The sequence below is a fragment of the Strix aluco genome, chromosome 8, assembly GCF_031877795.1.
Source record: "Strix aluco isolate bStrAlu1 chromosome 8, bStrAlu1.hap1, whole genome shotgun sequence".
In the NCBI taxonomy this organism is placed as follows: Eukaryota; Metazoa; Chordata; class Aves; order Strigiformes; family Strigidae; genus Strix; species Strix aluco.
Genome location: NC_133938.1, coordinates 2,598,749 through 2,887,106, shown reverse-complemented (window position 1 = coordinate 2,887,106; position 288,358 = coordinate 2,598,749). Strand labels below are relative to the sequence as shown.

Genomic DNA, 288,358 nt, shown 5'->3' with positions numbered 1-288,358 from the left:
GTATGTCTGAGCCTTGTCTTTGCCTCCTCACAGAGTGGAGTCATTTGACCAAAGGGCACCTCTTTTCTTCTGTTTCATACCCTTAGGCCTAGCTTGGTCAAGGTAGACCAGGCGCAGCCCAGGCTAAAAGGAGGAGCTGAGCAGCCAGGGTGGTTTTTCAGAGGCACTGGGTAGTGCTGGTGGGAAGAGGTGTGTGGGCTAAGCACACCACGTCACAGTAGGTGTTAAGTACATTAAAGTAACTATGACTTTATCATCCACCCTCCCCATGCACGCATAGGATACAATAACTAGTTATAAATGATGTATATTAATTAGAAATTCATGAACACCATAAAGCTGCAGGTAGGGAGAGAGGGCTGTCTACATATAGCAAAGATGGTTATCTCATAGGAAGGCCAGTTTTGTGAAAAAAATTCTCATTGCTCCTTATGGCTTGGCATAAAACACTGTAATCCACAGGAGTCTTTGCACTGATTTTAGTGGTGTCTGAATCGGGCTTTCTACCTTCTGGAGAGTCCTCAGGAGTTTTAATGACCCTGATGAAAGCCTGAACCTTCAGTCTGTACCTGTGAGAAATTTGATCTTGCAGCACAAGTTCACAAACGGTTCTGATGCATGCACAGAGCGTCTTATAATGTAGGTTCCCAAGCCAGCAAAAAGAGACTTGTTAACACATTTGTTCAAAAGAACAATTTTGTACAAAAAACTGACTTTTGTTCCACAGTACTACAACAAACGAAAAAAAGGTCAATTTTTTGTTTGAAAAAAAAAAACCAAAACAAAACAAACCAGCATCTTTACTGTATGCTACAATATTTGAATCAGTATTTCTTTGGAATATGAATTCATCATCATTCTGTGGTCAGGGAATGGAATGAGCAACCATGAATTTCACCACCTCTGGTTCTGCTGGAGAACCTCAGTGGAAAAACGAGGCAACTGGGCTTCTGCCTGGGTTAAGTTAACAGAGAGCAAACGTCTTTTGGAGAGGAAGCACTAGCTGCCTTCTGTGAGAGCACCTCCTTCGTGTCCGTAATATCTGCGTCCTGATTCCTAAATTCCTCTCCCCAGATATCACCATGTATTCATGGTATGTAACCTCACACCTTTGTCCCAGATATTTCTTTTGCTTGAGACAGAGCCAGCACATTTCTTCCAGTGAAAAGACAGTAGCCAAACGATTCTTGGCTGTTAGACTTGCAGAGCGTGGCTAAACCGAGGAGGTCTGAGGGTGCTGGGACCAATCTTAAAGCATATAGTCACCCAAACCACATCCTCGAGTTCTCTGAGAGCAGGCTTTCTTTTGGCTGCATCTTCAATGGTGATGTTTTTTTGTGGCCCCAAGTCTGCTCTTTCCGTGGGCCTTGAAAGCCTCTCTTAAAGATGTGATGTTCATGGAATTTGAGAAGCAATTTTTATCTTGCTGTGGGCTATCTTTTATAGGAGGGGAGAATATTGCCCCCAAGTCAGTCACTCTCTATCCCATCATATTTCTTCCTGTTTGATCTCACAAAGATTAAAGTTCAGTATATTTCAGGACAGTTATATTGCTGAGGTAATATAAAATTATTAAAAACAGAGAGAGACAATATTGTGACTACACATCAAAAGCTCTTTAAGACAAAGGAGGGAAAATTGACTTGAAACTGCAATTATTAGAAGCATCTGTGGTGTCCTTTATTTTCCATTTAACAGTGCAACACATTTTGGAATGGTGTCTAACTGTTTCAAACTGGCAACCTGGTACTGCCTTAATTTTCTGATTTGTACCCTAAACCCCGTGGTTTATCTGCTCCTGCAGAGGGGAATGGCAACCATTGATTAATGAGTTTTAACCTTAAGGAACATTTAAACCAAAGGAACATTTTCCAGTGCTGCAACCTGTAGCCTGCATGAAGCTGGGGTTTTTTTTGCTCATCTGAGGAATTTAAAACAAAACAGAAATATCTATTAGATTCATAAGAAGCACATGAGTTTTTAAACCACAGCTGGTGCTTGGAGTACAATGTGCATATGTTTGTTTATATATGTGGGTACATGTATACATACACACTCAAATGTTTTGGGTATTTCCATAGCTTAAAAAATATCCAACAACATTTTGAAACAGTAACTAACAGGAACTAGGATAACATTTTATTTCCAGTCACCCTCAGTGTAAACACAAGCGAGAGCCTATTTGGGTGGATCCCGAGCTGTGGAAGGCAGAAGCGGTGCCGTTACGGTGCGGCCTGTAACTGATGGGTCAGGTCGCTCGGGTTTGGACACTCGCTCAGCGCAGCTGCGGGATGAATCAGCCACTGGCCAGAGCTGTGGGGAGAATGAGCAAAACATCTCACCCTTGGGAAAAACACCCTTTAATGGCAGCTCACCTGCCGTCATGCACACCTTCCTACATTTTAAGGCTGAAAGAGGCAGAAAAGGACAAGTGACTTCCTAACACCAGACACCAAGCCCAGAGCGCTGCTTGAGGCAGAGTATCTCCTTTGGAGCAGAGCTGTACAACACACGGCCGGCGGATGCCATGCAGCCTGAGACGCGCTTTATTCAGCTCTCTGACAAGGTAGGAGTTACCTCACACCGGGCGGTAATGGCCTGTGTGTGTCCTCTTCCTCTCCACACGAGATAGAGGCCACCGCCACGCTTCCCTGAGGTATGGGCACGTACCGGGATGGGTCCTGTGGAGCTGCAGAAAAGCAACAGGCCCTGCACGTCTTCTGCCAGGGAGGTGTGGCAAGGGAAAAGTTAGGCAAAGTCTGGATCTGGGAAAATGAGGTGGATGTCAGAGGGAAGTGGGGCTGGAGGGGCTGGGGAGGCTGGATAGAAGTGGTGAGGGCTGAGGTAAGAGCCAGGAGAGCGGGAAGGCGGGTGAGGAAGACAGAAGGGTGGAGGACTGCGGGGGGGTGAACATCGCAGCGTGGCAAATGTGAGGGGATGGAAAATGAAGGTAGGGGACCTCTGCAAGCAGGGGGGGAGAGTGAGGACTCCCTGTTCTGGAGAGTGAAACACCGCAGGGCCTGGTCTCAGGGAAGATGGCGGACATGACCCTCCGAGCCCCCCTCAGCAGTGCCCGGGGTGGGTTACCTCAGGGAGGCCGCCCCACGAGGAGGCTGCAGTAGAGGCACTGACTAATTTTCCCCACACAGCCCTTACACATGACTTCTCCTACACAACATCAACTCCTGAGCCCTTTCCTGAGCTCTCCATAACCCATCTCCTGAGAGGCCGGTGCAGTACTTCCCAGCCAAGGCCTGCATTTCTGCCATTCTGGTTAAATTCGCCTTCTCACACCCAGCTTTCCAACAAATGAAACAAAATGGTGGTCTGTGAAGGCCGCGGCTTGTTTTCTTTCAAGACTACTGTCTCTATTTTGCATTGGTATTACTCAAAAGCATCGGGCTGAACTAATGTTGTTTAAACAAACTTTGCTGTACACGGTTCCTCTCCAGTTAGGCCTGGCTTATTCTCAGGTTTCATTGTGAGCTGCAGGAAAGGTGATTGGTGTCCAAAGGCATCCCCATCGCAGCTCAGCGCTGGTCCTGGTTAGTCTCACCTTGCTTGTGTGGGGCTACGAGGCGGGAATTTGGTTTGGCTCGGGAGTTGCCTTAGAAATCATATTTGCTGTTCTGTTGCTGTTACATTTCATAGCATATTTTTTTGTTTCTGAAGTACTTTTATGCACCAAAGGAATTGAACGCTTTAGGGATTTATTTCTTTTGTTTTAAAAAAGACAAAGTAGTACTTAAAGGCAGTACAAATGCTTGGGAAAAGCTCTGCTGAGTAGCCCATGCTGAACCCCAGGTTTCTGCTGGTATGACTGTCTCACAAGTTTGCATTTAAACTTTTGCTGTTCCACTCCTCCCGTCTGGTGACTTACCTGGCTCTGCATGTTTTCAGGCTAAGCATGCAGTGTCCAGAATACAAGTCCTCCCTTCCTCACAGGGTCTACCAGGACTGCCAGGGTCTGGGCACTGGCTCAACCCAGCATGTTGCTATAATTCCTCCCGCATCATGTCATGACTTATTTGGCCCTCTGTGGAAGAGGTGTAGGAGGACAACTGCTGCGCAGGGTTAACCTAACTCTTGTTTGCTGTGAATATGCATTTCTGTACAATTGGTTGGCAACTTTGTTGGATGGCCACAGTTGCCTTGGAAAATATCTGTGCCAATGCAGTAAGACGAGGAGAAGGAAGAAATAGAATAATTAGGTTTTTAACGTGACTCCACACAGTGACGCTGACTTCTGGAAGAAGAGGGGGATGCGGAAGTGTAAGGGCCCCAGCTGGAAGTACAGCTGTGGCTGTGGACAGTCATATTCGTATTGATCTGTACAGAGTTCGCTGGTGAGCAGGCGCAATGTCAGTGCTCTTCTTTCTCTGGAAGGCCATTGCCTCTTCTCCCTTGGCACTCTGAGAGCTGCTTGCAGAGCCTGATAATTCCAGTAACTCCCGTTCGGAGTTCAGGCTGTGCAGAGGGCAGCCGGTCCCAGTGGGAACAGCAAAAACCCTGTGACCGAGCTGCCGCGCTGAGGGTGGGTGGGATGCTGAGTATGTAAAATCGTTAGTCCCAGCCGTAAAGTGGTGTACGTGTCTTGTGTGCTAGCATTTTAAAGAGGTCAAATCCAGGCAGACTAACTTAGGAGTTAGAGAAGACACAAATAAACAGATGGTCTGGACACTATTGTGGTATAGTAGGAAACAGTGCCAGAAATGGAATAATTATTCCAAAGTAGATTCACATAAGTCCTATCCAAAGATAATTGGCATCAAATGGATTAGACATTTGATAAAAAAGTTAAAAGTACTTTTGTATGTGGACACAAGTTAGTTTATGCTGAAAAAATCTCCAGTCCTAAGGAAACTAGCCTTCCTAAGTAGCCAAGCCATGAAGATTGCACAAGAAGCCATAAATCTGGCATTTCCTAATTTCTGAGTGCTCAGCATTGCAGCATAAATAATACTCCTTTCAAACATTGCTTTGTAGGCAATTTCTTTGCAATATAATTTATGTATTTATTTTCTTATCTGGTAGTTTGTCTCAGTCCTGAAAATATGCAGACCACTTAACAGAGCAGGATCAAGACTTAACGCTCTTACTTGTTTGTATCATACAAGAGCTGCTGCTGTGCATGGTGCAGTAGCCGTCTAGGGTGCAAATGCAGGATTATTCTGTGATGGTGCAGAAAGAAGGGTCGTGTGCTGTTTCTCCCATATTCTGCTATTGCAAGAACTGGCAGGGGTGTGGGGAGAGCGTGGTTTTCATGTCGTTGGTTTTCATCTTGCTGACTGTAAGGCAGTTGTGTTTATTCCCTGCTGGTTGCTTCATGAGGGTTTGTTCAGCTCCTCAAAGTGCTGCTGTTCCAAGTGACTTGTGGAGGGTGGCAGGAGCCCAGATGACGGTAGCATCCAGTTCTTGATTTGATCCTGTAGTGATTCAAAACACTTAGGCTGTTGTTAACATGAGGTGGATGGTGTCAGCTAGAACCTCAGAGAGGAATGTGTGAATTCCTGAAAAAACAGAAAGAACAGAGGAGAAGGGGGAAGACAACAGTCATGGGTCACCTGGGCAGCGTTGCCATATCTCTCTTCAGGATAAGAAGCAGGGACACCTTCCAGGTAGGACTTGCTGCATACCACTGTTCATTTTATCAGTGCCTTTGTCATCAAAATTTGCAGGGCTGAAATACAACAGGCTGGTAGGAACTGTTGTGCTGCTGTTCTAGCCTGGCCATTGAATGTCCAAAAGTCTTGGACAAATACAGAGATTTTAACAGTTTTTGCCAGGACAGATTTTTCTGGGTAGAAAAATGGGAACATATCTGGGAAACCATGCAAATAGTCCCATAGACAGGAAGTCTGTAGACAGGTTTTTGAGTCATTTAAAAATGCAAGATATACAAGGCAAACAGTAATGATCTCTAGTTCCTTTAGAGCCTAGCAACAAAGCTGTCCTATCTTAAAAGTTTTACAGCATCTGAATGTTTTCCCTTTGTGCACTGGATTGGTACTCTGGGAGGGCATGTAGAGACTTCCTCGACAACCCTGAGAAGTGGAAAGAAAAGTTAACTGTAAGTAACATTTTACTTGCTATTCCAGTAAGGAAAAAGATGGAGGTTTACATGTCTTCTCTGACAGAAAATATTAAAACATGCTTTATGTAGTGGTTGTGGATTTTAAAATGCAAACTCCTGGATGTCTCCTGGGCTTGGGTAAATAGGATCTGTTGGCCATTCCTCTTTGCAAACAGGAATAATTTCTTTTCACCTCTGCACTTCTTCACCAGTGGCTCTCTTGGCAGCTCCTTAACTCTGATGAAAACACATGACGAAATGAATGGAGTTGTTACCAATGCTAATTTTTAGATAGACCAGGCTAACTGGTTCCTTTGATCTTTAAGATTTACACTCTTTTATCTTGTGTAAGTCAACTGCTCAAGAGGCATGTGCCCACCCAGTTCTCTGCACTTCAGAAAAATCCGTTAAAGAAGCTGATAATTTTACTTTTAAGTTTTCTGGGCTATCATATTGTCAATCTTGATCAGGAGTGTTGGGTCGAGTCCTAAGATCAGTGGTAACTTAAAGTGTTCTTTCATTTCGCCACATGGGCCTCTATGTTTCAGATTTACTGCCTCCTCTGGTTTTTGTTGTTTGTTTTGGGTTTGGTTTTTTTTAAAGATAATCCAGAATTTTTTGAGGAGCAGTCTTTGCCCTTCTTTTATGTCTTCGATTCCAGCCTCATTGCCTGCCATCATTTTAAATGATATTATACTCTCCTCTCACAACTGAATATGTCCCTCAGGTGTCTGCATGATTTTTCCAGACAACTTCGTATTGATTATGAGTAAAGCAAATGCCGAAGTCATGTATCATTTACAGCTGTCTGCTGTGATTTATAAAAGAATGAAGAGGAAAATTGAAAGGAGCCAGAAAATCATGTCCTTTTTTTTTCCAAAATACCAGAATTAAAAGGCTACTGTGGTAATTCTGGCCAGAAGGCAACCAGTTTAACAGAATAGAGTTGTGTAATTTTACTAATTAAGTATGAAATTAGGGTTTTGATAGCTTATGCTTTACAGACTCATGTGTGTGTTCTTATTTCCCTAGGGGATGTTTTCGAAAACAGTAACAGAAAACGCAGTGAACATGGACACAGCAGAAATGGTGAAAAACAATATATCTTTATAAAGGCAAATGGTTTTGCAGTGTGTTAGAAAGAGCCTGTACCCAGAAGGTAAGTCTCTTTTTTTGTTATTATTCATAAATAAATGTTAAGAATTTTAAAAACCTTTTAAACAATTCTAAAACCTGCTTAAAGAGTAAATTTAAATGCTGATTTAATTTTAATGAACAAGGAGTTTTGAAAGCAAATATGTGGCCTGGTCTTATAAATGATGTAGAGGTGGATGAGACCCAGTGAAATTCATGTGTTCTGGTGAACACAGCTGAGATAAACCAGGGAGATGGGAAGCACTTTTTTTTTCTCCATGACACACCAGCTGGTTTCTCTACCCTCCAGTCTAAGCACAGCACAGCTGCTCAAAAACTATTGGCTTTATTTCAAAGAAATAAACAAAAACAAAACTCTGTCCATTCAAGCCATCCAGTGAAAGCAGCCAGAGACCTTCATTCAAGTCTTTTTCTCCTCCTCTGCTCAGATATTTCTGGAATGGAGGTAAAAAAACCTTCTTTCCCAAATGAAGGTCCCTAAAAGCCCATTTCTGCCATTCTTCCTGGCTGGCCCTTAAATAAGTCCTTTAGCCAGGAATCCTCTTCCCTAGTGATTCCCAGCAGTGGGCTGCTGGTTCTCAGCACCGTGGGACAAGCTCTTCCCTTGGCTTTTTAAAGGATGCATGTGGGCTGGTTAAGCCCGGTGCTTCTGTTTTAAGGTCATCAGCTGCCAAAATGGATTGCCTGGAGGGTAAAACTTGCAGCAGGACTTCTCTCCCTTTGCTCAGTAAGAGGGAGGGTGCAGGTATGGATCTACGGTGGCACAAAGTCTCCAGTCTGGTGATCACATAAAAGTTCCCATTAGCCTGAAGGCAAGAAAGCTGTGCTTTCAGAGGGCCATCAGAATCAAGAGTCACCTGCTTCTCCATGTTCCTTCGTTTCCCATAGTCTTTAATATACTGCTGGGGTGAGAGACACTGCATGCAAACGAGAATCCAGCCCACACTGTGCAAATGCATGCAGTCCTTACCTACAGGACTACTAAAGGTAGGGCAGGAGGGTAAGTTCCTCCTCTGCTATGAAGTCAGCACAGCTTCCACTGAGCGGAAGCAGTTTATACCAGTAGGATCTAGATGAGCAATGTTTTAAAATGCCTTTAAAACTTTTATACTTTTTTACAAAGGCATTTAAAAGACCCTGTTTTCCATTGTAGAACTTCCTGATATTGAGAAGGACTGTGTTTCTTCTCTGAAGTCTTACCAGCCAGCTAAAGGGTCTTCTCTTGGCTTTGCCAGGTAACAAATTATAACGAACATTCTGCTTTCACTGCCACTATTTCAGAAAAAGCAGCAGAAGTCCAGGATGTTTGGGTCTGTATACGAAAGAGAGCAATTATTTTTCTTTTTCCTGTTAGTGAATATTCTCAATTATTTAATTTCCTATGGAGACATTTGGCAAACAGTTTCCTTCCCAGCTACTGCCAGCAACTCTTGTTCTTAAATGAAACAAGTTCTTGGCCTATAGGAGCACAGCCAGGAAATTTGTCATTGTTGGGCCAAGTGATATTTTTATTTGACCTAATCAATGACATTTATTTCAGGCAATACATGTTTTAAGTTCATTTATTATATTAATAAATAACATGGGGAAACCAGTGAATTCACTCTAAGAAAAAAAACCAGGATCATTTTTATGATGTATTTCTTTTTGTACTCCTAGGGTTGTACATGGCATCACTGTGGAAATATTTCTGCAACTAACTTTCAAACTAGCAGATGGAGCCAGATTCTTTTTCTCAGTTCAGTTGCCTTCGCTTCCCTCCAAAATTTGGCAGTACTTGGCCTGCTGACAGTTTTCTTAAGGACAAGAAGTTCTCAGCCCTGGTAATACTTGTGCAGTGGATTCCTAACTCATTCTGTTTCCAGACCCTAGCAATGGGGATGTGTCTGGGACATTAAGGATAAAATCTTGGCCCTGCTGAAGTTAAATTCTAATTCACACTTGTGGAAACAGGATTTCATTGTAGAATTTTTGCTCAGGTACAGAATCAGATTGATTGCAAACCCCAAACAAGTATCTTCGGTTTGTCTTCAAAGTATTGTTGATCTAGTTGTGTCTTCAGTGCTCAGGTACAACTTCCACTGGTTCCATCATAAATTCCAAGCGTGGAATGGGAGGAAATTGAGATCTGTAATGGAATTGTTTCCTTTTATGGACACAGCTTTAAATATTACTAAAAGCAAAAAGGCCTCTGGCAAGCAGCCTTTGACATTTTACAGGACTACAATGGCAAGGGAGGTTGGAAGGATATCAAAGAGACAAAAATAATGTTGATCACTGAGCTCAAGAGTCCAGGTTTTTTCATAACTGTTGTCTTCCTCTCACTTTCGTTGTTACTTCCTGAAAGATAATAGACAGTAGTGGGATCACAGGGGATTTCATAATTCAGACAGTGGGTGATTCAATGTTTTGTTATGTATGAAATTGCATTGGGCCAGTATGTTTTGTTTACAATTTAATCTGCTGCCCCCCCCTCAATTATTTTTATAGAAGCAGGAGTAATAAGAATGAGATAATGCAGAGCTTTAGGAGGGCGCCAAGTCAGACAATGCTGGCTAGCCACGAGTAGACAAGAGTCTTGTGCAAGTTTGCCAGGTTTCTGGTGGAGGCCAGTAAAGGGGATGCAATTTCTAATTTTCCTTTTTCCCATAAAAGCATCTTGCTAAAGAAACGTTCAGCATTCTGAGCTGTTTCAGAAGAAGTGTCCTAAGATGGGATTTAGGAAAGTGGTCAGTGCCGGCTTCCAGCACTCTTGACAGTTTTATGGTGATGGGGCCACAGAGCCACAGTCTTCACCCAGACCCACTGATGCTTGGAGTCCTCCGAGCAGTGTAGGAGGAAAAGCACTTCCAGTGCTCACGTTGGGCCTCAGGAACTTTTGTCTTACCTTACTCTAGAAGAGACACACACCTAATCAAAATCCTCAGCTCATGAAGTCAATGGTAAAACCATGTCATAAAACCACAGAGGGCTGGGGGCTGACAGGGAGGGTTGTTCCAGATGAGATGAGATGAGCCAATGTGACTTCTGTCAGAAAGGGGAGGGCTCCTTTCCCTTCCCGGTCCCAGATACGCAGCCCCGCTGCCTGCCCGTACCAGCTCTCTTGCAAGTCGCACCCTCGCGCAGACCACGTCTGCTCGCTGCCCGTCCCCAGCCCTGGAGAAGGAAGCGGCTCATTCCCTGCCTTGCCTGTGGAACAAATGAGCCGACAGAACGATCCCATGGATGCCAGAACTGGCCCGGAGGGGAATGGGAGCGTGCTGCCGGAGACTTTCTGATGACAGATGACGGTCTATGGCAGTTTAAGCCTCTCTAAAGCGGCTGTGGTCCTGCCCCCTCCCTAACCCCAGCGCTGGTGCCTGCCTGACCCTGCGGTGTCCCGGCTCAGGAAGCCAAACGAGGAGAAAACGATCCTTTTTTAATTTTATTTTATTTTATTGGTTTTCTGATGGCTTCCCTCTCAGTTCACAGCAGGATCGGATGAACCCTGGGGAGGGATAGGAATGTGTGGACAAAAGCACAAGAGATGGTGGGGTCATGCCAGTACCAGCTTGGGCTCTTTTAAGCTGTCACGAAACTGAAAATTGCCTTACCTTACTTAGGTTGCAGTTTCTCTCACTTGGTTTAGTAAAAGATAACATAGGTATAATCGGAGGCAGGAGCAAGGCCTACAGTGGGAATAGCCCATGCAGCAATGTGATGAACCATAAAGGAATCACATTTAAATAGGCACTTTGCTTCATTTATTTTCAATGTTTGTGTAGTAACTTTGAAACTAAGGCAGAAAACTCATGCAAAAATTCTAAATGGATTTTACAAAGTGCTACATAATGGCAAAAATATTTCTTCCCTTAGTAAGATTTGCTTTATAAACAATTTTAAACAATATTTTATTTTCCTTGGAGTAGAAGGGAAGGACAGAATATTAAAGTAGTCTTTGCTTTTGCTTTTAACAACAGTAAGGAACAGACATGCCAATTTCTTGGGGAAGTCATTCCTCTTGGGCTTGTTGGAGCTTTGTGGACCTTTTTCTGTCTGTCAGTTGTCAACCATTAATACTGTAAAGGTTTTAAATCCACTTAATTGATTATGTTCTTTTGTGAAAGTTATACATGAGTGACTGCGTTAACTAACAAATTCTGTAATTGCCAGAAACTCCTCCCTTGTTCTATATGTATGTTTTCAGAGGGATTAGAAGCATTTCATTTGAAGATTGCCACAAGACATTGTCTAGAATAGCTACATCAAAAGCAAGAGAGCATTTAAAAGATTCATGTTAGATGATATACCTGGTTTAGCAAAACTGAACATAATGGACTTGATGCTGCCCTTGTGCCGGATTTATTCTAGTGTAACTAGGAGAGTGTCTGTAGTCAGGCTGTTTGAGCCAAGTGTATGAAACTTGCAGCCAAGATGACGTGTTGATGTGAGCTCGTGTATCTCAGGACAGCCACATCTGTTTACACCTACCGGAGATCTGGCCTTCAGTATCTGGTTTGGAGTCAGACATTGTACAAGCCTGGCACAAGGGATGATTCTCACCTCAAAGGCCTTCCAGAGAACGACCTTGTTGGCTGGGGACAGTCTTGGAAGTCTGAATAGAATTGGGCACTGTCATATCGAGAAGACGTTGATTACAAATATTAAAGCATTGAGAGGTGATAAGGTAAGTGTGTATGTCAGCTATGGCCTTTGTGAAGGCCAACACTCTACTGCTGGATTTTGCTGTACCTAAATTATTAACCAAACCGGGTAATTGGTAATGTTTTACACGGGGTTGATATGGGCTCATTACTAATCTGGGTTTGCAGCATGAGGGTTGTATTATTATTTCTTGTACTGTATGGAAAACAAATAGCAGGCAGTCTCCCATTTTGTGTTTTCCTCCTGCCAAGCAACTCAGTGCTACTTCAGGACTGTGCCATGAAGACAAATCTAACCAGTTCTCTGTTTTTCAGGAGACTGGAGGTGATGGAGTGTGAGAAAGCCAAGCAACACATCTAAGCAGAAACCGTAAGTAGCACTGCTGCTGCTAGACCCAAGTAGCTCCTAATAAAGCTGCCTCTGGTGCTGAAGTCCCCAGTGGGTTTGGTTCCAGGAAAACTTACTGCCAAATCCAGCTGGGGTCCAGAAACGGTGTAGCCAAGTGCAATTAAAATGGAGGCTGAAGGGATCAGGTCGTTCATCCCTTTCCTTTCTCTGCTCACACTTGCGCAGTGTCCACACTCTGTCTTTGAAGGCATCTATTTGCGTAAGACTGATGGAGAGAGCCCAAAATCTGCTGGAAGCACAGATTCTGCAGAGCTTGATGAGGGACATCGCTTCGAACAAAGGCAGCTGCCCTTCCTCTCATCCTCTGGTGTCTTTAGAAGTAGCAGAGATGCATTTACACAGAGTGGTGCCTGAGCTAAGGAGCGTAGACTGCTCTGGCCAACACAGAGCAAGTGCCAGTGTCTCTGAATCTCTGGGATCATTTCTGGCAGCCCCAATAATCCTTCACAGGCGGAGGAGACCGACTGCACTTCAACTTCATGTGTGCTGTTTTGCTACCCCCTTGAGTGTAAGTGGCCAAATTGAATCCTGAATTATGCTAGAAAGTGATAGGTTGAGTCCTAGAAAGCGACAGGGTGATTTCAACAGAGTTCCTTTGAATTTGCCACCCATGGATGTGAGATCAGCGGTACAGCATGGGGTCTGTATTTAATAACAGGACTCAGCTGTAAGTCGATTCGGTCCTGAACCAGCCACATTGAAACGTAGAGGAAAATTCATAGTGACTTACAAGAAAATAAAATATGTATAACAGAGTATAATAAAAATGGGATTTTATTAAGAGCACTACAAATATCAGGAAGACTTATGTAGTCACTAGTTTTGGAGAATTTAATGGTTGGTGTGTCATTCTCTCTAAATGCAATTTCTGGTAATGATGCCATTTTAGTTTCTGAAGACCCAGGATTCACAGGGAACTACCATGATTAGGGGGCAAAATATGTGGAAAGAATAGAAGACTGGGATGAGGATATGTAAGTTTAAATTGCTGAGCATTAACACCTGGGGGTCTTTATAAGTGCAGTGGCAATATTTGGTTATCATGATATTTTCAGATTCTGGATGTTTGTCCCTGTGTGTCCTTAAGTTATAGCAGTTCTTACTGATCCTGAATTTCAACTCCTAAAACAAATGTTCCCTCGTAAGGTACATCGATGGGGGGACAAGTTGGGGAGGGAAGGACAGACGGTAGCTGGGAGGGTACCTGTCCAAACCAGCAGCTTTGCTCCTCTCTACCAAACACAGCTCTTGACTTGCTGGAACAAATTCCTTGTGAACAGTGAAGTTACACACACTTAAGGTCAGCTGAAGATGTGATCAAGGTTCTTAAATTTTACTCTTGAATTCTCCTGTGGCTTAGTTAGTGAAAAAAATTTAGGGAAGTTGCAGGGCCAGGATGCTATCTTGTATCTCAGGTGACTGGAGTTTTCCTCCTTCTTACTTCTTATGTGGTAACTCTATAACAGTTTAAAAAAATCTCTTTTCCCTTTGAATCCCATTTGTTTTCAGCATCAGTTAGAAAGGAAAGGACTGTTTCATTGACTTTGAAGGACAGCAGGTCCTGAATTCAAATTAAGAGTATTTTTTCTTTCACAAGAAGCCCCTGGCATATAGGGTTAATTTTCCTTTGACATGGCTTCCTTGTTTTTATGTCCTTTAACAGAACTCCTTTGTTTTATATGTTTGATAATTGTTTCATTATGCAGTGGCACACCACCCTACCAGACTGTAGAAAATGCTGTGAATGTCCCTTTTTGTGCATACAGCTCAGGCAACCTGGGCTTATTTTAGGGTGGTATCTCCATCTCCCATTGTAGTGCTTCCCCCCCCCCCCCATTAAATTCGGAACTAGAGAGGAAATTGCAAAGGTGAACTTTCTGATTTGGCGGGGCGAGGCCCGTTCCCTGGTGATGGGGATTGGGGACATCTCGGTGCCACCTGGTGGCAGCAGATAATGGGCTTTTAACAGATTTCTTCTTGCCTTTCAACTGCTGGGGCTGATCAAAGACAGGTCCAAGCATTCAGCTGCAGGTTCAAACACAGGGTTGCCTCTCATTTTGTATTTTTTTTTCCTCAATTGCAAACAGCTTACAAAACATGCTTGTTTTTTAAAAGCTTGCAGTCTGTTCTTAACTCCTGGCATGGGATTAGAGAGGAAAGAGGCCAAAAATTTGCTGACATAAGTGCAGCGGCAAAAATCTTAATTTCAGTTATATAATAAGGCAAATGTTCATACTTAAATGTGTTTTCTTCATAAAATTGGATTTCTAAATCCAATTACTTCTATAAAAGAGATTTGAAATACAGCTTGTTTTTGTATAATATACTGTTCACATTACTGTGAGCAGTTTGCCCCTGTTGAGTTTTTACATGTTCACTAATTACGGTGGCACTGAGTCAATTTTTACATCGTTAAATCAGTGTAAGCCTTCAGGGACTAGTGATTTGTCCTGGTGTAATGAGCAGTTTGTTGCACATCATCCTTAGGAAGAACTATCACTGAAGAAATGATGGTGAAACACAGGGAAATGTGGAGGTGCAAGCTGTAAAAATGAGATTATAATTTGGTGAGCTTTAGGAATCATAGGGCAAGAAGCAGTGTGGATCCTGAAAGAGCACTTAAGCAATTACAATAGACTGGAGTTTTGTTTTCCAGTGGTGAAGGACAGAAGTGGTACTTATGGTGCAGGGGCAAAAGAATAAAACCAAAACCTTGTTCTCAGAGAGCCTGTTGAACAAGTGGAGGGGACTGGCAAGGGAGTGGGCATGTCTCTATTGCAGTGACTATAGTTTGTGCAGGAATTGTGTACAGGCGGGGAGGAATACCTTCAGAAGCGTGGCTGTCGTAATGTGAGGTTCCATACAGGTTGAAAAGTCCATCTGAGAAGCTAGGTGAATATTCAAGTGGCCAGACATGCTGTCCTGCAGGCATCTGAGGCAGTGCTACAAGGCAGTTTCCAGCTAGCTGGAATATTCCCAGAGCAGCTATGCCTACAAGGTAGATGTCCTGGTGACCAAGACAGGAATGCAAGCAAGAACCTCCAGTTCCCAGCTAAGCATCCAGAGTGCAGGCCTACGTCTTCCTGGGAGTCCTTCTCCTTACTCAGCAACACCTACAAAATCCACAAAACCAGAAATGTGCATCTTTTAGATCTTTTTTATTTTCCCTGTCTGAGGGATCTTTTAGATCTTTTTCATTTCCCCCCTTCCTGGAAGGGTTCAAGGCCAGGTTGGATGAGGCTTTGAGCAACCTGGGCTAGTGGAAGGTGTCCCTGTCTGTGGCAGGGAGGGTTGGAACTAGATTAAGATCACCTTCCAACCCAAACCTTTCTACAATTTTATGATATAGCAGGCCTTCTCAGCATATGGATCGAGTGCCCTGTGCTCTCTAAAACCACTGCTGCTAAGAGAAGATTGCAAAAACTACACACTTAGAATTCGCGCATGTGTTTTGCTAAGGTCCTTAAAAAGCGGAGGTGGGGTGATTTTATTGCATATTAAAAGCTAGTTTGCCATCTTGTGGCTGGAAAGAGAATGCAGTGACCAGATGCTCTATTTTGATGACTCCTTGGTTTTGTTTCGTGAGAGATAAATTAAACATCTGATTAACAGCAGTATATTTAGGAACCGTTTTCCCACACTACAAAAATAAATGTTGCAGGAAGCATGAACATAAAAAATATCCTCTAAAAGTCAAGACAGAGTGACATATTAGACAAGTTACTAGGTTGGCTCATATTTTAAAGGATATTATTCTCTGATTCTTTTTTTCTTTACAGCAGTTTTCTCTCCAGTTCCAGTTATATTTTGACACAGCAGAGGAGAAATGATTAGAAGTACTTGGCTGCAGGGAAAGTGGAGGACATGAGTGGTTTTTAAGAATTTTACTTAATCTCTCTTTTGTACTATTTCATCCCTAGTACACCACTGCTTTTCAGAATGATGGGGGTTTTTAAACAAATTTAAAATAGAAAGCAGGGTTGTTTTATTTGCTAAAACCTGAAGGGATGTGGGGAGGCTAAGAACTGTATCACCTGGTAGAACAAAGTTGTGTGTACAAATGTTACTAGTATCACCTCTTTTAAAAAAAGATGTTAGGATACAAGCAACATGGTACATTTTGTGGTGTTTTCTCATGGTTATCTTTTACATTTCTCATCTTCTGGAGAATGTAAGTTGTTTCAGTCCATTTCATATGCTTCTGAGCTGCCGTCCTGAAGGGTGTTCAGCAATCCAGTCATGAGCCAGCAAAGCTCTTACCACATAAGTATCTTCAAAATTGACAAGCTGGCAATTAACTCCAAGCTATTAACTTCAGAGTGCCTTAACAGCACTTGTACAGTTAGTTGTGTGATCAGTGCTTTACTGAGTCTGGGTCAAAGCTCTCAGCACTTTACAGGGTAAAGCTTCTCCAACCTGTGTGCTTTTCAGCTCTTTATATGCTACAGCTGCTCAGTCAAGTGCCTTTTGCATCTTCCAGAGGGTTCTCATTTAAAATGTCTTCTTAGGAAGAGATCAGAGAAAAAGACCTGTATACATCCTGTATTGCTGGCCTAGGATAGAGGATCTGAGAGTCTCAATCTCTGCTTTGACTCAAGCGTAAACTTTGACTTTGAACTCCAAGACCAAAGGGCGGGGAGAAAGCTGGGCACAGAAGGGGAAGGAAGTCTTTTTCTATTTAGATAGATCAAGATACAGAGATGCCAACAGGAATGACATGCCGGTCAAAACAAGTGTGTGTGCCCCTTCAAGTCTGGTTCATGAACAAAGAGCAAAACCAAAAATCAAACACATTTCTTCAGAAAACTCACGCTCACCTCTGCCTTCAAGTGCTTTTTATAAGCACTTGCTTGAAGTGAACAACAGCTGAAGTCGGCATTGTGTCTATTATATAAAATGGTCTTAAAGAAGTGTGCTGAATAGATTCTTAAAGAATGCTAGATTGATTTTGTCCATCAAGTTATATTTTTGCTTACAGATGCAATGCTGCCATCTCTCTGCTCATCAGAAAGCAAAGGAAACAAACAGCCACAGGATTGTTTGAAATGAGCAAAATGCAGCTAGAAGAATACCCATCTCCAGGTAAAGAGTCAGTACCACATAAATTAATCTTTCCTATGAATATGTATGACATAATTTCCCCTCTTTCTTTTGCCAGTGTAAATCTGCCACAACTTCACCATAATTTAATGCTATTGGGAGTCTTGAATCAAGTATTTAAATGTTGTCATTTGTGGGTTTAAATGTGCTTCCACCCAGGGGAAGAAATGATGTTGGAAATTATGGACAGAACCAGACACTATGGAAGAAAAATCATTGTCATTATAAATACATGTGCAGCTCCCCAGAATATCAGCAATGGTCACAGGTTACTTTTTGACCTATTCAGAAGTGTAAATTTTAACAATATATGACTGTTTCTTCAGTGAGAATTGACTAGGAGCCTGCTCTAAACCATGCAGTCAATCATGTTTTGGCTGGAGTTTGTAGGTTTGATTTTTTCTCTACTAAGAGAAGGAAATTGGGATCAACTCAAGTCAAATATGTAGAAGCTTTACCAAAATAGAAGTGATAAAAATGAAATAAGAGTTGGGCTCTCCATATCTAAAGTCAGGAGGTGGGTTACATACTTTTATTAACATAAGGTTTCATTTTTAATTTTTTTTTCCAAAAGACAAGAACAGATGTAAAGTTCTTATGTAGAGATACTGTTGGAATACAGTTGTTACACACTGATTTTAATTACTTATTAGTTCATGAGAGCATTGTTAATGGCTCTTCAAAGTTTATCAATGCTGACAAGGGAATCTTGCTAGTATTTCTGATATAGTTTACTTTGAGCCAAACTAACACTTCCTAAGATTGCTAAAATATCCAATCATCAGAGGCCCAAATAGTATTGCATTACATTTGTTTATTTCAAATGACTCAGTGTCTAAATCAGGGGAAAAAAAATTAAAAAGAGAATATTTGGACCAGATTTTCTTATTGAGAGTTAGACCTAGAGGAGAACTTGAACCTCTGCACAGTAAGAGGAAAATCTTCCCTTTTTTTTTTGCCAAAACCAAGCAGTCAGCAGGCACATGGGATGTCTGTGGTGCTGAGCAAGATCCCTACCCCAGCAGAGCTGAGATAGAACTGGTGTAACTGGAGGACTCTGGTAGCTACCACAGACTCCACCCAACACCCCACTTGCTTTAGCTTCAGGGACCTGCAGCCAGTTGTCGCATGATCTCCTGAAATGCCGAATTTTTTGGCTGAAGAGATTGAAAACTGTAAAATCCTGCCCAACAAATCACTGCAACTTGAACCTCTCCTACTCAGTAAGAGAAGGATTTAAGGTTGGCAGTCCAAGAGAGAGGGGAAGGTGTTTACTGAGAGCACACGACTGAGCAGTGAACTCTGTAGCTTGATTACACTGTCCTATGATGGCTTTTTTCCTTATAAGCCTGTTTTTGTTACCAAGCCTGTGCTTGGAAAGAAAACAGGAGGCGCATTGAAAATGACATTTTTGTCAGTACCTTGAAGAGAAAATGCTGTACATGTTCTTCGTAAGCATACCGGCTGTTGTTTCATAACCAGAAACATTTTAACCACATGTTTTGCATGTGAAAAATATAAGTTTCCTAAGCTCTTTTTTTTTTTTTTTTTTTCTCAGAATAGTATACAAAGCAAGAGTTCAGTGGTTTGGAGCATTGTGATTTTCTAACATTCAAAGTAGATGACATCACTAACTGGCTGCAAATTAGTCAGAAAAAATGTTTTAAAATAGCACCATTTTCTCAGTAAATCTGTTCCTTGTTTGTATTAGAGGCATATGGGCTTACTTAACTGACAAAAACAAATTATAATACTGTTAACACAGCAGAGTCCTAGAGCTATAAAAGAGCAAATGGGAATCCTGCTGACAGAATCGTTAATGTTGATAATGCTGGGAGTGGTGGAAAGGATATTTCACTCATTCAGAGCACAACATCGTCATTCAGACCCTCAGAAAGAAATTTTATTTTTGACAGGTTAAAAAGCAATTGTCCAGAATAGTTTGGAAGAATCTATAAAGTTTGATTTTAAATAGATTAGTGGCCAGATGTCAGGCAGAGCTGTCAGACAGATGAAAAATGTAGTTTATTACGTTATTTTGTAACTTGTTATACAAATACTTCTCTATTTATAGCACATGTGAATCTGCATGTCCCCTGTGCTTTCCCAGCAGATGCAGTTCCGTGTTTTATGACAAATTTGGGCCTGCATTTAAAATGAAAAATATGTTTTGGCTTGTTTTAGAAGCATCCTTTCTACTCTTTCCTGCTGTAGTTTGTTTCCTTCAGTAATTATTGATCTTCCTTGTTTTAAACCAGGAATGTGCCTGAGCTCCTATCAGAAAGGCAAATAGCTGATGAAGACTGACATGGCACCCAAGAGGAACCATGGGGGAAGGAAGTGGACAGTCTAGTAGCTTGGACTAATTCTCTAACAAAAGATCACAGGATTAAATCAGGGAGCCTGCATGTACAGATAAGCAAGTACTTTATTACCTTTTAAACAGTCTAAGGATTTTTGTCCGTTCCTACCAGGCAAAGCTTCAGTTGTTGCTTGGCTGGGGTTTGTTTTTTTGTTTTGCCAGCATGGTGCTATCAGCTTCAGTTAGAGATTGAGTAAGAATGGAATAAGAATCTGGTTTGTGCATGCAAGCTTGGCTTTTTACCAGGATTTGTGTCTTCCTCTTGGTAGTTTGTTGCTGTGTAATTTTTTGGATCTTATTGTCTAAATAGTGTGGTATTTTTAGGTCTAACCTCTGCTGGGCCTCAAGCAATGACAAGATGTAGGAACTACTATGAAGAAGCACGTAGTTTTGAATGCACAGGAGAGGATATCTATTGAGTAAGAGGATGTCGTTGCTTATATTAAAATCAGACTATGTTTGGGTTCAGAATTGAAACCCCAACAATGCTAATTTTGTGCTCCAAACTTCCTGTGTTCTTCTAGTCTTTACACTGGAGAAGAAATGTCTGAATGGGGCTTATTGTAGTCTTCCTAAAAGAACTGTACATGTCTCTTATCTCTTCCGGGCTTATCAGTTGTAGCCATCACTAAGTAATTCGTGCAGCTGTGTGGAGACCTACAAAAAGGACAAATGACATATAGGTAGACAGAAGAGTAAAGATTCATACAGCTTGGATCCAGGCTCAGGTTTCAAGAGCCAGCCAGGTACTGTCATTAAGTACACAAGAGCCACACTGTTACAAAGTCCATCTCCAAGTCACTGGCCTCTTAACATGTCTGTACACTGCTAAAGGGAGATGTAAGTGTCTTTTATACTTGCACACTCCATCCTAGAAAAAAAACAACCCATAGGACTGGAGAACAACAGTGAAAGACACAAGAACTTTGGTGTAGGAATCCATTAGAAATACCAGTTGTGTAATAAGACTTCAAAAATATTTATTGCCTGAATACCTAGAGATAAAATAGATATGAGTGTCTCACCTCTGAAACCTGTTCCCTAAGTGACACAGCAAACAGTGTAGCTGCCATAAAGCAATCCTGCTCCGTGGCTTGTTCTGTGCGTGTGTGAAATGCACACACATGGAATTTCTTCTCAGTAACAGGTATCTTGTGATTTTCATGCTTATGAGGATGGTCCTGAGAGACTAAAAACATTGGACATGCCTGTACAACTGTGCTTGCAGGCATCAGCCTTTAAGAGCACAGGACTGGAGGGTGGACAATCTGTCACCTCGTCACAGCTGTGCCACTACGATGTGAAATGGTCGAGTTATTTCACCTTTCTGAGACTTCCTTCTCATTTGACCTGTCTCTTATCTATGAGAGTGGTAAAGTCTGGAACATAATCTGTTTCTGTGGTATGCTTTCATTTTCATAGCCAGTCTGGTCATGCTCTGAAAATATTGTACTGTTTCTGAAGCAAAGCATGAGCCTTGGAAATTATCAATAGACTCACTTTCTTAAGAAAAATCTCACACTAGCCTTGCAATACATGAGGAATTATTATAGCTTGTGTGTAGTACAATCTCTGTTGAGTTCTCACATCTGCTTAAATTGGGAAGGAACATGACTAGGCCTTTGGTAAACAAGGGACAATGCTGCATCCTGTATAGACCTACACATGTACATGTGGAAAAACTGATAAACATTCTTGTTCTAAAAGAGATATTCATAATCAGCCAGCACAAAGCATGAACTAGGTCTGCCCAGGTATCAGCTCTGTAAGACAGGCATCCGAAGGGATGGAAGGTCACTGTACCATAGCTTTGATGGTGCCTTTCTAGAAACGGTTCACAGCCAGGAATGCGAACAACATACAACTGAGTGAAGCTGTAGTTTGTACTTCAGTCTGGAAGCAGATGATATCACTTTAATCCTATTCACCATGTGTGGAAAATTGTCTCTAGCTACAAATGCTTTGCGTCTTTCCTAATGGAAATCCAGCTCCAGATTTTCCTGTGTACAGGGTAATGGGATGCTGAACTGCAGCCCTTTAAATTTCACACTTCTTTATGAGCTCTTATCTGTGACCTTTGCTTCATATAACAGAGTGTGGTTCAAACTGTGTGTGACTGCTCTGAGAGAAAGCAGCATGTATCACATGGCGGTTTCATTAATGGAGGAGATTGTTCGCTCTCTTTTTATCAAATACCTGTAGAAAAACTAATCAAGAGCAGCTCCCCTCCGGCCCTGTTTCTGGTTTAGGCAGGGGTCTAAGCCTGACCTTGCTGAAGCTGCTGCCTATGGGTGGTTTCTGCTTGCAGGGGCTCTGTCTCCTCTGGATGGCCCTGCAGGAACACCCGCCTGCTTTGGGAAGCTCCTCGTTTGAGTGCCAGCTGCCAAAAGGTACAGCTCTGCTTGGAAGAGTCTGTGAAAGCTCCTCGGCTTCTCAATAGGCAACGTGTAGTCTTACCTGGGAGGGAGAAGCCCCTTCAAAAGGCTGTCTATGAAATGTCTCGGTCAATGCCGGAGGAAGTGGCTCCTTGCGCATCGCCGTGGTTTCGGTGTACACGCTCTGCTTGTTCGGGTAGTTTTCAGTCTGTACCATTGCCAGCTCAAAGAGCGCTGGCAGAAGAGTTACACTGAATGCTGCCATCCCATATAAGTGTTAAATGTATGTACACTGTGCAGCCCCTCAGAAATTATTGTGCCTGAAGAAACCGGGTACTGTGGTGATGAGTGAAGGATCAATGAGGGAAAATACACGAGTCTCTGCAGCTGCACTGAAGGGGACATAAACGGGGCAGTGGGAAACATGATCTCTTATTTTTGCATCTGGATATCTGACAATGTTGCTACGCAGCTTCAAATATGTGTTTGTAAATAAGCACAGAAGTCTAGCGAAGACCGTATGCTGTCTTTGGTCTACACTATAGATCAGTGATGTGAATGGACGTGCTCACGTGGAGCTGAAGGTGCTTTGTCTCCTGTCTGCTGTCCTTGCTATGGACTGCATTGTGCTATTCTCATTCTGAATGACATTCTCTAAATAGTCCTGAGAAAACCAGCAGGGTTACATGCGGAGGAAGGTACTACGTGCTCTGTACTACTGTATCACAATGATATATTAAGGATAGGTTGAAAAATAATTGAGAAAGGGTTAGTAAAGAACAGAAGACCTTGTTCATAGTGAGACCAATTTTGGAGTCGAACAAGACAATAAACGGTTTGTTACCACTGGTAGCAACTTCTGCTGGTAGAGTATTTGTAACCATATGTATTATGCTGCCTATTTATTTATGAACCCACATAAGATGTTTATAACAAACATGTACTCCTTTTTGTAATTATGCTTTTCTTAACATTAAGGGTGGCCTCTCTCAGAGCCTGGCCGTAAGCTTAGGTGACTTCAAAGTGCTGCCCTAGCTCAGCAGAAAATTCTGATGGCAAGGGATTGCTGAAAGGCTTCCTCCCGATGCTTTTCTCACTAGGGGTGTCCTGTGGTTTAACATCCGACAAGCAGGTTGATCAAAGGTATCCAGTGAGAAACAACATGACTGGCTCAACCAAGGGGTGACAGAATGAAAGTTGAAAGATCTCTTTTATCTTGAGCACGCTGTAAAATATGTTAATAATTTAGAGCATCCGAGGACAAAAAGATAGCACTTGAAAGGGAGGTGAGAGAATGGCAGAAGTTTATAAGGGTTGTTTGCAAAGCAGCTAAATCAAACAAATCTTTCATTTGACTCTAAGCATAAGAAAGAGGTGTGAACAAATTCTTAATTAGATTGATGCCCAAGGCAAAGTGCTTTATGCTAAAGTTAGACTCCTGGTTCTTTTGTGGTTTGGTGGGTTGGTTGTTTGGTTTTTTTAATAAATAAAAAATAAAATAAGGAATGATCTTAAAATCATGAGGCCAGGTCCCCTGTTTTGTTGGTTGCTGGTGTGAATGGCCCTAAAAGTTGCAAGATTTGCCTTGAAGTGAAGTCCAGCCTGTGGGGAACCTCTGCCAGCACCACAGCTCCTACCTTGCCCCCTCTTCCTCAGCTGGGAGGGCCGAAGGCAGCTGGGCTGTGCTGCTTTTAACATGGAGCAGCCAGCCTTGAGTCCTGCTCTTCTATGCCACTGAGGCAGGGATTTTGGAAGCTCTTAGTATGGCTCTGAGATGGACAGGGAATGCTCCTCGGATGCTCTATAGAAGCCCCATGTTTTGGGACACGTCTAGGGAGGCAGTTGTGGTTTATTTTCTTTTTTGAGAATATCATTCCCCGTTCTCCTGATAGCACCACCCTAGTAATAACCCATATGGCATCCTGAATTTGTTCTTTAGCACCCCCTCCCCCATACCTTCCCCAGGTCTGTCACTTCTGCAAAATCTGACCCATTTAGCAGCTCCAAATATGAAGTGTGCTGAAGAGCTTTCCTCTTCAGTGCTTGCTATAAATGACGAAACCTAGTCTTTTAGTGTGATGAGTGAGTTAAGAAAAATTTTACAACTTCTCTAGCTTTTGTCTGCATTTAATCATTCCCTGGATATAGCTAATGCTGCTTCTTCAATGTATTTGAGTACAGTATTTAAACAACCTGAATGCATACACTTCTGGTTGATGAAAAAGCAGTTAATACCAACAAATATGCAATCGGCCTTCCTTGGGCGCAGCAGTGTTGTTCTGCCCTGAAGACAGTCATAGTCCGAAGTAGATTGGGGAGAGGGTGGGGGACAAAACCAAAACGCTCATAGCTGGGCAGATGAGCCTCCCAGAACCCAAGTCTTTGAAAGCTTTCCAACTATTATCCCATCTCTGTTGGATGTTGTGGCTCTGATGATTTCCGTGTGTCTGCAGAGCAGGGACAGCTGCAATTGAAAATGATGGCACATTAATTGTTAAATTACATCGGAGAGCCCAGGAAATGCATGTTAGTGCCACATTAAAGCCACATTAATTTATCATGATTAATTGCACAAGGAATATCAAATGAATTATTGATTTGTCTCTTATTACCGCAACAGCTGTCTGTCATTACTGTGCGTGGTGGTTTGTGATAACTATTACCCTTGTCATTTTCTGGGCTAAAACTCTGTGATGAATCATAATCTACATTCCCACAACTAACAGATGCCAATTTTCCTGCTTTCAGTGGTCGAATGAGTAGGTATTAAAGTTTAGTGTAGACATAGACTAAATAATCTAGTAGCATTTAATATGTTGTTAAGGACTGAGGAATTAAGCTGTCCTGGAAATACAACCAAGAAGAGGAGCAAACACCCCAAAGTGTACCTATCATGGCAGCCTTTGAAGAAGAACACTGTGAGGTTCTGGGTGTTAAGGTCAGCTTTGATTTTGACTGTGCTTGCCTTGAGTTCAATGTTACACAGCGTGGATTGAGTCTGCACAGTAAGGCGTAGCTGGGGCTATACTGGTGTGAAGTTTGTTTGTGCTTACACCTTTCTCTCTGACTGCAATGAGGTGCAAGAAACTCTCTCCCACTCCTTCTACTTGTTGACAAGCCATGCCTTGTGCCCAGCTGGGAGCAGGCAGAGGAAGGTTTTATCCTCCCTTCAAGAGGCATAGTCCTGCATTCACAAAAGACACCACCACATCTTAATTTTCAACTGTAGGTTAATGTTAGACCAAATTGCCTATTTCTGGTGCTTCTTACCAAACGCAGCGCCTGGCAGTCACTTCCTCTGGATGCTTCTCTTCCGTGGTGTTTGTGAGTGAGCTTTGTTCCTAACACTATAGGAACGACTTGGTGAGATGTGATATGTGAGGATTATAATGCACGGAGAGGGTATGACTAATTGCAATGACAGGGCAGAGCTGGTGGATTCATTGCAGAGAAATTAAATAGCACATTCCACACCACTGTCTGATCAGCTGTCGGTAAGAGAGGAAGGCGCATACAATGGGAAAGAAAGGCCAGGCTCCAGAGACAACACCCAGATCCCCTCCTCAGCCAATCATCCATTCATACTGGGAATTATACCAGTGTATGTATGTCAGAAGAAACCAAGCTGACATAATGGCCATTGGTGATTGATTAGTGAAATAAAAAATGCAGGAGCGAAGACAAGCAAAAGCATCTCCTCGGGGCAGGTATTCTTTGTGCTGTGCCGAATCCAGCATGGTTTTGTCCTTGCCCACCATTCTAAATTGATTTTAAGAAAAACTCTATTAATTCTTGCAAGTCTCAAACTAAAGTGAAAGCTGCAATTTCCAACGACAATACATAGAAAAGCATTGTACGCTTTACGAGAGAAAACGTCATCTCCAAAGCTGAAGCCAGGAGTGGTGAATTAACTTACTCATCGTCCCTGGAAGAAATAGAAACCATTACCAAATCCTGCAGGGATGGACTACAGCATGCCCCAACACTGCTGCTTCTCACACCAGTGATGGCAACATACCCCAAACTGTATCAGCGTAACCCCAAAGGCACCCCTCAGAGTAGCAGAATTATTTCAGGTTTTTGCACAACAGGATGTAGAGGGTAATAGCTGCCAGGCTGTGGCCCTAAATATAAAGCAAATAAGATGCTGGGTAAATCAGGAGTGGAGACCAGTTCAGCAAACATCTTCCCCTTTCTTTAGGGACTACGTGTCTGGCACTCAAAAAAGAGTTCTGTGCAGAGTTGCCGCAGAGTGCTAACAGCAAGGGCATCGGTGGTCATGACAGAGCCTCACACGTACTTTGAAAACATTTAAAATGTGGATGCCATTACAGAAGACGTTTTTGCCTGCAGTGAAAAGAAAGGTGAAGAAAAATTCAAGTACAACTAATTTATTTGCGGAAAAATGCAATTTAAGCTTAGCCCAAATTGGTAGTAAATCTGCATTAATTTCCATGAATGCAGTTGGTTTTCTGTTACAATGTTGAGATGTTGTCATACTCCAGTTAGTAGAAGAATGCAGATAAGTGGAGTAGTATCATCCTGCACAAAACTATTCAGGTCCTTCAGGGCTGTTAGTTGCAATTCAGCTCCATCCCCACTGGCTCCTTGTCTTTTTTCACCAAGCTCTGCTTGCGCTCTGCCTCCTGGGAGAATCTGTTGGCCCTCCCGGCACCAGGACCGAGCTGGCTTTAGAGACAGCGTGGCTTAGACTGAGACCAAAGAAAAGATCCACTAAGCAAAGAAACAAAAAATCATATAATGCCAAAGCTCTTGATATAAAACCTTCTGACAATATTCAACACTACCTCCATGTCAAGGAGTAACATGGGTGGAGAAAGTGGGAAAAATTATTCCCTTCTATGTAAAGAAATGGTTTGGAGGCTGGAGGTGGGGGGGCGGGAAGATGAAAGCTCCTTTCTTGCTTCTGCTAGAGGCCAGGAGTATTGTGCAAGGTGCCCTGCTTCTCTGCACTGCATTTTGATAACACTCATGACATCTTTTGCAAACTCCCTCTCCTTATCCATTAACTGAGCTGCAGAAATGAAGCTGAGCAGGGTTAAAGGATGCAGGAAGGGAACTGCTAGTATTGCAGAAGAGCAGGGCAAGGGAGCTCAGGGTGATGCACTGGGCGGGAGGATGGGGCCATGGGCACAAACCTGTTAGAAACGCTCTGTCGGTCCTGCTGCTGCTCACAGTACAACATGTTTTTATTAGACATTTCATTCAAAGACCTGAAATAACTGAATGAACTGGTTAAATTTTAGAAGTGAATTGATGCACATATTTTTGATTTACCATGACAGCTTAATTTATTAAAGAAGAAAACCTCAGTCTCACAGTAACTTTTCCCTTCCCATATAAGTCTAAAAAAAGGGGGCAATTAAATATTTAAACTTCTCAGTCTCCTTTGCTGTGCAATGATACTAACACATGCAAACCTCGACTCTACCTCATGGTATGATACTTTTAAAACGCACTGATGTATAGTATTGCAGTAACCGGATCCTAATTGGTGTAAATGGATGTATTTGCATTAGCTGGATGGAGCAGTGCCAGTTCTGGCCCTCTGTTTTGCAAGATACACTTCTGTCTCTTAAGGAGAACAGCATATCTTCCTGTGCTCAAAAGTAAATGACAGAGCACAGGCCTTTTCTTTTTGAAATCAGCAGCTGAAGTGCGATCGAGTTAAATGAGAGCCAGATTGTGCCCAGATGTACGCTGAGAACTGGAAATGGACTCTTTAGTCACCCTCCACATCATTACTGCATGACAAGGATGAGAAATGTCCTGTAAACTGAATACCAGGGCTCTCTGGGGCAGAGCCATTGCTCCTCAGGTGGGGCGTGCTGTCCTTCTTGCCCAGCCGCAGCAGGATTTGGCAGGTAGCCCTTGGCTCATTGGCCCTTAGCCCCCGTGCCTGACAGCAGCACACCCCTCGCTGCCACGGCTGGTTCTGCTCCCACCGACCCTTGCCAGTTCCCACCAGAAAGGAGAGGCTTGTATTTTACTACATTTGATTCAGAGTCATTTGTGCTGATAGGGCTCTTGATCCAGATGATCTGTGGCCACCTATCTGGCTAAACAGCTGTAATTGCCATTATCAGAGGCAGCATTAAACCAAGAGGCAGAGGAAAAAACACACAACTTGGAGAAGAGGGAAAACACATAAATGAGACATTTCTGTGCCACTTTCTCAAAATAAGATTTAAGAAGTCATGAAGCCCAGCTGCTTTTTCTAGAGCGCCACAGCAAGGAGTAGGCCAGCGCAAAGCGGGAGGGAGAGCTGTGGGCAAAATAACAGCTCAGGTGAAGCCTGCCAAGGCTGTTGTTAAATGATTTAACTTCTCCTAGAGGAGAGGATGGCTGTCTGCAGCAGCCACAAGGGCTGCAGGAAGAGCTGATGTGGAGCTGGAGAGGGAGAGCAGAGCTGGCCAGAAGCGCTTGAGATTTTAGAAGTTGTTTCATTAAGTTTAAATCTCAGTTCAGCCATTTAGTCCCAGGACCCGGAGATGTGCCCAACTCTTAGCAGTGGCTGTGGGGGCAGCCAGTTGCTCACCTACGTGAGAACCAACTGATAGGATCTGCCCATACCTGATGGAGAGAAAGGATCATATAAAAATGTCCCCAGCATCCTTACATCTGCAAAGGCTTGCTGCAAAGTCAGCGGCCCCAGTTCTTTGTTAGGACAATATGACACTAATGGCAATTGATTGGATTTTGAGTAAAGACTCAAGGAAGTGAAGAAGGTTCCCTCAGCTGTGGGGGTATATGATAACACCTAACTGGCAGACTGGTAGAAAACTCTGCTCCCAGAAGCCCATCTCCATATTCTAGGGAGACTAATTTAATTTTGAATGTTTTCAGCTCTGCTTGCAGGTATTAGCAGATATAGAAGGAAAATGAGCGGGGAAAAGAAGTGGGAAAAACCTACATGTGAAGCAGAAAGAAAATTTCTGTTTGGTCTAATCAATTATGTCCCCTTTACGTGGTTGCTGTTTTCTTAAGAGACATCATATAGGATTGAGTGTACCTTCCTGGCCCTGCTGTGGGATTGGGAAGGATCTTATCCAAGTCAGTGTTTAGGCTCTCATTCCTATGTAGATCACCTTGCTTGAATTCAGTAAGGTCTGTGGTGTTTGCACAACACGCGTTTGGTTCTTTTTTTAGTGTAGAAAGCTTTATGGTCTCCTCTGTGTTTGGTAGAACTTTCAGGGTGAGCTGCTATGTCAAAGTACATCATATATAATGAAACAAACTAGTAAGAGTTTGCAGCCAGATGTTATAGGATCATTAAAGAGTCTTTACTAAAAATCCCAACCAAACAGCTATAGCCTCAGCCACAAAATAGAGGAAATATCCCAAATCTCCACCAAGGACCTCTCTCTCTTCCTGAATAAAAAGCTATTTGGTCACAAAGAAGAGACTGTGATTTCCTGGATTCATCTTTCAGGTGCCTGGTTTATAACACGGGAAGGAGAGAGAAGGGAATTGAAGGTTTGAGCATATTAGTACGGTTGGGAATAGAGCGATTCACTGCAATTCTTGGGTGTAAGCTGTGCAATATTCCCCTGTCAAGACAAGTTTTAGCCTGGGTTGGTCTTTCCTCCACTAAACTTTCTCTCCCCTTCAAAACTTTCTCCAACAGCCAATTCTTTCAACAATAGTTTCTCTTCCTTTTCCTTGCTATTAATTTTTCCACACCTCTTTTTTTTTCTTACTCTTTCCCCACTCTGTTTTTCACGCCCTGTGTTTATGGTGTCTGTTGGGTGATGAGAACTGCAGGGGAGAGGTGCCCCATCCTACGTTTGTAAAGCACTGTGTACATGTCTGGAGCTGCCTAAATGGTTTGCTGTAATAACATCTCTCGTGGTTTGGGGTTTTTTTTTCCCCACTCTTCCAATGCAATCCCTCCATCATGGGCTTGCAGAGAAAAAACTGAACTAGCTAGTCCACATTTTGCTGGTTTTAATATTTGATTATTTGCTCCTTGTCTTCAATATATGTAAATGTAAAAATATCAGTCCTGGGGTTATAATGTATATATGTCACATTATTTTACATCACACGAGAGAAAAACTTATCTGGGGAAGGGAAATCTGTGGTCTAGGTTTTGTTATACCTCCAGTGTAGAAAGCTGTGTAGATCAGAGACATTTTACATGAGCAAGTTAGCGTGCAAAAGCTCGAGGATGGATTTCTCCTGTTTGCACTTGTCCATCCCTCCCCTGCCAAATGCAAGGCACCTCATTCCTATTCCCCTGGAAGATGGGAATCATCACAGGGATCCTTGTAGGGATTGTGGGGTGCTGGAGGTGAGCTGTCCTGAACACTTAGCTGGTGCTATCAGTTCATACTCTTCTTCATCTCTTGGTTTTATCTTGTGAGAGAAACTTGGTCCATCAGTGGTCATTTTTTCAAATAAAACCCATTCTCTCTACCTTGGGTGATTGCTAAGGCCTCATGGTACCTTTTGTATATGTGTCATTTGTTCTCATGTCAGTACATCACAGCTGCCATTTCACTGCCCGTTGTCCCGTATCAATCGGTGGTTGTGTTTCTGGCTGGAAATGAAGGTATTTCCTTGCATGGGTGTTTGTGAGGGTATGGTGTGCTGACTCAGCTGGCCTGGTTTCATAGCTGGGTGCCACCACAAGGGCTGCTTCTGCTCTCCTCCTCTGATCAGGATGCTTATGTAACCTCATAGCTCATTAAATTGGCAGAAAATTAATTGTATCAACAGCAAAAAACCCCATCAAACCCAGACTGCTTTTCTTCTGAGAGCAAGTTTTTTATCCCGGCAGTGGACTGAAGGGCCAGTGTGGAGTTGGGTGAGTGCAGAATTGGTGCGAGGGCAATAGGAGGAAAGTAGATGGGGGGATCATCTTTTGAGATGAAGTGGGGAGTACATGGGGCAATGAAAGAGTGTAAGGAGAAGGATCTGCAAATGGCAGAAGAGACTGAAACAAGCTGGGGGGAGCGCTCAGAGACACTAAATCGGAGGGGTAGGCTTCTCTGGCAGGATGTGGATTCAGCTCTTACAAGAAAAATGTCTCATGACCAACTTTCAATAGCATAAAGCACTTTGTTAACACTTTGAGGAAGCCTTGTCAGTACAAATTTTTAATATACTGATTTTGGTCACCTTGCTTCAGGTGCTTTTTGCACCTCTGTGACACATTCAAAGGACATTGGAGTAAACAGCTTTTACTCCTTTGTCTTGGAATGAAAGCAGTGACTTTAAAACACACTTACTTTTCTGATGGATTGGAAATATTCACTGACATGAAGCCTAACGTTAAGACTGAAGAACTTGGACTGTATTTTTAAAACCTGTTAAACTAGTACCTCTATGATTTAATTAGAGGGAAGAAGGAGGAAGTTTTGAAACCATTAGATGAATTTGCCTGATTGTCAGATGAGTTTAGAGGATGAGCTTCCTTCCAGATTGATTGTAAAAGTTCACATTTTCTGAAAAGCAGACAACAAAATAATGCAGTCTGCATTGCTACCAGAAATACTCCCCTTTTGTTGCCTGCTGGCTTTGGTAAGAGCCTGCAAGAACTGCACTAGGGAAAGGAAACGAGTCATTATGTGGACTTCTGCAGTGCAGATCGCAGCGTGGCCATGGGACACCCCTCTAAAGCCAATCTATTCATAGTACAACGCCACTGAGCACATCTGCCTCTGCTAAAATCATCTTTTACCACTGCGGTGATTCATGAACCGAGGTTTGCCATATGTTTTGCTGCTCACATATTTTGGGGGGGAACAGAAGGGAAATTCATGTTTTTAGTGTAGAAGAGCTCTCCCTCCGCACCAGCCTGGAAACGCTGCTGGCCATGCTCCCCATGCCTGCTGTGTCTGGGCTTTCTTCACAAACGCAATCTAGGTTCAGGCAAGCAAAATATTCATTTTTGAGGACATGCCAGAACTGGTACGTACATTTGTAAACCTCAAACCCTGAGGTACTGATTGCCAGACCCACGAGAGCAATTCTTAGCACTTAAACCAGTCAGAGGACAACAAGCTTTAAAAACACTAGCTTGCTAGCACCCAAACCACCTTTGCAAAGTAAAATATTATTTTGGAAGCCAGAAACTTGCATCAGCAGAAACTGGGAGCAATTCTGCCGGAGCTGGTGCGGAGGTGGTGGCACAAAGCTGAAGCCTCCTCTGTTCACTGCTAAGATCCGGGTTCCATATCTATAATTTTGATCAAGTTTGCCATGGCCACCTTAGTCTGTTGATTAAAACCTCATGTTGCCAGCAGTCCTCTCCTCCTCCCTCTTGAAACAGGAATTTGCAGAGAAATCAGAAGAAGAATTTCCCCTGGTTTCCATCTGTCTGGGACCCAAAGCCTTGAAAAGGAAGCCCTTCGTCATGGTCTGTCGTCTGTCATTTCAAAGATCCCCTAGATTTATCTAGCTATACCTTTCATTCATAGATCTGAAAGCATTTCATATCTGGTTAAGAGATTTATAATCTACTGTGAAAACTGAGGTGTATTGTCATTAAGCAAAATGCATGGAAAGCCAGGGAGCTGAGAAATTCCCATTTGTCTTGTACTAGCTAACCCTATTTAGAACTAGGTTTAACTAGCTATTCAGACTAATTATAAAGTTACATATAGAGAAATCTATATAGCGATTTATACATTTCAATGTGTTTTATTTTAAATTGTGCATTCTTAAAAAAAATCATAAATTCTGATAGTTAAGTGGCTCTTGTATTTGTATTTGTTAGTACACTGTATAATTAGTAAAATCTATCTGCAGGTTTTCCACCACTTGTGAATCAAAGTTTGTTGTGATAAATTTTCAAGTATGACAAAAATAATTTGTTAGCAGCTAATGTAGAGGCACATTAGGCCATGCCATAATAGTCGGACCAAGCCAGGTATATCAATTTTATCTTACTGTTTCTAGCATTTAACCAAGAGTAGCTACCTTACCTTTCATTATTTTTTTTTAAGTTTCTAGCTCTGAGTCATTGTATTTCCTGAATGTCTTGGCATGACAGAAAATTGAAGAGTAATTTTGCTTTTCCAAAATAAATGTAGACAAAGACGCTTTAATAAAGACACTACTTCAGGGCTGCTCTGCAGATTCTGCTTGAAACAGCATGGCTGTAACAGCAGAAAAATCATTATTAGAGATCAGTGTTAACTGCAAAACTTGATCTTGCATTTTATTTTTGAATGCTCTCTCCTTCCAAAAATGAGATAATGAAGGGTAACTAATGAATACAAGCTTGCTTCTGTATTTCTTAACAGGGCAGCAGCTTCCAAGCCAATCCCAGCTGTAATTGCATACCTACTGCATAAGTGACCCGGGCACTCTTTATAAATAATTCACACTTTGTCAGCAGATTGTTAAGGCTCCATCGGAAAGTTTGGACCGAATACAAACCGTATTGCAGCACCCAGTGAAGCTGAGCGCCCTGGAGAAAGAGGCGACCACAACTGGTGGCATCGCCTGTTGTCCCACTGTCCCGCAGCACCAGGAGGAACCGCTGCTGTTAAGGCCAGCTCAAACCAAGTGTGGTGCTTAAGCTTTTCACAACGGTGTGCTCCACGTGCGGAGAGGGCAGGTGAGACATCTCTTCTGCTGGTTGGGCCTGAGGCCATTGTCTTTGCTCTGTAGCACCATACTCTGACTGTGAATCACTGCTTTTCTCTTCTACTGAGCACTCATGTGTTTTTCTGCCCAGGACATCTTTAAGGGACACCTTTACTTTGAGGTCTGCTTTTATAAGCTGAAAAATAGCAGTAACGGTCAAGAAGGAATATCCTTGTTGATTGTAGTATCAGTTTGCCTAAGCTTAACAAACTGTCTGGTTTTGCAGCTGCTCCCCTAGTTAGAATGGCGTATCTCACATCCTACTCAATGCTTCCCATCATACTCTATATATGCATAGATATCAAAATATAATCTGGTATATCTGGGGGAAGTTTGATACTACAGGAGCTCAAGCACTGTACAGGGATTACTGATGGCATTGTTTATTACTGACAGCCTTGTCTATGTAAATGATATTAGGCACTAACGGAAAAAATGTATGAAATGAAAAACTATCATTATGCTCTTCATCTGTAGAGTAGTTTAAATAGTATCATTCCACTCTGAATATGTAATTTGGCATTAAAATCTCATAACAGGATTAGCCCATCACTCACAGACCTTGCAAGAATAATTTTAAAGGAAGTTATTTATATGGAGAAGCCAAGACACATGCGCTTTTTACAGGCAGATAATGGAGACTGGAGAATGATTTATGCCAAATGGAAACAATTCCTCATAATTGCTTGAAGTACTTAATATTCCATCTCCGCCCCCATGAACAGGAAACTGTCTGGGTTTCAATTTATGGTTAATTTGTAATAATCATATATTAAATCTATCATGTGTTCAGTTGCACTCTGAAATACAATGAAGGCTTTTCCCTTGAGAGCTGTCTTCCAAACCCTCAGTAACCCCTCACTGTCAGTAGCTTTGCTTCCTTTCCTTACATCGTGTGCCTCTAATCAATCAGCCTGTAACCAGGAGTCATATATTTAATTCAGCTAATATTTGGAAACAAAATCTGTGCATTCCCATCTCTAGCAGAACAAGAATTTCTGAATATACTACTTGCATCCCAGGAGGGAAAAATACACTTTCTTTGTGTTACAAGCTGGGAAGTAGCAACAGGTAGAGAGCAGGGCAGCGAGAGCTGTTGTTCACAATATTGTCTGCTGGCAGGATTTCGTTATTATATCAGAGCAGGAGAGGCTGGATGTGGAGCAGAAAGTGCGTGCATGTGTTTCCAGGCTGCTGTGCAGCATGGTACCCACCACCGAGCACAGCTGGGAGCTCTGGCTTGGTAAAGGCACAATTTACTTGAAGATCAGTTGGGATCTAGTCTGTATCCAGCATCGGTGTCGGAGGAATTTGCCTGGAAATTGGTTTACATTACAGTGGCATGTTCATTTTCTGAAGCTTAAGGATCTTGGCTTGAACTCTGAATAAAAACCCACAAACTTTTATTTAGTGGGATGGCTTGAAATCGGGACTCTGCCCTCCAGCAGACCTTGACATTAACCAGCTTCCCCATCATCTCTTCTTACCAGTATAATTACAAACTGAAATGCTGCCAAAATATGTGTGCCCAAGAGGGCAAGGAACTGATTTTGGAGGCGGTAGGAATGTAAATAGTCAGAAATATCAGAGCTGAAGATGAACGGGTTAGGTTCATCTTTAGGAAACAAAAGCACAAGCAGGCAGTGAGGTCTATGAGTTTAACTTTGTAATTTTTACAAGTGGAGGAAGAAAGCAAAAAGCAAAGATTCTTTCAAATAGATCAGAAAATTAAAAACCCTGGAAGCTATGCTGAAGGAAACAAGTCTGCACTGACCCCAGGCTGACATAACAGGCTTCCTACGCAGGGAAACCCAGAGGATATTCATTCAGGCTCTAAATAAGACTCTGTATATTTATTCCAAGCAGAGTATAAGCATGGAGCCAAGACTGGAAAAATCCACCATAGATATTTTGTGAGAAACCAAGTTCCTGCCAACCTCCCTACAGAGCAGGACTGACCCACTGTGCAATGAGGACGCCAATGTGGGAGGGAGATGAGCAGGGATGTTTGCTGGGTGAAAGAGTTCATTGGAAGATTTGACCCAAGACAAACAGCTATCCCTTTATCTTCAGACAGAAGAAACCCAAAGCTCAAGCAAGGCACAGTCAGGCTGCTCAATTCTTCCCCCAGCACTTGGCAATTACTCTGGGTCTGGGGCACAAGACCACGCATGGGGGGACACTGAGAGGGTGCAGGACAGGGGTTGAATTTTTCCCTTTTCCTCTAACAGCTGCTGATAACAACCTGATCTGATGGACATGATGTGTGGAAGTCAAATAAACCTGTATAAACCATCCACAGAGACTGTGGGGGAAGTTTAGAAGAAAAAGGACAGTTCTACATAAATGTGTATTTATGAATGAATCTTATAGAACTTAGAGCAAAATGACCAGAGTGTTTCAACCCACTGCAAAGAGCAAATATGCCAAGTCTGTCCTGTACCTTGATCTTCTAGGTCAGAGAAATACAGCCTGAAATCTTAAAGGTCATTCCTGAACATTCATAGGAAAAGCTAGATATAGAGAATGTCCTTGGTCATAGTCAGATAAGGGATTGGCCTTATCAATGAGTTCTCTGTGAGCCCGAGGATACCAAAAATGTCTGTATTATTTATAATCCCCCTGTGGAATCTAATTAGGCTGAGAAATATTTTTCTCTCATCTTTTGATTCTTCTCCAGAAAGACACTTTCCAGACATTTAAGCAGTTTTGGAGGATGACAGCTAGTTGCAATCTAGGAGTCTCTGCTAATTTTGAAGCACTGCTTGGTTTTGGAAAATATCTAAAGGAACTGGTTCTTTAAAACCTAGTAATTCTTCTTGCTTTGTCTGGGATTAATGAAATACCTGGAAAATAGCTTTGGAAACATTGTTGTGCTTGCAGGCATGCTCTGTCTGCACAGCAGACCGCTGCCCCTCAGCTTCCTGAAGCTTACTCCAGGTTATTTTATCAGCACAAAGTCTCCTGCAGCCCAGCAGTGGGATGGGGCTTGGAGCAGGACAAGCATTTTATATTGACATTGTGCAGTAATTAGCAACTATGTCAGTAAGAGTCTTATTAAAAGAGCATGAGAGACGCAGCTGAATTAAAGAGCTCCATTACCGAGTACATACACGTTGCAGTTATATTCACCAGGAGTCTGGGGGAACGCTTCCCTCCAAGCACAGAAATACTGGAAGAGGATAGCTTGCAGTAGGAGCCTGAGCACCAGGAATAAAACACCGGTGTTTCCTGTGGACAACTCCTCTCCCCACCTCCCCAGAGACAGGCAAGTGATGCATTTGCAATATTGATTACACGGGACATGCGGCATCACTTGTAATGCCTGAATCCTGTAGGAATCCATCATTATTAATAGTATTGTGGTTCAGTACTACACCCATGGTCCTTTTCTCATCCCTCTCTTTGCTATTGCCCTGGTGACTTTTCCAACTGTGGCTGATCCAGGCTACATCCATCTGCTAACGTTATTTCCAAAGGCAGCCTCTGAGCTAGGGCTGTTCCTGGGAAGGGAAAAGCTGAACACAAGTCAGAAATACAGCTGTTGTCAGCAGGCAGTAGTCATGATGGATGAAAACTTAACTTTTCCCGTATGCTCTCCCATTCTTTCCAGTTTCCCCATCTCCTGTCCTTTGCATTCATCAACCCTTTCATCCTGCTGCTGTGTTTAAGATGGTGCCTATGGTCAGAAGAGCGCTGGTCTCTCCGAGTTTGCATAATGGATGTTGACAGTGAATTGAACGCTACAGGAAGAGATTCAGCCCACAGCCATGGCCCGAGCTGGAATTTTAATGGTTCAAAGACATCAAGACGGTCTCTGCACAAGGGGAGCATCTGGGAGAAATAACAATCAGAGGTTTATGCTGCTGGTTAGCACAACAGCACTGGCTGGCATCTTCTGAGCAGGTTGGACAGTGTCATGTTAAAATTGCCCTCTAATTTTGGACGGCTCTTGTAGATGTTAAAGTAGGAGCTTACTGGCCAATGTGCCTCCTAAGCTGCGCAGAAACCTGCTGCTGGGCTTTGGCTCCTCGTGAGGATTTAATAGTAAAGCTTGGAATCACAGTCAATCCTATTATTTCATTTATTTATATTTTTTCAAAACATATGCAGCAGCAGTTGATAGAACAAAAGGCAGTATTTATAAATGATGAAAATTGAATTATACAGGCATACATATGTAGCTAATTATGTAATACATTGGTTTTATTTAATGTTTTATATGATATTATAGACTAGTACATCTATACTTATGTATAGCATGTATGTGCGCACACACACACATATATACTTACATATGATTTATAGATACAAACCATAACTCTATTGTATATCTAACCCTCGTTCTTGTCAGGCAGGTCCAGGCAGAGAGCAGACAGCAGAGGGACATAGGAAAATGAGGGCTCTGCATTACAGTGGGTTCTTCAGCTCTGCATCTCTTTGGCTTGGCCCCTGCAAAATAAAACTCCTGAAGTTTCCTGCTGCCACATCCAGCCTCATCTTGCTCATCACCTCTGCCAGCAGAAGGGCTGTCCTGGGAGTTGGGAGGCTGCCCAGGTCCCCAGCACTCCACCCAGCTGGGGCAGGAGGAGCCCTTTCTTCTGCTCACTGGGTAGAACAATGCTAACTCTTAGATGCTTGGATTGTCTGTGCCAGTAAGTAAATACTCTGCTGTTTTCTTTCCCCTAAGGATACAGCCACCCCAGTGCAGCTTTCAGCTTATGTCCACGATGAATTAATATTTTTCTCCTTTTCTCCAACCGCTAAATTTGGAGCGATGCTTCCCTTCACCTCCAACCCGCCCCTGTGCTGCCCTGCAGCCTGGTGGGACAGCCCGATTTCATAATCTGCATTTCAAGTGCTGTCACACGGGGGGGTTTGCTGGTGCCCGTGGCATTCCTCGCCCATGGTTGGCATCGGAGCGAGTTACCAGTGTGAGGTGGGGATCGGGGGCTGCATCCTTAGCCAGTGCCTGTTAGCCCAGCTCCCTTCGCACTGACAAAGCGATACTATTTTACACCAGCAGAATATCTGCATCGTTAAAGCCAAATACCAGTGGAAGTTGTTTGATTTGATCCTACAGGCATTGTCTCGCTGTTGATGGCTGTGATCATGGGCTGCAGGTTGCTGTTATTCCCTTCTTGTGGGGAAATCATGTTTCCAGTAAGGAAGCCTGATTGATCCTTGGTCTGACACGGCACATAAGCTGGGTCGTATCCTGCCCAGTGGGCTGTCTCAGCCCCACTGCCTGAGTGTAGGAAAACATCTGAGGGCGTTGCGCTGTATTTATTTTCCCCAGCTTTTCTGCAGATGCACCCAACCCAAAATGTGATCTCAATTATTTTTGTCATCATCAATGACAGTTGTGATTCATCATCTAGTTTTATTTTCTTGCACATAATAACTTCTATGGAGCAGAAATATACTTCAGCTGCACATCTGTCAGCAAACCGTGGTTCTTTATCCAAGTAAACAAAATAACTTCATTTATTCTTACTAACAAAGACATTTTCTAAAATGTGCTGTAAATATTTAGAATGAGTTGCATTGCTGTGTGATCTTTATACGCCTCCCAGATATTTCTGCGTTATGATCTATACTACAGAACTGGATTGAAATACAAGCTACATGTGCCATTAAAGGAGCAAATAATAGCATCAAAGCCCTTCGTGGATGTACAGGGTAATTGCTCTTAACACACTTTATAAGTTAAACTATTGTAGCTTGACTATAATTGCTGTATATGTACTCAGATAAATAATAACCTTTTTAACACAGAAAAGAAATGATCTAAACCAGCCCAGTGTGTTGCCTGGGCTGTTTTATGTGAGCTGGAGCTCATGAAGGCCTGGCTGGCCAAGTTCACATTGTTTTCAGTGAACGCTACATCCCTTCCCTGTGTTTGCTGAGGTCTCAGGACAGGCACAGCCCAGGCCAAGCAGCTTTTCTCTCCTCTAGCACATCTTTGGGATGGTACACGGCTCCGTTCTGCTCCAGCACATCACGCAGTGCTCGAGCTCAGTGCATGCCCTCACCCACATAGTTTGGAAGATTTAATATGTGGGAACTGGGAAAAAAAAAACCCAAACGATAATTAGATTTAAACATGATACTGTAGCAAGAAAGAATAAAGCATAAATATTCAAAACACATGAACCACTATGCTTAGCTGCAAACACAAATGTCATTTATCTCTGACCTCTACATAAATGGCAACAGTGTCTCTGCTGTTACAGATCACAAAGCTCTTTGGCTGCAGTAAACTACCTGGTTTTGATTCAGGCTTTTGCTACATCCTTTGATCTGTATTCTGTTCACTGATGCTTGGCCCTTTACACGGGGTTATTTGTATATTCTGGGAACACCAGCGCTACATTGCAACAATAAGTAACGTAACACAGTTATTTTTCATTCTTCCTTTCTTTAAATTTGCCACTTACAAACACCATGACGCTCAACACACATAGGTTGTTTAAATCATGAGTAGCCAGTTAGCTTCATTCCAAATTCCTATAAAATACAGCCAGCGATCAGGAGCTATATTCTTACAGTACCCTCATTTTTTCATATGTAAAAATACATTTTATAAAATAATAACTTTTCTCCCTCTTACTGTTTAAAATCCAACTCTTACAGCCCAGTGAATCTGAGATAAAGCTGATTTCAAAGGTTCCCATTTTCTGAACCGAAACGTAAAATACAACCAAAGAGCAAAAATAATGACAAATAAACTGGAGGTTACATATTTATTCACCATTAGGATGACAGTTTCTCTTTAAATAAAGTGTTGTGGCTTGAATAATTTGGAGTAAAGTCAATAACAAGGCACCAGCAAGTAAGTGCTGGGTCTGTGTTAGAGCGGTAGCAATGGGGTCCTGCCTCGGTCACGCCGGGACGATGCCACCGGCACCCCGGGGACATTAATCTGGCCTCGTGCAGATGAGAGGCGTGAAGCCAGAGGAGCAAAAACCAAGGTGTGCTGCTGCACCCACCCATCTGCCCCTCGAGGCAGGGTTTGCACTACAGCCTACTATAGGTTGTGTCCAATGTGAGGATTTTTTTCGCATGTACAGGTGATTGCTAGTGTTGCCCAAGTTTAAATTTTGTTCTTATTGATCTTAATTGTGGAGTTAAACATCAGAGTGTGACGTACTAGGCAGGATTTATGTGATGTTTTTTTACTACAGTTGGCAAAGTCAATTCACTAAAATGTTTTGTAGCAGAAATTAGATTTTTGCTTGTATAAGCAATTCAGCAAAACCTGTTTTCTACCCATTGGTAAGTCTTAATTTTTAAAAGCAAAATCAAAATTTGGTTTTGAATTTCAATTAAAACAGGAAGGTTTTGTTTGGGAAACACTGCCCTGATCCCTCCTGGGAGCCGGAACTGCTGTCTTTCCCATGTCCATCCTCCTGGTTTGTTCTCCCCCATCCCACCCCGTAGCTTTTCAGAGAGGAGACACTGGCGTACCTGGCAGCAGATGCAGTCTGAATGCAAAGACCAGCACAAAATAAAGTGGGAATAGGAATGGTGGTGGATGTTGGCCCTTTGAAGGTGATTTACTGATGCTGTGGGCGTACAGAGGACGAGTGAGCCTCTGCAAATGGCAGTGGGGTGTGGGGACAAGTTCAGTTTTGTGACAGAGATGGAAGTATGAGATGGTGAAAGTCTGAAGGGAACAGGCAGACGAGCCTGTATCCACTTCAAAACACGCAGAGAAATTAATGCCAAGCATGACAAGAAAATCCATGGGGATAATCTTTCTTCTCACACCAGAAAAGTGTTGAGTATGGGGCTGTAAGTGTGGATTGACAATAAGAACAAAGTATTAAATGACTTCTCATTAAATGAGCACCAGACTAAGTAGTGAATGAGTCAACGGTATTTTGAGGAGAAAATATAAATTATCATGTCACATAAAGTAAGTGTCATAATGGCTACCTCCAGCAGGGCTCAGCTGAGATTGCACGCAGCCTCAGTTCTGGTGTTTCCTTCGTTTCAAATGTTTATTTGCACAATCTTAGTTTCATATATGTTGCATGTATCTGGGATGTGCGTACATTCTTATGTGCACAGGCATGAACTATGTATGGCTTCATTGATGTATAGATCAATTAGCTTCTTCATAACGTTTATATTCTAGAAATTGGCCCAGTTAGTCACTACACCAAGGAGGGGAGTGAGTCAGTACATCTGGCCATTCTCCTCCCCCACTATTTTTCTTCTTTATTGAGTAAAACAAAAAATAGTGGCACACCTATTGATATCTATTGGTCATCTTTAATAGATGTCTGTCTCACCTGCTCCTAAATACCCATGATGGGATCCACAAACTCCATGTTATCTACTGCCGTACTTCACTTGTATTATACTTACTATGTTTTTTCTAAGTATCTAAGATAAATCCCTCCTGCTGTGAATTGAACTGATTTCTTTTAGTTTTATTCTTAGCAGACATGGAAAACAGTTGACAGTGGTTTTATGTAAAATAATCCATGAGGATTATTACTGTCTTTTACCTATCTTCAGTTTTGTGTACGAAGCAAAGTCAGTACTTCCCAACTTTCCTCATACATCTTATTTTAGAAATCTATTATCATTTCTCTGAACCTCTTTCCAGTTGTCTCTTGTGTGGGTGCAGAATAACTATATCAGTACAGATATGGCATTTGTCCTAATACGTGGCAGGCCAAGCTCTTCCGTAAATTATACAGCAATTGTCTGCTTGTGCCTGGCTCAAAAGCAGGACTAGTGAGCTGTTGTTCTTTGTTGCAAAGCTCCCTCCTCCTCTGCCAAGATACTCACAGTCGCTTCTGGTCTCTTCATCTGGTGTTTCCTTTTGGGTAAGTCTTTGCATATCAGAAGCAGCCCAGCAGAGGGGGTGCAGATCTCCTTTTTAAAATAGGGTTAAGAGATGATTTGCATTGAAATGCATTAATTGCTTTTTATTCTTGTACCACCAAAGTTTCACTTTATAAAATAATGCTGGAGCTGTATACATGACCAGATGGTTGCTGTCACCCAACGTCACCTGTGTGAACGTTGATTGAAATATTTGCTTGGCTGATACTTGGAAACGGTCAGAGGAGTGGAGGTCCCTCATCGATGTTTAATCAGTGCTTAATGGGGCAATATTCTCTTTGACCTCTGATAGTGCTGCTTGAGCAAAGAATTGCAAAATTCAGCCTTTGGAGAACAGCCTAGTGACAGGGCAGGTTCTTATCACATGCCAAAGACATGCAACTTAGAAAGCAAGCTGAGAGCAGAGGTGAGCCTGAGGGACAGAAAGAGATTTTGAACTTTTCCCAGAGGCCAGGAAGTAATTTCAGGTTTTGGATCCACTCCTCACAGAGAAATACTTGCAGCAATAGAGTTCAGGCTCTCAGCTGAAAACAAGTAACTACTAGAAAGAGTGCTCAGGGTTGCTTTTTCCACAGATATGCAGTGGTGGTGAGCCTGGCAGAAACTGGTACTGTATTAATTATCAAGGGAAATATCCCCTAAACTGAAAAAGAAAATGTTCGGTAGAGTCAGATCAGTTACTACTGGAATGTCAGGCAACAGAAACAGACTTACATCATCCTCTGAATATAGTGGCACATGTCAGTGAAATTATCTGCTGGTGCAAATGAAAAGAGACTGGATCATTAGATAAAATAAACCTGGAGTTTGTTTACACTGACAGAGCCCCTTAAGTCCTTGAGATGCTTCACAATTAAGTTTGCAGGCTACAAGCTAAATTCACAGTGGGATACACGTGAAATATTTCCGTTCCTCTTAACAGAGAGTTAAGGTAACAAGTGGCCTGGCTGGGTAGCTTCTCAGGCTGATGCTTTGAAAAAGGCAAATGTACCGTAACATGAAACACTTGGCTATAAACTACGACAAGACCCATTTGTGCATTGCAGCTCGAGTCTTTCCTTGACGTTGCAGTACCTCGGCAGGGCTGGAGCAGCTGGAGGTTGGGAAGTTGTGTCCAGCTCTTCCCTTCCACGTGCAGCCAAGCATCAAGAAGCTGAAGATTTCTTCTTCAGGGACCCAATTAAACACAGGGAAATACGTCACCAGGCAGTGAAAGTTTTCACCTCCCTGGTTTTGAAGCTGCATTCCTCTGAATGGAGATGAATTAAAATAAACAACTTGAACAAAAGGGGATTTAGCATAAACCAAGAAGTGAGTCCTCAGGACAAGCCAGAACACGCTGCCAACACCCCCATCTTCGCCTGCCCCAGGAGAGCTCAAAAGCAGCCAAGAAACCGAATGCAGTTTGCAGCATGAATGCTTTATCTTGTCTTATACCCAAATGATGGAAACACATCTCTAAACAGTTTTCTCCATAGCAAGGCAGCTGCTATTGGGCACATACAGTTCTTCCCAGGCACCTGCAGGATGATCCCCATGTCCTTCTCACCCCTGAACTCACCACACTGTTGTCCTCCAACTTACACAGAGAACCTCAACAATCCAACAAGCTTGATCGACTGTTGCCACACATTTGCTTCGCCCTGACACAAGCAGTCGCAGCATGCATTGCAGGGATGGTTTGCATCCTCAGCAGGGAAAGTCAGGGTGTATTTGCACACCAAAGTAAGCTGTAGTTGTAGTGTGGGTAAGTGTGTTGGCTTTGTGAAAGCAGGGTTGGAAAGGGGTCACTGGGCTGCGAGCGATGTCCCTGCCTTCCACCGCACACAACAGCCATCGCTCTTCATCACTGTGCTACGCTTGTATGCAAACTCCCCCCATGGAAAATAGCTACAGAAACATCCAGCACAATCACCTCTTCTTTTCCAATGCCAAATCAGCATTTTCTAGAGCAAATATAATCTTTTCATGTCAACAACTACGAGTCCCTTATTAGCCAGAAATGAAGGGTCATGCATCACTTGCATACCAGGCACCACAGAGAGCTTGTAATGCTCCAAGATTCAAACAGGTAATAACAAACAAGAATTGACAAGACTAATGAGTCCGCCAAAATTTTAACACTTTAGTTGGGCTTTTTTTAGTGCATTTGATAAAAGTGGACTTTTTGCTCATTATCTATAATGGTTCCTCCGTGAAATGGGAGTTGCAAGCTTTCTGCCAACTAGTAATAACATTTTGCACTTTTATGGTATCTCTCGTCTGAAGATCTTAAAGTATTTTTAAAACATTAGCTAATTATGTGTGACAACACACCTGTCAGATAGGTAGATGAAGGATAAAGCAGCAGCAAACTTCCCCCAGCGCTGGAATAGAGCCATATTTTGGCTGATGTGCGACTGCTGCTGCCAGCTGGGAAAACAGCAGCTCAGGGAAGGGAACGGAGCAGGGTGTCTAACACGATGGGAAATGTAAATTCCTAAAAATGGAGTTTAGGATTGCTGCATGGGCTTACCCTTGTTGAGATTTATCAGGTGGTCTCTGGCATGTGGCTTTGTGACATCTTTAAAGTCATACTTGCCACACTGAGGTTTTTTTTCCCCCAACTAAAAGCATAGCATCTCCCAACCCCAGAGGGGGGCTCACACCTTCAGCTTCATTTCATAAGAAAACCTGTTATTTTTACAGTGCTTTGCACTGAAGAGCTGGCTCCTCTCATCCCACTGCGTGGCTGAGATAGGTGAGCTCAACAGATGGCTGAGAGCCTGGGGACTCTCCCTGCCGTGGCTCTGTGACCCACAGCTGCCTTTGCTGAGCTCCAGTTTGGAAACCTCTGCCAGACCTTTTCTCGTCGCATTAGGAGAACAACCCTGAATATCATGGAGCATGTGGCACTTGGGGACATGGTTTAGTGGTGGACTTGGCAGTGTTAGGTTTACAGCTGGACTTGATGATCTTAAAGGTCTTTTCCAACCTAAATGGTTCTATGATTCATGGTGCTCAATTCAGATTCAGGCCCTTTGCCATACTAATCCGGATCAACTTTGTTTTTCAAAGACACTTCTTAGAGAAGGTGTTGCCCCAGCTTACAAAACCCAAAATAAGCAGTTTGTAGCTGTCTGTAATAAGATGGTCTGAAATATAGAACACCAAACATAGCGAAAACAAAACAGAAATAAAATCTGTACTCCTCACCCATAATCACAAACTGTACCAAAAGCCACCCCAACCACTGCTCTGTCCCAGCATTTGGTTTCCCTCCATACACCAGATTTGATTCGACTTCCCCAAAGTACCCCACACCCCCACACACCAGCTCTGTGCTGCGGTTGCCTTGTGGTGGTGTGTAATTTTTTATTTATCCTGCTATTTGTTGCTAGGACCATAGAAATGCAGGAACGGGGGACCAGGAGGGACTCCTTGGCTCAGGGCGGCCAAGCCCGTGGTTTTGCAGGGCACCACATCATCCAGCTGCTATTCTGTGCCAAGGGAGCGGGGTTTTCTCCCACTATTCTTCCTTTTGGGTAGATGTTCAAAAATACCGTGTCCTGGTGGCTAGAGATGGTCTAACCTCCTGTTCAAATGTCTTTGGTGAATTTTTGCCCTTATGTTCTTTATGCCAGCATTGTTCCCAAACAGAAATAGCTCTTCTCTCCTGCTCCCGCTCCCTTCCTCGGGTGTCACCTTCCGGCTGCTCTTCCTATTTTTATCTGTTGACCTCGTGAAAGTTAGAGCTGAGTATTTTCAATGCATTTACAGTACCTGCTCATGATGTTTTGGGAGTTTCTAAGCTTTTTTGGAGAGGGCCTGACATTATGCCCCCCCATGAAGCACACCTGCAGCTTTACTGTCTTCACTTGGTCTCATCTGTGTCCAGAGCTCTGACAGTGATGGTTCTGTGCACTGTCCTATAACAACAATTCTCCAAGCAGCATTGGGTTTATTTTCATCATTTACTCTAAATTTTGCACTGTATTTTTTTTTTCCATTTGAAAAAGTAAATAATTTGTCTGAAAGTCAGACAAATTCATTTACAAGTGCCAAGTCTGTATTTGCTCAGAACTGCACTTTGGCTGCCTCATGGGGCCATTTTCTAACATGTGCTGGGTTCCCTGCTCGTATTGCATCTGTCATACCACAGGTCCCCCTTGGTGCCAAGGTGTCCAGCATGCCGTCGCATTGCAGCTTGCAATCCTGTTGCAACGCTGCCGTCTCATTCCAGCATAGCCATCTCATTCCAGCATTGCTGTCTCATTCCAGCATAGCCATCTCATTCCAGCACTGCCTTCTCATTCCAGCACAGCCATCTCATTGCACCACATCGTCTTGTTCCAGCATTGCTGTCTTATTGCAGCTTGCAATCTCATTGCAGCACTGCTGTCTCAGTCAGTAGATGTGCTGTGGGTGAACTAGGCACCTTTTTTTGATCCTGCCCATTTTCATGGTCTCTGCAGGATGCATTCTTCTATAACCATGGAGATGATTATGAGGAACTCTGATGAGGAGCAGCTGAGGGAACTGGAGTTGTTTAGTCTGAAGAAAAGCATGCTCAGGGGACACCTTCTCATTCTCTACAACTACCTGAAAGGAGCTTGTATCAAGGTGGGTGTCAGTCTTTTTTTCCCAAGTAGCAAGTGATAAGAGGAAACAGTCTCAAGTTGTGCCAGGGGAGGTTTAGACTAGATATTAGGAAAAATTTCTTCACTGGAAGGGCTGTCAAGCACTGGAGCAGTCTTCCCAGGGAAGAGGTTGAGTCACCGTCCCCAGAGGTATTTAAAAAACCTGTAGACGTGGCACTTAGAGATGTGATTTAGCTGTGGACTTGGCACTGTTAGGTTTATGGTTGGACTCAATGATGTTAAGGGTTTTTTCCAACCTAAATGATTCTGTGCTTCTATGATTACAAGGATGACTTCAGGGAGTCATGAAACCTTATCTGGGTCAACAAAACCCTGATAGCTGGTTTTGTTGACAACGGTTGCCACAAGCACTGCAGAGTGCCTAGTGGCAGGTTCTTGCTATGGATACTGCCACTTGCCCAGCCCATACTCTACCTTTCAGCCTGGGAAGGGTATCCAAGGCAGTCTGTTTTATAGGAAACCCACAGGGTGTGTGTATGAGGCTCTGGGGGGATTGATTGAGCTGGATTGTTTTCATCCAGGGGAGTAAAAGCATCCTGAATTTGTTAGATATTGATGAGTTTGCTGCAAATACCAAGCCACTTTTAAAAAATAAAAATAGCCAATATATTCCAGTAGAGCAAAGAGTTTAAGCCTTGATTACAAGATCAGAAACGATATTAAGAATAAATCACAGAAACTAAAAAAGAAAGAAAATTAGAAGGCACTTTGCAATCGTCCCTTGTTCTAGCTGTCAGACAGGGTTTCCCTGCAGCCATCTGCAGCGAGGAGCATGGTGGAGCACAGCCGCTCCCCCGGATTTCTTTGAAGCCTGGCTCAGCCCCTGGGCAGAGCTGCAGCTCAGCACCACGGCTCAGCACCGCAGCCCCCGCATGGTCCCTCAGGATGGCCCCGGGAAGCCCAGGCTGGCTGCTCGCAGGGTGCCCAGGGATGGCAAAACCCCTCTCCTTCCAGGCAGAATCACCTCTGCTAGCTGCCTGCAGCTTCCTGCCTCCTCCTTCTTTGTGACTGTCGGTATAGTTTGTAAATCCCAGGCTCTGGTTCAGTGGCTTTTTGCAGAGACAGTGTGAAGCAGATGGGTAAGATGTCTGTTGCTATCGTCGTGAGAGCCCTGAGTCCATCCCCACCCCTAATCCCTGCTCAGTTTGTGGTCTTTGGCTTGCTCAGTCCCACGGCTCCGTTTGCTCCAGGGCTCAGAAATATTCCCAACCAGTCTACTCCAGTCAAACCAGATGAGCCAGAAAAGTGTGGAAACCTCTGGTACCTGCTGAGTTGGAGGCCTGGCCTGACGGCATCATGGCAGTCAGCAGGATGCCCCGGCACGGCGGTGGCTCCCGGGGGGGCCTTTGCTCTCCACAAAATAGGGCAGGGGGGGACTTTGAAGCTGCCAAAGTTCAAAATGCAGTCTTCATTTTAATGAAATTATATCCTCTTCTGTGCTACCTACCTTCAAATGTTGTGTCTTTACTAATGTCTTTTAAAATTCATTTTCCCCTCACTGTGGGAGCCGCTGACCTTCCCTACCATATTGCCTCCAGATGTCCAGGAGGGAGCAAGGCGAGTGATCCCCGCAGCTCCTCACCCCCCTGCTTGGCTGGCAAAGCTTCTGGCCCCTCTCACTAATGTTGTATTTTTAGTCAGTTTAAATGAGCATCATCCACAGCCCTTGTCAGAAAGGCAGTCACACTGCCTCCATCCCTGGCTGCTCTTTCCCTTTTCCATCTCCTTTGAACCATCTCTGGGAACCGTTACGGATTTAAATTCCGTTTTTTTCCCCCCAGGGGTTTAAGTTTAACACGGATGGGTTGTTTTAATTTGGACCTGGATCACTGAGATGACCTCTGCAGCCGCAGCTCACGGTGGGGTGGCCGTGGCAGGGACCTGCGAGATGAGGACCCATGTCCTCCATGCTGATGGCCTCTAGTGATGGCCTCCAGAGCTGCATAAAGCAGGAGAAACATTGGCTGCAGGGCAAAAAGCTTTAAAAAAGGTGAAATAACTGAAACCTGGCAGGTGAAAGAGCCCTGTGACCTCTCCCACCCTGCATCGTGCAGCATCCCTGCTCTCCTCGTCGCATTCGGGGTAGTAGAAGTTTGCCAACACGAGGCTTTTCCATGGGAGCTTTATCTGCATCAGTGTTGCAGACTGCTTTTTTATTTGCTCCAGATGGGCTACAATAGTTTCCTATCTTCCTTCTTTGGTCTTTTTATCTTTTATTTCAATCCAAACAATTTCTGTGCTTCTTGCCAAACTATATATTGTATCACATTCTTTCCTTCTTCAGACACAATATCCTCCTTGACCCAGGCTGGCATGTTTCCACCTGCCCTGTTGTGTCTATTCCTTCTACAAACCCTTATTTCAACATTAAAAGCAAAACCAGGCGGATGCGATATCCTGTTGTCTGTCATCCCAGTTACATAAAGTGTCTCTTAAACATCAGGGGGACAAATTCCCATCCCCTAAACCTCTGCAGCCACACAGGAAGACTGGACTGAGACCATCATTTTAATATAAATTCTGGTACATACTTTTGTTAAGCATCCCTTTTAAGTGAACCGTCTGTTTGCATGTACACCCAACCTCTCTTCCAGGTTGACTCCTGCAGCTGCGTACAGCTGCGTGTGCCAAAAAGTACATTTTAAATTTCTAAATTGTTTCTGCTTAGCAAGTCAGGACAGTGTTTAATTGTGTAGCTACACCTCTGTCTCCCAGCGCCGTCTACTTTAGAGCAAAAATGATATTTATTATTTCTTCCAATTTATTATTTCTCATCTTTAATGGCTAGGAAAAAAATATCGTGAAGACCCTTTTGAGTGTTTCTATGTATGTTTTCAATATTTCCAATGTTACTGCTGCATACGTTAATCTTTTGAGGTAAAGCTAAGGATAGCCTGCCTGCAGGTATAAATCAAAGCTACTCCTGCTGCTGAAGAGTATTTGAGGTACTGATGGTACCATGTTAGTGACATTTCTCAGGACCTCCAAATGCCAGGCAATGGTCCCATACAACCATGGTCACTTAATAGATTATGCTGGATTTACTCTCAACACTTTTCTTCCTGTTATTTTTTTAAACTTTATTTTCCAGGGACAATCCAAAAGAGAAATGCAAAGTAAGAAAATTATCCTAATATCTCCAATAAAAAAAGAGACAAACTGCACTACTGATAAGTTCAAACTATGTTGACTAATATGTCAAAACTAATTCAAGCAAATCATAATACTGGGGTCATTTACTACCCTTCCAGAGTGAGTGCAAAGGTACCTTTGAGTAGTTAATCTGGTCCACAGGTTTGTGAGGGTTTTTTTGAGATTAGTGATGTGCAAGGAGGAAGAACCCCGTTTGATTCTTGATATGTATGAATATTAATGAGTTTGCATTTGCATAATTTGGATAATTTAAAATAAATTTGATATCACCATGGCATATCCTTAATGCGGACCTAGTTACACTAGGTGAAGATGCATTTAAACTGTCCTTTTTTGGTATAATTATTAAAAATACATTTTCTTTGTGCAAGCTAAATTTTTCTTCCACAGAAGTGCCTTTTTAACCTGGGATAATTTGGATCTGTTTGTAGTTAAGGAAAATATTTTAATGTTGCTATCTGCACAGCTTTGACTTGATGTTCTATTTTAACAGATACTCTTCCTATAAGAGAAATGCAATTTAAATTTGCTTAATTGCTAAATAATACATAAGAGAAGTGAAAGAATTGATGCCTTTATAGACTCAGATGCAAACAAGTACCAGCTAAAAGATGGGCTGTTATCTGTGGCTTTGCTCTGATGTATCTGAGGCTGTTGTATCCCTGGCCCCATCTTAATTTGTCATTCACACTGGAAAGCAACCAAAGGGTCTGCTGGGAGATCTTTTCATTGCTGCTGTTAAAAAAGGCCATTTTCTTTGCAAGCCATTTGTCTCTGCCTTGTTTATAACAGCAGGAGGTATGGCTGCACATGTCTATCATATTTTAAAGGGCCACTGGTGATAAGATGATCAAAAGAATGCAGACTCCGTGCAACAATTTGAGTCCAACAAGCTGTATATATCCAGTATGTCAAATGGATTATTCTACTTTTCTCTCAAACTTAAATATACAGTAATTTTCAATAACAGTCTTGGGTACGAACCTATTCTGCAGACTATATGCAGTGGCTATGCAGTGTTGTCGAGTGGATAATTAACCGATAAGGGTATCAGGAGCATTTTATAAATGACAAGTATTTCTCTATCTTTGATGAATCATTAGCAGTAAATTTGCAAGAGGCTTTGTGGAAAGTCCCCACTAATTTTCACAATGCAGTAATGTTCATTTCCTATTAATTTGTTAGTAGGTAGAGGTAGGCACCTGCAAATGGCCCACTCTGTAATGACTCATGCTAAAGCAATTGCATAAGTTAGACATTTCATTTTGATTAGGGTAAAGATCATCTCCATCAATGCATGGAGAACACCATTATTTAGCATTCATCAGACATTCACAGCATGAAATAAGGTAATTTTTCAAGTGGGAATTGAGACAAACCCACAGCTGATCTAAACTTCATGGTTGCCATAAGGCAACTCAACATTCATGGTGGCAGGTCTCTACAAAATGGACCCTCTGGACTGTAAAATACTGAGTCTTGCTAATTGTGTTAAAGAGGATGCTCTGCTAATTGCTGGCCACACTGAGCCTACATACACATATGGGTTCCTTGCTGGGAGGGCTAACAGTGCCGTACATGCTAGCCAAATCACTGTAATATTTCCTGTGGAGTTGTGATCTCATTAGTACGTAGCTATTAATGTACCACATTCCTTCCCACTTCCTCCCGCTGCAACGAAGACATGGAAAAACTTTGGACGAGTTCAGTCACATATTAACAAAGGGTTCATTACAAATGCTTGGTTTTCTCCTTAACACCATGGAGGGCCTTTGTATTTTTACTACGTTTTTGGCCTTTAACAGTGAACTCCCATCTTCTTCTTGAAGAGGATATCCTCCAGGGCCTTCAAACACCTTCAGAGCGAACATGCTCTCTTGACCGCACTTCCAAAATCTGGCAGCATAGGGAGAAATTATAAGCAAAGTCAAGCAAATTATGTATTGCATTTGCTGTCACCAGCCAATCTACTAAATGAAACTTTAAAAATGTTATTATCTTTCTTGTCTACCCTCTGACCCTACTTTTTTCTTCACTCCTGAGAAGGACTGCAAATAATGCCCTGTGACATTTAAATGCAATCCCCTAACAAGAGCTGTTTCATATGTGTTAGATTCAACCTTCACGATTAAGGACATGAGTAACTGGAAAATAAAGGTCTGTCTTTACCACATCTCAGCTGTTCATTAGGTGGTGGAGCTGAAATCTATGATAAGAATCAGAATGCAGAGCCAAACTGATAAGTACTGTAATCCTGTTGATGGAAGACAAAAAAGAAAACCAGATGGGATTTTTCACTCTTTGTTTCTTCAATTAAGTCTAGACTATATATGTTGTGCAGCTTGGAAATATCTGGAAATATTTAACAAATTGCATTCTGATTATGATGTCCATAATCAAATTAAAAAAATGAGCAGAGAAAAGGTTTAGGAAAGAAAAGAAATATCTGATTTGCAGATCTATGTTGCTTAACAGAACATCACTGAGCTTCAAGAAATCTTCTTTCTTCCCAGTTTGTAAAATTTATTCTAGCCAGCACTTCTGGTTCCCATGAAACTAGAATTTTACATCACTAACGTCAGAGAAGTCGTGTGGATGAGAAGATTTCACTTCTTGCCCTCTTGGCTTTCCATTTAAAAAATAGAATACCCATTTCAGCCTTCAAAAGGATTTCTTCAGGAAATCTCAAATAGGATAAGAAAAAAGCAACTACAGAGTTTTATGATCGCATGCCTGAGGTTTTAGTCTTCACAGATTGTACACAATTTCAATCTATTCCTATATATTTTCTTGTAAAAGCCTATCTTTAATAAAATAACTAAGTCTTCAAACCTATAACAACATATATATGTCTAACTTTAGGTTAGAGCAGAATTTCAGATGAGTATCTGTATACTCTAAAAATAGTAAAATAGTGACAGGATCGGAGATTTATGTTGGTACTTACTATAACAAAGAAGAAATAGCAATGGACAAAGAGTAAGCCAAAACCACTGTGAAGGCATGGAGTAACACCTAATGTTAATCAGATATGCAGAGATTTCTCTGATTTTTCACTGGCTGCAGTACTTAAAACAACACCTCACCTCATCACAAGTCAAATTTTTGAGAAGTGCGTCTGTAGGTATGATCTGTCATCAAAGTTGACAATGACATTTACTGTTTTTTCAAGAAAAATCTTTTAAGAGCAGGTAAGTGACTGGATCCTCTGAATTCGTACCAGAGGTGCATGTTTTAACTGTTATTTAACTAGCCTATAAATGAGATGTTTAATTAACAGGTAGACTAAGTAGTTTAGAATATACAATTATATTCCAAATGCAGGCTTAAAAACTGCTCTCTTTGATGGCTTCTTTATTTTTTCAGTGCAGGCATACTTATTTAGCTAATCAGTCAAAAATAGCATTATCCGCTATTTTCAATTAATCTGGAAAATCTCCCTCTCTAAGAAAAAAATCTTTTTTTTTCATCTTGTAACATTCCAAAAATTATTGATTCAGGTGCATGCCAACCTTTGGATTGACAGAACTGTATTTCTCTCACTGCTACTGGTAGCAGAGGGAATTTCTGTGCTTCAATGTGATCCTGAGTCTGTATTACAATCCTGTCCGCAGGATACCTGCAATTTGCAATGACAACACAGGTCTAAGATTTTGCAGGAATAAATTCCACTAAGAAAAGTAGATGTCATATATGATCACAGTGGTGTGATGAGATTATAGGGGATACTTTCCAGAGGGATTTAAAGAAAAGGGATAGATCATAAAAACATAGTAAAAGCTATAACAAAACAGAAGGTAGCAATGTACTCTGAAAAAATGACCAAAAAAGACAGCTATATTGATTTTCTTAATTTTGGTGCTTGTACCTGGTCTCACACTGATTCACTCTTATAACATTCCCCAGAAGGCGACAAATTCTAGCTTTTCATTCAAATCTTGCAAGATAATGACATTAAAATCAATATTGTTTTTGCTATTAGAATCCGCATTTCCTTTAGTTCTGTAGGTCCTAATGAGTGGCCAAATTCCAAGCCACTGAGCTGGGTGCACTGAAAACATAACTACCTACAGATGGTGTCATTTAGGCATTTATTTAGGTGCACATTAGGTATTCCTAAAAATGTAATAAAAGAGAATTCCACTTATTGACTGCCTAATTTCAGAGCCCATAACCAGCTCAAGGTGTTCCCAGAGCACAGGCTACGGTGAGGATCCTGTTGCAGCCTGGCTGCTAAAGACTAAAGAATTCCAGATGTGCTGGGGCAGAGGAGGAGGGTGGGGAGGGTATAACTTCAGGCACAGAGGAGGGTGTTCATTAGGCAGGAAAGAGCCCTGGATTTTGGCCGTCCTTCTTGGGATTCTATTTTAATTGATGGCTGTTGAATGTAAAATGCAGAAGAGAGGAGCAGAGCCCAGTGCCCAGGCTTGAAAACTTGGCTGCTGAGGGATGTACCCAGTAGACAAAGCTGTTGACTGAGGTGGACATCATTGGGCTGTCTCCTGAGAAAGTGATGACGCACCACGGAGATGACTATCACCCAGTGTGGTGAGTGGAGCTCCACCCTGCTGTAACTTCAGAAGGGACTTCCTGGAACAGCAGGGGATGGAGAAAGAGGGACCTAGATCCTGCTGAACATGCAATCCTGCATCACAAAAATGCTCCTCAGCGACCTCCTCCATGACTGGCCACATCCCTCATCCAGACAGGCTGGTGAAACCTGCTAGACAGAACGTTCTTGCTGCATGGCTGCTCTCCTGCTTGCTTACAACTCTTCTTGAGCTTTGTTTGCGTGCTGGAGTTGAGAGATTCGAATTTCCTGTGCGTGGGGACGGCCCTGTTGGCAGGCAGCTTTCGGGGCACAGCACCCCGCTCCCAGGAGCACGCTGCATCTTTTGCCTAATTAGAGAGCAAGTTCTTGGAGACAAAGATCTTGTCAGCCTGTTTACAAAGTGCTCCACAAACCATATCAGGAGGTCTAGCAGAAGTGATTACTTTGCCTTACAAGCCTTGCCTCGCGTATGGCCAGGCCCGAGGTGATGGTGATATTAATAGCAGGGCAATACCACGTTTAAAGTGTCTGCTCAGCATTTAGAAGGAAATTCAGATTAGGGACCTCAAGGAATCCCCATGACAGGGACAGCTGAGATATATACTGTTTCCCAAGAGACAGAAGAGAGACGGGTGGCTCTCACGTTCTCCCTGTCACCACTGCAAATACTTCCATCCAGTCGATCACACTGTGACAAAGTGACACTCTTTTGGTCCCATGGGAGATCATCCTCTTATGCCCTTAAAAATCACCCTTCACATCACTGAAAAACTGGCACCCTCCCCCTCCCCATTATACCCCAGGTTCATTGCAAGTCAGGGAACAACTGCGAAGTACTCGCTGCTATGTTTATATTCAATCCTGTGGCAAGACATGGTCCCCCAGCCAGGAGAGAGGATAACTGCACCTTGTCACAAGTCAGGAGTCCAGGAGCACGTGGAAGCTACACCAGAACTTTGCTCTTTTCAAATAGTAAAAAAGAGGCTAATTTGATTTTGAGAATGAATTCAAAGGAAAAAGAAAAGGAAAAAAAACCCCAACATTTTGGTACCATGAATTCCATGGCATCAACGTGAAGATAAAAGAAGAGATGCAGAAGGAAGATAAAGAGATTAGAGTATCAGAATTATTACAAATATTGCCGGTAGCAGTGCCTGTTCTCAAGGCTGCCTGCCATTTCTCAACGATAAGATCCAGGTTTTCAGGTTTGGCCTTTTTTTTTCTGTTTGTGCTGGAAAGCTCCTAGCTATTTTTTGCTTTAGACTCCAAGAGATTCATGCTGAAGGGTTCAAGCCATTTCTGTGAATGAGGTTATAGAAAACTATAAACAAAGTTGTTTTGTTGAGAAAAGAGAAAAGCTGAGGTTGTTTAAGTTTTGCCACACTGGCCAAGAGCATGCCCTTTGATACACCTATGAAAATCCAGCCAAATTTAGCGAAATTATAAGTCTCTGAAAAACTACAGTTTGCATATAATCGGTGAGTCTTTGTTAGAGTCTGGCAGCTCCAAAGGAGGAAGCATACTGGAAAAAACCAGTGGTTCTCATAACTAACATAGAGGTATATATTTTTCATGTGGTCGGTAAAAATTTAATGCCGAATGTAATGAGAGGTCCAATTTTGTACTCTTTGACACCTGAGATACATGATGTCAAAAGCTGTTCTAGCCTTGTGAAGGTTCCTATGGGTCTAATCTGGCTTCTGCTGCCAAGGCAAATGTACACTCCCTCCAATGCAGGGTACTGCTGATGCAAGATGATATTGAAATTGAAAACAAGTTTGTTTTTTTTTTTTTTAAAAAGCAGCATCTGATGCTATTTTCAGATTATCCTAAAATTATAGAAAAAGTACAAGTAATACAATATTTTGATTTTAGCAATAATCTCACAAATAGTGTCTTTCTAATCATGTTTGCTCTCTCCATTAGCTGTGTGTAGCTAAAATATCATACAGAATAAGAAGAACCATGGAAGAATGATGAAATCAAGAAACGTGAATTAGAAATTTGTATCCTTTGTTTCACAGCATGGGCATGTCCTTTTATCCATAAGCATGAAAAATGCTTAATAATTCATACGGTCTTCATTCATGAGAGAACCATGGATTCAAAGAATTCCTTAACCGTGTTTCAAATGTAGTTTGCTTCTCATTCACAATTTGCTCGGAATACCACCCGGTGAACCATGTCACTCCTTCATGGGGTTCCCCCCTGGGCTGGGTGCCACGCTGCTAAAGGAGGTTATCCCAGGTACCATACAGGCAAAGGAGACATGCTGAAGGCATCAGGTGGCTGGAGTGAGGAAAGCTCATCAGACTAGAACTAGGATGGGGTTCTGAGCCCAGGGGACCACGATTTCTGGAAGAGGTTCCAGCACACTTGCCTGCTGCCCAGAATCAGTCTGTATGGAAAAGCACAGCAGAAACCTTGGTAATGCTCAGGTGTGGTATGGCAAGAACAGGATAAAAACTCTGACAGCTACTGTGAGTGGTGAACTATTAACATCCTAACAGGCTGGCTCTCTTACAGGTAATTACGTGATTATATAAAGGTCATGACTTATAAATTGCCATGGACTGCCTGACAACTGGTTAAAAAAAGCGCCATGCCATCTGCTTTTATGGTTATATTAATCCCAAACTGTTTGACTGCAGCTTTCCTACGCTGTCTTCACTCTCTTCTACATTGCGTTAAATCATGTCTATCATTTCTCCTGTATCATGAACTTCTGTTGTAACATCATGCTCCCACAGTGGGTTTGTTTCAGGAGAAACATGATGTGCTGAGATGCCCTTGTGCCCAGACCCCAGATAACTCTTTCTAGCAAAGGGTAAGAAAATGCTGGAGTACCAGAAAGCTCTGCAGGGGGAAGTTTCTGAGTTTGTCTCCCATTTTCTCTCTCTGGGGCCAGGAGGAGCAGCAAACCAAGATCTTTGGGCCCTTCCATCGGCTTCCAGTGCCCAACCCACTCCTTCCTGTGGCCATCTCTTCCCCGTGGCAGGGATGCCTCTGCCTCTCCCCTGCTTAGCACTTGCTTAAAAATTTCAGCCCTTCAATGATGATAGTTTGAAGCCTGTGAGTTTGTTTTCTTCCTTAAATCATCTTTTAGTTAGACTTCAGTATAAAATTAGCTGACCCGAAAGGAGACCACACCAATAACGCTGTGATACAGCTATGCTGCTAGCATCAGGCTTTTTCAGTGCCGAGCTGTACAGCTGGGCACAAGGCTCACTTTGAAACCCCACACCACACATGTGATGGCTTTCATTAAAAATATTATCTGGTGATGATGGTGCTATGGAAAGAACGTTCTCATAGGCACACTTACAGACCCCAGGCTGGGGAGGGAGGAGACCAAGGCATTTTTTCCATTTTCGTTACTGGTTGTAGTCCATAAAGGAATGACTGATTAAGCAGGCAGACGTTGCACTGACTATGAGATAAAACTTGGAGTTTAGAGTCTTATAGGCCCTACCGTGTGATACATGTGAAAATGGGCACATATAAGGAGTACAGACTTAAGAGCAGGTTTATACAAACGTTCTCCCAATCAGAAATTGCTGAAGAATGTTCAAGAAACAGTTATTTCCAATGTATAACAGAGTTTGTCATCTGCATACAAGGAAACAAAGTTTAGAGAAGCGGTTTCCAGATGCATTAATCAATTGCTACTTGAAGTATTCCATGGCTAAATCAAAGAGAAAGAGACGCTACCCTTGGCTTAATCCTAACATGTCAGTATGTTCAACTCTTGACTCTCAAGAGTGCGCAAAGATCAAACTTATTGAGAAAGCAAGAAGTGTAGCCAAAACTAACACAAATATGTAACTTTCAGAGGAGAAAATGTTCAAAAATATAACAGGAGGGATGGGAACCTAAACATGAACATCAACATGAGGAAAGTAAGCCCTTCAGACTTAGCCTGTGTACAGCTGACTGATGACCACCATCAAAATGAAGGGAAATAGAAAAGGAGTCAGACAAAGAAGTAAAAATAAAACACATAAATGGAGACAGATAAGAGGAAGACTGCAGCAAAGCAAAAAGTAGTAGCGTTATACAAACTTCCATCTTCTCTATATTTAATCTATATTTAATCTGGATTTATATTAAATTTGCTTTGAGGTTAGAAGTGAGAGCCACAAAGAGTTTCTCAGTTCTTTTCTTGGGGAGTGCCTGAGTGTCACTCTGCCTTTATGGGGGGTACCATATGTACAGTTTGCGCGCGATCAGTTAGCAAAAGGGCTACGGACTGGGAGAGGGGATCGGGCAGAAAGTGTGAGGCTGCCAAGCAAACATTCTGTCTACCTTATAATTTTTTTGAGCATATATTGTATTGCTTGAAGGCATGAAGATTAGTATCATAAAAGAAGTGCCACTTTCAAGGAGATTTTCCAAAGGTCAGACCGTGCTTTTTCAACATATGATGCTCCTAATTTGCTAGGAGAGTGCAGGGACTTGCTGCAAAGTGAAGCAAGCGCAGCAGCCTAGGGGTACCACAAAAGGGACCTTTATTCATATGGATGTGTACCTGTATATACAGTTAGATTACAGTTTTAAAAATATAATTTAAATATTTATCTGTAAAGGAAGTTTAGAAGATATATCAATAACATCATGATCTCTACAGAGGGATATACACAATTAATAAACCACCTTGAATCACACGCTACAGAAATAGTGCTTTTCTCTGGTGCTGTCACATGTACCAGCTATTTTGGAGGCATCTCACTTGTTCTGTTTCCCAGCGTTGCCATATACTGACCTATTCGGCATCTGCATATGCTGCTGTCAAAAGCATGTTTACTCCCACTGTGGTGCTGGGATTTATATCTGACATATGTTCCTCTTCTTCCTAGACTCCAGCATTTAAACTCTAGATTCATTCTTTTCTCGCTCTTTAGAAAAAAAAAGGGACATATTTCTAGAGTGGCCTCATTTTTGCAAATCTGAATGGCTGCATTATTTATGCCTGAAGGCTGTTAGCCTAGCAGAAGCTTCATCTCTTCTCTTCTTCGCATCTCACTGGTCCTTGCCCTCTCCAGCCTGTGGCACGTACGTGCTCCACTGCTGGGGATGCCACAACCCTACAGCACCAAGCAAGGGCAATCCTCCTCTTCTCCAAGGCTTATTCTGAGGCAAGAGGAGACGGATCTAATCCACAGCTGTGTCAGCCAGACCATCTAGTGTGTGAAAGACCAGCCTGGTTTGAGGGTGATAAACATCAGGTTGTCTGAATTGGCAGTTTTGACTGATGTCCTCTGACTACAAAGGCCGTATAGTCTGAACTTTTGTTTGGTTTTTTTTAGATACCCTATTCTTTTTTTCCCCTGGGTCATTTTGGAGGGAGTTGTTTCCCATTTGTCTTTAAATATTTTGATGTGTGAAAGCAAGCGGGTGTACAACTAATTTAGAAACGGCACTACTGGTGGTTACCTCGGTTGCAATTCTGTGTCAGGTTTGCTTTCCACACCATGGACCAGCTCCTCTGTAAATGCAGGAGGCAACTCGTTGCAGCCTGAGCTGCAGGTTGGAAGGAAGGGTTGCTAACTGCTGCTGTGCTGAAAGCTGGCTAGCTTGTCTGGGGAGGCAGCGGTGTAGGCATGAAGCATATGGGAACTCCAAGAGGAGTCCGAGTTTGCCTCGAGGGCTGTAGAGTAAAGGAGTTTAGATTGTACAGGAAAATGTTAAACCTGTTCAGTCGGTTCCCTCGCCATGAGCAGGATCCTGGGGCTTTGGAACCAGAAGGACAATTGCCTCATTCATTTCCTGAAGTTAGTTTGTAAAAAAAAAAAAAAAAAAAAGACTATTTGTAGCATTAACCTTGTGATTTCATGATCGGGTGCATGAATTGGATGACTTGGATAGCTAGAAATTCAGTGATGTTGCTACTCCTGTAGCGAGCTACTGACTTAGCTCCAGCTGTGACCTCGATTTGATAATTTTTTATGTAACAAAGTTTACAGAGATGGAGTTTTCTTTTCAAACATGCAGCTAAGGTCAGAAATAAAATAAAAAAAACAGGTAGTTTAGCCAAGATATTTGAAAACCACTCAGCTTTTCACTATAATTTAAAACCTTTGCGTCCTACACTAGTGAATCTAATAAAAAACCCATAAAATGTAATATGAAAATGACTAGTGCTAAGAGCGAATTTGGCTCAGTTTTGCTTCTCTCTCTCTTGGGCCCAGGGAAAATATTCCAACAGAAGCCCAAAAGCTTCAGCATGATGGAAAGAAAATTCCTTGTCTTTCAGGTAGCAAATGCTGCTTCAGCAACAGAAAGACAAGATACTGATGATGGCAGCTTTGAGAGGCGTCGTTTTGGTTTAGGTTGCTTTTGCTAAACCAGAAGTCCTCCTCAGGAAAACTGAAATAAATATATTACGCTAGACCCATAAATCACCTAAACGAACAAAAGCCAAGGATAAACTGATACAGCTTTTGCATATTAAGAATTAAATTTCATTTATTAAAACCAAATGAAAGAGAGTTTTGCTGACGTCCCTTACAGGTAAAACCTGACCCTGAGAGATGCCAGCAGGTGCTGCCGGGCCGCAGCCCTCTCCCCCAAGAGAAGGGTTTTGGGTCTGACCCAGCTCCCCCTCGCAACAAAGCAGGATGGGGAATCGCTGCTGGCACCCAGCGCCTGGGAGAAGTCAAAAAAATCAACTGTTAAAGCAGATGGAAAGCACATTTCAAGAACATAGTGTATGATTGTAGAAAATAATATTGTTGAATTAATTCTCAGATGAATTGTTCACTTGTGGAACCTACTGCTACGGGACATGAAGGACTCTGGTGGGACCCTTAAAAAAATTAACTAGTGAAGTGGATATTGAAGCCATCTAGTCACCACAGGTCAGATTTATTTAAAAATTATACACATTTGCAGGGTTTTGACAGAAAGTGTTAATTAATAAGAGTAAATCTAGAGGGTACGTATTTCATACATGCCTACTATTTGACTTCTTGGGCTGGGCAGGAACCGCTGCCAGGTGCAGAATAAAAGGACTGCTGCTTTCATTTGGCAAATTTCATTCCCCTGTACATATTTTCCCACTGTGCACACCAGGGACACTTCTGGTGTGTCCCTAACGAGGCGCATGGTGAGGAGGGAAGGTGGAAGGTGTGAGGAAGATGGGGGATTGAGGAAGCTGCTGCGTGTCGCCGGGTGCAGGGGCTGGCGTGTGCTCGCTCGCCCGGCGCTGCCAGGGCCGAGGGGCTTATGAGCCGAGGGTACGGACGGGGGTTCCTCTGCTTCGCCCCAATGTGGCTTTGTCACCCGCAGGGGATCTTTCTCCAGGGGTCTCGGCTTGTTATATTTCTGTGCCGCTCTTCCCGGGAGGTCAAGCTGTCATTTGTGTGCCATCGAGTGGGTTAGGCTTGATGTGCCTTCCTTTCATTTATTTATTTTCCAGCCCTGTGGCACAATAAACGTTTTCTCAAGCCTCATCGCTTGACACCGGCTGGTGCTGGCCGGTGCTGCGCTCAGGGTTGTGAGAGAGGAGGCAGGCACATTGTGCTCTGATTTAAAAGAAAAGAAGATTAAAAAAAAAATAAAAAGGGTAAAAAAAGGTTTAAAAAAAGTTTTTTAAAAAGTCTTTTAGAAGTTTTTAAAAAGTTTTTAAAAAGTTTTAATAAAACAATTAAAAAGTTTTTAAATAGTTTTCAAAAAGTTTTGAAAAAGTTTTTTAAAAAGTTTTTTTAAAGTTTAAAAGAAAGTTTAAAAAAGTTTTAATGCTTTCATTTCTTTATTTGGTGACACGTAGGCACCTTAGACCATGTTAAAAGTCAAAGAAAAGATTAAAAAGAGTTTTAAAAGAGTTTAAAAAAAGTTTAAAAAGTTTTTAAAAGTTTAAAAAAAGTTTAAGAAAGGTTTTTTTAAAAAAGCTTTTAAAAAAGCTTAAAAAAAAAGCTTTTTTTTAAAAAAAAAAAAAAGGAAGAAAGCGTGCTGACTGCTCAGGACTGCGCCGACGGCCGGTTAAAGTCACACTCGCGGTTCCCGGGACCGGCTCGGCAGGGCGGGGCGGGGCGGGGCGGGAGCGGGAGGGCGGGGGGGGGGTCCGTCCCGTCCCGTCCCGTCCTGTCCCGCCGCCGCCCCCGCCCGCAGCGCGGCCGCCCCCGTCGCCTCCCTCCCCCCGCGGCGACTCCGATCCCGGCTCCGCCGCTCCCGCTCCGCCTCCGCTCCGCACTTTGCGTCTCTCCCGCCGCCGCCGCCGCCGCTCTCAGTCAGCGCCGGGGCCGCGGCGCGCAGTGTCCCCGGAGCCGGGCGCGGGGCGCAGCGGCCGCCCTCCCGCCCAGCCGCTGCCGCCGCCGTCCCCCCCCCGCCCCGTCCCCCCCCCCTGCATGGCGGCCGCCCCGCAGCCCTAACCGGGCCCCCGGGGGCGCCGGGACCGGGTCGGTGCGGGGGGGGTGGCGGAGGGCCGTTGGCCGGAGGCGGTGCCCGCGGCTCTCCCGCCGCGGCAGCATGGCGCGGGGCGGCGGGAGGCTGGAGGCCGCCGCCGCCGCCTCCACCACCGCCCGGGGCCGCCGCCCGCCGCGGGGCCGGGGACCGCTCGGCCTCCTCTGCCTGGCGCTGCTCTGCGGGCTGGGCAACGCCGAGGCGGAGTTCTCCATCCTGGACGAGGCGCAGGTCCTGGCCACCCAGATGAGGAAACTGGCGACCGAGGAGCTGGGGGTCGTCACCATGCAGGTACGGCCCGGCCCGCCGCGCGCCTCGCCTGGTTTTCCCTCCCTCTTCCCCTCCCTCCTTCCCTCCTCCACACGCTCTTCCCGATTCCTGTTTTGCCCTTTCTTTCTCCATTCCTTCCTTTCTTCCCTCACGCCCCGGGGGGGTCTTTTCTTCTTTGCAAACTTTCCCTCCGCCTTTGCGCGGCCCCGCTCCCCTCAGCCCCGGCCCCGCTCCCCTCAGCCCCGGCCCCGCTCCCCTCAGCCCCGGCCCCGGCGCGGGCTCTGCTGAGAGCGAGGGGGGGACGGCGGCACGGAGAAACTCCGTTTTATTTATAATTTCTGCTCGTTTCTATTGTGTTAAATTCCCTCCCCCCTCCCCGCCTAAACCCGGTTTTCGCAGAGGGGTCCGAGCCCGGCCCCGTCGGGGCGGCTGTGGGGCTGGCGGCCGGGTGCTGACCTGCCCCCCCCCACCTCCCCGCCCGAGCATCCCGCTGCCAGCTGGCGGGCGGCTGCCAGGAGAAAAACGCTCGGATCGGGGGGAAAAAAGCAATTCTTCCCGGGCCGAGCGTGCGTTTGGGCGAGTTTATTCAGGTGCTGTAATTCGTGTGGGGGGTCTGGGTGAAGGTGGTGGTGGTGGTGGTGGAGGAGGTGGTGGCATCTCAGCCTTCGAGGCGGCGGTTTAGCGGGGTGATCCGTGTAGGGACTGGTCGGACTGGTGGGGTGTGCTGGTACCTGCGTTCCAGCTATCGGCCACGGACCCTCCCTCGGGGGGGGAGAAAAAAAGTGAAATCGGATCCCAAGCGGCTTTCAGGGGAAGGTATGGTCAGTAGCAAATGCAGTTTTAAAAGGCTCCCAAATTGAAAAGGAGACACTTTCATGGGATCAGCAGGGGTCTCTACCCAAATGGCCTTTTATCTTCTCTAAACTGGCCTCATTCTCTCACCTCTGAAACATCATTGTGTTGGCCGCCCTCCTAGGGCTGCGTTTTGTCCGGGAAAACACTGAGCTGTCTCTTGTCCCTGATGCTAAGAAGACGTGGATTTAAATGACTTCACTTAACAAGGTAGATTATTGATGTACTGAATTCAAGGAAGCCGCTTTTTTTTTTTTTTTTTTTCCCCCCTGTGCTGTACATACACATGTATGTATGTATTTCCCCTCAAAAGCTACGAGCATAATCCTGGAAATGGTGGAGTCCCTGGTTAATGCAAATTAAGTCAGTGGAATTGTGCTGCTAAATCTATTTCTGGTGTTTAAAAAAAAAAAAAAACAAACTAATGCGATCATTTCAACACATACTGTTGTTAAAAAGGCAACTCGTGAAAATATACGTGGTTACCTTCCTGTGATACACCAGCTAACTGTAGGATGAGCCGGGTTTTCTTTCCAAGAATTGCACTGACGATATGAACTGGGGACCAGTCTGCATGCAAATAACATTAAAACTGCGTTTGCTATTGGATATTTAAGGCCCCAAAGTAATTTAATGCGGTGAAACTGGTAGCTAAACCCTTTTCATACTGAGCTCTATTTTTATATGCTTAATATTTTGGCTGTCTTAACTCCCATCAAGCTAATGTGCAGCCTGTCCTTTGCTCTCCCCTGTAACATTATTACAGCTGTTTAAGATTAAAAACCAGTGGGAACAAACCTCCCCTGATTTTCGAAGCTTCTTTGCTGACCTTCTCCAGTAGAACAAAAAATGTTATGACATGTGTCACTGCAAGCCCGTGCTTCTCACTCGATTTTAGGGCAGAAATTTCCTAAGCCCGCTCAGGCGGGGCTGGGCGTAGCTGGCACAGAATCACCCTTTTTCTCCGCTTGTGCGGGGTTGTTGGCGAGCGGCGGGCTGCCGGCACAGCAGGGATGCTCGGGGTGATGCAAACAGGTGCTGTGGCGGGGCCGTGCCCAGGCAGAAAGGAGGAGTGGGGGCTTTTGGAAGAAGAGTGAGAGTGCTTTTGGGCTTTAATTGGGTAGAAATCCAGGGGTGTTGTCCTGGGTTTAGAGGGCGACGCAGAGGCAGGCCCCAAATCAGGACCTGGGGAGAGGAAGTTGCGGTAGCGAGAAGAAGGATTAATGTCCAACCATTTGGGAGCTGCGGTTTTATTTTAGTTTCATAAATTGTAGGGGAGGAAGCGGCGGGATTTAATGCTTCCTTTCACGCTCTCTTCATGCTTTGGTCCTTGCCAGTTGTGGGTCCCACGTCTGCACATCCTGGTGATAGGCAGGAGGTGGTGTCACCAGCCGCCGGAGCGGGACGTAACTGTGGGAGAGGGCTTTGGAGGAAGGGTAGGTCTGAGCTGGAGGTGGGCAGGAAGCATCCAATGAGTGAAGGAGCAGGTGGAAATGCTTAAATAGAGTGAGGGTGAGAGGTTGGTTTGGGTGTGTTTTGAGTCTGGAAAAAGAGGAAATTGTAGACAGAGCCTCCATAAATGCAGGAAGGGAGGATGAGGTGGAGCCTCCAGAGCGGTCACTAGAGGAGCAAGTGGGAGAGGTAAGAGGAGAACCACGAAATTTCTGAGCCTTAAATGCTTGCGTAATGAATACAGAAGTTGTGAGAGAGAAAATAAATCAGATGTCTGCTGGAGCAGCCATCGGTGCTATAAACAAGATCCGTCTCCTCCGTACAGTACCTACTTCCTGTGATACATTCTTCTTCTACCAGTATTTCATGTAATTAGTCCAACAGCAATAACGACTTAGTGTGTTTATTCAAATTACATTATTTTGCATTGTTGAGAGGAGTGAGGTGCATGTACGACTGCATTGTGATACAGGCTGAAGCTACAGGAAGAATGAGGATGAGGGAGATTTGTGATGCCAGCATCAGTCTGACGGTTGTTTTTGGCACTCACACCGCTGCTTTCTATTTATAGACACTTGCACGAGTGCAGGATCTGACTATTACCTTTAAGTAACGCTTTGTTTTCTCGCCCATGTAAGCGCTCTGATTTTTGTATATAAATTTATTCCTTGGATGGTGCTGCATAGAGCAGCTGAGGATAACGTAATGTAGGTGACAACTCGTGAGATGCATCAGTCGCTGAATGTATTGGACAGCAGTTTAACAGTTTCTTATTTAAGTTCCAAATTAAAATATACACATTTATATCCTGCAAAGTATTTGCTTAGTGAGAACACGTGTTGGGCACTGCAGTGCAGAAGGAGGCGCGGGTTCCTGGGTGTCTGTGTGTTACTGTCCTGGGTGTTAATTCTCCAGGAGTGGTTAAATGTGGGAAGTTCAATTGCTTGACTTCTGTGTTGCACTGATTAATTGTTGTTCTGTTCTACCAAAACCATAGTTCATGATGCTGTATCTTAATAGTGCATCTATTTCCTTTTATGCATCAGGAGATGGGGTGGTGCGTACGTGCGCGTGCTGGCACATCTTTTTTCCCTGAGCAATAGAGGTGATCTGTTCATGGTTCTCCCCAAAGTTCGTTAGTGCTTCTTCCTGATTAACCAGAAACAGCCACACCATGATCTCTTACTCTTCCCTCTCCTTCCTGTTGGATGGAGGCCGCTGTACTGTGGCAGCAGCGGGAAGAAAAGCCGCTGGTTTGGGGGGGATGCTGTGCCCACAGCAGGACACAGATACTGTACCTACACTCACCTGAAACCATTATCTTCTTTTTTTGTTAGCTGGAGTGCATGTTGACAGCGGCCGTGTCGTTACAGGGAGCAGTTTTTGGCAGCAGGCTGCATCCTTGGAAGACAGCGTGCAATCACATCTCTGCTTGCCAGCCTGAGCAGCCCTATTACTTGTCATTACTCAGTAGACTACGTCTTAAATAGCCCAACGTCATAATTTGCAGAGTGCTGGAGCTTGGTGAACGAGCAGCTCGCGTGAGAGTCCTCTAACATATTCTCCTGGACAGAGCTGGCACTCAGCAGTAATTAAAAGCTAAGTGCTCCTTTATACTAATACTATAACGAAATTGGGGGTTGTGGCATGACCTGGTCTGCTGCTGGAGTTTCACCATCCCTGTTACCTGGCTTGTCTGACCCTGGCTTCTCAGACCTGGTTGAAATTACAGAGTAGGTTGTTGGTTGAAACAACTGGAATTCTTTATTTGGGAGGTGAAGGCAGGAATAGAATAGATCAGAACTTTTCTGAGCGTTTTGTTTGGTTTTGGCAAGCTTGCTCCCTCTAAATCTGCACGGGGCATCCAAGGTGAGGACTATTTTTTGATAGTGTGGGGCAAGGTAACATCTCCACCTCCAAAACAGGGATATAATACTTGCAGTGAGAGTTGAAAGGATTAAGCAATGCTTTGAAGATAAAAAGCGTTGTTAAGTGCTTCTATAACTTTCAAAATGCATGTTGATGTTTCTAGCCAGATAGTAAGAAAAGTTATAGGCCCAGAGGGCCTTGAGTATTTTTGAAGGCAGCTCTGCTATCTTAATCCTTTACACTTACTCTGTGAAGGAAGCACAGCCTTTTCTCATTGTCTGTTACTGATCTTGGTGGTTGGAAGAAAAAACAAATACATTTTTAATCTGAAAACAGCAGTTTGCTGGTCATTTTTTTCCTGGTGTGTTTTTTTTTTTTTCTTTTGATATTAATACTTGCTCAGGTGATGTAGTGATGTGTAAAATAACAAACAGCATAGTACAAGCTTTTTCAGGTTGATTGGCAAGCCTGTTATTTATTTTACTAATAAGTTGTCTGGCCATATGTTTTTCAAGAAGAACAGATTGTGTGCAGACCAGAATGACATGGAGATGCGGAGATGTCAGGGGGTTTATATGGGGAGGATGCCCTGACACCATTGTTCTGAAAAATCCACATCCTTTGAGCTTTCTGGGTGATGGCAAAGAGTTACAGTCACCAAAACTGTCCATTTATTTAATCTCTTTGAAAATGAACACTGACAGAATACAATATTTTTTTTTTCTAATGGGATGGTCTTCTGGCTGATGACAGTGGATTTATGACTTAGAAGAGATAAATTCCATTTTGAGCTGCGCTGCAGACCAGTGGAAATGCCAGATCTGTGGTTCTCCATCTCTGAAATCAGGGGTTTCACACATTTGCCCACTTCTTTCTATGGGTATTTACAAATAAGTCTGTCGGTGACTGCGAGCTACTTGTGCAGCTTTACAGCACCACAAGTCTTCCAGCACTGGGTCTGAAACTTGGACTTCTGTGGACCCCCAACTAAATGATAGCACGGAAAACTGCTTTGCTTTTTTTTTTTCTTTTTATTTTCAGGTTGTTTCCAGCTTATAAAGTGGAAATACAATAGAATAATGTAAGGAAGGCTGATAAATGTTTGACTATATATATAGTTTTTAATTATTATTTGGCAGTAGTGCTCACTTTAGTAATAATTACAGAGTAGAAACCAGTGGAGTAAAACCTCATCTGTTTTACATGATTATGCCTTGGTTTGAATCCAGCTACAGCAGCCTTTTTCAAGGCGCTCTGAAAGCCCAAGACTGCAGCAGTTTTTCATCCTGTTCCACACAGATTCTTTTTTTTTTTTTCCAGCATGAAACATTTCAAAAAGATAGAGAGAGGTCCTGGTGGAAGGGCAGTGAAAATGGCTGCATGTGGGAGACCGAATCTGAATTTTTAATTAGGCTTTGAGTTGTGTCTTCAAAGTATCGGGACATCGTTAGTGATGTAAGTCTTGTTGCATTAGCGAAGACTGACATTTCACTTCAAACGGGGAGAATGCAGCTGTCCTGTGCAGATAAAAGTTGCCGAGTGTGGTGCAGCAAGGTGGGTTGGTAGATAATTAGCTGTCCCCTGCACTGCTGTGACGAAGGACCCTGCCAGTCGTGGCGGGGACCGGAGGGGTTATTAGCAGCAAGAGATCCAAGTACGCTGTGAAGTGATTGGGAATCTCTCAGCTGTGGCAGGGCTGATAACACGTATGGTAAGAAGGCGCAGAAGTAAATACAGCGTGTGTTAGCCCACTTTTTTCTTGGCTTAATGCAGCGAAGGAGGAACAGTTAGTGCCTGACGATCTGAACGTAGCAGAGAAGCTGCTCTGCTGCTGGTAGCTTGGCCAGGCACTGATGAGAAAAAATCCAATGCTTATTGTCAAATAACACGGAGTGCTTCACCTCCTCTCAGACAGAAAGGCAAGATATGTTTGAGAATGGAAGGAAATGTGAAGTAGTAAAAGATTTTGGTGTGTGTTTGCTGGTTATTCTTTTATGACTGTGGATTAAAGGAAATATTAAGTATTAACAGATTTTTTTTTTTTGTTCAACAATTACTGTTTTCTGTTCTTCAATTATTGGTGAAAAATTGGTAAAGAAATGATTGGAGCCTTGGAGCCTTGTCAATTCAGTACCCCATGTGTGGAAGTGCCCAGCTGTAAGGAAGAACCCCAAATTTCTCCATTTCCTTTGTCAGGGCACCCCATAGATGGAAGTGCCCAGGGCTGGGGTATAGGGCTACCTCAGTGCGAGCCCTGCTCTCTGGAGCCTGGTCATGGCAATGCTTCGTGGAGCAGAGCTTATGGGGGCTTTGTGGGGGACTTCAGTAAGGGTTGGATAATGTCCCAGGAATGATTTATTTGTATGAAAAGGAAAATATTAACTGTTGTGGTTTTTTTCTTTTTTCCCGTACATGGATAATATACCTTAAAAAATGAAATTTAAGTAACTTACTTGATGTATCAGCCTTTGTTTTGTATGTCAAAACTTCTGCTGAGGTTTTGACTAATAGCTGTACTACCTCTTCTTGTATAGTAGTAGGCTTAATGCAGAATAAAGTGTGTAAAGTACGGAGGCACTACATTCTGCAGTCATCGTTTTCCTGTAGTTTATTGTTGTTCAGTAACATGTAGTGGTAATGAAATCTGAAAGGATATCCTTCTGCTCGCTTTCCCATGGAAAACAGAGTTTAATAACACTGATACTTACCCAGGGTCTGTTGTGAAGACATGCCTTTTCTAATATAAAATAGAGTGCATGCTAAGTCATTGCCTGAATCTTGTGATATGTATGTTCTTCCCTGGTACAGATTTCTGTGTGATACTAATTTAGCAGAGAAAATCTTGAGTTGACTTTTGAAATAATCATGGTGCCACAAGTCACTAACACTCATTTCCAATCCCATGAAAAGTTTTAATGGAGTCACTTTTATCAGTTGCCTGTAAGGTTTCCATAGAGTCTCCCAAGTGATTTTGCAAAAGTATATTTGCACAATTCCAATCATTAGTAAAAACAAACTATTATGTCTCCCTTTACCAGCTTCTCAGCCAGACGCGGCTGATAAAACCAGCTTTTCACCAGTGCTGTTTCCCTTGGAGCGCAGGGTTTTGCTCAACTTTGACTATGTGATTTGAAGCTGTGACCACTCTACCAGTAGAGCAGAAAAGCCCTAACACCTTTCTGAGAAAAGCTGTAATTTTACTTCCAGCATTTCTGTGGAGCTGTCTAGCCAGTGCTTTCTGCCCGGTTCTGGCCATTTTTTGCACATACTCCTGCAATGCAGTAGGAATTTTTGGCTATACTTATGATCGTCACAGGTGGGAATGAGGCCAGGGAAAAAGGCTTTAAAATAGACACATCTGGAAGTTGCCATAAAGGTTTCTAGAAGCTGGAATTCCTTAAGCAGAATTTCCTGTGCATTCACCCTGGTAGGGTTATGAAAGTATTTTCGTGCCATTTTTTGTGGATTTCAGACCAGATTGCGTGTGAAGGTAAGTTCAGCTTGATGGTGATGATATGATGATACCACACCAAAGGGCTGAGGTGCTCCCGCGACCTCCCTGTCTCTGGTTCAGTCCCTGCTTCTCGCTTTCAGCAAAGGAAGCATTAGAAATATTTCCTCTTGGGCTGTACTTCTACCTCAGAAGTAATACCGAACAAAACCTGGGGAGGTGTTTGTGGTGATGGGGTGGAGAGGAGAAGGGACAGACTCCCCAAAATAGCTATAGTGGGAGCCTGTTTGCCTGGAGCAAGTCCAGGCTCTGAGCCAAGGCTGGAAAGGGCTCACCAGCCCTTGGGAAGATCACACAGAGAGCCAGGAAGGCTCTTTGCCTTTTATTTGTTGGAAATTAAAGGAACTCCAAATTGTGTGTGTCAGGAGCATAAGATTTTATCATAGTAGACTTTCCTTCTGTGTGAGGGTAGCATGTGATACTAAAATGAATGGCAAGTTAGCAAAATACCTTGGTGTTAACCAAATAAGCAGCAATCTTCACCAGTTCTTTCCCAGAAGCCATGTTAGCACAAGGAAGATCAGCTGGGTCATCCCTGCATGCTTGTGATCGTTTCTTCTCCTTCCCCCTTACCGCATGATGGTGGATGGGTGTGAAAACCAGTCGAATAGTGCTATAGCCACAGGGAGAGGTGTTCAGTAGCGTTCGGGTGACAGCGTGGCCAGTGGTGATGGCAGAGCTGTTCCTGGCCAGGGACCTTTCCAGGTCTGCTGCATATCATGCCATGGTGTGGGATGGTTCAGCTCGCTGAGGCATCATCCCAAACCCAGCTGCTGCTTTGGGAGCAGGAGAAAGCCCAACTCTTCGCCAGAGACCGGTTGTGTTTGCCTCGCACTAGTACTATTTTGCTGTGAAACAGCAAGGAAGAGAAAAACCAGTCGTGTGGTGCTTTTCAGGGTGAAGTAGATGCTGAGGTGTTGTATGTGTTGGCAGACCTCAGGTGAGGCGCGCTTTTTGGGAATCCGCTACAACAGCAGCCTTGGTATGGCCCCAGAGGTGTGCGCTTTGTGGGGGCAAAATTAAGTTTGCCTGATGTGTTTTCTTTCAGTGGTAGCCTATCCTTTGCAAATCAACACATGGCCAAATGCTGATGGAAGATTGTAGAAGAAAGAAGAAAGTAATTTTCATGGTATTTTTATTGTTTTGTTCATGGTCAGTGAACTAGCGCGGTATTTTCCCTTTTTTTTTCTGATACAGAAGTAATACGGGATTTCTGACTTTTGATTTTGGAGATGTAAATGCCATTTGGAAGAAAAGAAAGAAGCAGGATCTCTCACTGTTGAAAGGATTGTGAAATGGAGGAGGAAAGGCCACTTCAACTCAGTGGATCCTAAATTGCAGTTCAGTATTTTGTTAGCGGTGGAGGCTGAAGCGGGTGAGTGATCGGCAGGTTCAGCTTCCAGCTGACAATGGTCGGCACGGACAAGCCCTCGTGGACTGGCGTATTTGAGAGAGGCCAAACCAACATTTTAGAGACAGAATTTTTGTGTTGTATGGAAAGCATACGAAGGATAAAAGGATTTTTAACTTGAGGATAATGCATTTAGCTATTTTAACAATGAAAGGCTATTTAATTTAAATATGCTACAACTGCTGTCTAGGTAGTTAGACTTCCTCAGGCATATTGTTTGCTCAAAGAAACGTGTTTAATGTGAATTTCTTAGTTGTCTTTCATTTCTTTTGCCAGTGGCTATCCAGGACTGCCAGATGTGATGTGGGATTTATTCCCTTGGTCTGGCTTGGTGGAGTTCAGCTACAGAAAACAATTTGCAGGGAAAACTGCTCTTTCTGGTGCAGGCAGGAAGACAGGAATAAGTACTGAGGATGGCTCATTTGTCATATTATCCAGCAGTGGTCAGGCGTCTGCTTTTAAACTGTAAATTTCAAAGTCTTTGATCTGTTAGATTAAAATTAGAAAATGTTATTCCTGGATACACAGTCTCTTGAGTCTTGTAGGAGGTCATGATTTTTAAAAAAAAAAAAAAATTTGCAGGAGGAGGATGAAAATTATAAACTTTTCAAACTTTTTAAGCTTTAGATTAGTTTCACCAATGTCAAGGTCACAAATACAAAGCTGGCGTCGCTTAAGTAGCCTACCTTCTGTTGTGAGTTACTGCTCAGTAGTGTAGTTTGGGGAAAAATGAAGTCTATTTTTCATTTTTTATTTTTGACCGAAATGAAACTATCGGTTTAAATTATAGCATTCTGGCTCTTCCTTTTGAATTCTGTGGCTGTTGGATTTTATGTAGCCCTGGATGATTTCGGTAGCTGCTCTGAGGGGTATCTTGATGGTCTTGAAGTTGTTAAGATCAGTTAGCTGAAGATCCAGCTGTTCTTGGCGGAGGTGGCCGTGCTGTGCTGAGCTTGCTGCTGGGACTGCGGGATTTTACTCCAAAAGTTGTGTTCAGTTTTTAATATTTTAGATACTGATGTACTGATGATACTGTATTTCCATTAAAACTACTGGATGCAAAGCCAAAATTAAAATAGTACCAACATTGCCATAATAGTAGATAACCAGCTTAATGGAAATGACTAGTCATTTATTTCTGTTTGGTAAGAAATTGAATCTAATGAATTTTAAAGTACTGATTCACCGTGATGTCACACAAATGTAGTTTTGCCTCCCCTTCATATTTATATATCTATTCAGTTGTTGACTGTAAGTCTAGAAATACATTTAAAAAAATAACGTTCTGGTAATTGCAACCTCAGACTTTCAAACGCTGCTTTTTCATACGTATCCAAGAATAGAAAGTCAGCCTCCAAAAATAAATTAAACCCAACATACATTGCCATGGTTTTCAGTGCTTGAAATGGAGGATTTCTCTTTGAGGAGCAGAGGTGGAGCAGCTATTTTGAGAAGGGAAGAAGACTTGGAGTCAGGACAAAATGAATGCAGAGCTGCTATGTGAAGGCTCGTTTGAAAAGTAAGACCTGCTGAGTGTGCTCTCGGCTTAGAGTGTGTCGCCTGGATGATTTATTAGAGCCTGAAAATTCATGCTAAGGGGGAAGAGAAAAAAGCTTCTAGAAAGGGATAATACGTCATTAAAAATTTTTAGTAGAGAAATGCATTGTTTTGGGATTCTTTGGACATATAATGAAAGCTGTTGCCCCCTCTGAGCCAAGTTAGATGAGAGCTGCTTTGCTAGATGTGCATATAGTGTAGGTCAGGCTTATTCCATCCAGATTCTTACCTGTTTTTTGTTAAACCACATCTTGGTGCAGCTTTGATTAAAAAAAAATGTTACTGTGCGTTCAAGGCCTTTGACCCCAAACCTTGACTCCTTGGGAAGCACAGGGGATTCACATGAAGTTCATGGTCTTCAGGCTGTCTTGTGCAGAGTGAATCTGCAGGTGAGCTGGGTTTCTGCTGCCTTCCAGCATCTCGCCACCATTTCCTGAGCTCTGATTTGCTTGTTTTCTGTCTCTTTTGCTGTTCCCTGTCTCCTTGCTTTCCAGTACCACCAGCATGCTGGAAGCAATTTCCCTGCCAGTCAGCACCAGACAAGCACTTAGCTCTCCTCCGCACGAGGTTGCGTGGGGCTGAGGTGGTTGGTTTGCAGCTCTGGGATGGCAGATGGACACACCTCTCTGATCAGCACAAGAAGTAACACGATTGTAACAGATGCCCTGAAATTTTGCGCTTGGTGGAAGGTAGCCCTGAGGCAGGGAGCTGGATGAATGTCTAGGGCTGCCAATGTGTAGACCTGAAGATCTGCAGAACACTGTCTGCATGACAAAACCCAGCGGTTTTGCAACCATCCGCTTTTCCTCTGTGTCCACAACCAGGAGCTGGACTGGGTTTTTGCCACTGCTGCTAGGAGATGCCATTTCATTTTAATACTGAAAACAGATTCACACCCTTTTTGAGATTCTTGCTCTGAAATAAGGTTAGAGCCAGTATTAGGTTCAGGCCCTAAGTCTGATTGCCTGCATGTCCAAAAATATATTTAAAGTATTAAAACCTTACTATAGCAAGTCCATGGGCCAGCAGTGTGGCTAGCTGCAAATCCTGCAAAGGCCGGTATGTGAAGCTGGCGTACAGTCATAGCCACGCTGGTGAAGATTGTCAACTTGTGGCCTTGCTTTGATGCAGAAAGAAAAATGACAGATTCTTTCTTTTTGTCTTTTGGTGGACAGAAAATAACTTGCTTTATCACAGGGCTGGCAGGAATTTATATCTGCCTGACTTGGTTGTTCAAAAACTCCGGAGGTGCTGGGCCCCTGTGGGCAAAGGAAAGGGAGAAAAAAGATGTAGAAAGGGGTGTAATGGAGAAATTGGATGAAGTGGCTGTTTACTGCTTTGGTTTTGAGAGCAGAAGCAAACACTCAGGAATGGCAGCTCACTGGTTTATCCTGACACCACGATGGAAGAGCAGGAACTGATCGAACTCTTTTGTTTCCAGGGAGGAGATGCTGCTGTCCTCTGAGCATCATGTTTGGTGCAGGTACACTGTCAGGGCTGGAATTGTCCTTCCTGTTTTATCCCTGACCGATGCTGAATGCAGAGCGGTCATGGTCTGAGGTGCCTACGTGTTGCCAAATAAAGCAATGAAAGCATTAAAACATACAAAGTACACCTTGGGCTGTCATTGCAGGTACCAGACCTATTTGAGTATTACTGCAGAGGAGTTGTGAAGCATTCCCAGCTACTCATTTTAAACCCTGGTTTTCTAGTAATAGACTTAAAAATCTTATTGTGCAGTTGAGTTAGTGACTGAGTCTTCACTTTATAATCTCTTTATAAAAATGTATGCACATTAACAGGACTTATTTAATAGACACACTGCCTAGATGAAAGGGCGCTTTGTGGAAGGAGGCTTTTGTGCGTTTCTGGATCTCTCAGCAATTCCTGCGGAGCTTCCCAAGTCTGGCTGACACCGAGCGGCAGAGGAAAAGACCTTCTCGCTTTCAGCTTGAATGGAGAATAATGGGGAGCGAGATGGGAGTGGGGGAGGGAACCCCGCTCCCCGGCGCGGGGGCGATTGGTATGGGCACTCACCAGCCGAGCATTTAACACGTTTAGTTCTTCCTACCCCCAGCTGGGGCTTTGCATTTGCAATGAGCTCTGTGCTACCCTAGCAGCACAAGTGGGTCTGAGTCAACAATAGCAGCCTCCCAGCCCGGTGAAATTGAGACAACTTTTCTCAGCCCAGGTAGTCCCTTTATTTCTGGTTCAGTCCACAGGTCAGGTTTGTCTGTAATGGCCACTGACCAGAACAGCATTTTATTTATTTATTTATTTTTAAATTGAGATCTGATGTTATCTTTCATCCTCTGTTTAATCTCTCAGCTGGATTTTTTTTTTTTTTTTTGGTCTGTGGTTCACCACAGATTCTTGGCGAGAAAAAGGTTTTCTTCCTCAAAAAATAAGGCTGCAGGGTCATGGATATGTTCAGTTTGACCTGGCAAGCATCTTCATGAGAACAAGAATCTAGCAGACAACTGATTAAGTTTCCACTAGCAAAAAGAACTAAACTCCAACCAAAAAAAATCCTGATGTTCTCTGATAAAGACATCTCCTTGTGCAGCTGCTGCTAATTCCCATGCTGTGTGGTGTTACAAGCAGAGAGTGCTTCACCTTAGTCCCATTGCAAGGACCCCAGGAAATGCATTTCAGTTTGGAAACATCTGAGTGAAGATTCACAAAGGATGTAATTAAAAAAAAAAAAAGGGATGTGGGGTGGAAGTGCTGCACACTTTTAATTAGGGTGGTAAAGCTGGACAGATGTGCTTGGGGTCCTTTGGAGCGGGGTTTCTAATCTGGTCAGGTGGTCTGTCCCTGGTGGAGAAGGTGGGTGTACTCTGTGTATTGAGTTATCTCTGGCTAGTTGCTGTGCAAGTGTTGCTCCTGTATTTCTGTGAAAACAGCCAGATGAGGAAAAGCTGGGGGCTGCTGGTGATTGGGTACCTCCAGACAGATGTGTATTGATAGCGGTAACTCTTGCTTCTTGCCTTGGACCCTAGCTGCCTGTCCTCATCCGATTCCTCGTATTTGCTGATGGTTTTTCAGGCGCAGTCACAGCTGGAGACTCCATCATGTCAAGAAAGAGCAAAAATAGGTCAGTCTCTGGCTTGAGATGAGTGTCTGCAGGTTCCCCCAAAGGGTAAAGCAGAGGTTGTGCGGTAGCTGAGAGTGAAAGCTGAGGACTGGGTTACACCTTCAAAGAGATTTGAAGGTGTTAAATTGGAAAATGTTGCAAGAGGAGCAAGTGTGGCCAAAGTTACAGTGAATCAGGGGTGAAAGGCCATGGGCTGGGCTCTCTCCGTGTTCCTGTATGACTTGAAAGCACTTCTTGTCTCAGGATAAACCAAGATATTATCCATTGATGTCATTGCTGTGATTGAGAATTGCGTCTTAAGAATTGAAAAAAGCTTTTTGTAACAAATCACTCAACACCTTTTTTGCCAGCAGCCCCAGCAAAAGCATGTAGCATTTCTGTGTATAAAACCAAAATTAACAACCAGCCTGTTAGTTTTTGGATGAAGACATGATCCCTTTCTAGGTGTACTTCTAAACTGATGCATTTCAGGTGCCACTCACTTTCCTTGATCTCCTCTTGCCAAAGAAAAGATCTCACAGAAGTGATAGCAAGCTCCAAAACCCTTGATTTTAATTCCTCCTCTAAGATGAGGCGATCTGTCTTTCCATGTTAGTCCCCCATTTATGAAGTGTTTAACAAAGTGCACTATGTGGATATGTGTGGAACCTTATGGTATCTGTTTATCTCTCCCTCTTTTTTCATAAAAACAGAAGAAAATCTGGTAAAGGACTAAGGCATCCCTAAGTCATTCAGTGATTTTTTTTTTTTTTTTTTAAATTACCTTTATTTGCCACCCATCTTAAGGATAAAAGCTTTCTAGTTCATGAGCTTTCCCATATTTTTTAGTGTTGAGTGCTGGCCTTGCTTCATTAGATGGAATGAACCAGGAATTTCTAAGAGTGTGTGGTTGTATTGGGTGAATTTAAAAAAGAAACAAGGAGTTGTGTCCTGCAGGGTTCAGAAACTGGAGATGGCAGCACTGGTTGCTGGAATCAGAAATTAGCCATTTCTCCAATAATGTGGAAATACATAAATTGATAATTTTCTACCATAGAGTGTCCCCGCTCCAAATTTCTCCTAATTACAGGTCTTCAAAACCATGCCATTGTTAAAATGATTGGTCAGATTGTGATTCATTTAATACATAACTGTTTGCTGTAAAGTGGTGCAAAAGCTTTATATTCAGAACTTGTGGGAATTAAGTAATTTCTGATTTAATATTGTCGGGAGCTTCATCATGAGCCCAGAGCAGGGAGTTTCGAGCAATCGCCCGAGTAGTCTACTTATTGTTAGCGTGTTGCATGTGGGCTCATGATAAATGTTCATGTTGTTAACATCTTGCTAGGTTCAGATGAATGAACAAAAATACATGCTGCATCACTGCAAATCTCACCTTGCACTGGCCCTTCCATGTGTGTGGGCTTGTTGCACAAATGTGCTGTTACCTGTAACCTCAAGCAGCTGGTTGAAATTTGTCATGTTTGTGAATTTGGTGTCTTTTCATAAGGTTTTTTTGTGGCTTTACCAGTCAAGTGCAGTTCTCTTGTAATAATGAAATTCAGCAAGCTTTGAACGGTTTTTGCAAAAGCAGGAGGTAATTGAGATTGTTAATTTTTAAAAGGAGGTATTTGGAATAGATAAAGCACTTGAAACTTCTGTGGTTTGACAGCAGTCCCCTATATAATTACCTAATGCTTTTTTTCTCTCCTCTAGGGAGACCTTAGAGCGGTCTCCCAGTACTTAAAGGGGCTACAGGAAAGCTGGGGAGGGACTCTTGATCAGGGGGGTAGGGATAGGATGAGGGGTAATGGGTTTAAACTAACAGAGGCAGATTTAAATTAGGTCTAAGGAAGAAATTGTTCCCTGTGAGGGTGGTGAGGCCCTGGCACAGGTTGCCCAGAGAAGCTGTGGCTGCCCCCTCCCTGGAAGGGTTCAAGGCCAGGTTGGACGGGGCTTTGGGCAACCTGGGCTAGTGGAAGGTGTCCCTGCCTGGGACAGGGAGGTGGGAACTGGATGGGCTTTAAGGTCCTTTTCAACCCAAACCATGCTGTGAGTCTGTCCTGCTTGCTTAGTGAAATACTTAGAGAAACACACACAGTGCATGTTGTACTGTGAACTATAAAAAGCATACACATTCTGAAAGCCAGAGATTTTTTTTTTTTTCCAAATATTTCATTAATTTCATTGCATATTTGCTGCAGGTTTTGTGTTCTTCACATTTGATCTTCAGTTTCTTTAGGGAAGAGTTAGTTGAACATTGAATTGAAAATCAGGTTCCTAGTTTGTCAGATGAAGACTTCTCATGAAGAATAATTATTTTTTATAGCTGCTACATATGTTGCAGACTGGCATAACATGTGGGGTTTTTTTATTAGAAAAAACCCCACTATTATTGTTATTACTATTTTATTTTTGGTGACTAAAAACTGAAACAGGAAATGACCTGAGACACAGTTTCCATGACACCCTCTCACTTGAATCCAGTTTTCAAGAAGATGAAAGGCCAAAGCAGTCTTTTGATAGTGAGCGGCTAATTGGGTGGCTGATAGAGGCAGGTTTTTCTATGTGAAAAAAATAAAGGAGAAAAGGAGTGGAACAGCTGTGTTTCAGTACATATGTGTAATTCCAGATAAAACTCTCCCAGGACAAGGAAATACAGTAATGCCTTGGTGAAAGGAAAATTAAGAATCTTTGAAAGGAGAAATGTGGCTTTTTTGGGGAAAGCTCGTATTTAAAATAAAAATCTACGGGAACAAATGCATTAAGAAACAATGGATTTGTAAAATCAGAACAGAACCCCTTGTTCCATGCAAAATGTGGTTTGGTTTTTGTTTCTGTCTAGGCAAATCCCAAGAAAATGGCAACGTGCTCAGGTTTTTTTTGCAGTTTCCTTTGCTCAGTATGTTCCTACCCAGAAAGATGTGTGGTTAGAGCAGCGTGCAGCCAGGTCTGCTTTCTGCTGTTCATCTGAGCTCATCTGAGGGCAGTTCATGGACTGCCTCACTTTTGATCATTGCTTGTGCTCCTCCTCTAATAGTGTGTGTTTAAAAATGTCACCGTGCAAAAGTAAAATGTAGAATTTTGTCATTTTGGAATATAAGTTTAAATCTGAGAAGTCTCTTCTGCTGATAATGGGGATGCTGCTCAGGGTGTTACTGTACGTGTAATCCCTCAGTGAACAATAACCTTCCAAGACATGGCAAAGGTGATAAATATTTGAAATAGAGTGAAATACTTAGCACAAGGACTTTTTTTGATAAATGGTTCAAATCGCAGGTAATAAAGCAGATTAAATGCTAGATATTCAGACAATTTTTTAAATCAAGTTTATTTTACTTTCTGTGACTTGACACAATATGAAGTGAGTGCAGGTTCCCTGTATCCGTATAACTGGATAGAAAAAGAGAGTACAGATCATACAGTCCTGCCGTGTTCATTTTTCCCTCTGCCATCCCACTTAGTTTGGGAACTCCAGATGTCTGAACAAATTATTTCTCCTCCAAAAGTGGGTATTTTAAGTTGATAGACTTTATGAACCTGTTACTAATTGGTGTCTGGCATCTATTTTTGATTTGAGGGACAAGTCCTGAAGGAATCCTGATGAGTTGTAGAGCGAGATGTGACTGATGAAGGTGCAGTTTCTGAGTGAAGTGGTAGCATTTGCTTCTGCTACAGTATCTGTAGGTGTTACAGTGCTGTTGTATTTTGTATCTCTTAAAACATAGGCAGTGCTCTATAGTTGATGACTTCTTGTTTATAAACTGTTCATAAAATTGTCTTATTGAGAAACTAGGTTTTAAAAATTATTGTTTTAATTACATGAAAATAGAAGGTGCGAAGGACATCTTAACTTTCAATCATATTGAATACAGTTTCAGATTCGCTCCAAGGAAGTAGGGAGCAAGTAGCTTTGAGTTGTGGATTCAGACCCAGGCTGTGGTTAGATGCGTTGGCAGATGACAACGGCACGTCCAACCTCGTGGCTGGCTGCTGCGCAAGGAGGACGTCCTCTGGGTACACACTCCTGCCATATCAGGCCTAGGGTTGCAGAGCAAGCTCATGAGAACCTGCTTTATTTTCAGTGAGGATCTGTCAAACTGACTCATCCTACGGCCTAGTGGCTTAATTCTAATAGCAAATCATGTATTCAGGAGGGTTACAAAAGCGGTTGAGCTGGTCCTGCCCACTGAGAGGAGGGGATCTTGCTTGCTCCTCCACTGCTGCCAGGCCCGTGGTCCATCCCTTGGACTCTCTGAGCTGCCTGCACCCACCCGTGCAGTAAAACATCACTCCTTTCCCCCACCATGAGGTTAGCCTGGGCTTTCATGAGCAGATGAATGGATTTTCATGGCTTGCTTCTTCTTTAGTAATGTTTTTCTGTCCAGATGGAGAAGATAATTGCCTCAGATAACATGTTTCTTGCCGCTGTGCGTGGGTTACCATTGTTTTCCCGTGAAGTTCTGAATACCTGGAAGGGAAAGTTGTTGTAGGAAAAGTTTGAGGTCACTGTTGTCTTGGGACCTTGTGTGCTCTCCATGGCCATCCAGTACCATGGTGATCCTGGAAGTGTTTCCAGCCGGTTAGTGCTATTTCCATGCATTGTTTTCTCCTTCTGGACCTTTTATGCAGAATATGCCATCTAGGTTGGCACAGCTCAAACTAAGTGAAATAGCCTGGATTTTCTCTCTTGAATATCAAAGCAAGCCTTTTTTTGAGTGCAGGAGATTAGGATCTCCCCAATGAAAGATATGTAAGCCAACAGTTGCTAGTCTTTCACAAAGACTTCGGTGGTTTGTGAACCTAAAAATCTGCTGCACCGTCGGTAAACAACCAACGGGAGATGGGTCAGGAGGAATTTGGCACAGCTCTGGCTGATTGATGCAAGACCTTTTCGCTACCCCATCATGCGCTCGTAACTTCTGCAATGGTAAGGAGAGGGCTGCTTCAACGTAAATAAATAAACCCCTCTAAAACCAGCTTGACTGCTAATGTTGGGCAGCTCCTCTGCCTTCTCATACGAAGATCTTATTAGGCAAGAGCTGCAGTCCTGCTGCCAGTTTTCCTCTGCAGACTAAGCCTGGGGGACTGCTCGTTAGCTCCCTGCCTGCCTGCCAGAGAGGAGCATGTAAAATTAATACACGAAGAAAGGGCCGTGGTCTGACACTGCGGGAATGCAGGTGGGCTGGAGCGATGTGCCGGAATTAAACTAACGTGCTAATCGGGCTCCTCGCAGGAGGCTGGCTGCTCTGTGCAATTTCAGTATTTTCTGGTATTATAATCCCAGTGGGTTTTCACCAACCCTTTCCAGCTCTCTCCACTGATAGAGCCTTTAATATTGTGGTTTATGTGAGAATTTTGGTGAGAATTTTGAGAAATAGGTGTTCCCGGCCTTCAGAAATTGGAAAATATTTCTTTATTTATGAACAGTGTGGGATTTGCTGCTACTCGTTGGTGACGGTGCAGTGTCAAAGAGTGTCCTTTCCCAAGAACAGTGTCTGCAGCTGGCAAAAATTTCTGTGCACTTTGAAATTTTGAAATCCAGTCTCGTGCTTGTGCTGTCAGTGTGGAGCTTTCTTACGGCACTCCTTTGTTTTTCTCTAAAGGCTGAAATTTTAGTATTGATCCCAGAGTATATATTCAACTATTTTTCTCAGAAAACAGTCATTACATGTGCACTGGGAGAGGCTGAAAGAAAATAAAGTCGATCTGCTGGTGCACGTGAGAGGCAGAGGGTAGCGTGTTCCCATGCTGCTGTGACAGTCCTATGGGTCCTGCCACCCCAGGGATCATCCCTCTTTCCCTGTCCCTTTTTTGTAACAAATCTGTTTTATCTGAGATTAAATGAAATCAACCTGAAAATGAAAAATAGTAACGTTCCAGAAACAGCAATTTAATTAGCATTTTGAAATTCAGTGCTAAAGAAAACAAGTATTTCATATAGATACAGTTGCCAGAGCCCTGCTAAAATGTCTTTATTCTCATGAGTAGTTTATGGAAAATGTTTAGCAGGCAGGAAATAGCGAATCTTTTTTGCACCTTTTTTAATGTTTATCTTCAGAACAGGTGGAACAATAGCTGCTTAATAAGGGTGTTTGTCTTAAATGCAGGTATTCAGTAGGCTATAGAACAAATACAGTGGAGACTAAGCAAAACGAAGTTTAGCTACAGGGAAGAGAAAGTTGAGAGACAAAATGGGAACCCAGGTCTCATTTTCACTAGTACTGGTGTACATCACTGTAATGGTGTAAGTGTCTCGAGATGGTTGAAAATGCTCTTTATTTACATTGGGTCTTGTATGCTTCTGGTGAAGCACAATACAATGAGTAAATGAGCATTTAGGCTTAAAAACCGCCTGACGGACTTGATCAGCTGTACCAATTGGTAAGTATTGTTTTTAGCAGTCATCTTTCTTGCAATGTGCTGTCTGTATTTCTGCATGTCCAGCTGCATTATGCTGGTTTCTGGAAGTCAGATTCCACCATGCCACTCCTCTTGCATGCCAGCTCCTCTTCATGTAGCAAATTTGGGGTGGAACCTAGCACTTGCCACAACACTGGCAGCTCAGTGATAGTTACTGAGTGATTGCTACTGAACACAGAGTGGTCCGTTCTGTGTGGAACACTTGACATCCCTCAGGCACTAACAACGTCGGTACACGCCATGTGCATTTGGTGGTGCAGCTGTAGAACTTGGGAGGTTTCTTCCTTGGCTGTTTGCCCCATCTCTCTGCTGAGGTTTGCCTCGTGTTAGTGCGACTATTTGTGGGGCTGTAGTATAAACTGGATCCTTGAAATGAATCCCCGGCGTTGCAGGGGTTCAGCATGGCCCCAGCCAACAGTGGTGCCAGCATAGCAGAAGGGCTGAGGTGGATATTCCTTAAGGCAGATTTGCTGCTTATGCCCGCATATGTATAACTACACCCTTTGAGGTAAAGAATAATTGTGTCTTAAAACTTGCCAGTTTTAAAGACAGGTGATCATTGTATGCCAGTCTCAAGGAATTTGTCCTTCAGAGCCCCATTCTCATTTGTTTTGGTATGAAAAGTGCGTTGCCAAGAGGTGCCTCCTTGCCTTGCCGCTGCTGGAGCAGCTACCTGAGCTGCTGGGATTGAACTTTAGCAATCGTCATTGAGTGGGACTCATTCGATGAGAGTGAAACGTGTGTGCTGACAACCCAGATGTAAAATTGTTGTTTAATTATCTGCGTTCCCCAAACACGAATTGGAAGGTTTGCTTATTAGCATGTAATACACAGAGATGTAAAAAGACCCTTAAGCCTGATAGTGGAGATTCTTTGTGCCCAATCCTTGGGTTTCTAAAAAGTGGTTCTTAGATCTGATGGTGTTTCGATTGACTCTGGTCTGCAGAGGTAAAGGAGAACCTTTTGATACTTCAAGGGGGCTTATAAGAAAGATAGGGACAAACTATTTAGTAGGGGCTGTTGCGATAGGACAAGGGGTAATGGTTTAAATTAAAAGAGGATAGATTTAGACTAGATAAAAGAAAGAAATTGTTCCCTGTGAGGGTGGTGGGGCCCTGGCACAGGTTGCCCAGAGAAGCTGTGGCTGCCCCCTCCCTGGAAGGGTTCAAGGCCAGGTTGGACGGGGCTTTGAGCAACCTGGGCTAGTGGAAGGTGTCCCTGCCCAGGGCAGGGAGGTGGGACTGGATGGGCTTTAAGGTCTCTTCCAACCCAAATCTTTCTATGATTCTATGATAACATTGTGGAAACCCAACCAGGGCTTGGGGTCAGTTCTGGTTAGTGCTGACCTTAAAAGAGGCAGGTTCTTTCAAAAGAGAGAGCTTCCACCCATCAAATATTTCTGTAGCTGAAAGCTATGTTACAAGCAGCTGGGAGATTTTCTTCAAACTTGTGTGTATTGCAAAAGCCTACCATGCCCGAGGTTAGTGCATGCCTTCTCTCCTCAGAGAGATGGAGTAAATCCTCAGAACACTTACTTTGTTTTTTAAACCAATATATATGTTTACATTAGGGCTTTGTCTGCAGTTGAATCTTGCAGGGTTGGGGTTTTTTTGTTGTTGTTTTGTTTGGTTTGGGGTTTTGTTTGTTTTCCTCCATACATCTTTCGGGTCTGTTTTGGTGCTTGAACAGGACATGCCAAACTTGTGAAGTAAAACCAACTTTGCAAGTTGTAAACTTAAAATGGCATGGACACTGCAGAAACTACTCGTCTTATTTTGTCCACTTTTTCAACAAGGATCACATTGAAAACTAATTCAGGAACCTTCTTTTCCCCCAGTTTCTTCTACACTTTATGCATTTGATAGCTTTATTGTATGAGTCTCCTACTCTTTTTTGGTTATTTGGTTTAAGTGAGAGGAGCACTGATATTTCCCCTATAAAATAACAGGTTAGAGTAGGGGGCAGGCGTTACAGCTGAAATTACCTTTTTCGTTATCCAGATTAAAGATGACTGCATCTCTTTGCAAATAAAAAAACCCCCTAAAGATACAATAGGTCATTCACATTATGGCTTCTTTTTTCATTGCTTTGCAGGGGCTGCATTTTGTACAAGCAAAACTAAACCAGAAACTTCCCTGGTAACTTTTGGGGGGCTGAACAAGGAGGGGTGTGTAGAGTGACGTGGTAAAAGGTTAGAGAGCCTAGGGGAAAGGCACATATTTAATTTTGGTTTGGAAAAAAGAGTCTCTGAATTGTTAGCACTCCAGAATCAAGTAACTGAACCTTCCAAAACCCTGTAGAGCTGACAAACCAAACCAAGACACCATCTGGAACTGATTCTCTGCTTCGTTCTCTGTATTGCTAGGGTAATGAAATAAAAGAATTCCAACTCCCTGTAATTGTTAAATTTTATCATGCAAATGCGTTCTAGACTTCGAAAAGGAGTAAAGGTTTTGCTCTGATTTTCATTCTTTGAAGAAAACCGCTGTGTCCTTGCTGCTTTGGTTGAATAGAGGAGCAGCTTGCAGCAAGACATCAGCTTTTCAAATCACTTTTATATGAATAATAGCTTGGGGTTGTGAATAGGTGGAAATTGGATGCAAATATATGAAAAAATATTGAATTAACATAAGGAACTAGCGATTGCTCTTTATCAACTAGAATACCTCCCTAACCTGTTTTAAAGTTCAGTAATTATCATTCATCTTCAGATGATAGGCTGGGATATGTCTTGGCTGTCTGCTGCACGTTTGGGGAGGATTTGGTTAGCATTCCACTTTTCTGTAGTTTGATGCAAAGGTCACCACCTCGTAATGCTTAACATGTGGGACAGAGCGCATACTGCAGCACGTTTTCTGTCCGGATAATGTATGTTTTCATTAGATAGTGCTCATACTGGAAACTTCAGTTTGTGGATGCGGGTGGAAGCACAGCGGAGGAGGGAGCAGGCGGGAGCCAAGTCTGGCACGTGGGGGCGAGGGAAGCTGGAAAGCCAGGGACATCACCTGGAAATGTGGAAGACACAGATGTGAATTGGTGGCATTTGCTTTGTACTTAGTGATATTGTTATAATTGCCACATCATAATTTTTACTTTAAAAAAAAATATATAGTGTGAAAGTCTGTAAATCCTCCATCGTAAGATACAACTGCTTCATATTGCCACCTATTATTCATTCATTTGCAAGTGTAGGGAGAAACAGGAGCACACCATACTGTTTAAATCCCTGATTTAATGTGTTATGAGACACTAGAGAAAGGACTTTGCCTTGCATGGAAATAGGGTTTTCAGAATTTTCAGATTTTTCTTCTTAAGAAATTCAATATTCTTTGACTTCTTCCTAACCCTGAAATTCATGCCATTACTTTGTCTTACTGTGCTTTATGATGGACATAATTTTTTGGAATCTTTTGAACTTCTGTATTCCCTGATGCTTTTGATTTTGTAACCTTAGCCTTGTGTTTGTATCCTTGTTATATCTAAGAGTGAAAAGACGTAGAAAGATTTAAAGTCAGGCTGGGGAGGTGAGACAGAAGTGTTAAGCTGTTTTCAGTGTAGGTCTGTCAGTTCCCAGTGTCTCTGTGTAGCAAAAACTGTATTGTGAAAACACATGTTTAAATTGAGCCACGGAAAGCTTTTGGAAATTCAAATGCAGATTTCATGTTAAAACACGAAGGTAAAGTTAATTTGCGAGTATCAGCAATTTATGGATTTATTACAGTTAAAATTTATTCATTAATTTTAAGATAAATTATCAGTATCAGCATAATGAAAAATTTCCTGTCCAATAGATCTTTTTTTTCCCCCCACTTTCTGACTGTCAAATACTGATACCAGTGTAGTAGTAACAGTGTTTAACAACAGGAATATTTATTCCCTGAGTAGCATTAATCTACTTCAATTCTGTCTACATTCAAAGTAGCATTAATGCCTTTATTTCTCTGTGGTGTCTGAACTCGCTAATCCTGATACCAAAGTGGATTATGGTGTCATTTCTGCGTGTTCAGACGGACGTGCAACACATAGATAATTGCACAGAAAAGCGAAAGAAAGGGAATTTATTTAGGTTGCCGAGCTGGAGGTGGTCTCTATATAGCTTTAAATCCTTAATTCAATTTCAGGTTTGCCAGTCAGTCCTGTTGGGCTCGTGCGCCGAATGAGGCTCAGCACGCTTATGGCCTCTCTTTGTGCACAGTTTTAACATCGGGAGCTGTGCTTCCACCAGAGTAATGTTTTGATGCCTGTTCAGCACAATTCATCATGTATTCATAAAGAGCCGAATTATTATATAATCCTTTAAAAAAATACAGGTTTTAATAAAATGCTGTTTGTTCTAATGCGGCAGCATGTAGCAAGTGTAGGCTTTTCATTGACATCTTATATTTATGAATTTGATAGAATTTAACAAATGAAAGCTTGGGTGATTTACTGAAAATGAAATAAAAACTACTTTGAGGAAGAAGCTGATATTAAACATTCTAATTTGAAAATCCCTCTGACTGATAAATATTTTATGTGCACTGAAGCATCCTCAAAAATTAAATATGAATGAGTGGTAGGAAACCTTGCAGTACTATGAAACATTGAGATTTTATAATTTCAAGTGCAAATGTCTGCCTAGGGATTCTTGATTATTTTTAATGATGACACTGTACACATGATCAGCATGAGTGCCTCTTAAATAAGAGAGTTCATATAAATAGTATCTTCTGAAGGAAATCACAGCAGAGATTTATTTTGAGTAAATGAGCAGCCTTTTCTCCAGAGGTTCAAAAATATTTTATTTAGACAAAGTTAAACATGAATTGAGATTAAAAAAAGGTCAAATAATTCTCTTCTATTATGAAACAGAAATTGCTTTAATTGTGTTCATTTACCAGGAGCAGTGGAGCTTGCTTCATAGTTTGTAAATGTTTTGTGAAAAAGCAGCTTGTAATAATATTTACAGAAGCAATGAAAAATAGTAATTGCCTCTGTCATTGTTTTAATTTTAACAATGTGCGCATGAGTCCTTTTTGATCTTTTTAATAGGTACAACTCAACTGGCAATGACATCACGCCATAAAAGGAATTAATACTACCATTATAAATTTCCTGTGCTTTTTTTTTTTTAAAAGGTTGTTTCCCTGCAGTTTAAATTCCTTCTTTACGGTGGGAATCTGCTCCCAAATTGACTTGTCTGCTCTGTTCCTCCTGTCCTCGCAGTATTGTGCTGTGTTGACCATAAATAACAAGATTGTGTGGATGTGCAGGATCCCAGGGCTGTGCTTGTAGGTTTGTAGCAATTATCTTGTGTGTTTTCTGCCTGCTTTTTAGGTTGTAAAACATAAATTGGATGCCAGTCAATTTTAGATTTTCATTCTGTCCTCTACAGCCAGGATTGTGCAGGTCTCAGTCCAGTCTGCTCCCACCTCCTTTGGGCTTAGAAGGTTGAATCAGGGTAAAACAACTCAAAATAGAGGAAAACCTAATGCTATCTTCAAAAAAGATCTAGGCTGTTTTTAAACATCCTGAAAACTGTTTTCTTTTTCCATTATTTTTGTATCTTTAGTGATGGGCGTGTGAAGGTTCCTTCCAGTTTAGGCCCTTTAACTGTGCTTTTTCATCTCGATTGCCAAAACCAGTGAGCTCTAAGTGCAGGAGGTTATTGAGCAGAATCCCTTTGGATGGTGGATGGTTATTTCCATGTTTTGTCAACTGATTAAGTGTAATATTAAGCATACTTGCCTGCAGAGCGTTGGCATGGGGCAGCGTGGTGGTGGTGGGAAGGGATGCGAGAGGCCCCTGTGCAGCATCTTCTGGAGCCTCTTCGGCTCTTCTGTCCCCCAGAGTTGTGTCACACCACTGTGCTGACACCTGGGTGGGTCCACAGTAAGCTGATTAAATCCTCTGTTGTCATGTTTGTTTTTTAATAAACTGCGGAAGTGGATACATATTCAGTTAAAGGATTCCAAGTTTTCTTAGAAAAAGAACATGCTTGCTTCTCTTTTGGTAACGTCTTAAAAAAAGAACCAGCCAAAAAAACCCTGCAAACCCTTTGCAACCTGCAGTATTCTTGCTCCTTTTCTCAGCGTGTTCACAAAGGAGTTGAACTTTAGAAATTCATAAGAGTATTTTCAAAGGGCCGAAAGGGCACAGTTATTGTATATTGTCATACCTTTAAGGTTAGAGGATGAACTCAGGAAATGGAGAACGGGTGATGCTACTCTATCGACAGCATGTATGTCTGCAAACTCAAGTATAAATTAGAAGAATTAGTCTTTACACATCTTCTTTTAAAATAATTATATCTCGTTTCAGTGAGTGAAAAGGAATCACACTGAGAAATAAGTGGTTTATTTACCTTCAATACCTATATAATATTTTTGTTCAGTGTTGTGTGCATGTATTTGGTGCTCTGATCACATGATCAACCTTCATTATTATATAGTGAATGTATTTTGCAAAGGATTTTTAAAAACCACAACTTACAGAAACTCATAGTGGGGCAGGTCTGCTGTAGCTGTAGCTGGAGCTGGAAGTAATGCGTTTTTCTCTTGAAAACTCCAGGATAAACAGTGGGAGATCTGGGACAGCCCCAGCAGAAAACTCCTCCTGCAGTGACTCTGAGGATATATGGCTTTAATGTGAAACCACAGGCATCTGACCACATGGCAAAGAGTATTCCATACGTTGGAATAGCTGCAAAAAGATACTCCACTGACTGAGGAAGAGGTGCTTATGTGGAAACTAAACAAATCCTGCATTGTAATCTGAAGTGTCATCTTCAGACAGGTGACATGCCTTTAGAGACTTGGAGGGGAGGATTCTTACCAATTTCAACTGTTGATTTGTAGCATCCATTTTCAAACACAGAAATCATTCAGATGTTGTTCATCTCAGTATTGTTAATCAGCAGCTCATCAGAAGAGTACATACTCTGATTTTTAAATAGAGGTTCAGTCTAATTTCTTGCTACTTAGTGTTTGAAAGAAAAATATATTTATGATAATTTCAGCAAAACTAATTTTTTAGAAGGCTGAAATAATTTTTTGTTAGGAAATACTGTAGGCTCTTCTACATTATGAATTACTATTTTCACGGTGTGTATTTATTATATTTAAGATGATAAATACTGGTTTGCCAATATTCAAATATTTAGAGCAACAGATTAGAAATTGTTTTGTGTTTCGATTTTTTTCATAAGCCTTTTATGCTACTTAGTTGTCTTATGTTGAAGTACAAATAATGCTGAAGTTGCTGTTGTGGCAAGAGAAACAAGCAGAGCTGATGTTGCTTTTATATTTTGAAACCCTAATTAAATAATGGCTCCCTGAATGGCAGCATTTGTCAGGGAGTCTTGGAGACCAATATAGTATCTACAAAAATTTGTACTTAAATGTCAAATCATGGACTCTGTTTAACTGAAATAATTGCATATACCTGAATAGCCCCCGCCTGAACACTGTTAATGTTAGATGAACTTGAACTGTCTAGTGTTCATTGGGTGATATGTGGGATGTCTATCTGGGGGAGACCCAGTATAGACATGGAAAGCGGAGGTATGCCAGAGAGCCATCTTTTTTTATTAGGAAGATTTTCTTTGTAAAATCAAAGTAAGACTGCTAAAAAGTGAAGTATGAAAAAGCTTTTTTGCTTGGTGCAAAGCACACCTCAGTCTGTGGCAGGTCCCTCTGGCCCGAGCCCTCTCTGTCTCAGCAGCTGCCTTGGTTGAACCATCCCATCTTCTGGGACCTGCAGTCAAGGACCCTGGAGCCCCACCCTTGGCTTCCAGCCTCTCCAGTTTGTAAATGAATGAGGGTGCAAGATAAAGAACTCTTCTTTGCAAATCATCTGATAATTTTTTGCTCCCAAAGGCTGGATGTAGAAATTCTCCTGGGATGGCTTGGCAGGAGTGCTACAGAAAACACTGAGGCAAGTTTTGCTCTTCTTCAGCGCTCATTAAATCTGGAGCTTTCTCTCCATTTTCTGGGTTGGAATCTACTCTGCTCTTGATTAACACTGGAGGTTTTGTTTGAGTTCTGGTTGTTGGGTTTTTTTCTCCTCCCCTCTCTTTCGTGTAAATGATGTCTTGCTATTTTGCTTGCTTTTTTTTTCTTTTTTAATTAGAAGAATAAATGCTTGCATTCATGCACAAATTGCTTTGAAGTGCTGTAGGAATTCAATTCATGAGCTTCCCCTTAATCTCAATCTTTACTTTTTTTTTTTTTTACAAACTGATAACATCTAATGGCTCTGCTCTTTCCAGAAGATTACATTTGTTTTCTGTGGGTTGCTTTACCTCCTTCTGTGTCCCGACATAAGTTAAACACGAGGAAGAACAGTTAATCGGCCAGCTCCCATTGAACGTTCCTGTGAGGTTTTGTTTCACGGAGATGTGACTCATGCTGGACCACAGCGCTATGAAGGCATGAGGGAAAATTAGTCCTAGGGGCTAATTGACCTCTGTTTGGCAGGATCCAGCTGCAGGTGGGTTGGTGGATGCCATGGACCAGCTCTGCTCCTGTGGCTGGTAGGTAGGACAACCTACTACAGAGTGTAAGGGTTATCATTGACCTTGGATGAGCACCAGCAATTCACTTGGCAAAGTGGTTTAGCCGTTTCTTCTAGACATTATCTTCTTTGCTTTACTGACCTAGCAATTATTTGCTACGTTGCATCTGTATGTTATGTTTTGGGGTCCAGGATACAGTGTTTACTTCTGTTGTAGGTGTGTTTAATCTTGTTGGTAGCATCAGGTGGTTTTCTGGCTCACGAAACATAATGGGGAGAAGTTGTCAGATAATTAGTCCCTTAGTGTGCTTGTTCCCTGAGCTCATTCCACCCCTGTTTTGGAAGTAAGAGGAGAAACACCCTATTGCCATGCTGGTTGATGGGTAATTCTCTTTTCATTAGCACCAAAGTATAGTGAAATATTGTTTCCTAAAGCTCAGGGAGCCTACCAGGGGATTTCAATTTCAAGGTCAGAAAGAGTGCAAATTAGACCAACTCTTCTCTGCTTTTGTAAACATCTGGTGATTAACCCACGGTTTTAGTGTGGGGGTCAGAGCTCTGGGACTGGCACTGTGTCCTCAGAGAATCGGAGAGTGGCTGAGGTGGGACAGGACCTCCTGAGGTCCTCTTGCCCTGCTTGGCTGGGACAACTGTCGTGTTGGGTTTGGATACCCCTGAGGATGGGTCTCCACAAACTCCTGAGCAGCTCTTCCAGGAGCACGCGGCGTTCCCTGACACACCAGCATGCAAGCGTAGGGAGAGCTTTGCATGTGTAACGCGTGCCGCTACGAGAGCCTGTTCCTGCCTGAGCGCCCCGGCTGCCACTGCCTGGGATTCCATTTCCACTTACCACTCGTAGGCAAATGCAGATCCTTTCCCCGTCCGTACTCCTTTGACTCCCACAGCCTCTGCATAAACCAGGTTTCGTTTGAGAAGTGGTTTGGGAGGCTGCAGGTGGGATATAGCCCCAGTGCATGCAGCAATTATTTCTTTCTAACCCATAAAATATGCTGAGGTTAAACTGGAAGATTTTTTTTTTATTAAATATGTATGCCATCCTGTAAATCTCTGTCAAGAGCTCAATCTTTCTAGCCATAGCACCTATCCAGGCCAGCGTGTCAACACCAGCTGTGTGAAAACGGGGAAATGAGATAACCCGTGCGACTCGACAGCAGGAGGTATCACCCTCTGCGGGCTGCGCTGCTCCAGGCCCCGCGCCTCCGTCGGGTGTGCAGGTCTCAAAGCGCTTGGGTGGGTTTGGTGAGGTCTTTCACCCAAGAGTTGGTGTGGCTGAACCCACCTCTGCACAGGCAGCATGAGAGGGTCAAGTTTAAGTCAATTTTAAGTCCTGGGTCAATTTGAAATGTAACAGTTAGTTATTTTCAAATAACTTTACATTCAGGTTGGAGAGAATTATTAAGGTAATAATTGATGCAAAGTGTTTGTCATCTTGAGTTAATTTAACTTCTTTTAAAATTTGAGAAATTAAACGTCCTAAGAATTTAGGAGTGTAAAGAATTGGTCCTGCTTCCTTCCGCTCAAAAAAGGAAGGGTGTGGGTTATATCAAAGAACAACAAAGCAAATGAGGTATGTAAACAGGTGATCTTAAAACTCCTACTTATTAATACAAATAATATTATCATATAAGAGTACTCTTGTACTTTTTTATTACAGACACTGACTCATACAGGGAGGTGCTTAGGTATAGTCAGTCTCTTTCACGTTGTTACTCATCTGTTATTTTTCTCATGAAAAAAGCGTTTGTGCCTTGTGTGGAAACACCTGAGAACTGACTGCAGTGTGTGTTAAAGTTTAAAACTTTTGTGTCTTCCTGAGAGCAGGCAATATTAGACAGTTACTGTTAAGCGCTGCAGCAGCAGTTGCAGGGGAAGGTTGTTATCATGATATTTATCGTGTGTATGTTGATGGTTCCTGCTGAGAGATCCTGAAAAATGATACTCTTGGACATTTAAAGAAAACAGTTCTGTAATGACGTTAGGATCAGCCCATTCATTTTATGCACAGAAGTTTAGTGTTGTGATTTATGATCTATAAATTCCTATGTTTAAGCTTGTCGTGCTTGGATTTTTTTTCTGATGTGAGTAGATCTCTTTAATACTTCCCTCCAGCCTTATTGTTCCTGTTCTGCAGTGTTTCTCCAGACAAAACTCCACAGCTTCTGCCTTGATTGTGTTAAACAGATCAGGAAACAAAATCACGTGCTCTCAGTGTGTGTCTGTATGTCACTTTGTTTTTTGGGGTTTTTTTGACTTTGCTGTAAAATTACACAGTCGTAGCTGGAATGTTACATAAGTTGAACTGTGTTTCTTCTGCATGCTTGCTGTATATTGAATTCATGACCAAATTGGACAAGCACAGTAATTATACTAAAATAATATCAGGCTCTTTTGGCCAAAGAATTGCATCTGTGTATTGGTCTGCTGCTTAAATGTTTCCCCATTTTTAGTTAGTCATTTTGACATGAGCTTGAAAACAAACCAGAAAAATGAAACCCAGGGTTCTCCCAATAGAATCAAGTTTCAGGTCGATTTTGCTCCTGATAAATGCTCAAATTTATGTTCTCTTTAAAGGGAAGAGGACCAACAAAATGCAGGAAGTTGAAAAATGTCCAGTAATCAAAAAGTTTTCAACCTGAAAAAAACCATATAAATTTTTTAAGTTTTACATCCCAGAGGGTGGAATGAGGAATAAGTGTAGGGAGGAAAAATCCAATCCTATTGAGAAGACCATCTGCTTTATATTTTAAGGTTGGGTAGCATAACTTCCCTTTTTCTGAAATACTGCCATATACACTGCCATGAGTATAACCTTAGTCAAGTTACATTGGCTAAATGAATAATCTTTTTAACATGTGGAACTAATTTTCTTAGGGTATTTTCCCCTCTCACTCCTTTTTCCTCCCTCTTCTCTGGTCCCTTGAAAAAGAAGACAAAAAAATCTGCCGGTTCTTGATTGCGTTTTTGGCAGTTACTCAGTTTTCCATAGTTTTCTATCCTTGCAAATGCCTGAAGTTTCCCAAGGAAACACGTTTATAAGAGCTGTGCTCTAGTTTGACTGTTTTCAAGCAATGTCGTACCTACTTCCCATCTCCCCTTCTGAATATGAGTCCTGAAACGATCCCAAAGGCTTTTGCCTCCCACAGGCTAATAATAGTAGATGAACTATAAATGCTAACTGTGATGCTTTCTACCATCAAAATGAAGATCAAACCTGAATACCAGTTCTTCTCTTGTCCTCTGTGTTGCACAAAATGTTTTGCTCCAGTGCTGGCTGCAGACTGGGGAGCAGAGATGCGATGGGCCAGCTCAGCACGTGGCAGAAGATAACAGTAGCTTGTTGTGTAAATAGTGAATTGATAAGCAGTCTTAACTGAGATAAAAATTGGGAAGAGAGATGATGTCTTCCTGCTTAAAACCTTCTCAAATATTGGGGAATGTGAAGGTGTGTGTATGAGCACGCAGAGATACATGGCTGCAAACTCACACGCACTTGCATCTTGAGCGTCAGCAGGTTCTGTGTTCACTTTGCTTATGGAAAAGCTGTCTGGTAGTCTCGGCTTTTTCTCACAATTGATTTTTTTTTTTTTTTCCCCACAAATTCCTCCTCATTTCAGGTAATCTTGTGTAAATTTTATAGCAAAACAAGCAAAGTCATTTAAATGAACCTGCCAAAGGAGTCTTTCAAGTAATGATGTGGTTTAAAAACACTCCAGCAACGTAGATAACTGAGCACAGACCAGCTTTGCCCATTAGTGGCATAGAGAACTTCTCTGAGCAAAATGTAGATGGTAGGGGATGAACTGGGCCAGGACAGCAGAATCACAAGCTGTATGAGTCTGTATTTCCTCATTTTTTAATTGAAGGTGCTGCTGGCAGTGCCTGGTCTTCGAGGGGGGGCTGCCTGCGCTCTGACCCCCACGGAAGCGCCGACCTGAGCTCAGGTTGAGAGCTCTGCATCACGTTTCTCTTTGTCTACCTGTCTGATAAAGATGTCTGTTGCTGCTTGATGAATAATGTAATGAAAAAAGCATTAATTAGTTAAATCCTTCCTGAAAACCTGTTATTTTCTGAAACCCACTGAAAGAGAAAGGTATTTGCAGTGTGATGTTGGGATATTCCTTTTAGACGTGTAGCCACCACGTGCGTCCCTGGGCTGAGCCGGGTCTGCAGTACTGGGCTGATGCCATCATTGCTCTCATCCGACTGGGCTCGCCTTTCGCTGTGTTTTCCTCCAATTTACTTTAGCTTCTTATATGTATATTGTAAATTCTTAGAGAAAAACACAAAGCATGTCCTTGATCTCTTGGGAACCCACTATTTAATGTTTCTCGGTTTTAGAAAATGGTAACAAAACACAACGTGATACGGCTTCAGACGTTGCAAAAATAAACTCCAGACAGAAGCCACAGGTTTCCCTCAAAACAATCTCACTTGGTGAGTTTCATCAGAAAGAGGATTTGTTATATATTTGTTTGCTTACCACTTTTTAAAACATTAACCTTTAAAATAAGAAACAGACCCTGGTTAGTAGCTGGTTGAAGTTTAAAAAGTATTGCAGCCCTGCTGAGCTAATACTGCATATATTTGACACATGTCCATTTTGCTACTGCTATTTTGTATACTTTTTTAATATTGTTGGGTTTTTTCATCCTGTCATTATCCAAATACGACAGGCAACAGCAGTCCTAAATCTGCTGAAAGATTTTTTTTTTCTTTTTTTAAAATGGCTTGTAGAATAGATGGTAAACCAGCTTCAGTGTATTTACAGCTCAGTGGATATTTTAGTAATCCTGTATTTGTTTTTCCTGATTCACTTTGTCTCTAAAATTGTGATTTTTGTCGGTAGGGAGATGGATTCATATCTTGTCTGGCAAATAAAGTGATGTGCAAATGGTTGACTGCTCTGCAGAACAGTTGACGCTTGTACTTGGTTGGGGACCTTGGAGGTTTGGGGGTGGTGGCTTTTGTTTATTTTGATGCAGTGCTGGCAGTCAAACTGGGGGCTTTTGAAGTATTTTCTCACTGCAGTGCATTGCTGCTGAGTTCATTTTAATCTCAAGGAACTGAGGGAACAAGCCAGTTAATATTTTACTTTTTATGCTAAGCTTGGTTTAGAGTCATCTCCCAGATTTAAAACTGAGTTGCCTTTGGCTTCAAATTATGAATAAAAGTCTCCTAAGCCTTGTTTTGGCACAACACAAAGCTAAACCCGAGCTACCCCTTATCTCTGGCTTGGTGGGGAAACCTGACTCCATCCTACCCGGAGTCGCAGGTTTGGGTGCTGTGCCCATTCATCACTGTCAGACCCACCTGTAGGAGGCATTGGATGGTGGTAGCCCAAATCTTCCCTGTCCTGGCCCCAAGGACCCCTGCCCTTGGATCCTCTCATCACTTCAGATTTATCTCGTTTATCAAATATTTATCCTGTTGTTCAAAGCTAAAAATGAGGCAGGCTGGTGGCACTGAGAAGCACTTGGTTGTGGTTAAAGTCATTAAAGGATATACCTAGATAGCACAGAAAAATATTTTCTAGGAAGTTGCAAGTGCTTTGTCCCAGACGGGTAATTAAAGAACTTAGGAAACCAAGAGTCTCTGAAGTGTTGAAAAATGTGTGTTTGTAAAACAAACCCCAGATTTCTCGGGACTCCATCCCGGCTGTGGCCATCCTCAGCAGGCTCGTAGGGATACATCACTTGGCTCTCCTGAAGCCTGCGTGTCCCGGAGCTGTCCTGGATCACCAGAAATCCCGCAGTGGTCCCTGCAGATACCGTGATTTTTCTCTTTCTAGGCTTCTGTTTGTGTAGCTAAATGCAAGCACTGCGTTCAGTAAGGGAAGGAGAGGATTAAGAGCATGAGTGATGTGCCGAGCGTCGTGCTGCAGGATTCAGGTGTTGCCAGAGGCGTGGGGGCCCCGGGGATGGCATAGGGCTTTGTGCTCAGCCCCTGCCTGCCCCATGGAGTTTAAATGTGAGTATAAAGCAGCAGGTGATAGATACAACCAGCCAGGCAAGTGTCATTTCTCTCTGAGCATCTCCAATGTTTGAGTCATTTGAAAAGAGAATTACAGCTTCACTGACTTTCCAATTTAGACATAGCTAAATCTGGAATTAATGTCATTTCTGCAGTTTGCTTTTGGAACAAAGTATGGAAAATGCAGACACTTCAAAACTTCTAACTTTGAAGAAGTTTTTGAGTTTTGTTTACTTCTTAATGTTGTGTTTAAAACTGATGCTTTGGGGCAGAAATAGCTGAAGTGAATGAAGCCAGGTTTGCTGGGTGAGCTGTGGCAGCACAAAGGAAAAGTTGTAACAAAATGCTGGTTTCTAAACCGAATCTTGAAATTTAATTCAGGGTTTCGATTGGAAAAAAAAGTTGCTTTTGTTTCCTTATTTATTTATTTTAAGTCAAAAAGCTTTGTGGAAATCTGCTTGATGAAACCAAGCTGTTGGAGTAGTTGAAGCGCGCTGTGTGTGTGCAGGTGTGCGTGAGCATGACTGTGAAGCAACTGTTCTCAGCCCAGTATTGAAGAGAAGTGGTGGACACCATAGAACATGTTTTGCCCTCTGCCGTGTGCAGCAAGAATAAAGCTGTTGTCTTTTTAAAAGATTTTTAAAGATTTGAGAATTCCTGAGAAAATTAATCTTTTTCACACAGTTGACCAATGTTCATCAAGAACCTGAATATTTATAAAGATTATGACAAACTGCCAGTAGCAAAAAGAGAAAAATGAAATAAAACGTTGTTTCAGGGCTTGAGGCGGGGTGTGATGAGGAGGTGTTGGGAGCGGTGGCGGGGATGCAGGTAGCCCCGTGTCTGGCCGAGAGGCTGGATGCTGAACCAGCGCAGCGGTTGCAGCCTTTGTGCGTCGTGAGAGTGAGTGGTGATGGGTTATGGCAAATAATCCTGGGTGAGCATCTCATTAAACATGTGTGTAATTGTTCCTCTTGGAGTGAACTTAGCCTGCTTCCATCTGCTAAACAGATTCAATTAAACAGTGAGGGGTGAGAAGAATAAGGTACAGATGCTAACGCGCTGGGTAAACTACGATGGGCAAGTTCTCCTCAATATTTAGACTATTTTTGTAAGTTTGTGGAGCTGACTTACTCTTGGGTCTGTGAAGTTCCCTTAACTTTGTTTGGAGGTTGCCACTTAGCTCTGTTTTTCTACTTCAGGTTAGATCGCTTCTTAAGTTAGTGAAAGTAGCTTAAGTACAACAGGGAGATTTTTTTGGCTTTGGGTGAAATTCTGCCTAGGTTATTCTTGGAATAGGGAGCAGATATCCCAAGTAGTGGGACTGAACCCTGGTAGGGGCTGAGCAGGTAACTTGTAGCCCTGGGGAGCTCAGTGTGTAACGGCGCGTGTTTTCCTGGGTGGCTTCTCAATCCTTATTTAGTTTTTCTTGTTGGTTTAGGCTCATTGTCTGTGATGGCAGTTTGACTAACAGGCTCCTGCTACCCTCTCTCTGACAGGCACAGTGCTTTTAATTAAAAAAATAGAAGATACCATAATGTTATAGAGAACTTGGTTAAATTATAAATCTACCAAAAATAGGTTAAAAACCTAGACCAGTGGCCAAATAAATTCCTGCTGGCACTGTGACTCTCATATAACCATGTATAATGTTCTCTGGCATAATTTTGAAAGTTCATAAACATGGGTACGTGTTGAAGGGGTGGAGGAAGGGGTCAGCTTTGTGTTAAGGACAGAAAGCTCCATTCTCGGTAGCTGACAGTCTGTTTCCTCCTTGCTCCTTTTGATGTCTGGAGACTAAATGCTGCATGGAGAGAAAAATTCAATTCATTTAAAACATTTTGCATCAAAATGACATGCTTTAATGTATTTTCTTCTGATGTTTAAATTATCTTTTCATCTCATGAGGGAAAAAAAAAAAAAAGCCAACATGTTTGTAGTTAAAGTACCCAAGCAGAACTTTAAACAAAGGTCTGGAAAAAGAGGAAGTCTCAATGTACGGGCAGTTTTTAAGAGTAGATGCCTTTTTTTTTTTTTTTCCTAACTCCCCACCCCCCCCTTCTTGGATCTCTCAGACTTGTAAGCCAAGGCAATTTATTGCTGCCCTTCCAAATGCTTCTTTAGAATTAAGAGTTCAAATTTTTGAAATTCCTGAAGCACTCAGGAGGGAGTGGGATAAGGGAAAGTGATGATCATAAGTGGAGCAGAGCACACCAAAGGGTTTTCCAGGCTAGATTTGCCAGTTATAGCTGCATATAGCCTTACTGGGAGGAAGTCAGTGAAACCTGCATCAAGAAAATTCTTGGTGTCATGGACCAATGATTATACTGGACTCAGATGAAATTTAAACTTCTTTAGTAATTGCAGTTGTTATTGCTAATAATATGGAGAGCTGACTCTGGCTTATTGTGTTGCTGTAAACATGAGTCAGTAATTTCACAACTATCACGTCAAGGGAGGGACTCAACAGGGTCTTTACGAACCACTGTCTTTTGCCAGATGTGGCCATACCTACAGATTTATTGTCATTTGACTTGACGCTGGTAGATGTAGAATCCACTCTGTCAGTGAAATCCCAGCTCCCTTGGAGGCTGGTAGAGAAAAAACCCATTGACTTATTTTTTAATTTTTTTTTTATGTCTCCTCCACAATCTGGGAAGGAGTTCACCCTCTGCATTCTTCCTGCTTCTATCACTGATTTTTGGTATATTTGAAGTCGTAAAATGGATTTCCCGGTAGTTCACACTTTCCTACATGATGTGCAGAAGCTCCAGTAAACGTCACACTGGGTGCAATGTTAAAATTCCCTCTTGGACCTCCTGCTCCCCTGGAGCAGCCAGTGCAGCTCCTTTACGACTCAGATGGGCTCCTCATGCAGTTCTTTCTGTCGCAGGCGCTAACAGCATCTCCCAGGTTTGGACTGTGTTTTTGTAAAAAGTGCAGTGTGTTGCAAATACCCATGCCTGCAAGGAAGTTTCAGCATTTGAATAAGGATCTGCTTGGAAAATTACTTCAGCTTCTGTATTGGATGTCTTGCTTTTGTAGAGGATATTTGATAGATAGTGGGAAACTGGCCACTTATTTTTTTTATGAAACCTGCAAACCCTTGCTGCCCTTTGGTTACCCCCAAGCTTGCATGGGTTGGCACACACCTGAGCAGGAGGACAGGAGAAAGTCAGAAGATCCTTCATAAAGTAATGGACATTTTTTTTTTTTCTGTTTTCCAATGTATAATGACCTAAGTAACCTTCACATATTACTATTGTGTTTATTGATAATGAATAAGCAACACTATTCCTGTTTTGTTCTCTCAAATCTGCATTACGCAGCCACTGCATATTGCTATTAAGGCAGATAACAAAGGAATATTTTAGGGACATTTGTAGGTTTTCCAGTGAGGATGGCCTCACTCTCCCGAAGGGGAAAACTGCCTTGGAAATGAGAAATCTTGAAAGGGAAACATGGGTATACCAGGCAGACTTTTCGGGAGTGCCATCAGTGTAACCCCAAATCCTTCCAATCTTATTTTTCAGTCTGGAAGCAGAATATTAACAAGATGTTGAGTGTTTTTTCCTCCATGTAGCCACTGTAAATAAACAGGGATGACAGTGTGGCTGTCACCTGTGGAGCCACTCATGTCCCTCTGGGAACAGATGGGAAGCTTTCCCAGAGGAGGACACAGCTCTCACTTCTATCTATTGATCCATCCTTTTTTTTTTTTTGCCATTAGGGAGCTCAGTCTGGTTGTGTTCAAAAGTGGGCCTCATTTTTCTCTTTTGCAGATACCAAGTATGTCTAAATTGGGCTCACAGCCTCTCATGTGTTAGCTGGAAACGACATGTACTTTTAAAAATAGTTATGTCAGGTTAAATGTTTAGCACTAGAGAACGGTCGTTGTTTGCACCGCAGTAGCTTTCTAATGTGAAACACCTTTTTTAGCACCTTATGTCAGTTTAATAAATTAACAGCTGTTTTGAAAAAAAACTGTTGTGTCTTTGCCTTCAAAAACAAATGCAGCTTCTTTATGCTGATCCACAAGCAGGTATAGGGAGACATTATTTCCCTTGGGTAAGACCCCCTGGCATTAGAGACTCCCCAGGTGAAACAGGCCTTTTCTGACACCCGTTTCCTCCCCCATGCGCCTTTTGGAGCTGCTTTAATGTGATGTTTATGATGAAACCTCTCTCACGCATCCTTTCTGATTTTTCTTGCAGAGGATATTCAACTCCTTCGTGTACACAGAGAAAATATCGAATGGAGAAAGTGAAGTTCAACAGGTGAGTCCAAAAGCCCCTTCCCACCTCCTGCTGCCGGCTGGCAGCGTTACAGAGGTGGAGTCAGCTAGAAATTACACTTCTGCCTGGATTTATTGTGGCCACTTCCCTAGCATCCAGCACATCAGATAACAATGAATGGAATATAAATGGAGATGGGGGTATATGGGCTGATTATGTATTTGAGAGTTTTGCATTGCCATGAAAAGGCTTTCCATCTGCTTTGTGTGCGTCCCTCCCTTCGAAACAAAAGAGCAGAGGCAGAGCTGGGGCCCTCGTGTAGTATCTCACATTAATTGACTGGTTTTCATGTTGGAAGTGTCTCTTTTAAAATTGTTTTAATTCAAAGCAAAACCACTAACTGTTTATGAATGCGGAAATGGTATTGATTGCTTTGTGTAAATATGGGACAGCTACAGCCTCATGCATAACAGTTGTGGCTGAGAGGTTTCTGTGATTTTTTGGGGGCTTTTTTTACAGAAACACATTTGAACATTTAACTCTTCAATTTAACGTTGAGGTGATACATCTCAACACATGGGCTGTTTGCATTTTAATACAGTCCTACATTTGGAAGATTAATTTTGGATCAATTTTAAAACAGATCAAATAGATCGTGTTTTCTTCTTTAAGAAATGAGGGTACCAATTCTGTATGCTCACAACTGCACCTTCGTGCTAAACTGATGAGTTTTGGTAGAAGAGGCAGCCACTGCCCTGCGTGGCTTGCCTGGGCGTCCAAACAAAGAACTGCCTTTTCCTTCCAGTTTAAGCATGGACTCACTTGCGCAACCTTCAGCGAGTAACCTGACCTTCCTAGACCCCTATCAAACCAGTTTTAATGTTCAGTAAACACAAAAGTGCCTTAGAGTGGGGCTTTCCCTGGGGAAAAGGGAATAGCTCTTCAGCCCTGCAGCTAGCCTGGTTTGTGCATGAGCTGCTGTCGCTGGTTTCCAAGAGTGTTTCAGTACATTGCATGCTCGTGTGCATTAAAACTGGTCATATAATATAAACAAATTAACACTCTTAAATTGTGTTTAGTGTAAATAGTAAAACTCCCAGACTTTTTCTTTCCCAAGGAAAAAGTCAAAGCAGTGCTGGATCAAATGGGATTGTGAATCCCTGCAGACTGTATTTAAACTTTTGGAGAGTTTTCATTGGAGAGCAGGGCTCAGCTCCTCTTCTATTTCTGAAGAAATATGGTGGCTTTTGATGGGATTATAGTTAACGTAGGAATTAAATTAATTTGCAGAAAGCAGAATATTTCAGGAAAAGTTCCACTGACAGTGGATTTCTCTTAAACCAAAACCAAGTCTTCGGTGTAGAAGCTTTGTCCCATACTGCCATTAAATTGAAGTGTGTAACAACGTTAACAGAAAAATTTGATAAATATAAGAGCATGTGAATAATGATCTAGGATTTAAATGAGACTTTTAGATTGACATCATACAAATTTGAAGCTGTATCTCTTGTGCGTGTTATCGTAAGGATGACAAGGTTTGTGTTTAGAAAAAAAACATCAAAGTTCACCTTTGATACTGCTTGTGTCTGTGTTAGATGTTTGTTTGATGGGATACAGATATGTGTGGGAAACAACAGAAGAAAACAGAGCAATGCATTAATCCTAGTAAACTACCCTAATTCTGGTATTAACAATTTTTTGACCCTGCAGATAATAGTGTCTCAACTGTAGTAATAGATGTTAGGCTTTACAGGAGGTTTTTCCTAGTTCTGGTTAGGTAGAAGACATTTGATGCAAGTTTTTCTTGAAGCTTGATCATTTTATGGTCTGTACTGCATGTTCTATTTGGTTGTAGAACATTTCTGATTCTCAAGCATCACAGCTGAGATCATCACCTATAATACAAAAAATACGGGGAGGGGTAAATAAGCCAGGAGGATGTTCCCTCTTCTGGTTTCAATCCCACTGCCTGACTTTGTTATGCCACCTTTCCCACTTCGCTTCTCAAGTGAATTGTGAAGAAAACCTTCCATGCCTTTAATAATTATTCTTATTCTCTCCTGGGTTTGTTTGGTTTCTGCTTCCCTCCCCCCCCCCCCCCCGCCCCCATTTTTTTTCTTCTTTTTTTATTAAGCGGTCACCAGCGTGAATGTCATGACATGGGGGCAGCAGATGTGCCGCTAACGTTGTATTAGAACCCTTCAGTTATTTTTTAATCTCCTCTCTTCCAAGTAAGCCCCCAAATTATTTTTCTTTTTTGACAACCTCTAACTGGAGAACACATAATTAAGAAGAGGTTATATGGAACCAAGTATAACGACATCCTATTCTCTTCATATAAGTGGTACCTTTTTTCCCCTGGAGGTCCAGATACATGTGGCTGTGTGTTTGAGTAGTTCATTTTGTATTGCTGTTATGAATTTATACGATTTTGATGTGTGTTCCTATTACTAATTTGGCCATACATTTATTTTTTTGGTTGATGTATCAGTGAAATATTGTAAATTAAAAAAAAAAAAAGATGCCCGAATTATGATCCCATAGAAGAAATTTGCTGCTTGAAAGATGTTATGCAGTTGGTGAAGCTGGATCGTTGGTTTACGTGGTGCTAAAGGTCAGATGTGCACGAACGGGGATGGTTCAGGGGTGTGGGCAGGAGATGTGTGCCATGCTCGGCGTGATGCTGGAGTCCACCGTCCACTCCCGGGAGGCTTCAGCTTCCCTGTGAACGTGCACAGGTGGGTGCTTGCCTGCAAAGGGACCATGAAAGGGTAATTGTCGCCCGACTTTAAAAGCTTAAATCTGAAACCATCCCAACATCTTAAAAGAAGGGTTTGCTGGCTTTCACGTCGCCAGCGTGACTTTTTTTCTTGAGGATTTCTGGGTGGTCTGCACACTGCAAAAGGGCCATGTGGGCTAGATTATACGTATCAGATGGCTTTTGAAAGCCAAAAGTGTTTTTGGGAAACCAAGAAACTGGATTAAAACTTCTTTGAAGTCCCCACTATCGATTCTCCACTTAGGAAAAGACGCTGCTTGTTTCCCAGCCACAGATGTACGTATTCACCCTAAGTAGATATAAATAACTGTCTAAACACTGTAGGTAGTGTGATGAATTCGGAGCTGTCAGAGGAGAAAAACGAGGCCCCGGTGAAGCGTAATTACTGTGGTTAAAAGCTCAACAGTGAAGTGGATAGAAGAATAATTGAGCACTTCTGTTTCATTAATAACCAGGTCTTTTAGCCCTAATGAATCACAAGCAATATAACTGGAGTTTTATGAGTAAGAGTAGTACATCGAATGGGATCGTCTTGAGCAAATGCAAACAAATGTAAGCAAATTAAATCCCCTGTCGCTCATTCCTGGTTTTGTCACTCATTAACATTTTCTTAACAACTGATACCCAAAGGCGATTAATTACTGTTCTATGTCAGCTGGGATTTTTTTCTGACAGACCACTGAATTGTTGTGGGGGGTGTCCTTTTCTTTTTTATACCAAACTGTGTAAATAATGACTTTCAGTTTGTTGAGAAAGTGAAAAACTACAGCTGTTGGCCTTCAGGCCTAACTATTTAATACGCTTCGCTTTCTTCATGCCACACAAGGAGTGGTTTACCTTTTGACGTTAAACTGCTTACTCTTTTAAGGTCTACAGTTAGAGAATTACTATTGTATGTAACAGATAAAACCGTTTGTTGCTTTGAATAGATTATTAAAAATTGGATGGCTGTTGCCAAAAGTAACTTGGATTCCTTTCCTGTAAGTTACTTCAATATCAGAGAACTTGCATACAATATGAAAATTTAGTGGTGTGAACTAGTGATCTAAATAAAGTGGAAGATGACTAGTTTTATTAGGGGGAAATCTAATTTAGCTGTTTCAAGGAAGTCAGCGTGTGTTCAGCGACCTGCCAGACATCTGGTTTCTGTGGTATAGGGAATATAAAACTGGGCTCCAAGGAGGAGAGAGGACGGTGACACAGACTTGAGCAGGAGCATATTTACCAGCTTCATGCAGAAAAGTCTTGATACCCTGAACTCTGGCAGAGAAGTTGGAGCACAGCAGCAACAGCATCTCTGTGGACAGAAATTCATAATAATTTCTTCTGTTTCTGTCTGTCCATGCATCCTGGGGAAAGAAGCAGTAGCAAATAAAGTAATTAAATTAGTTGGGATCAACTGTAAATATGCATATGTCAGCTGAAAATCACCTTGCTGGAATATCCCTGGGAATATTAATTTCTGTTTAAAGGCTGGGAAGGACAGGGACAGAGGGAGGTTTTAATTTAGAATAAGCAGATGCACAAGCGATAAGATATGTCTGTTGTCGTTAGATTTTTACTTGTTGAACATATCCTTCTCTCCATGTAACTCCTGTGTTTAGAGCTAGAAGACTGTCATTCCTTTTCCTTCTAGCTCCTTCAGAGCATAATTATCAGCCATAAAAATAGCAATAATAGCCTAGAGAATCACTTTTGTATAAATCTGCTAGGAGCTGGTAAGAAACCGAAGGAAGTTTAGTTGGGAGGTTCAGGAACAGAATTGTGAGACAAACCACTGTTTTTTACAGGTATGCAATTTTATTTCTAGTAGAACCAGATTACCAGTCATATTTTTTTTGAGAAATGGTATATAGAAAAATAAATCCCCCAAAGCTGAAATCTTTAATGATTTGGGATTGAGTAAATTGTGTCTGCCACAAAAATGTCTTTTGCAGTAATACAAAGCATTCTTCTTGCAATACAATATGTTTTTAATTCAGAAATGCTTATATTTCAGAGTTATAAAAGCTGAGACTTGAAGATTTTAAGGGTCTTTTCCAGCCTAAATGATTCTGTGACTCTAAATCAAATGGTTAAAGGAAAATTAGAAATCAAATGATAATCTGAAGTGAAACTTCTGTGGTTGTTTTTTTTAAACTTTGCTACATGAATATCTACACGTATTTGTTGTCAATCTGATAGAGAACTTTTTGTGTGAATTTGGGGACTACAAACTGAAAGATCCACTGATCAGAGTTTTGCTTTGCATTGCTCTTCTATTCCTGGTGGACAAAAATGATTTCATATATTGATTTTGCTGTCACACTTGGGTAAGTTCAGTGAAGTGTGTGTTATTCGTTGGAGTTAGAACAATTAGAAATCTTGCATGAGTGGGATACAGCTGCTGAGGAATTTTCACCCTGGCAGGACACTCATTTTTTGAGATACTTTTAAATATATAGCACCATTTACAGACAACATCAGCTTTAGTTCTGAAAATATGGTGAAGGATGGAAGTTGTGCCTTCTAAATTGAATCGGACACAGGCACTCACTGAATTTGGGACAGCTCTCTTTAAAGAGCAAGTAGCCGTTTCGCAAACTCGGGTGACTTTGTAGCACATGTAGAGGAATAGACTAAGGCAAATAAAAGTCCCAGGTGGTATTAATATTATGGATTTCTTTCACTGCATCCTTGTGTGTTGGGCTGCTGTCATCTTCTGGTTTCTGGAGGACTTCCACACAGCCCATGTGAAACTTGTTAGATAATGCACCACTTTTTCTAAGCCTACTTCAGAGCCAGACCTCTCTTGGTTTGGTTTTTGGCTTTTTGCTTCTTCTGTTACCAACTGCCAGGTGGTAGGATTACATTCAGAGCCATAGCTATTCCTTGTTTCTCCTTGTTTCTCTTTGCCATCTGAGTTGTATTCTATTAGTTGTGGGGTTTTTAATAAGCTGTGGGAAGGGACACAGCTATCTCTACCATGTTTTGCTCTCTACATGTTCCTTGCCAAGGACAGCATCACATCAGACACCAGCCACGCACAAGATGTTCTCTGTTCTTTCAGGAAATGTATTTGTAATAAAAATAATTAATATGTGAGTTTAAGGAGCTTCTTTGCAGTCTCACTAATGAAAGGACTCCTCATCATCTGATTTAGTTTACTTATTTTTTACCAAGATGGCATGTCTTTCTAAAATTAAGCTATGCCTCAGCCTGGAAGGACAGGCTTGCTGCAGGGACAGTGCTGGTGAAGGACGTGGGCCATCAACAGCCTGCCTGGCTTTACAGCACCGGTACTGGTGAGACAGATGAACGCATTTGCTGCCTCTGTCACCGAAGTAGAAAAATGCATCTCCCTCACTGTTCTCCATCGTGGCAGGAGGAAGGATGCTTTTGGCCACTGTTGCGTGTCAGCGGTCGGTGCCCATGGCTGACAGCTTTGACAGTCGCACCGATCCAGCGCCAGACTCCTGCAAAACCAGCACAGCAGCCTCAGAGAAACCAAACATTGTTCTCCTGGGCAATGTAGTCAAAACAGGGTCCTGATGTGCCTGCCTCAGGTGTTTTGTAGAAGTGGTAAGAGCAAGCTCTGCACTTGCCATAAGCGCTTTCCTCTTGGCCGGCGAGGTGCAGCGTGGTAAGACCTGGCATGTCAGTGTGCTGCGCTTTAGGTGAGGCTGGGTTTTTTTTGTTTGTTTGTTTTTGGACTGGGCAATGAGCTTTTGAACTCTTGAGAAAAGAGGGAGCAGGTTTTGTAAACAGTAACTGATGAGACTGTTTGGGGCTCCTCATTTAGAACTGCTGTTCATCCCTTCCAAGGTGGAGGAGACATCGCAGCACTACCTGGTAGCGATGTAAGCGTGGATTAAAGGACAGCCACTGCAACCCCTGATCTTTCAGTTTGTGACTTGTCCCATGTCACTCAAAGCATGGCAGCTGGCAACAGGCATGGTTTGAATTTCCAGAGGAAATATATCAGTGTGCTGAAAAACCCTAGATTGTGCTGTTGAGCATGACATCTTCCTGGCTATGAAAAGTGATATGCTCACAAGATGTTGAATTTTATGATGATTAATTGTAGCTTTGTGATTAAAGGCGATGCATACTGTGTTGAATGTATTTTCAGAATAACTTTCAGGCACTGTGGCCCTTTCTCTAGTTTTTGTTGTGCACCATGTTTGACATCTCCTTCCTTTGACTGAACCTTGGGAAGCTTTGCTGAAATTACTAGCTGGTGGAAAGCCTCAGATAAGTCCCGATTCTTTAAAGAAGTGCACATTGGAAAGTAGTTTCCTGCATCCTGATTGCATGCTCAAGAGTGTATTTTCAGTGTCATCCAGAGGAGTAGGAATGGTTTGAATCTGTTAAAGCAGAGGTGTGGGAAGAAGCTGGTGGCAATTCTATGATCCTTTCTCGGGCCATGTCCCTGCTGACCTCTGTGTTCTTCTGGGTTTGTACAGAAGCAGTGGTTTCTTCAAGAGCCAAGCAGGTTAGGAATAAATATGTTTAAAATTTTCTAGAATAAGAATCTGTGGATGCACAGTAGTATTAAACTGTGATACAGGGGAAGGAGTGCCTGGTGGATGTTGAAGAAAGGTACTTTTGTTCCAGGTTCTTCTGGTTCACAGAGGGGATTTAACAATAAAAATACTAACTGAACTCTTGAATGTGTAAGCAATAATTTTTGAGGAGCCCGGCAGTGTTAAATCCCCATGGGTGAGTCCATTATGGCATCCGTGCCTGTCAACCTCATTGATACATATTTTATACACAGTCTTGAAAACATTAAAAATACCTTGGCTTTTAAGATACAGCCAGAAATAAAACCTAACCTTGGAGCTCTGCTTTCCCTCAGTGCTCCCTGAAAAGGGAAGACTTCAGAGCTGTGGAGCTTTGAGGGGAGCGAAGCTTTAAAAAAAAAAAAAAAAGCTCGAGGGAGCTATGCAAATGAGGAAAATGTCTCTGGGAAAATTAGAGAACCTCACTGATGTTGTGATGAAAGGTTGTCAGTGGAGATGGTGACAATTGAAGTGCATTACCCATGGGTGCTGCGGTAATAGAAACAGGTGTTACCGTCCAACCTGTCTGCAAACTGAAATGCTTTGGCTGCATGCCAGCTGCCAAAAAAAATACATAAAAAAAATCGAGCTAATGGCTGCATTGTTTGGAGCGAGCACTCATTTCTTATTATTCAGTTCCTTAAAATTAAGGAGGAAATACAGAAATCTGAAAAAAAGATGAGGAATTCTGAGCAAGGCTTCCCCCAGCCTTTCTTTTTAAAATGAGGTGAAGAGCACTTTGAGAATTGACCCAAGAATAATAGCATTTTATGTCAATCTCAGGGTATCCAGATCTATTTTAGTCTCCATTAAAATAGGGGATTTTGAGCATTTCTGTGGGAGCAGGAAATGCCTGTCATACTTGGTACCTACCCAAGGGTATACCTGAGCATGGGATGTCAGCTACTGCCCCTTTTATGTGCCTGATTCAGGACACAGTTTTCCATTTTGCCTTAAAAATGTTTTAAACAATTATGTTAGGATGGTTTCATAGTTCGGTGCTCTGTCCTTTTGTTATTTGTTACCTCTTTCTTTCAGTACCTTTGAGGTTTCGTAATCAGTGTGGTATGGGTCTTGCATCCATCAGTATGCAACGGCTATTCAGCTCTAGGCAGGTGAAAAAAAGCAGGGTGTGTGTTGGAAAAATAGTGATCTTTTGGTTAAAGATTTGGGGTTTTTTTATTTAGAAAAATGAGAAGCTGATTTAAGCCTGCAGCTTTTATTCTGACAGGCTCTAGCAACGGAGTGCATCACTTTGCAAACTGAATGATGTTTCTGAGCTAATGATGTGAGTGTGCATGCATGCATGGGCACGCAAGGCATAGATGAGGAGCTAGGAAGTATGTATTATTTTTTGCTGTTGTTTTAATCACTGAGAGCTGGAATGCCTGTTCACTGTCATGGATTTTTGTGCTCCAGTGAAGTCCAACTATGGAATTAAAATTAAGTTAGTTTTGTTAGGCTTTATCTGGGTTATACTTCTCAATTTGATGAATTAGAACCATTTGGTTCTAGTAATTTTTCAGCTGATTGGAGTGTTACCCATAGTTTCTTAACATGGTTTATTCATTGTAATCAATTTTCAATGGAAAATTGCTTTTGGATCATCTTGCCATTGGTGACTGTTTTGAGTTAGCTGTTTTTAAAGTGATTTTGATTGTTGGGAGTATTCTCTTGCTATCAGAGGGCAGTATTTTTAGGGTTCTTCAGATTAGACAAACCCAGTTCTCCCAACTGTGCTTATGTCTGTGTGCAGGGCCGGGTCTGGGAGGTGTAGCTCTGCAAGGCTTCAGGTCCCTTGTTGCTGACATGCACTTGACTCTCTGCCCCGTGTTGGATCCCATTTAATAAAATTAATGTAATGACTTTGAGCCTTTCAGAGGTTTTTCAATGCGACATTCGGTTTAGGTACTAAGCATTTGCTTTTTATCAGATTCGGAGGTATAGGCTCTTCTGAAAAAAAGATTTGTCAGATATCCAGACCCTGCGCTGCAGGGTAGAATTCAAAGGTTGTGGGGTGCTTTTCTTATTCAACCTGGAAGGTGAAAACTCATCAACACCGAAACCTCATCTTGTACAGCATTCGTTTATCAGAGAAAAGCAGTGATTCCAAACAAGAGTCCTTTGTTCTGATGCTCAGTGTTAGTTTTGTTACTGCTAATGATGGTCGTGTGGTGCTTTTTTCAGCAAACTTAAACTCTCTTCCCTTTTTGTGATTTCAGGTAGGGGAAACCAAGAAGGAAGCGTATAGATTCAACTATCTGATTTACATAGTGCTTAAGCACAGGTATTTCATTTGCCCAGACTGAAAGAGGAACTTTGTAACCATAAAACTTAAATGCTTTGATTTAGGAAATTTGGCTTTTGTATGTTTGAGACTGTTCAGGAGAATACACTTCTCAAGGAAACATTTGAAGAGTACAGTTGGACAAAAAGAAAGTTTACTGGAAAATAAAAAAGGAACTACTCAGCAAGTTATGATCTAACAACTGGGAGCAATTTAATAGTGTTGGATGCCTAACATGGAGGAGACCGTTAGTGGTCCTCTGGTGCCTTGGCAATAAATCATTCTACAAAACTAATTAGGTATAATTCTGCAAGTCATTTGAGCAAGGTCCTATTAAAACCTGTGCTCCTAGGAGACCTGTCGTTGAGCTGCAGCATTTGCTGGGAACAATGCAGGCAAAGGCAATGCTGTTATCAGTGTGGGCCTCGTTATTCGCATAATGAAGTAAATCATGATGAAATGTCCTGTTAATAATAGTTAGGAAAGACATTTGTCAGTCCAGGGGATCTGGAACAACCCACTGTGTTTCTCGGCGCACAAATGTAGTGGCACCATTAAATCATCCCCATAGAGTTTGGAGTGTACAGGCAGCAGGAGAGATGAGTGTTACGAACTAATGAGCTAACTTTAGCTCTGAAGAAAGTTTGCAGAAATGCAGTATTTCTGAGTATTCAACACTGCAGTGTATTGCTTAGAGATTATTCTCTTTCATTTAGGATGCATTTGGCTGATGATTATGTGTAATAGATATGTTGGCATGAAAAGGATACTGGATGTGCTGGAGCGAATTTTGTACGTGCCTATTCTGTTTCATTAATTTCTGCCTTTGAATGAAAGGCCAGAAGCAAAAGCCTCCGTAAATTTCTTGTAAAACCTGATGCTTCCTAGTAACTGTGTTTACTGTCACGTTTGCTCAAATAACAGCCGCAAATTTTTCCCTTCCAATTTTCCCCTGCAAAGTCATTAGTCAGGCTCGTTGTGAAGTGCCTAATGAACGAGACACAAGCGAGCTCCTATCCGACAGCACAGGAGCTTCCGTAGGCCTGTGATGTGTCCCAGCAGGCTCTACCCTTGCTAACACCGTGTGCCTTGGGACTGCTTTGAATCTGCCTGGCACGGCGAGAGCACGGGGCTCTGCCTGCTCAAGGCACGGGCACGACCATGCCCTCGAATCGCTCACCAGCAAGCCCTGATGCAGAGCTCAGATGTATTTGTTTGCAAAAATTTGTTGACTTGATTTTTTTTTTTTTTTTAAAGAAACATTTAAAGAGAAGGGCTGAAGTACCCAAATTGCTATTTCTAAAATTAGGCACTTTAATTTTTTTTAAAGGCCTGAGAATTGCTGGGGGGGGGTGTGTGACAGTCTGTTTTCACTTTCTGAAAGGAGAGAAATACGATCATCTGCTCTTACAAGCAATAGTCTAACCTCTAAACCTTGTCCTGATTTATAGGTGGCTGCCTTCTAACAACAAAAGGCTTGTGGAAGAATTTCACCTGTGCAAGACAGTTGTCATTATTTTCATTCTGTTATAATATAATGTCAATTACAGATTTTTTCATTTTGTTATTTGAAGTCTGTAGTTAAACTGTTGTAGCTTATGACTAGCCACAGCGATCTGCTGGATCGATAAAGAAAATCATTTGGAAGATGCTCAGCTAAGAGCCTGTGGTGTGTCCCTCCCCGCCCCACCCCCCACCCCCGGAAAGCAGTGGGTGATACAAAGAAAAAAGCAAGAACTGGGATGGCTTATTTTGCCCAAATCGCACTGAGAACTACATGAAAGGAGCTGTGAAATACTTCTGTGCAGACCCACCTGACTGAGGAGGCTGCTGCTGAACAGAGAAATAGGCATGGCAGTATTTGGGGTTGCCTGGATCCTGAGCTTGTTTTTTTGCATAGACTGCTTTCTGTGGCCAATATTATTAATTACTTGGCTTCACAGTGCTTAAGCCAACAAAATAGAAGTACAGTGAGCAAAGCAGACAACTGTTATCTTTAACACATGCAGTTTTTACTGTCCGTTCAAGTTTGTTAATAAGAAACATGGTAATACAGAGACACTGGCTTAATTTTCATCTTTCTTCTTACTCTTCCAGTTGGCAAAAAAAATTCGAGAGAAGTTTAACCGTTACTTGGATGTTGTGAATCGTAACAAGCAAGTAGTGGAAGCATCGTATACTGCTCATCTCACATCGCCCTTGACTGCGATCCAAGACTGCTGTACAATTCCACCGTCTATGATGGAGTAAGTATTAAATACTGAATTACTCATGCTGTCATTTAATATGTGAAGAAAAAAGTGAAATGTGAAAGTTTTTAATTGCAAAATAACCTGTATTTTCTCCCAGTCTTGATAACTCTGAGAAATGGGGGAAAACAGTACTCCAAGGGTGCTCTTTATCTTGTCCTCTTATTCTATGTTTCTACTACGTACATATTTAATGAGGAGCTCTAAACAAGGACTGGGACTCAGCTCCAATGGGCTGTAAAATGAAACAAAATGGAAAAAAGTTTGTTCAACTCTTAATTGCATAGAATGGTCTTTTATACAGAATGAGTCTGTCTATATCCAAGATACCGTTTTTGCAGCAAGGCACTGCTTACCCTGAATAACTCTTCTGAAGCTAGTCATGGGACTTCTGGTTTGCCTTTTTTTTTCCTTTGAAGTGCAGTAACCAAAATCACGAGTTGGTCAGTACATCACATGCTAAAATTACTGCTTTACAGTTTAATCAAGTTGACGTGCTGCTGTTCGATACACAGAGAGATTTACAGAAATTGAGTATATTGCTTGGAAAGCGAATTTGTTCATTTTCCATTTCTTTTGGAGAGTTTTGAATAGTCTAAAGGCAGTTGGTTGTCTTTAATCTTGTACTATGCTGCATATTTGCAGAAACTTCTTTGGGTTTCCTAATTGTAGGAAGGTGTGATAGAAAATCTGATTTTTTCAATAACAGTGTAATAATTTATTTTAAACAATGAACATTTAAAACTTTTACTTCCATATGCACTAGATAAGACAAGATTAACTTTCTCTGCTTGTTATAAATTACAAACCTTGATTACAGAGTATATTTTCATTGTTTATAAATCAGTCTGATTTAAAAACATTTTAGAGAGGAAGGTAATTTGGATAATCAATATTAAAAGCATTTTCTGCAATCTAACTTCATAAAACAGCTCTTCGCTTAATGACAACGTGCTTTCATGTTTTCTTAAGCGTGATATTAACCTTTGCTTCTCATAGAATCACAGCAAGGTTTGGGGAGGAAAGCACCTTAAAGATCATCTAGTCCACCCCCCCTGCCCTGGGCAGGGACACCTTCCACTAGCCCAGGTTGCCCAAAGCCCCGTCCAACCTGGCCTTGAACCCTTCCAGGGAGGGGGCAGCCACAGCTTCTCTGGGCAACCTGTGCCAGGGCCTCACCACCCTCACAGGGAACAATTTCTGCTTTATAGCTCATCTAAATCTCCCCTCTGTCAATTTAAAATGTTACCCCTCGTCCTATCCCTATGCCCCTGATCAAGAGTCCTCCCCCCTTTCCTGTAGCCCCTTTCAGTCCTGGGAGGCCACTCTAAGGTCTCCCCGGAGCCTTCTCTTCTCCAGCTGAACCCCCCCAACTCTCTCAGCCTGTCCTCACAGGGGGGTGCTCCAGCCCCTGAGCATCTTCGTGGCCTCCTCTGGCCCCGCTCGAGCAGGTCCGTGTCCTTCTGCTGTTGGTGCCCCCAGAGCTGGACCCAGCACTGCAGGGGGGTCTCCCGAGAGTGGAGCAGAGGGGGAGAATCCCCCCCCTCGCCCTGCTGCCCACACTGCTCTGGGTGCAGCCCAGCACACGGGTGGCTTTCTGGGCTGCCAGCGCATGTTGCTGGTTCACAGTCGGTTTTCCACCCCCCAACCCAGGTCCTTCTCCTTGGGGCTGCTCTCCATCCCCTCCTCGCCCAGCCTGGATTTGTGCTTGGGATTGCCCTGACCCATGGGCAGGACCTTGCCCTTGGCCTTGTTGAACTCCATGAGGTTTGCCCGTCCCACCTCTCCAGCCTGCCCAGGTCCCTGTGGATGGATCCTTCCCTCCCTCCCCTCCATCACACCACACAGCTCGGTGTCATTAGCAGAGTTGCTTATGTAAGGACAAACAAACTTACATAAGGATTTAAAATATTCACTGCATTCAAATATGTGGTATGAATCTGTGGCTGGAGAGAAACGCCACTTGCTGGTTTTGTGTTTGTTTTGATTGGCATGGAAGTAAGAAAGCCTCAAGTGACTCCAAGAAAGCCTCAGGTGACTCCAAAGAAACGGGTGCCCTGTTGTTGGGTTGTGTGAAAATTTGGTGGTCACAGTGCGGTTCCTGCTGGACAAAGTGTCTGTGTAAAATGCTGGCATATCTGGTGCCAAATAGCTAGGCTGTCGGCAGCGGTAGTAGAAAGGTCAAGAATTAGTTGAGAATGAAAACCTTTCTGCCCTCTGATCTCTCCGTGCAGGAACTGCCAGCCAGCAGTAACACCTTCCAAGCAAGGGGTGACAAGAAGGACGAATGAGGAGGTTTATTGTCAGTAATACATAATTTTTCATTAAAACATAAAAAGAGAGGTCTGCTTTTAATCTAGAAACTTTCATGAATTTTCTTTCACTTTGTCCTCCAAATTACTTAGCTTGGAAGTCCTTTAGAAATTTCTTTATCCTTGGTGGACTTGCATAAGGATCCTTCACAGTAAGTGTTTCAAAAAATGAACTGGAGGTCACAGCTGGCAAAGCAGAGAGGTGAATATTCTATTTGCAGAGCTCCTCATTCAGGCTCTACAATAGGATTCTTGTTATTTAGTTACTTGGATTGATAATACTAAATCTGCTTAAGTAGTTACCAGACCAGTCTGTTGGTCTGCAGGATCTTCCAGACAACACTTCAGCAAGACCTGGTCGAGTGTGTATGATTGAGAATGGTGGCTTATCAGGAATACCCCTACTGCCATCTTTAGGAAATTGTCTGTGAGACTTACAAAGAAAGAATGTAAAAACATGTTTTCCTTCTGAAACTTAACTTCCCAGTTGTTAGCGCTGTGCTTTCATCACCTGATTTGTCTAAACACTTCTGCCATCGTTTCAGTTGTCGTTTCTTGTCCTGCCTCTCCTACATGCTGCTCTTCCTTTCATTTTCCTTCTTTGTGGCATCTTCCTTCAGGGAGATTCCCCATTTCGGTGAAAATGTCAAGGGGAAAAAAGCTAATGTTGATATCCAAGGTGATGTTATTAGGTCTTATGTTTGACACAAGCCTGCTAAAAGGGAAAGTAAAATGGTTCACATGGACACAAGGTGGTTGTTCCTGAAAAGCCAGGCTGGTACCAAACACTGTTCCCCTGTTGAGCATCAGCTACCTCAAATCTGTCATCATCTCCCTGCCGCTCCAGAAAAGAGATGAATTTTTAATATAAGTCTCAAAATGAGATAACCTTCTTTTTAAGCAGAAACTTTCAATTGAAATTAAAGGATTACATGCTCATCAGGATCCCCCTTGGGCACTTCTAGGCCTGGTTAAAAGTGGGGAAACAGCCAGTGGGGTGAGTTCTTTGCAGGCAGATTTATCTGAAATCACCAATAGCTTTTTTTTTTTTTTTTGTCCAAAGAGATACATAAACTGAGATTTTTGACAGACAATACTAAAAACTAAGATACCAACCTTAGCGGTTAGATTTTGGAGAACTGGAACACATGTATAAGTGTTTGAATGTGGATTTAGGAATTATTTTTAAAACACAGACACAGTATCTCCCACCTGGATATTGTCATCATATTTTGAAGGCTATTGATTTACTTGAGTTCTTCTACCTTTAATTTTTGGACTAACTTGTTCCTGCTATGAGGAGGCCTGCGCTTGTAAGAAGTTGTTAGATGTGCCATTGCTGTTGTCAGCTTATCCTTGATGTTTAAAAGATGTGTGTTTAGTGTTGGGCAGAGGAGTACTGGTGTTAGAGCAACAATAATTATAATAGTTTGGTTTAGAGAATTTATTAGCTGCTGTTATAGAAGAGGTCACACTGAAAAAGACACAGATTTGTCGGTGCTGTTTGCTGTTTTCAGGAGAAACTTGGCTTTAGATTGTACCTTGAAGATGTGTGTGTCCTTAGGGCTATGGTTTTTCCTTCAGGAGGGTTGTGAAATATTTGTGTTACAACTGCTAAACTGTGTATTCTTTTTCTTGGTGTAGGGAGGTGTTCTGTTGCGTGGCCTCTTTACTTGAGTAAACAGTTGGTGCAGGAACAGTGTCAGAAGCATGTTATCTTCAGGGTGTATTTTTAAGGTAGATTTGAAGGCCTGTCCCACAATATTTAAGGCTGTTTATTACATGGTGATCAGTCTCTAAACACATGGTGACATTTGAAAATCTGGGGGCACTTCATGCTGTCAGGTGATTCTTCCATCAGCCTTTCACACTGTGGTCTAGCTTATTGACATTGTGTTGGGAATGCAGCAAGTTTGGATTGGTTTTGGGAAAATTACTTGTCAAGGTGATGAACTATTGTGTAGAAAAGCTGGTTGTTTTTTTTTTTTTCCCCCGAGTTTTTTTGATGGCTTTGTATCTTTAGTTTATATTTGTTGTTACCATTAACAAAATTAGCCATGTGTGGTCTTGTGTTTGCTTGTATTTGTCTGGGCATTGGCTTCAGACAGTTTGCCCTGTTGCTTGAGATATATAGTGAGAATGCCACACCTGGTGACTACAAATAAATGATACAAAATAGGACTAACAAAGCGCAAACTGGGATATAAAATGAACTTGGCATTTAAATTGTTCATTTAGTCAAGTAGTAAGATATGACAGGGAAAGCAATATTTATTTTATTGCCATTACGTGGTGTTGGCTTTTACAGTGAAGAGCCCAAATGAGTAAGTTTCCATGACTGTGATTCCAGTCCATAGTGACTAGTTTTGAACTAAAATTAACAGCCTGACTGTGCTTTTGGTTACTATACTGTACCCAACATATACCGGCCTAACTAGTGTAAGTACTAGCAGTCACATATTTGTTCTTACCACCAAGGTAGCTTTGTGCAATGGAACCACCTTGTTTTGGAAAGTGGTAAAAATAAATAAATAAATAAGAATATGCAAAACCAACTTGATGAAGCAGTGCAGTTGGTGGCTATTGAGTGGTTTTGGCAAGAGACTTTTCCATAGGCCTTAATTCAATAAACATTTAATCATATGCTTATGCTCATGCTCATCTGGTTTACCAAAGTGTTTAAACATGTGCTTGTGTAAATGGAAATTAATCATACGCTTAAGTATATATGCAAGTACAGCTAAGCAGAGTTGGACTGCTAAATCGGAGCAGGGGCTGTGTGTTTTTCTTCAGTTGTTGCCGTTCCTTTCTTCAAATATACCAGTTGGTATTTTCAGTTCGACTGAATCAAGGTTTGGGAATGAAAAAACCATGATGGCAATGCAGGGAGAGTGCAACCAGAGAGCATAGCTTTCAGACAAGCTCAGAGGTACAAAGATCTGGTATCTGGGCTATATTTGTGTCCGTGGGGTCAGAGCCTGGAGACTTGCTCCTTTTCCCAGGGCTGTGTGATGCGTTGGGGAAATGCCCATAGCAGTTGAGAAAAGGCATTGCTCCAACCAGAGGTAATGTGGATAAAGTGCTCCGGGCTCTTAGCAAAATGGATGGATAAGCTGATGGGAGATAAGGAAAATGGATGTCAAGTGACATGCATCTTCTAATCCTTGAAGAAATCCCTGCTGGAAAAACAAGGCTTTGTGTTTCCTCACTAATAAAGGCTGCTGAAGAAGCCATGAGAAACAGGTTTCATGCTGTCTCCAGACATTCCCTATCATGATTGAATTGGGTGGTTATTTACAAGACAATGTTTTAATTCAAGTATCTTCCTTCTTAAGAGAGGATAGATACCTTTGTGTACAAGGTGGTGTCTCCTGTTTGTCGTGCCTGAGATGCTTTGTTCCTGAGAAAGCCCTCCGTAGATCTTTAGGGAGTCTTGGAACTTTAACAGCCTGATGTGTGGGGGGTGTAGATGGGGCTGTAGCAGAGTATCAGCAAGAGGGTAGGTGAAAGAATTAACAGTGTTTATTTATCAGAAGTACTGAGCACCTGCAGCTTCCCCGCACCTTCAGTGGGAACTTATAGGATATGTGTCAGTTGTGAAAAGTGTCTAAATAGTGACTTAAACTAGTTTTGGGAAGCAGGTTTGGAAGCGTTAGCTTTGTGTGGACTTGTAACTTTGCAGGTCTGCATGGTCTGACTTGTGAGTGACAACTGAAATAGCTTTCTTCATAAAGATGGTGTCGGACTGGATGGCAATGTAGATCAAATAGGTGTTTTGTATTGAATATTTGCAGATGAAAGAAAATCAAAATCTTTCTGCACAAAAGAGTAAGTCTGATGTGTGTAATGTTTTCATCACCCACCTGGTGTACAAAATGCCTTTTTCAGGAGAAGCTGTGATTGATGCTAGCTGGCTCTTGTATGAGACTTTCAGAAGTAGTTTTATACAGTTCCCGTTTTGCCAGGTAAGTTAAAGTTATGTTCACACGATAAGTACACATGAAGACGCAGTTGCAAGTATGTACTTTACAAAACTGATGCACTCCAGAGGTTTTCTTGACATAACAAAGCCCTTCACATCTGCAGCAAGATTACCTTCCAAAAAATAGAGGCTATAACTTCTTATTTGTGAGGAAACACGCAGCTACCCGTGCAGCTTTTCCAACAAAAAAAGAGACGATGCTTTTAAAGGGAGACAAAAAATCTTCCCTAACCCAGTCTAGATCCTTCTCCTCTCCTGCCCACTTTTAAGACCCATCATGCTCTGATGTGCAACAGCATTTCATGTCCTTGGGTGTCTGTGAGAGAGGGCAGGAAACAGCTTCCTTGAGTTGCCTGTGACTGGGACCTGAGTGGAGAGAGAGCGCAGAGTTGCAGTGCCGGGAAGCTGCCTCTCATGCTGCCTTGCTGCTGAGAGGGGTGGCATGGCCAACCATGGTCCCCCAATAGCCCTGCACCTGCAGACGGATATGAACATACACGTGTGCTGGTGGAAACATCTCCCTTTCTCTTTGGTCCTACCCTGGGGGACAGAAATGAATGTCACCGGTGGTTTTTATGCGAAGTTGTCACGCATCTACAAAAAACATGTTTAGAGACAGATTGCCATTCATTAATGCTCTTGCTTCTGCTGCTAACATACATGTTTCAAGATGGCTGGAAATCTATTTTTGTTGTTTAACTATGCTGATAAGAGCTTAGGGAATGCATTTATCTAAATTTGTGAAAGGAAACGGAATGGAGAAATATTTGTTGGTAAAACATACTACTTGGCAGTGTTGCGTTACAAACATTAATAGAGCTGTTTGAATAAGTGAGTTTACAAACCTATTTTTGAAAATCATTTACTCCCTGACTGTGATATCGCCTTCAGAAGTGGCCTGTTTTTTTCTTTTTTAAACAGATGGTTAAATATTTGCTAATGCAGTTCAATTTTATCACAGTTCTTTCTGTGTTTATCTTTCCTCTCTGGAGCAGTTAAGTGGAAGATAACGGGAATCCCATTCAGTTCCTTCAGTTGCTGCAATATCTGAAGAGCTGCGCTTCCAAAGGAGAAGTGGGTGGGCCACACTAAATGAAATTTAAGATCTATTTGCTGTTCTTGCAAAGTCTCAGACTACAGTAATGCCTGAGGGTTTCTAGAAAATGTAGGGAGTGTGCATAGTGCTAGTCTTGGCATGACCTTGTTTTGTCCATAAACTGTAGCAGGTATTTAGGAAATTGCTCTCTTGGACTGTTGCTTTTACTTTGTAAATGTGGCTGAGTTCCTTGTGAAAAAGTGGTTTTTGGAATAGTTTGTGTTACTGAGTTGCAGTCCTCCTTCCAATAATACGCTTTCTTTACATCTGAGAGCAAGTATACTTTTTTCCAAGCAGTAATTGAAATAATGGGAACAATTTCTATGCCTTGCCAGAAGAAACTGGTTAACTGAATCATCAGTAGCTTCTTTTTGTTTAATTTATTCATAAAAACACTGTTTTTCAACATTCTGTTTAGATGCAATGGGAACCATATATTTAAGTCTTTATTTAAGTATGTAAAATATAAGTTAAAATCTTGCCTTACAATCTAGAAAGCAGGTCTAGTTGTGAATTTCAAAGGAAATGCTGAATTTTCAATGAACTTATGTAATTTCATTTGCATACTAAAATCAGTTTTAAATTTGTGTGAATGGAAAGGGAGGGAAAGAAATGAGTCTTAAAACAATGAGAACCCCTCAGTAGCTGCTCAAGTGTCATTTTTATATGCAGCTCCCTCATTTTTCCCTAAAATGAAACTGTACAAAAGAGGTTGATTTACACTGTAAATTCAGGCCGAACAAAATCCAATTGGAACTCACTTGAGCGCTGTTTTGATGTAAGATTCAAAGCTTCTGCAAATTTATTTTATCTTCTACACTTGCTGATCTCCTGCTTGTAAATCCTGTTGAAGGAGAATAAAAATGAGTGCAGCCTGATGGGAATTTAACGTCTGAAGTTCAAAGCAGTTTGCACATCAGAGCAAATGTCAATCAAATGAACATCTTGCAAGCCAGGCAGGGAGCGCGTTTTTCCATGGGGAAGAGATCAAAGTGGGAGTCGCAGCTCTGTTTGCTCCCTCGGGATGCAGTTTCGATCAGTTGTTCATTAAAGTGAATCCAGAAGGACGGGCTTTTTAGAGGGAGGCAGGGAAAGGGGGATGGGGTGAGGGGGCCTGTCTTCAAACTGAATTTCAGCCAATGCCTTTTGCTCTCGTTTAAGTAAGTACAAAACCTAATTACAGCTAAATACAGGTTTTGTTGTGTTTTTCTGGTAAGGATTTTGGAGGACTTCCTAAGTGTTGGCTGATGTGTTACCACCTAGAACATTCTGGGCCAAATCTCAGAAGAGACCTCGGTCAGCCATCGCTGTTATCGTCCTCACAGTCTTGCTGCTGGCAAAAGTGGGAGACACTGGTAAAACTTACATCTCCTTTGTGCAGAGAAAGGGTGGTGATCAATGCTTGTCTGCAAATCTTAGAATATTAAAGTTTTTGGTTTAACTTCTTCCAATGCAAGTGATGAGAAGATTTGTATGGTTTGAAACTTGTGTGGAAAACATGCAAAGTACAAATACATTGTAGGAAAGGTAAAACCAGTAGCTACAGCCAAGAATATAAGCATTTACTGTAAATGCCATATGGCAGTGTTGAGGCTTTAGTTTTAATTGTTGCTTTAATGGTGAAGATTGCCAAATAGATTAATAGCACATTCTTAGTTGAAACAACTTAGGGGCACCCAAAAGAAGCACATGGAAAATTCTCCAGTGTAATTAAAATGATCTCAAATACTGCAGTATAAATTTGCCACAGTACTGCCTTTGCCCACTTTCTGGTCTTGGTTTTCTGAGGACATACATTTGCGACAGGAGCTGGTCTCTTCTCAAGGTCCTTGTATCACAGAACCAGTCACACTTTAAAAATACACTCCATTGCAAAGTGCAAAAAGCCAGTTTTAAGGCAAACTGCACCTGAAAAGAGATTTGAAGTAGATATCCCACATAGCTCAGTCTGGAGCAGTCCTTGCTCTAGGATGACAAATCTGTCTGAGGGCTGGGCTTTAATTTACGGGGTTTAAAACAACTCTTCTTCTGCATATTTTATTCATATCAGTTTCCCATTAACTGTATCCTCTTTTTGCTACTTGTGTGCTGTAGCAAGAGAAAAGAGGGGTGAGCTGGGCTGCAGTAATTTTTTGCTTTCCTTTTACAGCTCTGCTGCAGATTATTTAGGCATCTATGTCTTCCTTTTCCTGATGGGTAACATAATACTTGCTTGCTGAGAAAAGCTGAGGGACTTTGTTGATTTTTTGCATTGAAGTTCTTCGACATGCTCCAGTAAAGGTTGTGAAGTAAACAGGGTGTTTATAGCTGAAGCACTGATCCCCTTGGCTGGTACGATCAGTTTGGGGCTGCAGAAGTGCCTGTGGCAGGGCAGTTGAGGATGATAACTTTATTTTTGCCTTCCTAGAAGGCACGCTAGAATTGGACCTGGTGTTCATCTGCTTGAAACCCCATGTTAATATCTGTCATGACTGAGACACCTGAAACTCAGTTTGGCAGCTTTGTGTGTACAAAGAAGTGATGTAGCAATACACTCAACATTTTGAATCAAGATACAACTTCTCTGCTGGGTAATTTAAAGCAAGTAGTTTGGGTGGCATCAGAACTGCATGTCAGGATGCACATGTCACTTTGAGTGAGTGTGAGGAGTGACTTGGCATAAAATAAAACCAAAGCAGAGGAAGATTCCAGATAATTTTGAATGAAACCCCAGCATTTACTGCCCATGTTCTGAGACATGAATAATGTTAGTTGCTAACAAGGTATCCTGTTGCAATCACTAATAGATTTTGATGGGAGCGCTGGGACAATTAGCTAACATCCTGAAAAGTCATTATTTTTCCCTAAGAGTTTGTTCTTTAGTATTCCTCGGAAATATTTCTTTAGCATGGAGATGTTTAATTTGCAGTCTCTAGCTCTTCTCCATCTGGTTTTGCCCAAAGATAAACATGCTTTTTTTGAAACTGGTCCTTTATCAATCGGTCTTAGTCTTGAGATTCTTTAGCTGACAAAACCCAATATTTTTGCTTGCTTGGTAGGAGCTGTAATTTTTTGAAGTTTTTACATTTTAATGGAGATAGGAAAAGCCTTGATCTGACAACTACATCCCTGTGAAGTGACAAGTCTTTTTCTCAATGGAGAGGACTTTGAGGAGTTTTCAGAGACCAGGTTACCAATAATTTCAATAAGCAGCTCCTGGCTGAGTGGATGAGCCCATGCAGAGCTCCATGCCATCACGGTCCGGCTACTTTCGGTGTCTGACATAGCTTACAACCTCATGGTAGCAGTGTCCAATCAAGAGGACAGGAGACCTTTCTATCTGTCTGCCCATTCATTCGTTTTTCTGTTCCTCACTGTGAAGAACAAGGATAATGCAGAAGATCACCAAAAGCTCTTTGCCCCTATCTGAGTCTTGAATCAAAACACCATCACTGATGGAGTGCTGTTGATTATGCTGTTTTGGATAAAATACCAAAAGCACCGAACATCTGCGTCCAATAAGGAACCCACAGTACTTTTTGTAGAGCAAGGAATTTAGCTGCCTGTTCTTGTTCCCGCTGTATGTAGCATTATTCACTTTGCTCATCACTGAGTGGTTTCGATGTGTTGAGCAGCTGCTGCAATTAAAAATGTTTCACTAGTGATGAGCAAGTTCTTAATTGCATGTGTTAGGTGGGGACAGAGGAGGGCAAGTGAAGTTAAACGTTTGTGTTTATGTAGGGCAACCTGATTATGTCAAAAGACTGAGGTATGTAAAGTATTTGTAAAGAGATGAGAGAGACAATTTGTGCACAGGCTGCTCTGGGACTCCCTGACACACAAACTTGCACTCTCCACATACATTTGTACCTATATGGTAGAAGGTTTGCAACTTAAAAATATGGTTTTTCCCCCAGTGTTCATATATGCATATAAAAGTATTGACCAAAATGGACAGAGCTGTGTTTAAACTGCATTTATTCCACATATTTTTTAAAGTGTGTGGAGGGCAGTTAATTATTTCCAATATATATTTCCTAGACCCCAAGTCTAGGTTTGAGAAGGGATCAGAAAATGGTGGTGTCTCAGTTACTCTTAACTGTTCACTGGTAGTCTCATTCATCTCCTTTAAGAATAATGCAGTTTAAGATGTGTGTAGGGTTTATGGATATACATTAAACTAATTTTAAAGCATGCCAGTTTAAGGAGACCTTGTTTTTATTGATATTTGTATGTGGCAGTGAAGATATTAAAATTAAGTGGCTAGTAATCAATAATGCTGACTTTTTGCATATTCAAAAATTCAGTTTGATTAGAGCTTCTTCAAATAGAGCCTCTGGTCTGATGAGCTCTAGCTCTGTAAAATGAGACTTCTTGTGACTCTACAAGAATCAAAATTTAATCTGATGTTAAGACCAAAGAAGTCAGTGTCTGAGGTTTTGTTACGCATTTGCATAAAAGACTATTTTACTTATTTGCAATTCAGAAAATCATTAAGGAGTTTAATAGTAAGGTCTCTGGAAATTACTTCTATACTTGAAGGACAAATTTCTAAGCTTGTGAGAAGCCTATGCTGTACTCTTCACTCATAACAGAAGTTAAACCTCTGCTTTAAACAAACAAACAAAAAAAAATCAGCCCAACCTTAAATATGGTTATACTGACATGAATCATGAACAAAAGGCAAACGCATGGCCTGGGTATGGAACAGCAGTGCTGCTCGCAGTGAACTCCAGAGCTCCTCTCTGGAGCATTTGTCTGCTTTTCTAATGCTAAAATTTTCTGAAAGTGGATCCAGTCACCTACAGAGGTGATGATCTTAAGCCTACTAACAAAAATTTTTCTTTTTCTTAGTTAGTTTTCACTTCTAAGTCATAAAAGGTTTTCCTGTGTCCGGTGTGTGTGAACCCCATAAACTGAGAGATGGGGCTCTCAGAAAATCCTATATCTGACTGACTTGGGGCTGCTGCAGCTGTGTCCCTGTAGAATGAAATTATTTTGAATTGGGCTGAAAGAAAATACACTGGATTAGGAGAGTTTTAGTTTGCTTAAAAATACTTGCTTCCTGTGGTCAGAACTTGAAATTTCCTTGCAGTAACCAATTCCATCTGTCTGTGGTTTTTGTTTCTGCTAATTGTTGTTTTAAGGAGATGATTTAGAAGTTCATTGTTTTATTGTCTGTTTGTGTCTACAAACCCCAGCCCTTACAGCAAGCATTCTGTAAGGACAGAACCAGAAAATCAGCGTCTTTCCATTCTTACTGGGCACCATATTTGTTGAAGGAGTTGGAACTTTCTGGATTTCAATTTCTTAATTAAAATCTTCAACAATGCTTGTTTTTCATACCACTTCTTGCAATATTTTGGGTCTCCTCTATGTGATAGCATATATGTGTGGGTGTGTTGGTATGTGTACATACACATCTGTCTATGAAAAAATGTAACCTCAGTTTAAGCAATTAAGTGCAGTTGACAATACACAACTAAATAAAGAACCTTAAGCACAAATATACTGTGCATGGAGCTAAATGGAAAGCATTAGCATGGCACTGAGTGAGTGGTCTATAGATGTAAGGCAGTGCTTGACGTGCCATTAATACTAAGTAAGTTGCTTAGTATCTTTTGATGTAGCTGTTTTTTGTGTAAGTTGCTGGTTTAGTCTTGACAGTATTGAACACACGCCTACTCTGCCTGGTTTCTCTCCAAGACTCGTTTCCTATCAGCCTTCATGCCAGACAGGCTAGTTAAGGCTCTTCGTCCAGAACAGGGCGTTATGCAGACCTCGCTTGCAGTCTGTTGTAATTTCTTAGGAATAGGGTGATGGTAGAAAAATTCTTTGATAGGAAATAGATAGTTTTTTGAAGTACTAGGATAATCACACTATCATAAGTCAAATGTAATCAAAATGTTCAAGGTGACAAAAATGTTAACAAATAAAATTGGCCTATGTAAATGAAACAAAACTGCATTTAAGTCCTTGAAAGCTTCAGAAGTGTTTCTAGTTATTTATAACCCTTTAAAACCCTTTTTATTTAAATTTTAAGACATTGGTTTAATTATATGTTTTCATCATTCAAACTGTGCATTAGAATACTTTTTGCATTAGAATTGTGAATGTATTTGAATTATTCCTAACCAAAATGTAACAGTACTTCACACTGTCAAGTTCCTTCCACTATTTGGAATGTAAATCCTCAAGTTTTGGTACAGAAAGCAGGTTTACAATTGCTCTATTAGATCTTTCTCATAAAGACATAAAGAGGAAATCCTCTTCATGCAAGGCACTTGGAATAAATTTTTTAAAAGTGAAAGATGAAATAATAGTACTGGTGAAAGAGTCTGTAGCAAGAAAAAGGTTGATTCAACAGCAGGAGGAAACACTTCCTGATGGCATTCCTGGATGCTACACACATTTCCCAAGCTGGAACCTCTACTGTTTAAAACACTCTCTTATGATCCTCTCTTTCAAGGAATGCTGTGGAGGAAAATGGAATATATCATTGTAGAAAGCAGATGCAATCCAGCTGTGATGAGCTTATCCCCCTTAGTTTTCAGTTTCGTAGTTTTTCCTGGACGCTTAAAATATGTATAATGTTGGAGTTTCCAAAATGATTACTCTTCACTGAAATTTCAAAAATATGCATTTCCATTGTAAATGCTCTGTAGGTTTAATACATAATGTTAGGTTGCTCATCCTGTGTTGTCATTTCAGATTTGATGGAAATTTTAACACCAATGTTTCTAGAACTATTAGCTGTGATAGACTGTCTACCACTGTCAACAGCAGAGCCTTCAATCCTGGACGTGACTTAAATTCTGGTAAGTAGTATAGTTTTGGGCTTTTTTTTCTTCCTGTTGTAGGTTGTTTTTTTTTTTTCCCATTAGACTTGAACATTTCCTTGGCATAGAGAATTAGCATTGATTGCCATAGCAACAAGCTTTTATTTCTCCTTGAAACTGTCACACTGCTCTTAATTTGAGATTTCATGATTGAAAGATGATACCTAAAGTAATGCCCTTAGTCTAAGTACTTTATAAAAATGTCATGAAGATTTTATTCCAGCCTACCATGGATAATTTTGTTGTGGTTTATGCACTTTTTATTTCTTCTTTTTTTTTTCCCAAGACACTTTCCTTCCTAGGCCTGTCTGCTTTGGCATCGGTAGTGTCAGCTGCTGAAGGGGCCATGCAAAGAAGTTTCTCTGATCTTCTTAGCTGAGTTCAGCTAATGTGAGGCTGTGTTTGCAGCGATATGCAAAAACTACAAAATATAAGGACATCCTAAAATATTTCCTTTCTTTGTCTTGTCAGGGCATTTCCATCTTGACAGTCAGTGCATTTGCTTGACACACTTAAAGAGCTAGAAATATGCTTAGAACCAAAATACATATGACTTATCCCTGAAAAAGTCAGCTTTTGGTCCTCCAGTGCAGCAATGCTTTTCTTTTTTTGCATCCTAGTCAACTTGAATTAATACATGGATTTCAGGGTTTTTTTAGTCATAGTTTTGTCCAGCTGTTCCATCTTACGTTTCAACTTTTTATGATGCCTTAGTGTTGTCAACTAGAGACATTAGGATTTCATTTAGCATAAGTTTTGGGGTTTTTTGTTTGTTGAATTTTTAATTTTTTTTGACACGTGAAGCAAACTTGAGAGAATATTTTTGTAATTTTAATTTTCATGTGTCTTTTGGAATAAAATTAACTTGACTGATGAAGTGGCAGACCTGCCCATTCCACCCTCACCATGCACAGAGCATTTGCATATCTTAAAACAAATAGTTGAAAGTATCCCACATTTCTCTCTAGCCTCTCTTACTGTGTCCGTTCTTACAGCTTTGCTTTCTGGATTTCTAATGAAATCTAAAAAGAAGAAGTGAAAACCAAAAGCAAAACGAACAGTCCCTGTAGGTTCCTTTTCATCCCATCCACAGTATACCACATCTTGAATGCAGGTGCTGGCCAGACAAGCTAATTTCCTGACATACATCTCATCACCATAATTTGTATAGTGTTTTCCATCCTAAGGATAGGCAGTCTTTGTTCACTTACTATGATTTGCTGGGCTTTGTTTTACTCATAAGCTATCTCTTTATTAAAAAAAACTAACCAAGCAAACAACTTACTCTTTTTAAAATAATGTTTAAAACCATATGCTGCTCTTGATTAATCGAAATAATTTTTGCAAGGGAGTTTTCAGGCACTGTTATAAAAGCAAAGCATTGAATGAATCACTTGACGTTTTTTATTTAAGTAAAAAACCCATTCTTTTTCTACTGCAGAAGATGGATGTAAAAAAAAGCATTAAAGAAATATTCCTTCTTCTTGAGTGGTGGAAAACAAACAAGCTATAGTTTCCCCTAAACATTTTTTAAATTTCTGGTTTAAATTCTCACAGAAACAAAGTGAGTGCATGTTCCAAGCTTCTTGCTGTCCTGACTTGACAGTAAGACTTGAATGCCGCCTCTTCCCTTGCCTCCAGCTTGAAAGCTTCCTGATGAAAGGAGTATCTTCAAAAAATGGCATTGGCAGCAAAGGGCAGCAGAAGAGAAGAGGGAATTGGAGTGATAGAAAGAACAGGGAAGTGCTTCAGGGTTTATTGACAGCAGACTCTCCTCTGGCTTTCCTGTTAGCAGCTCTCAGAAACACAGCCTTTTGGGGGGAGGTTTTTTATTAGTGAGAAAATGCCTGTAAGAGAGAAATGGAATGGAAAGACTGGGTTGATGCAGAAAAATGAGATGGAAATAGGTTTATTTGAGAAACAAAAGTTGATAGTGGATACACACCTAGTGAAATAAGTTAAGTTTTCTGTAGGCAAGCTACAAGGAATACCCTTAGTCCTCGCCTCCTTGTGCGAAGGTGTTTGAAAGAAATTCTGTGAGATGATGGTTCCCATCTTCCCTTCCCTGGTCCTCAGCTGAGAACATCTAAACCACGTAAGCTCCACCACCCCGGCTGCAGAACAGGAGATTGCTGTGGCTTCAGGGCAGGGTTGCTGCCAGGAGGGTCAAGCAGAGTAGTGCTGGTGTGGAGCTGGACATTGCCCATGTCCAAAGCGGTGTCCCTGTATCACTGCACAAGTATTTGGGTTTTGGAATAAGCTGGCTGTGGGAAGGCTTAGGGACAGGAGGCTGGCTGTTTGTTTTGCGGGTGCAGGGTATTGTGTTGGTGGTATCTGTAACACTTGCTTATGTAGACGTGGGCCATGACCTGTTGTGCCAAAAAAGCAGTTTCTGCCCAAAGGAATTCATGGTCTAAGACAATAGTTGTCCTGAGACAGACTGGGGATATAAACAGACCAGGAAGCAGTTTTGGCCAGAAGGACAGAGCATCCTTACAGCTGTGAAGATGACTGTCAGGTTAGAAATGTTTTTTAGAAGTACTTAGTGTCATTTGTCTCTTGAAACTTATTTTTTTATTTCTGCAGTGACCTATTTCTGTGAAACCACATACCTTAAAGGATACACTTAGGACAGAGCGCTTTGCACAGAAGCTGTTTCTCAATAAATCTACGTGTGTATATTCATTACTCTAAAACTGCCTTTGAAAGAGGATAAAGATCAAACAAGAAAAAAGTTCCTCTGATCTCATATTTCTCTTACTTCTCTTCTAAGTGTCCTCGTGTAGACCTAGTGAGGAATATCTGTTGCGCTTTCAATTCAGACTCTACCTTAGCCTGAATTTTTTTTCTGCACTAAAATGCCTGAGAGTTGTTGGTACACCTGGGTATTTTGATCATGTTTTTTGTCTCCTGCCTTGCTTTGCTTGTTTACACTTAATGGGAAGCCACGGCTTCCCAAAAATCGTGTCATATTGTCTTTCCTACTGGAAGCAGTGTGTTGGGGTGGACCCCAAGCACATCAGCCTCCTAGATAAAGGGTTTGAAAGCCCTCTGCTCCTCCAGCCCAGAAGCAGGAGCTCCCATACTCTTGTCTAATTTGCCCACAGTTTCCAAAACCAGCCTGGCCTGTCCCTCAACCAGGTTGTCTTCCCGAGTGGGTTGATCATTTAATTCTTAATGTAAAAAAAAAAAATAAAAAAATCTCATGAGTATCTCTCTTTTCCCGCATGAGTTTTGCAGTTTAAATAATCCAGCCTTTAAAAAGCTCTCAGCAAAACATAAATTTAAACTTTGCTCTGTTCAGCCTTGATCTCAATTCTTTAAATGTTAATCTTGGCCCGCTCTGCGCACCGCATAAGAAAGTGGGATCAGAGTGGCGAAGTTGTAGGTGTTGGAAGGGAATGGAATTTGCACCGCAGACTCCGGGCAAGCCACAGGAGCTGAGCCTGGAAGAGCCCTTGGTGCAGACAACAACCTCAGCTTCTAGTCTGAACATTGTGTTAAGAAGGGTAAGTGTAGCTCATGAAACTTTCAAAAATAAAGAATTTTTTTTGCAGTGTTCTATTGAATTTTCATAATATGAAGAGAAAATAAACATTAATCTTGGGGAAGGAAGGAAGAAGAAAGAAATAGATGTACTTCTCTTTTCTCAACCCTTTTGCCACTAATACTGCGCAATAATACTTTTGCCACTTTTTTCCTTGATACTAGGTGACTTTTTTAATGTCTTGAAAAGGTTTTATCTTGGCTTCAGTTTTCCATTTGGATTACTTTTAGCCATTACTACAAAACAGATAAGGAGAGACTCTACTCTTCAGATGGAATCACGGGCTTTGGTTAGTTAGATTAAGAGATCTGTCCTCACTGGTATGAGTGGTCTGTCTCTATTAGACGACAAAATCTTACCCAGAGCCAGTGCATTATGTTATCAGATTCCTTCGGGTTTTTTCTTTTTGAATAAACAAGGAACCAGTAAATCTTTCTCCTTCTCATCCTTTAAAGTGCTGAAATGTCTGTTTCAAGTCAGGCAGCTTTAGCAGAGTGCTCTTCCCCGCAGTATGCAGAAATGGTACCAAGGTGCTCGATAAATTTTGTCTGTGCCTTATTCGAGGTGTTGATCGTTTAAAATGTGGAGTGCCTTTGGTCATGTTCCACATATTGCTGTACTTCAAGCTGATGTTCGGGTGAGTTAAAACAGTTGGGAGGTATTTGAGCAGAGAGTTAATTACCTCCCTTCCAAATCCTTTTAATCAAGGAAGCTGGGCTCATTCCTTAAAATGAAAGGTTTTTTTACTTCTTTCCCCTTCAGAGTCAAAAGAGCTCCTAAGGAGTGAGCTGGGCTCTGTCCTGGCTCATGCCATCAGCAGAATTTTAATTGGGTTCGAGCTGCAGAGCCTTTTATTTCTGGTGAAAATGCGTGAGCCAGAATACAGTTTGACTCAGAAAATCCTGGATCAGATTTGTAGGTCTGGAGAGTTAGAGTATGTCTTTACTTTTAACTAAAAACTTTTCAGTTTTTGCAGGGTGAGAACCATGAGGTCTGCAGCTCAATAAATGTAATGCTAAAGAGGAGGACTGTAAGAAACTCTTTTATAATGAGCAATTATGTTCAGTAGTGCCTTTTTTTTTTTTTTCACTGACTGTTTGTGCTGTTCTTTGAAGATTAATTAGTTAATGATTTGACTATGCTTTGAAGATGTAAAGTGGTATCTAGAAGTGCTAAGTGTTATCATATCTCATTCCCTTTGAAGTTTTATAAACTCTATCACATAGGGCTTTCTTTCTAAAAGTCCTTTTTGCCTTCTGAGATACTTATAATTAGAGAGAATGATCATTTCAAATACTCTCGTGTTAATACTTCCAAACTTCTTCTGTCTGCAGCAGAATTTGGGGTCAGATAGTACAGCATTGGAAGTGGAGGGGACAGAGGTTTCAGAGTGACTTGGCAATGCCAGCTCATGGGCAGCTCCCAGTTGGCCGTTTATATCCCCAGTCTGTGTCTGGAATTAAGAGATTCTACTAAGATTTCTGTGTTTGTAAGAGTTGGACTCTTGGCTTCCTCCAAGTAGTGTGATATCAAGGCTGGGTCTTTATTTAGTGGTGATGCTCACTTTAGAAGAGCAAGATCGTTACATGTACTCAGTAATACAAAATACTTTGTCATTTGTATTAGAACAGGTAGATGGGTGCCTTCTTATACTTGCAAAAGTCCCTTGAACCTGACCAGAAAATGAAAAAATAAATTACTTTTGAGTTAAAATGGGAAGCACAGGACAAGAATATGGAGCCTACAAAGTGAGTACCAGTGAGATGCTCTGAATACATTTCTGCTGGTGCTGCCAAGGGTGTAATTTTGATAGATTTAGCCTTTAGCTATAGGCAGGCAACTCATTTTACAGTATGTTTTTTGTGGGGGTCTTTTGATTGTGTAACCCGTCCAGAGACTGGCTTTGTTGGAAGGAGGAGGTGAGACTAAAGTACAGGCAAGCAACTGAGGCGATGGCAAGTTTGGGGTAAGTGATGTTAGGCTAAAAAAGAGCATCTGCTGAGTGTCCTGACAGGGACTAAGAAACGAGGAAATATCTGCAGGGTGTTCTTACAGCTTTAGTGGATGGAAAATAAGAGTGCGCTTGAAGAGAAAAAGTATGCATTTTTCAGCCATGTCTTATCTGCTGGGAGATTGTCTACTGTGGTCATAGGAAAAAGAAAGAAGAAAAAAAAAAAGCAAAGAGTCACGATAACATTGTCAGTCTCTGGAGAAGGCATTATTGAACTAACAGGCTAGCTGAAGGAAAACATGAGCAGAACTTTGTGAAAAGGAGGAACAGCAGAGAGGCACTGAGCCTGTGAAGAGTTTGTTTGAGGTTCAAAAACAATTGTTTTATGGGGAAAACGAACACTTTTAGATCCAGATACTGTCATGGGGAAATAAATACAAATGATGGCCTTGTGGGAATGATAAGTTTATCATTAATATAGCAATGATTAAAACCCCCCCCTTTTAATTATGAACTCCTTTATTTTAATGCTGTAGGTGAAATTAAACTGGACAAGTTATTTCATTCAGGCTTAAACTGAGTGTTCACATGTCTGATTTGAAAATACATTTTTCAAGTTCTGTAACTGATAACAAAAACTTAAATACCGGATATTCAGCCTCTTTATACTAAACAAAACAACTGCGAGACTTCATGCCCAGAACTATGAAATCCTGCTGGCTAGACATAAAAAGGAGGATTTAAATGTTCGATAGTCCAGTGTCCCTCCCTGCCTGTGAGGCAGTGCAGTCATGGGAACCAGCAGTTCAGCCATAGTGGTCTCACTGGAAACTGTGGTGGCCAAAAGAAACACTCAGTGCTCCTGATGGACTCTTCTGTAGGTACTCCATGCCTGCGCTTAAATAAATACCCCAAAAATTTAAGAGTGATTTGCTAACTTGCTGCGTTACACCCACCAGATGATAGAGCTGTGAGGTTCTCCTCTGGCACCTGGGCCTGGGTATCAGGGAAACCAGGAATAACCTGCATGGCCCAAGCGCTCTGCTGCACGGTGGTGGTGTGTCTGGACTTAGGTGACCTTTTTTATGTCAAAGTGTAATTGTATTAGCTTTTTTAAAGTTTTTTTGTATTGCAATAGAATGGATAATGTTGATTGTCATACACTGCTGAAAGACAGTGTTGTTTAAAAAAAAATTTTTTTAAATAGCTATGGTTTACTTTCCTCTTTTCTTCCAAGGTTTTGATACTTTTTAAAGGATTTTTTTTTTCCCAGGTTTCTCTTTGCAGCTTAATAAAGGATTATCAAATACTTATGTGGATTCCCACAGCTGTGGCCGAGCAATGTGCTCCCATACAGGAGAGTGTGTGGGCTGTGAGCAGCAGTGCTGCACATTCTCTGAAGGGTCAGGCTGCCAAACCCTCGATGAGTTCAGAAATTAATCTGGATTTTCCCAGACAAGATTTCAGAGAGGAAAAGAGGATAGGTGCTTTGAAGGGGGACGAGGTGAGGAATTTCTCATAGTCCTAGCTATAAATCTAGAAATTCTGTGTGGGTTAGGTTTATTTTGTTTTTAATTAAAACTTATTTTTTCCTACAGTTTTCCATGGTACCTAAATTTGGCAATATTAAAATTTCAGATTGCTTTGTGTCCCTACTGCACAGAAACTATTGTCCCTGACCAAAGAAATTTGCTCTTTGTATAAATAAGAAATGGCGCTGCTAAACTAGTATCATACCAGATGTAAAACCAAAAGGACTTAAGAGAAATGTAGGGGGAATTTGAGTGAAACGAACAATATTCACAAATTTGTTTGACATTTTGTTGCAAGATCATGGATGCTTCCTTTGAAAGTGTGAACATTTATGAGACACAAGATTCCTGCTCTGAAGAGCATCACTAGGCTGATTTTACCTTTGCACAGGGGAGAGAGAGAAACTTTGTTGGAGTTGAGTTGGTATTTTTTGGAGAAGGATAAGAAAGTGAGAGGTGTGAGCAGAGTGTAGTTCTGGTTCCTGACTCAGTTATTAACGCACTAGGAAAAACCTCATCAACCATTTCATGTCCTGTTTTTGTTTCTTTCTCGGTCCACTGAGGCAACAAATTCTTCAAACCACAATCATGCAAAGCTGCATCTTTGTACAGAGTGCAGCAGGGTGCAACCAGGACTTCCACTGGGATTTACAGGCACTCTGGAAATATAAAAACCTGTGGCAAAAAGTGGGGGGGGAAAAACCCCAAAATAGTGGTTTTTACAGAGTAATTATGCTGAGCTGAATGTGGAGAGAACATTGTGGCCGAAGCCAGTCTGGGAAACTTGAGTAAGTGCTAAACTGTTGAGGATGTTGAGCTTAAACTATACTCTATGTGGATATTTTGTTGTAGAATGTCTGGCTAAGGTTTGAAATGTGCCCTGCAGTGATTTCCAACCCAAATATTGGCATATCTGATAATGAATGAGATCCAGGAGATGAAACTCTCTGGCCTATTTTCAGTGTCAATCCTAAGGGAAATGCTGAAAGTAAATTCTCAGCAAAAGGTGAAGTGCTGTAAATCAGAGCTCCCCTCTGCCAGTTCTGGCTAGTGCTGTAATCAAAGAACATGAAAGGAGAAATGGCAAGGAAATACTTTTTTTTTTTTTAAATGCATTTTAAGCTGATATGATCCGTTTTAAGTGTTAGGTGAAAACTAAAGAATTCAAACATTCCAAGTTTTATTTTCAGTTTGCTGCAAGCAGAGATGATGATTTGCCCCGAGTGGAATATAATCATGTTACTGCCATGGTGGTGAGAGGGTTTGTGCCTCCCATGTTAATGACATTCCATTCCCTCGTTCCTGGAAGCGTTTTTCCTCTTGCTTTAAAGGACCTGGCAAACCTACAAGCTACCAAATGTCACCGGCGTGGCAAAGCTGGCGATTGCACAGGATGAGCGCCGATCCCTTCATCTCTCCAGAGGCTCCGGCTGGCAGCTGGGATATTTCCATCACACTACGAGGCAGAAATCCCAATGCCGCCTCTGCCTCGGGTGATTCAGACATGATGGTCCCCACCTGGGCTCTGAGTGCTCAGGATTTCTGCAATATCTGTACACTCTGTTGGTTTAGCTCGGTGTATTAAATATCTTTATAAGTTATTAGTGCAGATGGTCTTGGCCCTGGGGTAGCTGCTTTATTTGGTGGTTGGTTTTGGTGGTGTTTTGTGCTTTTACTAATGTAGTCAGTTTTGTTAATATTGCTAAGCTGTAGCTTTTGAATTGCTTTTATTGTCAGTGTTAAGTTGTGCTTCCTTAGAGATTATTTTAATAAGAAAGCAAGCACATTTTAAAGAGAAAGAATGTGGCCTATAAACTACAGGAGCGTTTGAGATCTGTACCCTACGGTTATATTCTCAGCTCAGTTCCTGCTTGACTGCATGACTTGGGAACGTGTCATTTACCTTCTTTGTTCTTCACTTTTTGTCCATGCAGTGAGTAACTAATAATCACCTGCCACAGAGGAGTTTCTGAGAGACTTGGAGGAAAGTTGCGATATAGCTGCTAAGAACTGTTATTATCATTCTTTCTGAATTGTATGATCTTGAAAATGGGAACGTGGTGGAGATGCTCGTGGTGAGGATGGGTGGAACCAGCATGGAGCCACCACCCACCAGCTGGCACTTGGAGATTGTGGCCATTGTGGAACCCTTTGAGGGAAGATGCTGTGTTTTCCTTGAAAAGTAGCTGTTTCTCCTAACAAGCTCTACTTGAGGGGCCCACAGCCTTGTTAATTATGGCACAGGGATAATGAGAAACGGAGAAATTCTTGAATCCAAAAAGTAGAAGCTGTACCTGTCTTCCCTTGCACAAACAGGAGAGCACAATGAACAAAGGGGGAAGATTCTCCCTCCCCCCCCCCTTTTTTTTTTTTAACCTTTTCAACTATTTCTGTATGGTGAGTTTTTCCTTGACCCACATTTTCATGTAAAACAATTCTTGCTAAACGTTCACGTGGACATTTTTAAACAGATGTCAGAATAAATAATGCTAATGATGTCAGAATAGATAATGCTAACAGATTGGGTTACAGAGCTGTAAGCAGAAAACCTATTTAATGTTTTTGGAATTATTTCGGTGTAATGAACATGATTTTTTTAATATTAGTGGTTTTTTTCTTTATGAAAACTATGTGGACATTGTATTTATCGTTACACATAAATGTATGTATGTATACATACTATATATAATTGCCTTAATCTCTTCCTTCCTTGCTCCTGCCTTGGCTTCTTGGGACCCAGTTATACTTCAGAGATTCAGGAATTGTCATCACATATTAAATAAAATCTGTCAAATCCAGCTTTAAGTTTCCAAAAGACTTTAACTGTTTGCAAATCAGACATGAAGCTCTATCAATTCTGAAATAGAGCTACTTGTATTTCGTGTTGGGACCCTGGTTATTCTTCTCCACGCACATACAAGAGAGGTCTTGAATAAACATACCTCCAAGTTTGACCTCCCTTTGTAACACTACTTCATTTTTCATTTTTACTCTCCGACCTTCAGTTCTTGCTGATAATCTGAAGTCTAACCCAGGAATTAAATGGCAGTATTTCAGCTCGGAAGAAGGCATTTTCACCGTTTTCCCAGCCCACAAGTTCCGGTGCAAAGGCAGCTATGAACACCGCAGCAGGTATGATTTGTCTCCTTACAATTTACTGGGCAAAGCACTAAAACTGGATTCCTCAAGCACTGATTTCATTTCAGCATTATGCTTTGCCAAGACGACAATGTTCATGAGTAACTTTTAATGGGTTCTCCTAGGTTTGGTTTTTAAAGTGCCAGTTTTCACTTTTAAGAAACTTTAAGTAAAATAAAATTGCATATAGGTTCCTCACCTCTCCCAAATCAGATAAGCTGTAAGTAGCAGTAACTTGTAAATAGTAGGTCAGCCCTTAGGCAAAATTTGACTTATATTTGATCCATACTTGACCCCTGTTAATAAAGTAGTGAACACGTATTCTACTGATTTGGCAGGTGCATTATCACTTTGGGGACAGGGTGGAAGGATGAGAGACTGGAAAGGGCATAGGTAGGAGCATTTTTCCAGTCTCCACCCAAGGTTTAAGTGGCACATCATGGATAGTAGGGAAGCAGCAGTAGTGGAAACTCTTTTTCTACAAAAAAAAAAAAAACCTGGAAAAAAGGATCAAATGATGACAAGGTTTTCCTGCATGGGAGGATATTTCTGTTCTGTAGGCACGATGCAAAGCAGTTGCAGCGCAATATTTTTTCCCTAGCTTTTGCTGTCAGTAGTGTGGAACTGATAAAGACTCAAGGGTGGAATCTTCTAAGAAAGTGCAGTGGCTTTAGTATCTCTGGTCACACGTTAGCTAATTGTATGAGTTAATCTATGCGGAGGAAGGATCAGCGGATCCAGGTATGTTTCCGTGTAGCTGAGTGTGCAGAGACTAAGAAGTGTTTTGGTTACCTGTCAGTGTTGAGCAATCAAATGTTTACAGATGTTATCTTCTGTGTGTCATCAAAGCATGAAGCGTCTGGGCTTGATTAAGATTTCTGTGGTCTCGGAAAGGTGCGGTCTTAAGATGTGAGAGCTGGGGGTACCCCAGTCTTAATCAGAATTTTGACACTAAAACCGTTGGTGATTTCATCCAGATCACTTCATCTGGGTTGCAGTTTCTCCATGGCTAAATAAGGGATATCTTTTTGCTAATAGTTACTTCAGAGGGTCGTTTGGATGGATTAATTAGTTAATACTTAAGTGCTTTGAAGATCAAAGGCCCCATTTAAGTTCTAGGTATTAATACCATTATAGCGCTGCAGGCTGTTTTACAATTAAGAACTGATTTGTGCCAGTTGTTTATTGCAGTGCCTTGACTAAACTCTTCTGCGTTTCCTTTACTCTTAATAAGATTTTTGTGGCTGCCTTTGATATAATAAAACTTAGTTCCCAAAACTCACACTTGATTCTTAACTAGTTTTGGGTCTGGACTAAAGACAGAAGTGAGTCCTGTGTTTTTTGTTTTTTTTTTTTTTTAATCCTTCCTCCTTGCTGAAGATCTTCCTGATTTGTTCTGGGTTGAAACCTTGGCCTGAGAGCTTGTGAAATCTTTCACACATCTCTCACAATATTGTGCTGGATCTGAGCACCGCTTCACTGAAAATATGGTTTTTGATGTTAGCATGAACAGACACATGGTAGCACCAAGAGCCCTCAGCAGTGTTAACTCGGATTGGCCATGGGGTTTAAAACTGCACGGACCCAAGGGGCTGTGGAGCACGAGCCGTGTGAAATGCATTCCAGGGCACCAAGAGAAAACCCTTTCTTGGCCAGAAGCCTTCCCTTATTACAAGAAACCAAACACCCTATGCTAATGCAACTCTGCACAGTTGCACAGGTTTTTACTTGTCACGTAACCAGCAAATACCCACTATTGGACTTACTTTTACATGTGAGTAAGGTTCCGGGCACACATTTATTATGAGGCATTTCTTGCCTGTCAACGCTTAATCCAAAACCTGATGTGAGCTGCTGCAAACAGTAGTCCCAAACACTGCTGCTGCCTCAGCAAAACTGTTTATTCCTGGCTGAAAGTGGTTTGTGTGGCAGAGGGAGAAGGATCCGACACCTAACTTGGGTTAAAAAATCAGAAAGAGAGTGAAAGCGAGGGCCTTTTCTGGATGTTCAGATTCTCAGCTGGTCATTCCTAGTAGCAGTTTTCATAAAGGCAAAAATTCCTGTTATAATTCATTGTTTCTTTGTGGGGTGTTTTTTTTCTTTTAATTCTTTACTGTTTTCAGTTATAAATGCTTTAGTGGAAATTATAAGGTGACTCATGACAGTGGTTTGGGTTTTGTTCTTCTTCAGGCCTGTCTATGTTTCTACTGTTCGACCTCAGTCCAAGCATATCGTTGTCATTGTGGACCATGGGGCTTCGGTCACAGAGACGCAGCTTCAGATTGCCAAAGATGCTGCTCAAGTTATTCTGAGCTCTATAGATGAACACGATAAGGTAAGCTTTCTCCAAGCAATGAGCATATTTTCCTTGGTTTCAACCATGCTTGGTGTTTTCAGATTTCATCCAAAATGGTGTTTCTAACTTGTGGTCCCTGGACTCCTGGGGATCTGTGTTCTACCTCTAAGGACTGATGAAGACTTGAATTCACTTTTGGAAGTTTGTATTACTGCAGGAGAAACATTTGGGGATCCTCAGGCTGGAAAAAAAAAAAAAAAAGGAAAACCACTGATCTAAGGCAAAATCCTGTTTCTGAGTAATCTTTAAAGGCTCCTTCATCTTGGTAGAGACTTTAGATGGTGGTCAGCAGCGTGATACAGTGTGTAATTAGGAGAACTGTGCTCCGAGCCTGACAACTTCTGAAGTGCTAGATTGCTTTGAGCAGCTCATTTTACCTCTGAGGCTGTCTTTCTTTGCTTGTGAAAATGGAAATTATTTATTCTGCTGCTACACTGTGGTGAGCTGAAACATAATTAGTGTTTGGAAGATTCCCAGACAACTGTGATACCAGCAAGGAAAGGATAAAGCAAAGGGCCAAGAAATCCATATTTTATTTCTTGCTCTGCCACAAATACTTTACTTGACAATGAGAAAGTCACTTAACCTGTAATTTTTTTAAGTACAGATTGCAACCAGGGGCTCATAAACTGCTTCTGTAGGACCACAAGCAGTCCTCAGTTTGGTCTTTACTTTTAGTAATTCTGTGCTAGTGGGACCTTGATCATTCTTTCTGCTTGGTTATTGGTTTTTTAGTAGGAAGGGAGTTTCAGTCAAATCAAGTTGAAGAATAAGTAATTGTAATCTTTGCCTTAAGTCTTCTCATTAATAGTATGGGAAAAACACTTTTAACTTCTGTGCTTTTAGAGAGTTTTAGTACTGTAAAATAATGCTTATAGTTGAGCAGAATTAATAGTACTTAAATTTAAGTGTCAAAAGTGTTTGTCTTAATATGGACCTATAATGAAGAAAATACATTTAAGACATATTACTTGATCAGTAGCTCGGTGGTTATGAAACCTGTTATATGGGTAGATAATTACTACTTAATTCTGTGACTATCTTGCATCAGTCATAATTTATAATAAAGTATGCCACTCATTTAATAAGACTGGTATGTTATGTGTATATTAATGCAAGTGTTACCACTGCATGCCTTACAGGATAAAAACTGGTGGTGGATTTGGCATGCTTTGACAGAAGTGTTAAAACAACATAATGCTTTGCCTATGAAAAGTTCTTAGAGGTTTTTTTTTTTCCGTTTTCTGTATGCACTCCACTTTTCTATAGACACTCAAGGCTTTCCTGAAAATGCTCTCTGATTTTTTTTTTTCCCAGTTATCTCTAGTTCACTGAAGCTTCTGCCCAGAACAGTGTATTAAATATTATGTATGAGCAGAGTGAAGCTGACTTTGTCTGAGAAACAAAGACTGAAGTCTCTTTTTCTTGAAATCACCCTAAGTCTAATCCTTTTCAAATTTGATGGATTTATGCCTGAAGCATTTATTTTTTAACAATTGAATTTTAAATCCACGGAATCTCTTCAGTTGGCTTATCATTGTGTTTTGTATATCGGTGCGTAAAGAATTATAAATGGTAAGGTAATCCAATATAGTTTCTTCTCTTTTAAGATCTCGGTGTTAACCGTGGCAGACACAGTAAGAACCTGCTCGCTGGATCAGTGCTATAAGACATTTCTGTCTCCTGCCACTAGTGAGACAAAAAGGAAGATGTCCACCTTCGTTAGCAGTATAAAGTCATCTGACAGCCCTACGCAGCACGCAGTGGGATTTCAAAAGGCTTTCCAGTTGATACGAAATACAAACAATGGCACAAAACTCCAAGGAAGTAAGTCCCTTGTTGTGCAATCCTGATTATTTCTGAGGCTTGCAAAGGTTTTCTTATTTGAGATTCTCACTTTGACAGATGCCAGAAGAGTGTAGTGTCTTGAATATTTTTTTTTTTTTAAAAAAAAAGCACATTTTTTATTAAGTAGCACTTACTTGATCTGGAATCTGCATGAGTGACTGTTGAATGTGGCCATTCCCTTTTAATTATTTCACTTGCTGACTTCCCTTTCTTTTGAACGAGAATATGAAATTGAATTGTCTGAGAGCTGAATTATTTCCCAAATGTGTGTGGGGGCCAGGGTCCTTCCAATGAAAATTGCTGTTGCTGCAGGTTCATTTAATTATTGCTAAAAGACATGTATATGAGTAATGTGCCTGACTAGAACCCTATGAAAGTGGCCCTTGCTTCTCGGGGAAAAGGGTTTTTTGAGAATACCCATTATGGGTGATATTTTATGGAATGTGAGGTTGGCCTCGCTAAATTTTCCTTCATCTAAGAATATCTTCCTGAATTTTGGTGTATGCATTACAGGCTTTCTCCTTCCCATTCCCAAGATTGGGGTTTTTGGTGTGTTTTTTGTAATGAGGATGTGGTAAAAGATGTGGAAAAGATGGATTTGAAATTGAGTGGCACATTTGCTTGCCAGGAAGCTGTGGAAGGCAAATTCTTGAAGCTGTGCTCTGAGTGCTCGCTGGAGTTGAGTAACATTGCCAATGCCGCGGCAGGGTGGAGAAAGCAGACCGATCTCTATCGGTTTAATCAATTTGTGTAACATGGATCCCACAGCTTGGTCCTGTGCCTGCTCCAATGAGTGCAAATTCTTCAGTGGCCTGAGGGGCACCAGCTCAGATGCTGTACAGAACAGAGGAAAGTGAAAAAGAAAAGTCCAGGAATTAAAGTGCTTTGGAAAGACTGAGGAAATGCACTCCTATTTCATGTGAATTTCCTTTGGTTTATAAAATGGGCTTTTGCTAGTAAAGGTTCGGCCAACTTCTGACCTTTAGTCCACAGGTGCAGTGAAACACTTATCTAACTGTACACTGCTTAGCTGAAAGATAGGGCTGTCAAGGGCAGCTTTTTACCTTCTTCTGGCAAAATGATGAAAGGGGTGCAGCTTTCTAGAAAATAAAAAAGACGTTAATAAAAACCAGCATTGCTGAAGCTGCCTGGGATAAGATGCGTTAATCATCAGTAGTTATTCCAAGAACATGAGCTGTAAAGCCTTGCGGCATCATCCTACATAACTTTTATGTTTGGCACTGTTTGTATATTAGGATTAGAAGTTTTTGGTGTATTCTTCATTAATGTGAAAGCTCATACTTTTACTAGGTTTCATACCAAACAATTATTTTGAGCTGCAAGTACAGAAAGTTAAAAGGCAAATGCTTTGGCATTAGGTTTTCTGTAAGTGTGAAAGATTCTAAAGACCTAATGTGTAAATAGCAAATTTCAGAATTCATAGGGTGAGACACAATAGGTTTGAGAAGAGGATGTTTATAAAACACGTCTCATTTTCTTATAAATAATCTTTTCATCTTTTTAAAAATAAAAATAAACCTCGAAAAAAATATCATTCATTTCACTGTTAATTTTCTAACATCCTGTTCCCGGAGAACAATGTGTGGGTGTGCCGGGGAAGCTGTTGAGATACAGCCTCGCTCCCTCCCGAATTCGTGAACTGGAGGGAACTACTGGTATGAGATGGAAGAATTGTGCAGTTGAACACGTCTGAATTTCCTGCCTTATGCCAGTTCCTTTTGCAGTCCTGCTCAGCAAACCCTCATCCCAAAGTATGAGAAAATGCTCAGCCACTGAGTATCAACATTCCCTGAAAACTTTAGGTAAATAGGTAGGGGTGTGTGCGTCTGTGTGTGTATATATATCTATAAAATTGCAGTGCAGATACTATATTATATACACACACACTCTGTGGGTAGGTAAGTGCAGGAATGGTACTCTGAACATAAGGGCCTTTTCCAGCTGTCGGAAGCGTAGCGTATCAGATAGCATGGGATGATCAGCTGTTGAATGGTAAGATGCCCTGTTTAGCACCAGTCCCTCACGCAGACTTGGGACTATCTTGTGTTACTCCTACTAGCAAAGCTGTTAGACTGCAGCATTGTGCCTGGCTGCATGATACAATAGCTGTGCTATAGCCTAGGAAACACATCAACAATTTTCCTTAAACTACTGCCAAAGCTGTATTAATACCTGGCTTTGCTTTCCCTACTTTTAACTTAAAAAAAAAAAAAAAGGACAGAAATTCCCCCCAAATTAATAGCTCCTCTCACTTGTTTGTATCAAAAGCCAATTCTGGCTGAAATTCAAGTCATGATGACAAAATGTACAAGTCAAAGCATTCATACCTATTTAAAAAGATCACATCAAACCAACAAAAAACCCCAGATGAGACAACAAAGTTGGTATATAACCAACTAACCTCATGTGCTTCAGATTCTATGGTGGTGTATGATCCCTACAAGTGTCTTAATTATATGCATAAGATGCTTTTAATACTGAGATATGGTATGATGAAACAGGATGGTGTGTGAGCAATTATTTGACTTTACATGTTCAAAGGCTTTGAGGCAGGCGGTTTGCAGAGAATGTACTCAGCTTGAAAAACGCGTTCAACGTCCTGCGAAGCGAGCCCATGATGAATGGCGGTGTGCCGGGCCGCATTTCGCAAGCGTTACGCTCTAACCTACGCCGAGGGAAAGTATCAGGGGCCTTTCATCCTGTGGCATCCCCCAGCTATCGCGCTGCGCGTCAGGGGCTCAATTGCAGCAGGGCTGATGCAGGTGCGAAGGAGAAAGTACAATCAGATGCTTCCCTGGGATGCAGCACAGCTCCGCTCTGTGCAATTGCAGGACGGGAGAAGAACAGTGGGTCAGGAGAGGAAACTTGCAGGTTTTTTGCTTTTGTTAATCCCTCTCCATGGAGTTAGAGCAGCTTCTGCAGCACGCTGTGTGCTGGTCTCTCATGCTCCTGCCTGGTTGCAGCCAGGCCAGAAGGTGCCTGTGAGTTCTGCTCAGGAGAAACGAGCCATGGAGCACCGAATCAAACAGGTTTTTGTTAAACACTGTGAATGGAACTTTAATAACAAATGATATCATTCATAAGACTGCAGTGTGTTTATCCGCCATAGATACCTGTGAATCTCACAAATGAAGCTGTTGCCCTTACATCTGCTTACAGCCATCTATTGCCACATGACTTTCCTGTATTAAAAATCTAATGCGCTTTCTGATACATATATATATATAAAATTCTTTTTAGATACCGATATGGTCATAATTTATCTCTCGGCTGGGATTACATCAAAAGATTCCTCGGAAGATGATAAAAAAGCTACTCTACGTGTCATCAATGAAGAAAATAGTTTCCTCAATAACTCAGTAATGATTCTTACTTACGCGCTTATGAATGGTAAGAAATGTTCTTGCATTTCCAGTGGATGAATATTCCCTTTCATTGTACAGCTAGTGTATTAAGCTCATCCAGATGTAATTCCACGCCTTATTGGGAGCAGTTTGTTAATGGATTTCGGCCTGTGTAATCCAGAGGCTGCATCCAGATGTTACTTCTTTGGTGTATATAAAACTGTGTGCCATTTTATGTTTATATATCACAGTGCAGCTGCTCAGGAGATAAAGTATTGTTGCCTGAATTGTCTAGTGGCAACCAGACTGAATTAAATTTGCTAACTATTGCAACTGTAAAACTTCCTGACCGTGTTTTCTGGTGCAGCAAAATGAGAGTATACGTGACTTTTATTTCAGTCATTAGCCAAGGAGCATCAATGTAACATCAAACATAATCTGAAATGAGTTGATAACTTAAGACCCAACTTAAGAGTGAAGTTAAATATGAAGATCATGCACACAGTAGTTTGGTATCCTGTACTTTTTCCAACAAAGCATTTTCAGTAAGAAGTCTATATGTTCTATTACTAAACATTACACACAGACTCTAGCCAAGGAAACTAATGCTTAAGCTAATGTATCACTTGACTGTAAATTTAAATACTCATTTGAGACCTTATGTGTACAGAAGTCTTTCATTTGTCTGCAGGAATTGAGCCCGGGACTTGTGTAAAATGTGAAACTTTAAGGTTTAAGCTAAAGAACAAAGCCTGCTATCTCCAAGGGTGTATAATATGCTCCTGGTCCTTTATGTGGACCAGCCACCGGTGGAGAACAAAGAGCTGTCCTGTGGATTTATGGGTCACATAAGTCTTTGTTAAAAGATCTTTGTTTAAAGTGGTGATGTGAACAGCATGTTGAATTTTTGCACCGTGCAGCAGTATGTGAGAGGCAGTCTTACTAAATTTTGTACTAGCTGATTACTTTTCCTAAAACCATACTAGTCTTTCAGCACTTTACCTTATCGCTTAAGTAAGCCTATAGTATATTCAGTCCTACGCTACAGCATATGTATCGCTTTGCTTTTATTTACAGTACTTTGGAGTAAGATACAGATGGAAATTAAGCTTCCTTTATCTCCTTCCTTCTATTTCTTGTGTCTCTGTTTCAGAGGGAGTGACAGGTTTGAAGGAACTGGCCTTTCTGCGAGACCTGGCAGAGCAGAACTCAGTGAAGTACGGGGTGCCGGACCGAACAGCCCTGCCTGTGATCAAGGGAAGCATGATGGTCCTCAACCAGCTGAGTAACCTGGAAACTACAGTCGGCCGATTCTATACAAACCTCCCCAACCGCATGATCGATGAGGCAGTCTTCAGTCTGCCTTTCTCAGATGAAATGGGAGACGGTAGGTGCTCACATTGAATTTAGGTATAAAAACATAAGAGATTAGGTTCCCTTTGCTTACATATTCTCATTTATACTGTACTCTTACAAGATGATGCTTTTAGGTGTGTTCCCAAGGCAAATATAAAATTAGCCTTCCATGCCAGTAGGTTTTTTATCTGTAGAAGGTCTAGTTATGAAAAAAGTGGTACTAAGACATGAGGTAGATAGATGTAGGTTGGATTCTCGGGGGTGAAATTTGTTCTTGTGTATGTGTACATATACAGCATCCGTAATTGAGTTTGCAGAGAGAAATTCTTTGTATTTGAGGGAAGCAATCTTGTCACATTGAAATGACAGCTATCACCACGTTGCGCTGTTGCAGGGTTCATTATTTCAGTACTTCTGTATGTCTTGAGGTCTTACAGGTAGACTCAGGGCATTGCATAGGTCCCCACAGTGGAAGAGAGAAAAAGTTATTACTGCTTGAGCCTCCCTTTCCTGTGGAGCCATGGACATGACTTTTGAGTCATCCTGCCTGGTGGAGTTCCCTTTATTCTGTCTTTGCACCCCAAGCTGTGGTTCTTCACAACTAGTTTGGCATCCATTCCCCACTGCCGGGCTGTAAAGATGCTGGACGCTGGCACTCAGACCTCTGTAAGAGGGGGAAGACAACCAGCTTAGCAAGTGGCACAAAGAGTGATTATTAATTATTGTCCAAAATTTGCTATCCTTAGCTCTTCCTTTAGCTTCAGCACACTTGGTCTGCCCCCAGCACTGGGCAGAAGAGGAAGCCTGAGCTGGCTGGTGATCGCCTGGCCAGTCTGGAGCGAGTGATACACTTAATTTAGTGGAAGCCTGGTGACAGTTTTTCCAAAGACTGTGAATGCATCCTGAGGAATATCTTAACGCAGCAGATGTCTGCAGTCTGGTTCTCCCATCAGTTTCTAATTTACGCTGACGTGGTGGGAAGGTGCATGGATCTTCCCTTATACCTTAAAATTAGACGCCATGTTAATAAAAACTGTGCGTTCAGCTTGATCTGATCTCACCACTACATGCAGTAATGGAGAGACGGATGGTGTAGATATTGATGGAGACTTCTGGGAGCGTACCAGCATGTGCGTGAGATGGCATGTCTAAGAAATGCAGAAATTAGACAGTTTCATCTGTGCTCAGGGTAAGCAGGGTGATGCTTTTTGGGTTCTTGCCAGGAGCAGGTTCAGGAGGTGGGGATGAGCTTAGGCTGCTCCCATGGTGCTGGTAGAGCTCCCCCGGCTGGACACTGACCCAGCTGTGGGTCCCACTGCCTCAGCTCATACTTGCTTAGGCGTGGTCAGTTATAAGCTGCAGTGCTGCTGCTCCTTTTTGCCTTTGGGATCTGGTGCCCTTCCTAAAGCTCAGCGTACATGCTGGAAGGCCGAAGTCATAGGATTTACCCCTGCTAGTTTTTGGGCCGCTCGCCTGACATTTCTCTGGCACTGCTCCAGTGCTCTCTGAAGAGATGTAACCATCCCAGCGATGTTAGGAAATACAGGGGTGATTTTATATTGCTTTGACAATTGAGCAAATTCTGTATTTCTTCATTCAGGACTTTGCATATTCTTAATCTCATCTAGTACGTAGGAGTAGTTGAGGGTTATGCTGAACAGTTTTCAAGGGCTGCTGAGTTTAGGTTCTGCATTTGCCTTGCGTGTTGAGTCCCAAAACAAATTTAAGACTATTCCTGAGCAAATCTCTTCTGAGTCAGAGTGCTTGCTGCTTTTTGCGTTTCCTAACCTCAGTAATTAACTGTGTTATTATTCTCTCACAAAGCCATATCCAAAATTTGAGCAACAGAAGGATTAGAAATGGTGCAATAGAGAAGGTTTGTCTTACATAAATTTCAAAGTGTACTTAAAAGCTCATACATGCAAATGTATTTTATATTGGTTTGAAGGAATAGAGTCATAAGTTTCCAAACAGCAGTGGTGTAGGAAGTAAGAGAAGTAAGGTATTACCGAGAGTTCTTAGTTCAGGCACAAGATGTGTCCCAAACCATTGTGTAATTATGGGTATGACTCCCAGTACAGTGGCCATATTGGGATTTAGTTAAGCAGAGGAGGTTTAATATTCTGAATATGCAATTAGATAAGCAATAATTCATCCCTATTGTTGCTTTACAAGTACAAATTCTCCTCCTATTTTTTAAATTGCCTTAAATGATGTTAAAGGAACAAAATACTATCTTGGCTTTTCATGCAAATGATTTTCTTATCTGCAAGGCATCCACCTGTAGACTGACAAAAACTCCAAAACATTAATTGTGGTGTGTATTTTAATAAATTGATTAAATGTACCCTAGGTCAGTGTCAGAAACATAAAAATTAACTAATTAAGGAGAGTGGCTAACAGCAGCTGGAGATGACAGGTAACCTGCTCAGCTTCCCTGTAAGCATGCCAATTTTTGTCCATGTTCCGTCAAGGAATACTATATAAAATTTAACTGTATAACATTTTGAAAGATAAAGCGCATGCTCTGTTTCCTCTAAAAATAATTAACTAGATATTATCGATGATGGTTGTATGTTATTTCTCTCATTCTAAGGCCTGATAATGACTGTAAGTAAACCGTGTTACTTTGGAAACCTGCTGCTAGGGATTGTTGGAGTAGATGTTAATCTCGCATATATCTTGGAAGATGTCACCTATTATCAAGATTCGTTGGGTTCCTACACTTTCCTCATTGATAATAAAGGTAACTTTCTGGCTCAATCTCTTCTAGTCCCACTGAGACATTAACCACCAAAAGGAAACTCTTAATCCTCATGTCTCTAAATAGTAACAAGTGATAATATTTATTAAAAGATTCATTGCATGTTGTTTGGTTAGTTTTGCCTGAGAGTGGCTGGAGACTGTATGTGTATTCCTGACTTGAAATGTCTGTACTGGAGTTTTGATGTGGAAATGTTTACCTGCTGTTGAGAATTTCTACATGTGTAACATCTGAGGCTTTCTATATGTGTAGGGCAGAAGGCAAAACTGGTGTATATGTGTGTGCAGCTTTTTTCCTCTGATCCCAGCCTGTCTTTATTGCTTGGTTCTTCAAGCTGTCTTTCATTTGCAACTTAGCAAGTTCTTAGTTTGCAACTTCTTTGATGACAGCATTGCTTGTTCCCTTTTGTTAAGCCTTTGTCAGAACTGTATGTAGTCACTGTATTTTTTTTTTTTCTGTAAATATTGGTCCTGGACTCAGTTCTTACAGTGTCTGGTTTTGTGTCTGTAATTTTTTAGGATACACTCTTATGCACCCATCCCTTACCAGGCCCTACCTGCTGTCTGAACCACCTCTCCACACAGATATTATCCATTATGAGAACATTCCTAAATTTGAGCTGGTGCGCCAGAACATCCTTAGGTAAGGAGCTGGGATGCAAGTCCAAACATTAGCAGTCCTTAGGACACTAGAAGTATTTCCAGAGGAGTTTTAAGAGACTGTAAGGTAAAGTTCCTTCTCCTACAGTATCTGGATACTCGGATGGATTTTTTTTTTTTTTCCCTCCACCCTCCCAGTGCAGAGCAGTTCTGGTTTGTTTTTTCCTCCAACTTCCTTTATTCTATCATTTTTATCATTTGGTGTGCTAAGCAGTGGTTTCCACAGCTGATCTCTTCCTAATGTCTCTCTTCCATGTCAGGAGGATTTTCCACTGGGTGTTTCTTTAGCTTTTGTCTTATCTGAATATGTGTTTTAACTCAAAATGTGGCGGTACACAAGCACATTTTCAGCATACATACAATTTTTTTTCACCCAAGACAGATAACAGTTAATCTCTTCATATCTCAAGATATTTTTATAAGTGTACAGTAGATAGGTTTTGCTTAAGAGCTTTCTCAGTGTTTAATAAAATGCTGTATGTTACATCTGCCAATATAGCATTCCCCTGGGCAGCCAGATCATTACGGTTCCTGTGAACTCCTCACTGTCTTGGCATGTAAACAAACTGAGAGAAGTTGGAAAAGAAGCCTACAATGTCAGCTATGCCTGGAAAATGGTAAGGACACTGCTGCAGGATGGCATGGAGTATGTTCATATATCGAAGAGTACATTAATGTATTGAATATAGTGAAGCATGAAGTATTGCTCCATACTGAAGTATTGCTATATATTGAATTACTCAGAAGCTGCACGAACGTGGAGTTTTTTTTGTTACAGTGAAGAACCAATGGCATTACCATGTGAGGTTTGTCACCGCGTCATTTTCAGAGGTGTGGCTGTATGCTCACCATCAAATGAGCACCATTTCTGTGTGCTCTTTCTTCATGAAGGCACTCGTTTCATAATACATGTGTAATGTATAGTTGCACAGAGATTATACTTGTGCTTTTCCAATGGAAGTAAATGTGTACTGGTCTGGATGTCATACTGCAATCCAGGTGACACGGAAATACCTACCAGAGACCACATTTGAATACAGTGCTGAGACAGTGTTTAGTATTAAATCATTATTTTGCTTAATACTGTTATGTTTGGGGCAGACTGGGACAATCCAGTAATTAATACAGTTGGGTAAATGTCAGCCTCTCATTCTGATACTATCTTGTCGCATAACTGTATCAGCAGCCAGTGATGATGTTTGCTGTAATTTAACACTTCTCTTACAAACATTAGTTATATCGAAGCTTTCATTGAAACTGAGTACAATGTGTATGCAACAGGCTATATTACCAGTTGTGTTTTAAGAGACCTTCTAGCAGCTGTCCTCCTTTCTTCAGATTTGAGCGTATCTGAACACTTATCTTGACCCAGGGATTAAAATAGAATCTTAAGGCTAAATAAAGTCCAGGTGAATTTTGCAGATGCTAGAAATAATTGGCTGCTACTTTGTGCCAACAAACTCAGGAGCGTACTTGAAGATCATTTCACAGTATTAAGTTAAATCCAACCTAAAAGATTAAGAGGAGCAGTTTTAAGAGATTAAATCTGTCATTGTGTAACAGAAATTCATATAGGAGGGTGTCTGGAGCTAATTTTCTAATGTTGTAATGCTACGTTAAATATCAAACACCCTTGCAGAGCAGCTGGGTGACTCCCAAGTTTTGCTAGTCTGATCTACTGTAGGATACTTAAAATATACAAACCAGTAAAGCATGTGACACATGCAGCCCACAATTAAGAGTGGTAATGATAAAATTTTATTTTCCAGAGTTAATTTGTCTGCATTTTTCATAAAGGGAATGCCAGTGTGTTTTTATCAGCATACATACACTTTTTCTTCACCCAAGACAGATAACAGTTAATCTCTTCATATCTTAAGATATTTTTGTAAATGTACAGTAGATGGGTTTTACTTAAGAGCTTTCTCAGTGTTTAATAAAATGCTGTATGTTATATCTGCCAATATAGCATTCCCCTGGGCAGCCAGATCATTATGGTTCCTGTGAACTCCTCACTGAAGCCTGTCCTCTGTTAATGACACTTCAAAAAGTGTCCATGAAACAGTATTAGAAATTATTGCTAATTGAGTGACAAAATGAATGTCTTAATGTAATCTTTTTTCCTGAAAACTAAGTATTTTTATTTTTTGCATAGCCTATGGAAAAGTATTTTTTGTACAACTTAGTGGCTCCGATACATACAAGATGTTTACAGGCTGGGATGTGGCTGGATGGGACTGAGTTGCAGTAATCAAGTAATCTCTTCACTGAAGAGAAGTGTCTCTGTCCTGCCTGGAGAGCAGTATGGCTTGAGCACAATCCCCCTCTCTGTTTTCTGTAGGGTCGAGTCCATATTAGCTTCTTTGAAAAGGAGTTGTCTGTTTTCAGAGAGAGTGGGAGCTGTGATCCTTGAAAGTATGGCAAAGTGTGGTGCTACTTTCCAGAACTGGACGAGATGAGCAATTAAAGAAAAGAGGATGAATGCTCAATAGAAAATAAGTTCTGTAACTCCTCCACCTTTTTGTTTCTGCTTGATGACTTGCCCTTGTTTTTCAGGTCCAGGACACGTCCTTTATTCTGTGTGTTGTGGTAATACAGCCAGAAATACCTGTTAAACAGCTGAAGAATCTCAACACTGTCCCCAGCAGCAAGCTCCTGTATCATCGGCTGGATCTGCTGGGCCAGCCGGACGCCTGCCTGCACTTCAAGCAGCTGGCTACCTTAGGTAAAGCTTTCTTGCGGTTAGTCGTGACCGCCTCGTGCGTGTTTCTGTAGAGTGTGGCAGCAGAAAGTAAAACTCTTCTCATGAAACACTGGGAATACTCTCCTCTTAGAATCATTCAGGTTGGAAAAGACCCTTGGGATCATCGAGTCCAACCACCAGCCCTACTCTGCGAAGTTCTCCCCTACACCTCATCCCCCAACATCTCATCCAAACGACCCTTAAACACACCCAGGGATGGTGACTCCACCCCCTCCCCGGGCAGCCTATTCCACTGTCTGACCACTCTTTCTGTGAAAATTTTTTTTTTTCTTGAGAGGCTTTTATTTCCAAGGCTGATTTTTTTTTTTTTTTAATCAGCTGTTACCTTCTTCTAGCTCTTCATTGATCATAGCTACCCTGCTCAATGGCGAGCGCTTGCGTGGGTGAACGCAGTGGGACTGCATGTCAACAAGATGACTGTGCCATGAGGCTTGCTCGGTCAAGTTCCCAGAGAGTGGAGTGGGGAGAATGAGAGATATCTCACCAAGCTTAGAACTGAGTTCTCTTCTCTTGACTGTAAAGCACCTTATTGACAAGTAACATAAGTAGGATGAAGCCCCGGCCAGTTGTGCAGGACTGCTGCTCTTTTGACGTTGGATTTAGGCAAGTTTTTTGCTGCCGTAAGCATTTAATGCCATTGATCCATGTGAAGTCAGAAGTTAAGTCTGTTGGGGGAAACTGAGAACTTCAGTGGTGTGATGGTTTCCAGACCCTCCTTACCTGCTCAAAAATTCTCAGGTTATTGACTCATTCCTGCTTTTGATAAGCTAAGCTGATTCTACTCTACCTGACTAATTTCAGTAGTTGCTTAAACATTACTGGAAAGAGGGAGAGTCTATGACACTGTAAGGTCTAGTGTCTGGAAAGCATAGAGAACTTAAAAAATCTAATATATCCTATGAACACAGAGGTTTTTTATATAAGTATCGCAAGTTGCAAACTTTCATATTTAAGTATTAATCCTAGGGGTTTTGCTAAAATCTGTGCTATATTTTAAGAAGTTCTGAATTAAGTGCTTTTGTTTGTACTGAGGTTTGAAGGTCTTCTGGTGGATTAGTGGCACAGTTGTGATATTTTCTTAGCTATATTGCAGTTCCACAAATAGCTAAGTGAGCTTCAACTGGAGGAGTTATGGAGGAACTTGACAAACCTATGGAAATTGATTTAAAATACAGGGTTTTTTCTTTCTTTAATGTGGTGCCTAGTCTTGATTATCTTATATCCAGAAAGACAAGATATAAATGGAAAAAATCCAAAAAATGCAGTACTAAGCTGACAAGTGGAAGAACTTCATGCAAATCGAAATGCAATCACATCAGAATATTTGGTCTGGGAAGCAGATGAAGGACTATAATACAAGTTCATACGTGATGATTGCAGTACATATGGTTGCTGGATGTGTGGTGATGTGTTTTAGAGGAATGTGAATAAAAGCAGAACACATACTCCAGTGAAATTTTTCCTCTGGAGACCATTACACATGGGGAAATTGGGTTCCATGGGTCAAATATTCAGAAAAGGCATTCTTTTCAACCTTCAGCCCTGCATCATCATAATCGTTTTTCTTTCTAAAAAGAAAAAGCTGTCTGGTGTTGCAGTTTCTGCACAATGAAAATTTACTTTCTAGTCTGTTCGGAAAATCACCTCAGACAGCTACGCTTTGATTGGTAAGCTCCCTCTTCTGCTGTTGTAATTCTCCATTTGTTCATTATCTGTAAAGAAAGCGCCGTTTTCCTCTGCTGTATCTAACCTAAACATGGATGATTTCTTCTTCTTTAGCACAAAATCTTTTCTTAAGGGAAAAGAGCTTCTGTAACCTTTCACAAAGTAGTAATTCAGAAACTGTTTAGACTTTGAGAACAAGGGCACTCAAGTCTACCAAATAGCACACAGAGATCAGAGTAAGTGGCGTAAATTTGCAACTTCTGTGCTTTGAAGCAAGAAAGTTTTGCAACCTAAGTTTTGTCAGTGCCTGGGGAGGTGAGCTGTGCTGGTAAGTGCTCTGGTTTGGGTGGAAAGCTTCCCGTTTCCTGCCCTTGCTCACAGTCCACCCGTGACCTGAAGGAGCTGTGCGTTTGCGTACTGAAGTGCGGGAGAGTGGAGGAACAGGCAGAGGATTCCCTTTTGTAGTACGAATGTGTTCCCTATGCAATATGTGCTATTCATTGGCCTTAACTTTCTCATACTTTCCTATTTTTAGAAAGCCCTACAGTAATGCTTTCTGCGGGCAGCTTCTCTTCTCCATATGAACATCTCAGCCAGCCCGAGACGAAGCGGATGGTGGAGCATTACACGGCGTACCTCAGCGACAACACACGCCTGATCGCCAATCCTGGCCTTAAGGTATGCCCTGGAGACCCTGGTTTCTTCACATCCCACGCCTTCATCCAGGGCAGTACCTGAAACAGGCATCTCCTGCTGCTCCTAGAGTATGGAGTGGTGGTTTGGAGTGATATTCCCATGCCTGCAGAGGTGGCCGTGAGCTTCAAGGCCCAGAAGAGTGGAGGGAGAGGGTTTCCTCCCCAAGAGGCAGGAAAAAAGTTGATAAACAGCTATTGAAATAAACACTAGAAGAATTAAAGCTACTTAGCAGAAATATCTTTGTGTCCTTAGGCATATAAATGAGAAATTTCTATTTTGTGTGCAACTGGAGCTGTATTTATATTTACATGAAGTAAAAAAGCAAACTCTAAAAGCCACAGAGATAACGACAACAATATTTCATTATAATAAGCTTTTCCTTTGCTTGGAATGTGCCAGATCCGTCTGGTGTGAGAAGACTTTAAATAAGTAATTGAGTTTAGATGATCTCCGATCGCTCTTTAGGAAACCCCGCGAGCAGCTTATTATCTTTTCATGCAAGTCTTAGAGGAACCCTGCTAGGTCTGCCTTTGTTTTGCAGTTCTCTGTCAGAAATGAAGTAATGGCTACCAGTCACGTCACAGATGAATGGATGACACAAATGGAAAGGAGTAGCCTGAACAGTTATATTGTGCGCCGTTACATAGCAACCCCCAATGGGGTGCTCCGAATTTACCCCGGTTCCCTCATGGACAAAGCATTTGATCCCACCAGGAGACAATGGTGAGTTTTTAGGGTCCCAGTATCAAAGCTTTGGATAATCTGGCAGGGCAATAAGGAAAATATTTGGTATTGATTTCATAGCCTGTTTTTTTTCTTTTTTTTTTTGTGGCCAGCCTTAAACTGTTCAATTAGAAATGTTTTCATTGTGGGTAAAAGGCTTGGTGCTTAAATACAGCTAGATAAAACCTTTATTGGTTCTAATTTCAACCCTTTTTATTTTACGTGATAGTTTTTGTTCCATACCTCTGCGATGGCAGATGGAAATATAATATTCAGAAAATGAGCATCCCCTTTAGGGATTAGCTAATTCGGTAGTGTTTTCAACTCCTTGTGCTGTTTTTGGTTGTTAATATTTTAGTCCTTTTGTTTGTTTGTTTGTTTGTTTACAGCAGATTTCCTCACTAATTTAAAGTAGGAATTTGCTGGCTTGACTGTGCGGTTAATTATGCAGTAGCATCTGATTTGGGAAAATAACTTGTATACGTTACAAACAAGAGCCTGCGACGCGAGAGCGCTCTGGAGTGTGTCTTGACGTGTGTGCTTTGTTGAAAGGAGCCGGCCAGGTGCTGCTGGGAAAGGCACGAGCCGGCGCCAGGTCCAGCTCTGCGGGGAAGGCTCTGAATTGCTCTTGGCATTGGCCATGCTGTAGCTCTCCTGACCCATGTTTTCCCTGGCAAAGTCATTACCATAGCTACTGATTAGCTTTTCTTCAGGTTTTCTTCCTTTTTGCTGTTATTTATGGTTTTGCGTAAGAAGATGGAATTTTGCTTTTTTTTTTGGTAATGAGATAAATGGGGTGCATTCATATTGTACATGAACTGAATGTACCTTTACAATCCCCTGTCTCCATTTTAAAAGCTCCCATATTTTTTTTTTCGTTTGGGGTGGGGTTTTTTTTTGTTTTTACATTCCACTGATTTTCTCAATCCATGGTTTTGAAAATGCCTCCATATGCAGCATGAGATAGTGTCTTGTTTTTTATATAAAGCCAAATGGTAGTGTTTTGGAAAGAAGATGCAAGTAAAACACTAGAAGTAAAGTAGAAGTCAGCTAAGCTGCTTGCATAGTGCAGTCCAGACTCACAGGTTAGTGCACTGGGTCAGGGAAAAGCAAAGTAATGGATTTTTCATTCACAAAGGTGTTTCCAACAGTTGGAATGTTTTATAAACTTTCTTACAACGGTAGGAAGATATTTGACATGATTGTGGCCCATTTTGTGTTGACGGTAGGTTTTAAGAGATTGTAATTTGTAGTCACTTTCTGACATCTTTCCATGTGTGGAAATTTCTGACATCCATTCATGTGTGAATTCTGCCTGTAGGATGTCCCTTCTCCTGCATTTGCAACACAATAAATTTGCCAGTGTTTGCTTTGAGTTTGAGACTCCTCTGGCTCTAAGTCATATGTTGTTCTGCAGAAAAATATCTAAAATTACATTAAACATATTGTATGCAGAAGTAAAGCGAGGGGTTTTTAATGCAGTTGTAGGTACTGAGGAGCCATTTATTGAGCTAGTCTGTTTTAGGTCTGGGTCCTAATCATGCTTAGGTACTTGTTTAATATTAAGAAATGTTAATTTGGTAGCATGTCGTTCACAGTGTGCAGAATTCAGTGTTGTCTTAAAGTTTACAGCAATCCTTTTTCACTAATCTCAAGTGTTTCTTTTGGCTTCCCTTAGGTACTTGCATGCAGTGGCTAATCCAGGACTAATTACCTTTACCGGTCCCTACTTAGATGTTGGAGGGGCTGGCTACGTCGTTACAATCAGTCACACAGTCCATTCTTCCAGGTAAATTGTGTTTGAGGTTTGTGTCAAGCAAGAATACTCTGAATTATCAAGATGTGCTTTGGGTAGGAGAGAAATATGCTGGGCAACTCCTGCGTGTTCAAGAACTGGAAACCAAACCTGGTTTTAAAGCGCTTTAGATTAAATGTAATATAACCTCGTGCTGAGTCAGTGGTAATAGCATATTGAAACACTGTGAAAATTCCATGTTGTATGAATTCTGTAGCTTTATCGATATACGAATAATAACAGCATATAGAAAAAAAGATGGATTGGTGAGAATGTGCTCCTGGATGAACACAAGATGAGATGTTATGTATGCGAGACAAGGATCTAAGAGGAGGAGAGGGATCGCTTTCATTAGGCAGTTTGGGATATGTTCCCTCTCTGCTGGTAGTCAAATACTTTTTCATCAAGACAGCTCATCTCTAAATTTCCTGAAGTTACAACTTGAGAAGTGTGAGTATGTACCAGGGTGATGTTTGGAAGGCAGTAAGAGGTGAAAGCAGATCTACCTAACTGCGAATGGAGGTCAGTCCACAAGATGGTTTTAATTAAAGATCCATCCATGCTCCCGGAATTGGGGGAGCTCCTCACCTGGGCTGTTTAAATTCAGCACTTCTTGACAGGGGCTTTCAAGAGTTAGAAGAGCTGGAGGAGAAGCCTGTAAACCTTCAACTGCCCTTACAGGATTGCAGAAAACAGATCAGAGTGGAAACAGTGGCCCGTGCCTTTGGGATCAAAACCCCACATAGAGCTAAAGGAACATCATAGCTGTACAGGAAGAAGCATTTTCTTTATTAATGAGTTCTCCTATCATTTAAAAAAAGGGAAGAGGGGAAATTATAATGTATCTTCATTCAAAGTTGATCAAAAGAATCTCAGCGTTTCTTGTATTCTCAGTACAGTTAATATTACCACCAGGAGAAGCGGAGTCAGTCTCTCTATGAACATCTTGTCCATACTGGAATGACCCTTTCCTTGAGGACCAGACTGCTTTTGTTTCAGCTCCCTCCTGGCCAGACCCCCACCCTAAGGCTGAGGTCTGGTTTGAGATGTAGGATGTTTAAAGGAGGTCAGTTTATTGAACATGAACTAAACCTTTCTATCATAAGCTCTCCCACGTTTCAGAAATGGTAGTTACTCATTTTGGTTTTTAAACAGAGTCTCTTCCAAGACTTTCACTGAGCGTGTGGCTCCTGCGCACGCTCCATCTAAGACCCCACCAGTACAGAGGTAACTTCTAACGCTGCGCTGCTAAATGCAGATCACAAAGCCGGCAGAGCTCGGGATGCTGCTTTTCTGCTCTGCTCAGAGACATCTCTGCTTTGTTTGGGATTTCCCACCACAGGACATCTGCCTGTCTTTTTTGGTGGGAGTATTATCAGGCCTAATGCCTGCGTGGTGCTTCTCACAGAGGAATTTACTTAAGGGAAATAAGCACTTCTGTGAGAAGAGAAGTGCAATTAATCAAAACTCTGATTTTTATCTAGCAAGCGATGGCTTTAAGAACTTAAAGCTCACGTGGGTTATTAGAACATGATTAAAGAACAGTTAAACGAAGTTTGGCAGATGTGAGTGTGATTCCTGGGTAAATATGACCTCTAAAGCTTATAGTCACATGCGGTTATAATCCCCAAAGAGGTCTTAGTTTAAAAAAAAAAAAAACAACGGAGAGGTGGGGGAGGAATAAGTAGAGTTAAAAGGCATACTCGCATCAGAAACTGCTGTGTGGTTTAACTAACAACATTAGTTTGTCTGGAACTGACGCTTATCTCTCATTCCCATTTTATCTATATCTGATTTCTGTTTGGGAAGCTGGGAATAGAAGATTCATGCAAGAAGTTATTCCGTACAGCTGCATCAGCAAATCAGAAGGATTTAATGCTTTAAAATGAAGCTAAAATATTTACAGCATTCTAAAGACTTTTTGTCTGTTAGCACAGAGCAGTAACTTCATAGCTTGATGCTTGTCGCATAGTTAAATGTATCTGTGCTGCTTCACTGTCATCCTTTTTCCCATTCCTTCCCCATGAAATGGGTAATGTTATAAATTAAACACAGGTTTTTAGAATCTGTATTTATAAATCTACAAATTAGATTTGACTATGTCTTCACTGTACCTCTTTAAAAGCAAACAAACTTTGGTCCAGTAAACAGAGTTGGTTTTATATGAATAGGGGGTTCCAGCAGCCTCTACTTTGTACAGGCCAGCTGTGCTGTTCAGTTATCTTCTTTTTTCTCAACATTTTTATTCTTGTCTTCAGAGATAAAATTATCTAGAAAAGTAAATTTTAAAAAGTAGCAAGTCAAAGGTGTCTCCTTTGTCATCAGCATAAGGCCCACATGGGCGCAGAACAGCCTGCCCTGCGATTTGAGGACAAGCTGGTGATTTTGCATCCTTCAGGTCTGGCCGTGCTGTCTCAGTGCTGCAGGAAGCAAACTTTGAGAATCTGAGTGTTAAAAATAGAGGAGTGACAGAGATTCCCTTGTCATTCATTCCATTCCAGCCTCAGGCTGCTGTACGCCACTGCATCATATCATCATTTTCATAACCCACCCTAATAAATATTATTTTCCTCTATTATTATATTAGAAGGCTTTTGTTCTAGAACCTCACTGCTCAGATGCCCAGTGGGGATTTGCGCCTTAGTTTTAAGTGCGTTAATTCAGGAAGTTTTGAGTATCTGGATGTTTCTCCTGAGGGGAAGGTGGGAATTTGCCAGGACAGGAAATTTGGGGAAAATAACAACATAAACAGACTATAATTTCTGTTTGGAGCTTTCAGCATCCAAATGGTCTCAGTCAAATGTCAAGACTGTCCTTCTGCCAGGAGAGCTCTTGCAATTGTTTCACTGACAGTGAGGAAAGTTAAAATCATATGACTAAGCAAAAGTAGCGCTTTTTAACCTTTATAGAGCTGTAAGAAAATGCACTTCCATGCATCAGTCTGAGACTCTTTTGTCAGTCTTTGGTGTATCGGTTGCTAAGGCAACTGTGTATATTCTCGAACTAGTGGGTAAAAATAGGAACAGAGGCACATTTTCAGTCTGGGTAAAATATTGCGATTCACAGCAGCTCTTGCTGCCAGCGCTGGTGAGCATCCACAGAGACTCTGGGTTCTGCCCTTTCCCTAAACGTTTATTTTATGGTGGCCCAGCATTGGGGAAAGATACTGAATGAGAACATTTGTTAAGTGATACAGTTTTAAATGTCACTTGGCACCGCATGGGCAGTGGGAGGCAGTGTCAGGTTCACACAAACTACCCCCGTTTAATTCCAGCTAGCACGGATAACTGGCCTGTTAGCAGGATGTGACTTGAGGCATTTAACACGGTGCTCGTTAACCAGCACCTAAATACCACCGAGTCGCCTGGTGCAAGGTAACCTCACTCATGGCTGTACCGTGGCCAGCTTTTTTTTTTCTGGCTGAAATTCATAATCACTCCTACACTTTGGAGTTTTAGGGATTTAGCAAAGTGTCTATGGCAGCTTCATACTCGGATCCTAACGCTGGGGGCTGAGCAGCGGTGCAGAACGTAACCCCCCCACCCTGAGGTGGTATGCGGGTGCTAGAAATGCAGGAGCAGCATGCTGTGTTCATTTGTGAGAGCAGGGAACTTTTAATCCTAATTTGTGTTGCTAAATATTAAATGTCCATAGGTGGTAGGGGTATATGTAAGAACCGAGGGAGAACAGCCATGGGGAGAAAGGTCAATTCCTGGGTGTGATCTGGTCCTGGGCTGTCTCCTGTGTCCTCCACACACTGCTTGTGTGAGGTGCAATTTATGTGGGGAGACTTCGGGGTTTGCAGCAAACAACTAACATTAAGACACAGTTCTCTCCATTTACAGCTGCTATAACTGTTCATTTAAACACAGGCAGGGTGAACCGAGCTTCAGCATGGAGGTGTGAATTTGAGCTGGTCATTTACATGCCAGGGAAGCCAGTCCCCTTTTCAAGTAGGGTACTGAGCAATTAAAATATTAATTATTAATACAGCCATGAAAGCCTTTTTCCTTTTTTTTTTTTTTTTTTTTTTTCCTCCCCTCTTTGCAGTGCACAGATGTCTTCAGGACATTCAGTGGCAGTAATGGGCATTGACTTCACCCTGCGATACTTCTACAAAGTTCTCATGGACCTGCTGCCAGTTTGTAACCAAGACGGAGGAAACAAAATAAGGTAGGCTGTTCCTTCCAGGCAATAAATATTTAAAGCCTTTTTTTTTTTTTTTTTTACTTTAACCAGATGACCCAGAGGTACTTTCAAACAGAACTTATTCTAGAATTCTATTATTTTCAGTGTGTGTTCTCTGATTTCCACTAAAACTCTTCTCAGAAAGATTATGTGGGCTCTTTTGTTACTCAAGATCAAATGGTCATCAGCTAAATCAACAGTCTTCAGGAATACAAAAATAGAAGATAACTGATTTTTTTTGTTGTTGTTATATCTAGACTTCACTGAAATCCTGGGCAAAAAACCATTCTTTATTAAATGAAGATGCTTCCCGTTCTCTTCTGTTTGTTTTCATTTTACCTATCTAGTTACCATGAGCATGTAATAATGATGTATTATCTCTAGTTATTTTAACTGTGGTTATTAAAATATACTTTTGTTTTTCTCAGAAATACATAGCACAGCTGTCAGAAGTAGTCTGATTTCATCCAGAGTATCTAATTTAATTTAGATCTATGTGTATCTTAATTATTCCTCTTTCCTTTACCCTTTTTTGAAAAATCACAGGGCGGGGCGGGGAGCGGGGGTAGACTCTGGTTTGGATCTGGAGTAACTTGATAATGTGGTTTGGACATTTTTGTTGTTTGTTTGTTTTTAAAGCTTAAATTTGGGAAGGGAAGTGGTTTTCTGTCATCTCCCCAGTTCTCTTCTGGTTTGATTTTGGTATGTTTTTACATATTTTATGGTGTATAAAAAAAAAAATAATCAGGATTTGTGGCTGGCATTCCTTCCCCCCCCCCAGTTAAAAACTTAATAATCAACAGGGTCAGATGCTTTATTCTGTTTCTACATTCCCTAAGTGAGGCATTTCAAGTGTATTGTTAAATGCTTTGTCAGACCATTCTAACATAGAAGCCGGATCTAATGCTTACAGCCTCAAGTGCACACAGGTACTAAGAGACAACTATCTGGCAGGCATTTGGGGGGTTTTAATGTACCTCCACTAAGTTTTTTCTCTCTGCAGTCATTCTGGGGTAATCACAAGCCTACTTGTTCTCCTGTTTCCGATAGCATCTCTCAGAAAAAAGAGAAAATGCAACATCACTGCATGAATTTCTAATGCAAAACCCAAACAGTTTGGGGCAGTAAAAAAAAAATCCAACTAAAAGTTTTCGTGACTCCTTTGTATACTTAAAGTGTACAGTCCCATCTCTTCTGTGCTGAGGGCTTTAAATTATCTCTGCTTTCTCCCTCTGCGAGCTCACGTAGGTAGAGCTTTACAGAGCAGCCTGCCATGGGAATCGCAGATTTTAAAGCCACCCGAGGTGTCCGCCAGCTCCAGGCAGGAGGCCGGGGCAGCTGTGGGGCCCAGCCAAAGCCCCACCGTGCCGCTGCTGCCCCGCTGAGCTCTTCGGGAGCGTTGAGCGGCCACATTAACCTCCTCCCGTCTCCCTTCTGCAGCCTCCGGTGCCGCTCGCTCCTCCGCCTGCCCCAGCGCGGCTGTCTGCGGCTATGGAAACGGGAGATGGCGAGAACATTACGGATTAAAACCTCACAGCACACTGGTTTCTAGATAGGGGCACAGATCTGACATCGTTTCCCTGGGATCACACGGGAAACTAAGGGGAAGAGCTGAACAGGGAGAGGAAAGGTTGGGAAGGCTGAGATGAAACAGGAATGATTTATCTCCCCATTAAAATTGAATTCTAAATCGGGAGGTCATGAAAGGAGAGTGTGAAATGTCTGGTTAATTAGTAACATAGTAGATTAATAAACTATTAAAGCTTTCTCAGTTCATTATGCTTCATTTATTTCTGGATCTCCCCCGATCAGACAAGACAAATGCACTGATCAGTTTTCCTTTCTGTTTTTAATCGGTTCCGTTTTCAAGTCCTTGATGATCCAGGCTCGCCGTAACAGTAACAGATTTAAAAGCTTCAGGGAAATACCCAATATATTCATTAAAGACCTTTTACAGTGAATTTGTTTAACGGCCCTGTTATTTTAATAAATGGAAGCCTTTCAAGATTCTTCCTCTAGCTGTAAATTTAAGTTCATGTTTTATTTCACTGCGTTTCTTGAAGCCCGAGGAGGTCTAATGCTTTGTTTGTTGTGGGCAGGTGCTTTATCATGGAGGACAGAGGGTACCTTGTGGCCCACCCAACCCTCATCGATCCCAAAGGACACGCGCCCGTGGAGCAGCAGCACATTACACACAAGGTCTGGCTCCTTTTTTCTTGTTTCATTCCTACCTTTTCTGTAGAGAAGCTGCTGTTTGTGTCTGATTTCAAAGGCATAAAATCTGATGTTTTTCACTTAGGAGCCTCTGGTAGCAAATGACATTCTGAACCACCCAAACTTCGTCAAGAAAAACCTCTGCAACAGCTTCAGTGACAGAACAGTTCAGCGGTTTTATAAATTTAATACCAGCTTAGTGGTAAGTGTGTTTTTCTATTTTATTTTGCTTTTGAATGTACTTTGGTTGGGTTGGCTTTCTTCTGGTGGAAACGCAAATCCTTGCCAGGATCAGCAGAGGAGGCTGGAAGCCAGCCTTCCGTGTGGATTGGCCTCCGCTCACCCTCTCCAAACACAAAACCAGTGATCTGTGCTGCACAAACGGCGCTCGCACGCCGAGTCAGTTGACATACAAGGGATTATGGATGTGATCGCTGGCCAGCTGTGGTTGATGGCTGCAAAGTCTCATCCAACATCTTGAAAATAAGAGCAGGTCTCTTGTCAGGTGAGGACATGCCAGCAGTAGTTGGGATTTTTTTGCTTTGGATCCTCTGACCTGACCTCTGGCTTCCAACTCTGTCATGTCCTCCTGTGACATGGGTAGAAAAGATCTCTAATAACTCATCCTTTAGTTAGGTGTCCGAAGAAATGCATTTTCTGGTGCAATGTCCATGAGCCTTCACAGAGTATCGTTTGTCAGACTGCTGTCTTTGGAGACCAGAATGCCCTGTGGTCCCCGTGGCTCCTGTGTGAGCTTCCTCTTGTGCTCAGCCGTGCCGAGAGGTCTAAGCCAGGGGCTGTCGTCTCTTGCTGCGCCGTGAATGCCGATCGCACCACCACAGATCCACCCTTGTAAGACCACTGCAGAAGTATTCACAGGAGGTTAAGCTCTGTGGGAGAAGCTGCTCTTTAAAGAATACTTTTCAATTATTACTGGGAGGAGAAGGTGGGAAATAAGTGTCAAAAATATTTGAAAGTTATGTCAGAATACGTTGATTTATGTCAGGTAGGCTTAAACATTTTCTCCACACTCAAAATGCAAAATAGAAAGTGTATTAGTGTAAAGGAAATTGTATAGGACAGGGCAAAAACTTAAGATTGTGGCATGCAAATAGGAATCAGGAATGAGTCTGCCTACCAAATAGATCACAGCTGTATGGTGCTGTGGTGTATTTTTTTTATAGTACATGTGCCAGGAAGTTTTCAACAAGTCGTGATGGTGCCTCCCCGTCAGAGTGGAGCCTCTTTGTCAGGTCAGCGATGGCGGGCGCAGCGGGGACGGAGTGCGCCGTGCGAGGGAGCGAATGTAACCTGCTGTCGGCGGGATATCAGACTCCACGCTGCTGTCACAGCTCGAAATGTTTAAGCGTATTTTTTTTTCTATCTTCAGGAAAGTCTTTCCACCTGGCAGTAGCTTGGAAGTGAAACTCAACAGGTCGATGAACAATTTTATAAGGCTCTTGTTTGTCAAGGCGGCACTCCTGTGCTTTTGTGTTCCCTCAGCTCTGTAGGTTTCCTTGGAAGGGGGAAAGTCTTCAGCTCCCTAAACCAGCAGGTTTCTTGCTGCACCGGTGACACTATTTTTTTTTTTTTTTTTCCTAGGGTGATCTGACAAACCTTGTGCATGGCAGTCACTGCTCCAAGTACAGGCTGACCAGAATCCCAGGCACCAACACCTTCGTGGGAATCGTCAATGAGACCTGTGACTCCCTGGCTTTCTGTGCCTGCAGCATGGTGGACAGGCTCTGCCTCAACTGCCACAGGTGAGCAGGGGCTGTGAAATGAACCGGCTGCTCCACACGTTTACTTCTTCCCTCCTTCTGGATTCAAGAAAGCCACATTTATTTTTTAAGCTAAATGAGAACGTGCAGGGCAAAGCTGAAGTTAAAACAAAGTGGTTACTTTACCGGTGCTATTTGTGGTGACTTAGCTACCTCTAATCCTTTGCCATATCACTGGTGTATTAAAACCCAGGGTAGTTCTTGACATGTTTGGGTAGATAACGTTAAAAGACCATGGCAGACTCAGTTTCTCAGGGGCAGTTATCTGTGGGTCAGGCCCTTTGTTCTGGAATATTAATACCCACAATTTTACGTGGGTTGACGTAGTTTTTCACTGAGGGGATCCTGGTGCTTGCAGATTTTGCCTACACCAGCATCATGACGTGCTTGTTGCACTGGCAGGAAGGATCCTTGCATCTGAGGCATGCCCAGGGGTTGTCTGCTTTTTAAATTTCAGGGGGTGGGTAACCGATGAGAGAGGCTCCATTATTACCTTGTCCTCAGTCCCGGTGCAGAACAGCCCAAGCCCTGTGTTCTTGGGGGAAGGAGGGAGGTTACTGACCACCCTTCTCGAGGGTGAGCTGCTGCCACAGAGCTGCACTGGGGCGTGAAAGTCAGGGTGCAACGTCTGATGCGTTTTCTGTGTGTTTTCTGCCCCTGAAGAATGGAACAGAACGAATGTGAGTGCCCTTGCGAGTGCCCTCTCGAGGTAAATGAATGTACCGGCAACCTCACGAACGCCGAAAGCAGGTGAGAGTGAACCTCCTCTAATGGACCAGCACAGGACAGAAGTTAATTAACAAGAATCACCTGTTTGTTCATGCTAACTTACAGGTGACACAGGATAGAACAGACAGGATTTTTAGTATAATTAAAGAGATGATATTTAATAGGTAAAAATGATGTTTCTTACTGATTGTGCTTTGACTGCTTTTATAACTCAAGGTTAACTTTTTGCCCCAACACAGGAATCCAAGCTGTGAAGTTCATCAGGAGCCGATGACTTTCACAGCAATCGATCCGAGCCTGCAGGACGCTCTCCCGCAGTGCATCAACACCCAGTGCAACCAGAGGACAGAGAGCGGGTAAAGTGGCATTCTCCAGCCCTCCAAATATACTGTGTTCTTGAAATAATTAAGCAAAAATAGCTCTTCCATACACACTTAAAGAAAAAAGAGAAGGAAAAAGAAGTATGATGCCAGAATGAGATATTATAGCACACAGCACTGATGGCATTACGCTGCAGCACAGAAACAGATCTCAGTATTCCTGTTTGGGTCACATAAACACCCTTAATAGCAAACAAACACTTTCCTGTCACACTTTGTGACTCTGAGACCCGAGGGCTGTGCAAGTGGAAGATTCGCTGTTGAAAGGACAATGAACTTTTCCTCTTAGCGAAGAGGATAGCGCTGCTGTTTGTCTGCCTTCTGGAGAAACGTGTGGACTAGGGCATTCACAGAAAGCAGACGATACTTTCGCAGTGGTGACTTTGGAGCACATCGGAGATGGTTCCTGCCTGTCAGCTTCTAGTTTTCTGTTTCCTTTTTCTGCTCCTGGCATTTTGTAGAGAAGCTTGAGGGCTTATTTTTTGCTAGTTATGAGCAGTCTTCAGGAAACTAAGATTGCTAGAACATATCATGCTCTGACCAGACTTTCCAAGCCCTTTCTTCCATCTTCCAAAGGACTGCAGAAAAAGGGTGGAACCGTAGTCAGATGGTCTGACATGCTGAGAAATGTCTTATTGGAGGAGTTACAAGTAGGAAGTTCTCCCTTTGCTCAGGCTGAGTGATGAAGGAAAAACCAAAGCAAACAGATTTGGAAGATGCAGCTTCCCTGTGTAACTTCCCGTGTGGTGCTTAAGCATTTTAATGAGAAGGTTTTTGTGGCCAGACGTTACGTATGTGATGGTTTAGGGATGATTTTGGCCTCCTTCTGTCTCAGGATTCTAAACCAGACTGAGCTACGCCAAACGAGAAGTGTTGAACTTGAAAGTAAATACGGTCTTCTTTTTTTTTTCATTTTCAGGGATTGCTTTGGTGTGTTGGACTGTGAGTGGTGTATGGTAGACAGTGATGGGAAGACCCATCTGGACAAGTCCTACTGTGCCCCTCAGAAGGAATGTTTCGGCGGCATTGTGGGAGCCAAGAGCCCATACGTGGATGACTTGGGAGCGATAGGTAACTTGGCCTTTCTGAACTGATGCTGCATTTAGCTGTCTGCGTTCAATCATGTGCACTGCCGGTGTCAGAGCACGCTTCACGTGACGTTTATCTCCTGTGCTAGTGGTAAATCAGCATAAACAGTGCATCAAGCAGTAAAGAAGTCGCATCAGGCCTGTTGTGGGTATTCCGTTTCTGAAAATATTGATGTGTAGCTACACATTTCTGTCTTTAAGATGTACCCTCTCTGAATTTCTTCTCTTCATTAGTGTGCTGTCCTGCGTGGGCACAGTTAAGCACCTAGAAAGCCTTCAAGATCTCTAATCTTCAGAGATGTTGATTTAAACCTTTCTGCAGAGCATTTACAGGGTTTTTTTTTTTCCTCTGTTTCGTCCCTTTTGATTCAGGAGATGAGGTAATCACTCTGAACATGATCAAAAGCGCACCAGTCGGCCCAGTGGCTGGAGGCATTATGGGCTGCATTATGGTGCTTGTCCTAGCAGTGTACGCGTATCGCCACCAGATCCATCGGAGGAGTCACCAGCACATGTCACCTTTGGCTGCCCAGGGTGAGCTGATAACTCTGGAGAGAGAAATAGTAGGGTGGGAATTAAAAAAGCAAACAAAAAAAACCTCCACAAAACAAAAATCCCAAACCTCTTTCCTTGTTTTTTGTTTCAATGCTTCCCCCATTTTATTTCCCTTTCGCCAGCCCTTCTAAGAGTCAGGTCTCGTCCAGGGTGCTTGTGCATTGCTGCCCTCTCCTGGGTGCAGCCAGAGCTGCTGCCGCCCGAGGAGAGTCTGCCCAAAAGCCCTAACACACCGTTCTTGCTGCTTTCTCTAGAGTTCAAACGGTAAGCCCAGCCTCACAGCGTGCTGGACCTTGGCACAGCGCACCGATCACCTGTGTTTATTTCTGCACAAGAGTGGTGCTTTTGGGAGTATTACAGTTTTCACACCCTTTCTGCTTGGCCTGTTTGGGACATGTCTTGTCTTACTTGTGTTTCCTGCTTCTGGTCCGTGCGATGCTTGTGGGGTTTTTGTCCGTAGATAAAGCCACTGACTTCTGATCCGTAGATAAAGCCAGTGAAGTCGTGAGAGACAAAACTGTGTTTGGGAGAAAGGACACAGGTAGAGAGATACAGAGGTGAGAAGTGTGACCAGGGCTAATTACCTCCGTATTTGATTATACCTCAGCTCTGTTTTGAGTCCATTCACTTTCTTCAGAACTTTAAAGCCTGATCCTTTCAGGGGGAGGTGGGGTGTATCCTTTTCCTAGGATCCCAAGCCCCATCCATCTTGGGAAAAGAGCACGCCAAGCTCAGACTGCATCTCTTCACACAGTAACACAAAGTGCTTCCATTGTATTACCAGGGTGACAGCCATTAGTAAGATGATCCAAAATTTTTCTCTTAACAGTTGCATTTTTCTGTTTGTAATGGTGTGTAGAAATGTCAGTGCGTATGTCGAACCTGGAAAATGATAGGGACGAGAGAGACGATGACAGCCATGAAGACAGAGGAATCAGTAAGTACCAAATCACTTTGCTGTAAAAAAAAAAAAGTTAAATGAGCCATTTGTTTTCTTAATACGCTAGAATTAAAAATATGTGAGGAAGCCCTGTGCTGATTAGCAGTAGAAGATGACAGAACAATGTTCTAATTTAAACTGCAACTTCCAGTGCACCTTTAGTCTCATGCTGAAAAATTACTTTTTTTCCTTTTAAAAGACTAATCTCAATTATGTGTGGAGGAGGTTTGCCCCTTACACCCCCAACCCCCACCCCCCCCCCCCCATCATGACACTTCCAAAAGTAGCTCTCATCAGCTTAAAAATTGCAATTGTGACAGTACAGGGTGTGGAAAACTCCTACTTTTATTCAGCCTTGGAAAGCAGAGGCCAAGTCTGGCATGTACGTTCAACAAACGTGGTAGTAAATCTTATTTGCAGTGATTTGGGACACTTAAATGTCTTTACCACTCAGTAAAAATGGCACTTTGCATACAATCCTGGTGTACTATAAGACAAGCTGGTGCACCTAAACTCTGGGAGAGCTCCAGACTGAGACCAGAGCCCTGTCTCTGGGCCCTTACTAAAACAGAACTAGAATAATACCCAAGATTTGAAACTATGTCAACACTCAAAGATTGAAAAATAAGCATATCTGAGTTTCATGGCTTACATCTACTGCTTCTCCAAGTCCTTTTTAGTTTCAGTTTGAGTTGGCTTTCAGTGCTGCCATGGGTTCTTTAGCATTGGCACGGTAATTCTCTAACTTCCATTAGTCCAAGCAGATGAGGTGAATGAGTTCAACTGGATCTTGATCTATTCCACATTTAAACCCCATCTCTTTACTCCTGCTCCTCTGTCGCTTGACAACCTTCTTCAAAGCAGTAGTATTTGAGAAGAATTAGTTTGCAGAAACCCTGTTCCCCTGTGCCTGATTGGTCCCACTGATATAATTCAGTGAAAGCACTTTCTTTAAAACCAGTTCTGTTTCTTTCTCTCTCCCAGTTAGCAACACTCGATTTATAGCAGCGGTGATAGAGCGGCACGCCCACAGCCCCGAACGCCGACGCCGGTACTGGGGGCGATCGGGAACGGAGAGTGACCACGGTAAGGCCTTGAATCACTGCCCTGGCCCCAGGTTAACGATTGTGGTTACTTGATTTCCTTCAGATGTCTGGCATGTTGAAGATAAGGCTGCCAAAACCAAACCAAACCAAAAACCTTTGCTCCCAGTTTTGACACCCTTCGGGAGCTGATTCTGTCCAGGGAGGGAGCTGGTTTTGTCAGAGTGGTTGTATAGCAGCAGCTAAAAGCCACACCCCCCCTCTCTGATTTTGGGTTCTGCCAGCTTCTCTGGGTGACCAGAATTCAGACCGACAGACATAATACTACATTTACCATGCGCTTTTTCCATCGCCAGCCCTAACAATCCAGGTGTTCAGTTGAGATAATGGACCTCTCCTACTTAATGAGAAAAAGCAAATTCCTTGCAATCAAGTCAGTTTCCCTACTGCTCTGCTCTTTGACGTGGCTGCACATCTTTCATAAAATTCTAGTAACGCATGCGGGATGCCTGCATTTGCTGGGGTAAAGTATGGATTGAGAGAGCAATGTGCCAGGTGCCTCCTTAGCCTTGGTGTTACATGCTCGGTCCCTACCGTCACCGCGGAGGACATCTTACGTCATCTTTAAGCAAATAATGATTAACGTTAACTGGGCACGTGTGTTCAGGGAAGGGTGTTCAGCCCTCAGCTTGCCATGCACACACTTCAACCCTGTTTAGGTTCAGGGAGTTTTGCTACGTCTCATGCCCTGAGACTGAGTCAGTATTTGATTGTATTTGTATCAGCAATAGCGTGGCTGGCAGGGACAGGGAAGGGATCTTACCCCTGGACTCGGCACTGGTGAGGCCGCCCCTCGATGAGTGGGTTCAGTTTTGGGCCCCTCACTCCAAAAAGGCCATTGAATGACTCGAGCATGTCCAGAGAAGGGCAACGGAGCTGGTGCAGGGTCTGGAGCACAGGTCTGATGGGGAGGGGCTGAGGGAACTGGGGGGGTTTAGTGTGGAGAAGAGGAGGCTGAGGGGAGACCTCATCGCCCTCTACAACTCCCTGAAAGGAGGGTGCAGAGAGGGGGGATGAGTCTCTTGAGCCAAGGAACCAGCGCCAGGACAAGAGGGAATGGCCTCAAGCTGCGCCAGGACAGGGTCAGACTGGCTCTTAGGAAGTATTTCTTTGCAGAAGGGGTTGTTGGGCGTTGGAATGGGCTGCCCAGGGCAGGGGGGGAGTCTCCATCCCTGGAGGGGTTGAAGAGTCGGGTTGACCCAGCACTGAGGGATCTGGTGGAGTTGGGAACGGTCAGTGTGAGGTTCATGGTTGGACTGGAGGATCTTCAAGCTCTCTTCCAACTGAGATGATTCTGAGAGGATGGGTTGGTTTGTTTTTTTTCTTTTTCTATTCATTCAAGAAACTTAATTATTTTACTCTCTATAAAGCACTGACTATGTCTGATTCCATGAAGGGTGCAGCAGTCAGCACTGCGGAATATTGACCTTTTAGTCTGGCATTGAATTCTTAGTCCTGCTGATCTATTTTCTAGGCTACAGCACTATGAGCCCTCAGGAGGACAGCGAAAACCCTCCGTGCAATAATGACCCGTTGTCGGCCGGCGTCGACGTCGGAAACCACGACGAAGACTTAGACCTGGACACACCGCCTCAGACAGCTGCCCTCCTGAGTCACAAGTTTCACCACTACCGGTTGCACCACCCAACCCTTCACCACAGCCACCATTTACAGGCTGCTGTCACGGTACACACTGTGGATGCAGAATGCTAATGAACAACGACAAAAAGGAACGTTAACTGGTGAACAATGATCCGTGCAGCAACGGGCAGCTTTGTTTTCTCTGCTTTTCACCGGGAATGATTTAACTAACCTCCTGAGTAAACGGTGAGGCATAAAAGCTTTACGTTTTTATAAATGGAAGGTTGGCTCTGAAATGGAAGGGAAATGCGCTTGATGAATGGACCTGCCATAACATTTAATAAAGTGGAGCAGGAGGCACGTTAGACCTCCAGAAACAGGGACGCAAGTTTATACAGCAGCTCAAGCTTTGGAAGCCCTGTTAGGCTGAGCCAAGAGGAGAGAGCGAGCTTAAAAGAGCCAGCGATGATTTGGTTTCCTTAACTGGAAGAGCAGAAATCTGTGCAGCTGAAGACTAAAAAAGCGCCAGATAGAGGCGGGGCGGGGGGGGGAAAGGATATTGGTTTCTCTGCAGTTTGTTTCGTGCATAGGAAATTCACTGCTCCAACAATTGCTGTATGGAACCGGGGACAATGCATCTCAAGATTTTTAAGTAAAGGATTATTTTTCTACTATTTATTGAACTTGAAACTCTGGGGGGAGGGGGGGAAGAAAACATGTTAGCAATTCTCAACAACTACCACATATATTCTGTGATGGTGAAGTGGTTCTTCTGAGGAAGACATCTGTTTCTTATTAGCTGATATTCATCCACTGCCCCGCTCTGCAAAAGGGAAAATGAAGAAGTCGTTTCTGACGTGTTTACATTATGAATGCTTTCTTTTCCACAATTGTTTTCTGTAAATATTACAACCTGATTTATATTACAGTATTTTCTTCCTATTTGCAGAGGAGAAGTCCTGTACTCCGTTACTAAAATTCTGAGAATTCTGCCCATAAACCTCTCCATCTTTACCTCTTTGATCATCCTTAAAGGTTTCCTGTGTGGAAGTAATAAAGAATTTATTTAGCATTAGTTACCAGATAATTCCAAATGAAATCTGTGCCATTCTTCTGTTTCCTTAGGACACTGTCGAGATCAGAAGTAGGGATAAACCAGTGTTTTGTAAAACTTGGGTTACTGTGGAAGATGCCTTTTTGAAATCATAATTATAAGCTGCTGCTGCTGTTTGTCTAGAATTTAACACTGCTTGGTAATTCAAAGATTAATCGATCTGTCTACAACACAGGGCATCATAAATTAGTTTTAAATCACAGTGTTGTGTTTTAGATTCACATTTTGTGATTACAATGATATAAAAACATTCTTGCACTGTGCGTATGATAAACATCCATTTATATGTAGTTTTTTTTAAAAATCACTTGTTTTAATTAATATGGTACTTAATACTGTGTTATGTAAAAAAATTGGTTCTTAAACAGTACGGTAAAAAAACTGTATGTGTGATACCAGGATACCCCTTTATACTATGTATAAAATTAAAATCTCTAGTGAAATAAACTGTATATAAAGTATAGTTCTGTGGATAACTGGCTAGATTGAAATTGTTCTGTCTTGGTTTCCTTTAATTTTCTGGCTGAGTGAGTGCTATAACAGGAATGAACCATTTGGTCGGGTTCCTATCATTTTTATCAACAATCTTGAAAGATCTAAACTTTACATATAAATGACACTATTGACATATGTTTTAAAGCTTTGTTTTTTTAACCTGTCAGTCATTATTTGGGAAACGAACATTTCTGGAAGTGGTCAGCCACTGCATAGACTCACCAAAGCCAGTAATTTGTGGGGTTTTTTTCCTTACGTGCTACTGAAAACTCGGCTGGATTTGCCATTCTGCTGTGTTTGTGTAGGATTGGGTTGTGGTTTTTTGCTGACCAAACAGCTGCAGAAATCTATTAAGCACTGCTTTATGCTCTCAAAGGCTGAATCTGATGCCCTGTATCAGTTTGTGTGTCAATCTGTAGACCCATCTTGCTAGAATTTCTGCTTTTGAATCCAAAATAATGCTGCTTGTTAGATAATGGACAAACTGGCTGTTTTGTCAGGTTTGCCTTTAGAAGAAAATGCATTATTTTAATATTACTGCTAGACCAAAGAACAACATACACAGCCAAGAAACAGAATTTTTAAGCAAGAAGGGAAAACAGCTTTCAGTGTGGAAACTGTTCAGCTATTTGTAAGTTTTAACACCAGTTTGTGTGAAACATCGAACAAGATGCTTTGTTGATTTCCTATAGAATTCATAAAGGTCTTCTCGCTAAAATTCAGAGGTAAATCAGATTTGAAGTTCTCGCTAGGACTTTATTTGTTCAACTCTGTGAATGTAACATAGAGGCTGGAATTCAGCCAAAACCTGTTACCACATGACAAAAGTGTCTCTGGAAGTTACTGACTTGTAAAGTGGAATTTGAATTGTATTTTGCCTGTCTACATACACATAACGGAATCTCACTGTGCAGCAGCAGTTCTTGAACTTGAGTATTTGCTCCCCAGTCAAGCAACATTTGAATAGTTTCCTTGTATATAAAATAATACAAAGAGAAATCAAGAAAATCGCACCTTTGGCTTGATCTGCACGTGGCTGCCTCTCTGGTGCTGATGATAATTTAAACCAGGTAAGGCTATGGAGCACATCTGTAGTGAGAAGCAAGTCATTAAGTCCAGCACTAATTAAACTGCAGTGTTAAACACAGCTTGTATGTATACATTTATTAACCCACACAGGCATGTTCTGTACTACATTTTTATAGTGGTAGAAATCATTTTTGTTCAAAATGTATCAGAAAATAATATGAATAAGCACAGGTATTGTAAAATGCAATAGTATTAATTACTTCCTTAACTACACTACTGTTTCAGTGGAGAGATTTTTTTGTTGTTCTTACATTACGTGCTAGGCAGAAACTGGTTGCAGTGTTGTGTCGCGGCCCTGCCAGCAGCACAGCCGAGTGCTGCAGAACACCTCTCAACAGCTTTCAAAAGTCGCAGCAATCAAACCCCCTTGCTCTTACCTTTAAAAGCTTTTGTAGAGCTGCACCTCACTGCTGCTTCATCGCTTCTGTTCTAGGACACACAGACTGTTCTGGATTCCTGGGGTCTGGAGGAATGAGAAGAGCCAAAGTTAAAGAATAATGACGGGAAAAACACGGATCTAGGGGTGTGCCAAATCACAACCTCCCATGCTGACAGCTAACCTTGTCCCAGCAGGAGTAAATGTGAGGCTGGTAAAGATACTATTGTTCATTTAAAACAAAACCTGATAAGGGATGTAATGGAGGTTTCTAAGAAGCTGCGTGATCGCTCTTCCATTTTGATTGCCCGTGTTGCTGCCGTGGCCTTCCCTCCCCGTTATTATTTTACTGTGTTGACTGAGGAGCAAGATCATAAAATGAGCAGTTAGCTGCCTGACTTGAGCTCACACCCTGTATCCTCCTCTCCTGTAGCTGGTAAGACTCCAGAGCCATTAATTTTCCACTTGTTTCATTTTTGAAACTCAGTTGTATTAATTTCCTGTAGGTTTTTCTTTCATTCTTCCAGAAAAAAAAATTCTTTTGAAATGAAAATGAGTGTGGCCTTCAGTTTGTGTTCACTAATGTCAAATTGACTCGGTGCTGGCAGTACTTGAGCACTGTGGAGTGTATTGATTTTTTTTCCCCCATGTAACAAGCAGCTGTCCTGCCCGGAGATAGAAGCCGTTTACATGTTCAGAATCATTGCTTGAAAATGAATTGAGCTGATTTTTTTATTTGTTTATATATTGCCTTGATAAAAAATGTGATTTGGAAAGCAGAGTATGTTACAGTTTGCCCATGAACATTTTATAAGGCCACTTAAGCCATGAAATATTATCTTTACCCTTGCCCTTGGCAATGAGAGAGAAGACAGATGAGAATTCATGGGCTGTTCACGTGCAGCAGCAGTTGTGACTATAACTGGTCAAAATGAGATCTCTAGCTTTCAAAGGCTTTATTCTGCAAAGTGACCCAGAAATGGTGGTGAGGCTGGAAAGTGTATTTGTCAGAGTACAAATTACAGTAGTAAGCTGGCAGCAAATATGGAAAAGGGGGGAAAAAGTAGGATGCAGAAGTCCTGGATCAAGTTAGGAGAGTGCAGGTAATCCAGAAGGCTGTATGCAAGGGCAAAGATTAATTTGCAGTGTTCATAGCTCTTGGCTACCCATTTCATTTGCTTTTAAAAGAGAATCGCAGCTCTGGCTGGGATTTTCAAAGGAGCCTGCGCCAGGCTTTCAGCGATGTTTGGAATATTAATTCCTACAGCAGTTAATTCGGTTAACTGTTGGGTGGTTTTGCTGTACAATCCCTCCCTTTGCCATGGACCCTAACTATGAAAAATTAATGTAAGTGCCATCGAGTATTTCATATTACTTGTTTGCAACACTTCTGCGTGATGAGAGGTAATTATTTTCTCCGCTTTATGTGCTCTGAACTGAGTCACGGAAGGACCTTGGCCCAGAAGGGCTTGTGTTTCTGAAGCCAAGGCTACAGTGGAATTTAGACACTCAAGTCCAAGAGTGAAGTCCTCCAACCCGGCCTTGTTAGTGCAGTGCCAAACATAACCAGTATGTTTGCCAGCGCAGGCGCAGAAACGCTGCCAGTTTTATCTCCCTAGAAAAGCCTGAGGCTTCCCTGCCTCTGCAGCATTTGTATCGCCTGCCCTGGGGTGTGCTCTCTGAGGTCGGGGTATGCAAATCCTCTGCCCGGGAACCCAGAGGAGCCGGGACTGGCAGGAATTCAGAGCACCTCTAACACCCTGTGTGAACAGGAGTTTCCAAAGTGAGGCTTTGCACGACAGCCAGCACTAAAACGTGCTTACTGGGTGCTTGCTGCATTCCAGGCAAAGGCTGAGTGACGTCTCCCTCTCCTCTGCAAACTTCCAGTGAGATTTTCAGTAAACACTTGATCTAATAATATATTCAGGGAAGATAAAAAGTCCAAAGTAAAAAAAGAGTTTCCTTCAAATAATCAGATCTACTTGGCTTAACCAAGGCTTTTGCAGTAACACAACGCAATCCTCAGCCCCCCAGCAAGCGGCGGTCAACGTCAGTTACTAACAGCGCTGGCCTGAGGAGAAAAGAAGCACAAATTTGGTGGCAGAGGCAGAAGACGTATTAGATCTGGAACTTTCACCTTCTGCTCACTGATGAATCATAGTAGCCTCGTCTAATGCCACGGAAAACATTTATTGTCGTCATCCCCGGGCTGGTTTCATTAGTGGTGGCAGGAGATGTTACTGCTCGCAGGAGCTGGGAGCCAGCAGTAACCATTATATTTTGTTCTACTTTATGGTATATTTTTATAGCTGACACTGGCAAAACCACCAGCTTCTTGGAGCGCTGCCTGAACAAGTGCTCTCCGCTGTTAATGCCGCTAATGGAATAAAATTAGTGATAGCAAAGAAGGGAAACTGTTGGCCAAAAAGCAGAGTGCAGGAACCTTTCCACCCCACCCTCCACCTGGCAACGAAACGTGAGGACAGCAGCTGCTCCCCAAAGAAAGGGAACGACTGCAGCCTCCGAGACTGTCAAAGCTCTTTTTATAAGCCGTATGTCGCGTACAAAAATGCGCAGAAAGAAGTGGTGCCGTGCCACGCCAAAGTTCTTACAAAACGGGCAGTTTCTCCTCTTGAAACCCAGGTACTATCCCCCCAGTTGAACAACGGGCCAGTCCTGGATTAGACTGCCAAATATTTCCAGTTTGGTCAGCATGGATGGATTTTTCTAATTTTAAAACTCTTCTACTGCACCTAGAGATAATGAAATCAGACAGACGCTCTGAGAGAGGCTGGCACTGGGAACTGCAGGAAACTGGGAACTTGGTCAAATAGTTTTAGTATACTTATTTTCAGTTTTCCAACTTCCTGACACTTCAACAATTAATTTGCTCCCAGTATCAATTCTCTTACCGTAATGTATGCAAATCCCATGCAGTTGGGAGAGATTAAAAGTTGAGTAATTAAACTACGTGGTCTAATTCCTGCAAAATAATAATAACGTCTTTAAGTGTGTTTATTTCCATTGCAGCTTAACCAAAGAAATCTCTCTAAACAAGTCAAAATGTGTTACTGCTGCCACCTCAGCCAGAGAACCTGGAAAACAGGAAGGCGATGGGGTTTCTTTGCTCCCCCTGAAAACACAATAAACATGTAGAAGTTCGACGCTTCTGTAAGTGTGTTTATAGCAAAAAGTCATGTTGCATAAAAGTTGCTATGGAAACCTTTTTATAACTGAATGGCAGAACATTTTTAAAGTCTCATAAACTTTTTAAGAAAGCATTGGGAAAGTTTAACTTGCATTACATCCTTTATGCCAGTTTTCCATATTTAACAAGTTACAGCAGTTTTAAGGACAGAATTGTGGGGGTGTTTCAAATTCCAACCTCTGCTGGCAGGGATAAATTACTGACTGGTTTATCGTATCAAAACAAATCGCTGGTAAGGTGCCTGTTCACTCCCAGTATGTACTAGCTATTCAGCTTTTCTTTAAGTTTATGATTAGCCAGATCTGTAGGGGCTGTAAATGAGATAGTAATGGAGATGTACCCATTTACCCAAGGGAATGCTTCAATTCAGTATTATGGTTTCACTATTTTTTGATGTGAAATTATTTTACAATTTCCTGTGAACTATAAATATCAGTTTCCAGTGCCTAAAAAATAGGCCTTTACAGAGAATCTGAGACAGAATGATTGGAAACTACAATTTGCAGCACATTAACAGGTTAGCCAATAAAATGCTCTGTGGAGGAATGTGGGGTTGTACCTGTTTTTGCTAGAAATGCAAGGAACTTTTTTTTTAATGTTAAAATTGCCAAAATGTACTTTCTGCCAGTAAGTTATTACTAAATTTGAAGTTGACTCTCAATGAGGAAAAATAAAGCCTCTGCAGGGAAGAATGGTGATTTAAAGCAGGGAAGGCATTGTTTTAGGAGAAAGTATTGCTGAGGTTGCTGTGTGAATATATTGGCCTTTAGGGCCCTTTATTGAAGAGGACTGTACTTTAATATTTGTTTGATCTTCTTTTCTTTTGTTCTCAGTTATTATTCAAAAAGCTGGATTGTTTTGTGGTGGTTTGGTTTGAGATTTACTCTTTTTTTGCTGTCTTTAAATATAACCTTCACACGGATTTGCTAACGACATGCGTTAGGCAACAAAGGTTAGAAATTCTACTGCAAAGACCACGATTTCCAAAATAGACCATTACATTATGTTTCAGTGTAATGATTTCCTCAGAATAGTTACTCACTTTATAAGTTATAGCTCTTGCCTCTTTCATCTTTTTACTGTTTATTTGCAGACCACTGTGTTACAGAATAGAAACTGAGGAGAAGTTGCTAACCAGTCTGTTGCTGAGATAATCCATCATTCCTAACACATTTAGGAGCAGTGTTACACCGAGTTTAATAGCTATTAGGTTCCACTTAAAAAGAAAATGTTCAGCTGTGGCCAAAGTCACTTGAAGTGTTTTTGTGTCTGTATGGAAGAACGTTTCAGGAGCAAAGAAACAGCCCATTTTTGGTCACACAGCAGTACCTGACATATTCCAGTGAACAGGAGTTGCGTACATTTAAGGGTCCCGCAAAGGAAAAATAACTGACTATTGGCAGCGCAGCTCTGAATGAAGCGTGGGGCTGTGGTGGTCTCTGAAGCAATCTGTCACCCATCTGGCATCTCTTCGACAAGATGGGCGCTGCTGGGATGTGATTTGATGGACCTGAAGTCTGATCCTGTATTACTGCAATTCCTAAGTGCTTGCAGAATGAAACATTAATCAAAATACCTCTGGTATTAAAATGAGCTTAGCAGTTCATTGGGAGGACTTACCATGTCACAATACCTGTCTCAACAAAATTGCAGTCTAGACATGCTGAGTTATTCTGGTGGTTAATTAGTGAATGGAAACCCTGCAGAACAAGCGAAGCCTGCGACTCTGCAGTAGCTGCGGAGAGGCGTTACACAGTTTTTGCCTCACCAGAATACTGAAGGTATCAGTTACTCCCTGTGTTGTTCTAGGTTGGTAATTCGATATGAAATTCCATTTGTTTCTTAATGATCCGCACCGTTACTGCGCTACGGAATGCTACACTGAGAATGCTGAATGTATTTAAATTTGTTAGAAAAATGGGGAAAGGACCTTCTTTTGGCACCTCTGGCACATTTTGGAGGCCATACGCATTTGAGAGACAGACGATTAAGCATCTAGATGATCATCACTGAACTAATTACTGGTGTTGACAACTGAATCTACAGCTTTTGGTTTCAAAATTTCAGTTTCCTAATGAAACAAAATGAGCAGCTAGAGCTTGAAACAGTGGGTGTGGTATAGACTAAAGAGAATGGTATCGTTCACATGAAGTGGTGCTAGCAATCAAGGATTTTTACAAAGCTTCAAATTTGCAGCAACTGATGGATTCCACACCCCCATTGCAGGAAACATACCCATCACGGGGTTTCAGGTTTTAGAAAATTGTATAGATTTCTCTTTCACATAAGAAATCACTTATGTAAAGAGCTCACAGATACATTCCTCGTATCTCGTGTACCTGGGAACATCAGATGGGTCTTTGAGATCCAGCAGATGTTCTAAATCTTGGCTTTAATTTTATCTGCACAGATCTGAACTTGTTTGTACTTTTGAACATGGACAATTATGCCTGAGTGCATCTTTAATTCAGAAAGAATGTTTGTGACACAATTCTGTTTTAACACTCTCATTCCATAAAAATGAAAAAGTAGATATGGCTTGTATTACTTCAAAGCTGCAGAAGCACGGGTAAATTAATCTTCAGCTTAGAAGAGCTACAAAAGCGACTGCTGCGGATGGGTACATTACTCTTAATTAACAAGGAATTTAGTGCACTAAATTAAATTACCACAAAGTGGCTTATCTGTATAATAGCATCAAGGCAGCAGTGCAACCAACATTTGCAGATGACTATACTTTTCTGCTGTTTTTTAAATAGTGTTTTTTGCTTTTGCAGCAATTTTGAAACGTAATGAAAGTGTATTGGAAAACTGAGGACTGTTTAGAGCACAAAGCATAAATGTGTAGGGCTTTGTTTTGAAAGCAACTAAAGTGAGTAACTACACTCATACAAACATGGGCACACGATGTCTGCACATAGAAGGATGGTCTGTAATCAGTAGATGAAATTCTTTAAGGAAATTACATACGTGCATTGGCTCACTGTCCTCTCCCGGGTACTGCTGCGTGGGGACTGTTACCACTGGCATTTCGGCCTGACTTGCACCATCTCAGCATCTTCCTGAAGACATTTCCCACTCCTGCAGATATGACAGTGCAAAAGAGAGGGTTCCCTAACCTCTCACTTCTCACCCCACAGGTGCAAGGACTGATTCAGCTTACACCATTTATTATCACTGTTACAACCTAGTCAGCAGTTACAAAGACACAGCTGAGAGCAATAATGACTGACCTGAGGGAGCAGCGCTAGCCAGAACCACCACAGAGGACAGGAGCCTGAGCTACCCGCCCGGGGCTTTGGTACTGCTGGCAGAAACTGTTCAGGGTGAATTCCTGAAGGCAGATTAACTTGTCAAATGAGAGAACTGCATCACTAAGGCACTGATATGTCTGTGGAGGTTCAAAGGAGGCTGGATTGTTGTCTTGCACAACCTCTATACCGTATTAATGTGCCCACTGATGCTCGGCGGGGCCTCCAAAGGACTCTGGGGTTTTACTTTATCGGTGCCTAATTGTGACTGTTCTTTTATTTAAAATTATATTTTAATTCTCCAGGTACCTGCTTGAGGGTGTACTGTAGTTCAAAACAGGGATGACATTTGGGTTCAGGTGGGAATATTTCCTCAGATCAGATCGGTTGTTGGTGCCGATGCCTGTCTGGCTGATTTGGTTGTCATATGAGGTAACACGTGGCCCACCTCCTTGTTCATTTTCATGGACCACCTCCACAGACAGTGGCAATATCCTTGACCTTTCCTGCTCTCTTCCCGCAGCACTTTGTCATTGCCTTTTAGTGCAGGTAATTCCTTCATCTGCCTGTGCAGTGTCAACTACCCGTATACAGAATGAAATCTGAACACTGGGGGGAAAAAGATGAATACTTTTACCTACAAAATACAATCTTTTAAATATGTATCTCGAAGGAAGAAAAATGCATACATTTCTCCAGAACACTTTACAACTAATACTGCAGTAGTTTTATTTTTGCCATTAATATAAAACTATTCATTTCTGAACTATTCCTTTTAGCAATGCTTTTAATGAACTTTTAGTAACTTTCATTCAGATACACCTGCAGCCTATCAAAAAAAAAACAAACCACAGGCACCTTTTGAGAAGGTAGTTGCTATAGGTAGGATTAATTATCAGTAGCATACAGGTGAACCAGTGTCCACCTTCAAACTGGAAAAATTAATGGCATAACTAACTACTCTGCTTTCACTAGTTCATTAGCTTCACTAAACTGTAAGATGTTTGAGCAGATCCATAATTTCTCCTGTAATAGTTTAATCTGGTAATTATTTCTGAGGAGATAGTTACGTGTTTCAGAGCAATCTTTTCTATGGTCCCAGAATAATTTACATTGCATCATCTATTATATGCTTCGGATAAGTTTTGAGGGGACAGTATTTAGTATCCCAACTTCAATTTCATAGCTTGACCTGAAAATCGATTTGTAAATAGTCACTAGCAGGCCTTTCACTTGCAAATTTATCTTTTCCAATGATAATTTTATAGGTAGCATGTTTAATCCTTTGTAAATCCTTAGGATTTAAGAAACCTACACCTCACAGCTTGTGTGGGAAAAGATATTTCGTAGTTTTAAAATGCAAATCTTCATCTGAAATCTGAAACAAGAGCAGGTATATACTTATTTTTCAGTTACATTTCTCAAAGAATGGTCACCTATGAAAATCGTGTTTTTCTAAGAACATGAAATTTTCTTTAGACCAGATCTCACACTAATCATTTGTTATAATGGTTTTTCCTGTCTCTTGGTTTAAGTATGAAGGCTAAGCTAATATTGTTCAGGACAGGCTGAATTTGGCAGTTTTCAAATTCTCCTGTAACAAATACACAAACTATTTACAAATGTCCTTCAGACCTCCCATTTCCAAAAATTCATTAAACATAATGCAAACATTGAAGGAGGAGGAACATTACCTGTTTAAAAAAATTAGGGAAAAGGAAGCCCTTGAACAGGAGCTTGTCAACCCTGACAAATTTTTTAATAGTACACTAAAACCAAAAAGTACTTTGATTATTGTTTGCTCAGTAGTTTTAAAATTAATTTTAAAAGTAATAAAGGTCCAAGATTCTTTGTACTCTTAATTTACTAGCTTTGGTTTGGACTAAAGCAACTTCTAAAACCACTATTGTTATTTGGTGGTTTTTTTTTTCCTCTAGCTGGCAATCCTGTCTCTAAAATGGCACTTTATGCCTAGTCAAGAATTATCATTCAGAGTTAGATTTTCTTGATAAGAACTTGGTCACATCTAGCCAATTTAACTCAAAGTGTGTTTCCAATTTCCTTTTTAAGGCTATTTTTCAGGTTTGGATTCTCTTTTGCCTGTTCTTTGTGGCTGGCCTCATATCTAAAAATGGATACAAATATTTAGATTATCCTTCATTCATTTATAGCAATGATGACAACATTAAGAGCTAAACTTGCTGTGTTGTAAATGACATTGCAAGTAACTAAGCTAAGGAAAAAACGAGTTTTCCAAGAGAACAACCCATTTTATTTTTTAAAGTAAGTGCCGACTAAGAGAGCGAAACATTTTTACAGATGGAGGCTTCACAGAAGGGAAAATTTCTTTTATAGTGACTCCCAGAAATACTTTCCTGCTATTGGGATGTCACGCTCCTTTGCTTCGCCTGACGGCCGCGTGCCCGGTGCCTGCCACCCGCCATTACATGGTGCTTTGCCCCAAGAGGGTGACTTCTGCCGCAAGCGCAGCACCCAGGCGTTGGTTTACCCCTTTGGATGCTTTGTCATTTGCTCGGTATGTTTCTGATGAAGAGTAAAATTAGAATGAGATCATCTTGGGCCATGGTGCCCGCTAACCTCTGATGGAGCATTTGGATTCACTTGAGATCTGCTTTATTTTGTTGTCATTCTGCATTTCAGCCCCTCGAGGTGGACTAAGGACGGGACGTCGGGGACACGGGACCTTCTGGGAGCAACGAGCCGCCTCGTGCCTCAGCAAGAGAGAGGGCCGGTGCCCAGGCCTTGGCCTCCTTGAGGCGCCTCCATCACGATGCCTCTTGGGGCAATTTCCCTCATAACGGAGCTCTAAACTCTCCTCGAGAGCGCTTAAGTTCTTCCCTAAAATCTGACTCGAGATACGTCACTGTGGGGATGAAGTTCACCCTCCGATCCCCCACCACCCCCACACACCCCGAAGAGGGTCGCAGCCCGCCGCCGTTACGGGCACTCCCGAGCTCCGCTCGAGTTTTCCCCGCTCCCGCCTCCCGCGTTGCCCTTCTCTACTCACAGGGGAATTTTTTACCCCTTTCTCCGCCTTTGTGCGGCACCGGGCCGGGGTCGGGCCGCCCCTTTGGGGCTGCCGGGGAGGCCGAGCCCGCTGCCCCCCTCACGGGATTCCGCAGACTTCAGCCTCCTCCGGGAGACACGGAGAGTGGCCGGCGGGCGCGGCCAGGCGGCGGGGCGGGCCGGGCCGGGGGCGGGGAGGGCGGCGGGGCCTGGCGCGGTTCCCCGCGCCCCGCCGTGCCGTTCCGTGCCCCGCGGCTCCCCCGCCGCCCGCCCGCCCACCGCCGCTGCTCCCCCCCGTTCGCCCGGGCGCTCTGCAAGATGGCGGCAGCAGGCGAGCGCGGCGCGGAGCTGCCCGCGGAGCCGCCGCGGGGGGTTCGGCCGCCGCCGCTGGGCCCCGAGGAGGTGGCGAGGCGCCTGGCGAGCACCCGCCGGGAGCTGAGCAACAGGCGCAAGATCCTGCTGAGGAACCTGCCGGCCGAGAGCAGCAGCCAGGTACGGCCGCCGCCTCCCCTCAGCCGGCCGGCGGCGTGGCGGGACCCAGCCGGCGCCTCGGGCCGGCCGTGCCCGGGGGCAGGGGAGGGGGAAGCGCCCGGAGCGGGGCCGGGGGCGGCGTGGGGGGAGCCGCTCCCCAGAGCCGGCGTGAGGGAGGTGCGGGGCGGCCCGCGTTTGTCCTCCCTCCTCGGGGGAGTTCGGGGGGCTGCAGCTTCCCTGCCTCCCGCCGCGGGCCGGCTCGGGCTTCTCCTCCCGGCGCCTTCTTGGGCAGATGGCTTTGTTACCGCCGGTAGCCGCGGTGCCTGCGGAGAGCGGCTCCGGCTTGTCCTTCCCCCCGCGGCGGGAACTGTCGCCCTCAGCCGCGGGGGACGGCGCCGGGCTGGCCGGGCTGGGCTCCGCGGCAGCTTCGTGCTGGTGCCCGCCGTTACCCGCCCGGGGGAGCCGGGAGCGGGCCCCGTCCCGGGGCTAACCCGAGGGGGCTGTGAGGGGCAAGGTGTGTAAATTAGCAGCGTTAATGAGCGCGCTAATAGCGCTTGTGTGGCTGCTCCTGAGGGGAAGCAGAGGCCGGTGTGTGTGTGGCCCGTTAGTGGCTCGTGAGGTGGCAGCGGTGTGCTCACCCGACCGGGCAGGTAGGGCCACTTCACCATCCTTAACACATCCCGTTTCTGTGTAAAAGCAAAGCTAAAAAGCTTCAAGCCTGGTTTTTGTTCTATTTTTTTTTGTATGTTTTTCCCCTGAGGTGAGCAGCGTGTAGACAAAGTAGTTTGCCGCAATCGGTTAGGGGTTTAGGAAAATTCTGCTCAAATTACTGCAATTTGGAGGAGAAAATCGGTGAACTCTTAAACCTAATGCATGTGAGTGAGATTCTGAGGCGATTTAGTTGCATCGTCACTTACCAGATCTTTACCTGCTCCAAATATTCAACTTGATGCACAAGTATAAAAAAATGGAATTCCAGCTTTTGTTCTAAACTGCTCCCTCAGCCTCTTCCCCTCTCTTTGTAATGCACAGGCGATTTTACTACCTGCAGGTAAGTGCAGCCGTGAAGACTATCATTTTCTCCATAACTCCGGTAGAAAGGGACCATTCATTTCCGAGAGAATCTTTCAGCGATCAGTGTAATTTGATCCAGAGTACTGAGCTGGCTTGCCACTGCCCTTCTCGATGTTTTGTTCTCACGTATATGGTGCCTTTCGGTCTGTCTGGCCGTGCTGTAGTCTGATTATGGGTAGTTAAGGGTTTTAGATATGACAGTTTTGCTATGATCTGGCGCGATGTTTTACGCGCAGAGCCCCACCTCTATTTATAGCGACCTAATGACCTAATCAATAGCAAACTCACAACTTGGAAAACCCAGCTAATCTTCATCGTCTCTTCAAGAAGCTGTCATGCGTGACTGTGTTGACAGAGGGGGCTTACTGGCATGTCACAAGATGCTTGCTGTGGATAGCTGGAACAGGATCCCTTTGTCAGACACTCGAACTTGTTACTTGCTCCTGTTGCACGCAGCAGGTACTTCATGAATTCCCACGTGGACTGGTTAAAAGCACATCTCACCTGTATGGGAGCCATCAGGTTAGGCGTTGCTTGGTCAGATAATGCTACAGGGAAGTCCTAGCGTGAAGGTCCAGTTTGGCAGCCATGCAGTGTTTTGGAAGTTTGCCATTTTGTTTCGATGACTTAAAAGTAACACTTAGACGCTTTTGTCTCCATCTGTAAGGTTCTAATGTTCACCTGTTACTAGGCTAGAACAGTACCACCATGTACAGATCCTGAAATCCAGTTTCAAAAGATGTCATTTTAATTTTTAACATTGTTGAGCTATTGGTTTTGGCGTGTAAAGGCAGAATAGGCATGCTATAGAGAGGAAGTTTCTGTCCTGGAGCAGTTTTGGAAAGGAGAAGTATGTTTGTGGTCAGGCATGTTAAGTATATCAGTGTATTTGGCTGTTGTGCATTTCCAAAAATTACCATGAAACTTAACATTTCTTATTTCAAATTAACGCCCTTGGTAAACACTGTGCGGAGGTGTTTTGTCTGCTATTTTCTTCTTGAAATGATTGATCAGCCAAATAAAATCAGATAAACTGTTGCTAACCTGGCCGGTTTATTTGCCATCAAGGAAGAGATGAACATAATTAAAATGCAGCAAAGTCTTCCAGAATAGGTTTTCATAAATGTAATTGTTCATCTGTAATCATTGGGGTGTTGGGTTTGCTATCACTCATTGTTATTATCTGAAGAGTGAGGCCAAGATTTACCAAAAACAGTTGTCAAGCAAGAAATGACGCTTCTGCTGATACAGATTGGTGGAGATGTTCAGTTTTGTCAGAAGGTACATCATCTTCCAAATGAGAACAAAACTCCAGTTGTTTTCTGGTGAAATTAGGTAACAAACATTTTCCTCTGCCAGTTGTAGCTACATATTAACTTTTCTTATTTATTATTGCACTTGTAATCTTCTGTTGCCTTTGGGGTTCCACCTGTGGTAAACTGAATTAAAAAAAAAAAATCACTCTTAAGACCACAGAACAAATGTACCTTAGCCATGAAGTTTCTGAACCAGAAAGAGACTTCCACAGGTTTGTAATCTTAGAAACCAAACAAACAGAGAGATCTTTAAGTGTCAGAAGTGTTCAGCACTTTAGGTGCTGGGTAGCTATTGTTAAGGAACAAAGGTTGCCCATGTTTGCATCTTGGCAAGTGGGATTTCTCTCTAAATGCATTTGGCAACATCTGTGTTCTTAAGGAAATCCAAAGCCTGTTTTCAGGAGGAAGGACAGCCTGAAGAAAACACTTTGCAGTCTGTCACACCAAGTCAGTCAGCATTCCCTACGAGCTCTTTTCATTGAGTGTCAGTATGAAACAAATCCAAAGGGGGGAACAAATTAAGTCAAAATTATTTCAAGAAGATTCTTTCTGCATTGCGCTTTATAGCTCCACCTGCAAATGTGTACCTGCAGGATTAGTATTTCTTCAGGCAATTCTCTTACTACAGACATGGAGAAATGTACTTTTGTGACAGAGCTGCGGTAAACATTTTCATTAGCACCTTCACTGTTCTTGAAGGCAAAGTCTCCATTTACTGTTTAGTTGGCAAGTCAATCAATTTTGTACTGACCTGTCACGGTGAAGTCTTCCAGAGCTGCCATTTAGTTCCCCATATTCATTCTCCTCTGATTCCTCCAGCACAGTACCTGAACTGTGCACATTATCAAACGTGTGCTGTGATTATGACCTAAAAATGGACGTATGCTGTTGCTGTCACCTCTCTAAATCCTGAGATGAAGCACCACTGATATCCGAACAGTCATATTTTTGTTACTTTTTACATTGCTGAACCTATAAAATTAGATAGAAATGCACTTGTCACTGCTCTGATTCCTGTTAGTTGGGTCAGAGCCGTGAGTTAAACAGCTTACCGGATCAACTCCTGTCCTAACTAATGTCATGTTTTCCCTCCCTCAATCTGACGTTTTTCTGTCTTTGTAGCTGGATGTGAACTATATTAAAAATCTGCTTAGTATTTTGTTCTACTCGGGGCTTTCCTTCTCCTCTCAATCACATCTTCGCACATCTTCTTGCTCTGAAGCTCTGGGAGAGGTGTGATCTGGTAACACACGCTGAGAATATGGGACCCCCCAGCTGTTACTCTGAATATACTTCAGATTTTGAGGTGATACTGTAGCCCTGCTGTCTTAAAAAGAGAATTCGGTACCGAGTGTGGACCAGGCTGCATGGAGGGTCACAAGAGGCCTTCCTCCTGCTCCTCTGTGGAGCTTCGCTGCTCGTGTCAAGAACGCAGCACTGTGTACCAGCCTTCACGTACAGGACATGCTCTCCGGAGCAACAATCCTCTCTCCTCCTGCAGACTTTGCAGAACATACTCCTCTAACTTGCAATTCTTCTTGCAAGAGTGGGGAAGTGTCATCCCCCATCTGCTCATACCAGAGTAATCATTTTATGGCTTCATTAGGATGAAGGATGGATGAGCAGGATTCAAGGAATCCTAGCAGGGCAGTGATATGTGACGTTTTACAGTAAGACAGGCAAGATTGTCCTGTTGGTGTCGGTCTTTTTGGAAAATGTCAGATAGTGGGTCTGTCCTTTTTGGCAGTAATATCCTCTGATGCAGTGTTGTGGTAAGACTGATGTTTATATCAAGAATCTTTGCAAAGAGACCTAAAGGTAAGCCTCGTTGTAGTTGTTCACTTTATTCTGGTCAGTGCTTGGCAGTGAATTAGCAATCTCTTGGTTGGACCTCTCTTGCGATTGCCTTGTTGTGTGTGCATCTCCCTGAACCGTCGTCGTCTCTGATGAATCAACTCCTCCATTTCAGTAGCAAGGAACGCAGTCGCATACGACGGGGAAGGTGCAGTGTTCAAAGGCATGCATTGCAAATTGAAGGTCCTTGGAACTATGATAAAACTGCTCTGAGAGGCAGGAGGACTGCTCTGGGCAGAGGGAGGGAAGGAAAGGATAACTTCTTCTTTACTGGAAAGAACTTTGGGATGACCAGAATGTAAGTGAAGTTGTACCTTACTAAACGGGAGGTTTTATTTTGCTGGAGTATTGTATGGCAAGTCAGCTTCTGTTTGTTTTGGTTTTTGTAATTACCTCAATGGATTAGACGAATTGTTTTTGATTTCCCCCAAGTCATTGTATTTTCACTGTTAGTGGTTCCTTATTTATGTCTGATTAACTTCCACGGGAGCAGCGGCTCGTAACTGTGACGTAACCAGCAGTCTGGTACCCTGGCATACCAGTTTGTATCCCATGGAGTAGCTGTCAGGAGGAAAAGACCTTGGGTTATCTTTCTTGCTAATTATTACCAAGATCTGTAGCAAAAGCTCCGGTCATCGCTGCTAAGATTAGCTGATCAATGAGGGCTGTTCACTTTTTGATTCCTCTCTTGCAGCTAAGGAGCCAGTGCTGTGGAAGATGCACTTGCTTTCAACCATTTTTTTCTGTGCTTCATTATCTTTAAGTGCCACCATATTACATTCACATTTCCGCTCTTCTTCTTTAACATCTGAGGCTAGGAAATAAATCTTATAGAGGGGATGTTCTACTTTAATGTAGGACATGAAGTAAAGTAGGGCTGATTAATTATTTTAATACCCTGTAGTTGTTCTTTGGCATGAACAGACTCTAAAGAAAGATGAAACATTTAGCTGTTGATAAGAAACTGGTGCAGTTCACCCGGGATAGGGATTTATTTTGCAGTTTGGGACCTGATGTACCCACCCAGTTTTTTTCACCGGTGTCTGTTCCTGATCAAAAGACAAGTTACTGCTTAGCATGATGCTATTTCTGGTGGGGTTGGTTTTTTTTTTTTTCTTCTTTGTCCCTGGATTAGCCACAATTTTTCCTTGTTCCTTTTTGATCGAAAGCCTTTAATGAACTGTGATGATTTGAGGAAGTACTCTCTCCCAATTTGCTGTATGCCAGACGTTTAAGTAGAAGGGGCCTTTGTGTTTTAGTTAGTCCTCCGTCACACTGACTGAACATGAAAGGCATACTTGCAGGATAGTGAGTAGCTCTCATGCCTTAGGATGTACGTGCTTTTTGAGTTTCTTTATTGCTTTCCTTTTACTTTGTGCTCTTGCTCTCTTATGTTACCTCTTCTATGTCTTTTTCATCTTTCTGTTAGCTTGCATATTGCCCAGCATACCCAGGCTGATGAAATTAATTTCCAGTCCCATAGTGTTCCTCTTACCAACACACTATGTCTCTGGAAGATCAGAGAAATGTTTTTCATTCCATGTCTGTCATAAGTTTATTGAGAAACTGTTGTTCTTCTGTCTTAATGTTTTCTTATATTACTTTAGTAAAGATCTTTGGAGGGTATGAACTTACAAAAGTGAGAGTCAGTTCTCAAACAAAGAAGGTTTGCCCCAAAGGCAGTTTATGGCCTAGAATTACAGGCTTGATTTTAGTTCAGGTTTCATAGTTTGTGACTGTTCGTGGCAGTGAAGAGGAATGTGCTAAGCAAAATCTTTAGGGCACACCTCAGCGCTCACTGTTGCTGGTTGCCTGGGCAGGTAGACATCTGCTACACATCTTAGACTTGATCCTACAGCCATTGCTCATCTTCATCATCAACTTTCTTTAACACAACATTGAAAAACACTTGAAAATTTATCAAAAAGAGAACATACTATACAGTATGATGAGCCCAATCTTTGTGTGAAATTTTGCTTGCTAGGAGCAGAGGAGGATTTATCTGGTGGTTGATGCTCAGTTGGTGAGAATTTGAGGAACTCCTACCTCTGTGGTCATTAGGAGACAGGAGATGTTTAAAATTGCACTTTGCATTAGTCCTTGTGCTTTGTTATCTAACCCTCTTGTTGGTGCTATGTACTCCACTTCTTACTGCCCAACAGAATCTCTGGGATTTTCCTTCACTAGCAGTTTATTATTTTAAACGGTGTTCTTGTGCTTACTATCTTTTTTTTTTTTCTCCACAGCAGAACTTTTCTTTTTTTTTTTTTTTCCTTTTATATCTGCAGTGAAATCCATGTGTCGTGTCATGGACTTAAAGATGTAGTGGTCTAAAATTTGAATTAAATCAGCACCCCATTATATTATTTGTAAATGTAAAGCTTTTTCCTGAGAAGTCCTTTTCTTTCCTGCTCTGCCTGCACAAATGGAAACAAATTCTTTTTTAGTTATGAGATGATTTAAAACTTCTTGGTTAGCCAAGCATGTTATTTACTTCAACTACTTAAAACATAATTGACTCCTGTTTCAAGAATATGCGTGTGAAGTTTAGATCTTCAGCTACTTACTGAGAGCCAAGTTATAGACCAGGCTTGTACACTGTTGATATTGGAAACACCACTAAAGCTCACTGTAGAAATCTGGCCAGGCACCATTATAATTGTTAAATATTTTTATTGCCAGAATAACACAATTCAGTATTACATCTAGAAAGACAAAAATACTTGGGTTTAGGGTGCTGTAGGCTTTACAGTATATTGTTCCAGGTGATGACTGAGTATTTCTTCTCTTGCACTCTGATATGAAATGCTGGATATGAAAAGCTGATTTTATTAAAAATAATGCTGGATATGAAATGCTGAATATGAAAAGCTGATTTTATTAGAAATAATACAATGAACCTTAATAATTCAATAAATAAGGCAAATGTGCCTGTTAATGACTCCCTTTCTTGTTTGCGTCTAAAACAATGCAGGTAATAAAGCATAAAGACAGATCCTCTCTAAGGCAGGCATTCTTTCCGTTTGAGAGATGCAAATTTCAAATTGATAGTATGTGGTAAAAACTCATGTTGCCAGTTTTTCTACCTAAGACAAGACAGGACAGGCCAAGAACTGAAGTATTTCAAGACCACATTTCTCATAGTAGTAAATAACACATTTTTTAAAGTATATTCAGCCTGTATTTACTAGTGGTTTCTCTTAAACTTTTCCCTTTTTTGGGTTTGCTTTTTCTGCTAAAGTATGAACTGATTGTTTTCTAGTTAGGATTTTAATTTTTACTGTTGGTAAGATTAACTAGCTTTCAAAGTCTGCTTTTAAGAACTTTGAAGATTTAAGGGGCTGTATAGTAGCTAAGCATTATTGGTTACATTTCTGTTCCAAGATGTTTAGTTAGAGCTGCTGGCATGGCCCATGTGTTTATGCAACTGCTGGTACTCTGAACTGGCTCTCTCCTCTCTTTCCTCTCCTCCTCTCCCTTTCTGCAGTACGACTCATCCTTGCTTTGACCAGGGACACATCCCCCAGGAGCTGCCTGGCAGGGACTTTGCCCAGGTACAGACACAACTTGGTGCCCAAGAGTTGGTGCTGAGTATTACATCTGGTTCATGAGCCAACGAAGAGACGATCGTAGGGGTGCAATAATTAAGGGTCAGGATAGGCACAGCTATAAAGAGTATTTGTGTTGGATATGTCGCGGGATGCATGACCGCTGTATGCCTGCCACATAGCTTTATAACCACTTATAATTTTTGTTGTCAAAATACTATAATCTAGCCTGATGTTCAGTGAGTGACGCTCATGGCAGCTAGACCTTCCCCATGATAGTGGATGTTGCCATTTTGTTTAGATTTAGTATGATTCCATTAAATGATGATTATTGTGGTAATTGTCAGTCAGTTGGGTTTTTTTCAGGCTAGTAGATTCATTCATTTATAAAAGAGGAAAAAATCCTTTAGGATAAGCAGTTTTGTAAACGTTATGTGGAAAAAATACTAATAGTGTCCAGGCTTGGTCACCAGATGTTTGGATGTGGGTGTTGTGTGTGTGGGCAAAGTGGTGGCACTGGAGATGGCAGTCACTGCTCGCGGGTGGTACCACCACTGAGTTTATTACTACTGCTTTATTACACCTCATGTAATAAGAAGCAGTGAGCGCTCGCGTTGCCTTTCTCATGTGGCTGCCCAGCAGAAAGCGATGCCATGGCAAGGCTGACCTGGGAGGGGGAAAGGTTTTCCTGCCACAGAGCGTGGGTGGGGGCTGACAGCTTCTGTGTGAAGGGGTGGAGGTAGGTCCCAATGTGGGGAGAGGGCTGGTGTAGCTGGGCCGAGGGTGCGGAGGCCGGGCTCCCCTGGGGAACGAGCTGGCGAGCCGCTGTCAGGAGGTCAGGAACGGGGAATGAACCACCGCTGTTTGTTTCTGCCGTGCTCAGGGAAACAGCCCTCTGCTTACATTCCTTGGAAGTTAATAGGGTCGCACCAGAGAATATACCTGACTTGGATGACCCATTTCTCCTCCCAGAGTAAACACTCCTTCCCGGCCCAAATACTGGGTAACTGCTTACCCCAAAGGGACCAACTGTGAGTGCTGTTTGGTGGTGCACAGCTGAACCTGGTTAGGAACAGCGAGTTCTTGTTGCTTTCCCTGGCAGTTCTGCTCTGAGGTGTCAGGAATAGAAACTGTTAACGACATTGAAATGGTAGGAGTGTTCATTCTTTTCTAACAGACCTACATGTTGAAGGACATTGAAGGTAAAGTTTAGAGAAGTGCCCGAGTTCAAAAGCCGACTTAGTATTTCTGAAAATGTTATAAAGAATCTTAGCCTAACATAGACAGGTATTTCACAGATACTTACCTATATGTTTAATTCGAAGGAGTATACATTTGCTTAAGAGTCGGCGTGGTGTGTTTTATTTCTGTAAATTGTCACAAATGGTCTTTATGTGAAAAATGCTTTCACTGAAATACTACACAAACCCAATTCCACAGGTAAAGGTCTCAGCCCTGCCGTAGGGGCCATGAGGGCACAAGAACAAGCACCTTCCTAGAAGAACCCATTGCACAACCCTGGCAGCGTTTGCAACAACCTGTGGAAATCAGTGTTAAATCTTTACTAAAATTACTTTGCTTAAACTAGGTTTTAATTTTAAATCTTCCTTATGTTCTCATCATTTTTTACATGACACCTCATAATTATCCCACAAAGATAGGTGCAATACAGGCTATTTTCCCTCTTAATTAAGGTTTCAGACAGTTACTGGGAAATCACGTGAAATCATCTGAGTCACAGATGACTTTCAAAAGAGCGTTCAAAGGTGTTTGAAATAATATTTCCTGCTACAATCATTATATAAAACTTCCAGTGTTACTCTTGTAAAATAGGAAATAAAAAAGGTAAATATGTCCCCTTCTTTCTAAGTGGGACAGAAATAACTTCTTTGGAGTCTTCAGTGCCACAGTACAGGAACTCTGTGCAAAGTGTCTTCCCAGTCTCTCGTGACTGAGAATGAACTACCATCTAATTCTCGTTAGAGAGGTGTCCACTGTCAAATCCCCTACCTGACTTGAATCTTTGAATTGTGCCTGGCGTATTTTGCTTTTCAGAAACCACATCCTGATCACATCTGATTAGAGGATGGCTGGTAGCTTGAGAAACGCTGCCATATTTTATTAATGTAGTATTTGACAGCTGTTAGCTAGTGAAACTAGAGATTGGTGCTCGCTTGACTAAAAGGTATGCACCTGATACCAGTCATGGAGAACCCAATTAACCTTTAGGCTATATATATTGAATTAGCAAACTGGCAAGTAGACTGGGCTACTGGAAACTGTTCGCAATTAAACTTCCAGACAAAGTTGGTTGATTATTTTGCTTACTCACATGGTCTCTTGCTATTGTGTGTGGGATTTATCCAACTAAAAGAATACTTACATCCAGGTTACTACTCCTGGTTTCTCCTTGGGGATGATTAATGTTCACCTCTGCATTCTTGCCGCTGAACTGATAATTCTTCATGGTTTTTGTGGGGCATGTGCATACACCTTGCTCTTGGGGAATAGCCACAGCAAACTGGTACACACCTCTTACACTTGCTCCTACCCCACTCCTCCCATACCCCTGTTCTCTCCCCATTAATTAATGGGAGGAAATAATGCTCTTGGGATTGATTCTTCGTTGAGCATCTGTGCAGTAATTGATAGAGGATACTTCCCAGGGGTTATTCTGGGCACAATTTTCTGCTGGTTGAAAGGGCATTCATTATTAAAAGAGTGAAAATCTGTTAAAGTGAACTTGAGCAGTTACAGGAAACTAAAGCAACTGTTGCATTTTATGACAGCATTGCCCTCCCTCAGTAAACTGCATGATGTGATGTTGCTGGTATTTCTTGTCTGTGTGGTATTTTAACTATGCTAGCTGCACTTTGGAGAAATTGTGGGAGTTTTGCTATTTAATGAAACTGTGATGTTATTCATCTTTATCAAAAGACAGTCAACAGGACACCCTGTTGTGCTTATGTGACTTTATATAACAAAAAGTAAATTAATCAAATTCAGTAAGCCGATTTTTTATATGAGATAAAAACATTGCTGCAGTAGTATAACCAGTGCTTTTAAAAACAAATATTTGGTAGTGTTTCTATGGTGAAATTTTCTGTTTATTGGGAAAGATTTTGAGTTTGGTTTGGTTTTGGGTTGTTGGTTGTGGTTTGTTTTGTTTTTTTTTAAATGAAGATGAATTTATATGCATATTTGGTCTGGTGAATTATTTATCTGATGTTACTCGTACTTTTGTCTTTCAGGAAATCCATGACTTATTTAAAGATTATGAAATCAAGTATTGTTATGTGGACAGAAATAAAAGAACAGGTAAGAACTTAAAATCTGCCAGTGTCACACGTTTCAGTTCTGTCATGAAACTAGTGAGGAACATCATCTGCCATGTATGAGGTCATCAACTTCTCTGTATGAAGTCATCAACTTCTCTGCCATCGCATAGCTTGATCGTCCCTCAGTGCCTTTTTTGGCTGCACAGTTTGTCACCATCAAAGAAATTCAGTAGAATCAGTAATGTGTTGACTTCAGTAGAAAATTTAAACCTCAAGTAGTGAGGTTGTGTGTATCTGTGTTTCTATAGTCACTCTTTGAGTTAATTACTCATGACATCCAGTTGATAATGTCAAATTTTAAAATATATATTACAGCATATCTCTGTCTATTGCATCTTCAGGGTAAATCCCAAACTCTTTTATTTTTCCTGTGACTTACACTGGTGGGTTTTGAGGGGAGGGAGAGATACAGTAATCACCTCTGTAGCTGTGCTAGGTGACGTAACTTGTTTTGGTCTCTTACAGCATTTGTCACTCTGTTTAATGGAGAGCAGGCTCAAAACGCGATTCGGAAATTTCACCAGTATTCTCTTCGGGGGAAAGAAATATCCGTGCAGCTCCAACCAACAGATGCTTTGCTGTGTATTACCAATTTGCCCATTTCATTTACGTTAGAAGAGTTTGAAGAACTTGTGCGTGCGTATGGCAATGTCGAGAGGTGTTTCTTGGTCTATAACGAAGTTACCGGCCATTCAAAGGGCTATGGCTTTGTGGAATATATGAAGAAGGACTCTGCTGCAAAGGCGAGACTGGAACTTCTGGGGAAACAGTTAGACGAGAGCACTCTCTTTGCACAGTGGATGGATGTGAACCAGCTGACGACAAATCTTATTCACTCCAAGTGCCTTTGTGTAGATAAACTTCAAAAAGACTACGCTGATTCAAAAGAACTGATCCAAGCTTTCTCACTGAAGTATAAACCTATTTTCTGCCAGGTATGTTGAATTTGTATCTTTTGGAAGATCATGGTCATGAGTTAAGTAGCTCTGTATTTGCATCTTCGCTGCTTGCTGTTTTATCCTTTTAGTTTTCCATTAAGTAGTGAATGGCTATGCATCTACATTGTGATATATGATGTGGTACAGATGCTGTACTGGTATGGGTTTGCAGTGATCAGTCGATGTCATCTGGGAATTCTGCAGGAGACCGCTCCCACGAAGTGCCAATAAAATGTTTATAAGACATCCCCTCCTTACGTATTTTATTGAAAATAATTTTAGAAATATTTTAGAGAGCTTTTAAAATAAACACTGATGATGGTTTTATTGCTCAGTAAAGAAAGACAGAGTGTATGAATACCACAAGTGCAACAGTTTAGATGATGGAGAATATATATACATGTATATAATTAATATATGTAAGAAACTAATATATATAGTATCTAATGTGTTTTTTCCTTAACTGGAGAGGTTGTAGGCTTGGGGTCTTGTAGTCAGCTGGGCTTGCCAGCGATAGAAGTGCTAAATCTTTTGGAAAGCTTGAAAGTACAGAAGAGGTAGATCCCTACTAGCCTTGGCAAATGTAAAGGTTTCCTTCTCATCATGATCATGGCTTGTGAGATACTAGGCAGCAGAAAAAAAGCTTGCTTTAAAGTCACACAGTTGAGTATGATTTCAGTTGCTTGGGGTTTGTTTTGTGTTTTTTTTTTTTTTTCTTAAGTATCTTGGAAGGCTGCTCAGGGATTAGCTTCAGGGATAAGTAACCAGAGATTCTCACATCTTAAGACCGGACAGTCCATCCGGCTGTCTAGTCTGACCACCTGCAGGCCATCACATTTTCCCTAGTGCTCTGTTGGAGCCCCAGTAATTGAGTTGGCTAAAGCACATCCTTATACTTGCTTGATCCAGATACACCAGGAGATGCATAAATTGGAAGTAACTCTTTCCAGGAACTGCCTGTCCCTTATTATTTTGCACTTGTGTCTGTTTTCTCAGTTGAATGTATCTGGCTTCAGCTTCACCTCCCTGATGACTAAATTGAAGAGCCTTTGCTCATCACTGTTTTCTTCCAGTAAGAACATATTAAATGCTGTAATGAAGTCACTTGCTCAATCTGTGTTTAATTAGCTAAACAGATTGATCTTTTAAAGTCTTTTACTTCAGGGCTTTTTTCCCAGCTGTCAGATAATCCGGAGACTGTTACCAGCCCCCACCCCCAACAATTTTTCAACATCCTTTAAAAATTCTGAAGTTCAAAGAATAACAGGCTGCTTTGGTAAAGGTGGTTTTCACTAACAGTATTCTACTGTGCAGTTAGAGGCACTTAAAAATTGACTTTTACCTTCCTTCTTAAATCGTAATGATAATGTGTCACACCTGGTGTAGACAAGGAGGGTCTATGTCTGCATTCTATCAGTAAATGGCACTAAATACATGTTTCTAGAAAATCCAGGAATTAAACAGTATGCTTTGGAATTGGGAAATAGCCACCCAGTCAAAAATATATCCAAGAGAACATTCTTGGCACATTCTCACATTACCTATCACTTACATAAACACACTGTGTCATAGACTAATAGGTAGATTGTAGAAGTATGATAGTAGAAGAAAAATAGGTTTATTTATGATAACTTATGAATTATTCTCAGTGATTCTCAGAGAATAAACGTGCGATTTATTCTCAATCATGCCTCATGTTTCCACTGGGCATCCCCACCAGTACTGACAGGTAGGGGAGGCTCTGCCTCGAGGGCTGGCAGGGAGAGAGGCAGCAGAGGTGCTGGTTTGCAGGCGTAATGGGTGGGTGATGGAGACAAACCTCGTGGGCTAATGGGGGAAGCAGCCCTCCAGAGAGAGAAGATAAGAGGGTGGAGGTAGGTAAACAAGTAGTTCAAATTTGATAGATGAAAAAGGGAAGACAGTGGATGAATTCTCATCACAATAGTGTAATTAATTACGGTTTTATGAGTGAGATGACCTAAAAATTAAGTACAAAGGAAGGAGAAGGAGGAAGACAGAAGGAGAAGGAGGAGGAAAGTGTGGAAAAAGCAAGGAGGGGGGTGTGACATGATGGGTAGAGATATAAGAGGGAAACTAGGAGAGGACAGGGTAGCAGAAGCCTGGGTGGGAAGGGAATTTCAATAGAGAATGACTAGAAGTGCCTTTGTCTGGAAAGCTGCTCCTGAGAGACTGAATGCATTTTAGAAAAACAAAATTTTCATTCACACTCTTGTTATTTTACGTCTTTGTGACTACAGTCTCTCTCTTCCTTCCGTTTCCTAATCTTGGCCAGTCCAGCCTTCACACCACTCCTGTGCTCAGATTGTCCTTCCAGTAAGGTCACTTTGACCATTTTGCCCATCTCCTGGTATGGCTTCTTGAATGTAGCTGTCTTGTGCTGCTTCCGTGGCTTAGTTCTGATGCAGTATTTCATCATGTAACTATGATCTTTTACCTAAAATTCTTAGCTTAATTCATGAAATAAACTCCGGTTTATTTCATTTTATTCCAAAGTTACCATTTTTTGAAATAAGTTTGATTTCTCCTCTATTGACAATAGAAATGTTCTGCCAGGAGGAGCTGAAGCCAGATACTTATAGATGGGTCTTAGAAAAATGGCTTTTCCTAGCACTTGTTTTGCCCTTTGCTTCAACAAAATGGACCAGAAAACCTCATTCCTTTCTTATGTCAACTTTAAATTATCACAAGGAGGTTTCTACTCTTATGCAGATAGGGGCAGAGGGCTTTTCTTCAGTACCTGTTTACTTGGGAAGTTTAAAAATTCCTGATCCATTAGCAAGAATACTGGTAGCTGCACTTTCACATGTTAAGGAGTTTTTAACTGTGCACAAAACTACAATATGTTCCATAGCTGCAAACCATTCTTTTCACAGGTACTTCAGGTCTTTGCCAGTGCAGCTAAAATGATGTCAAAATAAAACATAATGCTTCTCCACATAGGCACACATACAGCATATACATATCTATGTGTATATTTATATGTCAAAACATGTGAGTTCTCCAGAGCTCTTCCCAGAGGCCAGCTTTTTAACAGTGGCATCAAAGATCTGGCTACCTTCTTTTTCTTCAAAGTCTTTGAGATTTATATTTCAGTTGTAAGTTTGTGGGACCTAATAGTTTGGAATTAGTTGTTTTTATCCAGTGAAATCGAGAGGAGATTTCTTCTCTTCCACATCAGAGCTAGTATCTGTATATCATTTCTGTTCATTTTGGGACTGGAGATTTTTGCCTAAGCTTTATTCCCTCCCTTCTCACCCCCTTTTTTTGTTTGATTTAAATCTGCTCATTCTGCTATAAAACTCTGCAAACAAAGGACAGAGCATTGTTTGACACGTAAGCCTGTTTCCAGTCTGCTTGATTGATCAGTCTGGCATCTTCTCTTGGCATTAAATACAACCACAGACTTCATATTCTCCTAAAAGGCAGTATGTATCAGTGGAATTTGCATTGTTACATGTTTCAACAACTATCATGTAGTTTGGTGAATGATATTTTTATTATTGTAGGCTTAAAAATTGAACAATAATGAGTTTATAATTATTATCCTGCAAATAAAAAATATTGTAGCATACAGCTGTATTTACAATTTCCTTGTCATTCATTCTTTATTCTGAAAATATGTGTTAAATACATTTCATAGCTCAGGTTCCCCATGAGACCAGATTGAAGTGAAGGTGGTAATTCAAGTAGATAGAGCATGCATGCCAAATAGCATCTGAAAATAGGGTATTCAATTTACATCTAGCACGTTTGAGAAACAGACTGATTTGGGTAGGCATTCACATAAGGTGTCAATCGTTTTCAAAGTATTTTTGCAAGGGATAGGTGAAAATATTGCAAGGCAATTCCTGATATTCTTCATTTTGTACAGTGTATTGTGAAATGTTGTTTCAGTTTGCTCAGGATGAAGACAGTTGTATTGGTGACTTCGCAGTGGTCGAGTATGAAACTGCAGAGCAGGCAGAGAAAGTCCAAGAAGTCACGGATGGCATGACTATCAAAGGGAAGAGAGTCCAGGTGTCGTACTGTGCTCCGGGAGCGCCAGGCAGAAGCACGTTAGCAGCACTTATAGCAGCACAAAGGATGGTGAGATATTTGCAAATCTGTTTTCAGAATGAGTTTGATACACCTTGAGCAGCCTCAGTTGGGTTAGAGGGATTCAGCTGCTTTGCATTAGGAAAAGGAGCTGAGCATTTGGAAGAATTGAAGAATTAGCCTTTTTTTTTTTTAATCTAGTCAGCCCAATTCAACCTCCTTCATAGGCAAAGCATGGCCATGTACTGCAAGGAGGAAGGGTAAAATATGGCCTTAAGATGCCACAGAGTTACACTTAGGTAGCTCTGGGATTTGAGTAAATTTAATTTTCTGTAAGAGAAATTGTTCCAGTTCAAAACAAAAGTAACTGGAAGTGGAGTCATTTGACAAGCTAAAACTTGGTTTAAAACAGAGAGGCAAGAATTTGTCCATTTTAAGATAAATTTCAAGGTAGGAGAAATCATTTAATTTCATGGTTGATATAGAAGAAAGCTTTTTACATCCACATGTCTTATCAGATTACTTCCTAGAAAATTGGATGTGATAAGTGTTACATGAAGCTGTCTTAAACAGAGAAGCAGAACAGTCTTATTACTTTGGCTGGCTTTAGCCCACATCTTCGTGAGAGAGATGGGTGGTGCTATTACAAGATAGTGTGTGGTGTTCATGTTAACAGTGCCTTTCACATTCTCCTCTTTTGATAACTGTCTCAGTTTAAGGGAAAAAAATAAATGTGTCTCAGAAAAAATAATGTGCTTGAAGTTTTGGGGGAATAGTTTGTTAGGCATTTCATTTGAGGGAAAAGGAGCATGGAAAAGAGCAGGAAATAGGGAAGAAAATTTTTTTTTCTGTGTAAAAAGAAATGTGCCCATTACCATCAAACAAGTTTGAGAGATTGAAATGTATTCTTTGTTTTGTCCTGATTCTAACATTTTTCTGTCTCTCTTAATTGGAGATGAGGAACAATAGGAAAGGCTTGCTTCCAGAGCCAAATCCAGTGCAGATTATGAAAAGTTTTAATAATCCAGCAATGTTACAAATGCTACTGCAGCCCCAGTTGCGTGGACATGCTGTTAAACCTGGTAAGGTTTTTGTTGTTTTTTTTTTTTTTAAAACAAACCCTGTTCTTAGTGATACAAGGCTTTTAACAAAGGAGAGAAGCAGGAATACTATTTTAAAATCTGTACAGACACTCTTTTGATGTGTTTGTGTAGACACTTTCACATTTATGAAAGCAAAAGCAAGAGGTGGATTGCTACACTATTGTGTTTGGATCAAATTTAGTGTAACCTAAAAATGCCCTCACATTAACTCTGTGATGTCTGAATGTTTGTATTAGAAATGGGTTTAAGATGAAATGTCTTTTGCAGACATCACAGAAATGGCGAGTTTAAATCTGATTTTAGATCTGAATTTTGCGGCCTGAGTCTTTCTCCTATTGATTTCAATGTAAATCGTTATTCACTTGGATGCTACCATAGTTGTACACAGCATTAGCCAAAAACATTTTTCTGCCTTCTCACTAGGATGGATGTGAATAAACATATAAAAACCAATCTCACTATATTTCAAATGGTGAAGGTATTAGGAACAGGATTGAGAACAGATAACTTGAAGAGTCAGGTGGGGGACAGCTAAGAGTTTGTGACATAATCTTCTGACAGAAGATACACAGAAACTGTGTGTGAAGAGAACACTTCAGTGAAGAAACACTTTAGCTAATGCTGAAGTTTCAAAGCACTTTAGATAGTGCTGTGGTCTTGCAGTCAACTGCAGACATTTCTGCATCTTGGAGCAAAACTCTCAGCTTTGGAGGAGCTCCATGAAAGTACATCTCTAATTGCAGATCAAAGCTGAGTGTATTGAAAAGTTTCATTTTACTGTGCTGGAAAGTTTTGTGAATATGAAATCTGAAAAATATAGAATAAGTCTTAGAACGTTCTTTACTTGGCTAACTTATAAAACACTGCAACTGTGTCTTGTGTTTTTGAAACAGTTCTTGGAGCATCTGCAGGTTTACCTCACCTTATAAATTCAGCAGTTGGCCCACCTTTTTTGCAGTTGAATAAAATTCATCAGGTATGTGACCAAAAAACTTTTCTCAAAATACATATTTGTGGAGGTCTTAGCATGAAAAATATTCTCAAAGTTTGAAGAAATTACAACTAAAATCAAGTGTTCTCATTAAATTTATCTTTGAGAAAAGGACTATGAGATGCCTGTGGGGATGTAAGAGCACACTGTGCTTACTATCCACAAGTGAGTTATTTTATCTTAACTGAGCTTTTGATTTGCTAACACCTGCCAATGTAGAGACAGCTTGCCATTACTGGCAAAAAAAAAAAAAATCCTCTTTAAATTAGTGCTCGAGGAGTGTGACACATCCATTTCTCTCTGCTCATACACACTTTCTGTAGAGACTTGATTGTTTTCTCTTATTCAAGCCAACAAGCTTAGCATCATTACCTTCATTTTGAAGCTTGCAGGGACCAGAATGTGCTATATATGCTATAAAAAATAGTGATTTGCAGATGTTACTTCTTAGGCAAAAAACCCCCAAGGTTATAAGCTGTTTTAAGTGTTCTCGGAGTATCTGTAGTTCACTGTAAAGTTGATACGACTTCCATATGGGCACCAGAATTTCTGAAAGATACTATATTGGATATTTGGGATGAGTTTGCCCTAGAAATTGGTGATGGGAACATGCTAGAGTAGCACCCACAACCAGAACTCCTCCTGCAGCAGTTGACTTGGCCAGCAGCCTGCCTGGCCTCCGCCTTGCACTGAGGTTCTGTTAGAGATTTCTCCAGCTCTGCCAGGAGCCAAAATTTGCCTTCAGTATTCATGGCGGGGGTTTTCATAAGTACCTGAGAGGGACTGGAGTCAATCGCTTTGACTTACCATTTCTGATGTTTCAGAAATTCCCATTTAAAAAACAGAATCCCCTTAAGTATTAGTTCTTACTTCTGCTGTTCTTTTGGCAAAGATAGACTGATAGATCTTTAACAAAAAATTAAAATGCAGAGATACTCCTTAAGTACATTCAGCTTTTTGGGTTTTTTTTCTGCTAAAAACTGGTAGGTGGATATATCCATTTTGAATAAATACTACTTAATTTTTCCCCATCCAGTGAGTTGCTTTTGTCCTGTACAATTAAAAAATACATAATTCTTTGCTTGTACTTCTTTTATTTAAATGACATTTTCAATTGGTATATTTAGTTACTGCTGCTCTCTTCAGCCTTGGAGAGCCTATGCTTCCTTGGAAGGCAATGGGAATGTTTTCTAATCACAGCTGGAGACAGGCATGTTTTACACAGTTAACAGTGTGATTGATGATGATCCAATGTTTTTGACTTGAGTGCTGCAGCCAAACAACTTAATGTTTTCTCTTTAGAGAGACTTAAAAGTTTAATTCTCTTCCAGGAAGCTTCCTGTCATTTAATTAGCTCCAAACCTGATCTAATAGCCTGAATTTTATTGACAAGTATTTGATTAACCAAATTCCTTCTATTAGGCACATTTTTCTGTTATTCAATGACTTATTTCAGTTTTCTCTAAAGCCAGAGAACCAGGTCACTGTTTTTATTGTCTTGAAATTCAGTATTGTGACAAGATAGAGGAACACACAGTATCTTGGCTTGACTCTCTCCCCACCTCCCCACTCGAGCACTGATTCAGCTGCCTGTATGTCTTGGTTTTGCTTTTGTATATTCAAGGTTTTGTAAAGTAATATAATGAGAAAAAACAATATTTTTAGGATGATTATGCCACAACATTATAAAACAGTTCATAAAGATTCAATAGAGGGGTATTTGAACAAATGAGTTTTTCATCCAGTAATCTTTCAACTCTGGAGTTAGCATGACTTTCAACTCCTTTCTTTTAATTACTCTTAGCTACAATTATCATGTGCCAAAATCATGCATTTTAAACTTTCCCAGTGATGTGTTCTCCTCAGTCATCCAGCAGTTCATTAAATCTTTATTAACCCAGAGACTTCCTTCTGAGGATTCTACCCAAACTGATTTTCCACTTTTGTATTTCTGAACGTTTTTCAGTTGAACTTGTACGTGTTCTTTGTTGATGTAACCAAGTTTAGAAGGGACAACTGCTGGTATTTGGGACAATAAACAGCCCTGGATAATTTCTACTGCAAATCACTAAGACAATTAAAATAGCAGATGCTTAACAAATCTAGATACGACACTTTTTGTTTTAAATTGCACATTTCTGAGTCCAGAAGACCATATTACAGGCATAGGGTGGTTTTTCCCCTAGGGAATTTGGCCCTGCCACACAGAGACACAACCTAGGCTTGAAAATATTTGTGAGGTGTTTTGCAGGATGCTGCAAAATCTGCAAAGCCATGCATCAGGAGAGTTGCCTTCTTCTTGGGTTCCATCTTCATTACCTGGTTTTGGTGATCTTTCCTATGTAGGAGATTTAAAAAAGAATGAGGAAGGCTATATTTGTTGTGATTTGAGACAGTCAGTGTCCCGTATATCTGTTCTTGCACCACTGTACAAAAAGGTTTGTAGAGCAACCTGTATTTTGCCTGGCAAATCATGACCAGGAGGTGCTGCCAGAAAGACAGTTCCAAGCCTTTGTTCAACTAGCATGAATCATAGTGTGGTTTTGTTAGCCAGAGTGGACGTTGGTGTAAAAGAAATCCATAGCAGAGTCTGAACATGGTGCCCCAGAGTTGTTAAGTGGCTCAATTCTGGTGGCAAACCGATCTAGAAGTTTTTGAATGAAAAATACTAGTATTTTATAGCCTTGACAATCTGTAGGCAGTGTGATTTGTAATCTTTTTAATGGTTCTGGAATAGAATTTCATGTAGATAGTTGCCACTAAAAAGAAGGGAAAAACATACCCGGATATTCCTCTTTGAAAGTAAGGATACTGTTTGGTAACTGTAAAACAAGGGATGAGAGTCCCTGCTGGTTACAACCGAGTCCAGTAAAGCGTATAGATATTTGATGAAGATTATGTATTAGAATTGCAATGCGAGGCACAGCGCAAACGTTAACAAACAATGAAGTCCTTATTCCTAGAGCTCATCATTGTGTCTCATCTTTCTTATTGGCACTGCAGGTAACTCCCCTCTCTAGTCTGCCTGCAGAGGCTTCAAACACATTTCACTTTCCCTGTTGGCCCAGACACAGGCTGCAGTGGAGTCTGGATTGTATTTGGAGTATACTCTGGATCCTTTAAAAGCCATCAGAAAGCATACTTGTGGTTGTGAGGTGAAAAAGAGGGCCGGGCAGGAGAGAGGTTAAAAGAGCTTGAAATAACTTCCTATGAATGAAGCAAAAATTTAGTTCTGATGAGGAAATGGTTATTTTCCTTTGCTGCATGAACTCTGAAACTAATTTAAACTTCTTTAAGCAGTATCGTCTGAAAATGTTTTGAGAATGTACTGTTTTCCATGACTGTCAAACTAACACTTCTTTTAATAATTTCGCAGAGTTCAATTCTGGGGAGTACATCTAACTTAGTGCTGCAGAGTCCTGCTCACCTACCCTTGCCACAGCAGCAACTGATGAAGATTGAAAACATTCAGGCTAATAGTGTAAGGTCATCGCTTTAACTTCGGCTGTCTTTGGACGCTCTTATAACTGATAAATAATTATTTTCATCTAGTGCAATGTAACAGCTTAGTGTATCTTAGTGTTACATCGTGTAACAGCTTTAGTGTATCTAAAAAGATTAACTGAATGTGAAAGTTGTAAGAAATAGCTAAGAGAGATTATTTTAATCATTTACACAGTTTTCTATTCTTCCTTATAGAAACCGGGTTTGCTGGGAGAACCTCCAACAATGCTACTTCAGACAGTACTGGGAATAGGGGTAATGCCATCAGTGAGTTCAGGCATGGGAACCCGTGGAGAAGCTCTTAAGTGTAAATGACATTTTATTTCATACCTAATCAGCTTGAAATGATGCACCTGACTTTCTCTCACTTTGGCAAAAGCAATAGTATGTTTAAACCTTATCACTGCACAGAAAGTTAGGCAGAGAGCTGGACAATAGTGCACGGTATACAGGTAAGCAAGTTAACAAGTTATATAGCTGTATAACCAACTGTAACCCGCTGGTTTAAGCAGGAAACACACTTGAAATATCTTGCCTTGTTGCCTAGCTTCTCTCATCTGTTTTGTCAGGGAAGAAAGAGTACCCTGTGGCATTGGTTGCGTATTTGCAGGTTGTTAAATATTCTGCTTGCTCATTTTTAGTACACTTGCAATATGTTTTTATTTAGGACCAAAATTTTAGGGTTTGTTGGTTCAAAGCAAAAAAATCTGAGCAGCTGAAGAGGCACTGCAAATAAGTTTTTTACATTCATTTCATTAACCAGTAGAACTTTAACATCCAGTCTGTGATGGATGTCAGTTTTGAATGCAAATTTCTGCGCCAGTGATGCCCTCAATTTTTATGAGGAAAGATCACTTGTGATACTGCTTAGTGCATCTTTTTTGTTTCCTCCACTGAGAGCCATATATTCGGCAGGTCTAGATGTGGTCTGAGTTGTGGTAGTAACCACAAGGAAAAGCTTGCGGCAAGGAAGAAACCTATTCTAAAAGTCTAGATTTTAATTTTGAAAAATAACTTCTAGCTCTTTTGTTGATAAAAAGAATTTTACTAATGCCAGTTGAGGTGGGGTTTTTCCCCTCTGTTCCGATAGAGCATCCTCTAGGATGTTGTTCCCAGGTTTTTTGAAAGTGACAGGAAACACTAAGAAGTAACTTATAGTGAATAATTAGAAAAGTCAGGGTTTTATTCTATTGTATTAGCTTTAAATAGAGTTGTTTGCTCCTGGGATGGTAAAAGAATAAAAACTATCATCAGAATCCAGTGTTCTGGGACAGCTGTAAAATACATCTCTAAATGTTTTTCTCATCACTTAGTAAAAACCACAAACAAAATGTACTGATAAATCTTGTCTAACAGAAAAGTTTCTCCATTTATGGTTGACTGCAGCATCTAATCTGACTCCAATTCAAACAGCAGCAGCAACAGCAGGGATGGGCATGCTGCCATTCTTTCCGAATCAGCACATTGTTGGACAAGCTATACCAGGGCAAAATAACGCTCCAGATAAACAATCGACTACCGAAGCGGTTGTCTCGGGATCACAGCCTTATCATCAGACCTTAACAAATCTTTCTGCGGGAGCTTTGCGGGCTGGACATGCCAAACAACAAAATCAGCTAAAAAGTACTGATACAAGTTTGGGGGTAAGGAACACTGAATACAAATATTTCCTTTTTTCTTCTGTGTGGGTTTTCTCTTTTTTATTTTAACATGCTTAAGAGTTAGCTGCAACTGCTTATTGTAGTTCTTCACTATAAAATTTGCTAGATCACAGGATCATTCATGAGACATTTTAAGGTCATTCCACTTAGGAATAATAGGGAGAACAATAATGCTCTTTGGTGGTCCAAATGAATTAACAAGGGAATCTTTTTACAATGCTGGAGGGTTTTTTTTCCATGTGTATGCCTCATAGTATTTGATGATGAAATTATCTCAAGGGCAATGTCCCTTTTAAAGACTGAAAATTGAACTTGTGGTGGAATTTCATGACTAATCGGGAGCAATTCTGGTAGTATGTAGGGCCTTTGGGCTTCCAGGTCGGGGGGTTGTGTGTGTATATGTGTGTGTATATATATCTGTATGTGTGTATGTAAATTTTCCACTTTTAGTCCTCTTAGCCATAGCTGACGTGTTCTTAGTCTATATCAATTTTAATATTTATTCCCTTGAAGGCAGGGGGTGGGAGGATGATGGGATGGGATTTGAGTTGAACCAGAATGGTCTATTTTTTTCAGAAGTTTTTTCCTGCCATTAACAGAATTTACTTTTTTTTATAATATACATACATAAATATTTTGACATTTGTGTGGAAACATGTTCTTAATTCAGATCAGATCTGTGTTTTCTTTACATATTTTCTGAAGCATCTGAAGTGATTAGATTATATTCAGTATTGGTGTCTGCCTTTCTTAGACAGCTTTGCCAGATTTGGTCCTACTTTGGAAAGTACACTTTTCATTTTTAAATAATTTTTTACTGTAATGAAGTGGAATTTTACCTGTGTATAGATACACATGGATAAAATACATAGGGTGTCTGTGTATACATATATAAAAACAGTGGTTTATTTCAGCATTTCATTTAGTTAAAAGGAAATGTAATTAAACCATTAGAAGTCTAGATAATTCATTTATTTCTATGAATATTGTTTATCAGGAAAAGTTCTTTTTTGAAATCCTGGTAGATGTTTTAATTGTTTCCTTTTCTGCATCAGTAGACAGAAGGCCCAGTTTGCAAAAATCACATCTTTGACAAGACAGCAGCAGTCTGGATGCTGATACTGACCGGTTGTACTGTCTTAAATGCCTGCTTTTGCATCCAGATGAAGAATTTCTGCACTTTGTTGAAGCTTTTTGTGTTTAAAAACTGGTCTCACTGGTTTTGAAAAAATGTTGATGAATACTATTTTCAGTAAAATAGTATTAATCCATTAAAATAACGGATTTTTTTTTTCCTTAATGGGCTTTGAAAAAATGTACAGAATAGATGTAGAGTAGGACGTAGATGCAGAGTCTTCCAGCTATGTATTTCAGACAAGCTATGTAACTTGCTATAGCTATTTCATCCTTATGTCTGGCATTTGTTGTGACATAAGCTAAAGGGAAATAAGCTGGTATGTACCCTTCCTAGTGCCTCATAGGAAACACTTCTGGTGGTTTGGGGTTGTGGGTCAGGCCCGATGCTTCATTTACACTCATAAACATTTTCCCCTTTTAAGTATAGACTTACAAATAGAGTGATCAGTAAGATGTGTTGTAGTGACAGATTGCAGGCAGGGCCGTATCTCCAGTCCAGGGTTCGTTTGGCCTTCACTTGCTTGTGACTCTGGGTGAGAAGAGTTGATTTTGTCGTAAATCCCTGCAGCTGGGGTCAGTATGGTGGTTATTATTCCTTTGCTTGAATTTAAAAGGTTTTCTTTTGTTTTTGTGGGGTTTTTTTAATACCCTTTAGTAACATCCAGTCTAAAGAGAAACATTCCTACTAAATTATTCAGCAAGAAAAAAGTACAGGCAATGTGTCCAGATAGTCATCCTAGCATTTATTTTAGAAGCCTTCCTGTACATTTCATAGGCTTAAGCTTTTCTCAAAACCCTGCAGGGACACTTACCTTATTTCTGACAAATGTTGTATGAATATAATGCACGTTGACCTGTCCAATTGTTTTGCAGACTCCCTTGAAAAAGCAGACTTCGCTGCTAGGAGACCCACCAAAAGAAATACGTCTTAGTACCAACCCCTACTTGAATTTGGCAAGTGTGTTGCCTGGCATATGTCTTCCAGGTAAGCAAACACTGAGCGGTTTCAGTTGCAAGTTCCCTTGACCGAGTGTGGCAAACCATTATGCTGTTTGGCAGGTAATTCCAGTGACCACAACATTTATCTTTAAGGAAGTCTTGTAGTCTGTCTTAAAATTGCAGTGTAATAAATTTACAGAGTTAATGGGCTTACAGATATAGACAAACTTCTAGAAAACCTTTCAAATATTAGTAGCACTGATTAATTTTGAGCACAGCCTAATGTGAAGTAGCAAATTTCTGTTCCAATCCTAGAATATTGCTAAACAAGAGTGCAACCTAATTTTTGCAGTTTATACAAACCACGTATTCTTTGTGTTACAAACAGCAATTGCCAGTAAAGCCTCTAGTCCACCGCAGCAGACCGGACTTTCGAACAACATCGTGGATGCTGCTGTGTCTCAGGGAACTACATCACAACATGCAATGGAAAATTATTTTAATTACTCTCAACAGCATGGGGAATACACACAGGTACGTCACTTTGCAGTGCTTTCTTCTGAAGCCTAGTTTGTCACTCAGAGCTCTGGGAGCGGGATTTTTGGCAGAGATCTGCTCAGAGATCCCTCCCTGAGCTGCTCATTGTTTTTCTCTGTGTACTCTTCATGCACTTCTTGGCACACATGTGGTCTGGTAGTCCTTCATGCAGTTGAACAGCGTTGTCCAACATCATGAACCACTCCTCAGCAGTTCCTAGGCTTTCCTACAACCAAAACCCACCCTCTTCTTCAGGCTGAAGCTTATAGGTCCTCTTCACTGATAGTTTATCTCTTTCAGTGTACAGAATAGATTTAGCACAAAATACACCTCAGTAAAAAATAAAAGCCTCAAGACATTCCCTGCTGCAGTGTTGTAACCATAGAAAGATTGCTGCTGGAGAACCTGAATTCAGTGCAGTTGGCTAAAAAATTACTCTTACAACTTCTGGCTTGGCTTCTGGTCTGTCTTCAAAACCATGAAGTTTTTCCTCTTTCCCTTCCCAAGAAGTTTTCAGGTTTTCTTGAGACTTGGCTAGATCCCAGAAAGAGTGTGTTCTGTCTACCAGAAGTTCCTGTATAGCTTGGGGAATTTTTAGACTCTCTGCCAGCTGGTTTCACTGCACAGGATTTCTTCACCACGTGCCCCGTTTGGTGATCAGAGCATGGCCACTAAGGTGGAGGGCTGCCCCTTGTCTGGAGTGTTGCAGTACTGAGAGCAAGTGCTGGGTTTCAGAGACATCGAGACACTCTGTGAAATAACATTTCCTTATTTTCATTAGCCATCACTAGTCTGTGCAGAAATATATATGAATGAAATACGAGAATTGGATTGTAGTGCTGTCAGGTAATCTGTATAAAAATCTTGGGTCTGCATGGGGACACCCACCCTGGCTCTGCTGTAGGTCTCCTCCTGCCCTGATCTCTTCTCCTGTGGCTGGGAGACAGAAGCAAGCGGTGCTCCCCTCTCCTGGGCTGCTGGCAAGGAAATCTGTGTTGCTCCTGAACTCCTGGGGTAGAGCAGGGCTGCTGTGGGAGCCGGTTGGGTCTGGAGGACAGAGAGCGGGCACACGGCGGGGCATGGGGCTTGGTTTGTGTTAGGAGGGTCTCAGCCCAGCCAGGAGGGGCGGAGGGGACGGTGTTTGCTGCAGCAGGCAGCTTTGCCACGGGCCAGACCCATCTATTAGGTCAGATCTGGTGACAGTTGTGGGTTAGAGAAGCAAGAGGGATGTCCTGGGGGCTGTTGTGTTTTGTGTAAGCATAGTCTTGAATGTTTTGTTTGAATCTAATTATTTGCTTTCAATTCGCTTTGATGTCTCCTGGAGGTAGTTCCTAACCCTAAACCCTTAAAATACTGTCCAAAAAAATCAGTAGTATTGTAGTATTAGTGTTACTAGTATTATCTGTAGTAACATGAAGGACTCAAATGATGTCGCTTAGGTGCAGAGATGCCACATGTCATTGTTCAGCTGTATTTGTACTGTCTGTTCCTTCCATGTAGCAGAAATGACATTGTACTTGTGTCCACTGCCAAGGCAGTGGTGCCTTGTGTGTCTTTAAAGCACTTAACGTCATTTTAAATGTTTGGTTTGAGCTTTATCACTGGTGTCAAACATGTTTTGATGCTTCTTGGAGAGCTTTGCCTTTTATTCATTCTCATGTCCTGCGAGGCCGTAAGAATTGTTTTCATTTAAAGTGACCTTAGTAGACAGCTAATGGGAAGAGGTTTTTTCCTCCTTTATAGGAGGCTGTTCAGCAGTGGTATCAGCATTATGCTCAGGCATATAACTCTACCCAGGCAAGAGTCGATGAATTTGAAAATGAAGCCTCTGAGGTGAGAAATAATTTTATTTTCTTCCTGTCTCCACTGGCTGTTTCTCCCATCAGCTGTGAGGGTGCTTTTGGATTCTGGACACCTGCTTTTTTTGTTGATAGTGGCTGCTGCCGTTGCTACCGCAGAGACACGGGGCTGGAGAGCGTGGGACGAATGGCACTGCATGGTCACCTTCCGCAGGGCATCCCTGCACGGTTACTCTCCAGGATGTTCACGCTTTTGATTATATCTGGCATAAATATTTTAACCTTCCACAATCTGAAGTTACCTGTAAAGTTCAGGAGTGTATTAAAATACTCCTCCCAAGAAAGAGCACGCCATAATGTTACTTCCCAGTGAGTCTGTTGAAGGATTGTTTTTCACTCAGGCCATTATATAGCCCAAGGTTGGGTTATAGACCAACAACAAGCACACTTTTGGGTTTTCTTAAGGAATTGTGTGAAGTAAACTGTCCCCCAAATCCTACATTTTGCTCAAGAAATTGCTGCATGCCTGAGCTGCTGTGAATTGGATGCTCCTTTTAGCAACTGTGACTCAGATATTTACATATCTGCTGAATGCTCGTTACTATGTCGAGTAAAAATGAATTCTTGAACCTATTTTCTTTCAACTTCTGGTTGATCATGGATCCCATTCTGCATTTAGGAATCTACAGGTGGATCTTACCCAGACTACAGAACCTGCTTGCAGGTCCTGCCTACACTTTACAGTGGAGCCCAGGGATCATGCCAGCCAGGCAGCTTGCAGCTTCCTCCACAAAACCCCTTAAATAAGGTGAGAGGAGAGACGCAGCAGAGGGGTTGTAGATGCAGCTGGAGCCAGCAGCTGGTGGAAGTGCTTCTTATTTGTCTTATGCTGCCACCGAGTGGACTTCGGACCTGCAGCAAGCCAAGGCAGAGCTTTTCCACTGCGTCCATGCTCCTCAGGATCCCGAGTTGCTCAGGATCACACCCAGTTCCTGGTGGGTGTGATAAATAAAAGCAGTGGTTGGGCAGAGCGTGCCAAACCCCCTCAGAGCCCTCCAGCACCCTGGAGATCAGAGCTCCTCACTGCCCACACACCACCAAAACCCACAGGAAAGAAAAGCTGGATGTTTGTGAACAGACTTCTTGGAAAGATCTGCGAGGCTGAATGTGCAAAAATGCCTTGAAGGAGGCAAATAAAGTAGGAAGTTAACAAAGGAGGAGGAGGAGGTAGTTCGTGCTGGTTTTAGGGTTTTTTGCCTGACTTGCAGATGTTCTGCAGTGAGTGCTACTGGGATAAAACCTCAGAAGTGGAGTTAGCAAGTCAAGGCAGTGTCCGGCTTACCTACAGCCTCCACTTTGTAATCCTCTTCACCGGATCCTGGGAGGAAAACCATTTTAAAATGGGTTTCATTTGGTGTTATACCAGACACAGATGCAACCTACTTCAGCCAGACTCATTGAGCAAAGCTTCCTTTGTCCGTTGCACTCAGTAGACACTTAGTTTTCATCAACAAAAGATGTGGGAGGGATGGGGAAATGCTATGGGAGCCATGAGTATCAGCTTAAAGGAGTCTGGAATCTGGACTAACGAGGAGGTGGTTTAACACTGACCAGGCCGGTGGGGATAAAAGCTTTGTTGAGTCTGAACAAAGGACCTCTCATTTCCTGAATGCCTTCGAAATTCTGAGGAATTCCTCCCCTCATGCTGTAGGTAGATCACATTGCTCCTGTTTTTATGGATGGGAGAGACCTTAAAAGCCAGATTGTCATCTCTTTTGGAGCTGCTGCCTTTGTGAGGCCAGCCCCAGCCCTGCAGCCTGAGAGTGATGCCGATCTCTCTCCTCAGCCTTCAGCACAGCTCGTGGCCCTTTGCGTGGTGTCTGGGCACGGCGAGAGGAGCCGCAGCTGAAGTCCACGGTCGCATCTGGGAGAGCTGAGGGGCCCGGGCCCCTGCACCACTCTGCCCCATCGCCGCCTCGCATCCCTTTGCTGCATGTCATGCTCTGGCATCTCAGACTTGGCATGAGATTCCTGGTTTTTTGGAGGGGATTTAGAAGGAAAACACAACTGTAGCAATTTGTGACTCCTGGGTAGAGGACAAGGCTTGGCTGGAGCTGGCTTTGACATGTCTTGGGATAAAGATGGCTGGGGCCTGAACATGGTGCCATGGGCTGTGAAATCTGTAGCTCTGTGCCGTAAAAAAGATAGCACTTTCAGGTTTCTAACAGCTTCGATGTGGCTGGAAATGACTGAAATTGTGACAAGAGAAGGAGATAGTATGGGGTTTGAGCTACAATCTTCCAGTTCATTTCCAGTCTAAAGAGGAAAGCTTGTCTGTGGAGGTGATGTTGAGCAGCTTGCTCCAAAGTTTGTCTTAATGCCAGATGCCGTAAAAGGCAGAAAGAGAGCGGTTGGTCCCTTGGCACAGATGGAACAGTACGGTTTATTGTGCCTCTGCAGTGAGGTACTTTTCTCATTCCTGGAATCAAAAGAGAAATCTCGGTGAAGAGGGGACACAGACTGGTCCCCAGGAGGCTCTCTATCGGTTAAGAGTGTGTGCTCATGTGCATGTTTTAACCCTGTAACTGGTTTTTCTGCTGCTTCTGTGGGCTGCATTTCCGAGGTTCAGAAGGAACAGTCGGAGGTTTGTATGAAGCACACAGCGGTGATGCTGCACTCTGCCATGCGAGCTGGGACAGGTGGAGGGTGACAGCACACCTGTGACATCTCCATGGCTATTAGTGCAGAAGAGAGGATGGGGGGACAACTAAAAAGTCTTTCTTCAAGCCAGTTCCTATTTACGATGATGACAAGTGCATGCTAAAATGAAATTGAACTCAGCTGAGGGTAATTTGAGTTGTGAATGTGAATTAGCAAGGGGTGCTTCTGAGGACTGCTCAGAAGTGTTCAGCTCAGGGATGTTTGGTCAGCACAGCTGTTCTTTTGATTAAGGAATTAGTGTCCTGGTTTGTGAAACATGTTAAGGCTTCTAAAATATTCACTCCAACATGAACCAAAACCCCAGATCTTCTGATTTAGGAGACAGGCTTAACCTGGGATGTGGCAAGATCAGGTTCAGGGTGTTGTTCCAGGGCAGATGCGTCAGGCTTTTAGAACAGGGCGACTGTTTAAGCCATTTTGTAATGAAATTAATGACACGTTGGGGAGAGGAGTGATCAAGTGTCACTGATCAGTGCTGGGCTGTAATGTGTAGGTGCAGCTTCTTGTGCTGTAGGTGTGTGGATAGTGCAACAATCCTGCTCTGATGGATCCCAGAGAGGAGCTGAACCTGAGCCTCACGTACCCCAAGGAGCCCTCGGTGGTGGGGCAGCCTCAGGTCACCTGTGTCCCCTCGGTGGTGGGGCAGCCTCAGGTCACCTGTGTCCTCACCAGAAACCCTACTCTGGGCCCCTCGGGGCTTCCAGTGTGTCGGAGCGAGGCATTTTAGTTGAAGTTTTGGTTAAAGAACCATTACTGCTCTCTCCTTCACTTCGGTACCACGTGTAGACTCATGCCTGCAAGTGGCAGATGGTTACACGTAATCCACAACGCAAACCTGCTTTGGTGTGGCTGCAGACCCTCAACACCTGACTTGCCAGGATGGTTTAACCTGTTCAGCTAGGTGGCCCACTGGTGCTTTACTTTAAAGGATAAAGATGTCTGGAGCTGCTGGGACACCGCAGGGTAGTAGCACGGCTGTTGTTACACTGTGCCTGGCCCAGCCAGCCCTCTGCCCTCACAAAAACACATGTATGGTGCGGCACCTATGCGTTTACCATTGGGTTTGGTTCTTTTTAGGGAAAGGGCACAAACACTGACTCATGAGCTGTGTATAGCTGGACCTCAAAGCCAGAGGAGTCGGGCCTTTGGAGTCAGTTACTGGCTCCTGGGCCTTGGTAATTCCCAGACTGGAGCTTTATTTATTGACACCGTTTGCTCTGGATCATGTGTCAGTTGTTTTCTTCTTGTCCTTAGGTGGCTCCAACGAGAAGCGAGAAGCGAGGCTCTTCATACCTCATTTCCTCCCCAGAACCTGGCCCCATGGAGTACCTTGGCCAGCAGACTCAGGGCTCCGCAGTACGTTACGCCGAATCCTCTCTAAAAAAAAAGCGCGTTTATTGAGACCTAAATAATCGCTCCTGCCTTAGGGGGTGAAGGCAGGCTTTCTGTACCTCCGCTATTTATTGCTGCCTTAACTTCAAATAATTCTTCTTTCTGTGTGGGTTACAAGTATCCCAAGAGGAACAACCCTCTGTTAACGGGCAAATTTGCCAAGGAGACGGTACGTATCGCTGCGAGGTTAGCCATTTCGCGGTAGCCTGACTTGCCTTCTGAAAAAGATGGGCTGGCGTTTCCTTTGTCGTCTGCCACGGACAGCGACAGCGGGCCGAGGCTGACAGAGCCAGGTGACTCGGTGAGTTTTGTAGCTTACCAGCTGAAAGCAATAAAAATACCAAGGGGGGAACGCTGAGCCTTGCTCTAGTCCTCAGCCTGAGGAAAAGATGAATTCTTGATAGTAATTTTTTTTCTTATTTTTTTAACTCAAAATGTGGGGTTTTTTTCAATCTTACTTTTTCCAGGATTAAGAGTTCTGCATTTACAGCCTTTATATTTTTAATATTTCCTCTTAATCCTGGAATAGAGACATACCAAATGTATTACCAGAGCCTCTGTGACGTTTCAATAAATGTTTGTTAAAAGTAAGATGCTATACTGTGTGCTGCCTTGCAATACTCAGTTCGATTTGGATCGGTGATACTTGGACAATGAAGTAACCTTTATCTGGTTTTAGGCCAGGCACCCACAGCTTTTCCTTGGAATAAGTAATTTACAGTTTGGGAATGCAGCTGTGTAGAATGGTGTCTGTGGCAAAGTGCCATCCTCCTCCCCAGAGGCATGGGGGGGTGGGGTGTTGGTGAGGCAGGGCTGCTGGCACACCCTTGGGTGCTGTTAGAGTAACTGAAAGTGGAAGAAAGCAACTGCCTCTTGTGCTTTTTATGACTTCTGCAGGATTCAGTTAGAGCAGAAGCAATACTGACACGCTGCTCAGATGACATATTTAATCCTGTCTTCCTTTTTTCTTTTTTTTTTTCTTCCCCCCAAGCATCTTAACTTTTGGAAGGTGCTGCGCTCCAAAGCCTGCTAGGGCAGCGCATCCTGCTCAAGGGCAGCAGTTCTCAGGGGCAGGAAGCAGAGTCTTGACTCACTCTCCTGTCCCAGGTGAAGGGCAGCAGCCTGCCTGTGTGACAGCCCACACCCATCTGCCTCGGCTGAGCAGATGGCACCAGGTAGACAGAGATGCCCAGCAGGATTGTATTCCTGTTTGCTCTTTTTTTTTAAAAAAAAAAAAAAAAAGCCTGTATTTTTAGCTTATTCATTAAGCAACTCTGGCTTGAGTCTTTCTTTTCTGCTGTTAATCCTTGTAGCTGAAGCTTTAGGAATCCTTTTGAAATCCATGTTTGTGACAGATGAGGAATTAGGAGCCAGGCCTCCATGCCGGACAGGGAGGGGTTTGCTGCCTTGGAATCCTGTTGCAAATTCATTTGGACCGAATTCACTGAGCAACAAGGCCAGAACCCAGATCCTTCTTACCTAATCTTGCTAGATAATACTGAAGCCATTTGTCAGTACTGATTTTTTAAAATAAAAAAAAAGAAGAAAGTCTTAACCTCTGCCTTCCAAGCTGTGTGCTGGGACCAGGATATGTATTTTCAAAGCTTAAAACCGCCCCCCATCACTGTGTCTCCCTCAGCTGTGGGGCTGGCAGGCGCTGTGCATCCACAGCCAAACAGCAACACGGGAGCTTTTCTGGGCTTCTATGTGTATGTAGTGATAAACGCATTTGTAATATTTTATTCAAAGTGTTTGTATGTGCAACTTTCTCAACTTGTTATGCTTTTCAATGAAAATAAATTGTTGGTACATATTTAAAGTGGAGCTCTGTGGGAGGAAAACAGCTCTGGACGACCTTTAAAGTAATCATTTGATGTAGGGAAAGGTGGTTTTGAAGAGAACATGTTCTGGTCACCCTTGCTAGGGCAGTTACATTTAATAAATCTTCCTCTGTTTAATTTATGATTAAAAGAGAGATGCGTGTGGAGAAAAAAAAAATCTTTATTAGACTTGTTTGTATAAAGAGTAACAAAGTGCTTACAGATTTAAACTGGGTTCATAAGTGACATACAGAAAAAACAGGTAATACTGTAAAAATAAATCTGAACTCATGACAGCTCATAATTACAATTTTTTATATATATAGGTATATATTTAAAGACCTCCTTCTGTTATTGCCAGAACTGATCATCTCCTCAAAGCATTTCTGAAACACTTCCCATCCTTATCGGCCAAGGTGTAGGACATCAGTAAGCAAAAAGTTTCCAGTTAAACCACTGTTTGTCGGGCTTACAAAGCAAGAGCACAGGGCCCTCACTCAACTTGCCTACGTTTAAATGCTACATCTAGTCCTGACAATTAAACGTCCGTGGTCCCAGTCTGGCCCCACTGGTTTCCCTTTGGTTAACTGAATACTGCACAAGGGCACGGTTTGAGTCAAATTAAATAAAGGCCTGTTCTGGAAAGAATCATCTTAGAGGCCAAACACCTTTACAGAGAAACTGCTAAAATGAATTGACATGCTGGCCAAAGAAATCATTGACCAAAAAAGATGAGTGTGAGACATACACCTCAAATGGCACTGTTGGCAAAAACAACCCCAGACTGTTTCACATGTTCAAGGTGTTCTTCCCTCCTAGGGACGCTGCCCCTGTTCTCTAATTATTCCTCGTTAGGGGAGGGCTCCCCCAGCTTCTGTACACTGATTACACCTTTCCCAGAGCATGTAAGGGATTTCCACGGCACAGTAGTTCACTTGCAGCACAAGCAGAAAAACACTGCGTTTGCACGAGCAACACCCACACCAACGGTGGAAGCTCCAGCGGGCAGAACTCGGTAACGTGGGAGGGGGAAGCTTACATTTATCCAGAAACGGGGTTTCTCACTGAAATGCGTAACTGTACATGCTGATCCATGCTTTTTTGCCTTTTTTGAACACGACAGTTAAGCAAATTTTTTTTTTTTTAAATACATGTAAGCTCAGAACTGCAGACTGGTTAAGACAAGCTGATTATTTTGTCTTCTCTGGATTTTTACACCAGAGTTGGTTTTTGTCACTAAAATTTAAGTGCATGTAAAGGATAGTTGTCAGCCAAACTTTTTTTTTTTTTTAAAACCTCAAAACCCCATAAAATTATTAAAGTACTCTATCAGGTCCTCTTATGTCCACTAGCTTAGTTATTCAAGGAACAAGCACCTTGTTTTAAATGCTACAGCTTGAGAACTGCAGCATATTTTGATGTCACTCTTTTAGTTTATGTTCATCAGGGTAGTTCAAAATGTAGCAAGACCATAATCAGGTAAAAATAAAACTGCCTTGCAATGACAGCAGCAAAAGGAGTTGAAGCTATTGTTTCAGCCATAGCTTTTAATTAATTTGATCCAACTGTTGACTAAATTAAAAAGGAAAACTGTTGGAAAAAGAATCCTTTAGCACAGTCAGAGTACAAATTACAGTAGTTCAAAAAAATAAGAGGTCTTGGGCATTTATACTTTAAAGTACTGACAGTATAAAAAAAATGAATTACATTTTACTCATAATTGTTTCAAATCCTTGAATCAGATTGTGAAAGGTTGTCCGTTCATCATGCTTGAATATCCAGCACTTCCTCATCAGCTGGTCCACCTGACAACAAAAAAAAAAAAAAGAAATTTTTAAGGGATGTGTGAAACATTTCATTGGTTTTTCCAGTCAGCATAATGGAGCAGATTCTCACTACTCTGGAATGAAGAACACTGACAGGAACACACCTCGGATTTTGATCTGAAGCAGCATGTCTCTGTTACTGGGGGGGGTTGTAGAGTGTGTGTTTGTCTGACAGCACAAACCGTCGATGCAGCGGTCGTGGAGGCGGCTTAAAACAACCCAACAGCTTCAGCCCAGTTTCCAGCTGCGTGTTTTAGCAAAACAGCCGCTGCTCGGCCATTCCTGTGGCAGATGCCAGCAGCCAGCCCCAGCTGGCACCACAGCCCTGCTTCACCTCCCAGCTCCGACCTTCCCCTGCAGAATCCATTCGCGGAAAAACCTCAGAAACACCTTTCTGACAGCAAACCTGAAAGCTGTCCGACCCAGACGGACCAGGCCCGCTCAGCCAGGAATGTGCGGCGCTTTCACCACTATTTAAGAGCTCTAACACCAAAGTGTGGGCGCATCCTCACCTCCTCCGGGCAGCCAGGTGGACGTGGCAAACGTTTTTCTTCTTGCAAGACACGCACCAGCCGCGCCACCGTCATCTGTCCCTGCGTGGGGCCGATCATTTTCAAGAACTCCTGCGGAAAGAGCGGGAGTGAGCGGCGCATCCTCCGACCCCCCGTGCAAATCCAGGCTGTCTCAGCGTGACATTAAGATGACATTTGAATCTCAAAATTAAAACGAACAGCAGATACTTATCGTGCAGATACCGTGCACCATATAGTCACGTTAGAAAATAGATGGTAACATTTACAAATACAGTTTCCTTAGCAGGACACGCAGTCACCACAACTTATCTCTGTACAGGGAGTACGGGGGTTGTTTTCATAAGATAAAGAGATTCATTCCACTTCTTGTTTCCAAAAATAATGCGTTTTTTTTTTTTTTAAATAGCTGATTTAAGCAGCTTTAGCAACAATTTCTTTCACAGCCACTTACTGCCATGGGACTGGACTCCGAATCACAGTAGGTCAGCAGCTCATACAGCGTCACCCCAAACGACCAGACGTCCGAGGCAATGTAAAATTTACTCTGAAGCAAGCACTCTGGGGCATACCTGCGGGCACAACGACAGCGTTGCTCAGAGCTGCACGCAGCTACTCGTACGTGCGCAACCCACGCGCGATTAATGTAAGCGAACAAACACCTCCTGCGTTTGTAACGTCCTCATATAGAAACTTGGGATGCCACAGAAGTAGTAAATAAGGTACAAGTATTACACAACAAGTCACTGTGAAACTGAAGGAGACCAAAACCACAAGAAGTCGTGGGAAAATGGATCGTTAAGTGCAGGAGGAAATAAACAGCACCAGAGTAGGCAAGTATAGTCTACCAGGTGCCTCTTCCTTGCTCTGACGTTGTATCTCAGGCCTCTTATCCAAACAGGAAAAACCTTCGGGACGCCTGAAAGCCTGAGTCTACAGGAGCAGACAAGTTATTCCGCGGCACAATCTGGTTAAAGAAAACAAATTTTAAGTTATTACCAAAAAACGGGGCTGTCGAGGTCGTCTTTGACAGTGTAGTACTCCTTGTCCGTCTCGATTGCTTTGGTGAGACCGAAGTCTCCAATCTTCACTCTGTTCTCGCTTTCAACCAGGACGTTCCTTGCTGCCAAGTCACGGTGCACATACTGACGGGAGCCCAGATAGTCCATTCCCTGAGAGAGAAGAAAGCCTTTTATGCTGGTTTCTCCCATACTTTCATCACTGGTTTTCCCCAACTTCCCCTTCAAACGCTCCCTCACTCATGTGGCAACACTCTGTCCACGTTCCCGCAGCAGGTTGGCACTTTCCAGGGTCCTTTTCTGACACCACTCCCCCCCTTAAACTCAGCCTTTGGGTTCCTCGTGTCAAGGCTGTTGTTTCAGCTTCGTGCTTTTTCATTTTCAGCTGAGCAGCCACCACCTCCAGACCCTTCTCTCCTCAGCAGTGGTTCCTTCGGGTGCTGCTAAAACTGACAGGCTGTCTCTGCGCTTCTTACAACCACCCGGTTCACCACAATCACAAAAACAGAGTCTCTTGCAGAGCTCATCACTTCACGTGGCCTCACTGCACTCACGTCTCCTCCTCGCTTTAGACCTGCAGGCTGCTCCTTCCCTCTTGCCAACAACACCCTTCCTAAACACTGCCCTCCCTCCTCAGGCTTCAAATTCTGCAGCAGGAACAACCTATAGTAAACTTTTATGCAAAGGGAAGCTGGTAATTATTCCCTTGCGGATCTTTGAGCACCCGAAGCACAGCAGAGACTGCTTTAGGATTCCTTGTGGACAAAGCAAGGAGAATGGCTTTGTTCAAGCCAGCCTCTCCCCTCCCCCCCCCCCCCCCTTGCAATTAAATTAAACTAATCAAACAGGAGAGTTGCAGGAAGGCTCTGGGGCCAGGCTCACCTTGCAGATCTGAACTGCATATCTGAGAAGCTGTTTGAGATTGATTTTGTTCTTGTTCCGGGGGAGATACTCCTTTAGGCTCCCAGAAGGAAGAAATTCCATGATGAGTTTAATCCCGCTTCCTCCTAAAAGCAGAGCGTGTGTTTAATTTGTAGCCACGTGACCCTTCTCACGTCATTAGCACCAGGAACTGGTACAAGCCCATGGCACCGGCAGCATTTGTAATGGTATCGCACGACCACGGCCAGACTACAGGCTGCCTCCCGTTACCAGTCACTGTCCCAGTCCAGAAATCTATTCCAGGCAGGAGTTACTGAATTTTAAAAGTTCTTAAAGCGTTTAATATTGGCTTATAATAATCACTACTGCAAATACAAAACCAGAAGCTCTTTCCTATTAATAACATACGCTTCTAATAATGACACCCCTGGGTTTGCAGGGCTGTGACCTGGCTGCAGCAGTCGGCCACTCCTGGACAGACACCACCAGCCTGCCTGGGTGCTCTTTTTTTTAATGGATTTGGGGAGAACGTCAACCCTGTTGCTCACATCCCAGTTAGCCAGGCAGAAAAATGGGCAGGAGGACAAGTTCAGAGATAAATTGCTGCTTTTTCCATGAAGCAAGAGGTCTAAACCCGTGAGATTGAACTAAGACTGTTCTGCTTTACAAAATGCTTCATTTTTAAAGGAAAACCCTTATACTTTTAGTGTATACTTTTAATATTCTACATGAAGATTTACCATCTTCTGTGCAAATTCCCTTGTATTTGACAATGTTCTCATGATAAAGATTCCTCAAGATTTCGATTTCCTTCTTGAGATCAGCGATGTGATTCCCTCCACTTTCTGGCTTTAGAGATTTAACTGCCACTTGCTCCCCTGTATTGTCGCCTTCTGGGTCGTATCTGCAGAGTTCAACCTTGCCAAAGTGGCCCTAATTGTAAAAGAAAAGATAACGTTATTTAACAGACACTCACTGTAGTTTCACTGATGATTTCAGGCGCTCACAACTCCCGTCATCCTGTTGGGACGCAGAAAGCACACACAGCTCTGCGTACACACACACACGCACGCTCGTCTCTGTTCTGTATCTGACGTTCCTCTTACCTCCCCCAAATCGCGGATTCTCTTCAAGAATCGTTTCTCAAAGAGAGTGGGATCAACCTCTGTAAAGGGCTTCTTCTCCGAGACAATATCAGGATCTAGGAGTGGAAAAAAAGGCCAGGTCAGGCAGATTCCTGCCCCTCCAGGGTGTCCTTCCTCACTTCCAACCTGCCTCTGTTCGAGCGTGTCTAGCCCTTCTGTCACAACTTCTTGTATTTAATATCCCTGGCTACTTTTTGACAGGGAATCCCTTCCATTCATATGTGCCAGTCCATCACTTACTGATCTTCCTCCCCCACTCTGTGGGTTGGTTGCTTGCTGGGCCTTTTTCCAGACTGATTCTGTTTCCTCTTGGTATACTCCCCACTGTGCAGTAGTGAGCCAGCTTCCACGATTATTTATTACTAGGTATGGAATGTAAAGTTTTGCCCTTAATTGATCATCTGTTAGTTGCTCTGTAGCAACTTCAATGTCAGATGAACCAGAACCATCTCTGTTAATACTCTGCTTTGCTCAAGAGTCTGATGGAAATCTCATGGAGCTCAAAGACTGTCTTGAAACTAATTTAAGCTGTTTTATAAAACACAGACCATCGAATGAAACAGCAGTGACACCACCACAACTTCAGCCACCCAGTCAGTCTGAATTAAACACTCACATCTTATCTGCACTCCTCTCTAAGCAGGGGGTAGTTCCACAGCTGCAGGGACGCAACACGCTCCCTTCAACACAACCACGTGCGCGGAAGGAGGCTGCTGCGAGGCGCCCAACTTTGCCAACGAAACCAGCCGCCCTCCCCGCAGCCCGTCAGCAAACCCGGGCCTTACTCTGCTCCTCCAGCTTGTTGATGTCCCTCATGATGGCTCTGAAGAAGGGTCTCTGGTGGGGGTCGTAGTTCATGCACTGTTTCATCAGGTCAGCCAGCTCCTTGCACGATGGCGTAGCCAACACAAAGTGCCCCTCGTAGAACCTCTCCTTCTGTAAGGCGCACACGGAACATCAATTTTAGCTTTTAAACTTCATAAACTTCTACACCTGAAGACGTCACCATCAGATCCTTAACTCCTTGTGAACTGTTACTCAACTTTGCCAAGGAAATTCCCTCCTTTTCGGCAGAAACTAAACCATCTCCTATCAGTGGAGAATTACTGTTGTGCTGAATCTGGTGTAGTTTGGAGCAACCCCTTAAAACAACTGAAGTATCTAAATCGTGCTGAAGATTTCACCTCCTCAGGAGTTATTTTTCTGCCAGGTTTGCCACGTTACTTATGCACCGGGGCTAATGGCTGAGCAGAAACGCTTGCCAAGGAAACACCATGATACTGGCTGCTCCTCACAACCCCCGGGAAGGTACCAGCCTCAGGGCAGACGGGAGGAGGGGGGGTTTGTGCGTTTTCTCAGCCCGGCAGAACTACGCCGGCTGTCTGCCACGTGCAGGAAGGGGCCTGTAGCCAGGGCAGCAAGTTCCTTTCAGCTACCTCCTGTTAAAACAACTCGGCAGTGACTCAAGTACTCAGTCATTTCCTTCAGCCGAGCAGCAGCTGCCACGCTCCGTTGCCTTCCCCACACAGCAGAACTTTGAGGGAGAAAAAGCACATTCGGAACATACGCTGAGGGACTCCAGCAGTGACGAACAGAAACTGCCAGCAGTAAGGCAGAACAAGATTTATTGACTTACTTTTTTTTTCTTTTTAGATTTCAGAGTGAAGAATAATGGTGTCCCACAGGAGACTAGTTCTGAACCAACGTCCAAAAAAACCAAGCAAGAACAGAACCACCCAGCTGCTTTTTAAACAGAACCTGTCAGTTTATAACTGGGCGCAGGGGTTAGAAAAGGGTGTGAGTGAGAGCATCAGAAGTTCTGCTCAATTGTTATGAGTTTTGAAAATCCCCAACAAGGTCAGGCTCCAGCAATAATTGGCAATTTCTGTAGGATGGGCAAGAATTCCTGCTGCAACCTGTGGCAATTTAGGTGGCTCAGCCCCTTATGGAGCCCAGCAGAGCTGGTTTTCCTGGAAGTTGAAAGCAGCTCGAATTGGGTCTGGAAACTGAAGTGCCACAGAGGAAGTAGCCGAGACATCGAGGTAAAGTTTATGTAACACAGTTTTACCTCTGCCAACGTCTTGTCTTTCAGTGGTATCTCTCCGTTATAGCAGATTTCCCACAGTGTTGTACCAAAACTCCACTTGTCTGCTGCAATGCTTAAATTTTTGGAGTCTTCAACACATTCAGGTGCAATCCAGGGGATTCGCTCAACGCATTCTTAAATAAAACACAGAATCAATGCACTTTGGAGTTAATATCAAAGGACTAAAAAACCAGCCTTCTACCTTAATTATTCCTGTCTAACAGCTGCCTAACTAAAAGAAACTAAAGCTGCTGTATTTGTCCAGTTTCAGGGAAATCTTGATTCTCAAATCCCTGTTCTCAGAAGGACATTTCCATGGCTTTTACAAGCACTGCCTTGAGCCATCCAGAAACTGAAATTCCTTCTGTATTAATATGACTTTTTAAGAGAAATTAATACAGTCAGCACCCACCGTCAGCAACACTCCTTTACTTCCATGGAGTTTTCAGTTTCATGAAAGCTGGTTGCTTCTATTCTAGAGCCAGTTCTAGCTCCAGCTATAAATGATATTTCCTTTCCCCTTCCCCACCACACTGAAGAGAAATCCAATTCCTGCACCATACCTTGCCTGGACAGCACAGTTATTGGGATTCCTGGGTCGCTCAGCTTTATGAAAGGACCATATTCAGTGTCAATTCCCTCTCTTGCCAGCAGGATGTTCTTAGTACACACATTTCCGTGTACCAAATCCTTATCCTCCTACAGTGAGAGGGGAAAAAAGAATCGTGAGTGCAGTGAGCTAGCAATGCTTTGCCAGTACTCTAACACCTATAGTATGTAAAATACTCCAATAATAATAATAAAATCGCTGTAAAATACTCCAAGCTGAAATCCAAAAGTACAGCTTGGGAAAAATTATCCTAGAGAAAAACAGGGAAAGGAGGAGTAGGGAAACATACTGTCCACACATAAGCGTTTGTATTTGTAGAGCTGACACACTTTGGAAGAAAGACCAACATTATATTCCTTTTTCACAAAAAGCATAGTTGTAGGCACATAAACTGGTGGCAAACGCAAGCACATGGCCTGCTGATAGAAATCAAGCTCACCACCTTCTCTGAGAGTCTTTCTCCTTATTTAAAGCAACATAATGAATACAAAAAGAAATCCCATAAATCGTACAGTCCCACCTGGGAAAGGAAATTCTTTAGTTACTAATGCATGCGAAACCCCCGTAGCCTTAGGCTGCAGCAGCTACAGGCAATGCTTCTGCCAAGCTGCATTCTTACCAGGTAGCTTAGTGCACTTGCAAGTTGCTTGGCAACTTTGAATTTCCAAGGAGTTGTCAGAACTTCACTTTTCCGATGCATAAACAGATCCAGAGGCCCGAATTCAACAAACTCTTCCACCATGATATCTGCAAAGTCAGATGCATAAAGTCAGTATTGCAATAACCGGTGTCCCAAGTCATCTCGTAGGCCTGCTACCGCCTTCCCCCCGCCAGGCGAGGTGGTTGTGTCTTTATTTCACCTTCCTTAAAGTTTATTTTAGTGCTTGGTGTCCAAATTAAAAGGCTGAGAAGAGTGGCTGGCTATAGTAAACAGTAAACCTGGACAAAGCAGTTCACAGCCCCCAGGGCTGAGCTTTCCCAGGGAAATAACTTCTGCCAGGAGGCTGGTTTGCATCGACACCCCCACTATTGCTCTGGCACTCTGACCTCAAAGCACCATCCTGTGAGGCACTTACTCAAAGACAGCGCTGGAACAGGAAACTTGTTAGGAAAAAGGACTTTGCAGCTGCCTTCCTGTTCCAATTCCGCTTCTGCCTGCGCTGACAAGTCAAGAGGCAGCAGCTGCGAAGCATCTCCCCCGCTGCCCCGTCCCCTCCCAGCCCGCTGCCTACAGAGGTGTTCACCCAACTCACTTTCCACGTCGCGGACGCAGACGCCGTGCAGGAGGACGATGTGCTTGTGAGACACCTGCCTCATCATGCTCGCTGTTTCGAAGAACGCCTGTTGGAGAGGGGAAGAGCTCAACCATTACGCTGCTGGTCACTGTGGCAGCTGCCCGCGTGTTTCACAAATACAGAGCGTCAAGTTATAAAAACATTCACAAAAGACCACTGTGTTTTCTAGTAACACGAAGGGCCACCAACGGTAGGGATGTGCCATCCCACTGTCGTAACGGGGCAGTGGAGCACTGCCAGAGACGGGGGGGGGGGGTGTGTGTTCTCTGGGTCACATAAGCAGCCGGTGCCCTTCCCTGCACCCCCGTATATTTTAAATATAACCTCTGGTATATTTGAAATAGATTTTAAGGCCTAATAAAATGTGTTCAGGACTTAGCTATCTTGTAATACTACTAAGGCAACCAGAATGTTGCTCAACAGCTCTGAAAAGTGTTCTTAGCCTGCTTCTTGTATAGTCCCAACCAAGGCTGGTTTAAAACCCAGTCAAGTTAATCCTATACAGTTTTAACAAAGGATGATTAATTGACTAAACACAGGTGTTTTGCTAGATTAAGAGAATTTAGTATATAGAAACTACTTGCTCTACCAAAGCTTTTAACAGAACATCTTGAAGTCTTTCTCAGAATTGTACGAGATGAAAACTAGTAGAAGAAAGATGAAGAAGATGATGACCTGCAAGATGACCCTGAAACTGAAACAAGGATTGGAACTGGAAGAGAAGAATGCAGCTGAGACAGGGGATTGTAGTGAACTTTAATAAATGATGAGAATCAAGAACTAAAAGGTTGAGTGGAAACTCATAAAGACTTCGGACTTAGGTAATAGATTTAGAAATAGTTTATAAACTGCACAAGGCCTTCGGATATTTGCCATTCACCGTGGTGTTGGCCCAACTTGAGTTGTTAATAAAGCAAACCTAGAGATACCCACATCTGGTCATTCTGTTTCTTCCTTGAACACGCAGACATGCACGTTCTTTGCATCCCCTGTGCGACACGTTAACCTCTCTTACTAGATGATTAAGCAAAACGCAGATCAAGGAACTTGCCTGTGGCCGTGTCGATGACAGAACCGGTGACAGACCCACAGCCCAGCACGCAAGGTGGAGGGAATTTCTGGCAGGCAGCAGCACCCTCACTGAACTCCGCAGCTCTGGACACAGTCGCAAGGCCCCGGGCACGGCCGTGACGGTGTGTTTCGTACCACAGCGAGCTCCGGGGCCGTTTTCCCCGCGCTTACAGTCTGCACGCGTGCAGGCTGGAAGTCAGCACCCGCCAGACCGGGTGCTGCTGCCTCTCTAATGAGATCAGCTGGCTGAGTATCTCAAAAATGCTGGTCAGTGATGGATCTGACTGTCTGAAGTGGTGAGATAGACCTTCAGCATTTTCCCATTCCCTTACTGTATACACAACCCCCTTTTTTTTTTTTAAAAGGCTTTTCATAGTTTCCCACGTACAATATGGTGAGATGCAGCATTTGTAGTACAACAGACAAAAAGGAAAAAAACTTGCCAAAGAAATGTCTCTGTGGCTGGGGTCCAAGACTTTGAGGAGGACTTTAATCTCTTTTTCGTTTTGATATCCTTCATTCTCATCATCTTTGTAGTTGAGAATCCCTGAGTAAATCTGTGTTCTCGTCCCTCTTCCAAGATGTTCGCCCTAAGACGTAACACACCACATATTTTTCAAACCAGGACATGAAGCAAACAAGCGTAGATTTACACAAATACTCGACTCTGCACTCCATTCTGCCTCTCCAAGAGTGGACTTAAGCCCTCCACTCGATCTAGCTACACAGAGACTTAAAATTATTACAGTGAGAAACCAGTGACAGCGTGTTATTCTTTCCTTTAGTGGTCTGAGCCTACTCACCACTGAAAACACATTTGATATTAAAGGGCTATTACATCTCCATTAACATCAAACAGGTTCAGCGTGATTTAACATTATTAGACTAAACACTAAATGAATAAATAATAACTGGCCTCTTATTTACAATAAGCTGCTACTGAGGCAATCTTTAATGTGTTTCCAAAAGTTAAAGGAAGTAATATTTCAATGGAACACTTTGTTTGGGAAAGCAATTTCCTCCTAAATAACAGAGGATTCCGCCTTGGGGTATTTTTGCAGGAAGCCTGCATGCTGACTGTAAATATACCAATCAAAAAACAATTAACATAATCTATATCTGTCCTCTCTGGTCCGTGATGCAATTATAAAAAAAAAAACCCCAAACTTAACCCAGCCTTTTTATTTAACTGAAGAAGCTAACTGCATGATTTAAGAGCTCAGGTCTTTTAGAAACATTAAATGTGATTTGTGCATTCAAACCTCTGTGTGTTTTTTGAAATTTATTCAGGTCACCCGCATCAGTAGCTGCAAACAACTGTCAGAAAATTTGTGTGCTGAATCAGTTTGGAACACAAACTTTTGAATGCTAAGGCTCTTCAGAGCTTTTGATACTTCACCTTTTTTTACTGTAGGATATTATCTTAAACCTCAAGTTGCCCATTTCTCTGGTGTGTCAGGCTTTAAAAGATACAGCCACATCTAGCCACAAACCAGCTAGGAAAACTAGCTCTGAAGACGTCCATGATTTTTTCAACAGTGACCTTAGAGGCACCTCTTTCCACTGACATTAGAAAATTCCTCAAATACCAATTTGATTTCTAGTGAAAGGCATTACTTCCAAGATTCTCTTCTTTTTCTGCACAGGGACATATAAACATCTAGATTCTACAATAAGAGGCTTTGATACAAATAAAGATTCCAATTAAGTTTTAATGAGGAGAAATGGGAGTGGAAGAACCAGCCAGAACAGGGTGATTTTGTATCACTTGACCAGGTGGAGTGGGCTCCCACACGTCTTTGATTACAAGAGAGAAACACAGTCCAGCAGCTACCTACCTGCATGATTTCTTCCTTGAGGATTCGATGGAAACTCAGCTGCCCTAGGTGAAAAACGGGCTGCCACTCCTGCGCCTTCTTGGTTGCAACTAGCAAGTTGGAGATTTCTGGAAGGCAGGGAGAGAAGATAAGTCTTTAAGACTTTTCAAAGATAACTGCATTCACCCTTCTCAGTCGATAACAGCACGGTATGTGCTCACTGCAAGGTAAATCCCCAAATGAATGAGGAGGAGGGAGGAAAGAAGAAACTTTTGACTCAAGTAACTTCTCTGTCATCCAACAGAGAATTCACTACAGCAGAGCTACACATTTTATATTATATATACACAACGTTAATATTAGTCATTTTGGGACTGATATTATGCAACTGAATAGTGTTTACTGCACAGAGAAATACCCAGGACTGAAAGAGGCAATAATTCTGCTGTACATTAAGTCGAATAACAGACAGTCCCTCCTGCCAACAGGTACATCTCCTTTCCAGGGCACAGATGGGCAAGGGGTAGCTGGAGTCTCATCTCCTCTCTTTTACCTCCTTGAAAATTTCTTGCGCTCTGGGAAACACGAACAGTCTGTTTCCAGAGCACTGGAATTAAACTAGGGAATGGGAAATAAACAGAAGGAAAAGACTCCGAAGGCCAGTGCTTCCTCCCCACTGCTTCTGATCAGGGAGAGGCAACGGTTAGATCCAAAAGTCTTGCACGTGAATTTTGTCTTCCTGTGTTTGACAGCAGGCGTTATTTATTATGATACAATGGTTTTAGGTATCTGTGTGCATCTGGCCTTGCCATTACTGTGAGCAGAACACGTGCATTGGGGCTAAACCGTGATCTAGTGCTCTGGAAACAATCAGTAATGAACCAGACACTGGAAAAACGGCTTCATTTCTGCATCACCTAAACGTTGTGAATAACCAATTAAAGAGAGAGATTCAAAAAGAATGAGGGGAAAAAAAATAGCCAGGGAAGAGACAGAACAGGGAACAGCATAGATGATGTGTTGGATCCCACTGTAGCTAATGCCAGTGAAAAGCTGAAGTGGGCAGTCAACTCCTTGACCTGTTTTATTTTACAAATACAGCTGTCAAAATGTAATCAAAATGTCAAAATGTATAATCTCTCCATGCTCCAGACAATTACCAATGTTCTTCAAAGTGCTGATAAGCTCCGTGTCTATCTACAGAGTGCTGTCCTCTAGAACTGTCAGAACAAGCAGGTAATTAATGTAGCTCAGTTATTCCCCTTACTCTAACAGGAAACCATTATCTGATCAACACAATCACGCCACTGTGTTTCCTCTTTCATACAAAATTCAGCTGCGAGACACTTGTAGTTTATAGCAAACAATTTCACTAAGTGTTGGCATGAATGGTTTAACAAATGCACCATTGTCCCAGCCCTCCAAAATCTGACCCCACAGATGGATTTACTGACTGCAAAGCTGTTCCACTTGCGAATAGCGGCAGAGACCAACCCTTCCCTGCTGCTTCACGAAGATTATTAGAGTAAACGACAGCTCAGCGTGAGTGCAAACAAGCTTCAAACCAAAGGCTGCCACACAACCCCTGCAGGCTGCAACCCTCCTTTGCCAGAGGAAGGCGACGTGAGGCGTGGCGGCACTGCCTGGCATACGTGACTCGGCGGAGTAAAGGAAGAACCTTTCACAGTCCCCACTTCACCGCAGCATTTCAGCCCATGACTGTGAGTCAGCTGTGACATTTTCTTTTTAAACAAACCTAGAGTTCCACCTCTGCTGTCGATACTGCAGGGCCAGCTGTTTAGGTGCAAAGAGGGAAACCAGAACTTTTCTCAGTGTCATTTGAAAAGTTCACACAAACAAGGCTCATGAGAAGCGCCAGCCCCTGAGAATCCTGTGCTGAGCTTGTAACATTGAAAGGAAACCCCTAAACCCTGTTCACAGGGCTTGCTTTTGCTTTTTGGCAAGACTCCTTCTCCACAGAGAGGAAAGAAACTTTATATGTAATTTTTTTAAGTGGTAAAAGAGCTTCACACAAGAATACAGAACAAACCAAAGACACTAAGAACACCTCCTATTTCTAGAGTCTGTTTCCTTCCAACAACAAAGTTCGTCGCCTCTCTTAAAGGACAGACTACCTCTTGGTTTTGGTTGGCAGCACCTCTTCAGTGTAAAGCTTATGTTGTCTGTCCGAAGTATTTGTCCTTTCAGGTGGTCCATCAGCTCTTTTAGGGATGAGAAAGACTTGTTTGAACCATGTAGGAAGTACCCGCCTTTCTTCACCTCAATCTGGAAGTTCTTGTACTGGATTGAGTTATTTATCATCTGCTATTAGGGGGGAAAGGGGAAAAAAAGAAAGCAAAATATAATCATTAAATGCAGAATGTTTTGAAGCCATAAAAGCTCCCCAAAAGCCTCTGAAATTACATGTAGGACCAAGTTAATCACTTACTCCTAAGCTAGGGTCCTCTAATCAAACTCCAGGGAAGTAGAAAAAGGCACTAAAATTACTATAACCTGCAGTCCCAGGAAGGCTCATCATAACAGAGTGGAAGAAGAGCAACATAAAGATGCAATCATCTAACAAGTCCAACTCCAGCTTCTGTGTTTTGCAGAGCCTGAGAGTATTCAGAAGCCCTGACTCTTCAGAAGGGATTTCCTCTTCACTTGGTCAAGAACTGCAGAATCTGGATCCCGGTTTCAAAATCTCGACTTAAAAATAGCAGAACTCCCTTTCACAATCCAGATTGTTCAACAAGTGAAACACGATTTCACGCTGTTGTTCAAACTGTCCAGTTTCATTCAAATGTGCTGAGGAAGAAGGCCTGAACTTTTGCACTCATCTATCTCAAGCCCATGCCTTTTCAAGTTCTACCCTCTACTCCTGCTTCCTCACCTCTACATACCGCAGCTTTGCATCACCTCTGTGTCCTCTCTAAGCCTCGCAGTGAGGTTGAATGATTTCCAAGACAATTAATTTCTTGTTTCAATGCCTCAGCTGCCCTGTCTGTTAGAAGACAGTGTTGATCGTACCGTTTTTTTTGCAAACGTCTACAGAAGATGAACCATATATCAATGCTAAGAAATTATTATTATTTCCAAGAGGGTTTTTTTCATTATTTTGTTGTTTCTTGTTTCAAATGTTCCTTCTTGACCTCAGCACTGATTCTATTCACACTTTTTTCTATGAGAAGCAAAACTATTTATATGCCTTCGCACTATTATTATTCTTGCATGAACACTTACTTTAAGTACCTTTCCAAAACCAGCAAGTCAGCTGCAGACTTCCAAGTGAAGTCAGTAAAATCCAAACTTCTGTGCAGTTGCTGCATCCTTCTTTTCTACTTCTAACTGATTCTCTCACCTATCCCCACTCATCTTTCATAAAATATGTTCCACCATAGTGTGTATGTCGCCTTCTGTGGTGCTCTACAGGTAAAGGCAACTGTCCTCACACACTATTCTTCTACAGTGTGTCAGCAGAAATACATTCATATAATTAAATCCACGTTCAAGAAACAGTAGGTAAGTTGCAGTGACAAATTCTGTATGTCATTCTCACACCATACGAGCTTAAGAACCAATTTCCATCACGTTCACGCACAGTTTTATTGCTATGAATGGAAATGTTCTGATGTAATGAATCATATTTGTAGAGATAGCACAGGAGTCCGGGAAAGTGAAGTTAATGAGTACCAGTATCTACCCTCTGCTGCATCACCTATCAAAGATAAGAGTCTCTGCCCTAAAGAACATAAATATAACATGGATTACAGGGAGCTGCTAGTCTTTAGCTCATTATCAGATTAATGCGGGAATGCCACACCTGACATACCTCTGAGCCTTCAAAACAAGTCACTGTCATGAGAATGTGGTTAAAGTTCGTGCAGCTCCATCTCAACACGTACATTCCTGCTTCATTCCCTTCCTGTCGCAGTTTGTTGATGGCGTATTCCGTGCTGAAAGAGCCAAGGTACAAATGAGGAAAACCAACAAGTGAGCAGTCGCATCCAAAATCTATTATTAGTGAATAAACAGGAGAGTAATCCTGTATTTGGAACAAAAATGAGTAACAGCAACTTAGAAATATTGATGTTATTATTAAAACATGCTTTAATTGTGTGTTTTACACACACTCACATTTAGCCGCAAAAGAGCAAGGGAAGAAAGTTTTATTAAGCTCTTAGGACACTTAATGGGGAAATTCTGCATCTAACACAGTGTGCACGTAAGCTCTCAGTTTTCTATATATTGCATTTTCAAATATAAAAGGAAAAAAGATGAAAAGGTGGGCAGAAGGGAAAATAATTGTTTTAATTATTTAAAAAAACAAAGGCTTTGTGTCTGCATCCAAGGACTCCCAGTGTAGATAGAGTTCAACTTTAACTAAAATATTCCCATCTGTTCAACTGACAATGATCTTTAGAGCTAATAGTGAAGTAAGCCTCAAAATACTCTAGTAGTGAGGAAACACTGCTTTTCTAGATGAGTAAGTTGATGTAGAGAGAACCACTGATGTTTTTTCCATATAAGCATTAGAAAAAAATAAGTTGTTCTACAACCTTTTGTTAACCAACAACTTTCCAAATGTCAGGTTCCCTCAATGGATTCAATATGCAGTAGTTATTAGAGGACTAACAATTCAAGTGGAAAAATACAAATGAAACATTTTACTAACCAAATGGGTCCATGGCATCCATTTTTTATGTTGTGCTCAATCAGTGGGGGAGCCACATCTGTGCAGAGGTAATGGTGGGCATCTGCTGTAAGTCTGAAGTACCCGTCTATCAACGATGCAAACGACAGGGCCTCATCATGTGAGGACAGTTTTAATTCCTAAAACAAAAAGGTATTTTAGTCAAGAATTCTTACAGTTCCACTAAAACATTTCAGGAATGTTTTAATAGCCAGCAATTTTTGTATAAAGTGGCTAAAAAATTGTCCAGAAAGCTACAACAGAAAACCATATACATATAGGAAGTCAACACTGACCATCCTCTATCCTCTCCGCTCATTACTGGCTAGAAACTTCCATTCTCCCGTGTGATTTATATTCTGCTGTAATCCTACACAAAATCTCCAAGGCAAACTCTTGTGCCAGCCTTTGTGAAGTGCCAGAAATTCAGGACTGGGGCAGTCACGTTGGATTTGAAGCCAAAGGCACTCTGGCAGCTCCTTTCCAAATTCTAGCAGCTGGCAGCCCACAGCAAGAAGAATTGGGTGTCTATAAACTGACTCTCCTCTCCCTCCCTCCCAGGATCTCTCTGCATTTGTCTCCTCTCCCTCTGCCGTCCTTGCTGGACTCCTCTTTCTCGATGCTGCTTTTGGCTATCCAAGCTGTACAGAGGAAGGCCATGGGCTGAGAAGCGTTATCAGGCACTGCTGGTATGCAGCAACAAATCTAGAAAAATAACTGTGCTCACCAACCTGCTGCTCTTCTAACCAGCGTTTTTTGCACCTGCACAGTGTTGAGGAGAGCATATTCAGCTGTTGAGTCCCATCAGAAAACGTTCCTCAAGGAGGTTGTCACTTGTTGCCCAACAACACCATGTCACTACAGCTTCCCATGGGAGGGAAACCTCTCCAACGTTTGGTTCTTACCATCCTTTTGTTATCCTGCTTGTTAATGCTAACTGTAGACTCCTTGATGACAATGTGGGTGATTTCAGGAAAATAGGAAAAATTGTTCCACAAGTCTCGAATTTTGTATTTTTCTTCATCCTTTTTGTTTTTGCCATCAGTCTTTTTCTTCTTCTCTTTCTCTGTCTGTACAGACTGCAAATATATTTTAGATAAAAGTATACCAATAAAAACATTTTTATTTAGCACAGTGGTTCTACGCTAAACAAAAATTCATGCCAAATTAATCCAGCTATTTTTATTCTTGAATGCTTTTTGCTGCAAATGAGCAATTCACTTACATGTTCAGTGAATTGCTCTGTATTGCAAGGACATAGTTCAGGCCAGAACTGTTCATAAGACAGTTTTCACGAGGATAAAAGAAACCAGTAGGTAACTTACCTCTCTCTCAGTATGCTAGAAACAACTTTCAGTGGGAATACAGGGCTGAAAGGGTTCCACTGAAATGTCTAAATTATGTATCTGAAATACTCTCTCAGAGCTCAGCCCAAAAGCAAGAGCCACGTTCTCCTCACACTGCATGCCTGAACTGCTGACAGCAGATGAAATTCTGCATGCAGACCACAATTAAGCTGAGCATCTTACAGGTCAGAAATTATTGACAATTATTAGTAACTACTTATTTAAAGAGAGATAAATGTTCAGGACAAGCAAGCTTCCTGCTAGTCACAGAAAGGTTCTCACCGAGACAAAAGTCTTTGGTTTAGGCATTTCAATAAATATAATCTATACATCAGCAGAAACAGGAGCCTTACAAGAAACAGACTGCACTTCTTGCAAACTTTTCTGCTCAAATATCAGTTCTTCCTTCCCTCCCCCCCATTAATATTATCATTTAAAACAGAAATTCTCCATCAGAGATAGAGATAGTTAGGTTACATGTAAATGGAGTGAAGCACAATACTTCCTATGCTACAAAAGATAGCCATCGCCAGGGTTCTCATCACTGTGGGGAACTGAGGCAAGCAAAAAGAGGTCTATTTGTTCAATATTATGTGGAGAAAAGCTGTAGAAGATGCCATAACCCCTTCAAACCTAGAGCATATTTACTATTTATGTACACAAAGTACAGAAGAGGTTAAGCAAGGTGACCTCAATTAGCAGCACTGAAACCAGGAACAGCATATAAAATATCACTGATGTGAGAAAGCTTGGCTTTAATGTCAGTGTATTTTAATTTATTCATGAAAAGTCTATGAGCATGAGCAAACACAGCACCTGGGGTGCCATATACAGAAAAGGCATTAACAGACTTTGATATCAAGACAGAGCACCAAACCACAAGGGTCTCCACAGACATTAATCTTTCAAAATTTGTGTCTGGTCTGGCAGATACAGTCCAGTCTTTCATTTTCCTGGTGAACAGGTTGCCCACAGGGGTTGTGCAGTGTCCATCCTTGGAAGTTTTCAAGACCAGAATGGATAAAGCCCTGAACAACCCGGTCTGATCTCAAAGCTAACCCTGAACAGAGGGGTTGGACTAAAGGCCTCGTGAGCCCCCTTCCAACCTGCATAGTCCTATAATCCCGTGAAAGAAGCCCTTTCAATAAAAAGCTGATCTGCAGCATCTGAAGATCATGACCATTTTTTAACAGTTATGCCCCCAAAAGCAATCCTCTAATGCCCATTTATCAAGGGATACTTACATTTGGCTTGAGCCTCCACTGAATTCCATTGTTTCCTGTTACAATGACTTCATATAGTGGGAGGATCTCATTGTCTCCACAATTGAATCTATTTATTTCATTCTCAGATGAAATCAGCAAAAACGAAGTCTCAAAAATTTCTGCTCCATAATGTTTAGTCAAGGTCTCCATTGTCGATAAGTATTTAACTTTCAGATCACGTGGAGACACACTACTGTCACAAATGGTTTTGTTGTTAAACTCTTTAAGGAAATGCTTGAAAACATTATTTATCCGAATCCTGGTTAAGAAATTCCTCTGTCTGATAGTCTTGTTCAAAGTTTCAGGAATATAATGCTTATAACTAGAAGGAAAAACAATGCTGTGAGTTAATACTGCTGTCTCCTAAACTTTTAACTCTTTAAAATGTGCAACTGCCTTACTTTGAAAGTTGCAGAGAACAAGATGCAGTAAATCACTGTGCAGTTGGTACTGCAGCACTGGTTTACAGCACTAATAGCCAAATTCAAATAACAACCTTATCCAAAAGGTTTTTTAGTCAGATGGATACAGCCCGCTCCAGTCAATAACACAATTTATTCTAACAGTTTTCTCATTAGGTTGCCACTTAACAACACTCCTATTTCTGAACCTACTAACCCAGAATCCTGAATTTACAGCAAGTCAATTGGTCCCCAACTCACTGGTATGCTGGGTGCACTAGCTGCAGAGATTTCAAGCACTCTCCAAGAAAGAAAAAAATTGAGGTTTTGTAACACATATCCCTATTGACAAGATTAGGAAGACCCACTTAGCAATAGTAGTCTTGGAGCTTCTAACTCCTGTACAGACTCTGGAAAGTAAAATGCTGAAAATCTCTTCTGGAAGAGAAGCACAGCAGACCCAAGAGTGACAAAGAAGTTATTCCTACTTACCTGATATCTTTGGGAAGCTCCGGAAGCTTCACATTTTTCTTGATGGCATAGTGAGAGATCGCAAGGACTGCCATGCCCAGACATTCATTTTCAATTTCATGAACCTCTTGATCATTTTTAGGATCACGGATTGGTGCCAGGCCTTTCACTAAGTCATACTGACCCTTAACCGGAAGCAAAAAAAGAAAGCTATCAGATTTGGTAATTGTCATAGTTTATCTATGAGCAAGCAATACGTCTCAAGATCACAGGCTCTCCTTGAGCAAGACGAGGCACCCAAAACTGAAAGCCAGGCCAGGGAGGGGTAGGGGAAGAAGGGAAGAGCTGTGCAATAGATGCAGTCTTCTCTTCAATCAGTGAAACAGAAACACGGGCAGGCAAGCACTGGTCACCCCACAAACGCTGCCTATTTAAGAAGAAACACCAACATTTATGCCCAACAGAAGTCTTTTGAAGTGACAATTTGTGGAACAGGTGGAATGGCCACAGCGCATCCACCCCACGGCATTGTGACTTTCACCAAGAACGGGTATAGACACCCAGGGAGAACACTTGCCCTGCTCAGACACCCCCCAAAACCCCCATCCCCTTCTTCTATATATTAGCCCACCAAAAATTCACTTTTTTTGTAGTTAACTAAGGAAAGCATCACCCCTGTCCCCTTCTAGCACCTTCATGATTTTTTTTTTTCTGGTACACAAGAAATACTTTGTGTCTCTGCTTTATCTCTGCCCTTCATCACCCGGTGTCTCTATGAACCTCAGGCACTGGCTCTAACCCACACCTCAGAGCCAAGGTTGCAAACTCTGTGGCAGCCACCTTGCTCTGGGACAGTCTGAAAAACATTTCATTGCCAAAGAGCAAAGACATTTCTGTTGCCTTATACTAGCATTAGTGGTTTTCTTGGCCTTTTTTGTTATTACCCAAAAGTAAAATTCTGCTTAATGCAATAATGTCTGACAATATCCATTAGGGTCCCTACTCATTCTGCCATTTAAAAGGTGTTTTCATTCTTTTTTCTGGAGCGCAAAAAAAGGGAAAGAAAAAAAAAAGGACAAAACAGAGGTTTGCGGCATGTTTTCAGTGATTTTGCAGAGTTGAAGACATGTACATAGGAATGTTCATACAAAACAAGACCTAAGTCAGTTTCATAACACAGAAACAAATATTTGCTGCTTTTATTACTTTATAACACAAGTGGTACCATTAAAATGCACACATAGCTGTAACTAACGTGGTATTTTCTTTTGTTGTGGTTTCACAACAAAACAACAAGGATTCACTGGAGTAGCTTTGTGCTATCTCTTTTTCTGAAGGACAGAACCATATTTCTGAGTATAATTACTGCAGAATTTTCAGACTTTGAATTAACAGTAAACATGTTTTTCTCCAGCCCATTTAACAAGCTTTCATCAACCTCAATCTTCCCATTTCTTTGGTGAAACCAGACAATTTCTGGTTTGCAAAATCATCTGTGTGTATACAAACTTTTTTGTACAAGAGCACAAGCTTTCTGAAATAGGTACCCTGTGTACTTGCCATGTCCAGCATGCTGCACATACCGCCAACAAGTGGGAGGCACAACAGGACAGAAAAATGGCATGTAAGCAGGCTGTGTGGCAGTGGGTTTATCAGGCAATATTTCAACACCACACAGTAAAAAAGACTCATGAAAAGGACACCATACTGCCAGTTTTAATACTGCCACTGCTCCTCTGTAGGACTACAGATGTTAATGTTATGTGCAAATGTTCTGCAAAAGAAAAGGTGATAGCATTTGTATTCAAAAATATTTATATTAAAAGTATGCTAAAAAAATATAGACCTTTTTGGACTGTGAGATAGTTTCTTTACATATGCTGCATATGGGCAGATTGTTCTTCATGTAGCAAATTCTCTTCTCGCCACCATGCAGAAGTATGAAGAAAACACCAATACTAACAGGTAAGGTTACATGTTCTTTAGAAGTTTGAAAATAGGTCTTTAAAGCAGTTTCTACTGGATCAAGTAGTTTTGGTGTGACTACAATGGCAGAGATACTTGCAAGCAACTTCCTACCTGTGCAAAGATGTATTCCAATGAGTTTGCATCTAGTATAGGGGTTCCTTCTGGCGCCAGCTTCTTCTCATAAGAGTTCTTTGCCTTCCTTGGTGAATGCCTCCACACTGAGGGCTCGTTTTCACTAGTCCCATGCCAGTTTGTAAAGTAGTATCTTGCAAGAAAAGAGGAATAAAATAAACTTTAGAAACTTTTGGGGAAATCCTCTATTTACATTAGATAGATAATTTGAACTTTTAAAAGAAAACCAGTTACAAGTCAAAATCCATCAGTCTTCTGCCCTGAGGTTGCAACTTGAAGTGGTCCACTGCTGAAACTGCACACCTGGCTTGAGGAACTGGGGAAAAACAGTCTTTCAGTCAAAGGTCTTCAGTGTTTCCACCCAACACTACCTCACTCTTAACTGCCCGTCACGTCCCTGCACAGTCCACTGAACAAGAAGGCACCACTCCAATGACAAGTAGGCTTCCATCACCTCTGACATCGCTTGAGCGGTGTAGGCGAGCGTAATGCTTCTACTGTGCATTAACCAACGGCTGGTGTTTGGATTCCAAGATCAAACGACTCATCTAAAGGGTTAACGAGACTTCAGACCGCCTCCTCTACAGGCACAGGGAAGAACTTTGCTATGCCTCACTCCCTGGAATTTCTGCTTCCCTTTGGTTTTGGATGGAGCTAGTGGAAAAGGTACTAATTCAGATCACCCAGTTTTAAAGGGACACAGTCAATCCCCTGTGTATATTACAAACAAGCTTTTTACTCATACCTGCACACAAAGCTATTTAGTCAAAAACCTGCTAAAGGAGTTGGCATCTACTGAAAATTAATGAAATTTTTGAGTTCAAGCTGTTAGCACCTTTTGAGAAATCTTTGCCTAAATTATTCCAGAAATTTGTTTATCTGCGTTCCAGTAACATTTAAATCAAGTAAAGTTTAGTTAAATCTAGTTTGAATCAATGTGCCTTTTTCAAAGGTTCATGTCTTGTACATGATCATGAACTACTTACAATTAAATGGTTACAGCAGAGCAGATTTACCCAACTGCTAAGTAGGAATGATTCCTGTAAGAATATGTCAATCTAATTCCAGAGGAGCATTCAGCACTAGCAGGAGCAAACAGTGCAGAATTACTGCACTGTATATATATATATTACTGCATTAATACAGAGGATGGGGTGAAATCAGACATTTCTGATACACAGTGACCACTGTGAGCATCGCATAATTTGTTTCACATTACCATGATATCACAACAGCAAAACTTTTAATGTCTACCTCAATATGTGATCAAAATCATAAAGAATTTTTGTGACCAAAATGAGATCAAACAGCTTTACACAGGAAAAAGACAAATGAACGTGAATGTTAACAGACACTGCACATAGAAGAAGTAGTAAAGAAAAAGTGAGTGGAAAAAAACTAAGGTTTTAGGTAGAAAATGTTGAGGCATGTGATGGGTATATCCAACTCCTGAATTGGAAATACACTGAAAGAAAAAGCTGAATAGATAAACTACCTTATAATCTATGAACACATTTTAAGATTACAAATAAGAAATCTGTTGAAATAAAAAAAAAAATCTGTTGAAATAAAAAAAAAAATCTGTTGAAATAAAAAAAAAAAATCTGTTGAAATAAAAAAAAAAAAATCACTATGTTGCCCAAGCAGTTTCATTTCAAATATAAAGCAATAAAAATTGCAAGAGATGTGTTGTTGAAGACAGGAAGACAGCAGGAAGGCAGTAAGTCAACTGACAAATGCTTAGGAACATTATGGTGCAGAACAACCCGCATGCAAAAGTGTGTGTTTTAAAATATGTGCTATATCTTTATGACTTGTTTCTGACCAGAATGGGAGTTCATGGATCAAACCACAATTCTGCAGTAGTTGAGACTGGTGTGTATGATTCTCAGTGCAGAGTAAGGATCTCAAAGAGCAAAATAAAATCAGTATTTTTAGTTCAGCACCACATGTTTTAATCACACATTATCTGTACAAGAACTTGATCGTTCAAACGAAGAATTATGTATCAAATTATTCTTAAAGAGATGAGACTTTCTGTGCAGTGCTTCTGTTCATCCCTTCTTTTTGAGAAGTCTTTTTAAGTCCCCAAAAAGCACATAGCTATAGCATGAGTAGGAACACCAACACACAACTATGCCAAAAACTCGTGACAAGTACTGTAAGATACCGCAGAACTCCTTTGGATGAAGCATAAAAACCAGAGCAAAGCAAATCCTTCTGCCTCCAGGAAATGACTTTGTTTCCGTATGCTCCTTTATAAGATGAGTGATAATTAATAACTCCAATTCTTTTTGTATTTCCTGAAAAGAATTATCAGCAAGGTATTGTGTATTGTTTTTAACTGAGAGGAGAATCTGTTCCTTTCCTTATTAAACTGCACTGATTAAGACAACACTTAAAAGTTACAATAAGAATTAAGAGCCCCATTGTTTGAGGAACCATATAAATAAAGGAGAGTCTCTGCCTTGAAGAGTCTGATGGACTTATGGTGAAAGGGAGACAGATTATTACTATTCCACTTTCACAAACAGAAATGGGAGCACAATCTTTCCAATCCAGAAGTCCTGCAGAGGGGCTGGAAAGGAGACTGCGTGCTCCTGAGTTTCAGGAGCACGACCTACCCCTCCCTTAGAGCGCTCTGGCCCATGGCAGGCACCTGCGGCACAGGCGAGAGCCAGCGGCGGGGGTGGATCTTGGGAGTCAGCCCGAGCGGGTCACCCTGGGAAGCAGCAATTTTTTACTTCACCCATTCAATCTGGCCAAGCAGTGGTGGAAATGCTGGAGGGGGACCTGCTCTTGTCTTTCACCTATAGCAGCTCTGATAGTCTTTCTTTCCAGAGTTTCCAGAAATGGATACTGGGTCCCTTCTCCACGCCAAGAAACACTGCTACCTTTGGCTTAAACACAGTCCAGCCATGGAACAGTTAAACTCCTCCTCCATCAGCTGGTGTGCTAATTACTCCAGGATATTACAAAATACTGTAATTTCTCATGTTGTAAACTGGTTGGCTTTTTTTAAACTTCAGGCAAGTGAAAAAAATATAGAGCTAGTTACAAAGTCTCTAGTCAAAAGCAACTCCTTTTAAAATATTACCAAAAGTGTACCAGCTGGCACAGATCTGATGGGGAGAGGAGGACGGGAAGTCAACACAGGCAGAAAACAAATCTAAAGCTTTCAGCAGCGGGAGAAAAACCAAACTTCTAAAAGCATTTGAAACTACTCAGTCACATACCTTTGATTTTAGATATATAATTTTAATAGGACATGAATAAATTAAACCTATCAATGCAATGAAATTTCAGAAATAAGGTTGTCCACATAGAAATGATTTAGTCTCTAGATGATATATACAGTCCAATACACTGCACTATTAAATAAGCTCAGACCATTTTCCTTTTTCAAGAGGCATTCTGCCTCTTGCAGAGCACAGAATAAACAATATTCATTTAGAGAACAGTTTCGCAATCCTGCGTTGCTCATAATTTTTCAGTGCTCAGCCCTGATCTCAGTTCAGATGCCCAAGCCAAGACACACAATAGATTAGAAATGAAAGAAAGTAAAATACCATTTCACCAATACACAACAGCATTTCTAGGGAGACAGGAGTCTTTAGATTAGCACTTAAATGCATATAAACTCTTCTTAAATGCATATGAAATTATTCTAAATACGTGCTATTGGCCCAAAGTTTGCTAATTTTCATGCATGAAGTACATCTGACAAAAGAGATGCCCCTGCCAAACTTCAAAACCCAATTCAATGCTTAAGAAAATAAACCACCAGAACTTTTAAATACAGAAAGCAGGGCATTTTCCATAGCTTCATTCTATAAAACTGTAGAACAGGAAAATTTCCAGAAAATAAAGTTCAGCATAGAGTAATTCTGCCCATATACCTAAAATCTGATTGAGATGTCAACAGCCAAAGAAGATTTATAAGAGGGAGCTGTTAAAGCAGTTTTAAAGAAGGTGGTGTTACCCACCATGCAAGTAAGATGCAGTAGAAATGGAAGAGTACCTTGAGAGAGCTCTCACCATTCACTCAAAGCAGAAACATAAACACTAAACACAGTGAACATTATTTTTTAAAAATTGAGTTAAAAACAGCATCATATTTCTCATCAGAGGATTAAATTCCCACAACTACAGTTTTAAAATGCTACCTTTTTTTCCTGAGAAAAGCACACCACATCAGAGAATTTCAGTATCAGGGGAAAATGCCCCAGATTCACATTACACCAAGAAATTTTATTATCCAGTATATGGTTAATCTGACTGATCTCTTAAAGCAAGAAGGGGCACTTAATGCTCTGTAAGAGGCCATTAGAGTCCTCAGAGCTTCTTTTAGAGTCACTCAATTCCATTACTGTATGGCGTTTATCTGCCAAACTTAATCACAGCTGTTTAAGGCTGAGATTAGCCAAGGTTAAGTCATTAATACCACTAATAGACTTGTTACAGAAAAACGAAAAGACTAGAGTATCCTCTTTCTCTTCTAAAAATAGGCATAGGTATTATAATTATTTGAAAAACCTTTTTGTTGACTGTCAGTATTTTTTTCTCTCCTAACAGTTCACCCAACAACAGTAACAATTCCAGTCTGGCACAAATGTAATCAGAATTGAAACACCTCAGTTCAAAACCCACATTTTCAAAGCTCTCTCTTTGTACCCCCATAAGCAAAGTGATGGTTATTCTCTAATAAGCCTAGAAAACTGGATGCACAACCTGGGGTTTATACATGCCAGTCCTCTCACTGGGATGTACAAGTGATAGTCATGTTGTCTAACTACAGATGATCAGGAAAAAGATGTTAAAATGCATACAGCTTGAAGTTTTTTCTCTACAGCCCAAACTGACCATGTATGTGAGTATTACATTTCAAGGCAAAGAGGGAATATTTTCCTACAGTTGTACCTTGAAGAATCTACAAAAATGATCTGTGGACTTGCTTTAGAAAGATGGCTTAAGTTTGTAGACTAATTATTCCTGGAAGCAAAGCTTATTCCATATGTTTTTTTCCTGTATCATACACTTAAAGCTCATATTGATGCAAGTCAGAATAAAAAATCAAAAAAAGAAAGCAGGATAATGTCCAGAATTAGATTTCTATCAAATCCTAAATGGAGGACATCTTCCATTTAGCTAGAGTATGTGAGAGTGCTCGACAGCTGTCAGCATTACTGCTTTCATCTTCCAGGGGATGAGGGCTGGGTACCCATTCAGCCCCAGAAATCTCCACAGGTTATGTGCTGTATTTTAAGAATGTCATCTGAAATATAACCTGATGGTACATGATGGACACAGATCCTGGGAACAATGGGTTCTATTTTCTGATGCCTTCTCCAGTCTAGTGCATGCCACCCACAGCAAGGTCACACAGATTCCCCTACAGTCCTAGAGGAGAATTTCAAAAGCAATAGCATGTTGCTTTTTCCTTTCAAGGTAATAGTAAAATTCCCATTGACTTCAGTAGGAGTACAGTTCACTTTGAATACTTCAAACGGAGATGGAAACATGCAAAATACTGACATAATAAAACATTTTTGAGCCATTTTTTCAATTTAGCTTTTAGCTAGTTCAGTCACCTACAGCTCTGTGGATAGAGGTTCTTGTGTTTTTTCAACTTCTGGGGCTTTTGTCAAGGTTATATAGCAAAGGCAAAAAAATCAGGAGACATTTTAAGCTTTTACTGTTAATCTCTTATCTCTGCTTTGAAAAGCAAGCTGCTTATTTTGGTTTTGCTTTCCTGATTCTTCAGTGAGTTCAGTAGTACGAGTCAGAGCATCTACCTGTGGTTAAGGAATCACTTTTGAGATTTTGCACTTACCTCATTCGGTAATGGAGCCGGTGTGATGTTTTTTCATCTATCTTAAAGACTTGGTTTGGCGCATACCAGAGCTTTTTGTTTTCATCATACAGTGCAAAGAGGTTATGGCAGAGAGGAGATATAGCTGTCAGAGAAAAGTAAACAAACATGTGAATCACAAGGCTGCAATACATATGCACGCCCCAAAAATATAAATCCATAAAGCAAATACCTGACCTTGCAAAGTAAAAAGAAACCGAAATTTAAAACAAACATTAGAAAGTTATGGTTAACGTGGAACTGCAATGGCACATTGGTTCACTCCATCATTTTATTGTGTGTGAAAGAGCATATCATTTCAGCTATTTCTAACATTCAACTTATTCCGATTTTGAGAAAGATCTAACTTAAGAGGAAATTACTTAAAAATCTTCACTTTTTCCAGATCACAGAAATGGGTGTTTTAACAAAACCACTCAGCAATACCACAACTTTGTTGTCAGTTTTATTTTGTCAATAAATGTTACTCCCGTAGTTGAAAGAGAAGGTTTTAGTGAAACAATGAAAATCCCCTTCTCGTTAGCAAACAAGCAGAAAGCATAATGTGTCTTTTTTCCATTCTTTGCTAATTCAACAGAGGGTTTTCCAACAAAGAACAGACTTTGACTCGTATGTCTAGGCTGACCTGCTTTAACCTTTGCTTTTACATCATCCCAGAGGAAAACAGGCTATGGTGTATTTACAGGCCTACTGTTGTTTGAATTCCTTGCTCCAGCTCCCTGCTCAATAGGAGGCAGTACCTTTTTGCAAAAGCCCTGGTCAGGTCAGCAGTGAGCACTGTAGCACGAGCTTAAGTGTCTTTCTGAAATGGGGTCAACTGCAGAGCACTTTGTTGGGGCCCTGCAGAATTCAGTGAAACCATTTCTATGGCAAATTGGGGAGAGAGAGCAGAAGGGAAGAAGAGAAGCCAAGGAAATAAAAACTGAACAGCCTAATTGCAAAGTTCACAGAAGGTGGGGTTGGGCAGTCACTGCCTTCTGCAGGTCAATGAGCAAGACGTCGATGACACCAATGGTTTAACATTCAAGCTGTGATTTACAGCCGAGACCAGCATCACAGGTCTGCTGAAATGGGTGAGACTTTACCATGTGCTGTGGAGTTTGTGGAAAGTGAGAGAAGTCAGAAAGAAGTTCCCTTAAGGAAAGCTCACTTTAAGTAATTTCTTCAAAGGTTTTAAACTTCCACCAGAAATTACAGCAAGCAGTCACATAGTATGTGGGTTCACACCCATACAAACAGCAGCAGTTCACAGCTCTTACATGCTGACATAAACAGGTGGGGTTTATGTACTCCTCATTTTCATTAAAACTATTCAAAAATAACATGCGCACTTATTTGATATGTCCTTCAGATTCCCATCATTCCTGCCTTTCCAATGGAAGAGAGGCAATTAGACAAAGGAACCGAAGGGCACTCAATGTTACAAGAATCAATATGACATGGGAAAAGAAAACATTTTAAAGCTGCAGAAAATCTTATGCCCAGTTTGCCTGTTTATACAGCCAGATTCATCACTCCTGTATCTGCTAAATAATATTCAGTGTTCCACGAAGCCTGGGGAACACAAAATAGGGCTCAGGGCAGGAAGAACTATAGCACTGTAAATATAAAAGTACACTGGCTCATGAGGCTCAAACATAGATTAAATCCACTAATTCCGGTAGCATTACATATACGTTCAAATACTGTGATGAGTCAAGGACCACAGTGACAAAGCAAGAAATCTTCATTATACGTTTATGCATTACCGCAATTGCGTGCAGTTCAGGTAATCTGAACTGGTGAATCACCCTCTGCAAAGAGGTGTCAGGTAACAGAAAACTAAAGCCAGAAAAGTAGCAGACAGGTTTTGTTGGGTTTTTGTTTTTAATTAGCCCTCTCCAAAATGTTTTACAACACAAGACAGATCCAGAGAGGCTTACCAACTAGTATATGAGGTAAAACCAGCTTTGTGTTAACTTATTTGTATATGGTGTCTCCTCTTAAAAAAAAACTAATCATCCCACTCAAATTTAAAAATCTGTATCTGCCAGAAACCAGGGTGGGAGATCATCACTTCATACGAATCTCAAGACAGACTCTCCCACCATTTCTTCCACTCCAGGCAGTTTAAGAACTGCCCAAACAGACCTTTGGCAAAATCTTCCATCCTAGACTACGTAACGCGTATTTCTTCTACAAACACTGACTCACTTGCAGAGAAGGAGGCATCACTTTCGATACTGTCAGGCCTTGCCACTGAGAACTTATATAAAATCCATATACTCACAACACCTCTGGGCAGCTTCAATACACAGGTCCTCTGAGGTAAACTCGCCACTGGTGTAACAAATGGGATTTTTATCTTGCAGGTAGAAAAGTATTTCTAAACCCTGATGCTGAGCTTCCAGGTTTACTTCGCTCTTCTTTGTGCTCCTCATTTTTGCACAGAAAGCCATGGCTTTGCAATCTTCTTTTACGTTTAGATACTGAAAGCGGAGGAAAAAAACAGTTAAAGAAAATGTGAAGTAGCATTTGAATATTTGCTTAATTAAAAAACAAATACATTGCTTAATGAGGCTACTGCATACTATGATGGGCTAGGCACAGCATTTCTCCAAGTCTTCACATGGGGAACCTCATTATTCAAAATCAGTACTTTTCACAAATGAAGGGAAAAGAGATAAAAGAAATGTCAGTGATTATTCTGTTTCTGGTAACTCTGTTCCCTTCTGTTCTGGTGGTTCCTCAACTATTCTAGAAGGTCTCTCTTCTTACTGTAAAGCAGGAATAACTTTCACATCCTTAAGCACCTAACTGGCTGAAAAACAATACTTGAAGCTGGGTAATATAAACGGTACAATTTATATTACCTTTTTTTTTTAAAAAAAAAAGAGCTTCTTTTTTTACAATCTCCTTAACAGCTAAATATTTCTGATCGGTTTCTCTGCTCTCACCCTTTGTTTTTTAAACTCCTGATACTTAATGCATCATGGGGAAACGAGCTTTATTGGAGAGTTATTTTTTATTGTTACTTCTCTCTCTCTCCAGAAGGAAAGGGTAGCACTAAGTAGGTTTAATGCAATAGCTTTTAGACTGCCAAGAATGCATACGAGACAGCTCTGACTCAAAAATGCATGTTGCATTTTATACCCAGTGTTTAAATAGAAAGAGCAGAAAGGAAATAGATGAACACACACTCTGGCTATTATGGGGTCTGTGTTCTGTGTTTTACTAAGCTTTAGCTCAATTAATAACAACAGCCCAAACCACCAATTCTGTAGTTTATGAAATTAATCCTCCCACCAAAAAACAAACAAACAAAACCAAACCTCAAGTGCCAACGCACCTGCATTTATGTGACTGACTGATCCTCTATGCAACTGAAATGGATTATCTTGATGCTCTCCAAGAGCAACTTGACTCTGGCTGGAAAAAAAAAAAAAATAAAAATTGTCAGGAATGTCTTTGTACAGTTTGAGCACAAAATATATGGTCAGACTGATAAAATGCCACTTGCAATCCAAGGGAATCTTTCTATTAATATAACTGAGATCTAGATCTAGCCTCAAAGTCATAGCAAGCATCCAGGAGTCTGTGTAAGTCTACTGATTTCTTTTGGGTGCACTGACTGAGACGCAAAAGAGGGGAAAAGCCTTGGTTATTCCTTGGGGTTTGTGGGTTTTTTTTCATATTTTCAGAGAATCAACCATCATTTTGGTGTCATACTCATTGCAACCCTTAGCTGTGACACCTAAGGAGCATTCTTTATCTCCTTCATGGCTTTTGAAGTCACTTTATTCTTTAGATTTTTAACTACATATTGCTAATTCCAATTCTTCCCTAGTCTCTATTGTTTCCTCTGCTTCCAGATTACCAGTCTTTTTTACTTTGTTTTATTCTCCTTTTCTCTATGAAAAGTACAGAGCCCTGCATGGGCAGCAGAGAATAAGGAAACTACCCAAGGGAGTATCATTGCAAGGGTCATATTTCTCTCAGCAGAACCTCGTTCACAAGGAGCACAGCCCATGACTTCAGTGCCTTCGAGCAGCAGGGGCACCTTCCAAGAGACTGCTACTTTTTTTTTTTTTTTAAAGCCTTATCTAACACCACAAACTACCTCAGCATTCTGGGGCTGGTTTGCAAAACTACTCCCACCCACAGTCAGAAGTTATTCCTTATCACCTGAAGCAAACCTGGGAAGTATCAATACCATCTTTTTTTAATGGCAGGTGTGACAGCGCCTCTATTTAAAGTATTGTCTGATGCCAGGGATGTAAAATCAACAAGACGCTACAGGGATTACTACTTAAGAAGAAGAGAGGGGAAGAATGGGTGTTGGCAAGAAGTCTTGGCATCTAACTTGGCAAGTTAGTCCAGCCCTGATGGTAGAGCATGAAGCATCAGCAAAAGAGCTGGTGTGCTTGGAAGGCATGTCTGCACATTCATGTACAAAGGTGGACAGGCTGCTCCTCTCCCACTGGCATGGGAATAAGTCAGATGGGGAAGGAGTCTGGACTCCTTGAAGAAGGATGTAGGACTCTGCTCTGCATCTCCAGAGGGACTCCCGTGCTCTGGCAGTGGTCCCACATCACTGCCTGCCAGCCACGGCTCCACGCTCTCAAGGGAAAACCATCCCACTTGAGTCTCCTGGGGTAGTCACTAAGTGCGGCAGTAAACTAAATGTGACAAAATGTGTCTAAACTAAATGGTAAACATTGCCCATCACTCATCTGAGGCTGAAAGATTCCTCCATTTGTATTCTCCATCCCTCCCTTTTTCTCTTCTCCTCTATCCCTGCCAAATTACACTTGAACTAAATGTGTATCGTTTTTGCTGCAACAGCATTAGGCCTTAATCTGATACAGCAGGCCAACGAATATTGCTTTATAAGCGTTAGGTTTAGTCTGGAGAAAGTCTGACACTGCTGCACAAGCTTCCCTGGCAGTTGGAAAGCACCCAGCAAATGTGATACTATCATAGAAAGAATAACATTTAACAGCACAGCATGCATTTACAATGAAATTGCATGTTCCTTCCATCCGTGCCACTTTAATGCGAAATTTCAGTTTCCAGACACATTCCCTCAGCAATAATATGGGGAAGAAGTAATTGAGAGCATGATTACTGGAACACGCAGACAAGCCAGTAATTATTTCTGCACAGCACCAGAAAATTTAAATGCAAAACGTTAAAGATATTAGCTTTAATCTAATTGAAAACACTCCCTTTTAAATGACACATCTTATAACTGAACCTCAATATATTTTAATGTCTGTGTGGGCATAATATTAAAAAGATTGTCCAGATGTTTTAAAATGTGAAGGGAAATATAAGACCATTGCCTCCTTGCAGATACATAAATCAAAATTGTTGCTTTTCAACATAGCATTCTTTGGTTTTGCTTAATAGCTCGTACTGTTGTTTCTAATCATGGCAGCAATTCTCAGAATACAGAAGAACCTTAAGTGCTGCTTCATTTACAATATGCTTCTGAGGATGAACCAAACAAACCAACACCCAGTCTCTAACTTACTATATACTTATGAGTTTCACAGATATTCCCATGCTCGGTGTCAGGAATTCACCTTTTTAAAAATATATCTTAATCTTCCAAAAAGTCTCCTTTGAACAAGACCAATTCCTGCTCTGTCCTAGCAGTAGCACCTCTCACCAGGCCTGCACAGTGACACCATGTACACACAGGTCAGGGTAGCCTGTTGCTCCTCCAGACCCTGCTGCCCACAGGCACCGGCCAGCAGCCAAGCGACTGTCCCCCATGCCAGGCTCACCCCGGTCCCGTGTGCGTGACTCAGAGCTCCCCACGCCCGTTATGCTCAGTCTCTGGCAATCTCAGGCATCACATTACACACCTCTCATGCTTCATCTCAGAAATCTGATGGGGATTTTTACCCTTTCCCACTTAAAAGGTTTCAGAGCCTCAGCGGACCATTGTGTTTCGTGTATCTTCTGCAGATTACCTCCCTCCCTCGTGAAGGTTTCCCTGATCAACTTGCAGATACCAGCTGTATCCGTTCTCAGACTGCATTTTGCTTGGCTTGCACCATGCTCCACTGGTCCCTTCCTGCACGACAAGCTCCACTTTCCCCCGCTCATTCTCGCAGCACTACTCAGCACTTAACCCGCCCTCTCCGAGCAGCACTACTCCGGGGCACACAACGTAGCACGACGGGGATGCGCTCAGGCTCTGCTGGGAGTCTGACTGACAGGACAGCATTTGCTTTTTTCAAAGCACATTTTCTCTTCACCTGATTTCTGTTTCTCATGGTGAAAGAGCCTTTTGTGTTGCATGCTGCAAAATAGATAGGGAAAGGTAGGACAGCTCTTCTCGAGATACTCCTTGTTAACTCCACCTGCATTATAGGCCTTTTGTGTGCTCCCCAGAGCAAAGGGTTTTTCTGGTCATTTAAAATCCTGACCAGTGTATACACATACTTGCCACCTTCTTAAAAGTCTGTATTTCAGCCGCAGAGTAACTCAGCTAGCTGGCAGAGTGAGCCAATCCCCAGCCCGGTGCACCACCAGCAGAGGGGGACAACGATTCATCCTTTGTGCTCAAGTTACAATCACGAAATTAGTGATTTTGGGTGCACAAAAACAAAACCAGGCAGCCACAGTTGCCAAAACTCACACCTAATTTCTTCAAATGAGGTCAACAAACAGATCTGGGCCCAGAGAAAGTATTTTTTTCTCATACACAGATGAAGCCCTCACAAAATTCTGGTATCAGAAAGATGAAAAGTTCAAAAATAGGGAGAGAGAATTCTAAAGGTGAGTTGTTTAAAATCAGTTTGTTTCTGGTATGGCTATTAAACTATTAAGACTCAATGAACTATCTGGAAGAGAATAATATTTGGTAAAAACTCAAGTTCCTGTCTATGACTTATTGAAGAGATCTTGGCTGTGGCAAAAGAAGAGTTTTCAAGCCCAATAGTCACGGCATTTCTAAGGAAAAAACCCAAATGTACAACACTATTTGTTAAATAACCCCTTTAAACTTTTGTAAGCCTCAAAAATCAAGGACAGAAAAGGCGAAGGCATAAATTAAATACTTCAAAAATTATTTGCAAATCTTCCTTGAACCAGAAAGAAGTTAATCCACAGTTGTGGAAGGAGGAGCCTGGGAAAGCCTGGCTCCAAAGCCTCCTGTGAAGCTGGGATGTCTGCACCTGGCCCTGCCAAGGGTCCCCCCACCCACATCGACAAAAATACCCCAAAACACAAAAAGAGCCTCCCTTGAGTAAGGAAAGAGAGGATAAAGCTGTCAGCTGGGAGATACTTCAAGATGTCAGCCACCAACAGATGCTGTCTCCAAACTCTACTGGGCATTTTTAAGAAAACATCTCACCTGAGCTCAAACAAGGCTGTAGATGCCACACAGCTTAGCCTCTCATGGAGACAAGGGGTTTGTGGGTTTTTTACCCTAACTCAGTTTTCTCCCTCCCAGTGGGGCACACTTAAATTTCTCCCAGCAGAGCTGCTGCAATTCCCTGCGACGCGGAGGAGATCCAAGCAGAGCAGCCGTGCCTGCCAGGAGAAATGCCCTCCACTGCCAGAAAGCTGCTGCCTGCACGCGCTGCCTGTCCTGGCTGGACCCCACAGACCCAGCACCCTTTGGTTTCCATTCATAACACATTTTAATGGGCAAAAGGAAAACACAAAACCTGCACAGGCTTTAAGAAACACCCCCAGCGCACATCAACGCTTAACCTGAGGCAAACGTGCGCACTGAGACCTGCTCTCGGATTTAAAATGCAAGTTTTGCTTCCTGCTCGTTTTGGGGGGTTCTGACATAAAAACAAGACGCCGGCCAGTACTACTTACCCCCACACACCAGCCCTGCTACACCACCGTCCCCGTGCTATCCACATTTCCACTATAGACAAAGATCATGGAAGCAAAATGCAAAGATGCACGTTTGTTTTAAGGGCAAAAGTCCCTAAAATGTGAGGAGAGGAAAATCCCAGATCAAATCTGACCAAACCAGAACTTGGTTTGAAGCACCATTTGCAAGCTCTTCCTCTTTTTTTCCCCCCTCTCAGTCAATTTAGTTTCTGGTTTCATGACAGGGACAGAGCCAGGGGATGTTTATGATTGCTTATGCTAAGAAAGTATTAGACAGGCTTTCCTTAAGCATGTGGGGCATGCCATTTTTGTCATATTCATAGTTTATGTCAGCCCAAAAGTTCTCAATTATTATTATTTTTTCAACACACTAGTAAAGAAACTTGTCACAGCCTGTACAGCACAGGCCATGCATCTAATCCAGCATAACCTATTAGAGACTCATTTAAAATAAAACAAGGCACTCAACTTCATCAATTTTAACAAGATAAAATGACAGCAATGATGCGATAGCAAACAGTGATGAAACAGCACATTAAAATCCTAAATCTCTGGAGGGGCCATCGCACCGTTGACCAACCGCCCTCCTACAGCAGCCCTGGGAAGGCACAGCCACCACTGCAGTAGACAAAGGTGGGACCAGCCTTGATTAATAAAGCTCACTGGAAAGAGAAAGGGAAAAAATTTTCCTTAAAGTAGAACATGACTGTATACAGAGCTCCTTCAAGTCTCAAACTCTTGTCCAAGTAAGTCTGAGGACAGCAACAGATTCAGGGCCTCCTTCCCTGCTGCTTGCGGTGCCCATGTCGTCTTCTGACCTGGGGATCTGCTCCCTACACTAACTCAGCTCTCAACACTCCCATTTGCTAAGAACAAATAATTTAAGATTAACTATAATAACTATGATCAGTGCTCTTTTCTGGGGCTGTTTCTTTCCAGTCATTCTGAAGAAAAAAAGCTTTTAAAGTATTATTTCTGGAAATTCAAGAACCCAGATGCTACAGGGCAGAATGAGGTTGCCTTTTTAATGATATTTGGGTCATTTCTATGTATATGCAATATTTCATCATTATGTATGTGATCACATGCTATTTTTTTTCCACAGAACTCTTTCACTGAATGTGCAATTCAGTATTTATTTTCTTTTATGCTGTTACTCAGAGTGATCTCACCACATGCTGTTTACCTCTGGCCCAAAACCAGAAATACTAATTCCCCTTGGGTTTTTCTATAGTATTCATTCTATGATATGAGTGATCTATGTTGTAAAACTTTGTTTTAAAAAAAAAAAAAAAAAAAATCAAGCTGAGAGCGCATAAAATGGAAATTTTCAGCAAAAATACGAAACACGCAGCAAAGTTCTTCAGAACTGAAAAACAGGGTGCATATGATCGGGTATGTCAGCCAGCCTTCATTATTCGCACGCTTATATTAACAGATGTTATATATTTCCATTTTTAGCAATCTAACTCCGAAAAGCAGAGGAAGCAGACTCCTGTCGTGTTCACTTACTGACTGCCTCGGAGCAGACCCAACACAAACCCACTCAATTCACTGTCGCACTATGAGAAGACTATAACCGTGATCGTTTCCTGTGCTTTTCCAATGCAATTTCAGCTGCTTCTCTGAATTTCATGACGTGTCACCTACGTGGGAAGAAGTTTTTCGGCTTGCTCAGAAAGCTGTGTGTTAATTTACCACCTCTATTGTCCCGTCTGCAACGGCTGTTGCAGATGCGTGAGCACACACACAAACACGGAGTCACATTTTCCTCTGTATTACTTGATCTTTCCAGCCTGATGTTCCTTTGGATATGGATTGGGCTTCTATGAGAGGAATAGTAATCAACAATTTTTACAGCTTGCTTCTAAACTATAAATGTGTACTTAATCGCTTCTCATTCACTGTTTCTGGTGTAATAACATCTTTAAATTACACAATTCTTGAGAAGCTTACAAGCTGTTACTATATCATTACACAGTTAACACTAACCCCTTTTCAGATAAAGTTGTATTTGCCTCCAAGGAAATTGATACATTCATGTATCAAGCTTCAAGACATCATGGAAACCTACCAAACAATATGATTTTTATATAATTACCATGTAGACAATACTCCAAAACCTATTACACACAAACTAGAGGAAAGTTAATTCACTTTTTTTTCCCCCCACAAGCCAACCATCTAAAAAGCACTTTATTACTAAGACTGATGCTAACAGGACTGAAAGGGGATTCCAGGCTTAAAGAGATTTACATGAACTATCTGTTTTTATTTCTGCCTGGGACACAGCATTAATGATCCTTTTCCTTCCTTTATGTTCTCCTCCACACCGCTAACCTACGTCCCCTCTCTGTGCCTGTGCTAGCACGCAGCTAGCAGTTTGCACCTTTCAGATGTGATGGAAGCTTGCTGGCAAAAAGCCACGTCATCTTCCCAGCAATGAAGCAGATCTTCAGGAAAAGCGGCCTCTTCCTGGTGGCACTGCACTGATTTAAGGGGTTTCCTGAAGTTCAGTTCAGACGTGTGGAAAAACTTTCAGAAAAATCAGTCAGTGTGGCAAAGACCTCCAAATCTATGTTTTCTTGGAAGAGAAAGCGTTAAGGGTGTGCAAAGTTTGTTCCTTCTGGGCTCACCTGGCAAGTGATCCTTCTCAGGTCACTAGAACTGGACGTGGCAAGCCTACGCATGTGCTCTTCATGCCTCAGTTAAAAACTAAAACTTCAGCGACAGCTAAAACAACGTGTCTCACAACTGGGGCAGACAGAGAGTGAACACTGGGTCACGTACATCAGCTCCACCACTGCATGGTAACTCTTTCAAGTCAAGAGTCTTTGGTTGTAAACCCAAGCCAAAGCACAGCACTTCGGTCTACAAGGAAGTGCTGAAGCCCAGGGAAGGGCTTTACCTTTTCCAAGAGAGGAAAACATTCTGTAATTGTTGCACAGATCTGTCAGAAAAGCAGGGGTGGAAACAAATGTAGAATGGAAGAAAAATCACTACAACACACGTGATGTTCTCTGCCACAGCAGGATAATGTCATCACACAACTCACCGTGCCGTGCATGTACGTGGCAAGAGCAGCCATCTTGCCAGGATGGTGCTGGGATTTAGGAGCACAAGAGGGATTCGCTGTCCAACAATGTGACGGGACTTCTACAAAGCTTCAACACCTACGTTCCTCCTCCACAAAACCACCTCGTAATTCAAGGCCCCTTTGCTCCTTGAATATTTAGGAACTCCCAGCAGTTTTCCTAAGCAGGAAAAGCGACCAGGAGGGAGATAAAGCACTTTCATCATCCACATCTTCCAGATGAAGGTCTGGAACTGCAGAACACTGCAGCAAGTGAAGTCACTTCGTCCTGCTCTCTTGAGTCTTAAAGTCTCAGAGATGTCACCATGCTGAAATATTTGAAGAAACCCGATGAATGGGGGACTCACTATGCATCTAGAGGCTCTCCTCCAAGTTCTTCTCACAACTTTTATAAGCCACAGTCCATCCCATCCCCACCTTATTCACCTAACTCATTTCATTTGCTCAGTAGCCTGTGCACGAGGAGAACCACCCCAGGTCCTAGACGTGCCACGCTGGCACCACACTGTTCCACACTCAGCACTGTTCTGCTGGGTAATTACTTAAGACTGAGGGTGTACCTGGGAGGGGACTGTTTGTACCCCCCGGTTGCAAAACCACTACATCACCTTCAGCATAACACCGAGGTGATACATCCCTTCAGGTACAATGACCACCTCCACGATCCACTTGTGCTCCTCAACAAGGGAATCCTACGTTTTACTTGCTTTTAAGGAAAAAGCAAGCTTAGATTTATGATGAGAGCACCCGGATTTCCGATCACATCTTAGATCTTTAGTAAGAAACAAACCAAAACAAGCGAACAGCTGATGTCTAGCAAAGTCAAGACTGGTGAGACAGCACAAGAAACATTATCAGCACGTCTCTTCTGCAAATGAGTAGAGGAGAAGGAGAAGTTAAATGACTTGCCCACTTACCCAGGAAATCAGCACCATCATTGGTAACTAGCCTGGGTCTCCCACGTCCCACTTGGCAGCCTCTAACACGAGAGGTAGGATTAGAAGCAATAGTTCCTCCAAATACCAACAGCCTCAGTAGGCAGACTTCACAAACGCCACAGCCTTCCAGTTCGAAGAGTATGTAAAACGTGCAAAGGGGCTGGGACGTTGTGGTGATCACGGAGCTACTGCACAGCTCCCCTCCTCCGAGACTCACTGGCTGTTCACAGACCACTCTAGCAAAGCTCCAGCACAGTAACCACACACGGTCATTTCCCTCGTGTTCAGCCCATAGCCACTTCCTTGAGAGCAGCTACAGATGTTCTTAACCTTTTTCATTTTCAAATCGTATCGCAAGATGGAGACTCTCGTCCCAGTTCTCTCCACCCCATTTCCTCCTCCCTGAAGCTGGGCAGCACTAACTGCACAGGCTGGACATTACGATGGTGGCAGCAAAGAGGGACCGCAAGCAAGCCCCCTGCTCCCTCCTCATCCCTTACACCATTCGCCACCGTCAGCCACCATGTGTATGGAGGTCACCTGGCCTCAAGAGCAGGAACAGGCGAGAGAAGAGATTTTGCTACAGCGAAGTTTCTTTACCCCAGAGGAGCAACTTGCCCAACATCATTCTGCAATGGGGCTGAGCAGCCCAGAAGCAGCACTGGCACCCCAGCACCTCCCAAGGATCAGGAATTACTGATGGTGAAGAGCAAACTTAAGTTGACCACAGCAGCCCTCGGAAGAATGAACTGAAATACCGGCACCTCTTTGCATTCTACCTGGTTTGAAAAATAAGTGTCACTAACTCGTTGCCATAAACACTTACATCACTTATAAAGGCCTTAAAGAGTTCTATCGATGTGGTCAACATCTACTCTGCATACGGCATGACACTTAAATCCCCCAGATTGCTTTGTTCACAAAGATTTCTGGTAGTCGCGTGCTTCCTGTGGTGGCTTTGCACTTTGGTAAGTGTTTTTTGATGGTTTGCCTTTTTCTTTTTCTTTTTTTTTTTTAATGTGGTGAGAAGATATTGTTAAAGTTCACTCTTAAGGGCCCACCATTTAAAACAAATCATAAACAAAAGCAAACAAAACTTTACCAGTTATTTTTGCCTTTCTGTTCAGAGCAAACCACCAACAAAGACATCCCCTAACCAACAAACATTCTTTCTATAATATAGTTGCAAAACCATACAATTTCATAGCAAACTTGGGAGTTGCTACCAACAGCAAGAGCAATTTGATCTTCAGAGTCTCTTACCCCTCTCTGTGTTTTCTGCTCCTCTTTTATTAACTCAAAAACACCCTGCTGTAATGCTGGTAGCCCCAACTGGAACACTGCATGTAATTCTGGTTGGAGAAGGCATGGCCAGATGCTACAAAAACAGTCTCAGGGTTAAAGATAGTGTTTCAACTAAAGCCCCTTCTGTTAGACACTATATATATAGTTTCGATGCAACAAAGTAAAACACTGAGATTTGAAGTGCAAAAATCTCTGTAAAGCAGCAGGTGCTCCGGTAGCGGAGGTGGTGCTAATTGTAGCTGTGTGGTCCTGTAAATCACAGTGCAAAAACATCTGTAAAGGCCATCCCACACAGTAAAACCGAACAGGAACGGAGCAGCAAGAGAAATTTCAACGGGATTTCAGATCTGAGCACAGATCACCTCCGGTCTCACCAACAGTGCTTCAGGTTAATAGAAATCGGCAAAAAATTCTGAGGTACAGCCTTACGTACAGCTACCAAATGTCACCAACCTCTTCCTCCTCCTCATCTGAGCTCAGCAAACTCCTCGAGCGGCAGCTCACCTTTCTTGCAGTTAGCTCAACCTAACTGCACAGATCAGCATGCGGCTGTGCTGCAGCCACAACTACCAAAACCAAGAAAGAAAAACACGCATCATCAACAATGAAGAACTTTTAGGTGACACCTCTGTCCTTCAGGCAGATCCTAAATTCTGGGAAACCTGCTACCCAGCAGAGAGGAACTCAGCAAGAGGAAGAAACAGAGCTTAGCTTCAGCTTTTCTCTCCCCCTCCTTTCTCCCAGTATCTGCATAAGGGCAGAACATGGCAATACCAACTAACAGCTAGCACTCACTCGGCGTTCCTCCACAAAGAACGACTCAAGGGGACTCCAGCTGGTCTTTCTCACAGTGTGAAGCCCTACTACTGTCAAAAAAAAAAAAAAAAAGCTCAACTCCCAGGTCAAGAACTAGTCTGAAAAGCAGCATTACCTCTGCCAGATATAAGTTGCATTGTGATTTCTGCTGCACCGTGCAAACCATCACCTACATCAGAAAGCAGGTTGTAGCTCTCCTCTGATGACTGTAAGCAGAGCGATTCCAGCTTTCCCTGCGCATCCCACTGGCCACCCCGTGCCGCCACACAGTGTCACACACAGTGCAGCATCCTGACCAATACCTCAGTCTATGGGGAAACTGCTCCCTCGTATCAACGGATCGGTTTTTATTGCTTTTGAGATAATTTATACACAGATGTTCTCTTGTAAAAGAGTTAGCAAGTGTTGCCATGGAAAGCCACAGCCATCTGAGAACAATTTACAGAAAGAAATGAGCTCTACAGTAGTTATGCCAATACCACCCAGAGCTTTAAAAATCAAACACACTGACCTCCAACTAAAACCTATTTGCTGGGAAATAAAGAAGAGTTAGTCAAGGTAACATTTTAACCTTGTCTTACTATACCTATTAACTACTGTATTTTGAAGAAGCTTTTGCTTTCTCAGATACTGGGCTTCATTCTTCTCGCTACAGCAAATGGCAGTCACCACATCTGGAAATAAGAGGTGTGCTACTGTGCTCATTAGTGCTAAAGCAGTCGACAAATTGAGGGTAAATGTTCTAATGATGGTAGATATAGCAAGGAGGAGTTATTATTTAAAAACTGAAAGCATCCAGGTTAATTAACGCTCCAATGAAGAGTAAAGCAAAAAAAAAAAAGTATTTAACCACATAGGTGCACAAGAGACATGCTCAATGGAAAGTGAACAATATGGAGCTTTTCAACCCAAAAAGTTCCTATGTAAAGTTATTGGACTATACTGGTTCACTGTGTATAGAAAAAATGTTCTAAGTTTAAAAAAGCTGTAAGGGAGTGACTAGCTTAGCGCTTCATGTTAAAAACCAGCCAACCCAAGGAAGAGGCCTCCAACAGTCCCACCTCTGCCTCCACACAACACCTGGGGATGGGACCCAAATGCTGGGACAAGAGACCTGAATGCTCACAGAGGATCCACTCAGCAAACTGCAAGAACCACGAAGCGGCTCAAATGTTGCATGTTTTTAGACCTCTTCTGAAAAGCAAAGGCTGGGTGTAAAGGTCAGCGTATGCATGAGCAGATGGGCTTCAGAATAGGAATGGTCTCTGCAGATAGTTTATCATTCCAGCTAACGAGCCCTAAGGTCATCTTCCAGATGCTGTATTTTGTTACCTGTGCACGCTGAAACAAACTAACAAGGTCTATTTGGCTCAGCTACCCACCCTTGGGTGGGTTTTTCTTTGGCTCAAGAGAAATCACACTGAAGCAAATTCAAGGGGTTGCACCAGGGATGGGTGTTCAGGAGATGCCAGCAGGGGCCAAGGCAGCACTGTGCCAGCAGCCAGACAGCTGTTTTCTCACACTGCACCGCTCCATTAAATGGCATTTCAATTTAAAGGGCATTTCCTACCAGCTCCTACCAGCGTGACAAAGACCAGAAGGAAGATCAGTGCCCAGAAAGGAAAACCAAAGTCAAGTTCTGACACTGCTATTTGAAGCTAATTGTATTTTTTTAGCTTTTGATTTAAGCAACTACTTCTCAACAGTGCAGTATATACCCACTGGCATGCTCATACCTGTGAGTATTTTTCAATGTATATGACTAGAGATAAGAAAGATTTACTGCCATGAGACATAATTTTTAATACGAGTGGGGAAATACAGTTCTTTATTGTCCATCTGTTGGGATAAACACACATAGCAATTACTTTTTATTATTGACTAATCACCAGAGTACACTTGTATTATGGTTAGCTGTAAACACATTTATCCCTATTAGTCAGAGGAAGGAACTGCAACTAATTGGCTGATCTGAAGCAAAGTGAGACACAACACTGAAGTCCCTCTTCTAAGTCCATTCAGTCCATTTTATGGATTTGTTTTCAGCTTATTTTCTGCTCTTCTCACCATTTCACCAAGGGCAGAGCTTCTTGGGGCAGGCAGCAGGTCAGCTCATCAACAAGGTCCCTGCAAGGACTGCCGTGCTACACGCTGCAGCCTTACCACCAAGGATTTCTCATGCTTCGTTTCACACGAAGACCTGCTGGGGTGGCTGCAAACGTGTGGAAAACAGAAGAGTACTGAGAGTGGCATAAACTGACCTTTAGAGAAAAAGGATCATAGTGATAAAACTTGAAACTGGTTTATTTTTAGTCTCTGCCTGAAAAGCAATGGGGTAGGCTCTCATCTTTTCTCTTCAAAAGGTGGCACAGTTACACCTCTTCTCCCACACGTGAGCAGTAGGGGTAACAGCTGAAAAAGGAGTTTGCACTGACCTTTACTCACCTCGGCCTCAGGCAAATGGTTCGTTAAGAAAGAAGCTACGCTCCAAACAGGTTTCCCAGCCAGAGCTGAGAGGGGACCCTGGCAATACTTGCGCGTTGCCCCTGTTTCCTCTGTTAACACTGTAAAACACTGTATGCTCCTCTCATTGTCAATCTAGACAATTAAGCCCAAGATGCATTTTATCTTATCCTGAAACAGAAATCTGAAGTAGGTCGGATGAGGTTTCCGAGTCTTTCCTCTGACTGAGAAGGGATCTCGGACATCTGCATCTAAGCTTGTCTCTTTAAACTGGAGATTCAAAAGCTGGATGAGCGGACCCTCCCCCTGGATATACTGTAGTTTGCTTGTAATTACTTCTGTATTCCCAGGCTTTAATGAATCCTTATATTGCCTACCTTACTTTAAAAACAGGAGGTAAGCCCTAAATGTCACCTGTAAAGGTGATAAATAAATTACAGGGTGCAGATCTCACCCTAAATCCTTTTCCTCTGACCACAACTGAGACAAAGACTGGAAAAAACATCATTTTTCATAGCTGCAGGCTCTTTTCTTCCTAAAAATCATCAAATGCAAGTAAATTGGCAGAAGCCACTTGAAACAAAGGAAGCCAATCAGTGAAAGACAAATTAAGCTATTTAGATAGTTGTCTGAGTAGACAACTCGAGCTCTGCCAAACAACAAGGATCCTTGTGCATCCCTTCGGTGACCAAAAAGCTGCTGTGGCTCTCCAGTAGCAGGGTCAGATGCTCCTCCTCCACTGTTCTGGCCTCCTGTGCCCAACCCTACAGATGGTGCTTGCTGCTTTCTCACTTGTGTGCACACACACACAGAGTCATCAACTGCTCCTTTCAAGGCAAACATCTCAGATGTCCTCTGGATACGAAGGCAGCACGCATCCTCCATGGCTTCGTACTGATTCTCCTACAGGAGTTCAGAATATGGGATAGCTGTGACAGTATGAAGGCCAGGCTGCCAACTGCTGCAGTTAAGTCTTACCTAACAGTGCTTTTCTGCTTGAAATAGAGAAACACCCTGCTATTCTTCTACTATCAGTTTTATCTCCTGAGACAGCTAAAGTATATGACAATTTAGTGTTTAAGCACAGGCAGACTTTGTCACAAGCAGCTTGTTCTGCAGGAACATGGGGCTGAGAAGGAACCCATAAATCCAGTCCACTCCACCACCATCTATTAACACAGGTGTAAGCAAGTTCCCACACATGAACTGATAATCTGACCAAAAACACCATATCAGTAATTACAGATTCTTCAACCAGCCCAAGTTCTAACAATTATTTTCAGCAAGTTCTCCACTGAATTTCCACTATCCAACTTAACTATGAATGCTTTGGCTTGGCATGATGTACTTGTTACAATTAAGGGAATTGCTGGTGAGAGTCTTTTGTCAACTGTGAGCTATATCCCAGTTATCACCCTGTCAAGCAAACTAAATATTTACACTCGATTCATTCAATCTCTTGGACAAATACATATGCTATTTTTAACTAACCAGCTAAACAGGAGTAAATTCTACATGTTTAACTCAGAGTTGTGCCAACGGTGGTTCAAAGGTGGTAAGACACATCAGTGGCTTTAGAGTACAATGGCAAGCAGTGGGATTTTGCTTTTCTTTTCTTAGGGAATCCTGTTTGGGTTACAGATTTGAGAGTCTGTCCTGCAGATTGCATAATTATCCTGTCACTGATGGTTTGGGTCCCAGAATGACCAAAGCTGGCCTTTACACTCATCCATACCCAGACAAGTCTCTACTATGCTTAGTATTTGACACAGAGGTGTGGCAAGGCGCAGGATCTCACCCCATACAACAGTTTCAAGCTGGCAGTCTAAGCACTTTCCTGCCTAGAAAGTCTTACATCCCTTTTGCTTTACCAATCCTACTTAACTCTTCTAGAAAATTCTGGTAGGGCTGAATCATCTCATGTTTATTTACAGTTCGCTGACTTCTCTTAGAAATTTGCTTGTCCTATTTCTGCAGTTGTTGCCTGGTAACTTGGTGGTCTTCCCTCCAACAACAAAATCATTCTCCTAAGAGTCTTGTACAATGTATGAAAGCTGAAAAAAAAAAAGTCTGAGTAACATATACTCTATATTTCAGAGTACTGAGTGGCACTCTTTAAAGCACAATTACAAGGTCTGTTCAAAGTCAAAAATTATGAGGGGAATATACTACATTTTCAGGAGTCTATCTACATTCCCAGTAGTGTCCTTATATCACAAAAATTTGCAGTAGCTCACTCTTTCTCAATTTCCAGTTTTGGCCAAGAGCAGCTTCATAAAAGTTTAGGGCCAATTCACTTTTCAGTCCAGGTATAATTTTCTTTCAGTTCTCTAGAAGCACACAGCAGCAGACGTTGCTTAGCTGCACTTCTCCCTCCCATTTGATGCCTCTCTCACAACAGCAGCTTTGGAAGCAGGACCATTACGCTGCTGCTGTGACTCAACACTGACAAATCATCCGGTCTTGCTTTGCTCCCCCTCACTGAGGACTCCCAAGATACTACCTGTACCTGTCACAGGTCAGCTCTTCTTCCCAAGAGGCTGATAACAAAAGTTACCTCGGCTTCAACAGCTTGAGCAGGCCCAGTTTATCCACCAAAGAGCCTCTGGTCTGAAGAACTGTGACCCCAACCTCCCTCCCCAGCTCCAGTGCCAACTCGAAGCTCAAGGAACTTGGCTGCACACCAGGAAATTTTTTCGGCAGCAAGAAAAGAAAGCAACTTCCAGCCAGCATATTGATTTCACTGCTGCTCCACAGCAAACACCCCAACCCACAGCTACAGTCATTTCTGCCTTCTGCCACACCTCACCAAATGATGGGGAGGGTGGGGGAGAGACAGGGGCAGACCTGTGTAACAGCAAATCCACAAGCCACACTCCTGCACCTTCTCTGGCCCGAGCCCAAATCCTCACTCAGCAGCAGTAAACAGGAAGCCACCGCTGAACTCCATGACACACATGCGCACCCCAAGCAACCTCCTAAACTTCTTCCTCCTGCAAATACAGCTGTCAACATCTCTAAAGAAGAGAATATCCGTATTTGTAAAAAAGGGAGTCAGGACTGCACCTTAGTGGTCATCAGAGCTCCAGAAGCTGAACGTGCTGCTGTCCTGGGAAGGGCAGAACCCTAAGGATTATGTAAATTGCAAGCAGGGTTTTACAACAGAAGAGCTGTGACTTGTGTATTCCCTCGTGGCTAAAACACAGGAATATTTTTCTAATATATTAAATCATGTCCCTTATGAAACAGACTTCCACCCAGTGAGGTAGAAAAGCACCTCCAGGTACTACCAAGCTACACATCACCACGCCTCCTCGCCGCTTCTGCTGTGCCTCTGCTGATCTGGTTCTAAGGTCGGGCCTCGATGCCAATTTATCAGTGCAGGTCTAGATGCAATTCTTGTGAATACTAGACTGCAGTCCTTCTGGGAGCAACAAGCAGAAGAATTAGGCTAAGACCTAAACATCTCAGAAAAGGCAGGACTGAAGATATCACCCCAAATCAGTAAAATAAGCTGTTGCCATGAAGAATTGCTTTATTACCTTATTACAGCTTTTAACCATCTTTCCTGTAAAGAGTTTAGTACAGTAAATGTGAGTAAGCAAATATTAAAAATAGCTAAGCAGGGACACTCTTGTTCAATCACTTTGAGCACTGACTCAAACATGTATGACTCACCCCGACTACCTTCTGACGTACCTACTTTCCCAGCGCTGGCTGTAACATCATCTCTTACTTTACATACTGGACACCACTGCTCACCTCGAGACCTCCAGGATGGAGGGGTCACATGTGTCAATACACACCACCAAAGTTTCATCAGAATTTTCTACACGTTCTTTCAGCCTTCAATGATCACTTCTAAGTAAATGATTCACAGGATTACACTACAAAACTGAAAGCCAACATTAAAAGGACTAGAAATTAAGGAGCTGTCATGATTAAATCACTCTCAAAAAGTTTGACAGGCAATTACCAAGCATCACACTTCAGAAAACAGTTTCTTATCCTCTCTCCATCCTAGCTACAGCCACACTGACCCACTGAATCACCCTCTAACAAGATCATCCTCCCAGAAATCCAGAAGTTGTGCAGAAAGGTTTTCTGAATGCAGTACCTCTGCCGTTCTTTGTTCAAACCACCCAAAAAAAAAATCAGAGAAAAACCCTTCTAAAGCAAGTCTTAGTCTCATTTACTGGAGTTTACAGGAACTAGTGGTCACATATAGGGAATTTCCACATAGTTAAGTTTGTAACTTTTATACTTCAACTGCACATTTACGATCAATACAGAGAACAGAAAAGCCACTACAAAACCTTCATAATAGTTGTGTAATTTAATCAAGATCAAGCCAATCAGATATCAATTACAATCTGTTTAATACTACATATACACTACAAGTGGTAATATGCGATCCTGCATATTTTATATACATAACTAGTCCTCCAGAACTATTTATGTGCTTAAAAATCAAGTATACCACTTTGCCAGATTTGCAGTAGTATCACCTGACCCAAATAACTTAATTTTGATGCTCGTGCCTTAGAAGGCATTGTAAAGAAAATGACAAAGGGAAGAAGAGAGAGAGGCCAGTGGTAGCAAAGCAACGTCTTAATCAGCCTATATATCCTTCACAAGTTACATCAAGTTTTTATTACATCTCCACTTCTCTGACAAAATAACAACAGTATTTTTCTTCTGGGGTTGAGTGGCTTTTTTGGACATCAAAGAAAAAGAAAATGCAGGAGGAGAATCACTATCCTGAAACCTTTAAGAAAAATACTTCATATTTTATGGAAGTCCCAAGTTGTTGAGTGCTGTATTTGCACTACTCTATTAGGTACCTTATGCATGAATTATTCATAGTTAACTTTTTCTCTATATTATGTTGTGCTAGCCTTAAAAATTATCACTTTCTGCTCTTCTTTGCCAGGAAAAGCATAACATGACTAGTCCGGGGGACGTTTTCAGCGTAACTCAGAAGAGAGGATAGATAAGTGTCATGCCCAGACTGACCCATTTGCTTAACTATCAAACAGCATTTGCCTGCTTCCAAAACTAACAGTAATAGAGTCCGAGCTCAAACGGTCAAGTCAGAAAAACAGGAACTGTGCTCTAGAATTGGGGTTTCATATTTCCCCTTTTGAACTTGATACCAGAACTAATAATATATTTTGCGTCTAAAGAGACCATAAGACACAAAATCTTCTGAGTTTAGGGGAGGAAGGGTAAACTTAAAACCAATTATTTGTCACAAAAACTTGGTTATAACTTCAACTAAACAGAGAGAGTAGCTTCACACACGGTGTACTCCTTTTCATATTTCTACGAATGAGAAAACACAGAAGAGTGAATACAGCTGAAAAGGAAGGGCCACCAGAGAGGTCCTCCCATGAAACCCCCCTGCCAGGAAATTAGGAAAGACAGAGGGGGGAAAAAGAAGAGGAGGCGGCAAGTCTGAGGAACTTTAAATCACACCTCTCCCCTGTTTTTATACACTGTGATGAAATCGGATGTTTTACAATTCCAAAGCCTGGATTTCAAAACTAAGAACTGTGGAGAAAATGAACTTTTAAAAAGCAGCTGGACATTTCACACTTCACTCCAGGTCCGCAGCCAGCCAATTTGCAAATACCACAGTGCAGCTATTCTGGGCAATAAATATTTAACTGTAGTGGGCAATGCTTCCTACAAATAATACTTAAGAGCACAAAAGCTCTGGGGAGCAAATCTATCTACTAAAGCACATGCACTTCTGTAGAAAATAATGAAAAATAAAACCAGAAGGTGCACTGTGCGTACACTAACTGCCAAGTACACAGCCTGTTAGCTCAGCAGTCCAAGATGGCTACTTAAGCCTTAGCTCTAAATACTCTTAACCATAAAAGCACTTCCTTTTTTCTGTCCTTAAAAGCAACTTAGAAGTTTAATTGCAAGTTAACATGCAGGAACCTTAATCTTCAACTTGCATTATGCTGTTGGTTTATTCTAACGTACAAATATCCTGTCTTAAACTGTTCAGCCCTTACGAAAACTAGTGATACCACATCAGGCATTGCTTATCATTTACAAAAGCCTCGTGGATTTTAGGGAGACTAGAAGCTTCACTCCAAACCACTGCCCTAAGGCACTGTAATTGCCAGAAAGCTGTTATCCCATGAAAAACTGACTCAAAACGCATCAACACATTAAAAGAATCATAATGCTTGATTAGTTTCAGAATTTGAAGACCAGTCAAAAAAAACTGTTGATTTGGAACTTAACACACAGAAAGAGTATTTCTAGTAAACATGAAAGAAATATTAGTTACATTAAGCAAATCTCTGTATTGAAAGGTTAACTAGACACTTCAGAGAAAGCTCACAGAAATTCATTACAAGTGATCTCTACAAACTTTTTTCACCAGAAAAAAGGATCTGTAATTCCTGTAGTAACTTGGATGTGTCACCCCTCCAGCAGTTTTCTTAAGCAATCTGACAAATATCATATGAACTTCACAGGAAGGAAATACCCTGCTTTTCGAACAACTAATCAAAATCTTTCCCTGTGTCTTACAACCTAGAAATCTGGCTGTAACCAAGCTGCCTTTCTGCCCTGGTGTTTACTTCTATGTCACAAAGCAAAACTGGTTCATTTTCTCAAATGGCTAAATGCACATAAATTGTACTTAACCAGAAATTATGAAGCCAACATTTCTTTTTATATATGTGACTTCTGTGCATATGCAGTGGTTATCTTTAATACTCAAGGTTATTTGCAGTTGAAAAAAAGTCTACTGCACTTCTCTATACTGTTCTAGACACAGTCTTTCTATGCAAATAAAAAAAAATTATTTCCCTCATTCTTAAAGGGAAATAAACTCAAAAAACCCCAGTGTGCTGTCAGTCTATAGACGTTCAACAAGACAGCAATGCAGAACTTGTCACTTCCAAGTCTGTGCATCACGATGACTAACACCGCAACACACCACCACCCACCCAGCGAACATCACCTCTGTATCTCCCCGAACGCTGTGCTGGAGGCTCCCGGCACTGTTTCTCGAGTGCCCCGAGGATTACACCGATCACACTCAAACCCAGCCGATAATCCTACAGCCGTACTCCATCCTCACAGGCTTCTGAGGCATAAAGTGGGAGGGAAGAGGGGATTTCAACACTCCCCACAGTTTCTCCTTTCCACTCCAAAACATGTCTTATGCCAGCACCCAGGAGGGAAGATCATCTTTGGAGATATATTTAATAGTTTCTGCTCTGGCAGCATCTTCACCCACATGGAACAAGGATGTTCAGACCATGCCCGTTCCACTCGGTTCTGCTCCTCTCAAACCACAGACTCAAACAGAAAAAAAAGAGGTTCTCAACCATGCTTGTCAAAAGGGCTCATGCCCTTTTTTTTTTTTTAAATGCACGACACCTACAGTTATGAGAACCTCAAATTTCTCATTTTCTGTTTTCTTACCAAGCCACCAGAAAGCTGACTCTCAGTATCCACTGGCTTCCAACAAGAACCCATAGCCTTTCCCCCCTCCTCCAGTGTTCAGTGTACAATTAATCTCTTAATCTCTTCTGAAAATCTGAAAGTCCAGTGGAACAAGACATGCAGAAAACACTCTCATGAGCAAATTCACCTGAATTTAAGCAAAAGGCCCACAAGCCTTTTCCACAAAATCACCATAAGTAGAATCCAATTCCTAACATCTGCGAAGAGAGAGAAATCTGCGTGCCACTATTTCCTTATCAATCACAGCAAGGAAGCAAAAGTACAGAGATTCAAGAGAGATTCAGAAAAACCGCTGTGTTTTTTTTCCCCTTTGATGATAATAGAAGATGTGATTTGCTAAGTGTTAAACATATCAGAAATACCATACCACTTCTTTTTGACTCAAGAAATTCTGAGAGCTAATGGATTGTGACCAGAAGTCACTGAAATCAGGGCAAAGGACTTCATTCAGGCTGCTTTAAACTTTGTTTTCAGCTAGCTATCATCACATACTTAACCTAGACTCCCAAAAAATACTTTAGACAAAAACTCTGAAAGAGGCACCCTGCCATTTTAGCTAGGAATGATGAAAGCTTAATTGAGTATTACAGATGCCAAAACCACCATTTTTAAATCTTGTAGATTCTTTTCTGTTTACTGTAACAAGAGAACAAACAGATGCAGCAAGGGAAACAGAGTAAGCATACCAAATATTCCAACAACAAGGCACTCTTTACTAGTTATAATTTACTTTTTTTTTTTTTGAGGACTGAAACACACAAATTTAATCTGGCAATAAATCCAGCTACAGAATTAAATTAAAAATGGACATATTGAGGTGCTAATTTTATTAAACCACAGCCTCCATGTCACAGAATGGCTGAGGTAGGAAGAGACCTGTTGAGATCACTGGCTCCAAGCCCTGCTCAGGCAGGGGCAGCTGAAGCAGGCTGCCCGGGATGTCCCTGCGTGGGTTGTTCATGTCCCCGCAGACAGAGACTCTGCAACACCTCTGGGCAGCCTGGTCCAGTGTTTGACCACCCTCATGGTACTAAAGGGTTACATGAAAGATGCTCCAGCCTCCTAATCAGGAAAACTGTTTGGTACATATATTTAAAGTGTTATTTGTTTTCTTAAGCATAAGATGACATTTTGCCTTATAAAAAACAAATCAGGATCAAATTACCATTTTTCTTTTCTTAAATCCAGTGCCTTTGACTTCGAACAAGACCGCAGCTATAAAAACATAATATGAAAGAGAACAGAACACAGAATTATTGCAAAATTAATTGGACTGAGCCCCTCCTCCCCCCCCCCCCCCAACATTACTCATGCTCACACATGAAAATATACACCAGTTGATTTTTTAAGGTCACAGCTGCTGGAAATGAACAGGATCAAATGCAAATCAAACCAGGAAGACATACCTCAGCTGTACACTATGAAAACTTGATGAGGGACTCAGTATGCAAAATCAGGACAGAACTCTACAACAGCATTTCTAAGTAATCAATTTATTGCACAATACTTACTAAATGAAGAACACCCATCACACTTGGCTTTTCAACATTATTTGACTTCTCAGGACAAATTCCCAATGAGTACCTTCTCCTCCCTTCCCCTTTAAAAGATATTTTATAGCTCATCCCTACTTACGGATGCAACTGAGACAGATGGGGGGGGGGCAGAATTACCCCATTTTAGCACATCTTATAATGGGATGTTCATGGAATAGATCGGTTGCTGCTCTACAGGACAATGCCATTACCTATCCTTAAGAAGAGTTTGATTCAAAAGTAAGTCCTGAAAAATTCATCTCTATTAACATAGAGATATCATGTTAAGCTGCTTCTCAAGCCTTTGGTTGGGGCTCAGCAAATTATATGTTAGTGTTCGTAGGCTGTGCCCTCTCTACAAGCACACACCATGAGTGCCCCATTAAAACCAGTAGAAGAGCTTTGTAGGATCATAAGCGTGTATTTGTTTACAAGATTAGGATCATTATGTTAGTCTTGCCTGCTAATTAAACTACTTTCAATTTCCCCTGTCTCTGAAACTGAGTAACAAAAGGTTTTGAAAAACAAACACCTTGAAACGATCTGGGAAAGCTGCTGATCTCCACTGCTTTTAAAAAATTTCTAAACTGTATCTAAGGATTTTCTTTTAAAGCATAATTCAGTCATTAGGACATCCCCTAAAACATTTCTAAAATTACTTTGTCAGGGAGCAGACGTACCTGCTTTGTAAAGGCAGCTGAGCCTGGTGAAGATGTTACTATTTTACTGGTGGTTACCAGCCTTTGCTGGCAAAAAAAAGGAAGCGTACATGGTTCAGCTGCGGGGAGGCTGGCAGTACCTTCCAACAGAAGGGGAGCAGTAAACACCTCGGGGATGGCACATCTCAAGTGGTTGCATGCATATGTGCAAGCTGTCCTGGCCCTGAATGCAGAACTGGTGACGATTACTGCTTTAAAAACGTGAGCTGAAATGTGTGGTAAATCTTATTTCCAGCTGCAGCCATGCAAAAAAGTTGCAGTTCTACCAAAAGCCTTTGCCAGCTTCAGCAAAATTATCAGGAAGAGACAGCGGTTTGCACCTCAGCTGTATTTTAAAGGCCGAACTCACCACAAAGCTTGGGACAAACCAAGTTCTTTATGTAATTGCTCGGCTTCACTGATACACACAGATTTGTCTGTGCAACAGCGAATTTACATGGAACTCTAAAGACAAACGGGAGTTACCAGCAACAAACAAGCACAGCAGTTTACATTAACTGCTAATTAAACTTTATCGAGCAGTTAAGTAACAAAGATATAATGGATTGGAAAAGTCCTAAGGCATTTGTTCATCAGAGAAAGCATGAAACAATGTCAAGGCACACAAGGAGGCTGTGCCAGCGTAGCAGAGATGAAGGCAACGCGCGATCCAGATTTCTTTCCTTAAAGAGAGAGAGTCCTACCACAGATTTATAGGTCAGCAGGTCCTGCCCTTAACACGTAAAATTAATTCTCCAAGTATAGACATCAAAAGGGTGGTTCTATATAAATGCTCCTGTGCATGCTAAGTGACGCACAAAGTACGTCAGTAGGTATATGCTGTGGTGCAAGTCAAGTCCAGAGAAAACTATTTTGTGTATGATGGGCTATATGAAAAAGTTAAACTGCTTCCACTCTAAAGCATATTGGTGTTTCTCAGGCAGGATTTTCACAACACAGTGTCCAAGTTCACACATCCCCGCAGAAAGCAGGGGAGGGAGACAATGAGAAATCTTCCGAGCTGGAAGAGGTATCCATCAGAGCACGCTAGTTGCTCAACCGAAGAGGTGACATGCCACAACAGGAGTGCCTTAAGACAGCACTGCTCTGATCTGCAACGTGAAACCACTGCCGCGATGACACCCCAGCAGCACAGCTTACCCCCTCCCTCCACACACACCCTGTAAACTAAGAAAAATGTGGGTTCATTCTTCACTTAATTCGACAGAAAACTTGTAAGAGCACAGGTTTAATCCTGGAGATACCACAGACATTTGTTGCAGGGTAGACTTTCAGTCAATACCAACAAAGGGCAAGCACTTAATCTGTACACAGCCAAGCTACCATGACTAGCATCTTAGGTTTTAGTTCTTTAAGGCTGTGCTGGCATATACTGAGCATTCAGTATTTAAAAGGTGTCTTTTTTTAAGCAAAGTGAGCCCTCTGTTTGCTGATGTATCTTGTTTATATAGATGTAACTTGGCCATGTTGTAAGTCACATGTACAGGAAGCTGAAAGGACTGTAAAACCCGCAGGACTTTTTTTTTAGCTTGGCAGAAGATAGCTGTTCTTCTTTTGTAAAAATGAAGCGCTCAATCAGCTATCCCTATGTGTCCTTTCACTTACCACCTGTGGCTTTGACAGTGAAATCAAACCCATGCTCTCCTGTGTTAATCAATTCCACACTCTTATAAGAAAGGTGTTCATGGACATGAATTACTACTAAAATAAGTGCTGGTATAAAACAACACAAGCTGACTTTTTCCAGGTGATGTTGGTGGCAAGACAAAGGCTTCCAGGTGAGTTGGCAATGCTCGTGCTAGCAACTTGCATTATGTACAACATGTTCATCGGGCTATGGGGGCCTGTTCTGTATCATCAATAAACACAACCTCTCTGTTCCCTTCATGGGGGCAATGATACAGCAGCATGAACAGAAGTAGGCATTTTCTTGGCAATGAACAGTTATTTTCTACAAAAAAAAAAAAAAAAATGGGGATCAGACAGGGTCCTTTTCTGTGACTATGCCAGCACTTTCCAGAATCTGGGTGAACTCTCGACTATTCCCTGTCCTTTGGGGACAAAGTTATTAAGAGACTTTCTAAAAATCAATACAGCACAGTCAAATAAAATACATTTAAGCCATTCTCCGCCTAAGCCAGGCACTGATGTTTCTAATAGAAAAACAGTTTGAACTAAGTCACGAGGTTATAAAACCATTTCAGAAGAACGTGGTGTCCATTACGGCCTCTAGACCACTCAAATAGACTTTACCATTAAAAACAGTGGAAGGCAGCAAGTGCCAAGTTTTGGAATTGCAGCCGTTACTTCAATAATGAAGTCAAATGCACCTTTTGCTTCCTTCAGCTTAAGTTTTAAAAACAAGAAAGAGGGGTAGGAGATTCAAATAAGGAAAAAAATACTGTTTAATACAAATGCAACACAAATCAAGAGCAGGATAAAGCAAAAAGGCAAACAATGAATTTGCAATTCTTTTTTTTTTTTTCCAGAGGAGAGGATAACTCCCGTAGAACAGAGTGCTCCAGCCCAGGTTATAGAGCTGTCAAGGGTGACAACAGAGGCTGATACATACAGGTCAGGCTCGCTGATTTAACTGTTTGGTTCCTTTTGAACTTTTAAACTCTCTAAATAGATGGGCTCTGGCAATTTCAAAATTATTAGCATCTGTTTTGCCATACTTTGAGGAAAAGTGAAATACAGAGCGTTCAGGAAGTGAAAGGTTATTTCTTGTGCATCTTCAGTAAACACGAAAGACACCGAGTGTACAAGAAAACCATATGTAAGTGAACTGCAAATGCCAGCTTATAGTTATTCTTGATCAAAAACCTCAGAACTGAGGGTGGCCACACTTTCTTTCTAATGCAGGAGGCCACCAGCTTGGGTTAAGACGCGAGAGCTTGACATCCTAGCGATAAAAAAACAACCCGTGAAAAAGAGCAGATTTAAATATAAGAGACTGAGACTAATGCAACTCTTAAGCTAGATGGTACCTTTTATAGCTTGTTCTTTTTTTTTTTCTTAAAGATCTAATGTCCTACAAAGTAATATAGCTTTATCAACAAAAAAAAAAAAACATGCTTTGAATTTGTTATTACACTCTGTTAAAATCCAGAGGAGTGCAGAGACAGGTATTTATGGATGGCAAGCAACAGGAAGTTATTTAGACTGTACAACTGCCAAGGCTTTTAAGGTTTGTTTTGTTTAATGTAGCTCTTTGTGCTACTAGTGTCTCAAAACGAGTATAAAAGTTAGTCCTGCCAAATTAAATTTCCTGAAAAACTGAGTTCGCATAGAAACAAATTTCTTACAAGTGTTCACTCTCCCGTCCAAGTCACAGATCTAGCATGGTCTGCTTCATTTTCCTTATCTAAGAAGGTAGAAGGCTTAGATCTGTCCTTCCTCCTGACATGAAAGGTGTAAGGATTTTTTTCCAGAACTGCTATCTCCAGCACAGCCCTAGGCATGGCAGCTCTCACAGCAGATCTAGGTACAACCTCCCAGGTTGAACAGGAATTTTTCCTGTTCAAAACAGTATGAGTCAATATTACCTCAGTCTCAACTTCCAGCCAGTAAAATTAAGTAGCTTAAAAGACCTGAAGTGGAAGACCAACAAAGTTACTTTGACAGAATATGCCTCAGATTGAAGGGTAGTTATTAAGAGTACTGCTAATAAATTAAGTATTTCAATACCCTGCTATATTCCAACTGGGCCACCTGAGGGACAAACCAGATTCCGCTCAGTCTTCGAGTAGCTGGAACTGACAGGAAAGGAAACACTCACAGAAGAGTTTAAACAGCAGTTGCTGTCCAAGACTGTGGAAAACTTGCACTATATTCATGCAGTGGTGCCCCAACAAGCCAGGGTCCCTCTCAGATCCACTCTGCAAACAAGGGAAGTTACGTCCCACAGCCTGAGGAACGTGCAAACTTTGCTTTAGGAGTTTTCTCCTGAAACAATGAATAGCAGCTGTCACTTAGATTTTGTGTTCAAAGGGAATTAAGACTTTGGGGACTGGGGGGGGGAAGGCAGTATTTCCAGGAAAGAGTAGGGGAGAAATGTGATGAAGGAATGAACAGGTTATTTAGCCAAAATCAGGCCCTGGCCAGTGACACAGCTGAGATTAAAACACCCCAAGGCTTCCAAATCCACCGAATGCTGCACTACGCACTTATACACCTGCAGACTGACTCCTTACCTGTCCTGAACCTTCCCATCCCCTCCTCCAGTACACACACAGGCAACCAAAGTCTTGACTCATGGTAAATCCTACATGCTTCAAAAATCAGAGAATATAGCATTAGATACTGAATTTATTAGCAGATCCTCCTTTACGTAGCAGACCAGCTTCAAAGGACTAGAAATCCAAAATACTTCGTAGAGCAAAGCTAGCAGATATGTGCATTTGTGATGGAGGAGTTTCTTGAAGCCAGTCACCTTGTAAAAGCTTGTTCTTTACTAGCAAGCCCTTGCTGCTACTTTGGTAGCTCCATAGCTACAGCAGAGCAGTGACTTGGTATTTCTGGAAGACGGTTTGTTTATTATCAGAACTGCTGACAACACAGAATCAATAGCAACATCAAGCCACTAACTCCAATATGAACAATTTTCCTATTGCTTGGTAGCTATAACTGCACTTGTTCAGAATCTGAACTCTGCAGGTACATTCCGCCTCAAACAAAAACTTCAATTTTATTTTTCCCAGGCTTTCACTACTGCCTTGCTCTATAGTTCAGGATGATATATACATCCTCCACTTTTCCATTGAATTCCAGTTGTTTTCCTTTATTTCCTATCTTACTTTCTACATCCTGCAGGAAAAAAAAAAAGCCTAACAGAAGAATTTTATGGGCAACTGTTTTAAAATGTAATCATAACCACATAACATGCAGAGAACCATATTCATATCCAACAACTGTTATCAAACAACCCGTACAGTGTCAGAGGATGGCAAAAGGTAATGATATGCAATCCAAGTGGTACAGACTATACTTTTCCAAGTCAAAGCTGCTCTTCCAGTTTCCCATAGCTCAGTTTTTCTGTCAGTTATGCAACTTATGTTACATTTATATAACCAGTTCAGGGAAGAGAACCTGAGAATTACCCTAGCCAGCAAAACTGCAGTTTTATAAGCCCTTCAGCATGAAGAAAAATGTCAGGGCCTGTTCCTTAAAAATCCACCTGGCCAAACAGGCCAGGAGATTAAAACCACTAAATCACACTTCCGCACTCTCCCCCTCCAATTTCAGTCAAGAGAAATTGCAACTAATTTGCCCAAGAGAACCATCATCACTTTTTCCAGTAGCCTAATACTTTTTAGCATTGTTTCAGTTTTTTGGAAGGATCAGGTGAATGGGGAAAACAAATACTGGACAGAGTACCTAAAGGACCGCTAAAGACATGGATCGAGTGAGCAGAATAATCCCCACTAATCTGCCACTTCACATACTGTACAGAAACAATAGCAATAGATGGGAGGAACAATTTAGCTGCCAAACATCCAAAATGCTGCTCTTTTGAGACTCCACTTTCCTTCTTGATGAGGTTAAGCATATCTGTCTCGCCCTACTAGCAAAACTGAGCAGTACCAGCCCATGAAAAAGTTTTCTTTGCAAAAGGCCAGCTCTGAGTATGAACTGAGTGAATCATGTGCTTGAACTATAAAAGCCATTTTCTATCAATTCGGCAAGTGTTTGTCATTACCAACACCTGAAATCTAATTGCATTTTAAGTGCTTTAGAGATCTAGAGCAACTCTGAGTGTGTTTACAGGAATAATGCCTGACCTTTAAGAAACTACAAATTGTTGGACAGGCTACAAAAGAACGACCTGAATACTCCCAGTTTATTGTCCAGAAGAAAACATTTTGTCATTTTTAATTGCTGTTGGACATGAGACATGTCAGGAACCAAGACCCAACTCAGTCTTCTCTCCATAACCTGGCTTCTCAGCACGCTTTCTGGTTCACAGGTTCTCCTGACAATCCTTTTCACATCTAAATACAAACCAGTCTCCAGGGTTTGTTTTTGTGTGTAAAAGCTTTAACCTCTCAAAACAATTCAAACACCTTCCTCTTTATGTAAACAAAGAGCAGCTCTTTCTTGTGCCCAAGCATACAGATTCAGCATACAGATTCAAGGGTTCTCCATTTGGGTTTCTGCTGTATTTTGAACGTCTCTTCCTCATACCAAGTCAGGCAGCAGCAAGGTACCAAGAAGCCTGAAGCCAGTTCTGTAAAAAAAGGTGTTTCCCCTCCAAACCGAGGGAGGATGGGGAGGTACATGGCAGGAAAGAGGCAAAATCTTCCTGCCCGCAACAGCAGACATCACTGTCAGGATGCTGCCTATGAAAACAGAAAGATTTTTCCCCTTTACGCAAAAAAGGGAAGCTAGTTTCTGTGAATTCAGTCTTTCATTTGCAAGACTGTGGACTACTACAGAAGCGTCCACCTGAACTTATCACTTATTCTTTCAACCAAAAACCCTGGCTTACTTGCAGCCCCCCAAGAGGTAAAAGCATTAAAGTAAGTTTGAATTGTAGACTCTAAAGAAAAAATTAGTTTAAAAGGTATGTTGATTTTATGCACTGAGTCTGTCCAGTGACTGTTGAGGTACGCTTCAGCTTTTTGCTTTGCGACTGATACAGGTTTGCTTTCCAAAGCTTCTGTATTAGATATTCTCTCCAGATCTTGCTTCCTATTTGTTTTTTAAATAAACTCACTGAACAAACAAGTCCATTTGGACATACAGAAAGAGCATATTCTTGAATGGTTCAAGATTTACAGAATCTGCCTCTCAAAAAAGGCCACTTTGAAATTAATTCTGAAAGATTTTTGCAGCACAGAGACTTCCAGGAGTTCACAAACTTAAATTTGTCGCAGTTCTGTGTTTATATTCTTGTGCAAATTTAAACCCACTTGCCCTGGCTTTTTACAAGTTTTTCACCTAACCTTTCCCAAAGGTCAAATGTTTGCACTTTTATTCTGTAGGAGGCTAGTGTATCTCTGTTGGACTGGGCTCTGAGGCAAACAGTTTGCAGATACTTAGACAAGTAAGACATTTAAGGAGAACTGAATCAGTATAAAGGTATTGCCAAAAACGCTTGTAAAATCTGCCTGCAAGCACTAACTTTTAACACCGCAAATGACAGCAAGAGCCTGAAATGTAAGCAGCATGTCCCTAACTGGCTCTGCATTTCAAAGCACCTGTCTCAGTGTCACCTAGCACAAACCCAGACCAAGGTGCAACTTCCTGTGTGTTTTAAAAACAAGTGCCAGGAGGAAATGCCTACCACTCCCCATATATGGTCAAAACTGAACTTAATACTGAGCTTCAGCAGCCGTGAATAAAACGGTACACCAACATACATACATTCTGCTCAAGAATAAAATTGCAGAGAATCTTCTACAAGCAAGAGTTAAGCTGGGCTAATTGGAGTTAAGTTAAACACCAACACAACTTTGAACTATTTCCATCTCCCCAAAAAACACCACAACAAACCTCAAAACTTTCCTGCACTGCTCTTATCTACCCTCCAGGCCTCTATGTCTCAAAATACACCCCCCACCCCCCCATCCCTAATCCATCGGAGCAGCCACCCCATCAGCCCACACTTGCCCAGCACCACCCCATCCTCCTTCCAAGCACAGACTCGATGCCTGTTTAAACAGAGCCGGGTCCAGCCTCTCCTGCCACGCTGAGCAACTGCCATGTTCTCTTTCTGCCATCAACCTACGTGGTTTTAGCGGGGTTGATGCGCTTCAGACTTTTGTGTCCTGGTTCTCCTCATATACGAGCTTCCTACATGTATTCTGAAAATCCCAACTCAACGGGTTTAGCCAAACAACACAGCAATTGTTTTCACACACACACAGACGCGTACAGCAGAAGGATACTTTTAGGCGTGAGGAGAAGGCGGACAGTAGTCACAACTGCCAGGTTACCTGCTCATCCTTTCGGGTGAGGGTATCCGACCAGCCTGCGCCATGGCTGTCACCAGCCTGAGGGGAAGGAGCACCTACAAGGGGGGACTGAAAGATGTCCAAAAAGCGTCTCTATCCCTCACTCAGGAACGGATGCCAGACTGACAGCTGGACCCAATCAATTTTTCCAAGCCCTTCGTTTGCTCAGAAGTGCAAGGCAGTACTATCTCCAAGCAGCTCTACTCGCAACGCGACCGAGGGCTCCCACACGCTCACGGGGCGGGGGTCCGAGCTCACTCATAAACACCTGGTTATTTTTTAATTTCGCCCGTTTCCACCAGCGGGCAGAACCGGAGTTATTTCCCCCGGGTTCCTCCTATCACCAAAACCCGGCCTCCCCCGCCGTGGCCGCGCAGGAGGCGCCGCTCGCCGAAACGCGGCTCCGAAAGCCCCGTCCCAGCCCGGTACTGCTCGAGGGATTCGTCCCCCGTTCCCTCGCCGGTCCCTCTCCGCCGAGGGGAGCCCGGCCCCGGGCCCGGCCGCCGCGCTGAGCCCGGGAAGGAGCCGGCACGGCCGCCCAGGGGAAACCCCGCGCCGCCCCCGCGCCGCCGGCCATCTCAGGAGCCTCCCTCAGGGGAAGCGCCCGCCGCCCCGCACCACCCTCCCGCCGGCTCCCCTCAGCCCAGGGCCCGGCCCGGCCCGGGGGACGCGGGACACCCCCCCCCACCCCGGCCCCACTCACCGCTTCCGTCGCGCCTCGCCGGGCCGTGAGGCGAACGCGGGGCGGCCGTGCCGCTCAGCCGCGGCCCCGCGGGGCTGGGGACGGGCGGCTCGGCCCCGGTGCTTGCGGGAGCGAAGCCCGCAGGCGCTCGGCAGCGGCGGGGCGGCGGTCCCGGTACGGCGGCAGCCCCCGCCTGCGGAGCATGCGCCGGGCCCGCCCGGGGGTGGTGCCTGGCCGGGGCGGGGGATGGCGGCTCCGAGCTGTGGGGCCGCCGCTGAGGGGATCCGGCGGCTGGCGCGGAGGCCGCGCCCGGGTGGGCGGCAAGAGGCGGGTCTGGCCCTCAGAGGCCGCCGAGCCCCGGCGGGGACGGGAACAGGCCGCAGCGGCGTGCCCAGAGCCCGGTCAAGGAGAAAGCAGCGGGGATTAAAATGGATCTAAAACGGATCTGTCTTCTGGGTGGTGTAAAGTCAGGTAAAGACTTTAGGTGGTGCATTGGGAGGCCAGCCCGGTGCCCGGGTCAGCACCCGGGGGTTAAACAGTAGGTTTTTCAAAAAAACCCTCAGCCAACGCATATTCTGGCACCGCTCGGTCGGTGTGGAAGTTGTGGGGTTGCCTTTGCCACCCCAGTGCTGAGGCCACAGCCGTCCCCTCCACAGCTGTCCAGTGTCAGCCGTGGTGTGGGCCGAGCTACTGGTGTATTTGGATCATCTTTAAAAAAACTACAACCTTATCTCTTAGCCTCCCGCAGTCGTGAATGAGGTGGCGTAAACAACTCGGTGTTTACACCAAAATGAGGAAACACGCACAATTCTCCTGTCTGCACAGAAATCGGTTTCTTCATTGCGGTTTCAAACCTTTCTCAAAGTCACAGGAAACGGCACAAGAGGAAGTAATATCAGTAAGAAAATGATTCGGTTCAATAACACAATTCCCCCCTTCCCACACGCGCACACGTATTTTTGGCATTTTCCTCTGAAAGAAGAGCCAATCTGCTGCAGCCTTTTGGAGGAATTGTCCTAATAGCTGAATCAGTCATTTAAAAAAAAGCGCTCTGGTAAACATGCCCCTTTCGACGTAATGGCAGTTTTATATAATTCAGACTAATCAGAGCACACCGATAACATCTTTTTGCCAAGATCTTCTCTCATACATGGCAGCACATGGATGTGCAAGTCCCCTCGCTGTTAGGAAGGGTTTATACGCCCATACAGTTAATTGGTCCCAGCTCCTCTGCCTCATGCCTCAGGAACCCCGAGTTTTGAACCTTTTCTCCAAGAAATCAACCCAAAGCTTTTCATCTCCCACACAGGAGCTGGGAGGGAGGGGCTGGTCCCATGTGAGTGCACATACGTGCACATCTGGGTGGCTGTAGTTTACAAACTAAAGGTACATAATCATTGATTATTTTTTTCCCCTCTCCCAAGAAGAAACAAGCCAGCCCTTCCTCACCTGCTTCCACAGCTGTCAGGGAACCATCGGAGAGTAATCTGGATGCTTTCGCACGGTGTTAACCTTTTTCCTCAGCCACATGGCATCATTGGGTCTGGATTAACCACGTGCTGTGGGTGCACGGGAAGGCACTGGAGTCTCAGCCTGTTTCCATCGCTCTGGTAATCTTAACTCGGGTTAGAAAAGAGCCTGAGCTTGGAGGGAGAGAGACCAAACCCTGCAGACGCACGTGGCCGTGCCATGGCTCTCAGGCCTGACCTTCCCTTGCTCTCTTGCTCCCTGTTCCCCGTGAGCTGCCTGCAGGGGCTGTGCTTCCATTGATTAGCTTTCATTCTTGCTAGCCCTTTCCATGGCTTTGTCTTTAGAATGACGAAACCAGTTTTTCTCGGTGGGTTTTCATGCCCAATAACATACCAGATCTTTACTATTTATGCTTTACAGGCAGGGCACGTTTCCCAGCACAGCAACTGATGCTGCACATGTCCTTAAATCCTGAAGCTCAGAGCTGCAAATCAAAGCAAAGCCAAGGGGGTGGCTGTGACAGAAGGATTGCATAAGGGGCTTAGCCTGGGGCTGCTCGTGGCTGCAGCAGCTCCCAGGAGAGCAGCTTTACCTCTGCCTCTATCTAAATTGGTGCCCTGAGCCCAAAACCACGTCCAGGAATGACCCAGGCTCCCAAAGGCCGCAACCTTAGTGAGAATTAAATTCTCATGTGCTCACACACCTCGTTTTAAAAAATGGGGCTGACCTCCTATGGCACTTAAGAGTCTCACAGAAATTGTGTGTTCTGCCTCCTAGTCCTGCCTGAAATGTGAGCTTTTTGCTTTTTCTCCTTCATTTCAGGACACTGGTGTCTGCTGATTTCTACTAGTTGTTCTGTGACGTGTAACTGAGATGAAATCAATGTGCTTCTAAAAATTACTCCAAGAACTATGTTAATAACAGGGGAGGATTTCCAACCTATACCCAAAATGGTCTGCTTTTACCACAACATACCATCCTATGGGAAGGGTGTAATTTTGCATTAAAACCTTTCAAGTAGTTTTCTCTAAAGAATTAATCACACATGTATTTGTAGCTGAATATGTTTTCTTGCTTATAAAGAGAACAGGCTTGCAAAGAGCTGCAGAAAAGGCCTTTGATGCAAATAAATTTTTCTTTCCCCTGTAAGTACCGTACTGGGATGTCAGAGGAATTATTTTGTTTCTTTTGTACTTCTTTATTCTGCAACTTCCAGGATGGACTGATATCCTCCATCAAAAAAAAAAAAAAAGGCAAAATACAGAGGACTAGACTCGACTGGCTTGGTATTTGTGAATTAAAAATCAAGCTAAATTCAAACAAATTCTCTCTTGTAGCCTTCTTTAAAGAAGGGGTAGGGATGGATGCACAAATTATGCCTCACTTGCCTGCTCAGCAGTTTGGTTTTCAAACTCCAGAAGCCAAACTTCACCTTTGCCTCTGAAATGGTGATGTTTTCACATTACTTTAAACAGTATAAATGTTTAGAAAGCTTTTTTTTCCTGGCATTTCAAGGTACAGCGATGGGCCCTGCATCCAGTAAAGTGCTTTAAATCACCGATGCCATCAGCTCAGGACTGGCTGGACCTTTACATGACTGATTTAACACTATCTAAGTGGTTTCAGTTTGTCATTGATTTGTTCCTGGCAGTAATTCTGGAGTCTGGTTCTCCTCACATATACTAGCAAAAATCAGGAGAAGGTAATGAAGTCAGAGGCGCTGTGTCATGTGTAAAATGGGCCGCTGACTTTCAATGTCAGCAATTCCTTAAACTGTAACAGTATTAGAAAGTATTCTGAGAATAATTCTCTGTGCTCTTGTATGCTTCTGCAGAGTGTCAGGCTATGTTCAGTGCTGCTCAAATTAGAATTTATTTTCTAAATTATTTTTTGTTCCTCAAATAAAAACATTCTTCCATTTTTATCTCCAGGACAAAAAGTGGGAGTTGCAAAGGTGAACAAGCCAAGCATTCTTTTCTCAAGATCAAGAAAAGTGATTGTTTCACTTAGAGTTACTTTTTCTAACACAGAGAGCAGAAGCTGTTCTCGGCAGGACCCACACTGGGTTTGGTTCACCAGAGCGCAGGGAGCAGCCGGGCCGCCAGGCCAGGAGGAGCAGGAGGAACAGGAGGCTGTCGGGCAGTGCAGAGTCGGGTCAGGTGAAGGAGGTCTCACAGCAACAACCCGAGGTGCTCCAAACCATCCACTGGGTGCCCGTCAGCGGGGCGTTGTGGGTGACTTCACCCTGCACCCTCCTCGCTGCCGTGTCTCCCCATCAGCAAGGTGTATAGCACTCCATCACCATGCAGTATCTCAGAGATTGTGAGGCCCCCGGATACAGCAACGATGGGGTGGGACTTGCCACGGGAGCTGTATAAATAGATATGCAAGTGCACGAGTTCTTTCATCTGATCTGTTGCTGAATTTATCTTAAACTTCCTGTGCTCACGTAACATGCGAGAAACTGTGTTTGTGACACTTTTCGGAGTGCTTGTCTCTGCTTGGAAAAGCGAGTGAGAGAATTTAGTTTCAGACATCAGGAATGTGTGAATTGCTTCTTCATAATCAACTACTTCTAAATATGGTGCTCAACCCCTTTTTTTAAGCTAAGTGGGGTTTCTAATAATCTGTTTGGGGAAGGAGAGGTACTCCATGTCAGCAGTCCAAATTTACTGTGCAAAAAAAATTATTAACTTTTGGCCATCCAAAGCAGCCCTTGTTCTGCGGGTGCCATGGCAGCTGCTGCTGGAAGCCAAGCTGCGGGGGGATTTCCTGCGCAGGGCTGAAGCGAGCTGGCAGAGCCGTGTGTAGGAGGTGTAACACGTAGCTCCATTTCCCGACTTCCCTGGCCAGGGGGCTGAAGTTTGCTTGCTTTGCTCCAAGCTCAGGAGCGTGGAGATGCTGCCACCGTGTTTCAGTCCGGAATCAGGTGTGTTCATGTTGCTGCTTGCCTTCCTTGTCTGTTTATTTCCCATTGCCAGCTTTCTGTTTCTTCATGGTCCTCTCAACAAACTGAACCAACAGCATTATTTGCGTATTTTTCCAGATTTCTCTGCTGAAAAATAGACCTTATGTTCACTTGTTGTGAAGCAGAAACTGGGTTTGTGTAAAGAGCTTAGAGCAGCTGCAAAGGATGGAGTTACATGCAACCAGTGCAGCCTAAATCTGGCTTCTCGTCTCAGCCATTGCTGCTCTGAGATGTAATGGAGCAGCGTGGTGGTGCTAGTGGTGATGGTGGTGGAGCTCCAAATCCCACTTCTGATTCCCCCTCCACTGAAGTCACATTCATTCGGTGAGCACCTTTTTATTGTACTTCAAGCAGACTAATAAAATCCACAAAGACTGCTCAGAACCTCAAATTCATTTTCTTCAGCCCATCTGCTTCCCAGTGCAGCTGTCTCCAGAAGATGGGTTTGGTGCTGGCACAATTCACAGCCACACCACTAGAGCTAGACGCACTTGCTTATATACTAACTCCATATATATGTGTGTGTATATATATATATATATCTTCCCGAAAAAGCTTTATGTGCAACAGTTGGCTTTTACAAGGGCAAGTCTAGCACTAACTGGAACC

At 42.2% G+C, this 288,358-nt stretch overlaps 3 protein-coding genes and 1 long non-coding RNA gene across 11 annotated transcripts; 2 read left to right on the top strand and 2 right to left on the bottom strand.

Annotated features, from left to right (window-relative positions):
- The first annotated feature begins 63,370 nt into the window (after positions 1-63,370).
- Positions 63,371-174,871, top strand: CACHD1 (cache domain containing 1). 2 transcript variants are annotated; one of them, XM_074831820.1, is made up of 27 exons: positions 63,371-63,634; positions 102,463-102,525; positions 114,191-114,339; positions 128,423-128,529; positions 138,586-138,712; positions 140,909-141,053; positions 142,685-142,901; positions 146,184-146,333; positions 147,441-147,674; positions 150,240-150,389; positions 150,926-151,049; positions 151,566-151,683; positions 153,623-153,791; positions 156,031-156,173; positions 156,733-156,914; positions 158,593-158,703; positions 162,760-162,882; positions 164,997-165,096; positions 165,197-165,313; positions 166,714-166,874; positions 167,556-167,642; positions 167,861-167,977; positions 168,921-169,072; positions 169,462-169,623; positions 170,504-170,581; positions 171,569-171,670; positions 173,162-174,871. In XM_074831820.1, exons 1-27 carry the CDS (start codon positions 63,410-63,412, stop codon positions 173,398-173,400), a joined length of 3,852 nt encoding a protein of 1,283 aa, XP_074687921.1. In that variant the 5' UTR covers positions 63,371-63,409; the 3' UTR covers positions 173,401-174,871. The 2 variants fall into 2 exon arrangements, with proteins under 2 accessions (XP_074687921.1, XP_074687922.1); XM_074831821.1 differs by lacking the exon at positions 173,162-174,871 and adding an exon at positions 169,767-169,908 and having other exon boundaries at positions 171,569-171,667.
- LOC141926316 (uncharacterized) lies at positions 173,954-176,434 on the bottom strand. Its single transcript, XR_012624095.1, has 3 exons — positions 176,344-176,434; positions 175,892-175,966; positions 173,954-174,091 (listed from the first exon to the last, which is right to left on the bottom strand). It is a non-coding gene; the product is annotated as an uncharacterized LOC141926316 (long non-coding RNA).
- Positions 176,435-186,131: 9,697 nt separating this feature from the next.
- RAVER2 (ribonucleoprotein, PTB binding 2) lies at positions 186,132-220,050 on the top strand. 5 transcript variants are annotated; one of them, XM_074831815.1, is made up of 14 exons: positions 186,147-186,320; positions 197,343-197,409; positions 197,895-198,364; positions 202,283-202,474; positions 203,379-203,505; positions 204,420-204,502; positions 207,894-207,998; positions 208,217-208,328; positions 209,438-209,664; positions 211,693-211,804; positions 212,147-212,292; positions 214,039-214,128; positions 214,774-214,902; positions 218,070-220,050. In XM_074831815.1, the coding sequence occupies exons 1-14, from the start codon at positions 186,147-186,149 to the stop codon at positions 218,214-218,216; spliced, it is 2,181 nt and encodes a 726-aa protein (XP_074687916.1). In that variant the 3' UTR covers positions 218,217-220,050. The 5 variants fall into 5 exon arrangements, with proteins under 5 accessions (XP_074687919.1, XP_074687916.1, XP_074687915.1 ...); XM_074831814.1 differs by having other exon boundaries at positions 209,435-209,664; XM_074831816.1 differs by lacking the exon at positions 214,039-214,128 and having other exon boundaries at positions 209,435-209,664.
- Positions 220,051-220,187: 137 nt separating this feature from the next.
- On the bottom strand, positions 220,188-283,483 carry JAK1 (Janus kinase 1). Of its 3 annotated transcripts, none has more exons than XM_074831810.1 (25): positions 283,333-283,483; positions 251,785-251,864; positions 250,726-250,924; positions 248,418-248,541; positions 242,564-242,717; positions 240,506-240,669; positions 239,592-239,934; positions 237,907-238,080; positions 236,984-237,141; positions 236,141-236,264; positions 234,444-234,633; positions 232,330-232,436; positions 230,935-231,081; positions 229,379-229,466; positions 228,745-228,872; positions 228,079-228,214; positions 227,498-227,649; positions 226,215-226,365; positions 225,391-225,485; positions 225,025-225,217; positions 224,285-224,409; positions 223,383-223,555; positions 222,838-222,955; positions 222,366-222,476; positions 220,188-221,832 (listed from the first exon to the last, which is right to left on the bottom strand). In XM_074831810.1, exons 2-25 carry the CDS (start codon positions 251,788-251,790, stop codon positions 221,731-221,733), a joined length of 3,462 nt encoding a protein of 1,153 aa, XP_074687911.1. In that variant the 5' UTR covers positions 251,791-251,864; positions 283,333-283,483; the 3' UTR covers positions 220,188-221,730. The 3 variants fall into 3 exon arrangements, with proteins under 3 accessions (XP_074687911.1, XP_074687914.1, XP_074687912.1); XM_074831813.1 differs by having other exon boundaries at positions 234,444-234,630; XM_074831811.1 differs by having other exon boundaries at positions 251,785-251,860; positions 283,333-283,468.
- Between the last annotated feature and the right edge of the window lie 4,875 nt (positions 283,484-288,358).

Excerpts from the sequence above, each read along its gene's own strand:
- RAVER2 (XM_074831814.1), top strand. The coding sequence starts at position 186,147 with ATGGCGGCAGCAGGCGAGCGCGGCGCGGAGCTGCCCGCGGAGCCGCCG. Across the intron at positions 208,329-209,434 it reads CCGTGGAGAAGCTCTTAAGT|CAGCAGCAACAGCAGGGATG; the intron begins GTAAATGACATT and ends CAATTCAAACAG. Across the intron at positions 212,293-214,038 it reads AGCATGGGGAATACACACAG|GAGGCTGTTCAGCAGTGGTA; the intron begins GTACGTCACTTT and ends CCTCCTTTATAG.
- CACHD1 (XM_074831820.1), top strand. The coding sequence starts at position 63,410 with ATGGCGCGGGGCGGCGGGAGGCTGGAGGCCGCCGCCGCCGCCTCCACC. Across the intron at positions 146,334-147,440 it reads TACTTACGCGCTTATGAATG|AGGGAGTGACAGGTTTGAAG; the intron begins GTAAGAAATGTT and ends TCTCTGTTTCAG. Across the intron at positions 167,643-167,860 it reads CTCACGAACGCCGAAAGCAG|GAATCCAAGCTGTGAAGTTC; the intron begins GTGAGAGTGAAC and ends GCCCCAACACAG.
- JAK1 (XM_074831810.1), bottom strand. Across the intron at positions 238,081-239,591 it reads AGTGGAGGCTCAAGCCAAAT|TCTGTACAGACAGAGAAAGA; the intron begins GTAAGTATCCCT and ends ATATATTTGCAG. Across the intron at positions 231,082-232,329 it reads TCAAGGAAGAAATCATGCAG|GGCGAACATCTTGGAAGAGG; the intron begins GTAGGTAGCTGC and ends GTTACGTCTTAG.